The sequence below is a fragment of the Saimiri boliviensis genome, chromosome 1 (genome assembly GCF_048565385.1).
Source record: "Saimiri boliviensis isolate mSaiBol1 chromosome 1, mSaiBol1.pri, whole genome shotgun sequence".
Taxonomy (NCBI): domain Eukaryota; kingdom Metazoa; phylum Chordata; class Mammalia; order Primates; family Cebidae; genus Saimiri; species Saimiri boliviensis.
In genome coordinates this window covers 183,494,992-183,783,349 of record NC_133449.1, presented here as the reverse complement: position 1 = coordinate 183,783,349, position 288,358 = coordinate 183,494,992, and the positions used below count along the sequence as shown (strand labels likewise).

The 288,358-nt window shown below is 39.3% G+C and overlaps 1 protein-coding gene and 1 pseudogene across 6 annotated transcripts; one reads left to right on the top strand and one right to left on the bottom strand.

Annotated features, from left to right (window-relative positions):
* Positions 1-119,778: 119,778 nt before the first annotated feature.
* LOC141581820 (U2 spliceosomal RNA) lies at positions 119,779-119,913 on the bottom strand (annotated as a pseudogene).
* A 13,445-nt stretch (positions 119,914-133,358) lies between these two features.
* On the top strand, positions 133,359-247,930 carry GRAMD2B (GRAM domain containing 2B). 6 transcript variants are annotated; one of them, XM_074382022.1, is made up of 14 exons: positions 133,359-133,607; positions 220,183-220,302; positions 224,686-224,797; positions 227,608-227,674; positions 228,624-228,727; positions 232,919-233,014; positions 235,704-235,775; positions 235,875-235,955; positions 238,350-238,461; positions 239,083-239,157; positions 240,617-240,704; positions 242,100-242,204; positions 243,130-243,223; positions 246,927-247,930. In XM_074382022.1, the coding sequence occupies exons 1-14, from the start codon at positions 133,483-133,485 to the stop codon at positions 246,966-246,968; spliced, it is 1,293 nt and encodes a 430-aa protein (XP_074238123.1). In that variant the 5' UTR covers positions 133,359-133,482; the 3' UTR covers positions 246,969-247,930. The 6 variants fall into 6 exon arrangements, with proteins under 6 accessions (XP_074238123.1, XP_010337578.1, XP_074238115.1 ...); XM_010339276.3 differs by having other exon boundaries at positions 239,062-239,157; XM_074382014.1 differs by having other exon boundaries at positions 239,035-239,157; positions 246,933-247,930.
* The last annotated feature ends 40,428 nt before the right edge of the window (positions 247,931-288,358 follow it).

Here is a 288,358-nt window from a genome sequence, read left to right as displayed (position 1 = left end):
ATGTTGTCTTTATTAAAAGGAAATAAAACCAGTATTCTTTAAATGAAGATAAGAAATGAGAAAAAGACAAATAGACATTTATAAAACGAAGACTAAAATACAGCTGCAAGACTTTCTGTGGAGTAGAAAAGGGAATCTTATTTCAAAAAAAATTAGCCTTATTATTATGTAAATAATTTTTTGTTAACTCCCACACACCAGAATTTTTAGTAAGATATTTCAAATGGGAAATCAAAATGCAAAGAGTCAAATAGTTATAAAAGAATAAAAAAGAAAACTAAGAAGTGTTCCCTCTAGAAAGAACAAAGAACAGTTCAAGTTAATAAATTAGTACAGTTCCCAACTAAACATTTTCGAAGAACACATCCTCTGTATTATGACTGCTTTGTGAAGTCTTCTGATGAGAAGAGGCTGTAGTATACCTAAGATGCCTAATGCAACTAGAACAATCCTAAAATGTCTAATGCAACTAGAACATTCCTAAAAATTAAAAAACAAAAACAAAAAAAAAATTTTCTCAAAGAAAATGTAAGGTTTTCAATCGCTGATTATCAGACTATATAATTTAGGCTGTCAGACTTAATAAACATTAGCTTTCGTTGTGCCTTAGTTTCTTGTAGCACTGACTGTTGCCTTTAAATTATTAATATATTAATCCATTCTCACCCTGCTATGAAGAACTGCCCAAGACTGAGTAATTTATAAAGAAAAGAGGTTTAACTGACTTGGTTTAACATGACTGGGAGACCTCAGAAGGCACTTCTTCACAGGGCAGCGGAAGAGAGAATGAGTGCCTAGTGAAGGGGAAGCCCCTTATAAAACCATCAGATCTTGAGAGAACTCACCATTAGAAAAACAGGATGGGGGAAACTGCCCCCACGATTCTCTATCTCCACCTGGTCCCTTCCACAACATGTGGGGACTATGGGAACTACAATTCAAGGTAAGGTTTGGGTGTTTACACAGCCCAACCGTATCAATTAACATTATTAACTTTAAGGCAGGGACAAGGACATTGCCCTAAGAATCTTCGTCAATCTGCATATTCTCTAGATGGATAGTCAAGATTTCATAGCTGCTGTTTAAGATTAACAATACTGGAATAATGACAGAGGCCAAGAGCACAGTATTTAAAGTTACCCCTTATGAAGATGGCCTGGGTGGCCTGACACAGACCTTCGGTTCTCTTTCTAGCTTCAATTGCCCCATTATGTGGGGCATTGTTGCTGCTTGAATTCAGTTACTGAATTCAGTTTTTCTATTATTTTAATAATTTGTATATATTTTTTAAATCTCAGAGCAATGAAAGAATGGTTGCACTGGTCTCCCCTCTTCATAGGAGTTAAATGAGCCATGAGCCAAGTAGTATGTGGTCTAGTCACTGTGCTACAGAATTGAGACATGAGTTCTATTTTCCACTGTAGAGATACTCATTACTTCTCTGCTCCACAAATTAAGTCTAGTATTGTAGATGCTCACTGAGGTCAACTATCTCACTACTCTGATATTCTCTAAATGTGAAATCTTTGCAGGGACTCATGATTATATTCATCACCCTCTCTCAGAGGCACAGTAAACTCTAGAAGTTTAACAACCTGGGAAATCCAAAAACCTTCCCTATGGAGTGTTTAAGCCCTGGCTTTCTTCTCCTTAGCCTGGTGGTTCTCAAACTTCAGTGTGCATCACAAGCACTGGGAAATCTTGATGGGCTATGGTGTGGAGAACCTTGCAAGGGCCAAGAAAGGCCCAGGGCCACAGCTAGTTTCTGAGATTCTAAAAACACTAGAAAAGAGAAAAATGTAAAAAAAAAAAAGTTTCAAAACTGGTGAGCTATCTTAAAATTTATATTTGATGAACTAACATCTGAAAATATATGTTTATATCATGGTGCTACTCTTGTAGAAAGTTCAGAATTTATTTTAAAATATTCATTGAAAATGTACTACAGGCTATATAGTCTATTAAGGGGCCAAAAACCTAAAACTGCATGATAAATAAGTTCCTGGATTCTTTTGGTGTGCTCCTGTACCTGTGAGTATAACCTAATTTGAAGATAACATCAAAAGTCTAAAACTGAGGTCCTTCGTGTATGAGAGTAAGAATAAGGCTAAATGCCCCTCCTGTCACCCCCACTCCTAACATAGGCCTGAATTTGGAGATAATGAGCATAAAGCACCTATTACAGTACCCAGAACATAAGAAATGCTGGCTCTAATTATTAGTTTCTGCTAACTTCCCACAATGCTATGAGACAAATATGTAAATTAAGCACACAGTCAAAACTTGTGTGTTTATACATAAAATTCCCAAGGTGATCTCTTTATTCACCAACTTCTAATAACCATTATTTTGTTAAATATGAATTTGATTACACCACTTGTTCAATGTCATTATGTTTCATTCTTTGTTTTTATAAGCAGCACTCGAAGAGTGAAATTCTAGGACAGGAATTCTTAACCTTGTAATATGAATGCCATAGAGAGATGGTGAAGGCTATAAAATTTGATGCAAAATGTTGTATGCCTGTGTGTATTTCCTTTCTTTAGGAAGGTATCAAAAGCATCTATAATATTTTCAAATAGTCAAACCCAGAAAATTTAAGATTCCTAATGCAGAGTATTGGGGTACACGCACTCTCTCCCCAAGCTGCACACACAATGCAGCATCAAAGTCCTAGAATCTCAAAGTACTTGCAGATGAAGGACAAGCCAGGAGCTGATCCCAAGACAGCTTGGCACCTCTAGGTCGACTTGGTCTCTGCGTTATTTCCCGAAGCTGCTGTAACAAAGTACCTCAAACTGGATGGCTTAAAACAGAAATTTGGTTCTCAGAGTCATAGTCATAGAGGCCAGAAGTCTGAAATCAAGGTGTCAGCAGAGCCAAGCTCCCTCTGAAACCTTTTTGGGAAGGACACTTTTTGGCTCTTCAAGTTATGGCAGCCTCTGGCATTCATTTGTTTTGTGAAAAAAAAAACTAATCTCTGCCTTGATCTTCACATGGCCACCTTCCTGTGTCTCTGTGTCCAAATTTTCTTCTTCTTTTAAGGATACCAATCATATTGAATTAGAGGCTGTTAAAACTAATTGGGAGACCATTAGGCAGAGACAGTCGCAGCACCTTGGGTTCCTATCTAAGCAAATAGAAACATAATCAATATAAACAGTAAAATGAAACTTAAGCCTAACCAATCAGAAACTTCCAGCTAACCTCTACTAGGGACTTCAAGGCTACTGTTCCAATTTAACCAATCAAATCTTGTCTCTTTTACCTGCACCTTATAAAAGTTTACTCATCACTTTCCTTTGGTGTAGCCAAAAACACATGTGGTTTGTCACTCAACAATTCATCAATCACTGTCTGCTCAAATAAACTCTTTAAAATTGTAATGTGCCTAACTCTTTAATAGGGCCCACCCTACTCCAGTGTAACCTTATGTTAACTAATTGCACCTGCAACAACTGTACTTACAAATAAAGTCATATTCTGAGCTACTAGAAGCTAGGTTGTATTTTGTGGTGTGGCAGGGGACACAATTCATTCCATTAATGGGCTCTATTCTTCCATTTGCTTTGCTTAGAAAAAGAAGAAACAGACAATCAACACATATCGAGATTTTTCTCTATGCCTCCATCTGTGCTGATGCTTTAATCCTCACAAACCCCATGGTCACCAAGGAAAATTGAGACTAAAATAAATCACGTAACTTGTTTGGTGATGAGAACTAATAACATGTCAAGTTTGAATATGAATTTCTGTGATACTACAGTGACAGTCACATGTAGTTTTTGACAATACTAAGGCAACATAGCAGGACAAATCTCAGGGGAAATTATCTCTAGGCAAGTGAAACATCAACAAATTAGGCACTTAATTTATCATCTGGATGAGAGAATCAGAAGCAGAGCAACACTGAAGTAAAAAGGCTAACCTTAAAACTTGACTTGAAAGGTCCTAAAACTAATATACTTATCTATATTTTATTCAGAATCTATAAGATAGCATTTTTGCAAGTTATGTCTTCTGCTTTTTGGTGATTACAGTGTTTTATATAAGAAAATTTGATTCTAAAGATGTAAGGTGACACTAGCCACAATTTTTTCCTGAAAAATATATATATACAAACATACATATCATCAAATATGCCAGACATGAAAATGAAAAGTACTTAAGACACTTAAATGCAGTCAACCTTACTTAAAACACAACAAATAAAATGTTACATAGCTAAGCTTTTCAAAACTCCAGAAGCATTGCAAAATTCTTACATATCCACTCTCGAAAAAAGCGATTTGATTGTTTTCTAAAAGCATCTCGCATTAGAAGTCACAAAGACATGAGTTTCTCATTTTCTACACAAGGTACAGAAGAAGTGAAAGTGAAATCATCAATGGGGTCCTTAAAATGCTAAAATTGAAAGATGTTAATAAGAGATCATTTTACTTTATTACAGTTTATGTGTAATATTATCTCATTTCAAAACTTACTCAAGCTGATCCTCCCCAATTCATAAAAGAAGCCATATGGAACAGTGGAAAGGGCGTCAATCTGCATGGAGTAGGAAGTAGAGGTGGAAGGTGGGGCAGGAGCAAGGAAGTAAATGGTGATGGGAAAGGGGGAAACAAGGCAGGTCTGCAGGTCTTCATTCCCTCACAACTCAAATACCGGCCTGAACCTCCAAACCTGCAGATCTGCTCTGGGCAAATCATAAAGGAAAGATAGGGTTAGATCAAGTCTACTGGGCCTCTCAAGAGATACCACTCACCCAAATGATCTCGAGCTTATTTCCAATTTGTATGAAGAATAAGTGTTTCTAATTAATGTTGATTATAGCAAGTATATTCATTTCAAAAAGGACAAAAAGAACAATGTGTTTTATCTGCAATGTGCATACACAGTTTTCACTGCTATAAAGTTCCTTTTATAGGACATTCATAGAAAAAAAAAAACTATGTGGTACCATAGAAGGGGCATTATTAACCCAGGCATGAACAGACCTTGAAAGGCCTACCATTGACAGATGTGTAAGCCTGACCAGTCATTTAGTTCTCTGAACTTTATCTTTTCGATTTGTGTTTGTCTTCAAACTCTTGTGTTTTATGTTGTTCAGAATATTTTTACTATTTTAAAATATTTTTTTTAAATTTGATAGGTCTTTTAAAGAAGTAAATGGGGTATGCAAGAGCATGGTCAAAAATTATATATTTTAAAAAGCAAGTACCTGTCTTTAATCAAAACACAGTGAGTTGGCAGATTTGATTAAGACAGAAAATATAATTCCTGGTGTTAAATTTCACTTTCAAATTACTACATGCTTACCATAAATGAAGAGAAAAAGAGGAAACAAAATATCAGCATATTTCTCTATGCTGATAAAATCAAATAATTTTGGTTTTAAAAGGGCTGTTTATTCAGTCATTCTGGCATCATGATCAATGAACTAGACTGGTTTCTCTACCAAAAACTGATTAAATTCCATAAATGTACTATCTGCCATGCTTAAACATCTCCTTGCTGAAATAGAGAAATGGCATGGGATTTAGCATCAATTGTATGTATGACCAGTTTGCAATAAATATTGCTTTGAATTAGATGCAATTTAGTTTGTCATGACTTTTGCATCCCCAGAAACCAGTAGGAGCTGTGCTGTTAAGATGAACTCAAGCATAGAGTTCTTTTGTTAATCATTAATGGCCACATTCAGCCAAAATTTAATTTCCACAGCTGCCAACCACAAAAGTTCAGTGGTCTCCTGCATGCTAGCACTACAGTCTAACCCAATAATGAACACTGTAGCTCACCCTCAAGATTAGCAAACACACAGAGAGTATAACCCTTAACCCTGCAGATAAGTGAGCCACAAACCACCATCCCAAGATAATGGCATGAAGGAAATTACTAATAAATTTTGTTATGTCATCAGATTAACAAACACACTTAAGATTATCTCTAATGGCAATGAAAGAAGAACAAATCTCCACAACCCCCTTTCCCTCAACCCCAATTCAGCTTTAAATTCAACCAGAAAAACTAGTCAGATAGTCATATTTAATGACAGAGAACTATAATAGTTAATATTTACTTAATTGTCTTATGTGTTGGGTATGTTACATATACTACTTTATTTCATCATCACAACAAATCTATAAAATAGGTACTTAATATTAAATCTATTTTATAGACAAAATAACTTTGGCTTAGTAAAGTTAAACTTCCCAAGGTCACACAACCAGAACTGGGGTTTGACTCACTCTGACACAAGAGTCCAGGGTTAACATACGCTCTAAATATGTATTATGAATATGGAAAGATTTCATGAAATTACTTTTGGTGAAAATAAAGTTTCAAAATTGCAGGATAATTTTAAACATGTGCATAAAATATATCCACAATTATTCATAGAGGAAGATCTGAAATGAATTACTCAGAAAAATTAATAGTGTTTATTTCTCAAGGATGGTGTATGTATGAAAATGAATTATTTTTCATCAATATTTTTACTTTTTCTACAAGGATTTATATTGTTTTTGATATAGTTTTGATACTAAAAAGAAGCAAGTTATTTTGGTAATAAGAATAACAAACTAAAGTTTACATTATCAGAAGTGGCAATCATTGAATAGATATATTTTAATGAATTTAAAAGAAAAGATAAATAGAAAGCCTTTATGAAAATTTTAAAGATGTGAAATAAGTGTGAATTAACAAAGGTTATACTATCTAAAAATCTTGCAGTTATCAGTCAGGATAGGTAGTCAAAGAAGTGACCATGTTCTCAGGACGCATCTACCGTGGTGATCGTAGAGTCTACACAATAAGCCTTAGCATTTGCACTGTAATTGCGCTCATTCAAGCAAAGCTATCTTCAGTAGATGTTCCCTTCTTGATAACATGCACATTTTTATTTTGCCCATCCCAAACTGACCCTTTGCTCATTATAATAGTACAAAACACACCCCAGATGAATATTTAAGATGCTAATGAGACATGCAACATATGAACAAGCATGTACAGCTACTGCACATATGCACCCATAGGACCACCCAAATCATGCTTACTAGTAACACCTCTTCCCACATTCCTACCTCCTTATGAATGATAATGTAGGATTCCCATAAAGGGAGTTGCCCTAGTGCCAGTCTTTCCTGTCTTATCCTTACAAACAGCCTGCCCTGAACCCTCTCCCTCTTCCTGTTTACTGTCTATGCTGCACTTTCAAAATATTTTTTATTTTGTAATAAATTACTCTATGCTGCACCTCCTTTGCTGTGTGTCTCTTGTTTCAATCCTTTTAAACCAAAAAGACAAGAACTGAGGTCTTACATCAGACATCAATAGTCACATTTGAAATGATAATCATATTGTCTTGGTCTATTCTGGCTGGCATAAAAAAACATAAACTGGGTGGCTTGTCAACAACAGAAATTTATTTCTTACAGCTCTGGAAGCTAGAAAGTTCAAGATCAAGACACTGGCAGACTTGATGTCTCATGAAAGCCCATTATTAGTCCACAGATAATGCCTTTTCACTGAGTTCTTGCACAGTGTAAGGGGCAAGGCAGCTCTCCATAAGGCTTCTTTTCTAAGGGCACTAATCCCATTCATGAGGGCTTTGCACTCATGGCCTAATCAACCCCCAAAAGGTTTTACTTCCTAATACCATCACTTTGGGGTTCAGGATTTCAACATGTAAATTCTGGGGAGATACAACATTCAGACCATAGCATATATTAATTGGTATTTTCCAGAGAACATTTTATAAATGTATTTAATAATCAATTTCTTGACAATTCACTAACGAAAGAAACAAAGTATTATTATTATGCTAGCCATGCAAAGGCCAGAGTTTGCTAATCTTAACAGGATAGTAATATTCCTGAGCAAGAATGATCATAGAACCTAACCTCTTATCCCACTACCAGAAGTAAATTATATGCTCCAGACTCCTCTGTCCATAAATAACATAAGATTAAATCAAACAGTTGGAAGAAAATAACAGCTCTAAGAGGAAACTGTAGGTCCAAGAATAAATCTCAATGTTTCTACAACTCATCAGTTTCATCCTTTCTTCTTGAAAATGCTATTCTTTTAACTGCTTAATTTTATATTGACTGGAATTCATATCAGTCAATATCCTATTCATATATTGACTGGAATTCATAGTAATTATGTGGTATAATTCATTTACATTTTTAATAAATCAGTTTACACTATTGCATATATACAATAACTTCCTAAAATAGGATACGAAGGTGATATCATATTTTACACTAATTTCTTTTCCTGAGCATGGCACCTCTCAGAGCGGGGCTTTGAGTGGTGAATCATTGGTCCTTTGGCCTTTCTGTCTGAGATCTGAGACAGTGGGGAATACTGTCAGTGAACACTAATTCATGAGGAAGGGTTAAATATACAAATCACTCAATGTCTCCCATAAGGCAAAGGATTATGGTATTAAAGTCAGAAAAGGCATCAAGAATTTCATCATTTGAAAGATCAGTATGATCACACTTGCTCTATGGAAATATGTGTTTAAGGGTAGTTTTTTAAAAGGTAAATTTATGACTCTCATACAAATATAAAAGGAACATATGTCAACATTTTTTTAACTTGTTAATGGACAGAATTAGCAAGATGTCAAAAACAGCTTAAGTGAATGTTCAAAGGACACACATACAGCCAATGCGGAATTGAGTTTGCCAATAGATGCAAAATGGTCAATATCCAAGGGCAATACAATGTAATGTTTGGCCTAACTACTGCTGCTGGTGACTGAGCTGCTATCTGGGGGCCGGGCAATTGATCTTCCCACTTACTGCTGCTGGAGCCCACACACAACATGAGAGGGCTTTGACAACAAGCCCACGATGCCCACTACCACCAGTGCCTATGTGTGCCATCCAGAGGCTTGAGTATAAGCCTGTATCATTCCACCACCACCACCACCACCATTACTGGCATGTACACCACACCGTGCACTTACACGGACACACACCATTCAGAGGCCTAGAGATTGACCCACCCTACCCACGGCAGCCCATGCCCATGCACGACGTCAGGGAACCTAAAGACAGGCCCTCCCTACCCACATGACCCACCCTACCCACTGCAGCTCATGCCCATACACACCATCAGGGAACCTAAGGACAGGGCCTTCTTACCCACAGCCTTCACCTGTAGCACATACATATTCAGAGACATGGGGATCAATCCATACTACTCACCACCATCAGCACCTTCCAGGGACCTGAGGATGGACCTACACAGCCTGCCACTGCCAGCACAAGCAGCAACCATCTGCATGTGCCACCTGGCACTGGTCTGTCCAGCCTGCTGCACCACCACTGGCCCCTGCATGCATGTGATGCTTGGGGGCCTGAGGGTTGACCTGCCACTGCTATTGCCACTGCCTTTGCCACACACTGCCCACCTACTCAGCCCACCACTGTCACTGCCAGCCCACAAGCAAAATATGTGAAAACCCAAGAAATGGCCTGCCTGCACTCATTACCAACAATGTTCATGTATGCTGCCTGGGGACCAATAACTGCCACACCCAGCCTACTTCTACCATCACTGGGGCCTAGGACCAGCCTGCCTGACATCCCAGTTTCCAGCAAAGCCTTACCAGAGCCTGCACTGCAAATGGCCACTGAGGATCCACAGACACTAACACAGCAAAAGAAATAAACAGACGACATTATTTTACCCATGCAGAATTAAAGCCAAAGTGCCCTGCCCAACCCAAACTACAGATACATCTATTTTTTAAAGTATTTCTCTATAAAGTCCAATGCATAAAATTGGAAGAAACCATTTTAATATCAGATGCACAGATATCAATATAAGGACACAAGAAACATGAAAAGGCAAGAAAATATGACACTTTCAAAGGAACATAATAATTCTCCAACAACAGATTCCAATAAAAAGGAAATCGATAAAATACCTGACAAAGAATTCAAAATGGCATTTTTAAAACAGTGAGATACAAGAGAACACAGATAAACCAGGAAAATAATTCGTAATCATAATGAGAAATTCAAAAAGAGACAGGTATCATAAAAAAGAACCAAACATTCTAAAACTAAAGAATTAAATGGATTAAAAAACACCATTAAAAGCATAAACACTAGACTAGCACAAGCAGGAGAAAGAATTTCTGAACTTGAAGACAGGTCTTTTGAAATAGTCCAGGCAGATAAAAAGAAAACATGATAAAGGCAAAAAGAATGAAGAAAGCCAAGTGGTGGAAGAGACACCACAAAGTAACCAAATTTTCAAATGTAGGGAGTTCCAGGAGAAAATATGGGCAAAAGCATAGAAAACCTGTTTTTAAAAATTGATGAAAATTTTCCAATCCTTGCAAGAGATACAGACAGCTACATATGGGAAGCTCAAAGATTCCCCAAACAGATGTAATCCAAAAAGACCCTTTCCAAGGAACATTATAGTCTTGTCAAACTGTCAAAAGTCAAAGATAAAGAGAGGAATCTAAAAATAGCAACAGAGGCTGGGCACAGTGGTTCACATCTGTAATCACAGCACATTGGGAGGCCAAGGTAGGCGGATTTCCTGAGCTCAGGAGATCCAAGCCCGGGCAACACGGCTGATCCATATCAGATCTCACCTTGAATTGTATTAACTGTATAATCCTCATGTGTCAGAGTGGGACCAGATGGAAATAATTGAATCATAGGGGATGGTTCCCCCATTCTGTTCTCATGATGGTGATTTCTCACAAGATCTGATGGTTTTATAAGGGGCTTCCCCCTCCACTCGGCACTCATTCTCTCTCCTGCTACCCTGTGAAAAGGTGCCTTCCACCATGATTGTAAGTTTCCTGAGGCCTCCCAGCCATATGAAACTGTGAGCCAATTAAACCTCTTTTCTTTTTTTAATAAAGTACTCAGCCTCAGGTATTTCTTCATAGCAGTGTGAGTGAGAATGGACTAATACAATGGTGAAACCCCATCTCTACTAAAAATACAAAAATTAGCTGAATGTGGTGGCACATGGCTATAGTCCCAGCTACTCAGGAGGCTGAGGCACAAGAATCACTTGAACTTGGGAGATGGATGTTTCAGTGAGCTAAGATTGCACCACTGTACTTCAGCCTGGGCAACAGAGAAAGACTCTGTCTCTTAAAAAGTAATAACAAATAAAATAAAAATTACAACAGAAAAGCATCAGGTCACATATAAATGAATTCCATTAAACTAACAGCAGATTTCTCAGTAAAAACCTTATAGGCCAATGAGATGATATAGTCAATGGCTGAAAGAGAAAAAGAAAAAACAAAAACCTAACCAAAAAGAATAGTATACCCAGATAAACTATCCTTCAAAATTGAAGGAGAGATAAAGTCTGTCTCACACAAGCAAAAACTGAGGGAATTCATAACCACAACCAGCCCTGTAAGAAAGCTTAAGTGGAAGTAAAAGGACAACCACCACCATCATGAAAACCCATCAAAGTATAAAACTCACTGGTAGAGCAGACCTATGAATGAGAAAGGAGTCAAATGTTATCACTACAGAAAACCACAAAACTGCAATGATAACGAGAAAAGAACAAAAGACATACAAAAAAATAGGAAACAACAAAATGACAGGAATAAATCCTCACCTATCAATAACAACCTTGAATGTAGATGGAATAAATCACCTATCTAAAAGAGACAGACTGGCTGAATGGATTTTAAAAACGTGAGTCAACTATATGCTGCCTGCCAGAAACTCACTTCACCTGTAAAGATACGCAGACTGAAGGTGAAGGCATGGAAATGATATTCCATGGAAATGGAAAACAAAAGCAAGCAGTAGCTATACTTATATCAGATAAAACAGACTAAGTCAAAAACTGTTATGATACAAAGAAGACTATATAATAAAGGGACCAATCAGGCAAGAAGATACAACAATTCTAAATATATATATACATACCCAACACCAGAGTACTCAGATATATAAAGCAAATATTATTAGATCCATGGGGAGAACAGACTCCAATACAATTAACAGTTGGAGACTTCAGCACCCCACTCTCAGCATTGGACAGATCATCTAGACAGAAAACCGACTTTAAAAAAAAAAATAAATTTAAACTACACATTAGACCAAATGGACCTAACAGACGTTTACAGGTTTCAAATAATCGCTGTAGAATACACATTCTACACATTCTTCTAATCAGCACATGCAACATTCTCTAAAATAGACCATATGTTAGGCCACAAAACAAGTCTCAGCAAATTTTTTTAAATTAAAATAATTTCAAGTATCTTCTCAGACCACAATTAACTAAAACTAGAAATCAATCACAAGATAAACTTGGAAAACTGTATAAATACATGGAAATTAAGCAACATGCTCCAGAATAACTATTGGATCAGTGAAGAAATTCAGAAGAAAAAAATCAAAAAATTGCTTGAAACACATAAAAATGTAAATACAACATACCAAAACCTACAGAATACAGCAAAACCAGTGCTAAGAGGGAAGGCTATAGAAATAAATGCCTAATTATGAAATAAGATTTTAAATAAACAACCTAGAAAAGCAATGACAAACCAAACCCAAAATTAGTAGAAAGAAAAAAACAGAGATGAGAGCAGCACTAAACAAAATAGACACTGGAAAAAAATACAAAGAATCAACAAAAATGAAAAGTTGGGTTTTTGATAAGGTAAACAAAATCAATAAACCATTAGTTAGAATAACCAAGAATAAAAGAGAAGACACAAAATCAGAAACAAAAAGGGAGAAAATGCAACTTATACCACAAAAATATAAAGTACCATTAGAGACTATTGTAAACAACTATACAATAATGAACTAGAAAACCTAGAGGAAATGGATAAATAAAAGTTTGCATTTCTATACACCAATAGCAAAACCCTGATACCAAAACCTGTATACATAAAACCTACTTAGATTTTTCCTGCTGGACTATCCGCTTGGGTGGAGGGGGTGGCGTGGAAACTACCTAGATTCAACCACGAAGGGATAGAAAAGCCGAACAGACCAATAATGAGTGATGACATTAAATCGGTAATAAAGTTTCCCAATAAAGAAAAGCCCAGGACCAAATGGCTTCATGGCTGAATTCTACCAAACCTAAAAAGAACACCAATTCTTCTCCAAACTGTTTCAAAAATTTGAAGAGAATTCTTCATAACTCATTCTGTGTATTACCCTGATACCAAAACTGAGAAGAACTCCAAAAAAAAATGAAAACTATGGACCAATATCCCTCATAAACATAGACACAAAAATTCTTGACAAAATACTAGTAAACTGAACAGTTCAATCCAAAAATAATACACCCCAAAAGAAAGCTAAAGTTTGTCAGAGCTCTTTTGTCCTGCTTTATCAAGACTATTCCATCTAGGGTCAAGGTGGTAGTAGTCAGAGGAGTTGGCTTTCACAATCTAAATAAAACTGTTGATGTATTTTTCTAAATAACTCCGCCACCTCACTTAAATATCCATTCTTACCTGAAGAAAACCCAGCCAGAGCTTTGAAATGATAATTTTTCTTAATGTTGTCTGGATCAAATTCCTAGTACTTTAACTACCACGAAAGTATAGAAAAAAAGAAAGTTGAGCCTGGGAATTTGAGACCAGCCTGGACAACATAGTGAGACCACTACCTCTACAAAAAAAATTAAAAATTAGCCAGCTGTGTTGTTACATGCCTGCCATCCCAGCTACTTGGAAGGCTGGGGCCAGAGGATTGTTTGAACCTGGGAGGTTGAGGCTGCAGTGAGCTATGATCATGTCTCTGCACTCTAGCCTAAGCAATAAGGTGAGACCCTGTCTCAAAAAAGGAAAGAAGCAATTAGTATAGTAAAATATATACCTTCCCCATTCCTGAGCAAATATTGTGGCATTTTTTTCCTTTTTCTATATTATCATATAGAGTGTAAATAAATTAAACTAAGTAATTTTATACTTTAGAGGCAAAATACAAGTTATTAGCATATATATCAAATTTAACAATGTTAAGTCACCAATTAGAGAAACATTTTCTTCTAATAGTTCATTTAAAAAGAGTATTATGTATATTTCCAAAATGTTAAATGAGTTAGACCAATTACATCTTTATCAAATCACACAAACCATCATAAATCATCAGAATCATTAAAAATAAGACAAAAATGAAAAGACATGAAATAGGAAAGGAAAATGGGAGAAGGAATTTTATTGTCATTATTATAACTGCCCAATGGGTTCTTCCTGCCCACTGCACAAACAAAATCAACTTATCAAGACCATGATATCACAGTAAAACAGTTTGATTGATATGAGGCCAGCCATGGCACATGGGAGACAAAGCTATTGTTTAATTCAATCTCCCTGAAGGCTCAGAGGTTAGGGGTCTTTCAAAGATAGTTCAGTGAGCAGAAGGCTACAGTAGAAAGCATGCTGATTGCTGATTATTTGGGTTGGAGATGAAATCATAGGGAATCAAATATGTCCTCTTGTAATGAGTCAGTTTCTGGGTTGTCAGTCCCAACCCCACAGGGCTGGTTGGTGGGGTCATCTCGTCAGAAATGCAAAAACCCAAAGACATTTTAAAAGGCCAAGCTTAGGTTCTTTAACAGTGACATCACCTACAAGATTAATTGGAGAAGTCATAAATCTTATGACCTCCAGAATAATGCCTGGTAATTTTGCAAAGACGGTTTCACTATAAAATTCTATTGAGCAGAGCAACTCATTTGATTCTCACAGCCTCCCCTCCCCTGGAGAAGGTAGGAGCCATAGCAGTATTGCCATTTTATAGACAAAATAACTGAGGCATATGGGGGATAGATGATTGCTCTAGTCCAGAGAGTTTGAAGTGGGAGGTCCAGGTCTGAGAATTACATCATCTGTCTAGAAGCCCAAATCTCATTCTTTTCTTTCATACCACCTACAGATTACAGAAATAATTTTAATGTGTAATATAGATGTGACTAACAATATACTTTTATAATTGTCCAGGAGATATACCACCTTTAATACTGAGATCCTAGATTTCAAGTTGATTAGAAATCTGCAATAAGACTTCAGCACTCCAGAGAAAGACCCGAAAACATCAAGCCTGCAGATGACCAAAGCAAAAAATCCCAATAATTAGAATTTGCCCTCTATTCATAGCCCCCGACTTCTCAAGTCTCTTACCATCTAACAGTACCCCCCACTACCCTCTGCACAACCCCCAACACTGGGTCTTGAATCTTGGTTAATGTGAAGCTGTAGAACTCAAACCTACCTAGTTCAAGGGACTATGACTGTTGCATCATCCCTCCCATTTATATCAGAGCAGCATCAGCAATCTTGAGGCCAATTATTAAGGCCTCCAGCTATTAACTTGATAATCTGGCTGCTAAATCCTTTTAACTGCACTGATTTTCAACACAGGAACATCCTTACTACCAGCTGGGCTATCATCCCAGGTCATTTCCCTCTCTAAATCGCTGCTACATTTCTCCCTACATGCCTGCCTGTACACTGTATACAAGATCAGTTCATAGTAAATCTATTAGCAATATAGGAAACATCTCACAGAGAACGAATTTTACTGATACCATGCAGTAATTGTCAGTCATAGTTGCTCCACTGCCCTGGGGCTGGCTACATAAAATAAATTAACAGTGTTCTTATCATTAGTGTTCTTTAGATAGTTTTATTATTTTTATCATGGTTATCCTTGAGATATATATGTAGAGAGAGAGAGAGAATAAGCAGTTTCAACTTCTTTCATGAAGGAATCTACCTATGATTATATTCTTGACATTATTGCTAGATTATTTGGAGCTAGCTGTTAGAAAAGAATCCAAAAGAAGCTATTTCTTAATGCTGCAGAGAAAGCAATTTCTTGGAATTTTGAAGAAGGAATTTTCTGAAAAACTATTTTTAAAAGATGCTTCTGTTCTTTTCTAATTCCCTCCACTCAAAAAACTTTTTTTTAAAAAAAATCAAGCTTCAAAGTCAACATCAAAAACTATGTATTTTCAAACTTCTTTCAAATATTTTAAGATGCTTGAACTCCATCCTATCTACAGAACTATTTCTTTTGTTCTTATCACAGTTCTTCAAATGCCTACATCTCATAGATCAGAGACTTGTATTAGATATTAAGAGAGAACAATTTTGTATCTTTGTCTTAATATGTGGAAGAATAAATTTCATGAAATCAATTATTTTTTGACAGTTATTATGTTTTCACATTAGTATAGCTAAGCTATGAAACCTAAGTCAGGGGCCTTCATCTGGTGTGTCTCAGCTTTTCCTGTGTGGCTACCTTCATAGTGAGAAAATAATTGAATTAAATATAAACATACATACACACCCACACTTACTTCAAAGAGATAACTCATCACAAATATGTTTAAGTTAGATGAGTAGTTTGGATTCTTTGAAGGTGGCCCACTGTGTTCTTTAAAATTTGTCAAAAAAGGAAATTTAAAGGAAGAACAAGCAAAGGTGAACATACAGAGGAAGGAAAAGTAATTCTGCCAGAAAGACCACACCCCCCTCCCCCGCAGAACAAAAGAAAAAGACATTGTAGGAGTAGGTCCAAAGTGAAAAATGAGCTGCCATTTCCAGGTGGAGTCCAACACCAGAATAAAAACTTCAAGTCCCTTTATCCAATCAAATGGCACCTTTTCCAGGCCTGCCCATAGACCAATTAGCATGCACTCCCCCATTCTGGGCCCATAAAAACCCCTGATTCAGCCTCATAGCTACCTGCTTTCTGAACCCATCTAACAAAAGGGTCCCCTACCCACTTTGGGTCCCCTCTTGTGTTGAGAGCTTTCTGTAACTCAGTAAAACTCGTCTCTGTCTTGCTTACTCTGTTGTCCATGTACCTCATTCCTCTTGGTCAGGGGACAAGAACCTGGAAGCCACCAAACAGTAGATGCAAAAAGAGCTTCAACACTGTACCATCCCTCCCACTCAAGGAAAGCAAGAGAGGAGAAAAAGCTGCTGGGCCCCACACCCCCCAATTTGCTGCTGGTAGTGAGAACAAACAAGCTGTGACATGCCCTGTTTGCCAAAGCAGCAGGTGGCAAGAACAAATGAGAGCTGTAACACTTCCTGGAGGCTCCGACCTCAGGACTCCCTGAGCAAAAGCCATAGCACCCCTTGGGCTCTGCAGCTGGTGCTGCCACATTCCCCTCATCGAAATGCTGGCACCTAAAACAGAAGCTGATTGCAGCCACAGACTGAGTGAAGAGCCATGGCACACATAAGATCCAGGCCAGAAGCATAAGCCAACTGCAGCCTGCCAGGCTAAGTGGGCTGGGTAAGCCCAGCAGGCCCAAGTGAAGCCCAGGAAGAAGCACTGCTGGCCATGGAGATTTCTGGCTGGTGAAGCAGCACTGAAAGAATCCTATGTTATCTCTTCTCCCAATACAAGGGATCCAGGACTCACCTGGGGTCCAACAATTGCTCTAGGAAGCACTTTTATTGATTATTCAGAAAATGAGGGACCCAAACTTAGAATCTCAAGTCAGGCCTCTAAGTTATGCACAGACACTTTGCAACTGAGAGTACCTAGAGCAAGTGGAACAAAGCTCCCAATGATATGAAGACTGACTGCTAACCAAACTGGTCTTAGACTCTGGCTAGCTTCTGGGCATGAAGTCAAGCCCATCCTTCCCTGCGGTTTCTTCTTCAGCCCTCTTGGAACCATTTTGCTAATTTCAGCTCTGGGCCCCAGGCATTCAGCCTCCTCCTTCTTCTGCAGCATCCCAAGCTTCTCTACATTCTCTTTATCCAGTCCCACCAAACTGTTGTTTTCTTATCTTCTTTCATGGTAGCCTAAATGATTTCAAGAAGAGCTTTGCTTATCCATAACATATTCAAATCATAAGCAATGAAGAAAGTGGTTCCCCATCCATGGGATGGTTGGAGGTTTCAGGAAAAGGGAAATTTGCATGGCTGTCTTGAAAACACATAACCCCCTCTTTGAGTTTGTCTTTTTAAAATTAACATTTTTAATGGAAGAATTACAATTGTATACATTTATGGTGTAAACCACTTCTTTGACTCTTTCTTACAGGAGAAATCCTGCAGAAAAGAAAAAAGTTTCTATTGCCATCAAACTACATCCAACATTCATCCACATTTTGCTGTAGAAACTAAGATTTTCCAAACATGCACCCAACTTGTTAGCATTTCATGCACAGAATTTCAACATTTTGTTCTTCATTACAGAAATATAATCATGGAAACTGGCAAAGTTGCAGGGAAGAATAGAGAGAAAAGTGAAAAAGAAAGTTACCACATTATTGAACTACAGATGGTGCATCCACACCATAAGACTCAAAGATTTTAAAAATTGACTGTTGAGCTGGAAAGCAGTGGGAAGAGGAGAGGGAAAGGAACCTGGGGAGAGCTTTCTATGTGAGTGGAAGGAGGCAGCGGTTCTCTTTGAAAAGTGGATGAAGGTTAAACCCTTGGGGAACTCTGACTGATGATTCTCTTTCATGAATCAGGACATCTTAAACACAGCTCCCTTGAGAAGTGGCATCACTATTTCATTTCATGTTCAAGGTCACGAAAATGCTCCAAAAATAAGTTTGAAGCAGGAGCTAAAGGGAAGGAAGCAAAAAAGCAGCTTTGAAAACAAAATGATTATGTGAACAGGTAGGTACATTGTGCTGTAGCTCACAGCTCTTATCCTGCCAGGTCGGTCATTGAGTCCCTGCAGATGACCTAATGACTCACCCTATTTTCAATGGCTGCTTCCTCATGGGATTAAAGATAACAGAGGACATACACGGTAATCAGAGAAATTAGTTTTGGAAGACCATATAATACAAATCCTAATAAAAAAGGACACAGTTCAAAGAAAAACAGAGTCTGGAGTTTCTTCAGGGTCACTGTCAGAGGCCCCAGACAAGCAGTGTCATAGTGAACCTGGAGTGTTTTCGAGAATGCAGCAGAAATGATCACCATATATTAAATGCCTCAGATACCCAAGTCAAATTTGAGGTTTCTTTGATCTATTTAATTCTCAGTCTTTATTCTAACACCAAACCCTATTCTTTCTTTTCCTGAAGCTTCACTGAAAACTATTTCTACCCCTTTATGCTATTTCTGTCCAGCATGCAGTTCAGTGACATCTGCACTGCCGTTTGCCACAACTCTACAAATAGACTGCTGATCTCTGGTAATCTCCAAACTTCAGTCCAGCCTGCATGCCATTGCCAGATTCATCTTTCTAAACCACCATTTATTTAAAAAACTTGTTCCATTGGTTACTCTTCTATTTAATCAAACTGTGCCTCTCCGTTAGTTTCTTTTCCACTAATACAAAAATACGCTTTGGTTTCTCTTTGTGCTTTAGCATAGTAATGATCTGTTCTCTTGAGCATTATTGGCTCCTCCAGCTACTGTTGTACTTTCCTCTTCCCTAGCCTCACTATTACCAGAAAGAAGAACCCATCCAGACCCCAAGAATGGGTTCTTGAATCTTGTACAAGAATTCCAGGCAAGTCCACAGTGCAAAGTGAAAGCAAGTTTATTATGAAAGTAAAGGGATATGAGAGCCAAGATTTCCAAATAGTAACAGCTCTGGAGTGGAGTTCCCAGCAAGAACAACGCAGAGGGTAACTGATCACCACATTTCCAAATGAGTTTTTACTGCCCACGGACCAGGAGATTCCCAGGCTGAAAAGCACCATGAGTTTCCAGCATGGCTGTTTCAGCCAGCACAGTGGGTCTCCACACAAAAACTCACACAATTCCAGGTGGCCATTTCAACAGGTGCCTGGAAGGCCTGGGATACAGAGCTGCCCATTCAACTGAAGAAAAGGGGGCTGAAACAGGGATCCAGGTGATCTGGCTTGGCAGGTCCCACCCCCCCACAAAGACCAGCAATCTAAAATGCTCTGGATTGAGAGTTTCACAGCAATCACAGCTGGACCTGGGACAGTCCAGCTCAGTGAGGCAAAGGGCATCAGCCATTACCAAGACAGTCCAACACTACCAGGGCAGACAGCCACCACCGAGGCGGACCGCCACCACCGAGGTGGACCGCCACCACAGAGGCAGTTCTAACTATACTTCTGTAAACAAATCTGCAAGGAAGTTCATGCAGCAGCTGGACAGAGTCCACAGCAGCTCAGCAACACCTCTGCTGGCAGACTGTGACTAGGCTACCTCCTCACTGGGCAGGGCATCTCTGAAAAAAGGCAGCAGCATGTCAGGAATTTACAAATAAAGCCCCATCTTCCCAGTGCAGAGCATCTGGAAAAAAAGGCTTTTATAAGTTCTGCTGCAGCAGACTTAAACATACCTGCCCAGAAGCTCTGATGGAACAAAAGAGCTCCCAGTTCAGCACCTGAGCTCCTATAAGGGACAGACTGTCTCCTGAAGCAGCTCCCCGACCCCCTTATATCCAAAGATACACCTAATGAAGGAGACCTCAGGCTGACATCTGGTGGGTATCCTACTGGAACAAAGATAACAGAAGAAACTGGCAGCCACCCTTACTGTTCTGAAACCACCACAGGTGATTCCCAGGAAATCAGGGTCTGGAGTGGACCTCCAGCAGTCCTGCAGCAAAAAGTCCTGACTATTAAAAGGAAAACTAAAAAAATAATAATAATAATAAATTCAACATCAACAAAAAAAGTCATCCACTAAGAGACCCCATCTGAAAGTCACCAACTACAGTGATCACAGGTAGATAAATCCACAAAGGATGGGAGGAAACCAGTACAAAAAGGCTGAAAACACACAAAAACAGAATGCCTCTCCTCCTTCAAGGGATCACAACTCCTCACCAGCAAGATAATAAAGCTGGATGGAGAATGAGTCTGATGAAGTGACAGAAAGAGGCTTCAGAAGCTGGGTAATAACCAACTCCTCTGAGCCAAAAGAACATGTTCTAACCCAATGCAAAGAAACTAAGAACCTTGAAAAAAGGTTAGGCAAAATGCTATCGAGAATAAACAGCTTAGAGAAGCATATAAATGACTTGATGGAGCTCAAAACAACATGAGAATGTTGCAAAACCTACACAAGTTTCAATAGCCAAATTGACCAAGCAGAAAAAAATATCAGAGATTGAAGATCAATTCAATGAGATAAAATGGGAAGGCAAGATTAGAGAAAAAAAGAGTGAAAAGAAATGAAAAAAAGCCTCCAAGAAATATGGGATTATGTAAAAACCCTAATCTATGTTTGATAGTTGTACCTGAATGTGACAGAGAGAATGAATCCAAGCTGGAAAACACTCTTCAGGATATTATCTAGGAGAATTTCCCCAACCTAGTAAGGAAGACCAAATTTCAAGTCCAGGAAATACAGAGAACACCACAAAGATATTCCTCAAGAAGAGCAAGCCCAAGACACATAATCATCAGATTCACCAGGGTTGAAATGAAGAAAAAAATGCTAAGTGCAGCCAGAAAGGCCAGGTTACCAACAAAGAGAAGCCCATAAGACTCACGGCAGATATCTTGGCAGAAACCCTACAAGCCAGAAGAGAATGGGGGCCAATAGTCAACATCCTTAAAGAAAAGAACTTTCAACCTAGAATTTCATATCCAGCCAAACTCAGCTTCATAAACAGAGGAGAAATAAAATTCTTCATGAACAAACAATTGCTGAGAGATTTCATCACCACCAGGCCTGCCTTACAAGAGCTCCTGAAAGAAGCACTTAACATAGAAAGGAACAACCAGTACCAGCCACTCCAAAAATGTACCAAATGGTAAAGAGCATTGACACAATGAAGAAACTGCATCAATTAACAGGGAAAACAACCAGCTAGCATCAAAATGCCAGGATCAAATTCACACATGACAATATTAACCTTAACTGTAAATGGCTAAATGCCCCAATCAAAAGACACAGACTGGCACATTGGATAAAAAGTCAAAATCCATAGGTGTGCTGTATTCAGGAAACCAATTTCATGTGCAAGGACACACATAGGTTCAAAATAAAGGGATGAAAGAAGATTTACCTCGCAGATGGACAGCAAAAGAAGCAAGAGTTGCAATCCTAGTCTCTGATAAAATTGACTTTAAACCAGCAAAGATCAAAACAGACAAAGAAGGGCATTACATAATGGTAAAAAGATCAATGCAACAAGAAGAGCTAATGATCCTAAATATATATGCACCCAATACAGGAGCACCCAGATACATAAAGCACATTGTTAATTACCTACAAAGAGACTTAGACTCCCACAAATAATAGTGGGAGACTGTAACACTCCACTGTCAATATTAGACATATCAACAAGACAGAAAATTAACAAGGATATTCAAGACTTGAACTCATCTGGACCAAGCAAACATAATAAACATTTACAGAACTCTCCACCCTAAATTCACAGAATATACATTCTTCTCAGTGCCACATCACACTTACTCTAATACTGACCACATAATTGGAAGTAAATCACTCCTCAGCAAATGCAAAAGAATGGAAATTATAACAAACAGTCTCTCAGACCACAGTGCAATCAAAGTGGAACTCAGAATTCAGAAACTAACTCAGAACCACACAACTCCATGGAAACTGAACAACTGGCTCTTGAATGTTGACTAGATAAACAAAGAAATGAAGGCAGAAATAAAGATGTTCTTTAAAACCAAAGAGAATGAAGACACAACATACCGAATCTCTGGGAAACGTTTAAAGCAGTGTCTAGAGGGAAATTTACAGCAATAAATGCCCACATGAGAAGCAAGGAAAGATCTAAAATTGACACCCTATCATCAAAATTGAAAAACTAGAGAAGATTTTTTTTTAAAAAAAAGCTAGCAGAAGACAAGAAATAACTAAGATCAGAGCAGAACTGAAGTAGACAGAAACACAAAAATCCTTTAAAAAAAATAATAATCAATAAATCCAGGAGCTGGTTTTTTGAAAAGATCAGCAAAATAGACAGACTGCTAGCCAGACTAATAAGAAAGAAGAGAATATTCAAATAGATGCAATAAAAAAAGATAAAGGGGATATCACCACAGATTCCACAGAAATACAAACTACCATCCGAGATTACTACAAACAATTCTATGCACATAAACCAGTAAACTTGGAAGAAATGGATAAATTCCTGGACACTTGCATCCTCCCAAGACTAAACAAGAAAGAAGTTGAAACCTCAAATAAACCGATAACAAGAGCTGAAGCTGAGGCAGCAATTAATAGCCTACCAACCATAAAAAGCCCAGGCCCAGATGGGTTCACAATCGAATTCTACCAGACATACAAACAGGAGTTGGTACCACTCCTTCTGAAACTATTCTAAACAATCCAAAGAGAGGTAATCCTTCCCAAATCATTTTATGAGACCAGCATCATCCTGACACCAAAACCTGGCAGAGACTCAACGAAAAAAGAAAACTTCAGGCCAATATTCATGATGAACATAGATGGAAAAATCTTCAGTAAAATACTGGCAAACGGATAGCAACAGCGCATCAAAAAGCTTATCCACCATGATCAAGTAGGCTTCATCCTGGGGATGCAAGGCTGGTTCAACATACGCAAGTCTTTACACATAATCCACCACATTAACAGAACCGAAGAAAAAAAACCACATGATCATCTTAATAGATGCAGAGAAGGCCTTAGACAAAATTCAACAGTGCTTTATGCTAAAAACTCCCAATAAACTAGGTATCAATGGAACGTATCTCAAAATAATAAAAGCTATTTATGACAAACCCACAGCCAATATCATATTGAATGGGCAAAAACAGTAAGATGCCTTTCAAATCTGGCATCAGACAAGGATGCCCTCTCTCACCACTCCTATTCAATATACTATTTGAAGTTATATACAGAGCTATTAGGCAAGAAAAAGAAATAAAGGGTATTCACTTAGGAAAGGAGGAAGTCAAATCGTCTCTATTTGCAGATGACACGATTGTATATTTAGAACACCCCATCATCAGCCCAAAATCTCCTTAAACAGATAAGCAACTTCAGCAAAGTCACAGGATACAAAATCAACATGCATAAATCACAGGCATTCCTATACACCAATAACAGACAATCAAGAGCAAAATCCCATTCACAAATGCTACAAAGGGAATAAAATACCTAGGAATACAACTAACAAAGGATATAAAGGACCTCTTCAAGGAGAACTACAAACCACGGCTCAAGGAAATAAGAGAGGACACAAACAGATGGAAAAACATTCCATGCTCATGGTTAGAAAGAATCAATATTGTGAAAATGGCTGTACTGCCCAAAGTAATCTATAGATTCAATGCTACCCCCATTAAGCTACCTATGACCCTCTTCACAGAACTGGAAAAAACCACCTTAAACTTCATATGGAACCAAAAGAGAGCCTGTATAGCCAAGACAGTCCTAAGCAAAAAGAACAAAACTGGAGGCATCACGCTAGCTGACTTCAAACTATACTACTATACTACAGTAAACAAAACAGCATGGTACTGCTACCAAAACAGAGATGTAGAACAATGGAACAAAACAGAGGCCTAGGAGGCAATGCCACACATCTACAACCATCTGATCTTTGACAAGTCTCACAAAAACAAGCGACAGGGAAGGAATTCCCTGTTTAATAAATGGTGTTGGGAAAACTGGCTAGCCTTGTTTAGAAAGCAGAAACTGGACCCCTTCCTGACACCTTACACCAAAATTAACCCCAGATGGATTAAAGACTCAAATGTAAGACCTAACACCATAAAAGCCCTAGAAGACAATCTAGGCAAAACCATTCAGGACATAGGCATAGGCTAAAACTTCATGACTAAAACACCAAAAGCACTGGCAACAAAAGCCAAAATAGACAAACTGGACCTAATTAAACTCCAGAGCTTCTGCACAGCAAAAGAAACAGTCCTTAGAGTGAACTGGCAACCAACAGAATGGGAAAATATTTTGCAATCTACCCATCTGACAAAGGGCTAATATCCAGAACCTACAAAGAACTAAAACAAATTTACAAGAAAAATACAAAAAACCCATTAAAAAGTGGGTGAAGGATATGAACAGACACTTTTCAAAGGAAGACATATATGAGACCAACAAACATGAAAAAATGCTCATGATCACTGGTCATTAGAGAAATGCAAATCAAAACCACACTGAGATAGCATCTCATGCCAGTTAGAATGGTGATCATTCTAATGGTGATCTGGAGACAACAGATGCTGGAGAGGATGTGGAGAAATAGAAACACTTTTACACTGTTGGTGGGAGTGTAAATTAGTTCAACCATTGTGGAAAACAGTGTGTCAATTCCTCAAGGACCTAGAAATATTAATTCCATTTGACCCAGCAATCCCATTACAGGGTATATATCCAAATGATTATAAATCATTCTATTATAAAGATACAAAGACACATGCACATGTATGTTCCTTGTGGCACTGTTTACAATAGCAAAGACCTGGAACCAACCCAAATGTCCATCAATGATAGACTGGACAAGGAAAATTTGGTACATATACACCATGGAATACTATGCAGCCATAAAAAATGATGAGTTTGTGTCCTTTGTGGGGGACATGGATGAATCTGGAAAATATCATTTTCAGCAAACTGACAAGAACAGAAAATCAAACACCACATGTTCTCACTCATAGGCGGGTGTTGAACAATGTGAACACATGGACACAGGGAGGGGAGCATTACACACTGGAGTCTGTTGTCGGGGGACTAGGAGAGGGACAGTGGGGATTATGGAGGTTGAGGAGGGATAACATGGGGAGAAATGCCAGATGTAGGTGATGGGGGGATGGAGGCAGCAAACCACATTGCCATGTGTGTACCTAAGCAACAATCCTGCATGATCTGCACATGTACCCTAGAACCTAAAGTACAATAAAATATATTTAAAAAAAAAAAAAAAAAGGGAAGAAAGAAAAGAAAAAAACGGATTACAGAATGGCTACTCCCTAAGCAGAGCAGCCTCAAAGGCTGCTGGTTGCTCATTTTTATGGTTATTTCTTGTTTATATGCTCAACTAAAAGGTGGATTATTCATGCCTGTCTGTTTTAGACTATATACATTACTTCCTGATGTTGCCATGGCATTTGTAAACTGCCATGGCACTGGTGGGAGTGTAGCAGTGAGGACAACCAGAGGTCACTCTCATCATCACCTTGGTTTTGGTGGGTTTTGGCTGGCTTCTTTACTGCAAACTGTTTCATCAGCAAGGTCCTTATGATCTGTATTTTGTGCCAACCTCCTATCTCATCCTGTGTCTGAGAATGCCTAGCCATCTGGGAATGCAACCCAGCAGGTCACAGCCTTATTTTACCCAGCCCCTGTTCAAGATGGAGTTGCTCTGGTTCCAATGCGTCTAACACCACGACCCTGATCTCCAGAGGCTCTGCCTATTGTGACCATCTGTCTCCTTCTACTTGTCAAAACCAATAGCAGAGATTTCATTCTTCCTTTTTGGGATCTTAGTGCAGCTTTTAACACATAACCATGCTTTCCTGTAAACTCCCTCCTGCTAACTGAGGTTACACTACTCTTGACTCCTCCAACCCCTTAAATTTTTACTTTCTGCCTTCTTTTCTGACTTCCCTTCTCCTACTACTCCAACTTCAGGGTTTATCAAGTTCCATCTTTGGTGTTACTGTTCTTTCCCAGTGCCCAACTCTATACTGTTCCTTGCACGTAGGAGCCTCTCAATAAATGTAGATTTGTGGGAGGCCTAATACCTTCCAGATGAAGCACACAGATTTACAAATTTTTAACACAAATTTTACAAATTTTTTGTAATTTTGTCATTTGTCTTTACCAAAGTTCTCTGTTGCTTTCAGGATAAAATCTCAACTTCCTCTGCATAGAATAAAAAGCCTTCTACCATCTGTTCCTCCCACCTTGTTACACCTCCCCATCTCTGGGCTTGGACTTTGAACAAGTAGTTTCTTCTTCTAGATATGCCCTCTCCCCCACTTCCACCTTCATTATGACACAAATCATCTCCATCCTCTACAATGGTTCAAATTCTTTCTTTCAAAGGCAAACCTGGCTATTCAAAATAATAGCCATTTTCCCCCTTGAGACTTCCCACCTTTTCTATAACTCATTTAGATGCACACCTCCATGGTAACTTACTCTTTGGGGAGGGGTCTGAGGAAGGGAAGCTGTGTGGAGCGGGACAGTGTTTGGGGGTGTGAAGGAGTGCAGGTGCCTGCATGCACATGGGCTCTGTAAGGGCAGACTGAACTCCTTAACTGCTGATGGATATCTATTGTCAAATACAGCAGCAGATGTCAACTTGCAGCTCAATAAATAGTAGAAACAAATTGTAAGCGTCCATCTTTACTCTGTGTGCTTCATCCAGAAGGCATTAGAACTCCCACAAATCACCACCTATGCCCCAAAACAAACCTTTGGGTGTATAATGTGTGGCATGAGGTCCCTGAGGAATTAAGTCATCCAATGACTTTCTCTCAAAAACTAACCCATCAACAGATGAATGAATAAATATACTATGACATATACATGCAATTATATCTTTTTCAGTTATAAGAAAGAATTAAGTTGATACAATATGCTACAGTATGAATGAACCTTGAAAACATTAGCCTTAGTAGGCTGGGCGCAGTGGCTCATGCCTGTAATTCCAGTACTTTGGGAGGCCAAGGCAGGCAAATTCTTCAAGGCCAGGAGCTCGAGAACAGTCTAGCCAACATGGTGAAAAGCCATCTCTACTAAAATTGCAAAAATTAGCTGGACCCAGTTGTTCATGCCTGTAGTCTCAACTTCATGGGAGGCTGAGGCACAAGAATCACTTCAACCCTGGAGGCAGAGGTTGCAGTGAGCTGAGATGATGCCACTGTACTCCAGCCTGGGCAGCAGAGTGAGATTCTGTCTTAAAAGAAAAAAAAAAGGAGGCGGAATGAAAAGAAACAAAACAGATTTGCTGGCAAGATGACTCAATAGAAACAGCTCCAATGTACAGCTCCCAGAGAGATCAACATAGAATTCACAGGTGATTTCTGCATTTCCACCTGAGGTACCTGGTTTATCACATTGGGACTGGTTGTACAGTGGGTGCAGCCCAAGGAGGGTGAACCAAAGGAGGGTGGGGCATCTCCTCACTCAAGAAGTGCAAGGGGTCGGGGACCTCCCTCTCCTAGCCAAAGGAAGCCATTAGGGTCTATAACCTGCACTCTGGCCCAGATACTACACTTTTCCCACAGTCTTCGCAACCCACAGACCAGGAGGTTCCCTCCGGTACTAACACCACCAGCAGGGCCCTGGGTTTCCAGCACAAAACTGGGCATACGTTTGGGCAGACATCGAGCTAGCTGCAGCAGTCTTCTTTTTCCATGCCACAGTGGTGCCTGGAATGGCAGTAAGACAGAAAAGTTCACTCCCCTGGAAACGGAGCTGAAGCCAGGGAGCCAAGTAATCTGGCTCAGGTCTCACCCCCACGGAGACCAGCAAGCTAAGATCCACTGGCTTGAAATTCTCACAGCCAACACAGCAGTCTGAGCTTGACCTGGGGCACCTGAGCTTGGTTGAAGGGCATCTGCCATTGCTGAGGTTCCAGTAGGCAGTTTCAACCTCACAGTACAAACAAAGTCACAGGGAAGTTTGAACTGGGCAGAGCCCACCACAGCTTAGCAAGGCTGCTGCAGGCAGACTGTCTCACTATATTCCATGCTCACAGATAGGAAGAATCAATATCATGAAAATGGCCATACTGCCCAAAGTAATCTATAGATTCAGTGCTATCCCCATCAAGCTACCATTTACTTTCTTCACAGAATTGGAAAAAAGTACTTTAAATATCAGATGGAACCAAAAAGGAGCCCACATAGCCAAGACAATCCTAAGCAAAAAGAACAAACCTGGAGGCATCACACTACCTGACTTAATACTACAAGGCTACAGTAATCAAGAGCATGGTACAAAACAGAAATACAGACCAATGGAACAGAATAGAAGCCTCAGAAATAATGTCACACACCTATAATCATCTGACCTTTGACAAACTTGACAAAACAGGCAATGGGGAAATAATTTCCTGTTTAATAAATGGTGTTGGGAAAATTGGCTAGCCATATGCAGAAAGCTGAAACTGATCCCTTCCTTATACCTTATACAAAAATTAACTCAAGATGGTTTAAAGATTTAAACATAAGACCTAACACTATAAAAAACCCTAGAAGAAAACGAAGGCAATAGCATTCAGAACACAGGTAGGGGCAGAGTCTTCATGACTAAAACACCAAAAGCAATGACAAAAAAAAAAAAAAACCCAAAATAGACAAGTGGAATCTAATTAAACTAAAGAGCTTCTGCACAGCAAAAGAAACTTTCATCAGAGTTAACAGGCAACCTACAGAATGGGAGAAAATTTTTGCAATCTACCCATCTGACAAAGGGCTAATATCCAGAATCGATAAAGAATTTAAATTTATAAGAAAAAAACAACCCCTTGAAAAAGCGGGAAAAGGATAGAACAGACACTTTTCAAAAGGAGACATTTATGCAGTCAAACATGAAAAAAAATCTCATTACCACTGGTCATTAGAGAAATGCAAATCAAAACCACAATGAGACCCCATCTTACACAAATTAGAATGGCAATCATTAAAAAGTCCAGAGACAACAGATGCTGGAGTGGATATGGAGAAATAGGAACACTTTTACACTGTTGGTGGGGGGTGTAAATTAGTTCAACCATTGTGGAAAACAGTGCGACTATTCCTCAAGTATCTAGAACTAAAAATACCAATTGACCCAGCAATCCCATTACTGAACATGCACCCAAAGGAGTATACATCATTCTATTATAAAGACACATGCACACATATGTTTTTTGTGGCATTGTTCACAATAGCAAAGTCTTGGAACCAACACAAATGCCCATCGATGATAGACTGGATAAAGAAAATGTGGCACATATACACCATGGAATACTATGCAGCCATAAAAAAGGATGAGTTCATGTCCTTTGCAGAGACATGGATGAAGGTGGAAACCATCATTCTCAACAAACTAACACAAGAACAGAAAACCAAACACCACATGTTCTCACTCACAAGTGGGAGTTGAACAATGAGAACACATGGACACAGGGAGGGGAACATCACACAGCCGGGCCTGTGGAAGAGCAGGGGGCTATAAAAGCGATAGCATTAGGAGAAATACCTAATGTAGATGATGGGTTGATGGGTACAGCAAACCATCATGGCACATGTATACCTGTGTAACAAACCTGCACGTTCTATACATAAATTTTTTTAAAACCTATGCTTAGTGAAATAAGCCAGACACCAAAGGACAAATATCATATTATCCCATTTCTAAAAGCTACCAGAAAGAGGCAAGTTTAGAGAGAGAAAATAAACTAGAGGTTACCACGGGCTGGAGAGTAGGGGGAAGGAAAAACTGTTTAACAAGCATGTAGGTTTGGTTGGGAATATTGAAAAAGTTTTGGGTATTGACAGTGGTCATGGTTATGCAACACTGTAAATGCATTTAGTGCCACTGAAAGTATATTTACAAATGACTAAAATTATAAATATTATATATGTATATATACATAATATACATATATACACATATACCCAAAAGTAAAATAAGTAAATGAATGAATGAATGTCAGCCAGGCCCTGTGATGAGTAGACTGTGGAGAAGGCAAGAAGCCCTGTTTGCCTGGCAACCCGCCTCACATCCACCCCTAAGGACTGCAAAACTCACAGATGACCCAAAGCAGCCGAGAAGCAGAAGGTCTCACATTATTTCTCAGTGTGTCGGCACTTTGTATGGAATCCCCATCAGTAGGCAATTCCTCCAGAAAACAAAACGCACCAGACCCTCAAGATACACTCCTAGTTAACACAGTATCGGAAGTTGGAGCATCACAGAAAGCTCTTCCGCGAAGAAAAGAGAATGTGTCACAAGGAAGCCTTCCTCTCTTTCGTACTATGCAATCTTAAACAAGAACCTTCTTTTCTCTAAGCTTAGCTTACCTATGATAAAGTAGAAGTACCCACATTCCAGGACTACCATGCTCTTGTGTAGCTAAAAAAAAAAAAAAAAAAAAAAAAAAAAAAAAAAAAAAAAAGGTATGTACGATACATTACACACTTGTAATGGAGTCCGGTACAGAACAGCCCCTCAACAATGGTAGCTGTCATTATTTTCATATTACCTTTATTTCACAGCATTATACTTTCTAGAAATGGAGTTCAAAGAGTTACCCTTTCAAACATCTTCAAGAAAATGGAAACACCTTCTCATTGCTGAAACTCCAAGAAGAGGAAATTGTAAATTTATCCAACATTTGACAACAGTAAATAAAAACAAACATATAACCAACCACCAGCTGACTCTGGCAGTCACAGAGAATGATAAAGGAATGCATCTAGAGGGAAAAGGTTCTGTATTATTAGACCTTTAGACTCACTGAGCAGTGGACTTTCCCAGCACTTCCAGGCGGTGCCTGTTTCAGCATTTCTGAAGAGCAGAGCAACTGCACTGCAGTTGGTGATACCATGACTAAATCTAACAGACATGCCAGAAAATGCCACTGAACATGAGGAAATCACACTGATGATGCCCTTGAGACTTGGCTCTCAAATGATATGAGTCATTTCTTCCTGCAGGGGGAACTGTCTCTGTCCTTCTCACACATTTAGGTGTGTGTATGTGTGATGCAACTTCAAGTCAAGATAATGAGGGAAATTAGAGATGAGATAATTATTAGGTCAGCAGGCCCACTGCAGTATTCAAGAAAAGAACCTGAGGCAATTGGATCTTCAAAATGAAAAATGTAAAACATGAAAAGTAGATACTGCTCTGTGCTGAGCCCTCACAGACGAAAGTAAAGCAAAACACATTCTCAAACAAGAGTCCATTTTAAGATTTGCAGGGGGTGGGGGAATGTCCAGATTTTTCATCTTCAGGAGGAAAGGCCTACAGACTTTCCTGTACCAATCTTCACTGTGCACTTCACCCATACCATGTCTGTACTGAGCTTCAAGACAAGTGTTGACAGACAAGAACCTCAGGGAAATGGGAGTCAAAGACTTGGCATGTGATGGAATGCTGGAAAATAATCATTTATTGATGTCTCCAAGAAACACTGGAGAGGCCCGTTACCAAGTAGAACAAAAACACTTTCTCCATATGGAGAAAGAGCAAAGCTATTGCCTTAGGTCCTTTTTGTGTTTTGTGATCACACTGATATCCACATACCATCAATTATGTAATCATATCTGGAAGACTGGGTGGATTATTCCAGCAACTTAAATCCTCTCTGGACCTTGAAAATGTTTGAAGATCAAATGAGAAAAATTAGGATAATTTTTTTCAGAACAGTGACATATGTTTTCTTTATATCTTTGATAGAGTCTAGTTCAGTATTTCATAAGCTACTCAACACATGTTTGGTAGTACAACTTTCATATAATCAATGATGAAAAGAGGAAGATAAGAAAGAATATTATCAGTTACTATTTGTATTACATACTGTTTGTATCATACATGTAGGTATGTATACACATGTACATATACATATATATGTACATATATAATTGTAGATCTTCTATAAGCCAAACATTTCTAAATTTTTTATGTATATTAACTTGTTTAATCCTCGTAGCTCACCATGAAGTAGGTACTAATAGTGTCCAAATTGTACAGATGAGGAAACTGAAACATGAAAAGTTTGGAAACATATGTAACATTCCCTACAGAACCTATTTGGAGGACAAGTAGTCAGGCTTCAGCAGCCTTTTTTTTTTTTTTTTTAACCAACAGGAAAAACCAATACATACAAAGCACACTTATCCACAGATACAGCATTTTGATCTGGGCAATTTTTTTTTTTTTTTTTTTTTTTTTTTTTTTTTTTTTTTTTTTGGAGACAGTCTTGCTCGATTACTCAGGCTGGAGTACAATGGTACAACCACAGCTCACTACAGCCTCGACCTCCCTGGCTCAAGCAATCCTCCCAACTCAGCCTCCCAAGTAGCTGAGATTACAGGCATGTCACCATGCCCAGCTTACTATTTTAGAGACAGAGTTTTCCTATGTTGCCCAGGTTGGTCTCAAACCCCTGGGCTCAAGGGGTCCTCCCACTTTGGCCTCCCAAAGTGCTAAGATTACAGGCATGAGCCACTACACCTGGCCCATTTTCTTGTCTAAATTAACACTGAGCAAGCTTTTCATTATTCACTGAATATATTTGGCCAACTGCAATAATTGTTCAAACAAAGAACTGAAGGAAATGGTTCCAAACTAAAGCTAGGTTAGAAAATCTGGAGCAAGATAATCCACTGAGGTTTGAATATATCATATTAAGATTTTTTTTTTTTGCCTTTAATGCTGTTTGGAGTTTTCATGAGCTGTGAAGACTCAGGGGAACAAGCCAAAGTATCCTTGCAGAAATTCTGAATACCACTAAAACGAGCTGTCAAACATAAATCAGTATCTAGCTATTTTTTGACCTATTTATAAATGTGCAGCTGTGAAATACGTCTAAAACACAAATCTAAGTACATTTATTTGAAGATGGTACTTTTAGCAATAACCTTTTCAAACAAACAAATGCCGTCTGTCAAAAACAAAATAATTGCATTGTGTCAAAATGTTGGGGGTGAAGTATTTAAGCTCCCTGTGTAGCTGGTATGAGATGGTGGAATTTCACCGGGTGTCAGCTTCATTCCAGCTGCCCCCGGGCTTAATGCTGGCACCAGCCCAGGTCTGGCTTTTATTGAAAGAAGAAGAAATATGTCAGAACCAGAAAGGATTTCTAGATTTCCAGTGAATACTCTCAAAGGTTCTAAGATTTCATGCTCAAGATGAATGCAGACTCCAAAATCACTCTAGCATATGCTGCATATCATTTTCTGAATTAATTTTGTTTTCAAAGGTTTTAGCCTTTTGTCCTGGAAATTAGACAAAAGCCACATGTTCCCAATGCCCTTTTCTGTGTACATTCTCAAAAAGTGTATATTAATTTTATTAAACAAAATCAACCAGGAAAAATCGTCACATAAAGAATGTTCAGCCTCTTTGAAGCTCAAGATTTATAGAAAAGCAGATACATGCCAGAACCACATGAGTTCTGAGCAAACGCAGATGTCCCCTATTGGTATTGTTTCATTTGACAACAATTTTTGATCATTGATTCATTCTCATATCCATCCAGCTGGAAAACTCCAGGCATTTTGTTTAATTACAGCAACAGCCTGATGCATAGAAAGATCTGCTTGCTGATTATTAAAATTCGTAGTTTTTAAATAGAAATTCAGGATACTCTAAAGTAAAAATAGATCTCTGAACTGCTTTTATGGAAAAAAAAATGACACGTGATTTAATTTTTAAGTACAGAGAAGTTCTCTGAATTCACTACCAAAAAGAAAACACAGCATTTGAGAACTGCAGCAATGGAAGTTCTGCTCATTGAAGCTACTGATTTCAAGCAATAAAACATGACTAGACTTTATGTATTTATAATGTAAAGAATATAAGTGGAAAACAGTCTAAAAAGAGACAATATTCATGTTTATTGGTAAAGATAACTACTTCATTTTAGCATGATGCTATATTCCAACACCTAAAAAAAAAAGTTTTATTATCTTCTGTTATAAGCAAAACCAAAGAAAGGCCAAAAGGTTATTGTTGAGCACAACTCTCTTCTGTGGCATAAGGATTTATGTTACTGTAGATTTTCAAAGCCCACTGTGCAGAAAGAAGTTGAAGGGCACTTCATAAGTTTTTTGGGACTCAGGCGTCATGCAAACTGTGCAGAAGAGGAAGTCTGGAGGGTTCAGCACACACTTGCAATTAGTGTTGTTAGCCATCAACTAAGTTATTCTATCCAGTGTACTGGGTGCTTTGCACATTACTTCCAATCTAAACCATCACCTTCTCAGATTAAGAAACTAAGACTAACAATTTTTTATTATTATTATACCTTAAGTTTTGGGATACATGTACAGAACATGCAGGTTTGTTACATAGGTATGCGTATGCCATGGTGGTTTGCTGCACCCATCAACCCATCATCTACATTAGATATTTCTCCCAATGCTGTCCCTTCCCTAACCCCCAGCTCCCAACAGGTCCCATTTATGTGATGTTTCCCTCCCTGTGTCCATGTGTTCTCATTGTTCAACTCCCACTTATGTGTGAGAACATGGGGTGTTTGGTTTTCTGTTCCTGTGTGACTTTGCCGAGAACGATGGTTTCCAGCTTCATACATGTCCCTGTAAAGGACATGAACTCATTTTTTATGGCTGCATAATATTCCATGGTGTATATGTATCACATTTTCTTTATCCAGTCTATCATTGATGGGCATTTGGGTTGGTTCCAAGTCTTTGCTATTGTTGATAGCGGTGCAATAAACAGATGTGTGCATGTGTCTTTATAGCAGAATGATTTATAATCTTTTAGGGTATATATCCAGTAATGAGATTGCCGAGTTAAATGGTGTTTCTGGTTCTAGATCCTTGAGGAATTGCCACATCGTTTTCCACAATGGTTGAACTAATTTATACTCCCACCAACAGTGTAAAAATGTTCGTATTTCTCCACATCCTCTCCAGCATCTGTTATTTCCCGAGTTTTTAATGGTCCCCATTCTGACTGGTGTGAGATGGTATCTCATTGTAGTTTTGATTTGCATTTCTCTAATGAGCAGTGATGTTGAGTTTTTCCATATGTTTGCTGGCCACATAAATGTCTTTTTTTGAGAAATGTCTGTTCATATCCTTTGCCCACTTTTCAATCGCGTTTTTTCTTCTAAACTTAAGTTCTTTGTAGATTCTGGATTTCACCCTTTGTCAGATGGACAGATTGCAAAAATTTTCTCCCATTCTGTAGGTGGCCCATTCTCTTTGGTGACAGTTTATTTTGCTGTGGAGAAGCTCTTTAGTTTAATTAGATTTCATTTGTCAATTTTGGCTTTTGTTGCCATTGTTTTTGGTGTTTCTGTCATGAAGTCTGACAAAGAATTTTATACACTTGCCCTGGAGCTACACGATGCTGAAGAAAGTCAGCAGGCACCAAACCTACATTTTTCTAATTGTGATGCTCAACTTTGTGTGTTTTTCTGAATCATATTCCCCCCACAAGGGTCCATCCGCAGTGGCCCCCTAATGCAAATCATTCAATATTGCTTATTATAACTTCATTTTTAAAAGCCATAAAATGGTGTGATGAAAGTATACTACAGTTAATCAAAAATTCCTGGCATAAAAAAGTTAAAGAAATACATAACTTCAAAGAATATGGAAAGGAAAACAGTATTTTCCTAAACTGCTCCCTTTTACCACTACAACCAAATACCATATTAAAATTAGAACTATTCTAGTAAAAATTTCATTGACTTTAGATTCTATTCTTAGTTTAACCAGAAATTTCCAGGAAGAGGAGGACTCTATGGAAGAGAACTGAGGTATTTTCCTAAAAGTGATAGAAGTTTCTTTCTGTTAACACAGCACGCCAATCCTTTGAGTTACTTAAGTGATTTATTCATTTAAAAATGTGTGTCCCCCTGCATCCTCCCAAGCCTAAACCTGAAAGAAGCTGAAACCCTGAATAGACCAATAACAAGGTCTGAAGTCGAGGCAGCAATTAAGAGCCTAGCACCCAAAAAAAGCCCAGGTCCAGATGGGTTCACAGCCGAATTCTACCAGACATATAAAGAGGAGCTGATACCATTCCTTGTGAAACTATTCCAGACAATCCAAAAAGAGGGAATCCTTCCCAAATCATTTTATGAGACAAACATCATCCTGATACCAAAACCCGGCAGAGATTCAACAAGAAAAGACAATTTCAGGCCAATATCCATGATGAACATAGATGCAAAAATCTTCAATAAAATACTGGCAAACCAATTGCAACAGCACATTAAAAAGCTCATCCACCATGATCAAGTAGGATTCATCCTGGGGATGCAAGGCTGGTTCAACATACCCAAGTCCATAAATGTAATTCACCACATAAACAGAAACAAAGACAAAAACCACATAATTATCTCAATTGATGCAGAGAAGGCCTTTGACAAAATTCAACAGCCCTTTATGCTAAAAACCCTCAATAAACTAGGTATTGAGGGAACGTATCTCAAAACAATAAAAGCTATTTACAACAAACCAACAGCCAGTATCATACTGAATGGGCAAAAACTGGAAGCATTCCCTTTGAAATCTGGCACTAGACAAGGATGCCCTCTCTCACCACTCCTATTCAATATAGTACTGGAAGTTCTAGCCAGAGCAATCAGGCAAGAAAAAGAAATAAATGATTTTCAAATTGGAAAGGAGGAAATCAAATTGTCTCTATTTGCAGATGACGTGATCGTATATCTAGAAGACCCCATCATCTCAGCCCAAAATCTCCTGAAACTGATAAACAACTTCAGCAAAGTCTCAGCATACAAAATCAACGTGCAAAAATCACAAGCATTCCTATACACCAGTAACAGACTTAAAGAGAGCCAAATCAAGAACGAACTGCCATTCACAATTGCTACAAAGAGAATAAAATACCTAGGAATACAACTAACAAGGAACGTAAAGGACCTCTTCAAGAACTACAAGCCACTGCTCAACGAAATAAGAGAGGACACAAACAGATGGAGAAACATTCCATGTGCGTGGTTAGGAAGAGTCAGCATCATGAAAATGGCCATACTGCCCAAAGTAATTTACAGATTCAACACTATTCCCATCAAGCTACCAATGACCTTCTTCACAGAACTGGAAAAAAACACCTTAAACTTCATATGGAACCAAAAGAGAGCCTGCATAGCCAAGTCAATTCTAAGCAAAAAGAACAAAGCGGGAGGCATCACACTACCAGACTTCAAACTATACTACAAAGCTACAGTAATCAAAACAGCATGGTACTGGTGCCAAAACAGAGATATAGACCAATGGAACAGAACAGAGGCCTCAGAGGAAATACAACATACCCACAACCATCTGATCTTCAACAAACCTGACAAAAGCAATGGGGAAAGGATTCCCTGTTTAATAAATGGCGTTGGGAAAATTGGCTAGCCACGTGCAGAAAGCAGAAACTGGATCCCTTCCTGACACCTTACACCAAAATTAACTCCAGATGGATTAAAGACTTAAACATCAGACCTAACACCATAAAAACCCTAGAAGAAAATCTAGGCAAAACCATTCAGGACATAGGCGTAGGCAAGGACTTCATGACCAAAATGCCAAAAGCAATGGCAACAAAAGCCAAAATAGACAAATGGGACCTAATCAAACTCCACAGCTTCTGCACGACAAAAGAAACAGTCAGTAGAGTGAATCGGCAACCAACAGAATGGGAAAAAATTTTTGCAGTCTACCCATCTGACAAGGGGCTGATATCCAGAATTTACAAAGAACTAAAACAGATCTACAAGAAAAAAAACAAACAAGCCCATTCAAAAATGGACGAAGGATATGAACAGATACTTTACAGGAGGCCAACAAACATGAAAAAATGCTCATCATCATTGGTCATTAGAGAAATGCAAATCAAAACCACATTGAGATACCATCTCACACCAGTTAGAATGGCGATCATTAAAAAATCTGGAAACAACAGATGCTGGAGAGGAGGTGGAGAAATAGGAACACTTTTACACTGTTGGTGGGAATGTAAATTAATTCAACCATTGTGGAAGACAGTGTGGCGATTCCTCAAGGACCTAAAAATAGAAATCCCATTTGACCCAGCAATCCCATTACTGGGTATATATCCAGAGGATTATAAATCATTCTACTATAAGGACACGTGCACACGAATGTTCATTGCAGCACTGTTTACAATAGCAAAGACCTGGAACCAACCCAAATGCCCAACGATGATAGACTGGATAGGGAAAATGTGGTACATATACACCATGGAATATTACGCAGCCATCAAAAACGATGAGTTCACGTCCTTTGTAGGGACATGGATGAACCTGGAAACCATCATTCTCAGCAAACTGACACAAGAGCAGAAAATCAAACACCAAATATTCTCACTCATAGGCGGGTGTTGAACAATGAGAATACATGGACACAGGGAGGGGAGCACTACACACTGGGGTCCGTTGGGGGAAAATGGGGGAGGGATGGTGGGTGGGGAGGTGAAAAGAGATAGCATAGGGAGAAATGACAGATACAGGTGAGGGGACGGAAGGCAGAAAACCACACTGCCATGTGTGTACCTATGCAACAATCTTGCATGTTCTTCACATGTACCCCAAAACCTAAAATGCAAAAATAAAAAAATTAAAAAATTAAAATTAAAAAAATTAAAATAATAATAAAAATAAAAACGTGTGTCCCCTGGAAGGCAGAAAATACATTTAAATACACCTATGCAGTAGTGTGAAATGTGTAAGTTTAGATATGAGGATATATGGAGGTATACATAAGGTGATTTTATAGAAGTATACAATTTTAAATTTTAATAGAAAGTTTTTAATATTAATGTTGACTTTACTCAGTGTCTCCTCTCAGGAAGGAAACTGATCCTTTTTGTAAAATATATACACGGTTTATGTGGTATTACTTTGAGATTTTATTAAATTTTCCCCTAAATTATAATTTTAATTTTTTTTAATCATGCTTTCTTCCTGGGTGATTTTATTTCAAAGGGTTAATGGTTCATCCGTGATGTCTTTTCAAGACATGAGTAGGCCGGGGTGAATTACTTGGCTGCATTCTCAAAACCCACTCAGACTTTAAAAAAAAAAAAAAAAAAAAAAAAAAAAAAAAAAAAAAAAGGACCTATATAAATCTGCCTCCTCATCAAAACCACACACTGAATAAATTTAGGATTGTGTTCACAGATGGCAGTTCATGAAATCACTCAGCACCAAGTGCAGAATGTTCCCAATGGCTTGGAAAATTAGAATGAACAATGCATCACCAAAGATGGTGGTTGTGCTGGTCTCAATTTTTGAATTGTATAGTGTTAAAAACTCTGTAAAATAGGTTTGCAAGAGATGTTTACAGTTTCTTTCATATATTTTATTTACGTTTTAAAGTTTCATCAGGAATTTATAAATATCCTGTATGTTTATAACCCCACCCTGACCCCCAACACAGAGGGCCTCTCTCATAGGATGGAAATCAGAGCTATCAATTTCACAGCAATGATGTTAACCATTTAGGGCCTTCTCCAAGGTCACATGGCCATGCACTTACAACTGATATGCTTACCATTTAGGAATGAACTAAATGCTAGATAAATGGAATTTATTCTGCTGATGTGGGGTTTAGATCAGCTTGGTTACTCTTTGTTACCTTCTAAAATAACATTCTTGTACATTTGTATTGAGGGTTAATTGACTCCCCTGGTTATAGTAGGAAAGTTGTACCCTAATATCATACCTGGAGAACTTTGACATCAGGCAGCCATAGCATGCACTCCCACACCCTTCATCCCCCATCATAGTATCTCTCTCCTCCTTCGTATCAACTATAAAGTAACCTTCTTGTAGTTTGTATTCAGGGTTAATACTATCTATGCAGACATTTGGGAGGCTATAAAGGACAAAAGGAAACATTCAGATTCAGAGTAGGGAAAATTTTATGTACACCCTATATAGATCTAATTCTAAGCCCATTGCATACAGAGTCATAGTTTATATAGAAAAGTTATAAATATTTTATAAATAAATATCCTTTAAAACTAAGTTAATTTGTACTTTCCTGACTCTTTTTTCTTTTCTAAATGAATTTAGGATGAAATCTCATTTGAACATGGACTTTGAATAGTGAGGTTAGTCCATATGACAGGGTTAAGATTAAGAAGAGTGAATAATAGCCAGGTAACTACAAATAATTAAATTCATATATATTTTTGTGAGACAGAGTCTCACTCTATCACCCATGCTGGAGTGCAGTGGCATGATCTCAGCTTACTGCAAGCTCTGCCACCTGGGTTCAAGCAGTTCTCCTGCCTCAGCCTACCAAGTAGCTGGGATTTACAGGCACCTGCCACTGCATCTGGCAAATTTTTGTATTTTTAGTAGAGATGGGGTTTCACCATCTTGGCCAGACTTGGCCTCAGCCTCCCAAAGGACTGGGATTACAGGTGTGAGCCACTGCGTCCAGCCATTTGTTCTATTTTAGAGACAGGGTCTCACTGTCACCTAGGGTGGGCCTAAGGAGAATGGCACAATCATAGCTCCCCACATCCTTGAATGCCTGGGCTCAGGCGATCCTCCCTCCTCAGCCTCCCTAGGAGCTGGGTTTATAGGTGCACACCACCATGCCCAGTTTAAATTCATATTGTTCTAAAAACATCTGTATCACATGCCATGAACTATTCTAATCACTTTATATTTGCTATTTCTTTCAGTACTGACATAACCCATGAAAAGTAATGCTCTTATCCCGATTTTACTGTTGAGAAAACTATCTTAATGCAATGAAATGACTTTTCTAACAGCACGGAGCTCTTAAGTGGCACAGCCAGAACTTGGACCCAATTTTCTCTCAATAAAAGCCTTTTCTCTATGCTCTACTCCTTCTCATAAATGTCTTAAGATACGTCTCACCAAGTCTAGAGCTACTTTTTCATTATAGGATATACATAAAGTTGAAAAATTCAGTAGAATTTTACCAGATCTCCAACATTAGCCTGGGGATTATAATTTAATCATAGTCTATAAGGAAAAAAATTGCAATTTAACTTAAAACCACAAATATCATACAGACATATGAATCTGTTCATAGCCTGAACTGAAATATAAGCCTTGCTTTCCAGGAAAAAATATTATAAATTTTCTACATGTTAGCCATGAGTCAATAAAACATATCTCATATTTGAAGTGAGTCACATAGTATTAACCTCAGGTATGGTACAGGTTTTGGCTCTAAGAATATGACATGCTGAGGTGAATACATAGCTCACAGCAGAGGGGCTACCTTTCATTCAAAACTGTCTCCAGAAGATGACCATTCACTCTGCCTGCCCTCAAGGAGCAATTGGCTCCACTGGTTATAACAGGAAAGCTGTGCTCTAATGTTTTATTTGGAGAATTTTGACATCAGGCAGCCATAGCATGCACTCCCATGCATTTCACGCCCCATCATAATCTCTCTCTCCTCCTTCAGATCAGCTATAAAATATGTGGGGACCAGTACAAAATGAAGATGTAGGGTTCCATGTTCAAAAGTTAGCAGGAAATTTCAAGACAGCTAGAACAGAGCAGCAAGTATATTAGTTCATTTTCACACTGCTATAAAGAAATATCCAAGACTGGGTAATTTATAAAGAAAAGATGTTTAACTGACTCACAGTTCTGCATGGCTGAGGAGGCCTCAGGAAATCTACAATAATGTGGGAAAGGGAAGCAGGCACATCTTACATAGTGGCAGGTGAGAGAGAGAGCATGTGGAGGAGGAACCATCCAACGTCTATAAAACCATCAGATCCAGTGTGAACTCACTATCATGAGAACAGCATGAGGGAACTGCCACCATGATCCAGTCACCTCCCACCATGTCCCCTTCCTCAATATGAGGGGATTATGGGAATTACAATTCGAGATGAAATTTGAGTGGGAACACAGAGGCCAACCATATCTTAAACCAAGCATGAGGCCTTCTAAGGACAGGGCCCCAAGTGACTGCACAGGTCTCATATCTATAATTTGTCCTTATTCCCCTTACCACACATTCCTGCAGACACATGCAATACCTGCTAGCCCGGGTGACGTTTATTCCCTTTCAATACTGCCTTTGATGTTTCGTTTGTGTTTTTATCTGGAAATATTGTTGGCAGTATGTGCCTCCTAAGAATAGGTTTGGTGTCCTCACTCAGCAACTGTCCCACTTGGCTCAGGATGCTCTGTCTTCAACAGTCAAGGCCAAGAACTCATTCTGACATCACAAAAAAATGTGTGACATGTTATTCACAAGTTGGTGATCTAATGTTACTATCTCAACAGATTTTCAAACTGAACTCATGGAGATAAAGTGCTGTTTCTTAAGGTTCAATTTCACTTAAAGCGTAGATGAGTCACGAATATGCAAACACGCCTTTTGTTTGCTTGTTTTCTCAAAACCAAACACATTTATAATAAAAGATACCAGTACAATATGGCTATTAATTCTCTTCCCTTCGTAAGTTAAAAAAAATATGCCACAGCATGTACTTCAGCTGCTTAGTTCTCTTTTTGTGTTTCAAAGGCTCCCCACCAGTAGAACCACATGATCATTTGCACCATCTGTGCATGGGAGAGAAACACATTATCTAAGCCCATACTGAAGGTATTCTATCAAGAAAGGAACCCCCCATCACAGAAAGGTTATGCAGAAAAGCTTCTGCCAGAAAACTCAGTTTCCTTCTCTCTCTGCCTCATTTGAAATTCATGAAGATGAAGTGCGTCTTTTGTTTCCCATCAGTGAGATGAGCCTTAATACACTCTTGCCAAAAGCAAGCTAACACAGAGTAATTGTTTTTCATCTAAATTGCATGTCCAACCTGCTTAGTCTTCAAAGAGCATAGATGCTACAGCTTTGATACCCAACTGCAGAATGACAAAGGAGAGGGCACCAGGCATATGGGCAGGATGAGAATTTTTAATCGCCACCTATCTGTCAGCAAGCCCTGGAACTCTGGGGCAAGAGAAGAGAGCAGATTATTCGCAAGGTAGATAAGCATCAATATTTCATTCAAGAACAACTCCTTTTTTTTTTTAAGGGGGAAAAAAGTGATTTAGAGCGAATTAAGTTTCCCCAAGGTGTTTTTAATCTCTTTTCACTCCAGGGCCAGGTGCCTCATGTAGCACTTAAAAGGGTTTCAAAAATGAAAGCAAATGCCTCGAACACAGAAAAAGAGATATCCATCTACACAAAGCATCTGCCTTTGTTTCAGAAAAAAACAGTTTCAGCTTTATGAACTTCACGTCCAGATATTTTATAATTTTGATGTTATAGTTCTTATAGACTTTTGCCCCATGAACACTACATCCAATACGTAGAGAGACAAAAATCACTAATATTTAATATTTTTATGTATCAAGTCTCCTTTACGTCAGTAAGTTCATTTAATTGCACATAACTGCAGAGTTTTTGTGAGGAGGTTTATGTGATGTAAATAAAAACCGCCTGAAGAAATGAAATTATCAAATCTACACCCACTACCGTCTTTTGCAGGTAGAGATGCTACGGAAAAGCTGTGTAGTTCTCGTCATTGATCCCTGGGCCTTATTTTGTAACCAGGTGCTGAGACAAAAGATTTGATTCTGCGTATTGTGTTTGTTCCAGTTAATTTAATCCTTTTTGCCTGGTTTAAAGTTCTATTTTCTAATTACATTCGCAAGCTCTACAGAGACTAGTGCTACAACACCCTGGCTTGCACTTAGAAAATGTGGACATAGACTAAATTACTTCCACAGCTGTCAGTAAATTGTGCTACTGTCCTATATCATCTAAACATTAGAAGTTTTTGACCCCAGGCAACCCAGTGATAGAAAGTAACTCCCAGCATGCTACCAAGTAAGAGAAAGGACACAAGCAAGTCCATCAGGCTGTGAATGTCAGAGCAGGGGAAAGTGCTCCAGCTGGAGATGGGGGTATTAGTATTAGCTCCACAGCTAAAGGAGCTGAACAGCTGAAGCTAAGCCACCTAAACCCGCAGGGCCTCAGTGTTACCTATAAATTGAGTCTTGGACCATTCCTAAGGTTATTCTTCCAGAGCTAAAAGTCTGTAATTTCAATCTCTGCTTTCCTTTCTTAATAATCAATTTCGGTTTTGGAACATAAAGCTTTTTCTAAAGTGAAAGTTTTAACCAAAAAACTCCAATTGTGTTAACTTTGGCTTTTACACGAAGAAGATACCCTACCATCATTGAGCTATTATTAAACACTGGAAGCATCAACATTATGTATTGGCTTTGAACATAAAGTGCCAATTTACAGTGGTCATACTGCTGATCTATGTTTGTCTAGCTAAACTACAAACTGGAAGGAGGAATCTTGGATATAGATGTTCACCTGAGACCTATTACCTGGCCTGTGGTAACACATTTAGCAATGCTATAAGAAATTTTTGTGAAACTACCTTATGACTTTGAAACTTAATACTATACCATCAAGATCTAAGTATTTCTTAAATACCCAACTCAGCTTATGTATTCATCAGGAAGTTGAGACTCTTGGTTGCAGTTTAAAAAAAGTTTAAGCAAATAAAGGGATTTACTCATTTACATAATCTAAATTTTCAGGGGTGTCACTAGCTTTAGGCGCGCCTAAATGCAGACACTTCACATTGCCAGGGCTTGATCTCTATCTGATCCTTGACTGTTTCCTCAAATGATTGCTGCATTCTTAGGCAGGCTTTTTGTATGGTGGCAAAGACAGCTCCTCTGGCACCTCTAGGCTTAACTGGAGGGTAGGCAGGAAAAGAACATACACCAACTACAGATTAAATGAAGCCAGTTGGTATCATCTAGAGATTAGAGAGCTAAGATGAAAGTTTAGGAAGGAGGCAATATTCTCATGGCAGCTCATAGGGATGGAGTCTCCATTTAGTGTCTATCAAAATAAACTTTCATTTTAATACTAACTTCCTCTTTGGCCTGATACAATGATATTTTTAATGAATATGGTCACAAACTTCCTTTATTTACCTCAGTTTGCAGAAAAATAAATAATATATACTACAGGTCAATAAGTACAAAGAAAAGAGAATATTTGGAAGTCCAGGATTCTAGTTCTGACTCTAGCAGTTTGAAAACCACTGTGCTGAGTGAAGTAACCTAAGACTTGTTTCAGGTCCTGAAATGTGAATCCATGTAGTGCTGGCTTGGCTGTTTTAATGTTGAAGGTTTGGGTTTTTGCTTTCTTGATACCATTTGTTCCTCAACAAGAGAAACCTATCACTTAGAACTCTGAGAAACACTGATCACTAAATACGTCAAAAACATCCTGCAAAAGACGAAAGCATTCAGAAGTTTTGCAGAAGGTAAGTAAATAAGCCATTATCTGGAACATTTTGGCTTTCACAGGAAAACAAGCAAGTAGTCAACCCCAGCTTCCATACAAGCTGAGTGCCCATGTATTGATCTTCTGTCTGACTGAGTCATGGGAGTGCTGCTGTATATTAAGTAGAAAAAGGACTGAAAATTACATTAATTCAAATGGCTAAATCAATATTTAACAATGCAGTCAGTGGTAGTTGACCTTAAATGCACCTTTAATAAAACAAAGGTGATTCAGGCCATCCTCCAGCATATGCCATTCAGAAATATGAATTAATGAAGAACAGATACATTAAAGACCTCTACTAATGCAGATGCCCTTGCAGCTTGGTCTGACTGCAAGAAGTTCAAAGCCACACTCTTAGCACAGGCAATTCAAATTTTATTCATGTGATGTTGTGTCTTCATTTATCATATTCTCCCTGTCTCAAGAATCAGACAGCCTTGATCTCAGCACATTTAAAAGCAGAAAGAAAAAGATTTCTACAACTATTTCCCCAGCAAATTATTAGTAAATCTTTAGTGATAGCTTTGTAACCTTGAGCACTTTCTTCACGAGTAAACATGGATGTTACCAGTTGTTATTCTAGGAGCCCTATCTTACTAAAATATAATTTGCATGTATTTGCATATAAACATATCGGTTAGTACTCCACTTATATTAAAGGTTATTGAAATAAGCTTGCTTATATTAAAGGGAATACAAAAGAAGAATAAAATAAATAAGGAATAAACAGAGGCAATCTCTAAGATGTCAGAATTATCTCAGATGCTATTAGCTATTATATCTAGCTCACAGATGTGAGACTTTTTAAATTGCCTTGCTGTCCATAAAATACTTTAAGCTGTACAGCATTTCAGTTATCACTACCAAGGACTTGGTGATAACTCTAAGGAAAAGGTCAATCTAAGAATCTATTTCAATACACCTAAGGCAGCAGGAGACTCTATGGAAATCCCAAAGGAGCCCAGGAGAGTTTACCTGATTTTGTGACCTAAGATGCTAGTGCCAAAGGCATGATTTCCATTGCATCCTGGTTTGGCTGCAAGGACAAATGTGTGATAATTAGAAATCTCTCCCGAGACACTTCCCTTTAATTTGTTGTTTGGTGATGGCTACAGTCTCTCTGCTGCCTTGCTTCTCTCAGGTCCGTCTGCTGGTTACCATGGCAATGTGGCTCAATGCATCCCATGAGCTAAATCAGCATTCTGCAGTATCCACGCTGCTGGCAGTAGAACTTGAGAATTGGGCAGAAAGTTTCCAGGCTGAACGTAAAAGCGATTGCTTGAAAAGATGATCATACACTTGAAGGGGAAAAGGGACATTCCCCAGAACAAGATCAGAGTTTCTTCATCATCAAGGACATAGAACACACACCTGATCTGCCTCAGGGCCAGCCACAAGAGTTCTGGGCAGGGAGAGGGTTCGCAATACATGTTAGGCTCACCAGCTAATGCTGGAACTCAAACAGAAGTTGCATGTGGCTCAAGGATAGCCAAGCAACAGCTTAGCTCGTGGGAAGTCCCTCTGCCCGGGGCATTCCACATACAAACTTCTAGGCACATCCAACTTTTCTGTCTCTTCACAGGGTCAAAATAGTCTCTGAATTTAAGAATAATTGTAGACTATTATTCTTAATAAATGAGAGAGAATGTTTAAAGTGTGAGAATGAATTCTCACCTCCAGCATGGGTTTCAAGAAACCAAAAAGAATATTTATTTTATACTCATCCTGGAGTTAGATAAAGGAAGTAGAAAATTGGTATTTCATCTTAATGATCGTTTCTCCTAGGGCCATCATTCTTTACTCATCAATCTAAATCCAATATTCCCACAAAAGTAGATAGTCCAGTTTATTTGCAAGTTTCTTGAGAAATTAGATTATTTTTAGGATGAATACATCATATGCCATACATATAAATATGTGGATTATAGTGAATGAAAGATTAATAATTGTTTACCCATGTATTTGTCATACTCTAAGAACTAGAATATTATAAGTATTTTTGAAGCCCCTAGAACATCCTGGTTTTATTCCACTCCCCTGCCACCTATTGAGGTGACCTTTACTCTGAACTTTAGTGTTTATTGTTGCTTATCTTCCACGTTTTATCACAGATGTATGTGCTTCTAAACAAACCTCTAGCCACACTAATAAAAAAAAAATAAAAGCAGCAGCAGGAGAAGAAAAATGCAAATTACCAATATAGAGGATGTTAGGGGATATCAGAGACTCCACAGATATGGATAGTGCTTTAAGGAAACATTGAATAACTCTAAGCCCATAAATTTGACAGCTTAGGTGAAATGGTCCAATTCTTTGAAAGATACAAAGAACAAAAACTCGTTAAAGAAGAAATTATCTCAATTATCTTGTATCTATAGACAAATTGCATTCTTTATTTAAAACCCTCAGATAAAGAAAACTTTAGATCCAAACGGTTTCACTAGCAAAATCTACCACAAGTGCAAGGAAGGAATCACGAACCTACACAATCTCTACGAGAAAATAAAAGAAAAGGGACCATTTTCCAACTGATTGTGGAGCCATCATTACCTTGATATTTAACCCAAAGATATTACAAAAAAACTACAGACACATATACCTCATGAATATAAGACTTTTAAAGTCCTCAACAAAATGTTAGTAATTCTAATCCAGCTATGAATAAAAGGAATGATACGTCATGAGCAACTGAAGTTACTCTAGGGATGCAAGACTGAATCAGCATTTGAAAAAGCAGATAACGAATGTTAGCAAGGTTGTCCGGACAACTGAAAACTCACGCATTGCTGATGGGAATGTCAAATGGTGCAGGAGTACTGGAAAATAGTTTGGTAGTTTCTTATAAAGTGAACCCATATAATCTAGGATTCTCACTCCTAGATAGCCACCCAGAGAAATGAAACCCTATGTTGACACAAAAAACTTATGTAACTCTTTACAGAAAAACTAGAAATAAGCTGAAGTCTTCCAACACGAGAATGAACAAACTGTGGTACATCCCAAGGAACAACATTCAGTCACATAGACAAATCTCAGATGCATTGTGCTAACAGGGATTCCAAACCTCAGCACTACTACACTTCAGGCCAGATAAATCTGTATTGTGGAGAGCTGTCTTGTACATTATAAACTATTTTTGCAGGCATCACTGGCCTCTCCCCACTGGATGCCAGTTGCCATCTCCCTCACTAGACTAATTTAATCAACAAAGAATGTCTCTAGATATGGCCAAATGTTTCCTAGGGAGAAAAATCACTACTGTTTAAGAACCACTGTGCTAAGTAATAGAAGGAAGCCTGGCTCAAAAAAATACATACTCTATAATTCTATTTGTACATTCTGGAAAATGCAAAATTCTAGGAAAGGGTTGAGAATAGGATGACGGTTTCGGTAAAAGGGGGCAGTACAAAGAAATTTGGGGGTAAGAACAGTTGTACATCCTGACTGCAATAGCTGTTACACAACTCTAGGCATTTGTCTGAACTGTATGACAAAAAGAAAACCTTAATTTTACTACAAGTAAATTTTTACATATTTTAATGTAATTTAAATTTAATAAATTTTTATGTTATATATAATACATGCTTATTTTGTTTAAGAAATCAAATACCAAAACACGTATATGCTTGTCATCTTGTTCAAGAAATAAAATATTATGAATATCTTTGGTCTTATCCAACTGTGCTGCCACCCATGGAGGTGAAACTTTACAATGAGCTTTTGTGTTTATCTTCTGTTGCTTTTCTTAACTGCCTTACCACATATATATTATGTCTAAACAATATTGTTTGTTTTTAAGCTTTAAATAGAAAATGCTATATTGGGAAAAAAAAAGTTTTGTGTATTATGAAGTTGTTTTTAATCCAAACTAGATTTTTTTAGGATAATTTTAATCCCCAGAAAAACCACTAAGAAAATAACTTTAAATCTATAGCAAAAGAAATGGCAAGGGAATTTAAATGGCACTTTAGAAAATATCTCTTTAAGACAAAAGAAGTTATTAGTAGAGAACAAGTAGTAGAGGAAAAGACAAAAGACATGCAGACAACAAAGAAAAATGGTAGCTATAAATTATTTCTTATTAGTAATTACACTAAATATAAATGTATTAAACACTAGAGGCTAGAAATTAAAAGGCTAGAAATTGGAAGAATGGAATGATATAAAAGATCCATTTTTTGCTACCTACAAGAAACATATTTTAGATTCAAAAACTTGAGTAACTTGAAAGAATAGGAAAAAAAGACACCATGCAAAAATTAACCAAAATAGGGCTGAAGTTGATATACTAATATTAAGCAAAATATACTTTGAGAAAAAATTTAAGAGACAAGATTTTTGTGATAATAAACAGGTCAATGCATCAAAAAGATATAACAATTGTAAATGTATGTGTACCTAACAATAGAGTCCAAAATACATAAAGCAAAACCTGACAGAATTGAAGGGAGAAATCAGTAATTTAACAATAGTTGGAGACTTCAAGACCTTCTTTCAACAATGGATAGAACTAGGCAGTTCAAGGATAGAAGTCTTGAACAAAACCATAAAACAACTAAACCTAACAGACATCTGTTGGTAAAACATTCCACCAAACAGCTGAATATACATTCTTCTCTAGTACACATGGAACATTCTCTAGGATAAATCATATTTAAGTCAGAAAACAAACCTCAGTAAATTTAAAAGGATTGAAATCATACAAAATGTACTCTCCAACCACAGTGAAATAAAGTTAGAATTCAATAACAAAGAAATTTGGGAAACTCACAAATAAGTGGAAATTAACACACTCATAACCAGTAAGTTAAGACCACAAGAGAAGTTAATGCTTTGAGAGGAATTAAAAGCATAATATCAAAATGTATAGCATACAGCTAAAACAATATTAAAGACAAGTTTATAAGTATAAATGCCTATATTAAATAAGAAAAAACACTTGCCCATCAATTAACTTTGTTACCCACCTTAAGAAACCAGAAGAAAGGAGGGGCTGGCAAGATGGCCGAATAGGATCTCCAGTCTGCAGCTCCCAGTGAGATCAGCGCAGATGGTGGGTGATTTCTGTGTTTCCAACTGAAGTACCCAGTTCATCTCATTGGGACTGCTTAGACAGTGGGTGCAGCCCACGGAGGGTGAACAGAATCAGGGTGGGGTGTCACCCATCCAGGAAGCGCAAGAGGTCGGTGAACTCCTTCCCCTAGCCAAGGGAAGCCATGAAGGACTGTGCCGTGAGGGACAGTACACTCCGGCCCCAGGTACTATGTTTTTCCCATGGTCTTCGCAACCCACAGACCAGGATATTCTCTCAGGTGCCTTCATCACAAGGGCGCTGGGTTTCAAGTATAAAACTGGGCAGCCATTTGGGCAGACACTGAGCTAGCTTCAGGAGTTTTTCATACCCCAGTGGTGCCTGGAATGCCAGCGAAATAGAACCGTTCACTCCTCTTGAATGGGGGCTGAAGCTAGGGAGTCAAGTGGTCTAGGCTCAGTGGATCCCGACCCCACAGAGCCCAGTAAGCTAAGATCCACTGGCTTGAAATTCTTGCTACCAGCATAGCAGTCTGAAGTTGATCTGGAACTTCTGAGCTTGGTGGGGAAAGGGGTGTCCACCATTACTGCGGTTTGAGTAGGTGGTTTTCTACTCACAGTGTAAACAAAGCCGCTGCAAGTTTGAACTGGGCAGGGCCCACCGCAGCTCTTCAAAGTCACTGTAGCCAGGCTGCCTCTGTAGATCCTTCTCTCTAAGCAGGGCATCTCTGAAAGAAAGGCAGCAGCACCAGTCAGGGGCTTATAGATAAAACTCCCACCTCCCCGGGACAGAGCACCTGGGGGAAGAGGCATCTGTGTGTGCAGCTTAAGCAGACCTAAATGCTTTTCCCTGCCAGCTATGAACAGCAGCAGCATTCCCAGCACAGCATTCCCAGCTCTGCTAAGGGACAGGTGCCTCCTCAAGTAGGTCCCTGACCCCCATGCCTCCTGACTGGGAGACACCTCCCACCAGGGGTCAACAGACATCTCATACAGAAAAGCTCCAGATAGCATCTGACAGGTGCCCCCTGGGACAAATCTTCCAGAGGAAAAAAACAGACAGCAATCTTTGCTGTTCTGCAGTCTCTGCTGGTGGTAACTAGGTAAACAGGGTCTGGAGTGGACCTCCAGCAAACTCTAGCCAACCTGCAGCAGAGGTGCCTGACTGTTAGAAGGAAAGCTAACAAACGAAAAGGAATAGCATCCACATCGACAAAAAGGATGTCCAAACCTCATCCAAAGGTCACCAGCATCAAAGATCAAAGGTAGATAAATCTACAAAGATGAGGAAAAAACAGTGGAAAAGGCTGAAAATTCCAAAAACCAGAATGCCTCTTCTCCTCCAAAGGATCACAACTCTTCACCAGCAAGGGAACAAAACCAGATGGAGAATGAGTTTGATGAGTTGGCAAAAGCAAGTAAGCTTCAGAAGTGAATAGTAACAAACTCTTCCAAGCTAAAACAGTATATTCTAACCAAATGCAAGGATGCTATTAACCTTGAAAAAAAGGTTAGAGGAATTGCTAACTAGAATAACCAGTTTAGAGAAGAACATAAATGACCTGATGGAGCTGAAAAACACAGCACAAGAACTTCATGAAGCATACACAAGTATTGATAGCTGAAGTGATCAAGTGGAAAAAAAATCAGAAATTGAAGATCAACTGAATGAAATAAAGCACGAAGACAAGATTAAAGAAAAAAAAAGAATGGAAAGGAACAAACAAAGCCTCCAAGAATATAGGACTATGTTGAAAGACTAAACCTATGTTTGATTGGTGTACCCGAAAGTGATGAGAATGGAACCAAGTTGGAACACACTTTTCAGAATATTATCCAGGAGAACTTCCCCAGCTTAGCAAGACAAGCCAACATTCAAACTCAGGAATATCATATAAAGAGAACACCACAAAGATACTCAAGAAAAGCAACCCCAAGACACATAGTTGTCAGATTCACCAAGGTTGAAATGAAGGAAAAAATTGTTAAGGGCAGCCAAAGAGAAAGGTTGGGTTACAAAGAGAAGCCCATCAGACTAATGGTGGATCTCTCTCTCTGCAAAACATCCTACAAGCCAGAAGAGAGTGGGGGCCAATATTCAAATTTATTAAAGTATTTTCAACCCAGAATTTCAAATCCAGCCAAACTAAGCTTCATAAGTGAAGGAGAAATAAAAATCCTTACAGACAAGCGAAGGCTGAAAGATTTTGTCACCACAAGGCCTGCCTTCCAGGAGCTCCTGAAGGAAGCACTAAACATGGAAAAGCACTAAACATGGAAAAACCAGTACCAGCCACTGCAAAAGCATACCAAATTGTAAAGACCATCAACACTATGAAAAAAACAATCAACTAATGGACAAAATAACCAGCTAGCATCATACTGACAGGATCAAATACACACATAACAATGTTAACCTTAAATGTAAATGGACTAAATGGCCCCAATTAAAAGACACAGACAGGCAAATTGGATAGAATCAAGACACATCAGTGTGCTATATTCAGGAGACCCGTCTTGTGTGCAAAGACACACATAGGCTCAAAATAAAATGGTGGAGAAATATTTACCAAGCAAATGGAAAGCAAGAAAAAGCAAAGATTGCAATCCTAGTCTCTTATAATAGACTTTTAAAAAACAAAGATCAAAAAAGATAGCCAGGCACGGTAGCTTATACCTGTAATGCCAGCACTTTGGGAAGCTGAGGGGAGCAGGTGACAAGGTCAGGAGGTCAAGACCATCCTGGCTAACAGGATAAAACCCCATCTCTACTAAAAATACAAAAATTAGCCAGGTGTGGTGGCATGTGCCTGTAGTCCCAGCTACTCAGGAGGCTGAGGCAGGAGAATCACTTGAACCCAGGAGACAGAGATTGTAGTGAGCCAAGATTGTTCCACTGCACTCTATCCTCAACCACAGAGTAAGACTCTGTCTCAAAAAAAAAAAAAAAAAAAAAAAAGAGACAAGGAAGGGCATTATGTAATCGAAAATGGATTAATGCAACAAGAAGAGCTAACTACCTAAATGTATATGCACCCAATAAAGGAACACGCAGATCCATAAAACCAATTCTTAGAGACCTACAAAAAGACTTAGACTCCCACACAATAGTAGTGGGACACTTTAACACCCCAATGTCAACATTAGATTAACAAGACAGAAAATTAACAAAGATATCAAGGACTTGAACTCAGATCAGGACCAAGCAAACCTAATAGACATCTACAGAACTCTCCACCCTAAATTGATTCAATATACATTCTTCTCAGCACCACATCGCACTTGTTCTAAAATTGATCATATGATTGGAAATAAAACAACTCCTCAGCAAATGCAAAAGAATGAAAATCATAACAAACAGTCAAATTAGAACTCAGGATTATGAAACTCACTCAAAACCGCACAACTACATGGAAACTGAACAACCTGCTCCTGACTGACTACTGGGTAAATAATGAAATTAAAGCAGCAATAAATAAGTTCTTTGAAACCAATGAGAACAAAGATACACATACTAGAATCTCTGGGAAACAGCTAAAGCAGTGTTTAGAGGGAAATTTACAGCACTAAATGCTCACAGGAGAAAGCAGGAAAGAGCTAAAATCAACACCCTAACACCATGATTAAAAGAACTAGAGAAGCAAGAGTAAAAAAATCAAAAGCTAGCAGAATACAATAAATAACTAAGATTAGAGCAGAACTGAAGGAGACAGAGACACGAAAAACTCTTCCAGGAGAAAAAAAAAAAATGAATCCAGGAGCTGGTTTTTTGAAAAGATCGACAAAATAGCCTAGACTAGTGCCAGAGTGATAAAGACAAAAAAGAGAAGAATCAAATAGACACAATAAAAAATAATAAAGGGGATATCACCACCAATCCCACAGAAAACAAATTACCATCAGAGAATACTATAAAATAAATACCTCTACACAAATAAACTAGAAAATCTAGAAAAAAAAATGGAGAAATTCCTGAACACATACATCTTCCCAAGACTAAACCAGGAAGAAGTCAAATCCCTGAATAGACCAATAGCAAGTTCTCAAATTGAGGCAGTAATAGCCTACCAACCAAAAAAAAAAGTCCAGGACCAGTTTCAAAGCCAAATTCTACCAGAGGTATAAAGAGCATCTGGTACCATTCCTTCTGAAACTATTCAAAACAAAAGAAAAAGGAAGACTCCTCCCTAACTCATTTTATGAGATCAGCATCATCCTGATACCAAAACCTGGCAGACACAACTAAAAAAGAAAATTTCAGGCCAATATCCCTGATGAACATCTATGTAAAAATCCTCAATAAAATACTGTCAAAAGAAATCCAGCAACACATCAGGAAGTTTATCCACTAAGACCAAGTTGGCTCCATTCCTGAGATGCAAGACTGGTTCAACATACATAAAATCAATAAATGTAATCCATCACATAAACAGAACCAATGACAAAAACCACATGATTATCTCAAAAGATGCAGAAAAGGTCTTCAATAAAACGCAACACCTCTTTACGCAGGGAAAAAAAAAACTCAATAAACTAGGTATTGGCAGAACGTATATTCAAAATAATAAGATCTACTTATAACAAACCCAAACCCACAGCCAGTATCATACTGAATGGGCAAAAGCTGAAAGCATTCCATTTGAAAACAGGCACAAGACAAGGATGCCCTCTCTCACCACTCCTATTCAACATAGTATTGGAAGTCTGGCCAGGGCAATCAGGCAAAAGAAAAAAATAAAGGGTGTTCAAACAGGAAGAGAGGAAGCAAATCGTCTGTTTGCAGATGACATGATTATATATTTAGAAAACCTCATCATCTCAGCCTGAAATCTCCTTAAGCTAATAAGCAACTTCAGCGAAGTTTCAGGATACAAAATTAATGTGCAAAAATCACAAGCATTTCCATACACCAATAATAGAGAGCCAAATCATGAGTGAACACCCATTCACAATTGCTACAAAGAGAATAAAATATCCAGAAATACAATTTACAAGGGATGTGAAGGACCTCTTCAAGGAGAACTACAAACCACTAATCAAGGAAATAAGTACACAAACAAATGAAAGCATATTCCATGCTTATGGATAGGAAGAATATCATGAAAATGGCCATACTTCCCAAAGTAATCTATAGATTCAGTGTTATCCCCATCAAGCTAGATTGACTTTCTTCATGGAATTAGAAAACCTACTTTAAATTTCATATGGAACCAAAAAATTACCTATAAAGCCAAGACAATCCTAAGCAAAAAGAACAAAGCTGGAACATCATGCTACCTGACTTCAAACTACACTGTAAGGCTACAGTAAAAAAACAGTATGGTACTGGTACCAAAACAGAGATGTAGACCAATGGAACAGAACAGAGGCCTCAGAAATAACACCACACATCTACAACCACCTGATCTTTGACAAACTTGACAAAAACAAGCAATGGGGAAAGGATAGCCGTATGCAGAAAACTGAAACTTGGCCCCTTACACCTTATGTAAAAATTAACTCAAGATGGATTAAAGACTTAAATTTAATGGTGAAACCCCGTCTCTACTAAAAATACAAAAAATTAGCTGGGCATGGTGGCGTGTGCCTGTAATCCCAGCTACTCAGGAGGCTGAGGCAGGAGAATTGCCTGAACCCAGGAGACGGAGGTTGCGGTGAGCCAAGATCGCGCCATTGCACTCCAGCCTGGGTAACGAGAGTGAAACTCCACCTCAAAAAAAAAAAAAAAAAAAAAAAGACTTAAATGTAAGACCTAACACCATAAAAATACTAGAAGGAAACCTAGGCAGTACCATTCAGGACATAGCCATGGGCAAAGGCTTCATGACTAAAACACCAACAGCAATGGCAACGAAAGTCAAAATTGACAAATGGGATCTAACTAAACTAAAGAGCTTCTGCACAGCAAAAGAAACTACCATCAGGGTTAACAGGCAACCTACAGAATGGGAGAATTCTTTTGCAATCCATCAGTCTGACAAAGCACTAATGGCCAGAATCTAAGAAAAACGCAAATTTCAAGAAAAAAACAACCTCATCAAAAAGTGGGTGAAGAATATGAACAGACATTTCTAAAGGAAGACGTTTATATAACCAACAGACATATGAAACAAAGTTCATCACTGGTCATTAGAGAAATGCAAATCAAAACCACAATGAGATACCATCTCATGTCAGTTAGAATGGTGATCATTAAAAAGTCAGGAAACAACAGATGCTAGAGAGACTGGATAAAGAAAAATGTGGCACATAAACACTATGGAATACTATGCAGCCATAAAAAAGCATGAGTTCATATCCTTTGCAGGGACATGAATGAAGCAGAAAACCATTATTTTCAGCAAACTAACACAAGAACAGAAAACCAAACACCACATGTTCTCACTCATAACTGGGAATTGAACAATAAGAACACATGGACACAGGAAGGGAAACAAAGTATGTGATTCCATGAGTTTCTATTATAAATTGCTAAAATACCTCTTCTCAAGTTCTCTTTGAAGTAGGTTGAGATTTCCATGTCATCCATTTGTAAGCTTCAGAATTGATTACTTATGAGTCTGAAATGGCTAATAATTTTTTTTCATTTTAAAGGTAGTTATTTTATCCATATTTTGGAAATAGAAATGAGTACAAACAAAAAACTACAATTTTTAAACCATAAAATTTTGGATTAAAAAACAAATTAATAACCCTTGATTCTAGTCACAAGGAGAGCATTTATTTAAAACTATTTTGAACATTCTTTCTCTGGAAGCCTAAGCTATTCTTTTCATTGCCTAACCGTACATGACATGATTCTTTAAATTGAAAGCATCTTCAGGATCACTGGGCAGTCCTATCAATGCTATCAAGAGCAAGTTCCTTGCTGAGAGACTTTTGGGATATAACCTTTCCCTAAGTTTGGCAGCACCTTGAAAGCTAGATAGGAATTAGACTGGTCACTGACTACAAAAGATTTATAAATACTATATGTGCTTTTAAGTTACATAGAGTTTCAAAGAGAATTGTTTAAAAAATCTGTACACACCTTATCCTTAATTATGGAAAATATAACTTCAAAATTATAAAAAGTGAAAAAAAGTACTAGAAAAAGGGAGAGCAAACTAAAACCATAACAAGCAAATAGAAGGAAAGATCAGAGCAAAAAGAAATGAAGTAGAGAAAAATAAAGGCAGAAACACCAACTCTTCATCAACTCTTCCAAAAATTAGTAAAGGAAGAAATACTTCCCAACTTGTTCTATGAAGCCAGTATTACTCTTATACCAAAACCAGAAAAAGATAAAACAAGGATAATATAAAATGGTATTGTTCACAGACACAAAAATCTTTAACAAAATATTAACATACAGAATCCAGCAGCATATAAGGAGGATTATACAACATGACCAAGTGGGATTTTTTCCAAGAATGCAAGGTAGGCATAACATATGAAAATCAATAAATACAAAATAATATTTACAAAATATTACATAATTACTTCAATAAAGGTAAAAAATTATTTAATACAATCCAAAACCCTTTTATAATAAGAGTGCTCAAGAAATTTGACAGGAAAGATATAAAAGACATCTCCACATCCATACTGGAAAGGAAGAAGTAAGTATTCACAATTGACGTGATATTGTATATAGAAAATTCTAAGATACACATTCAAAAAAAGTATTAGAACTAATAAACACATTCAAAAAATTGAAGGATACAAGATTAATGTGCAAAATTATATTTCTAAACATGATTAATAAGCAATTCAAAAACAGAATTAAGAGAACAACTCCATTTATAAAAGCATCAAAAAGAATACTTTGGAATAAATTTAACAAAAGAAGTCAAAACTTTTGTACATTGAAAACAACAAAATCATTGAAAAAATTAAGTGCCTAAAAAAAAAAATGAAGAGCCATCTCTTGTTCATGGATCTGAAGTTATTACTGCTGACGATGGCCGAATAGTAGCAGCTCTGGAATGCAGTTCCCAGTGAGAGAGACACAGAAGTTGAGTGGTCTCCACAGTTCCAAATGAGGTACCAGGTTCATTTTGTGGGTCTGGTTGGACAGTGGGTATTAAAGCAAAAAGGGCTAGTTGAGGCAGGGCAGGATACTGCCCTACCCAGAAGGTCCACGCAACTGACCAGAGGATTAAGGGTTCTCCCACTCTGGGACTTTGGTTCAGATACTACACTTCACCCAAGCCCCCCACAACCCACAGAACAGGAGATCTTCACTGGACTGAAAAGCCCCCAAGAACTGCCACAGCAGGGCTGAGCAACAACTCCAGCAGTGCAAGGGTTTTCCCGCACACATCTAGGCAGAAGCACTGGCTGACACCAAGAAAGCCTGTGGGAAGGAGCTACCCGATCCCCAGAAAGAAAGGGAACTGAAAGCAGGGAATCAGGCATACCGCTGGAAGGATCCCTCACCCACAAAGCCCAGCAGACTGAAGCCCTCTCATTTGAGAGTATAACAACCAACACATCAATTAGAGCAGTACCAGAAACAATTCAGTTCAGTGTGGGGAAGGGCAGGCACCACTGCAGAGGTAGGCCTAATCTTCCCAAGTAAACAAAAGACACAGGAAATCTACACAGCAGCTCCACTGAATCTGTGGCAGCCCAACAGCGCCTCTGCAGGCAGAAAAAGGAAAAAAAAAAAAAAAAAAAAAAAAAAAAAAAGGCCAATTCCCCAAGCAGCTACCTGAAATCAGAGCTAGATAAATCCAAGAAGATGAGAAGAAACCAGCACAAAAAGGATGAAACCATCAAAGACCAGAATGCCTCACCCCTGCCAAGGGAACACAAATTCTCACCAGCAAGGGAACAAAGCAGGATGGAGAACAAATATGACTAATTGACAGAAGCAGGCTTCAGAAGGTAGGTAATAAACTTCTCTGAGCTAAAGGAACATGTTCTAACCGAATGCAAAGAAACTAAAAACCTTGACAAAATGTTACATGAAATGCTAACTAGAATAGCAAGCTTGCAGAATAATGTAAACAACCTGATGGAGATGAAAAACACACCACAAGAACTTCAGGAAGCATACACAACTTTCAATAGCCAAATCAACTAAGCAGAAGAAAGAATATCAGACTCTGAAGATCAACTCAATGAAATCAAACGAGAAGGCAAGAAAAGAGAAAAAAGAGTGAAAACAAATGAACAAAGCCTCTAAGATATATGGGATTATGTGAAAAGACTTAATCTATGTTGTTTAATAGGTGTACTGGAAGATGACAGGGAGAGTGAATCCAAGCTGGAAAACACTCTTCAGGATATTATCCAGGAGAACTTCCCCAACCTAGCAAGAAAGGCCAACATACAAATCCAGGAAATACAGAGACCACCACAAAGATACTCCTCAAGAAGAGCAACCCCAAGATACATAATTGTCAGATTCATCAGGGTTGAAATAAAGGAAAAAAATGCTAAGGGCAGCCAAAGAGAAAGGTCAGGTCACCCACAAAGGGAAGCCCATCAGACTCACAGAAGATCGCTTAGCAGAAACCCTGCAAGCCAGAAAAGAGTGGGGGCCAATATTCAACATTCTTAAAAAAAAAAAAAAAAAAAAAGAACTTTCAACTCAGAATTTCATATCCAGCCAAACTAAGCTTCATAAGTGAATGAGAAATAAAATCCTTTATGGACAAGCAATTGCTGAGAAATTTTGTCACCACCTTATCTGCCTTACAAGAGCTCCTGAAGTGAGCACTAAACATGGAAAGGAACAACCAGTACCATTGCAAAAAAGAATCAATGGTAAAGACCAACAATGCAACGAAGAAACTGCACCAACCAAAGGGCAAAACATCCAACCAGTAACAAAATGGCAGGATCAAATTCACACATAACGATATTAACATTAAATGTAAATGGGCTAAATGCCCCAATCAAAAGACACAGACTGGCAAATTGGATAAAAAGTCAAGACTCATTGGTGTGCTGTATTCAGGAGACCCATCTCAAGTGCAAAGACACACATAGACTCAAAATAAAGAGATGGAGGAAGATTTATGAAGCAAACTGAGGGCAAAAAAAAAGTGGAGGTTACAATCTGAGTCTCTGATAAAATGGACTTTAAACAAACAAAGATCAAAAGAGACAAAAAAGGGCATTACATAATGGTAAAAGGATCAATACAACAAGAAGAGCTAACTATCCTAAATATATATGCACCCAATACAGGAGCACCCAGATACATAAAGTTGTTAACAACCTACAAATAAACTTAGACTCCTACACAATAATAGTGAGAGACTTTAACACTCCACTGTCAATATTAGACAGATGAATAAGACAGAAAATCAACAAGGATATTCAGGACTTGAATGCAGATCTGGACCAAACAAACCTAATAGACATCTACAGAACTCTCCATCCCAAATCCATAAAATATACATTCTTCTCAGCACCACATTGCACCTACTCTAATATCGGCCACATACTTGGAAGTGAATCACTCCTCAGCAAATGCAAAAGAACAGAAATCATAACAGTCTCTTAGACCAAGGTGCAATCAAATTAGAACTTGGGATTAAGAAACTAATGCAAAACCACAAAACTGCATGGAAACTGAACAACTGGCTCCTGAATGTTGACTGGATAAACAACGAAATGAAGGCAGACATAAAGATGTTCTTTGAAATGAAAGAGAATGAAGACACAACATACCAAAATCTCTGGGACATATTTAAAGCAGTGTTGAGAGGGAAATTTATAGCAATAAATGCCCACACAAGAAGCAAGGACAGATCTAAAATCAACACTCTATCATCAAAAGTGAAAGTGCTAGAGTAGCAAGATTTTTTTAAAAAACTCAAAAGCTAGCAGAAGACAAGAAATAACTAAGATCAGAGCAGAACTGAAGGAGACAGAGACACAACCCCTTAAAAAAAAAAAAATCAATAAATCCTGGAGCTGGTTTTTTGAAAAGATCAACAAAATAGACTGCTAGCCAGACTAATAAGAAAGAAAAGAATCAAATAGATGCAATAAAAAAAGATAAAGGGGATATCACCACAGATTCCACAGACAAACAAACTACCATCAGAAATTACTACAAACAATTCTGTGAACACAAACCAGTAAATCAGGAAGAAATGGATAAATTTCTGGACACTTGCACCCTCCCAAGACTAAACCACGAAGAAATTGAAACCCTGAATAGACCAATAACAAGGGCTGAAGTTGAGGCAGCAATTAATAGCCTACCAACCAAAAAAAAGTCCAGGTCCAGATGGGTTTATAGCCAAATTCTACCACACGTGCAAAAAGGAGCTGGTACCATTCCTTCTGAAACTAATCTAAACAATACAAAAAGAGAGAATCCTCCCCAACTCATTTTATGAGACCAACATCATCCTGATACCAAAACCTGGCATAGACTCAACTAAAAAAGAAAACTTCAGACCAATATCCATGATGAACATCAATGCAAAATTTTTTAATACAATACTGGCAAGCCGATTGCAACAGCACATCAAAAAGTATACTATTTATCACGATCAAGTAGCCTCATCCCAGGGATGCAAGGCTTGTTCAACATCCACAAGCCTATAAATGTAATGCATTACGTAAACAGAACCAAAGACAAAAACCACATGATTATCTCAATAGATGCTGAGAAGGCCTTCAACAAAATTCAACATCCCTTTATGCTAAAACCCTCAATAAACTAGGCTTTGGTGGAAAGTTTCACAAAATAAAAGCTATTTACAACAAACCCACAGCCAATATCATACTGAATGGGCAAAAACTGGAAACACTCCCTTTGAAATCAGGCACTAGACAAGGATGCCCTCTCTCACCACTCCTATACAATATAGTATTGGAAGTTCTAACTAGAGCAATCAGGCAAGAATTATAAATAAAGGGCATTCAATTAGTAAAGGAGGAAGTCAAATTGTCTCTATTTGCAGACTACATGATTACCTATTTACAAGACCCCATTGTCTCGGCCCAAAACCTCCTTAAGCTGATAAGCAACTTCAGCAAAGTCTCAGGATACAAAATCAATGTGCAGAAATCACAAGCATTCCTTTACACCAATAACAGACTAACAGAGAGCCAAATCATGAGCGAACTCCCATTCACAATTGCTACAAAGAGAATAAAATACCTAGGAATACAACTAACAAACGATGTAAAGGACCTCTTCAAGGAGAACTACAAACTACTACTCAAAGAAATAAAAGAGGACAACAACAGATGGAAAAACATTCCATGCTCATGGTTAGGAATAATCAGTATCATGAAAATGGCCAGACTGCCCAAAGTAATTTATAGATTCAACACTATCCCCATCAAGCTACCAATGACCTTCTTCACAGAAATGGATAAAACCACTTTAAACTTCATATGGAACCATATGTCTTGGCATAGCCAAGACAATTCTAAGCAAAACAACAAAGCTGGAGGCATCACACTGCCTGACTTCATACTACACTACAAGGCTACAGTAATCAAAACAGCATGGTACTGGTACCAAAAGAGAGACATAGACCAATGGAACAGAACAGAGGCCTCAGAAGCAACACCACACATCTACAACCATTTGATCTTTGACAACCCTCACAAAAACAAGCAATGGGGAAAGGATTCCCTGTTTAATAAATGATATTGGGAAAAAACTGGACCCCTTCCTGATATCTTACACAAAAATTTACTTCAGATGGATCAAAGATTTAAATATAAAACCTAACACCATAAAAACCCCAGAAGAAAACCTAGGCAATACCATTCAGGATATAGCCACAGGCAAGGACTGCATGACTAAAACAAATTGGTTTTATTATGTTAATGGTCCTACAGAATATTAAAACTTTTTTTTAAATAAAGTTATGTAACTTATTGGCCACATCTGTCTATAATACTGGAAAAATGTATTTCTTGTAATTGAGTTGTTTTGGATTTTCATTAAATTATAATCTGTTAAATTTGCATTTATAGCTAATAAATTGGAACTCACTGACATCTTCAAATAACTCATATACACACCATGTTTTTAATTGAGACTATATTGTTTCTAAAGACGTTAAGGTAAGCTGAATGCAAACTGCTAGAGTATAACTCCAAATTTTTTATTGAAATTCATTCTGTAAACATTTTAGCCCAAATATATTCACTGGCACTATCTTTTTACCTCCCTACTGGGTACAAGAACAACTTTTCAAATATCTCTCTCTCTCTGATATTTTAAATGTTACCCTAAATTTTAATGTTGTAAAACCTTGGGGCTTCTCAGTTTCATTCCATTCAATATTTAAGTTTATGCTATTGAATATAGAACTCCATCAAAAGACTCAAGAAACTGAGATATTGCCAATCACTGATATAAATGTTTTTAATTAAAATTTGAAACCATTTAGCTTTGACTAAGTTGTTTTCTCTTGCTTTTTAGGGAAAACTTTCAACGTGTTTCTCTTGGTACACGTTGTTTTCAGTTATTGAAACTTCCTAAAAAGCTGAAGTTGTCGTGTTTTCTTGAATTTTTTGCTTAAATATTCTTAATTTGGAACATGCAACAAGACTTGGAGTATTTTTTAAATGTTTATTGCCATTTTAAGACACATTGGTTTAAAAGCTAATTTTCAAAATCTCAAACATTTTCACAAGCTGGTTGATCATGGGCAGTAAACAAAGTGCTTATTAATAGTGTAATATTTTATTTTGTTTTGTGTAGCTCAGCCTTTTCACACACACACACAAAAATTGTTCTTCTTACTCTGTGTGATAACTACAGATTTTCTTCATTATTTTGTTCAGGAAATTCAACATTGGGTTTTCCTGCAATATAAAAAAGGTAATACTGCCATACAAGTATAAAGCATACTATTCTACCAGAGCATTGCCCTAATCTGGAAGGTGATCATTCCCAAACTTTACAAACTGGAGGTTGCTGTCTTCATGCATCTGCTCATTAAGATGTTTCCTTATTGGTCTTTGCTTACAGACTATTTTCAAATCACTGTGTTTTTTTTAAAAAGTAAACCACTGTTGAAAAACAGAAATGTGCAAAGTGCACATACAATAAACATACAGTTTGATTAATTGTCACAAACTAAACACACTTGTAACCAGCATCAGATCTAAAACAGAATACTACCAGCACCCTGGAAATGATCCCTTATCCTTTTTACAGTAATTACATTCTTTCCTCCCCTCCCCTCTGCAACCAGAGTAACCACTAACCTAACTTTTACAAGAGTGTCCAACCTTTTGGCTTCCCTTTGGCACATTGAAAAAAGAATGTATCTTCGGCCACACATAAATATGCTAACACTAATGATAGCTGATGAGCTTTAAAAAATGCAAAAAAAAATCTCCTAACGTTTAAGAAAGTTTATGAATTTGTGTTGGGCTGCATTCAAAGCCATCCTGGTCCACATGTGACCCATGGCCCATGGGTTGGACCAGTTCGTTTCAACATCTCAGACCAGCTTTGTCTGTTTTTAAACTTTCTGTAAGTAGAATCAAACTGACTCTGTGTGTCAGCTTGTCTGTAAGATTCCTCACACTGCTGCATGTCGTTGTTTACTCATTCCCATTGTTGTATGTGATTCCATTGGATAATATACCTCAAATTTGTTTATTCTACCATTGATGAGTATTTGGGTAGTTTCCACTCTTCATCTATTGCAATCTTTGCTGCTCTGAACAAGAATGCACAAGCCTGTTGTACATAACTACACATTTCTGTTGTGTATATCTAAGTGCCTAGTTTCATTAGATACCATTATGAATTATGCAATCTCAACCAATTCCAAGTATATTCCAGCTTCATAGGTTTTCTAATTTGGGAAGATTATTTTACTTCAAATCTGTGTACCACTAACATTTACATTCAGCTTATCAGAACAAAAACCAATTTTTTCTTCAGTGTCAAACTCTGTTACTGAATCTTATAGCATCATCCTGACCAAGGTCAGCTTATTTCATTTTCAACAAAATGAAGTCCCAGAAACCTCACTTTGATTTCATGGATTGAAAGAAAAAAGTGGAACCACTACTGGAATTTACTGATTTCTGTTCGCAGCATCTAAAGACACTTACAGAATAGTCCATAACTGCTCGCAAAGTTCTTCTACTAATGGAGCCAGCAGTGTAATAGCTATTACTTTAGTATGTGCACCAGAAAACTTCGAATTGAAAATAAACAAAATTAATTTAGAAGACTCATTTGATCTAAACAGAAATCGTACTTCATAGAGTAAATGTACCTTCTGCAGCTACACATATTAAATCACTGCCTTTGGGCACAGTCTTTTAAAACTACTAACTTTTGAAGTAGCTATTGATGATACTTCAGCAGATAGGTGTCTACCAGTTTCCATGTGGTCAGTGGTACCACTATGGGCCCTACAGTGGGTAGCAAATGTTACCCATTCATTATTAAGTTTTTTGGTTTGTTTTTGAGATGGGGTCTTGCTCTGTCACCCAGGATAGAGTGCAGTGGCACGATCTCATCTCACTGCAACCTCTGCCCTCTGGGTTCGAGCAGTTCTCCTGCCTCAGCCTCCCAAGTAGCTGGGATTACAGGTGCCCACCACCACGCCTGTAATTTTTGTATTTTTTGTAGAGACAGGGTTTCACCATCTTGGCCAGGCTGGTCTCGAACTCCTGAACCCCTGATCCACCTGTCTTGGCCTCCCAGAGTGCTGGGATTACAGGTGTGAGCCACTGCGCCTGACCTCATTATCAAGTTTCTCAAGAAAATTTTTAGTATTTAAAGTTTATTATGCCTATATTTACATTCCTCTGAGCTCACTGATAACTAAAAGGGTTGCCACCAAATTTCTTAAAACTATCAACTTAACATTTGTGGATTTATACTATACGATGAACAAAAATCATTATCAAGCGCATTCAGTCTATTCTCTGCATGTACTTCTATTTCTAGTACCTGTTTCACATACATCTGACTCCGTTTTCCACTGATAGACAAACTTGTGACTTTCTGTGTTTCAGGCTGAAGCACCGGCCATGCATCAGTGTCCTAAAGGAACACCACCACCAAGTATTTCTCCCATCGTTACCTAAAACTGAAGAGTTCACTGTCTCTAGTTGGTAGTAACAAGGACACTTCATTTTTATCATTCAGCACCCTGCCTGCTGGTCTTGAAAGGCAAATATTTGTTACATTGCCAATACATTGCCAACCCACTGCCCATAGATCTCACCCACTGCTAGACAAGACTATGGAAGAATCTAGAAAGAGGCAGACTGGCACGTCCCGTTGGCTCTGGGCCGTTCATTTCCCCCCCCCCCTTCTTTTTTGTATTCAAATATGACAACTAGAGGCACAGTAGCTGATTTCCAACTATGAAACATGAGGAAGCGTGGCAATAGAGATGCCTGAATCGCTGATGCACAGTTGACACCACAAAGCAGCTGCAGTAATCTTGGCCTGCTTCTCTCTGGACCTCTGATTAAATACAAACAAAAACAGAAGCAGAAATAAGCCCCTTCTGTTTATGTGACTCAAGTAGAGTTTACTTCTGTTGTAGTAAAATACTTTTCTAATTGAAATGTATCTAAGTTGTTTCAATAAAAATACATTTTAGTGGGTGGGAGGGTGACTCAACACCTGTAATCCCAGCACTTTAGGCTGTCGAGACAGGAAGATTGGTTCAAGCCAGGAGATCAAGACCAGCCTTGGCAACATAGTAAGACCCCATCTCTACAAAAAATAAAAAATAAAAAACCTTTCATTATATCTATAGATTTATCTCTGCTAGTTGCCATCAACTCTGCCTCAATTGGAACTTTGATAATTTATATCTGGTATATATTAGATCTAAAGTGTTCATTTGAATTCAATAAGTGAAAACACATACTAACAAGCATTTTTTTAAGACAGGGTCTCAGTCTGTTGCCGAGGCTCAGTGCAGTGGTGAGATCATAACTCACTGCAGCCTTGACCTCCTAGGCTCAAGTCATCTTCCCATCTCAGACTCCAGAGCCGACATAACTAGAGGCATGCAACATGACACCAATCTACTTTTTATTTTTTTATAGAGATGGGGTCTCGCTATGTTGCCCAGGCTGGTATCAAACTTCAGGACTCAAGCAATCTTCCCACTTTGGCCTCCCAAACTGCTGGAATTTTAGGCATAAGCTACAGTGCCCGACCCACATTAATATATTTACTTTCTATTCAATTTAGTGAGCATTTTCTATAGGCTGCCTGATATGTAATTTTTATTCATATAAATCACCACGACTTTACTGGAAAATCCTAGAAGGCAGAGACAGGATTATACACTTTGGTATATGATATTCATAGACCTTATGGAATGTATCAAATACTCAATTGAAAGCATTTTACAAATACTTTTACTTTTCTATCAGAAACAGTTAGAAGAAAGCTTTTTTAAAAATTAAGTGTTTTTAAAAGCTCTAAAAACTTTGATTGCAAGTTATTGTAACAATTATGTCAAAAAGCAGATTTTCCTCCTTTATTAGGTTAGTTTTTAATGAACTAAATTTCATATCCCTGTTTAAGTTGATTGGCAAGGAGCCAGCTTTCAAAACTGTGCAAATTAACTACCTGAGTTAGTTTAAAAAAAAAAAAAAAAAAAAAAAAAGGAGCAAATAACTTACTTCAATCTCCAAAAATAAAGTTGTTTTTTTTTTACTTCCTTTAGAGTAGGGCTGCTTTTAAATGAGAAGTTGATTGTAAATCACTCTAAATTGCTCATACACTGAGTTATATTGTTCCCTAAGATGAACTATAAGAGGCATCTTGTGATTTATGTATTTGTGATCAAAATAAAGACAGCCTGATGCATTTGCTGTGGGAGCAATTTGCATTCCATTTTACGTGCTATTCAAATATTAGGTATACAACTGAGGTAGAGCAATAACTAAAATGGTAATTGTAGGTCTTAGTACTAGAATTTACGTGGTTTTGTAGGATCTAAAAAGAATCATTTGCTTGGCCACACATTGTTCTATTGGGATCCACTTATGTGAGCAGTTTTTCCTTTTCAACTAAACTGGGTTGCTTAAGGGCAGGAAATAGACCTTTCAGGCATTATTTTCTATCTTCAGTGCATGACGTGCTCCTGGGCTCATTGTTGGCATACAATGACTACAATTAGAATGACTGAGGGATACCTCATAAGAAGATAGCTATTTTATCAACTCATGATAAAACAAGAGTGAGCCCTTCCAGGGGTTATTAAAGATATAATGGTAGAATGTCCTTGATTCCCAGTATTTATAAAAATACGTTTAATAAGATAGCCTTTCAAGGGCATTTCTTTCCACTTTGAACATCACCTGGAACCACCACGATCAAGTCAGCTTCATCCCTCAGATGCAAGTCTGGTTTAACATATGCAAATCAATAAATGTAACTCATCACATAAACAGAACTAAAGACAAAAACCACATGATTACTTCAATAAATGCAGAAAAGGCCTTCAATAAAATTCAACATCCCCTCATGTTAAAACCTCTCAATAAACTGGGTATTGAAGGAATATATTTCAAAATAAAAGCCATTTATGTCAAACCCACACCCAATATCACACTGAAAGGGAAAAAGCTGGAAGCATTTCTCTTGAAAACCAGCACAAGACAAGGACTGCCCTCTCTCACCACTCCTACTCAGCATAGTATTTTAAGTTCTGGTCAGGGAAATCAAGCCAGAGAAAGAAAGGGTATTCAAATAAAAACAGAGAAAGTCAAATTGTCTTTGTGGATAATATCCTATATCTAGAAAACCCCCTCATCTCAGCCCAAAAGCTTCTTAAGCTGGTAAGCAATTTCAACAAAGCCTCGAGATAAAAAAAAAAAAAAAAAAAAAATCAATGTGCAAAAATCACAAACATTCCTATACACCAACAACAGACAGAGAGCCAAATCATAAGTGAACTCCCATTTACAATTGCTACAAATAGAATAAAATACCTAGGAATACAGCTAACAAGGAAAGTGAAGACCCTCTACAAGGAGAACTACAAACCACTGCTCAAGGAAATAAGAGAGAATACAAACAAATGGAAAAACATTCCATGCTCATGGATAGGAAAAATCAATATTATGAAAATGGCCATACTGACCGAAGTAATTTATAGATTCAATGCTATTCCCATTAAACTACCATTGATATTCTTCACAGAATTAGAAAAACATGATTTTAAAATTCTTATGGAACCAAAAAAGGCCGCATAGAGCCAAGACAACCCTAAGCAAAAACAACAAAGCCAAAGGCATCATGCTACTCGACTTCAAACTACACTGCAAGGCTACAATAATCAAAATACCATGGCACTGGTAAAGAAACAGGTACATAGACCAATGTAACAGAATAGAGAACTCATAAACAAGCCCACACACCTATAACCATGTAATGTTTGACAAACTTGACAAAAACAGGCAATGGGGAAAGGATTTTCTATTTAATAAATGATACTGGGAGAACTGGCTAGCCATATGCAGAAATGTGTAACTTGACCCCTTCCTTATACAAAAATTAACTCGAGATGAATTAAACACTGAATATAAAACCCAAAACTATAAGAATTGTGGAAGAAAATCTAGGTAATGCCATTCCAGACATAGGTATGGGCAAAGATTTCAAAATGAAAACATCAAAAGCAATTGCAACACAGGCAAAAATTGACAAATGGAATCTAATTAAGCTAAGAGCTTCTGCACAGCAAAAGAAACTCAGGGTGAACAGACAACTTACAGAATGAGAAAACGTTTTCGCAATCTAGCCATCTGGCAAAGGTCTAACATACAGAGTCAACGAGCAACATAAATTTACAAGAAAAAAAAATTTTTAGTTGGCAAAGGACATGAACAGACACTTCACCAAAGACGACATAATTTGGCCAACATGAAAAAAGCTCAACATCACTGATTAGAGAAAGATAGATCAAAACTGCAATGAGACACCATCTCATGCCACTCAGAATGGCTATCACTAAAAAGTCAAAAACCAATAGATGCTGATGAGGCTGTGGAGAAATAGGAATGCTTTTACACAGTTGTCAGGAATGCAAATTAGTTCAACCACTGTGGAAGACAAGTGTGGCAATTCCTCAAAAGTCGAGAACTAGAAATATCATTCAACCCAGCAATCTCATTACTGGGTACATACCCAGAAAATATAAACCATTGTATCATAAAGATATATACACATATATGTTCCCCACAGCACTATTCACAATAGCAAAGACACGGAATCAACCCAAATGCTCAACAACTACAGAAAATGTAGTACATGTACACCATGGAATACTAGACAGCCATAAAAAGGAACAAGATCATGCCCTTTTCAGGGACATGGATGGATCTGGAAGGCATTATCCTCAGCTAACTAACACAGGAACAGAAAACCAAACACCACATGTTCTCACTCATAAGTGGGAGCTAAACAATCGTTCTTATTGTTCTATATGGACACAGGAAGGGAAATAACATATACTGGGGCCTGTTGGAGGTTGGGGAGGGAGAGCATCAGGATAAATAGCTAATGCATGCTGGGGTTAACACCTAGGTGATGGGTAGATAGGGGCAGCAAACCACCGTGGCAGCTGTTTACCCATCTAACTAACCTGTACATCCTGTACACGTACCCCAGAACTTAAAATTAAAAAGATTAAAAAATTTAAAAAGGATATTACTTGGAAAGCATTTGAAAAGTCACTTAGAACTTATTCTTAGAATCAGTATTTACTTGAAGGAGTGTTTTTAAGTTATTTCAGACTTATTTCATGTACTGTTTTTCTGCTTATTGTATTCTCTTATTGCTAAAAATCATTTTAGAACACTCATACTTTGACATTTCTAAACTGTGTACTAAGTTAATCAGCCTTTCACATTTACTTTAAAGTCTCCCAATTTACCCTTTTTACTTTATCTGCTGCTACAATTTTTTGCTCCAGTCAGACCACCTGCGTTCTTTAATCCTTACACACAATTCATGTTTTCTTACCTTTAGTCTGTCTTGCTGTTTCCTATACCTGGAACATCTCCCTACATTCTTTGCTTGTCATGATTCTACTCATCTTTGAGGACATTCCCAAATTCTTCATATGAGCTCTTCCACCTTAAACTTCTAACGTTTAGCAAGGCTCCCTAGGGTTATTTGGTTTACCATAGGAAATGTTGAGTTATTCTTTAAGTAGCTTCAGCTGCCTACCACATGGCAAAAGCACACACCAAAACCATAAATCAAAAGAAAAGGAATTTTGGAAATTATACAAGCATAAGAAAATTAAGTAATGTACTTCTAAATGATCAGTTGGTCAATGAAGAAATTAGGAAAGAAATTGAAAGTTTTCTTAAATAATGGAAACAACATATCAAAACCTGTGGAATACAGTGAAAGCAGTACTAAGAAGGAAATTTATAGCTATAAGTGCCTGTATCAAAAAGAAAAGCCTCAAATATATAACCTAATGGTACCTCTTAAAGAACTAGAGAAGCAAGGGCAAACCAAACCCAAAATTAGAAGGAAATGAAGACCAGAGCAGAAATAAATGCAAGCGAAAAAACAGTGAAAAAGATCAATAAAAATGTTTTTTTGAAAACAAAATTAAGCTTTTAGCCAAAGAATAAAAAGAAAACTCAAAATCATAGGTGAAAACAATGACATTACAATTGATACCATAGAAATTTAAATGATCATTAGTGGCTACTATGAGAAACTATATGCCAATACATTGAAATGTATAGAAGAAATCATATTTTCTTAGACACATAAATTCCTGGACACATAAAATCTATGAAGATTGAACAATGAAGAAATCTAAAACCTGAACCAACCAATAAAAATAAGATCAAAGCTGTAAATAAGTATTCCAGGAAAGAAAAGCCTGGGACCCAATGACTTCACTGCTAAATTCTACCAAACGTTTAAAGAAGAACTAATGTCAATCCTACTCAAACTATGTTTTGAAAGATAGAAGGGGAAGAGGAGGGAATAATTCTAAAGCCATTTTTTTTCTTTTTTTTCTTTTTTTTTTTTTTTTTTTGAGATAGAGTTTTGCTCTTGTTGCCCAGGCTGGAGTGCGATGGTGCAATCTCAACTCACCGCAATCTCCGCCTCCAGGGTTCAAGTGATTCTCCTGCCTCAGCCTTGCAAGTAGCTGGGATTACAGGCATACACCACCACACCCCACTAACTTCGTATATTTAGTAGAGATGAGATTTCTCCATGTTGGTCAGGCTGGTCTCGAACTCCTGACCTCAGGTGATCTGCTCACCTCAGCCTCCCAAAGTGCTAAGATTATAGACATGAGCCACCACACCAACTCCAAAGTCATTCTCTGAGGCTAGTTTTACTGGGACACCAAAAAGAGACAGACACATCCAAAAAAGAAAATTACGGGTGAATATCTCTGATGAATATTGATATGAAAATCTTCAACATAATATAAGCAAACCAAATTCAACGATACATTGAAAAGTCATTCATCATGACTAAGTGGCACTTATCTCAGGGATGCAAGAATGGTTCAACATATGAAAAATCAATGTCACACATCATACCAACAGAATGAAGGACAAAAACCATATGATCATTTTAATTGATGCCAAAAGCATTTGATAAAATTTAACATCCCTTCCTGATAACCTTCAAAAAGCCAAGTATACAAGGAACATACCTTAACATAATAAAAGCCATATACAACAGACCCACAGCTCGTATCATACTGAATACAGAAAAACTGAAAGGCTCTAAGATCTGGAACAATGCAAGGATGCCCACTTTCACCATTGTTATTCAATATTGGAATTCCTAGCTAGAAGAATCAGGCAAGAGAAAGAAATAAAGGGCATCCAAATTACAAAGTAAGAGTTTGCAGATGATATGATCTTACATTTAGAAAAACTCAAAGATTCCACCAAAAAAAAAAAAAAACATAGAACTGATAAATTCAGTAAGGTTGTGGATAAAATCAACATGCAAAAACCAGGAGCATTTCTATATGTCAACAGTGAACATGTGAAAAAAATTAAAAAGTAATCCCATTTACAATAGCCACAAATAAAATTAGATATCTAGAAATTAACTTAACCAAAGAAGGAGAATATGTCTACAATAAAAGCTATAAAACGCTGATGTAAGTAACGCACAAAAAATGAAAAAATATTCTATGTTCATGGATGGAAGGAACCAACATTGTTAAAATGTCCATATTACCCAAAGCCATCTACAGATTCATGCAATCTCTATCAAAACAACAATGACATTCTTTGCAGACATAGAAAAACCAATCTTAAAATTTATATGGAACCACAAAGACCCAAAAGAGCCTAAATTTTCCTGAGCAAAAAAAACAAAACTGAAAGAATCACATTACTTGACTTTACACTATACTACAGAGCTATGGGAACAAAAGCAGCATGATACTGACATAAAAACAGACACAAAGACCAATGGAACAGGACAGAGAACCCAAAAACAAATCCATACACTTACGGTAAACTCACTTTTGACAACCGTGTCAAGAACATCAACTGGAAAAAAGATGAGTGTAATAAATGGTGCTGGGAAAACTGGAAGAAGAATGAAACTAGGCCACTGGCCAGGTGCGGTGGCTCTCACCTATAATCCCAGCACTTTGGGAGGCCGAGGCAAGCAGATCACAAGGTCAGGAGTTTGAGCCCAGTCTGGCCAACATAGTGAAACCCTGTCTTGACTAAAACTACAAAAAAAATTAGCCAGGTGTGGTGGCATGTGCCTGCAATCCCAGCTACTCCAGAGGCTAAGGCAGAAGAATCACACGAACCTTGGGGGTGGAGGTTGCAGTGACCTGAAATTGTGCCATTGCATACCAGCCCAGGGGACAGTGCAAGACTCCATCTCAAAAAAAAAAAAAAAAAAAAAAGAAAGAAACTAGGCCATTATCTCTTGTCATATATAAAAGTCAAATCAAAATGGATTAAATACTTAAATCTATGATCTCAACCCATGAAACTACTGTAAGAAAACATCAAGGAAGCTCTCCAGGACATTGGTCTGGGCAAAAAATTTCTTGAATAATGCCCTGCAAGTACAGGCAACTGAAGCTGAAATGGAAAAATGAGATCACATCAAGTTAAAAAGCTTCTGAACAGCAAAGGCAATAATCAACAAAGTGAAGAGACAACCCACAGAATGACAGAAAATATTTGTGACTACCCATCTGATTAAACAGAATACATTAGGAGCTCAAAGAATTCTTTTGGGAAAAAAATCTATTAATTCAATTTAAAAACAGGCAGAGATTTGAAAAGACATTTCTCAAAAGAAGGCATACAAATGACAAACAGACATATAAAAATGTGCTCAAAATCACTGATTATCACAGAAATGCAGATTTAAAACTGCAATGAGATATCATCTCACCCCGAGCTAATTGGCTTTCATCCAAAAGACAGGCAATAGCAAATGCTGGCAAGTACGTGGAGAAAAGGGAACTCTAAAACACTGTTGGTAGGAATGGAAATTAGTAAAACCATTATAAAGAACAGTTTAAAGGTTTCTCAAAAAAACTAATAGAGCTACCATATGATCCAACAATCCCACTGCTGGAAATATACCCAAAAGAAAGGAAATCAATATATCAGAAAGATATCTGCACTCCCATGTTTGTTGCAGCACTGTTCACAATATCCAAAATTTGTAAGCAACCTAAGAGTCCATCAGCAGATAAATGGATAAAGAAAATGTGGTACATATACACAATGGAGTACTATTCAGCCATTAAAAAGAATGAGTTCCAGTGATTTGCAACAGCATGCTGGAACTGGAGGTCATGATGTTAAGTGAAAAAGTCAGACACAGAAAGACAAACTTTGCATGTTTTCACTTATTTGTGGGAGCTAAAAATCAAAACAATTGAACTCATGGAAATAAAGAGCAGAAGGCTGGTTATTGGAGGCTGAGAAGGGTAATAGGAGCATTGCTGAGAGAGATAGGGATGGTTAATAGGTACCAAAAAACAGGCAGAAAGAATAAGACCTAGTATTTGATAGCACAACAGGGTGGCTGTAGTCAATGATTTAATTACACATTTTAAAATGACTAAAAGAGTATAATTGGATTGTTTGTAACACAAAGGATAAATGTTTGAGGGATTGGATACCCCATTTTCCATGATGTGATTATTATTCATTGCATGTCTATGTCAAAATATCTCATATATCCCATAAATATATACACCTTCTATGTACCCATAAAAATTGAAAAGAAATGCCATTTATTAAGGGATGACTATGCCAGGAACTGTTAAATCTTTGCATATTGTCATTTAGTCATCATAGTAACCCATATTACTATCCCCACTTTACAGACAAAGAAATGCTAAGTGTAGGGCAGGGACCTAGAATTAGGGTCACATGAGGTGACCGACAGACCTGATTTGCTCAGGATGAGGGGTCTCCTGGATGCAGGACTTTCAGTGCTAAAACTGGGAGAGCCTGAGCAAATCAGGAATTTCTCTGTCACTCTATTCAAAGACCCCATCCTTCCTCATCAACATTCTGAGTCCATTCCTCACAACCAAAAGCTCAGAGGTGGGAGTAATGGTCCAGCAGTCAGATGTTTTTTCTCCACCCGCACAGCCTAACATGACCCAGTCCTGGGAGAGCCACCTGAGAGTGAGCCGCTGAGAGGAAGCGTAGGAAGTCCAGACCGGGTATGAGCTGGATGAAGTCTCTCCTGCATGTAACCCTATTCGCAACCTCTAACTGGAGGCATCTTCTCCCTGAACTTAGGTTATCATCTCTCAGAAGCCTAATAGCCAAGTTTTGAAAACTTTGATGGGAAAGTGAATACCAGCTAGACATCTCTATTCTCACTCCCAACAGGCAAAGCAGAACATTATTTAGGTCTTTGCAGGGTTGTGAGAAGCTGGAGAGATACAATATTTTACCCAATCCCGATTGACCAGGTCACCCAACACCTTCAGACAACATCAAGGGGAAGTCTGACTTCTCCAGAAACCCCAACTACTCCAGACAAACTGATAAACCCAATGCCTGAAATCCTACACACCTAGACAAGTCCAAACATCAGCCATTTGGTATTCTGGAGAAACATAATTCCCCCCAAAGCATCCTGGATACCCAACTCATGCAGAAGCAAGCTGACCTGGAGCCCCTAGTCTGAGTATCTTTCCTCAAGTTCAGCATTGGGTTTATGGGATTATGATGCAATTGCTGAGGCTCAGTTCTTAACACTCTCTGATCATTGACTTTCAGTGAAAATTTTAAATCTGCAGATGACCTAACCCTGCCCCACAGCAAGTACATCAGAGTGACCAAAGTAAGGCCCAGATGAATCTAATGTGCAACCAGGATTAAAAAACATTACTCTGACATAGTGAGCCTCAAGGTACTGTTCCTGAAGCAGCATCACTGGCAGTTTGTTTTCATGCTAACAGACAAAATTATGTTAGTGGATAAAATTAACTGTGTTTCCCTTGACTTCCACAGTAACAGAAGTGTCTGCGCGAGAAAATGACATAGACATTTTCTATGATAAACGGTGCTGGGAAAACTGGAAGAAGAATGAAACTATACCATTATCTCTTGTGATTTACAAAAGTCAAATCAAAATGAATTAAAGACTTAAATCTCTGATCTCAACCTATGAAACTACTATAAGAAAACATCAAGGAAACTCACCAGGACATTGGAGAGTTTACCAGCCTCCCAGAAGTGGGCTTTGGAAAAGAAAAATTTAACATGGTATGTTTATATAACATGCTTAATTAAAATATACACATGACTGTGTGACACTTGTGCCAGAGGACCACCGCTCTACCTATCGCTGTGGTTCTGCATTGGACACACCTTGATCTTCCTTGGTTTGCTAGCACTTTCTCTAAATTTGGGAGTCTTTAACGAGGTCTCAAATTTAGCTTTGCACTTTCGCATGGAGAGCTGCCTCTGAGCTGTGCTGCATGTCAACACCCAATCTTTAAGTGTTTTTATCTCGCAGGCAAGTGAGAGTCTGCAGATCGTACATACCTGCTGGCCATCCCAGAATCATCTGGGTCTTCGGTTAAGCATCAGTCTTCTGCTTACATAACTTGGACCCAGAAAGCTGCTATAAATTTCAGGATATTGCTTAGCCGATTCCAAATAATATATAGGAAAAAAATATTGAAATGAAATGCTCTGAAAATGTTGTGGTCTGAGTTTTCTAACATTTACTTTTTAAAATTATCTTGATCACAGTAATTATTTTTCTAATGTTACATTAAAAGTGACAGTTCAAAATGCTGGACAGGAAGGAGATGTAATTTAATGAAAGACATCTTTCTCCACATTGACATGGATGTTAAAATCTTTTTTTTTTTAACATTTTAATGTGGTCTAATTACTTTAATTTAAAATTCTGGATATGCATGTTTTATTCATGATTTTCTACATGATTGAGAAAGTTTTTGCAGCTCCTTTGAAGCTCTAACTTTGGAAATCTAACAAATAATGAAGCCATCATATTTTCAAAATGCTCAGATAGAGGAGACTTTTGAAAGACAGTATAATTATGAATCAAAGCTTAATCAGCTGCTGTGAAATGAGTTTTTAATTATTACACTGCCCGTGATATGCTGGAGTTCACCAAGGTTAAGCGAGTGACCTCACACACATTCCTTCTGAAAGGGCAGAATTTTCTTTCCTTTGCAGCATATCACCTTGAATATTCAGAAACTAAGTTGTTCTGCTTCCCATGAAACTACTCCTCAGATGCCATTTTTCACACTGACTCTTGGTTAATCTCACATGAGAAATAGGAAGTGTCACTCATTTTTCTCCATATTAAAATGTATTATTTCTGCAGCAGGAATAATGGCTTCTGAATCAGAGTACTCACCTATTCCTACTGAAAAATTCACATTTTTCAAGGTAGCTTGCAAGTTTATTTAAAAGGTGCTCAAAGAATCAACCTTTAGATTTCAGAAAGGATCAAAATAACCAGTTTTATTTCAAGTGGCTGACACAGATTTTCCAGACTCAGGAAAAGTGTGTTTGCACGAAGAGGCTTTCTAGGCAGACAATACCTGATTTCTCTTGATGTAAAGTCCAACTCAAACAAATTTCCTTCAGTAAATAGTAATTTGCCTGAGTTGAGAACAAAAGAGACATAGTGTGAATAACTAAACTTCCTGCTTCAAATGTAGACATATCCATGTATACACCAGTTTCTGGTAACTAAATAAAACTAGAAGATTCAAACAAATGTTTAAAGGTCACTAAAAACCTAAGAAAAATATTACTACATGTGCAAAGCAAAATCAAAATCCTTTTGGTTTAAACTCTATCACAGCATTTTTCCTCTAATACAAAATGTCACCAAATTGTGGGTCTAGTATAGAAATTAGCACCAACTTCTTGACCTCATCTAAACTGCTTTTCACAAATAAGGTTGCATTGTGATTTCAACGTAACTTAAGGAGGAGCACCTAACTCATTAAAAACTCAGTATCTCTCTGGTTCTTTAACACATATGTGTATGTGTATATTGCAAACCCAGAAGTATCTGAGAGAGGTCTTAGTCAATTTAGAAAGTTTGTCAAGGTTAAACATGTGCATGTGACAAAGCCTCAGGAGATCCTGATGGCATATGCCCAAGGTGGTCAGGGTATAGCTTGCTTTTATACATTTTAGGAAGACGTAATACATTAGTAAATGATTGTGAGATTTACATCGGTTCCATGTGGAAGGGTGGGTAGGACAACTTGAAGTGGGGCTTCCAGATTATAGGCAGATTTTTAAATTTTCTGACTGGCAATTGGTTGAAAGTTATTAACAACAGAAAGGAATGTCTGGGTTACAAAAAAAGGTTGTGGAGACCAAGATTTTATGCTGCAGATGAAGCCTCCAGGTAGCATGCTTCAGAGGGAATAGATTATAAATGTTTCCTATCAGACTGATTGTGTTGATGTTAATGCTGGTCAACATTCCCGAATTCCAAAAGGGAAGAGGGTATAATAAAGTATGTTTAACCCCTTCCTTCCCATCATGGCCTGAACTATTTTTTCAGGTTAACTTTGGAATGCCCTTGGCTGAAAGGAGGGGGTTCATTCAGATGATTTGAGAGCCTTAGAATTTTATTTTTGGTTAACAAGATATTTATGTATTTGCTACTCAAATATAAATCAGAGAGAGAGGTATAAATGTATGAAACATGACTTGGAATTCCTATTAACAGTTTTCTCTTTTTAAGTTTCAGCAAAAAAAAACTTGGGCTCATTTAAGGAGCATAAGTTAGATCCTGAAATAAGTGTTACTTGTAGGAGATTTGTCATTAAAATGCTGCTCCAGGGATTTGATTTGCATAAGATCTGATTACAGTTAGTAGCTGTTCACATATCTATGCTAAATCAATGTCACTTCATCAACACACAGGTTATCTTTTCTGCTCACATTAAAATGGGCTCAACTTTTAATTGAGAAATACAGTACTGCACACACCCAGCCTGTCCCTCTATCACATGCTTTGTTCCCTCCAGTTCTCAACTGAAAAGGTTGATCAGTCAAGTCTTATGCAGAATTTCTAAGGTTGAGCCAACCCTACATACCTTATTTCTTGAAAATGTTATCTATGAAAGTATCTCACATCTCTGCCATTGGAGATAAATGGCAGAAGAACCAGTAGACGTACTAGAAGTAAATAATAATAGCTAACATTTATTGAGCAATTATGAACTGTCAGATCCTAAAGTAAATGCTGCTCAAGCATTTTAATCTATCCTTTAACCTTCAGGCAGCCCAATGAGGCAGCTACCATTATTAATTACTCTCCTGTTTTTACATGAGGAAGACAAGCCTTAATGAAGTTATTTAACTTTCCCAGTATCATAGGCTCCTCATTGGTGGAAACTAGACTTAAACTTTGAAGTGCATACTCTTAGACATTCACTTCCCAGAATCTGAATAGGCAATATTCTAAAATCATGCAGATCCAAACAAAGTATAATCAGAACCCTGCACTTAGTGACACTGTTGAAACGGAAACCGCAGAAGCAAGTCCACCTCACTGGGACAAAAATCCTTCAGAGGTTTCACCAAAATGCAATGAGCTCTCATGACACTGAGCTCAGAATACTACCTGAGTGCCTCCCCCAACAACTACACTCTGGTTGTTAAGCTCATTTTGTGTTCCAAATTTCTGTTGTGATCACTGAAATTATGGTTAGGAATTGATGGCAATACTGTAAGCTAGTAATGATGAAACTAAAGATGCCCCCGAATTATTAAGTCATATTGACCACCTGTGCAATTATACAGGTAGTGCTAAACACATCTTACCATACATACAGATACACTTGTGTGTGTTATCACTAAGCTAATAAAGAACTTCACAATTAGAAACCAACCAATGTGCACATAGAGGGCCTCTGTTGCACATGGCTATGGTCCTAGTTCTACCCAAACTCTTTTGGAATATAAGCAAAGCATCTGTGTACACTATCCTTCTCTATGAAGGATTTTAAACTCAAAACATTGTCAGCTCCAGCCCTTGTCAGAATGATGAGACTTCCTTTGCCACAAATACTGAATATGGTAGCAATTTAAATTGCTAAATTCTGTGCCCTGCTGAAGCACACCTGTTAAAATAACAAAACATACAGATTAAAACAAGAGATCATTATGTAATTAAGAGATTTGTGTGGCCGAATAAGAAACATGTCAGTTCATAAATAATGTATTCCACAGTTAAAACTATTGCTTCTGCACACTGACACAAGAGCAGAAAATCAAACACCACATGTTCTCACTCATAGGCGGGTGTTGAACAATGAGAACACATGGACACAGGGAGGGGAGCATCACACACTGGGGTCTGTCGGGGATAAATGAGGGAGGGATGGGGGGTGGGGAGGTGGGGAGAGATAGCATGGGGAGAAATGTCAGATACAGGTGAAGGGGAGGAAGGCAGCAAATCACACTGCCATGTGTGTACCTATGCAACTATCTTGCATGTTCTTCACATGTACCCCAAAACCTAAAATGCAATAAAAAAATAAAATAAAAATAAATAAAATAAAAAACTATTGCTTCTGGATATATTTATCAAGCTGCATCAATTCAATCAATAAATATTTATTGAGCACCTACTATTAGCAGGGTACAAGGATAGACACTAAGAAATGTAAAATGATTAAGACTTCTCCCCTATTCTGAGGGAACTTACTCTCTAGAAGACATCTCCTATAGAACATATCACTGGACTTAAATTCAGCTGAATTATTCACTAATCCATCTAAATCCCTGAGAGAATAAATAATTTGGAATATTTTCAGATTTTTCTATCTTATGTGTTGTTCACTACATTGCCAAAATTCATAGAGAAGTTCTGTTTTTAAAAAACTGTAGTGTTCTTATATTTCATCCTGAAATAGCTAAACTCCAAATTAGTTCCCAAGACATTTGCAGCATCTTTTTCTCTCTTCTGTGTAGCTCTGTTAACACTGCTGCCTGAAGAGAAGTCATTAATACATTTCACTCTTGCATTGGGGACAAACATTTGATCTCCTTTGGCCTGAGGAAGGGAAGCATTTGAATAATGTTCAGATCACTTTTAGGCACTGATTAAAGAACAGAATGTTTCCATGACTGTCAGAACAAGAGCTTAATGAGTTTAGACTGGGTGGGACTGGAGAAAGAATTCACTCTGTTCTATGCCTGGTGTTAGTTAAGCTTCTCCTTTGCCTCAGCACCTCATTCCACTTTGATGCCCCAAAAAGTGAAATATATCCATTTTTTTCCCCTCAGCAATACTTGGGATGGGTTTGAGGTAGATGTAGCCACTGTCCTTTCTCATTCCCAAATTCTAAACACACCTTGTTTCTGCTTGTGTCAGTTATATACACCTTTAACCTGGTGCCTAGTCCCTGGCCTTTGCCACTGAAAGTTGCCCTCTGTCACCACCAGATTAAGCATCTCCCTAAAATAATTTTAGCCTCCCACTACTCAGCACTGATGGTAGAGTCAAATACAAAACTCTTTAATATGGCATTCAAGGTCCCCATTTCCAGGTCCTGAGGAACTAAATGCCAATAATAACCCCCTTCTGGATCACTGTGACGACTGAAAGCATGCTTTCGTATTTCCAAGAACACCTAGGGAAACTATGTCCCCTGGAAGACGCAGACAAGCCCTATGTCACTCGGTAGCAATGCACATGAACAGGTCTGAGTGGCCAAAGGCTGGGTCTCTTCTAGCCTAGTTTATGCTTTTCTGAGATGCACCTTACCTAATAAAGGCAATGAGACTAATTCTCAGTTAAAAACAATTTTTTCCCAAGGCACATAAATTAACAGGAAAAGACGTGTTAGTTTAAAAAAAAAAAACTGAAAAACGTTAGAATAACAGGTTTCTCTAAATAGCAAAACATTGTACAGAAAAGAATTCTCATGTAAAATATGTATTATTGGGCCCATTTCTCCCAAAGCCAATCTAGGAATCATCATTCAATAAAAATATAATTAGAACAAACCCTGGATCTACCTTCCCCAGACTTTGAGTTTGATGAATATTTCTTCCTATACTGTTCATATTTTTTATATTATCAATTTTACAGATTTTGCTAAAATTTGGGGATATTTTGGATTTGGTGTTTTTGAAAACTAAAATTTTCTGGAAAACAATGGGACACAACGTGCCCAACTTGGAACACCTTGAGAGTAAGGGCTGTTTGCATGACATTTGTAGCTTTGTTATCTAGCCTATTATCTAGGAATTATTAGAATAAGAACAGAAAGCATGCTGTAGAAAGCAGAGATAGTAGCACCTATAATCTGTCACCTGCAGACAATACGACTTGGAGCAAAACCCTTAACCTGTCTCAGTCTGAGTTTTCTCAAGTGTAACTAGAGATAATAATACAACCTACTTCATAGGACTTAAAAAGATAGAGGTCATAGAAGTCAGAAGGGTGGTTACAATTTGGGGGATGTGATAACTGGAAAAACCAAAGGCTCACCTGATTATTCACCGTAAAGTTGACCACAACATTCAGCACAGGGAAGCAGCAAATGGAACTATAGAGAAGTATCCACACACGACCCTACCTATCCCCCATCACACCATGTAGGCCATTGGCAAATGTCTCAGAGCATCAGATCACTTCACAGCCTCACAAGTTGGGAAGACAAAAGCAGGTAAAGTCAACTGTCCAATTCAGATACAAACCTATCAGAAATCTTCCCATTGCTATAATTTCTGTGTTTAAACAGGAGGAGAAAAAATAAACTAAAACAATCTAAACCAAGTAAGAGTACTTTTAATGTCAACTAAAAGAATGTGTCCATCCCAACTCCACCTTCATATTCAGAAAAGTGAATGAAATTAACTGATGCACATCAGAGTATTGATTTTGGAACAATAATCAAAATATAATGGAGTTAATCAGTTTTACATAAAACTGTAAATTTCAAATCCAAAGACGTGATAAACTGTTGAACATATGACTTCTCATCTACTCAACTTTTTAAAATTCAGATTTCAGATTCTGACAATGTTATGCATTTTAACTGAGAAATAGTCATACTATCTAAAGTCCTGGACATTTTATTCTAAGAAGGGGAGGGAAAAGAGTCATTTTGGTTCTTTATGGGGGTCAAATTATACATCAAAGTATGAAGTTTCTTCGCCAGATACATTTCATAAAGTTAAATGGTTCTTTCAAGATTATGCTGACAATAGAATCTTCAGTCTTTGTTATAATATAGTCTACGACCTCACTAATAAGGATAATAATGTATCATCAAAAAATGCTGTTAATTGAAAACTGTAAGTCTAATTAACCAGGGATGTGACCATGCATAACGTATTATTAATAGAATGAAAAGATTGCATTACACCAACTGATACCCAGAAAAAAAACTACAAGGACAGTCCAACAGTTCAAAGACTCTTCACATCCATTTTGGCAAAAGTTACTGACGACATTTTTCTTTCATTAAACTGTAGACTTCATAGCAAAATGACTTAAAACCAGAAGAAGAAAGTAGAGCCAGATTTAAAAGATGGGTCACAGGGCAGCTGCTAGAGATATAATCTATAAAGGGCCCTTAAACACGGCTGGAAGACATCAGAAATATGGTGCCAATTAATTCATGTTTCCACATGAAACTCTTTACATAATGGGTAAAATGTAAATCCGTTCCACTCCCAGTGAATTAGATGGTTCTAATGAAAAATATAAATACTTTTTCCTAGTGCTCACCTCTTTCCATTGAATATTTTGTGATGTACATATGCACAGTCAGGGAGCTTGGGGCCACTACAATTTCTTGCACCAAACCTGAAAACAGCCAGCTGATTGTCACCTGAGGTTAGCAGTTGTGGCCAAGTAAAATTTCAACACTAAAAGAACACATGGCACACAACTGTCTACAGAGAAAAATGGATTTATTTTATTATCTAAATTTTAAATTCCATGCCTCTTAAGAAGTTGATTATACAGGGCACAGAGAGGAAGCCTTTTTAAAATGGTTAACAAGTAAACTGCACTAAGGGAAAAAGAATACATTTTGCCAGCATTAAGAGAGTATCCAGATCAAGAGAGCATATTGAGAGCATGTGAAAATCTCCGACTTCCAGCAGATGGCACTTAAAATGATAGATTAAATACAATGGATATAGGTATAACTGTAGAATGTATGTATATGTATAAATGTATAAACATATGTGTGTAGTTGAAGACAAGAAAAAAAACTCCATGGATTAGAAATAGAAAGGAAATCAGTAATATGAATACTTAAGTCTCATGGCTCAAAGGACTTAGGGTCTAGCTATGGGATGTTGAGGCCAGGGCCTTAATGGTCCAATAGGATTGCTATCAAACCTACCTGATACACATCACATGACTCAAAATCAGGCTCTGCAATTAGAGCTAGAAGCCAGATACGAGCTTCTTGTCCAAAAATAATTCTGCCTAACTGTCTGCAGTTGTAGCTGATAAAGAAACAGAATCTCCTGCAGGACACAGAACTCAGGTCTATCCCATGTAAAGTACTGAGCCCATGTTCACACTGGCAGCACAAAGCAAGATCCCATAATAAACAACCCATGGAGGAGCCATCCCATGTGACTGGGATGAAAGGGGTTTAGGCACTTCCATCCAAGATGGTTCTGTTCATTGAACTAGAACTCACTGATTTTTTTTAGACAAACAATACAACTGAAAAAAGTTAAAAAATGAGACAAAAGTTTCAGGACATGAGAAAACCAAAAGATTCACGTAAAAGTGATTTGGTTGTCCTTTATTCTCTTTTTAACTTTTAAGTTTGGGAGTACATGTGAAGGTTTGTTACATAAGTAAATTCTAGTCACAGGGATTTGTTGTACAGATTTCATCACAAGTAACAAGCCAAGTACCCAATAGTTATTTTTTCCTGCTCCTCTCCTACCATCAAATAGACCCCAGTGTCTGTTGTTCCATTCTTTGTGTTCATGAGTTCATCATTTAGCCCCTACTTATATGAACATGTGGTGTTTGGTTTTCTATTCCTGTGTTAGTTTGCTAAAGCTAATGGCCTCCAGCTCCATCCATGTTCTCACAAAATACATGATCTCATTCTTTATGGCTGCATAGTATTCCATGGTGTGTATGTGCCACATTTTCTTTATCCAGTCTGTCACTGATGGACATTAGGTTGATTCCTTGTCTTTACTATTGTAAGTAGTGCTGCAATGAACATTCATATTCATCTGTCTTTATGGTAGAATTATTTCTATTCCTCCTGGTATATATCCAGTAATGGGATCGCTGGGTTGAATGACAGCTCTGCTATCAGCTCTTTGAGGAATCACTGCCCTGCTTTCCACAATGGCTGAACTAATTTGCACTCTCAACAGCAATGTAGAACTGTTTTTCTCTGTAACCTTGCATTTTTGACCTTTTGTTAAGAGTCATTGACAGGTGTGAAATGATTTCTTATGGTTTTGATTTGCATTTCTCTAATGATCAAGGACACTGAGTTTTCATATGCTTGTTGGATACATATATATCTTCTTTGGAGAAGTGTCTATTCATGTCCTTTGCCCACTTTTGAATGGAGTTTTTTCTTATAAATTTATGTTCCTTGTAGATGTTGGCTAATAGACCTTTGTTAGATGAACAGTTTGCAAGTATTTTCTCCCACTCTGTAGGTTGTCTCTAACCTGTCGGGGTTTTTTTGTTTTGTTTTGTTTTGTTTTGATGTCCAGAAGCTCTTAAGTTTAATTAGAACCTATTTGTCAATTTTTGCTTTTGTTGTGATTGCTTTTGGTGTCTTTGTCATGAGATTTTTGCCCACTCCTATGTCCAAGATGGTATTGCCTAGGTTATCTTCAAGGGTTTTTGTAGTTTTGGGTTTTAAATTTAAGGTTTTAATCCGTCTTGAGTTGATTTTTGTATATGGTATAAGAAAGAAGAACAGCTTCAATCTCCTGCACATGGCTAGGCAGTTATTCCAGCACAACTTATAGAATGGGAGTTTTTTCCCCACTGCTTGTTTTTGACAGCTTTGTCAAATATCAGTTGGTCATAGATGTGTGGCCTGTTTCTGGACCTCTATTCTATTCCAATGGTCTATGTACCTACTTTTGTCCAAGTACCATACTGTTTTGGTTGCTGTAGCCCTGTTGTATAGTTTGGAGTTGGATAACATGATGCCTCCAGCTTTTTTTTTTTGCTTAGGATTGCCTTGGCTATTTAGGCTCTTTTTTGGTTCAGGGTGAATTTTAAAATAGTTTTTTCTAGTTCTGTGAAGAATGTTGGTGGTTTGATAGGAACAGCATTGAATTTGTAAATTATTTTTGGAAGTATGGCCATTTTAATGATATTGATTCTTCCTGTCCATAAGCATTAGATGTTTTGCCATTTGTTTATGTCTGATTTTTTGAACAGTGTTTTGTAATTCTCATTGTAGAGATCTTTCACCAGCCTAGTTAGCTGTATTCCTAGGTATTTTATTATTTGTGGCAACTGTGAATGGGATTGCCTTCCTGATTTGGTGCTCAGCACGACTATTGTTGGTGTATAGGAATGCTAGTGGCTTCTGAACATTTGAGGACCTAGAACGCACTTATTTTACAGTTATTTACAGTCCATACCAACCACTATCTCTATTTTACCTTAAGCATTTTTTTTGCCTCAAATCTCTCCCATTTGCTGATCAAAATAACATATTAAGAAGTAGATTATTTCAGAAGATCTTTAATCAAACCTTTAAAGGATTGAAGCCCCTCAATCTTTCCCATACATTTTCCCTGTGGGAAGCAAATAGGTATAACACTATGCTACCCAGTTAGGTGTAATTTCAGTCATGATTGGAAGGCAGCTCTAAAATAAGTTAAAGTATTATGTTTAGCCCACATAACAAATCTCTTTTTTGAATATATGGAAAAAATTACACAACTTTTAATAAATTGTCATTTGTTGATATTCATAATAAAGAACACTAGGGTATCCCAGGAACCAGGTATATCCCTGGCTAACAATTTTATTCCTCTTGATTGTTTTCATCCCTTATTATCTCTGCTAAGATGCAGAGAAAAACACAAGTCTCTTTAAATTGTCCATTGAAATTGTTTTCTTATTTAATATCATGAGTCAAGACTCATTTTTGGACTAGTTATATTTTATAAAATGCATAAATTTGCATGTTAGATTGCAGCCACAGATGAGAAAATCTTACCTGATAAAGTTCAAACTTCAATTAGCAATGCCAACATTCTGTCAAGATTATTATTGTCCTACTCTTAAAAACTACTGTTCTCACATCCTATTCCTCCTAAAGTTCTTAATTTCAAGGCCAGAGTAACTGAAGATGAACTGCATTAACATATAACTACTATTTCCACATACGAACTGTCATATGTAAGAATTCAAAACTGTTTTAAGTCATATTATTCTTTGTGAAAAATTTTTGCTGGGATGAATTTTTCTCTTACTATAAAACAGATTTGGATACAGGGAGAATAAAATTTCTTACAATTGTGCAATGAGGTGGCAGTGAGTAGAAATAAAAGCTCAATACTTTTGCACAACTGTCTGGATAAGCTGGACACAATGTTAGTACAGAAGTTTCAATGTCCTATAGAATATAAAGGACTTATTTTAAGTTAAACAAAAAAAAAAAAATCCAAAAAAGAAAAAAAAAAGAGGCTTTCCAATTTCTTATGTAAAACATCATCAGTGGAAGAGCCCAGCAAAAACAATTCTCCATATCATGAAGAGAAAGGTTGTAATTACATTTTTACTTCTGAATATGCTCCTCTGCCTGTATTGTATCTGTGCTTCAGTCTAATTGAAAATGAAAATTCTCCAACGTGAAGAAACACAGTGACATCCAGAGCCTAAGGCTTGACTCACAAACTAACTCCACCAGTAATGTTTTTGTGGTTTCAGAAAGTGGAAAAACATATTTTGGCTTGTAGTATTAAATTTAATTCATAAAGTTTGGTAGCAATACTTCTGAGGACAGAGAAAAGCCAGTTTTCAATATAACCAGTCCAGAAAAAGAAAAAGTACATTCCTGTTGCAGAAATTGCCTACTCAAAATTTCAAAGTATTGGCTTTAGGGTCCTGAAACAGAGGAAGGTATAAATGGCTTATTATATGTCACAGATTGCAAAAAGATCATAAAGGTTTCCTAGGGTTAATACAGCTATCCAAAACACAAAGAACAAAACAACAGAACAAAGTATGAAACGTGTTTTCCATTTTTGTTCTGTGTTTTTTAATAGGATTCTAGTTTTTCTAGTTGTCTGATGACATGAAATCCATTTAAAAACTTAGAAATCAGGCTGTTTTCCACAGAAATGATATTCTTAAGAAAATTAAAGAAGGAAAAGTCTTGGTTTGTGAGTACACTTATATATGATTTGGGCAGGGAGAGGGGACACCAGGTATAACGTAAACCACTTACAAAGATCAAGCCCCATTTTTCACTGGTATCTGGCCATGTGTCAGAGTACAGCTCATTTGAGACTGTTGTGCCCCTTAAGCATAGAAATAAAGTTTCCCCCAAATAATACAGTAAATGTACCATGTTTTAGTATTGTATTCATATTAGAAGTAAAAACATTAGAAACCAGTTGAATATTCAAGCAAGGACCTCAAAGAATTTGTAGAGTTTGCATTATAAAATGTTAACACTTGCAATAAAATAACATGCTTTAATCATACATTAAGAACATAATCATTTATAATTTAAATAAAATTCTTCAGTTATTTTTTAAAATAATGTAATTTCCCTTTGGAATATCCGATTCCAAAACTTATTTTACCTTAGTCATAAATCAAAAAAGGCCAATCCCTTTTTATTGTATTCAATATAAACATTGTGCTACATTCTCAGAAGCACTGACAACATTTCCATTTATTAACTGTTTCTAATTTTCAATCAATAGAAATCGCACCTGTCAGAAAGCTCTCTTGCTGCCACCATCCCCAAACTCCTTATTTTTTTCTGGTTCCCTCAATAAACTGCAAGATTTGACATACAGCTGTTACTGGCAATTTAATTCCATTATATAATCAATATTAAAAATATGATGTTTCATCACATAAGTTTGCAATGGCATAAACTTTATTAAAGCATATATTTTATTACACAAATAGAAATTTAAACATTGGAAAACTAGAAAAATTTATTAAAGAGATAGCCAGCAGTAGTTTGTTTCATGTTACATTTTTTCAAACATTTAGTATTTTAATCTATTTGTATATTTCTAGCTCAAAAACAATTTCTCAAATGAACATAAGAATGATATAAAACTTAACACAATATAAACTATCATCATTTTATAACTTTATATGCACAGAGCCTAATTAAAATATTAGCCTATAGACCAAAGGAGTTTTATTAAAAGATTATGCCATGACCAAGTAAGTCTCTTATCAGGAAAAAAGGGCAATATTTGTTTGCAGAAGGTATGATTGTATATGAGAAAATGCAGATATTCTTTTCATAACTACATATTAAAATATGAAACTAAACTGATTACAAAATCAATTGCAGAAAAAGCATGTTTCCTACATAGAAAAAATACGACATAATGGAAAAGGACTTTCAGAAAGAAAAAAACAGGTATAAATTAAATGGGTAAGAACTCTATTTTTTTAAAAAAAGGTTTAACTGGGAGTGAGGGCACTTGAAAGAAGTCTTACCTGGAAAGACCTATTTTGAGGAGGAATTAAGGGATTAGGAAATCTGAAATTAATTTAAGATTCCATGTAATAGAACCAAAACTGAAGAAATTGTTTTCTACCTGCCTTTCTACTTTTTATTCCATTTTTCAACTTTATAAGAAGATCTTCCTAAAGTTTACTTGAAAGACTAAAGGTTTTAAAATGACCAGGAAAAAGACTAACAACCATACATAATGACAACAAATCAGCCTTGTCAAACAATAAATATACAAAACTACCGTAAATTAAATATGACATTACACAAAAAGAGAAAGATGGAGCCACAAAACTGAATTTTAGAAAGACCCTGGTATGACTGTTCATTTATTATCTCATAAAAGATAGGTTTCCTTTAGAAAATGCTATACCACGAAGTGTTAACATAACTTGTTATTTGAAAGGGAAAAAAATTTTAAGCTAGACAGCTATCTCACTATTTAAGATAATTCCAAATAGATCACACACTTGAGATGTTCTCAAAAAAATGGAAGTACCAAGGTAGATGCCATAATATACTATCTTATTTTCAGAAGTCACACACTGACAGTTCTACCAGAAACAAATCACTAAGTCTAGCCAATATTCAAAGGAAAATAAATTAGTCTCCATCTTTTGAAAAGAAATGTCAAAAAATTTGCAGACGTATTTTTAAGTCACTATAGGAAAAGCTTAAGCATTCATTAATAAAGGACTGGTTAAAAATTAGCCATTGTCTCCAAGCATTTTTAATAGCTAAAAAAATTAAACAGAAACCTAATATGACAATACAAATATTTTTAAGTATATGCCCATGCACTTGACTGTTACAAAACATATAAGTTTTTAAAGTCTTAAATAAGATAAAAAATAAACATAAGTGGAAGATCTACATTTTCTTCTCACACCCTAGTGAATCATCTAAACACCTCGGAGATGAGTGTACTCAGTTAAGAGATTACTGAAATACACAGTCACAAAAAAAGCAAAATGCAGAACAATGTGTAAGCATATCTCATCTTTGCAAAGAAAACACACATATATGCTTCTACACGCCCATAAAATTTATATTCTACTATAAAAGAAACTCTTCGGAATAGTTATCTTAGGGAAAGGGTCAAGCTGGTGATGAGAAAAGCAAAATTTTATCTATCTTTTTATTCCCTTTTATAACTTTTGAATTTCATAGGTGCATGTTTTCATTTTTATAATCACGTTTTATTTTGTTCAAAGAAAATAAATGCAATATAAAAATAAAACAATCCAATAAAAAATGAGCAAAGAATATGGAAAAACGGTTCTCAGGAAAAGTGAGTAAAAATGCTTCATAAACATTTTTTAAAACATTCAACCTCACAAGAGTAACATAAATTTAAACTAGACAGCAATACCATTTTTAACTTATCAAATTGGCAAATACCCTAGTTTGATAGTACTCTGTCTTAGTGGGAGGAAATGTCACTTTCATTTGCTGCTGCTAAGATTGTAAATGGATATAACCTTTGTGGAAGGCCATCTGGCAATATCTACCAAATTAAAAATGTATATACTCTTTGACCCAGCAATTCCACTTCTAGAAATTTATCCTACAGATATATGCAAATAACATATGGTCAGGGTTATTTATTGCAGTATAGTAAATAGCAGAAATTGATGTCAACCTAAATGTCCTTTAATAGGGGTCAAGTAAAATAAATTATGGTAAATCCAGTCCATTTAGTATGTTGCAGCTATTAAAGCAAATGAGAGCCTCTTTACAGTCATGTTTATAAGTTCAAAGACATATTATTAAACTTGAAAAAGCAAGCAGAACACTGTATAATATGCTACCACTGGATTAAAAAGGAGGAGGATATCTTTATATTTGCTTATATACACATCAAGTTACTAAAAGGGAAGAGAAAACTGTAACTGCCAGTGGAAGACAAAACCAGATGCCTGGGACAGACTGGATGGTGGATGTTCCACTATACATACTTCCGTAACTTTCCATGCTCGACCTGTGTTAATGTATTACTTAAATTAGTATAAAATAATGATACTGGCTAACACTTAAGAGCAACTTGCCCTGTGCTAGACACTCTACTGCTTCATATATTGTTTTATTTAATTCATATATTTTATAGATGAGGACAGTGAGGCCCAGGAAGGCTAAGAACCAGCCGAAGTCCTCCCAGAAGTCGGGGGAACTGAACTACTACCCCAGGTGGTCTAGGCCAGGCGCATTGCCGCCTGGCAACAAACCTTGATAATAATGCCACATTTGTTAGGAAACACAGTTGTGATTATTCGCTCTTCATTGACAGTCAAAATAATTATTGATAACAAAAGCAATTTTTCCAGCCACATTGTCTTATAAGACTTTACAGATGGCATTCAAATGGAACCACCAAGAATGCGTTAGATCAGTAATCAGGAGATAGAGATTCTAACCAGCTCTACATTTTCTTTTTAAATCCAAACCTATCATGTAACTTAAGTTGCCTGGATTATCACAAGTCCTTCAGCATTTGGGGGTCACCCTTTTCTTTAAAACCAAGTCAAACTGTTTGTGTATCCACGTCCAATTATGAAGGGTCTCACTCACTTTTCCCTGTTCCAAAGGCTGTATTTCTAACACATTTAGGACAGCAGGGGTTGCTTCCCATCTGCCTTCACATCAGGCCACCAGAAAGCCACCTCTGGACTGTTGCCACACACCTATGCATGCTGCAATCTCAGCCTCCATCCCTTACTGATGGTCTCTACCATCAGCTTGGGAACCAGCCCTCTTCCCTTATCCTACCCAAGCGCCATTAACACAGTAACAGACCATTTCAGGTACGGTCAAGAATGTATAAAACAAGACAGCCAGGACTTCAAAGTCAGTGAGGATAGGCCTTATTTTCTATACAGTATTTGAATCTTGCTTTGCCACATTGTGGGGTGGGGGACAATCCCTCTGTCTAACAGGAGGCAAAACTCTACTTGTTCTCCCTTTTCTAAATCCACTGCTAACAATAAAATTCCCTTAGTAAAAGGCGTAGAAATTTGTAGTTATAGGAGAGGTTTAAGCAGTATTAGTTTTGGTTCAGTCCCAGTGGGTATTTCTTTATAGGCTCTGAAGAGTTGAATGTTCAAGAAGTTGACTATCTGGGAGGGTTCATGAGCCTTCTTTTATTCAATCACCAATGCTAAAAGTCGTAAGCTCAATAAAGAAAACAGCTTCTGTTTTTCCTAATTGAAACATCTCTGTAATAGCTAAAAGCAAAGCCTTCAAGTTTCCTTATGATTGAAAATTCTTTTATCAACAATGTGACAAGGAACAAGAAAATTTATACATCCCAGAAACAAGACAGTGAAAATATGTTACAGTGCTGACCTGTGTACATAGTTGCAAATCGCTGCTGGTGATTTTTCTTTAAGAACAGATTTAGAAATAAATCTGAAATTGGTCAAATCAGTGCCTAAATGTTAACAGGTCATCATGGGCATCTTTTCCAGAATTAAAGCTGTCTCAAGTCCTGTGTTAACAATGGTAGGGACAATTTCATTCTATCGGGACAATCCATGGTTTGTCTCTCAAAATCATTTTAGAAGACCGCAGGGGAAGTTAAAGGCCAAAATAGTTGCCTGCATGATCTTTTCTGTTATTAGCAGTCCCTGAGATTACCTCCAGTACTCTGTACTCTTCTGTGTTACCTCTCCAGATAACTCTAATGGCAAGTACCTAAATTCTAGTACTGCCCTGTTAGCTTGTACCCGCTATTATTTGGAGGCTGGTATTCTCCATGACTTGAACAGATGAAAAGACAGTTAAATGAAGAAAACTGCTAGCTCTGTTTTTCCTACTTCAGGGATTCAAAGTACCTATCTTCCTGGGTTCACTACCCCACCTACCCACCAAATAAAAGTTCTCAGTGATAATTCTCAGAATCCATGGGGCTTTCCCTAATGGCTTTCAGATGGTTTTAATCCAAACATGGGTAAAAAGTTCAACGTCCTAGCAAAGATGGGCAAGGACAAGGTCACTTGGAGTCAAGTGTGGGGTTAACATAAAGCCATTGCTTCATCAGCAATAGAAGACAGCCAGTAAGCTTTAAGTTGAGGCTCAGGATGCTGTGATTGAGCAGGCAAGGGCTGGCCTCTCTGGCCACAGAGTATGTAACAGAGGCAATAAGGATGCTTTTGGAAGAACAAAAAAAAAAAACCCTGCAGTGTCAGGTTTAGACACTACAGCAACAGACTGCTTCAGTCAGTTGCCTGCCAGTTGTGCAGTCTTGAGGCTGTTTTCTCAGTTAAAGGAGAATACCTAACTCATAAGTTTTTGAACACTAAATGAGCTCATACATTTAAGTTCTTAAAGCAGTGCCTCACATAAAGCAACTACTCAATAGATGTGTTAAGTGTAATTAGCTATCATTACATTACTCCTGGTTCTTTAGATGACCAGGCCACACCACAGGACTCAATTCCTGGCTAACATTGACATTCTTTTTTTTTTTTTTTTTTTTTTTTTTGAGGTGGAGTTTCGCTCTTGTTACCCAGGCTAGAGTGCAATGGCTCGATCTCGGCTCACCGCAACCTCCACCTCCTGGGTTCAAGCAATTCTCCTGCCTCAGCCTCCTGAGTAGCTGGGATTACAGGCACGCACCACCATGCCCAGCTAATTTTTAGTATTTTAGTTGGGACGGTATTTCACCATGTTGACCAGGATGGTCTCGACCTCTTGACCTCATGATCCACCCGCCTCAGCCTCCCAAAGTGCTGGGATTACAGGCTTGAGCCACCGCGCCCAGCCCCACATTGACATTCTAAGGGGCAAGTGCCAAGAGATCTCTTGGATGAGATGGCATGGTCCCTAGCTTGGGATCTCACTGAAAGAGGCAGCAGGAATACAGCAGGGGAGTGAAAGTATCCAACCCAACAGGTCAGATCGGACACAGCGTTGATTTCCTCCTCAGTAACTTCTCTAATTCCATCCTAGATGGTTTTCTAAGAATGAGGAGATTTACCAGTTTTCTAAGTGTGGTTGCTGCTCTCTTTGCCCTCATTATCTAGGTAAGCAGCTTGGATGGATGGGATAAAAAATGCCATGCACTCTTCATTAAGTCGGCTCATGAGGCAAGTAGATTCCCTCCTTCGGTGAACTTCAGGGTTCACTTCTGAAGCCTGGCTGTGCAACAGGGTCAAAGTCCCTTATTAATAGGTACTGGAGAGGCTGGAGTCTGGTTATTCCTTGTCACTCTCTGTAGAAGATGCAGCTCTCAGTGCCAACTGTCCTCCACTTTGTGGTTTTAGACCAAAATTCTAAGATGACAGGAAATGTCCATTTAACATCCCTGCTTACATTCATGCCAGTTTTGACCTGGCAACTTCCTTGCCTGGGAATGCATTTGAAAACTTCAAGTCACTGGCAAAAGGTCAGTAAAACGACACACAGAGAATCTTGAAGAGTCCACTTTGGTGTCAGACAGCAAGGGAAATCATATAGGACGGAGTTTTAAGAACGGCCATTGATCAAATTTGACCAAAGGCAAGTTCTCTTGACTCAGAACTTTCTGGAAAGAGAAACAAAATCAACCTAATTCATCTTGGTAGCAAAAAGACTTTGGTTTGCTTTTTTCCTATGCTACAGAATATTTTTTAAGAAAAAAAAAAAATGGGTGAAAGGAATAGGGCTAATCCCAGGTCAATTTTAAATAAATTGTTTTGTCCAAAAGCAGTGCCAGGTTCATATCAGGCACACGCAAACCAGAGTAAACACTGGAAAATCGAAAGTGTGATTGTCCCCGCCCTTGAAACCAGCATGGCACTGAGCAGGAGCCATAAGAGTTTTGTGAAAAGCAAATCCAGTCAGAAGGCAGGCACCGCCCCTCCTCTGATGGAGAGTGAGGGAGGAAAGATGAGGATTTGCTTTTGACTTGGGATAGTCTTCTTATTCTACCACATGCAAGGTAATATGACGGTGATCAAGGCTGCCTCCTCCCTTAGGATTTTAAAATATACCCAAGCCCAAGAGGTGACAGGGTGGGGGGAAATTAAGGGAAGGAATGGGATGTTGGTCAAAGGGTACAAAGTTTTAGACAGACAGGAGCAATAATTCTGAGATTTGTTCCACTGCAGGATGACTATTGTCAAGTGGTAGTAAAGAATTTGCTTGCACACATAAAGTTTCAAGCTAGACATTGGGTTTTTTGGAACAGTTTCTTTCTTGCTGGGTCAATATCCTTGTACAAGTTACTTAAACCTCTCTAAGCCTCTAAAAAAAATGGGTTAATAATCCTATTACATAGCGTTGTGAGGATTAAATGTCTTCATGCACGGGAAACATTTTAAATGTATATTTCAACAGAATAGATAGCAGACACTGGCAACTCCAGTAGGTTGGGGATGAAATACGATCTGTTGGGTAGGGTACAGTGTGCACTGTTCAGGCGATGGGTACACTCAAAGCCCAGACTTCACCACTATGCAATATGTCCATGTAACAACTGTGCTATATACCCCTAAGTCTATAAAAGTGAGAAAATGTTTATGTCCAGATAAGAGTTTCAAATGTCTTACCATAGAAACGATAGATTAGCAGGATGATATATATGTTAATTAGCTTGATTTTATTATTCTATATATATATGTTTTGTTTCATTCTTTTTGAGACCGAGAGTCTCACACCATCACCCCGGCTGGAGTGCAGTGGTGCAATCTCAGCTCACTGCAACCCCTGCCTCCCAGGTTCAATCAATTCTCCTGCTTCAGCCTCCCGAGTAGCTGAGTTTACAGGTGCCCACCACACCAGGCTATTTTCTGCATTTTTAGTAGAGACAGGTCTTCACCATGTTAATCAGACTACTCTTAAAACTGACCTCAAATCATCTGCCCACCTCAGCCTCCCGAAGTGCTGGGATTACAGGCATGAGCCACTGCACCAGCCTTAATCATGCCGTATTGTACATATAACAGCACAGTGTACCCCTTAATTGTATACAATTATGATTTGTCAATTAAAGATAATTTGAGAGATCACAGTAAAACATATACAGTCAAGCTCAATAGGAAATTATCAACTAATTTAGAAAATGTCTTATATCTTGAAGTATATACATTTATTATTTCCTATGCCAGATATACTGATAACTTTCAGTCCTACTGATAATTAAGAGAAATAATGATTGTCTTCTATGTATAGCATAATAATCACTTACTTTACAATATACAATTTGCCACCCCCACATTACTATTTTACCTGCCATTTAACTACAGGTAATGATCCTTTATGAATCAGGCCCACAACCTGGAGATTTTCTATCTCGTGTTCCTTTGGACCCTTGCAAAAACAATATAGAAAGCCTGCAGTGTAAAATTAGGCCTAAACTTAATTATCCTGCCGCCTATTTCCTGAGTTTAATTAACTTTTCTGAGTGGTTTCTACTGCAATGAGGACTAGGCCCATTTTATATTGTTTAGTGTCATAATTTCTCTTCTCCCTCAGTTCCAAGGACACCACAAGCTCCCTCCAGTCCTAATTGCCATGGCAAATGCAGAGATAGGAGAACTGAAAAACAGCTATAACCAAAATTAAGAATGTGCTGCTGTGCATACTAATAAAGGGTCAGAAATACGAGTGTGCTGTCTATAATTCCTGCTAGCCTCTAAATGAACTGACTCTAAATATTTTATTATCTTGTTAAGTAAACTTAGATTACAGATTCAAGTCCGTGTCATTACAGATGGGGCTGCTTAAGGGATATGAATTCAGCCCAGGACAACAGCCTCTCATATGCTAGAATATGACATACAGTTTGGAGTTTAAATTGCCTTCCTTTTCCATATTTATGCATACAGCTACTCTAAGACGACCAGATGCAGCAAGATAACCTGCCTCTGGAAAGCGTCTGAATCTCTTCCCCCTAGTACTGGAGTGAATGTGGCCTTTGGAGTCCCGCAGATGGAAATCAATCCACGTTTCAGATAAATCAATCCATGCTCCATTGAGGGATTGTGATGACCGAGTAAGATAACTGGTCACCTCCCTTGCCTTTCCCTGTCCTAATATAAAATGTTTTAAGGAAGAAAACGCTTATTTCCAGGCAAAAGTGTTGCTTGGCTTTCAACATGCCAGTGTGCTTTGTGAATGGCTGAGAGGGCACGTGAGCAGGAAACAAAGGAGGAAGGGGCCTTCTGCTGAGACAGGTAAGAATGAAATAAAACAGAGAAAAGGTTGTGAAGAACGTTGTTTGTAGGAGAAAATAGGAAAGGCCATGGAGAAAAGATGCAAGAGAAAGTACAAAGCATTCAGGACATGTTGCTATAAAGCAAGAATGAGCCACAGCTTCTAGGTGAGTCTATGACAGAAAACAAGAACTCGGGAGAAAACAGAAGCGTTCCCAGGTAACCTTCCAGCCTTCAAGGCCTGTCTCCACTTTTTTCCATGGCTTTGGTGCTGTTCAGCCCAGAGCCTGGCTTCACACCAGGAGGGCGGGGAGCCCATGAAGGTACTGGGAGATGCCGTAAACATTTCCGATCCCACCAGATGCCTTGCGCCTGTCTCGTCACTCATTCACACTGCTGGTCCAGTCACATGGCTGAGACTTTTCTTGCTTTAAAGCAAAATTCTCAGCCTTAGTCTGTAATGGGGAAGGTAGGGGATGAGGAATGGTCTCACCACTGTCCCTGGTCAGAGGGACATTTTGACCTGGCTCCATCCAGTCCCTCTTTGGTCCCCGACCTTAGCTAGCCATGGAGATTTTCTGCCACGCCAACATCTATCTTTGAGCTGTCCAGGATCCTATTTCCCACCCAGGTATAAAGGGAGACAGAATGAGGGGTGTTTGTGATTGTTCTGAGCCATGGAAAGGAGCATCTACACTTCCGGAAGATCAGCTGGGTGCACAGATTGATGTCAGTACTGGTGGACAGGCTGCTTTCCACATGAGGGCCTCGCCCAAGAGCAAAGGGAAGAACAATCTCTGCAGATCTTCGGCTCAGGTCACGTGTGATGCCACAACTTTAGCTGACACCAATGATCATGGCCGATACTTGCAGCGTTCTTTCCTCTGCTTACCAAGGTGGTTGTCCAGATTCTAAAACACAAGCAACTCCAGAAATATTCTGTTCTGTATTAAGTGTCCCACAGCTGAGGATGTCAGGATTGAACCACCCCATCCTTACGTAAGTAGGGCAATGACATGTACCGAGGTCCTGGTGTTTCTGCCACTGCTGTCACTGCCCTTACAATCGTCTCTAGACTTGGAAGAATTCCCCTCCACACATTCATCTTCTAGCTTTCATTCAGAATTCTGGAATTGTTTAGGGAAACAATCCTCAAGAATTAGCCCAATATCTGATTCTATTTTTCAAAAACCAAAAGACTCCTGTGTAATAGAGAACTTGTATTACTCTCATGTTCAGTCCACAGCCTTGGCCATCACAGGCCCTTACAATCCGTGTACTGGTCTTTATTTTACATTAAGATGTTTAAAACTCAGCCCTGAGATTATATCAAATCATAATGGACTTTGTACCTCAACATCCTCTGCCGGCATCTCTCCCCAGCCGCCCACACACTCCACTGCACGGGCCTTAAATCATCCCCACACACCCTGCTCATGTACCTGCCAACATCATCCACTGTCTAAATGCAGCTAGCAGCTGTTTATTTACAATTAGATCTGCCAGCTGGAAAGCAAACATTCTACGTTACCAAATCAATCAATGTTTCAGGGAACGGGGAGGAAAAAAAAATCAGGTACAGCATGAAATGGAGGGCAGGAACATTACATTATATTGCAGCTGTCCTTGTCCAATGCCATTAGACACTCTCAGCACTAAGAATTAATATAACTACAGCCTATGATCAGCTGTCTTCTAGTCAGATTTGACATCTAAGAACTACAACCCACTAGAGGTGAGGACTGGGTTTTAGAAGGCCATAGCCTGATGACATGAACAATTCTGTCCTAGGGGATGGTTCTCTGTAATAGAATCAAGTTTTCTATCCAACACTGTTTCTCTTTTTTTTTTTCAAGTGAATTCAATAGTGATTAGAGCTGAGTCATATATATTAGTACTGAGACTTCAAAGTGATATATTACCACGTACATGTTATCTGGGGGTATTTTATATGTATCTGGGTGGTGCACTCTCATTTTTGAAATATCAGATGAGTACCCCCTCATAAAGTGACCTCTTACAAGTAATCCTTCAGTTTTTATTCACTTATATATTTACTTGTGTTCTTGACCTCGATTTGACTGTTCATTCATATAGCACAAGTTAAAACATGTTTGCCTAGTTTTTTCCTCAAATTAGTAAAGCAAAGGAGTCATAATTTAGTAGGAATATAGCAGCAGAAGTCTAACTGTGTGGTTTGGGCTTAGAAACTAATGCTCAAAATGGTAAGGCTCTATCAGATCTGTTTGGGGTTTGCTCTCATTTGTGGTTTTTGCTAGTGATCAGTGGGAGTTATAATGGAGAAGGGTGACTAATTATAAAACTGGAAAGTCACCAATCATGAGATTCTAGTATACAGCCTAATAGTTTTAGCCCATGAAAATCCCATATGAATGCATTCATACTTATCAATGTCCTATAAAGCTCCCTGCAGTTTGACTGAGTGGCCTCGCAAAGAAACTCTAGAAATGTCCTTCTCTAGCCCTGATGTGCTATGAATTTGAAAGTCTCCCCTCTGCGTGCTGACTCCCAATAAGCAACGCTATTGCACTATCGTGCAAATGCAGAAACATCCGCTGCAGCCACCAACAGCTTACTGAAAATGTCTAGCCAATCCTGCAGCAGATCCTCTCAGCCCCCATTAGAAAATATGCTGGCAGTCAACAGAAACACGAGACCTGGAGAGCTTCAGGAGCAGGAAAAGACAGTGAAGGGCTTTGGGAGAGTAAATGAAACCCTCTCAGCCACGTTGTAGGATTGGCCATTAGCGGTTGCAGAGGATTCAGTTCTCTTTTTTTTTTTTTTTTTTTGAGACGGAGTTTCACTCTTGTTCCCCAGGCTGGAGTGCAATGGTGCGATCTCGGCTCACGGCAACCTCTGCCTCCTGGGTTCAGGCAATTCTCCTGCCTCAGCCTCCTGAGTAGCTGGGATTACAGGCACGCACCACCATGCCCAGCTAATTTTTTGTATTTTTAGTAGAGACGGGGTTTCACCATGTTGACCGGGATGGTCTCGATCTCTTGACCTCGTGATCCACCCGCCTCGGCCTCCCAAAGTGCTGGGATTACAGGCTTGAACCACCGCGCCTGGCTTGAGGATTCAGTTTTCTATCACCAGTTGTTTCCCCCAACCTTACAGGTTCAGACTCCACCCTCACCACCTAACTACCTCAACCTCAAGAGGAGTAATCCACTTTTATACTACCTGGTTCACCTCACAATCCAAAGCAGCCTTGTAAATAGCTTCCCAGGGTACATGAGAGAGGGTGTGGTTTAGAATTAGAAGTTAAGTTGGCGAAGTGAATAGACAAACTCAGAGAAGGCCCAGACTGAAAGGCAGGCAATCAGACATTCACTGGGGTACCTCCACAGGCACAAGGGGATAAGGTCCCAAGCTAAATAAAGGTTTATAAAAATTCAAAGAATGTTTCCAGGGGTGGGAGACTGTGTTGAAAACAAAAACAGTGCTAAGTATGGGGCAGTCATTTGCTTAGGGTTCCTTGGAAAAAACAGAAACTTCCTGGATTTTGCAATGATGCCTTTTCATTCCTCACAACAGCTCACTGAGCGCAAATCAATTGCGTATGACCTACTCAAAGTCACTGTGTTCTTACAGCTTTTCATTCTTTTTGCTTTGCTCCTGGAAGAATCCCTCCTTTCTCCTTCACCTTATGTTCTCACTTCCATCTCTCATGGCATTCAAGTAACATCATATTGGTTGCGATTTGGTTGAATGCAACATAAATGAGTTCTGACTAACTTCAAAAAAAGGAAAAAAAAAAAAAAGCAGGAAATGGGGAAATAGATCAACCGGAAAGTCAAGATGAGTAGCCAGGTATAAGGAAGATGAAAACCAGGGTAACACTAGAGAAATCATGGACAGTCTCTTCAGAATTCACCAAAAGGATGAGTCAAATTCAACCATTTGGAGTCTTGTTGATGTCATTCTGCTCAGAATTCAAATTTCTAGGTAGGGTTATGTGCCTACCCTTGGGCAGACCAGGGCTGGGCCCTTAGTTTCATCTTCCCATGGAGGCTGTGGAGTTGTCAAGGGGAAGGTCACCGGATCTGGTGGCAAAAGGTAGGCTGGGTGGGCAGGCACTGCCAGTGACCATCCCCCACAACCACACCCAGCATGTCCGTGAAACATGGGATAAAGCTCAGAAACTACATGTCAGGCGCAGCTCCTAAAATACAAGTTTATCCAACTGCTCTTCACTATGGCTAAGTACATCCTTTTCGACCACTGCCTTTGATACATTTCATTCTTTCCTTTAACATAGAAATTTCTCATTTCAGTATTCAGCTTTCACAGTGAACTGTCACCAGGCTTTAATTCCTGCCATGGTCTGAACATCTGTGTCCCTCCAAACTTCATGTGTTAAACAAATCCCCAATGTCGTGGTATTCAGAGGTAGAGCCTTTGGGAAGTGACGAGATTGTCAGGGCAAAACCTTCATGAGACCAGCGCCCTTATAAAAGAGGCCCCAGGGAACCCTTCCACCATGTGAGGATGCACTGACAAGTCAACAGGCTGCATCCCACAAGGGGGCCTCACCAGAACCCAACCATGCAGCGACCCTAATGTTAGACTTCCCAGTGTCCAGAACTGACAAATAGGTTTCTATTGTTGAAGCTCCCGTTTATAGTACTTTATAGCCCAAATAAACTAAGATGAATCTCCAGTCTTGCCCATTCAATAATTCCGATTTTGTTTATCATAAAGACCAAGATGTAGCTATAAAAACTATCTCCAAATAAAAAGGCATTTTCAAATCACATAAGTGCCGCCCAGTAGAATTTCCTGCAACAGTAGAAATGTTCTATGTCTGTGCTGTCTAATACGATAGCCACTAGCTACATTTGGCTAGTGCAACCGGATTTATCTAACTTCAACTAATCAGAGTACAAGTTTGAATAGCCAAATGTTGGCAGTAGCTACCATCTTGGGCAGCGCAGAAGAGATACAATATCCTAGAAATTCTTTTGGGGGGGATCTGTATGGCTTTTATATACTACTGCAACTGTATTCCATCAATATGGAGTGTTAAAAGCTGAATTAACAAATATTTTTCTGAGATTATTAGCATGCTGTACCAATTGCACAAATGTGGCTAATGAGAAACCTTGTAGCTAGTTGACTTGCATCAGGTTACCCAAAACCTAAGCCATGTCCAAGCAAATACACAAAGCTCCAGGAATTCCTGAGCTTTAGCTCTGCTCTCCGCAGGTGTGTGACCTTTGGAAAATCCAGTTTTCTGCTTCTTGACAAGGGGGCTAGACTGCACACCATAGTGTCCTCTCCCAACTCCAACAGCCACAATTTTCATTTTTCTCCCATCAAAACCTAAAAGCTGTGAGACAGGGGTTGCAGATGTAAATGGCTACAGAGACCAGTCTGGCAAATGAGTACAACTTGCCAGGTGAGGACTAGAGCACACTGGCAAACACATGCCCTAGGCAATCATACAGCTGGGAATATCAGTTCATTTCAATATTCCGATTTTCAGTGAGACCTCAGAATTTTTTCTTTTTTTGAGACAGAGTCTTGCTCTGTTGCCAGGCTGGAGTGCAGTGGCACAATCTCAGCTCATTGCAACCTCCACCTCCCACGTTCAAGTGATTATCCTGAGGCCCCTGCCTTCCCCCACCAGTAGCTGGGATTACAGGCACACCCCACCATACCCAGATAATTTTTGTATTTTTAGTAGAGATGGGGTTTCACCGTGTTGGCCAACATGGTCTCGATTTCTTGACCTTGTTATTCACCCGCCTCAGCCTCCCAAAGTGCTGGGATTACAGGCATGAGCCACTGCGTCTGACCAAGCATTTTTATTGTTGGCATCAGAAGCACTTTAAGAAAATTTGTGAGCTACCCAAAACTCACCCCAGGTATGACATGGATTGCTTCAGGTGGATTATAGCTCTGGAGCATTCCAACTCTGTCCTCCAAGTGACCCCCTCCCAACCACCACCCACCACATTCAGAATTGTCTGACTTCTCCCACACTCTCATATTGTCCTCAGTTTAAATTATTACTTCTAAAGTTTCATTCTCGGGCTCCAAACATGATTTACATTAAAATGTTAGCTGTTAGATCAACCCACACCACCACCATGATCGTGAAGGTGGCTTTGTTTCTAATAAGAGACAAAAATTACCAGAACGTAACCAGTATCAACAGATGCCCCGTCTCTCCTTTACCATTCATGATGCTACAAAGGAAATTTCAGCATCAAGGGAATTCAAGACTTCAGTGATTCAGTGAATTTTGTGTTTTGAACAAGTTACATACAACTTAGTCTCAGATAAAATTCCAAATAGTTACTGCTCAAAGAAGTCTAACTTTTCTCCGAATCATTACTCGTCAACTACAATATCTCACAGCAGTAAAAGGACATAACCACCAGGTGGCAGCATGATATCATTGAAGAAGCTCAGATCTTGCACTTGAGGTATATTTATAAAAATTGTTTTGGCATAGTCTCATCAATCTACATGTCTTCTAGATTTCTTATTTTCAATCAGTTATTTATATTATTTGAAATTATTGTGGCTTGAGCCATTCACCCCGAAATCAACTTTAAATTTTTTAGATGTTCAGAGTTATCAATACCTTACTGATTATTAACCTGCTTGTCTTATAGGATCCTGGGAATAATAGATGCTGCATTTTGTAAGAGAAATCCTAGATGATAATGTTTGTGTTCTGGAATCCCAGGAGTACTGTATATTAGCTCAGGAGGCAACCTAGATAATAAGCAAAGAATCTTTTGGAATACAGGAAGTGCACTGCTATGTACTCTGGAAATAAAACCCAAATTCACATCTCAACAATAATGCCTAACAACCGGTCTCCAGCCAACTAAGAACCAGTTTCTTCTCCCATCCTCACTTTCACTCACTTGTACCTCAACTTTGTCTTTAGTCAGCCATGGGTTAACTGCCACCTCCTAATTCAAGACAAAGCAAAATGTATTTTACCACTAAATAAATACACACACACATTCATAATATCACTTTCTTCCTAAAAAGAAATAATTTCTTAGTATCATCATATATTCAGAAAGGGTTCTAACTTTCAATTGTCTCAAATGTTGTCTTAGTCCAAGCCTGCTGCCTTAACACAAATTTGTTCTTGGTCTGTTGCCATAGCAAAATATCTTGGGCTGGATAGTTTTTTAAAAAGCAGACAAAAATTTGTGTCTCACAGTTGTAGAGGATGAAGGCACTAGCAGCTCTGGGGTCTGGTGAGTACCACTCTCCAAGACGGCACCTCTTAGTGCGTCCTCACATGAATGAAGGGCAAACAGCATCCTCACCCCTTTTATGTAAGGCTGCTAGGCCCATTCACCATGGACCCAACCTCATTGCTTAATTATCTTTTAATATTAATACTATCAAACTGGTGATTAAATTTCAACTTATGAATTTTGAGGAGACACACTGACCATAGAAAATGCCCTCATTTAAGAAAACTAAACTTTCCATACCTTTTACTCTTTTTTTCAGGCCCCTCCCTCCTTACATAATTACATTTGGCAGAAGTCCACATTTGGACTTGGGAATCCATCATCGGGAAAAGCAGCGCTGAAGCCCGGGAGCTGGGGATTTTGACTTCAGCTGACCCTTGTGGCTCATCCTCACAGTTACCCCTTCCAAAATGAAGGACAAATCTGCCCCACCTCCATTCTTAGAGGTGGCACAGAAGCAAACTTCTAGCAATATCAGAATAGCCATTTTTATCCGATTCCAGCAAACGTAAGTTCAGAAATAAAGCCAGTTCTCAGAGAATCTAATATACGCTTAGTAAAATGTTTAAAAAAAGAAAAAAGAAAAAACTTTCTTCTATTCTGTTTTCATTTAATGAGACAAGAAGCTGATATAGTGGCTCATTCAGTTTCTTAAGGATACCTACCTGCCCCATGGACCCTTAGAAAATCTAAAAGAAGTTATCGGCACTCTCCACCAAAGAGAAAAGAAAGTCACTTGCATTGTAAAAGAATTTTCAGAGGACTTGGGGACCCACACTTAGCTTCCGAGAGGAAAAGCTTTGACCTGTCAACCTACTTCCTGCGAGAGCTGTGCTGTGCACATAGTGTAACAGCACATTAATTCAAGCAGGATGTGACCTACAATCTCCCCAGTCTAAGGATCTACTCCCCAGTAGGCTGTTTGTTCATTTGTCAATTTTGTATCATTTTGTTTTGCCCAGACCAGAGTATGAGAGATGAGCAAAAAACCATGAACAGCCAAGGCAAGGTGCCAGGCTCACGGGTGTTGGTGGTTGGTGAAAAGGGGGCAGACATTCTGCTGGCAGCTTGGAAATCTACCTAGAGGCTTCAGGTTCGGCACATGTCTTGACCAATCTGGCAATCTTCCTCTAGAAATGGATTCTAAGGAAATCATTGTGACTATGCCAGGGATGTCTCAAAGGACATTCATTACGGTGTTGTTTAAAATCCTGGCAAATTAGAAATAAGGAGTCTAACAATGCTGGCGATGCTAAATCAACTGTGGTACATCCATTAAACCTAATACAGCCTTTTATAATGGCTTGGTAAAGGTTATTGTTCTGAAGTTGTGTTTTCATTACATGGAAAAATCAGATTCTAGAATACTCTGTGCTGTACACAGACTGCTATCTTGATTATATATCCTGGAATAGTATCTATTTAGATTATAAATCCTGGAATGATATGTACCAAATGGCTAAAAGTGATGCCCTTATGTCATAGAATTAGGGTTGATTTTCCACGTTCCTCCTTTCTTCCTTTGATTCTTTTTCTCATGTATTTTTCTCTAAGTATTTATTTCTGCGTAATAAAAAAATTAATGTCAGCTTGAGGCATAGGTGCATTCCGAGAACCCTCGCTCACTAAGGTTGATGGCCAGAAGCCGCAGGAAATTTGGAAAGCCAGAGGTTCAAAATGACCATCAACAACAACAAAAAGAAAAGAAAAAGAAAAAAAAAAATCAATAAATCAAATAACATCTATTCTGGCATGAGTTTCAAAAAAAAGACCAATTCCAGGAAGGAGAAATCAGAGCCTTCAGGGGAGTGACTAAGCCATGACAGGACTAGAAAAGCTACAGATACACAGGTGAGGTGATGACTGATACTGACACCTGTGTAGTCCATTTTCTCCTACTGAAGTGATTTATATATGAAACCTTTATATAAAATAGATAATGAAATAAATCCGAGTCTCTATAGCTTCATGAATAGTGGCTCCAGAAGTCTATAGGCTATAGGAAAGATTTTTATTTTCAAATGCATATCCCTGAATAGTCTAGAAAAAAACCTGCCACATGTGTGGAAAAGAAAACTAGCCCCCTTCCTGGAAAAGATTAATAGCAGGTGCCAGCTTTTCTGTCAATTGTGCTTTTTACAAAGAGACTTTGTTTCATGTAAGAATATTTGAACTTCTTTTGTAAGTCTGAGCACATTTAACTCAGACACAAGTTAAAAATCAGAATAGGTTTCTTGGATTTGCAGCCTCAATTGATTTTTCTTCTATAAGCTGTGTTTCCAGCTGCCCACCTTTCCACAATAAGCTAAAGGGGTCCAAGACTCCCAGAGCAGAACTCCGCAGGGATGACCCACAAACCCCATCAATGAAACGCTTTTAAAAAATTTAATAATCCCCATTTGCATGACTTAAAGTCTATCACTTGTAACCATAGCCGTGACCAAAAACTCAGTGTCAAAGATAAGGGTACAGTAATCTGACCTATTTTTTGAGCTCCCATTTTGCTAAGGTACTTGATTTTCATAAATTTGGATTTTCATCTTTTTCATTGGTTATATCTAAGTTTGGAAAGTTTATATAAAGCCAAGACCTTATGAGGGGGTCCCCCTGGTTCTTGTGTCAGCATACAGGTGTCCCCCAGGCTGCACACAGCTGCCCCAAGGGCTAAAAGTATTCTACACTTCCATGTATTGAGGCACACCAAGAGAACCCTAATAAAGTGAGTCAAATCCGGGAAGCTGTAACTTCAACTTTAGGCCAATCCAAACACTTTTCCCAAACCAAACACTGAGTGTTCCACCCAAGTCTAATAAATTCAGTAAGTCAAAGTCTCTGCCTAAGAAAGGAAAAATGATTTCATGCATTCTGTAGCTAGTTATTATTTTCCTTACCCTTTTTTCCCCAGATCTTTTCGTACCTTTTAGCTCACTTTTATTCAACTCTCCAATCTCTAATTTTCAATGACTCTGAATTACTCTGGAGTGTAATTGATGTTTACGTGGCTCATGTTTGTCTTTAAGTTGCACTGGTATGTATGGCGTTTCCCCACATGCATTATATCCCAAGGCTAACACTACGCTCTATATAGGACACTTTCGTACCTCTTTTCTCCTTCCAACCACAATGTAACAGATGAACAATAAAAACAGCCACCCTATCTTTTCCTTGTGATGCTGGCAGGAACATGGGCTCTGCACTCTGGGGGCTGGGTTTGAATGCCAGCTCTGCTCTTTACTAACAGGGTGACCTTCCACAAATTATTTGTGTTCTCCGTGCCTTAGTTTCCTCATCTGTAGGAGGGAGTCATAATACTACCTTATCACACAAGGGTCGTTTAAAGGAATAAATGGCAATGTATATCAAGCACATGGAGAAGCCTGTGACACAAATATGGCCCATTTGTTAGGAATCCATGAACTCAAGTCATAAAGCAGACCATTCAAAAGTGAGTCATGTTTTCTCATCCTACTCTTTAAGAATATCATACACTCATGTAGTTTTGTGTTTGACCAGAGACTTGTCGCCCAGGCTGGAGTGCAGTGGCATGATCTATGCTCACTACAACCTCCACCTTGCAGGTTCAAGCAATTCTCCTACCTCAGCCTCATGAGTAGATAAGAATACAGGTGTGCACCACCATGCCTGGCTAATATTTTGGTATTTTTAGTAAGGATGGGGTCACTCACAGCTAGAATAGCAAAATGCTATAGAAACAAAAGTGGGGCAGATGTAAACCTTTGTAATTAATCAAAATAGTAATATGCCTCAAATCCTATATAACTACCCCAGGCACACCTATTTCTGTAGGTAAGTAAGATTTCATTTAAGAAGATTTAACACAAATACACATCCTCATTAGATGGCAATGCCCATATATGGTTTCCCTCAAGAATGTCTAACTCTAAAGGCTCATGTAGAGGGAAAAATATCAAGTAATTGTGCATGCCTTACTTGAAAGCATATTTCCAGAGGGCAAGCCTCATATCTTACCAAGAGTTTGTCAGGGTCAGGCGTGGCGACTCACACTTGTAAGCCCAGCACTTTGGGAGGCGGAGGTGGGCAGATCATCTGAGGTCAGGAGTTCCAGACCAGCCTGGCCAATATGGTGAAACCCCATCTCCACTAAAAATACCCAAAAACTATCCAAGCATGGTGGTACGCGCCTGTAGTCCCAGCTACTCAGGAGGCTGAAGTAGGAGAATCGTTTGAACCCTTGAGGTGGAGGTTATAGTGAGCTGAGATCGTCCCACTGCACTCCAGCCTGGGTGACAGAGCAAGACTGTGTCTCAAAAAAAAAAAAAAAAATCTGTCAGGCCTATCAGGGAGCCTACCCTTTTGACAAAGGCCCTAAACAATTATAATTTGCAAGATATGCTCCTTTGATATTCTGGATATTGACTCAGGTTTGCAAGATATAATGTTAAGTTTTTGTTGATTTGTGATTTTGGTTTTTGTGAAACCTCCTATGAAAAAGTCGCCAGAGCTAACTAAGTGATCCTAGCCTGGTAACTAGGTGTGAATGATTTAAAATCCTTCCAGAGGTAACTCTCCCTGTTGTGAAGAGGTCTTCTTAGCCATGGGCATTTCATTCATCATCTTCAGCGTTTGCTGAAAAAACATTTAATCTGTTCACCTCTCTAAAAAGATCAAATCCACTGTGTTCAAAACAAAGTGCTTTCTTTTTAGAGCTTCGAAAAAATTGTTTACTTCTAAGTCCTAATGAAGATATATTAGTTCAAAAGCCACAGAATAGAGGTCCCAGATACAGCTTTTGAGTGAATCCCGAGAAAGGTCAGTGAGATCATAGATAAGAGGTTCCTGCTGCCTTGAATCAATCTTTAAGCATGTTCCTCCAAGCTCTCCGCAGTCTGTGATGGCTGGCTTTGCCAGGTTCAAGAGGCGTTATCCACTGAAAATGACTTGCATTAAGACAGCAACAGAACAGTCAAATGATTTTTCTTCCTTTAAAAGATGAGATTGTTCTACAATTCTTTCATATAATGTGTTTACATGGGAAGACCAAAATGGCAGCAGGAAACATTTTCAACAAAAAATGTTCTAACAACTCTTATTTACCCAAGCCCTGGGATGGCAATGGCTAAGAGTATTCTGCTGGACAAGGAAACACTCAGATATCAAGGTCCAGAAGAGCTTGAATGTCTGCTAAGTCAAGTACAAGGGAAGACACCGAGTTAGAGCACAGACACTAGTTCCCTCTTTCCTCCCGGAGCCTCAAAGTCGTGGACACCTCAGCCAGAGGCCTTCACTGCATCTTTACGGAACAGCAAGGAGGAAATGAGGTTTGCCACTCCTGAGACCACTTCTTATCCAACCATGTGGCAGATAAGAAAAAATGATAGCTGTATTTCATTTTCTCCATCCTAGGAATTGATCCTGGGTGCCATGACTAGGGCACCCCAGCACCACAATTTTTTTTTTAAGGAAATGATGTGAGAATGCAAAATATCTTCACAAGGGTCTTCATGGTCCTCAGGATACTCCAGGCCACACTCATCTCTTGGCTCTGGGAAGCACAGGTTCTAGTTGAGCTGTTTGCAAGCCTAGCTCCATGGAACCCCTTTAGGGAGTGAGAAGAGCCAGAGGGAACCCTCCCCTTCTATCCCAACTTCCCCAGAAGAACTCTAAATGTATCTTCTTAAAGGGGACCATGACTTTAATACACAGACATTTTTAAATGGCCTAGGCTAAGCCTAACCCTTTAAAAATGAAGAAACAGAAGCAAAGAGAAGTAACCAAAGAAAAGCACAGATGACAGAATGAGTGATGGAAATCAACATATAAAGCAGGCAGCCAGAGCCTAGGGTCTAAGGAGGAAAAGGACAATACTTGTTTACCTAGGACCCAGAAGGATGGGTGCTTACAAGAGGTGGTTCCTCAAAAGCACATATTAACTAACACACTAAGATGAACTTTGTTAATATTGATTCCCACTTTGAAATGAAACTCATTTTCTCATAATAATGAAATAGATACCAGCACAACTACTGATCTTTCATCATAAATACACTTATCTTCCTACAAGTTAGCCTTGGTCATTCTTTCTCTCCTCTTTCAATCCCAAACTCTTTCTTTCCTTGGCTATCTATCTCTTCAACCCCAACCCTTCTATAGTGCTTTATTCTGAATTAGTAAAGTCAGGTTGGTCCCACACAGTTACATGTAAATTGCATTACCCAACAGCATCAGTTCAATCTGACATCTCTGGCCAGCGTTGTTTTACAAAATTAGAACGAAATACTTTAAGTATATATTAAGAAAATGTTTAAATGTCTATTTTTTAACAATACTTGAAATGCTACAAGAGATAATAAGACTTAGCTCCCTTCATAAGCAGATTCAATGAAACTAGATCATACAAGGAACCGTATAGCTGGATGGGTCCTTAATAGATCATGTAAGCCTCTGCCACCTTCATGGAGCACATTCTTAGACTCTGACAATGGGATCAACTTGAAGGGCATCTAAAGATAAGTTTTAAAACACCTTAAGTTTCAAAATACCCGTAAAATTGTTCCCCAGTCATCTCTTCTCAGTTCAATAATCCCATTTCTACATTATATTTTTATTTTCCATTTATCTTTTGATTCTTCTCGTACTCCTCTTGATTCTGCATATCTGACCTACCTTGAAGTGCCAAACTATTTGCTGAATATAAAAGACTTTTTCTAAGCCCTTACTACTTTTTTTTTTTTTTTTTTTTTTTTTTTTTGAGACACAGTCTACTATGTGACCAGGCTGGAGTACAGTGGCATGATCTCTGCTCACTGCAACCTCTGCCTCCCAGGCTCAACCGATGCTTGTGCCTCAGCCTCCCAAGTAGCTGGGACTGCAGATATGTGCCACTGCACCTAGTTTTTGTATTCCTAGTAGAGATGAGGTTTTTGCCACATTGGCCAGGCTGGTCTCAAACGATCCAGCCACCTCAGCTTCCCAAAGTACTGGGATTATAGGCGTGAGCCACTGCGCCCAGCCCTATATTCTTCACTGGACATGTGAGTTGCTTTTCTCCAAAAATTACCCAAAAGTCTATTAGCAAACACATATTGCTGTTAACATTTTAGTATACTATATTCTCAGCTTTTTCTGTGTAGATACAAATTTAGATTATTGCTCATGTTTTTGTAAACTTAGTCAACAACATTTTGGAAATCTTTTGCATCATTAAAATAGGTCAACATTGTTTTCATTCTTTTATACTAACCCATTATAAGGCTGCAATAGCATTTAGGTCCAAGATGGATTCTGCCTTTCAAGTTGTTCATCTTTAGTCTCATTCGGGGTGTTCTTGATTGTTCCAGTGATTCCCTAAGCGGTCTTCTTGTTTGCTTTTCCCCTCTATGAGCCATTATTCAAACAGTTGATCCTACCTTTCTACAACACAGGGGGGATCACGCTTCTCCCTTTCACAATTCTTCCACTGCTCTTCAGGTTAAAATCCAAAATCCTCCCCAGGGCATTCAACATCCTCCAAAACCTGGCTCTAGCCTGGATTATGACAAGATATCACTCTGTCAGTTAGGCTGAAATATAGTAATACAATCTCAGCTCACTACAGCCTCAACCTCCCAGACTCAGGCGATTTTCCTGCCTCCGCCTCCCAAGTAGCTAGAACTACAGGTACAGGCCACCATGCCCAACTAATTTTTGTTTTTTTAGTAGAGGTGGGGTTTTCCATGTTATCCAGACTGGTCTCTAACTCCTGGCCTCAAGCCACCTGCCTGCCTCAGCCTCCCAAAGTGCTGGGATTACAGGAGTGAACCACCAGTGCTCCGGCCCAGCCTCCCCATCCTCTCTGACTCTGACATCCCAGACTCCTCACCACTTTCTGTCCCCTCCATGGAAATCTCAGCTTCACGCCTCTCCTCTTGCTTTTCATACGTCCTGTAATGTCCTTCCCTGCATTGTCTGACACATTCTCACTCAGCTTTTAAGATTTTTCTTCTCTGTAGGCTTCTCTGCCAGTCGAGTTGCTTTCTCTGCTTGTAAAGCCATTTCTATGCAATGATACCATTTATCATAATTTTGAATGCCTGTTTGTCCCTCCCACAATTGTGTGAGACCCCCACCTTTTCATCTCTGGTGTTTTACATGGTGACCGGCACTCAATAAATGCCGAGGTGAGTTCACTCTCTCAGCCCATGGACCAGATTAACAAGATAACTTATTTAGGTCAGCTTAAATTTTGTGTCCCGAAGAAGAGCTCTATTTCACCTATCACAACTGTGTCTCTGATAAGTCAGCAGAAATTAAAAATACCAATCTTTCTTCCTCTAACTTCCAGATTGAGGGTAACATCAAATATGCAGGGAATATCTTAAGGATAGCATCACTGACACCATTTCAACCCTTTCTACTGATAGACGGGAATGAGGATTTCAGGAATCATGTCCTACCTTCTATTACAGGCTAAAAACCTCCTGGCAGACACCCAACTGAGAGAGCCATCAGTGCTGTATGGATGATAATAAAAAGTCTACCCAGTGCAGCCTCCTGGGCAAAGACAAATCTACTAGCAATTTTGAGACCAAGAACACAAAACATTCAAATGTGCATTTTGGCAAATATGAAATATTCATTTTTTTACTTCCATACTATATGGCTTCCATTTTCCCACCTTCTTCTAAGAAATATTCAGCTCTTCTGCTGAAAACTTTTCTTCAAGAGATACCTTGTGACATATTCCTAGACGGTATTTCCAGGGGAAAATAAAGAACATGTCTAGATAACATTGGCTTCAGAGATATCAGTGTTTAGCTTTCACTTTCCTCATAAGTCTTCTTGGGAACAACGCCTTACGGTGGCAGCTTTTTCTGGCTTAGTGGAACATGGTTCTTTTTTCAAGCAAATGCAATCCTACAGCACTGCAATGTTGATGGTGTTTTCTTTTGCTTTGCTGTTTTTGTTCTGTTGCTGATTGCCACTCACCTGTTGGATGTTTGACCCCTTACTGGTTTACATGGAGACTGAAACCCAAATCAACGCTGCAATAAAGTGAATGTGGAAAAAAAAACAAATGTTGCCAGCCTAACAGTTTTTTCCTTAACAAACCTCTAGAGACACCCAATCTCAGATTTCCCTTGAAAGTCAGTAAGAAGAACCATTTGTTCTGTATTGTCCTACTCCTTAATGAGCTGTAACAAAGAAGTTGAGAAGTACACAAATCAGCGTACAGCTCAATAACCTTTCACAAAGCAAGCCTACCAAAGCAAGCAGTACTCAGACCATAAACAGCACACAAAAGCCCCATTTGTGCTCGCTCCCCAGCTTGCCCCTCACCCAAAACAACCTCTATCCTGCTCTAACTATAGATTAGTTTTGCCCGTTTTGAGCTTTACATAAAGCGTGTACTCTTTTGTATCCGATTTCTTTTCCATACATCCTATGTGTGAGGTCCATCTTTGTTTTTGCATCTGTCAATGATTTGTGCATTGTCATGGCCATATAGAATTTTTGTTTCAAGAGCATCTAAGCAAACCAGTGTTCTGAGGAAAATGCTTTGAGATACATGGATCTCAGTGTTAGAATATAAAAGCTTTTGATTTAAGGAGCAAAAAGTAAATAAGACCACCTCTCCACACAGCCTGAAGTCAACTGCTAAGAAGCAGCTGTTTCAGGAGAGAAGTAGAATGGTAAAAAGCTCTATGGACATGTTAATTTGCCTGATTTGATCATTCTACAATGCATAAGCATATCAAAACATCACATTGTCTCCCATAAATATGTACAATTATCAAAAATAAAACTAAAAAGAACTCTGGGATAAATCAGAAAGGCTGTCTTAGAAATACCCAGAACTGATCGGGGATCTTGGCTCAAAGGGAAATAAGACAGCCTTCCAAAAAGGTTTTGATTTAGGCAGTCTTTGTTCTCATCTCTTCAGTAAAACTTTTTTTTTTTTTTTTTGCCTCTGTAATTCAGACTTCAGAGCCCTAAGTGTTCTGAAGGCAGTTGTCCTGCTTAGGTATCAGGTTTTGCCACAGCTTTCTGTACATTGTATATACACGACCAAACCATCCCTCATAGGAAAAGACATTAACATTCTGTCACTGCCTCTTTAAAATATGATTTCTTGTATTAATACCATCAAAAGCCCTCCAGATTGAGGGAAACATCCCAAATATGCAGGGAATATCTTAAGGATAGTATCAGTTTAAGTTTGATGCTTTGTAAGTTTGATACTTTAGTAAGCTGCCACTTTAGGAAACTTTCTAAGTTACCATTGTTACTAGCTGATATTTTAGGCACTACTATTTTTACCAATATTACTAATACTAGCACTTAAGTTTTTATTGTTATGAAGCTATTTATTAAAGCAATTATCAAAACTGTCCCATAAACATTGATGACATTCTTAAAATATAATTGCCTTTATTCTTTTTTTTTTCCTTCCTGGAAAAAAAAAAAAAAGCCCAGATTCACAAAAAAAAAAAAAAAAAAAAAAAAAAAAAAAAAAAAACTTTAGTTTTATAAAACAACTCATTCGAAGTACATTCAGTAGTTTTTTAAAAAAAAAGATTAGTTTCAGTGGCTCTGTAAAATATTCTAAGAATCCAAGCATTCCCCTACATTCTTCTACTTACGGGAGATTAAAGCCTACTATGGAGTTCAGATGTCCTGGCTTTAAATATTTAACAGGAACAAGAGTAGGGTTGTTAGAATATTTACCAGGTTATTAGCAAGAGGAAGGAGTGGTTTGTCAGCACCTAGCTATTTGAATTCTAGTTATAAATCCAAACCCAGGTAAGAGGATTGCAAAAGTTCATTTCATCAGCTACCAAGATATACCATAATTTAAAGTGGTCATAAATTGTATTAGCTCCTCCCATCAAGAGATAGAGTATTTCCCCACCATATGAATATGAGCTGGCCTCATGATTGTTTGGACCGATAGAATAAGTCAGAAGTGATGTCGTGTGACTTCTGAGCTGGGGCCTCAAGAAGCTTGCAACTTTGCTCCTGCCCTCTGGACCTGAGGCCATGGCAGGGAGAGATCAGGTGGAACACACTCTGAAGGCTCCAACCCACCTGTCTTAGTCCATTTGTGCTGCCGTCACACATTACAGAGTATCAAGAACAGAAGTGTCTCAATTCTGGAGGCTGGGAAGACCGAGACCAAGGGGCCAGCATCTGATGAGAGCTGCTCACTGCTTCCAAGATGGTGCTTTGAATGCTGCATCCCCAGAGGGGAGAAATGCTGTGTCCTCTGTTAGCAGGAGGACAAAGAACAAATCCGCGCCCACAAGCTCTTTCTATAACAGCATTAACTCATCAGGGCTCTGCCAAACACATCCCAAAAGGCCCCCCTTCCCAGCACTGCTGCATTGGAGGTTAGGTTTCCAGCACATGAATTTGGGGGGACATATTCAGACTACAGCACAATCTTCTAGTAACAGTTATTATTTGAATATACCAGTAAGAGCAGCAACATCACTGCCTAACTGAGCCCTGCCCAACTTTGAACAAATTGTCAATTAAGGCCACTACATTTGGGAGAGGTTTATTATACAGCAAGAGATAACTGAGGCAGAGTCCATTTCATTGGCTACCAAACACACCAACTCAGTAACGGAATTGTATTAGTATAGTTGGGGCTTTCACTATTGAGGGACTATGTTGACTTCTCTTCCCAGGTCCACAAGGGGAGTGGTTTCAAATGCAAGAACTTCCCAGTTCCATGCCTCCATCTACCTCCCCATCCGGAACTTGAGTTCTACCTCTAACTTTCCCACGTGGGCTAAGTAGACAGCCCAGGTGAGAGTCCTTTGTTCAGAAGGCTCTCCAAAAGCTCCAAAGGGAGAGACTTTGATTGCTGGCCAAGCAACCAATCCTGTATCTGAGCTGAAGATTAATCACTCCAGAGGATGTTTGGAGAAGCTCCTCTCACTGGACAAGAACTTGAAGGGGGCAGGAGTAACTCCAGGGTTAAATTCCCCCTACTCCATTACCTATACCAAGTTCTCTCCCTGGGATCCCCTCCCACAGCAGGGTAGGAACCTTCTCTCTTTACCTGTGCTGACTTCATCTCTGGATTCCCTCCCACAACAGCATGGGAGCTCTTGCTCTATTTCTTTCTCTCTCTTTGCCTAATAAATCACTTTTCTGCAAAGCTCTGTGGGTCCTATATTTATTTGAATGGGCTCACTTCACCACCAAGGCCCCCTCCCCATTCTTGGGTGAATGAGGTCCAAGGACCTGGGAAAACACACACAATCGGGGAACAGTAAGCATCTTTGAGACACCCCCACAGCCCTGCTCCTATCACCTGGTTACACTATCAGGTCTCCATCTTTAAATTTCTATAGCTCCTTTCTGCCAGGTTTGGGCCCAATTTATTTCTAATCAAAACAACTGTAGTTGACACCTCGTTATCTGATCCTGCCCCTATTTGCTTCCCAAATCAACCTAACTTCCATGTTGCTGAAGTGGCTAGGATCCCAATTTAACATTCTCCCTGCCACCACTCTACCACTCAACCACACTTCTGTCCACGGGATAAAACCCTGAGCCTAGAATTCATAACCTACATAATTAGGCTCTGCCTGACTTAGGAGAAGTAGAGAAATATTTAACCGTTGGCCCCCATACCCCACTGATCAAGGATTGTTCCCGGACATTCATACCTCTGGGCATGTGCCATGGCCTAGAAATTCCCTTACAGAACTGAAGAAACACCTGAAGTGTTAGATGAAGCACTGGAAGTGAGACAGTGTCAGCTAGAAATAAGTGGAAGCCTGCAGAAAATTGTCCAGTATAATCACAGCTGAAATCAGAGGGCCAGTCAAGCGTTTGTGAATCCACAAGCCAGCTGTAACTGCTGCTCCCTTAGGTCATACATCAAGATTCATTTCCTTAGGAAGCCATAGAAAGTCTGATATAAAAGTTCTCCTAGGAAGTGCCCAGGCATCCTGGAGCTCCTAAGGTGTTTATGCAAACCCTGGATCTCCATAAATCATCTTTTCAGACAATGTTATCTCGGTTGCATTTATCTGTGGACTATGTCTTCCCAGGACAAACTTACAAGACAATCAAACAACTCCTCTAAAACCACCTGATATAATATTGTTTTATAAGAGAACAACCCAAGGAGCCTCTATAACCCCAAGTGATCAAAATTTAAATCAAAAAGAAATTGACATGTGCTTCTTGATTTGATGCAGTGAAAAGAACACAAGCTAATGCTTGTGGTGATCTTACCAAAGACACCAAACCTGAATTTAATCAGGAAGAAACATTAGAAAACTCAAATTAAGGAATATTCTAAAAAAGTAAATGTCCAGTACGCCTCAAATTTATTGAAAGGAAAAAAAAAAGAGACCAAGGAACTGTTCGATTGGAGAAACTAAGGAAACGTTATAGTCACAGTATAAAATACTACACTTGATCTTAGCCAAAAGGCCGAGAAGCGATAGTCACAGTATAAAATACAACATGGCCCTTGGGTTGAATTGCAGCCTAGAAAGACAGCTGAAAATGTTGAACAAGGTCTGTGGATGAAGTCGTCACATTGTATTAATGTTAGTTTTCTAATTTTGATAATTATACTATAGTTCGATCTGGATGAATGACAAGAATTCTTTGTTTGCAACTTTTAAATCATCAAGTAACTCCTGTTTGAGTTCAAAATGAGAAGTTAAAAAGTTTAAGTTGTTAAAGTCAATGGATAGAAGATAATGAGCAATTGGAAGACGACACCTGAAATTAGATTACAAATGACGTTCGTCACGTTTAGTTGGATATTGGCTGATTTGAGCATTGATTTGCCTCATGAGTTTGGGGCTATACCACTCCACCACCACCTCCCCCCCACCCCCCCGTTCACACCCACACACATCATTTTGACTTGAATTAAGTCACTTAATTCTTAGAGAAACTTCTAAAGTGTTGCTCACAGTTCTCTTTGATTTTACAATATAAATATACTGTATAAATATTTTTACTGGGGGAAAAAAAGAGCGAGTATCATAAAAACAATAAAAAGCTAACTTCCAAAGAGTTTTGAGTTTCAAAATCAGCAAAAACAGAATCACCTGGGAAGCTTTAAAGAAAAAAAACCACCCTGATGCCCAAGTCTCACAGGAAGCCTATAGAATCAGAATGTATAGGTGTGGGGTATTTTTACAAGTTCTGTGCAACTCTGAAGCATACTGTTTGAGAACCACCATTTAAGAAAGTGACTGGTCTCTAAACTCAGATTCATTATCCACTAGATGGTGCCAGCAATGTAAAGATGGAACATTCTGGTACAATATCGATTTTCCTTTGAGTATACAGTGTGTTCATTTTCCTTCTTACCCACTTTCCCTTCCACCTCTCCCCAACTTCTAGGAAAGGGTTACATCACAGCAAAATAGACATCTTTGTTCGGTGTCAGTTTAGCAGCTTCTTGGATTTTGGTTGTAGCAGACAGGCTTGTTCTGAAAGGATCTTAGGAGGTTGTGTCAGTACTCTCCCTCAGGATTTTACTTTCTCCGTACAGATATTTAGAAAAGAAAAATCCACTGTAAGTGGGGGCCTTATTGGCAATGAGTAATTGGATAAGAAAGAATGGGGTAACCAGTTCCTAAAAGCTGTATTTAGCCATTTGTGGTTTTGATTCCTGTCCTTTCCCAGAAACCATGACTTCAGGAACGTACCAAAACTAGTTGGCATGTTATATCAGTAAATTAATAAATCACATTGTAAAATAGTATCAGTTTACTCTTAAACTACACTGCCTCAATGGTATTTGACAATTTCTTTAACTGTTTCATCCTTTCTTTATCCTGTTAAGAGTTTTGTACATTAAAAAGCCCTGTGCAGATGATAATCTCATGTCAGAGTTTTTCTGAAGAGTCTATGTTCGAAATCTGCTCCAAGGCATTGCATTTATCCTCACGTATGTTTATTTTAAAATGTGTATTGAATAGAAATGGCTGAAAAGCCAAGCAAGGCAAATGACATTGGATTAATCCTTGCCTTAGCCTCTTTGTGCTGCTATAACAAAGTACCTGAGGCTGGGCAATTCATGAAAAAACAAAAATTAATTTTCTCACCATTCTGGAGGCTGGGAAAGATCAGGGCGCTGGCATCTGGTGTGGGCTTTTTGGCCAAATCCTCGCACAGGAAGAGGAAGAGAGGCAAGCTAACTAAATGGGTCATGAAGCCTCTTTTATAAGGACCTTAATCACACTAATGAGGGAGAAGCCCTCGTGGCCTCATCAACTCTTAAAGGCTTCACTTGTTATTATCACACTGGCAACCCCTGAATTTTAAAGGAAAAACATTTAAACCATACCAATCCTACAAATATCTATTGAGAAACTATATGTACCAGGCACTGTGACACACACTGGTGTAGGGATACTGGATTGAACAAAGCAAAAAAAAAAAAAAAAAAAAATATATATATATATATATATATATACTCTCATGAATTTGCATTCTAGCTGTGAGAAATGTACAGGAAAAAAATGATAAAGTGATAACTCTTACTTAAGAAAGCAGAGAGATGTAATAGTTTCTGCACAAGCTGGGACTCTTTTTGACATTGTAGTCAGCGGAGGCTCCCTGAGAAGGTGACGTCTGAGTTGAAATTGAATGATAACAAGAAAAGCCAGAACTCAAGCTATATAGTCAGAGGGCAGAGTAGGTGCAAAGATCCAGGGGTAGAAACAAGCCTGGTATGTTGCACATTAGGAAGAAAGCCAATGTAAGGAGCTAAATGAGGTTGGTGATGTGGGCAAAGACCTGAGCAGGACCAGAGGTTGCAATTTAGTGAAATAGAAAATTAGGAGATTTTAAAGGGAAGAGTAACATAGTTTTTTTTCTTTTTCTTATTTTTGCTTTTTTAATTTTTTTTTAAAGATCATCCTGGCTCCTGAGTGTAGAGGTGACACAAGTAAAGAGAGAGCAATTGAAATACTGCTGCCATGGTCTAGATATACCAGACGGCAGCTTTGACTAGTAATATGAATACCAGTGGTGAGAAGCAGTGAAATTCTGGATGTGTTCTGAAGGCATAGCTGATAAGATTTCTTGATGGACTGCATGTGGGGAACAAGGCATGAGAGAAATCAACAACACCTAAATTGCTGTTTGATCAGCCAGGTGGATGAGGAAGTCCTTTACTGAGAAGGTATATTAGTCTGTTCTTACACTGCTAATAAAGACATACCCGAGAGTGGGTAATTTATAAGGGAAACAGTTTTAATTGACTCACAGTTCCACATGGCTGGGGAGGCCTCACAATCATGGTGGAAGGCAAATGAGGAACAAAGTAAAATCTTACATGGTGGCAGGCAAGACAGCGTGTGCATGGGAACTCCCATTTACAAAACCATCAGCTCTCCTGAGACTGATTTGCTACCACGAGAACAGCATGAGGGAATCTGCCTTTAAGATTCAATTATCTCCACCTGGCCCTGCTTTTGACATGTGGGGATTATTACAATTCAATTCGAGATTTGGGTGGAGACACAGCCAAACCATATCAGAAGGGTAAAATGGGACAAGAACAATTCTGGAGGAGAGCTGTGAATAAAATTCTACTTTGGTCACATAAGTTTGAGATGTTTATTTAATAGGGAGAAGTAAAAGGGGAATTATAAGACTTGGGCATCATTAGCATATAAAAAGCATTTAAAGCTATAGAATGAATATATCACTGAGAGAATATGGAGATAGAGGAGTATCTAGGACTGATCCCTAGATACTCCTTACTCTACATTGATGTTGCATTGTTACTCTCACAATAAGGCTTCAGTGATTTTTCTTATTTATTTATTTTAAAAAGGGCTCACTCTGTTGCGCAGCCTGGAGTGCAATGGTGTGATCATAGCTCATGGCAGCCTTGAACTCCTGGACTCAAGTGATCCTTCCACCTCGGCCTGCCAAGTAGCTGGGTCAATCATTATTTTTGTTTAAGTGATGTGGTTAAAATCAATATTGGTAAGGTGAGAATACTACTACTTCATACACTTATTGCAAGGAGTAAATAAGAGATACGTATAAAATATCTAAGACATTGCCTGGCAGAGTAGGCAATCAATAAAATATTACCTTTTCTTCCCCTATTTCCTTCCTTGGTGAAAGTGGACTCTGCAGTAAATTGCAATAAAACTAAAATTTCTCCATCAGCTCAGATGTCTTTCCACCCAGAGAAAGTCTTAAGAATTATCTGCCTCTGCATTTCCAAAAGGAGATTCTTCCTAGAGGAGGTTAACGGTTTTCCATGATCTCTATTAGGTTGATAAAGTTGAATCAATTTCTTGAATGCAGACCTTCACAGAGACCTCTAACGGCCAGAAATTGTGTGCAATATTTCCCAACTTCCACACAGGCTAGAGAAATTGTCCACAGACCACAATTTAGGAAAGCATTCATTTACCCCAAGCCCCCACTTTACATATAAGAAAACTGAGGCAAAGGAGATAAGTGTAAAGTTCCACAACTAGTAGTGTTCTGACACCAACCATGGATCTCTCTTTTCTAGAATATTCCATCACTATTATGTAACTTATTATTACTAACATTACCCCAACTTTCCCATCAGCCTTTCCTTCTGAGTAACCTACTTCTGCTCTTTCCCTAAAAGGTGACTTTAAGAGGCATCTATACAGGGCTTTCAGGTAGATAAGATGCCTAGAGAAAGCAGTCAAGTGCCTCTGTCTGAAACAGAACCCCTGTGGTTTATAAAGAGTTGCCTATAAGAATGACTTTGTTACATATTCATAACATGGAGTAGGAGGCAGATTTTTTCCTTCAAAAAAAAAAAGGCACAAATTGAATAATCAAACTGTTACGGTATTTATGGCCTCATATCCAATAATATGTGTGACCTTGGATACATCCACCTGATGTAAAATCTCTGAACTTTCATTTATCTGGCTGTTAAGAAAGGCCGTAAAATGGCAGTTAATACTTTTTAAACCTTTGACCTGTAATGCAAAGTTTCTAAATCAGCAGAAAGTATCTTTGAAGAGTTAAGCAGGAAAGAGAAAAAAAGAGCTTTGCCAAGTGCCTTTTCTCATCACCATTTCACAGAGAAGAAAACTGGACTACACGGGCACTAAACCCTTAGCACATCCAAGGGCCCTTAACATGTTAGGCAACAGGCAAGATTGGCAGCCAGGTGTGTCTCACACGAAAGGTGTATTACCCCGTCAGTGAAAAAGCCCGGAGTGCAGTCATTAGAAGGGTGAGAAGGGCTTCCAGAAGACCTGAGAGGCGCCGGGTGGTGAGTACTACTCCAGGCTTTGCCTGGTGACCACGGAGGGAAGTGGAAGTATGGAAGGAGAAATGGGAGGTGAAGTGGGATTGTGGTGGCAGCAGTTTGTAGCATTAACAAATACAGTCTTTAGAGCTTTAATAGATATCATCTACATCTACCCTACTCTAAAGCTAGCTGCCTTTCCTATTTCTCATGATAGCGGGCCTCTAAAGCTTATCAAGCTTTGATCAGGAAGATCCACTGTATTGCCTAAGTTCCTCCTGCTGACCTACTGAACCTGAAGACCCTCTCAAAATTATTCTCATTTAGCTCAAGCAGTTGGCAACAGTTAAAATGTAATTGCCCCTGGGGCTATTATCATCTTACTAAATTAGTGACTTGGATACAGGATCCGAAGCAGTTAGCTATTGCTGTGTAGAAATCCATCTCAAAGCCTCAGTTTGAAACAACTATTTATTATTTTTCACAAGTCTACAGATTGTCAGGTAGTTCTGCTGATCTAGATCAGTTAGATTTTGGCTGAGCTCACTCCTGTGTCTGTGGTGACTCGCCAGGTCACTGGGGAGCTGGGTGGTCTTTGGCAGCCAGAATGACTCAGCTCTGTGCCATGTGGACTCATGTGGGGGTTGCCTCTAATTCAGTCATGTAGTCATGGTGACCACAGAGAAGCCAGAGGAGTAGAAACCCACGAGGCTTCTTGAGGTCTAGACTCAGAAACGTCAGAACATCACTTCTGCCACATTTTGTTTGCCAAAGCAAGTAACAAGACCAGCCCAACTTAGAGTGGGCAAAACTACAAAGCTATAAAGCAAAGGTTATGGATATACAGAGGCCATTAATGTAGCTGGGATTAGCAATGCACTCAATCTATCACAACCTGAGGGCAAATTTTGATTGAAAGGATAGGAAAGGGGCCAGGTGCAGTGGTTCACATCTGTAATCTCAACATTTTGGGAGGCTTAGGCGGGCAGATCACTTGAGGTCAGGAGTTCGAGACCAGCCTGGCCAACATGACAAAACACCGTCTCTACTAAAAATACAAAAATTAGCCAGGTGTGGTGGTGCATGCCTGTAATCCCAGCTACTCTGGAGACTGAGGCAGGAGAATTGCTTGAACCTGGGAGTTGGAGGTTGCAGTGAGCCAAGATTGTGCCACTGCACTCCAGCTGGGCAACAAAGCAAGACTCTGTCTCAAAAAACAAGCAAGCAAGCAAGGAAGGAAGGAAGGAAGGAAGGAAGGAAGGGAGAAAGGGAGGGAGGGAGGGAGGGAAGGAGGGAGAGGGGAAAGGAGGGAGGGGGAGGGAAAGAAAGAAAAAGAAAGGAAAGGAAGAAAGAGAGAAAGAAGAAAAGAGAAAGAAAGAAAGAAAGGGAAAGAAAGAAAGAGTGGAAGGAAGGAAGGGATAGGAAGGAAGGATAGGAAAGGAAAAATAGAGACTATAAGTTGTTTGCTTTCTAAAAATCTTTTGCATGAGTTTCTCTTGTTCTATTACCTAGTCTTGAACTCAAGCAAATTGTACTCTTCCTTCTCATTTGTAAATCTTTACCTTAGTATTTCCTATGCAAGTAAATCAGCTCTTAATGTACATTTTGTTTTACCATAGTCTTAAAGTGAATTAAGTACCTAAAACTAATTCTTTGAGTTCAGCCAATCAGGTTTTTGTTTGATAGAATTTAAAAAAGAAAGAAAAACTTTAACATCCTTTCATTATTCTTCTAATTAATGAGCAACGTTACTGTCTGCATTAGTGACAAGGTAGAACAGCTAAAAAGAAGGAAGTTTGAAAGAGATCAACTTCTCTGTGAATGTGCTTTCCAGCATGACAGGTTTATCATCATTAAATATTCATTGAATCCACACAGTGAGAAAAGAATCATGATGAGTATGACACAAAACATATTCTAAAGAGAAATATATATTCTGATTACAGAAAGCACATATGAGACACGGGTGATAAGACACTGATCATACCATTCAATAGTGAATACCAAAGTTGTGTTGAGTTTGTTTAATTTATGTAATGAATAGTTATGAGCTCGTAGGACAACTGAGGACCATTTAGGGTGAATTATGGTGCAGCCTTTGAGGTAACACACAATCATTGTCTCCTAAAGTGAAGAAAGGCATCAAGCTTGGGGAAAGACATACATCATCATGAGTAAAGGGTCAGTAATGTGACTCCAAGTCAACATCAAGATAAGATGAAGCTTTTAAGGCAAAGACATCATTAGATGTAACATTATCTTAAAAGTCACATAGAATGTTTCGGTGGTCATTTGCTGTCTCACACCTGTGGGTTTCAAATGTGGCTGGTCCCGTCTCTCCAAGCAGAATCTGAAAGAGAAAGCTTCCGTGATAGCACTTGAGAGGGAAGAGTGGGCCAATTGGCTCAAAGAGCTGCTGTTGGGCAGATCTGGTGTAAATACAAAGTTCCTTCCTGGTACTCCCCAGTTTCTTGAAGATCAGCTGGCCTCTAGAAGACGACAAGAAGAAAGCAAGCCCTAAAAGCAAAGAGGAGCATACAGCAAACATTCCAAACACAGCTCATGCCCTGGAAGAGTATGTTCCAAGGGAGAGAAGTGAAGCCCGTGGATCCAGACCTGGAATTGTAAGTGACAGGTCTCAGACCTGGAAAGACCACTCGGGAGTAGAGTGTGGCTTCTGCAGTGGAAAAGACCTTTTGGTATCTTAAGAACAGAGTGAATCCATATGGAGAATGTCTTTGGTTGCCCACTGGGGGCGTTTTCCTTATTTGTCATCAGGGGCTTGAGCAAAAGCAAGAATCATCCCACATACTGCAGTGTCCTCAGAAACCTCTGAAACAAGTACATTTTGCTTATAGATGTATTGCATAAAACTGGAAGTTTGAGGTTTATCATGTCACTCAAGCTGTAAAGGGAAATTCAAGTGGAGAGGACAATGAGCAATGCTAGGAGTGGTTTGAAAGGTACAGTTGCAATCTAAGACTCAATGTGTTCAGGAGAACTCAGTATTTCCCCTTTCAACTCAGGGAAACTAGGATTGTAAGATACTTACATCAAGTCACACTTGCCGTGTCAACTCTCTACATCTCGGTTTTAAGTTCCTTTTAATCTAGAAAGTTAGGTTTGGGTTTGGGTTAGGTTTTATGAGTTCCTTGTAAGCAGGCACTATGGGTTAGGTTTTTTGTATTTTGGGGTTTTCTTTTTTACTTTAAATTTTGTACAACTACTGGCAGAGTAACAAGTATATGTAGAGCTATCTAATTTGTTTAAAAATTCCTCTATCATTCTGACTGTAAGTGTTTTAAAATTCCTCAAGTAATCCTGTCTTCAAAGAATAAATAATTGTATTGGAGGGTTTCTAGGCTTAGCCCACAGCTGGGGCAATAAATAGAATGTCTTCAGAAAGACACGTGGAGGGTACGCATAAACACTGTGAAGACATTGTGTGTGAGGCATGATGGGAACTGAAAACATAAAGTATACATGGGTGAGAAGATTAGGATCTCTTTTCCTTTCAGGGAAAGAGCCTGGGCTTTGGATTCTGCAAACCTGCATTGGAATCCCAGTTCTGCTACCATTTAACTGAATGTGTCAACTAGGAAAAGAAACAGTTTCTCTTGAGTTTCAGTTTTCTTATTTCCAAAATGGTAAAAAAACAAATCTATTTCCTAGCATTATTAGGAGGATTGAGTAAGTTTCTACATGTAAAATGCCAGATATATAGAAAGTGCACAACAAATAAATTTCCTCTGCTCTTCATCTTCCATTCCTGAAAATCCTGAATTTGGCCTGACCTTGCTACACTTCACTGTTTTAAAAAATTGCAGAATGAATGCTAAATTGAAGAAATATGTATAATCAACAGCAACACAGATAAAGTATTATATAATAGTATATGAGACTTTCACTGTACCTGTCTTTAAGTTCATGTACCTGCCTTCTAAATGCCTTAAGATTTTGTTGACAATCATCATTATTAGTGTTCTTTGTTGTTGCCATAATTACAAACAGGTGAAGTAAACAACTACCTAGAAAATCATGATTTCAGGATTATCAAGAAGAATTAAGGAAAAGTATCAAAAGTCCTGGCCTTGGACTTACATAGACATACATAAAAAAGGATAAAAATACAAGATCTTCAAAAGGACAAGAGATGATCAAATGAATTAATTCTGAATAAGTTTCTATTTATATTGTTTAAAATAGTTATCAAGAAATAAACACTAACATTTATGGTTAATTAATTTCCAACAAAGTGTGCAAGATAATCCAATGGGAAAAGAATAGCATTTTCAACAATAGTGCCAGGACAATATTCAAAGAATGAAGTTGGACCCCACCTTACAACATACACAAATATTAATTCAAATTAGATCATAGATTTTATACTTACATAACACTTAAAACCATAAAAATCTTAATAAACATATGAGTAAATAATCATTGGGTTGAGCGATTATTTCTTAGGCATAACACCAAATCACAAGTGATAAAAGAGAAGATTGATAAATTGGACTCTACCAAAACGAAAAGCTTTCTTTGGTGCTTCAAAGGGGACACTATGAAGAAAGTGAAATGACATCCTATGAAATGAGAGACTATACTTGCAAATCATATATTTTAAGGAACTTGTAGCCACAATATATAAAGCATACAAGTCAGTAACAAAAAGACAACTCAATTTTAAAATGGGACAAAGGATTTGAATGGATTTTTCTCCAAAGAGAATATACAAATGGCCAATAAAGACATCCAAAGATGCTCGGCATCATTAGTCATTAGGAAAATGCAAGTCAAAACCACAATACGACACCACTTACACCACTCGAATGGCCGTATCAAAAACAAAAACAAAAAGAAGTATCGGCAAGCATGTGGAGAAACTGATCCATTGCTGGTCAGAAATGTAAAATGTTACAACCATTTTAGAAAACAGTTTGGCAGTTTCTCAAAAAGTTAAATATAGCAATTTCACTCCTAGATATATAATCAAGAGAATTGAAAACATGTGTTTGCACCAAAACTTGTACACAAATGTCTATAACAGCATTATTTTTAATAGCCAAAAAGTGGAAACAATTCAAATCTCCATCAACTAAATAATGGATAAATACAATGTGGTATATCCATACAACAGAATATTTTTGGTCACCAAATGAGACGAACTTTGAAAACAGTGTAGGTGAAAGACGACAGTCACAAAAGATCACAGGCAGTATGATCCCATTTATATATGAAATGTCCAGAATAGGTGCTTTCTCTATATATATAGATAACATGAGAAATGTCTCATCTCTAAAAAGAGAAGGTAAATTAGTAGGTTGGTGGTTGCCTAGGGCAGAATGGAAGAAGAAAATAGGGTGGACGGGGAGGGACTGCTCTCAGGTACAAGGTTTCTTTTGAGTGATGAAACTTCTAAAGTTAGATGGTGGTGATGGTTGCACAATTCTGTAAATGTACTAAAACCACTGAATTATACACTGAACATGTGAACTTTGTGTTATATAAATTATATTTTAATAAAACTTCTTTTAAAACTCCAAAAAGATAGTTACTTTAAATAAGACCTTATGATTTTATGATAAATTTGGTGAAAATAAATATAAAATTTGTTAAATGCTTATTAAGTTCCAGGCAATATTTAAAGTCTTTACAAATATTAGTTAATGTACATTTTTTTTTTTTTTTTTTTTTGAGACGGAGTTTCGCTCTTGTTACCCAGGCTGGAGTGCAATGGCACGATCTCGGCTCACCGCAACCTCCGCCTCCTGGGTTCAGGCAATTCTCCTGCCTCAGCCTCCTGAGTAGCTGGGATTACAGGCACGCACCACCATGCCCAGCTAATTTTTTGTATTTTTAGTAGAGACGGGGTTTCACCATGTTGACCGGGATGGTCTCGATCTCTCGACCTCGTGATCCACCCGCCTCGGCCTCCCAAAGTGCTGGGATTACAGGCTTGAGCCACCGCGCCCGGCAGTTAATGTACTTTCTTAACAAATCTATTTGGTAGGTACTGTTATTCCCATTTTACAGATTAGAAAACTAAAACAGAGAGATTTTCAAATCTCCCAGCTATTAAGCAGCATGGTAAGTATACAAACAGAAAGAGTCTGCAGTTTTTAAACAAAGTATGTACTGAGTCTGGATCTAATTGCAAACCATGGGGAGGAAATTCCTGAAATTCAGAGAATTGTGGAAATTTTGAAATATTATAATTGAATTAATGAAGGAACCTAATAGCGCTAATGCCTCTGAGTACACTTTATGTAATTACTTCACACAATAGCAGTAGAAAATGAAAGTGTAGGTTGTAGGATCGCTTTCCCCTCTTGTCCCGTACAAAGACAATATTTAACACAGGTGGGCTGTTGCTGGTATGTTTTCATTCTCTCAAGAGTCACAACAGGGTGGAATTCTACAAAGCAGCATGGTGTAAAGAGGGTCTAGATTATTAGATCAGGAGTGAAACATGAATCAGGAGGCAACCCTAGCTCTGCCAGTAACTATTCAGGTAACCTATCCCCTCCAGTGATAGATCTATAACAGAAAGTATTGTAAGTACATGCATTCTAACAGTTCCATTGGTTCTAAAACCTCATCCTCTCTATGTTCTATCACCTAGTTTCTGGACTAATCTCAAAAACATCTTGACCAGTGGTATGTTTATTCCCAAACAAATCTTTCTGAGATCTGTTTCATAAAGTTCTCCAAATATGCCTTTGATTCCACTATTCTGGCCCCTGGTGCTCCAGCTGTGGGAGGGGAACAGAGAAGAGATGTCTGTTGCTCACTTTGAAGGGTAAGGCCTCTTGAAAATAATGACCATATTTAGTGAATATTGGGTCTACTTTCACAATTACCAAATGATTTTCATAATCCTTTAGAGTGAAGCATAATTTTGATGATGATAAAGTATTCATCGTGATTATTTATGGGGGCTGAGGATTACAGATGATTTTTTTTCTTCTTTATATTTTATTTTCAAAATGTTTGCAATGAGTATACATTTGTTTTGTAAACCAAAACAACAGTGTATTTTAAGAACCTTAGGGCACAAAGTTGTGAGCTGGTCATAACTTTCACTAGTGTTGAATGGAGTCATATAAGTGAAAGATATGATTTGCTTTTCTCAGTGGGACATCAGCTTGTTGTGTACAAGGAAAAGAAACTCCCATGCAGGTTGTTGCTATTATATGAGGTATGGTGACTGGTTTAATTCAGCATTTTAGTATAACAGCTTATTTAGTGTCTCCAACAGGATTTCAACACAATTTCAGCACAGAGATAAGAGAGGAAAGAGAAATATAGATCCCGCTCTGTTAAGGAAGGAGAGGGAGGAAAGCTGTGGGCAGCGCACCATCAGAACTTCAGCATGAGGGTGCTCAGCAGTACTAGGGTGACCACCTGCCTCAGTTTGCCCAGCACTAAAAACTTCCTGGAATTTAAGGCAGTGCTTAAACCAACAAAACCCGGCACAAACCAGGATAAGTTGGCCCTTTTAGGCACCAGGAGAATATTGTCCAAAATAATATAATGTCACTGAAAGACTCACTTTGTCTAATTTCGAAAGTGTTCTGAGGGTTAGTAACAGCACACAGAGCAGCACAGACCTGCTCCTGCCAGGTTATCATCAGTTGGTTAGAGTAAAATGCTAATGAGCCCAAGGCTAAAGGTTTGGTTTGATTTCCCAGGAAACTTTGCTCTCTTCCGCAAGCAGAAACTGTGTACTTTTCTTAAGCCAGCCATTCTGCAGTGTTGCTGACTAATGGCAAGGGGAACAAGGAGAAAGAGCATAGCTCCCGTGGAATAAATCCTTCACTGGTGCTAGTAATGAGGGTGGATGGACACTGATGTTTTCTTTGTGCATGAACATTTGTCACATGAAGAAGCTCATTTTCTGAACTTATATGTTAGCACAATGCATGTCTAGGTAACGATAATGACACATACCTGCAAATCTCTGTTACATATCCTCCTATGTATTTCATCCCAATCCTGTGAAATCAGCATGACAGATATCAAACAGAGCAGAGTTAGGATCACCTCTGGTTGCCCAACCAGCAAGCAACAGAGACAAACTCAAACTCTCACCTCCTGTTTGTTAGTTTGCATTTGTTGTTGTTGTTTGGGGACAAGTCACAGCCTTCCGTAACCCAGCAAAACATGCAAACTGAATGTTGAGATTCCCTCCACTTTGTGCATATCACTTCCATAAGAACTCCAGAATGCCTGGGGTCCGAAGGGCCAGGGAATGCGGCCTTAAAACTGCTGTGCATCCTGTAAAACACTGACTGCAACACGCACAGTGGGCTGGTTATTTCCTGTGTGGGTACAGGCATAAAGCACATCCACATTTCTCACCCTGGTGGTCAGGCTCCGGTGGTTAGAAAGAGCATCCTGCTTTTAATGTTCAGATGCTGCCAGCCTCTCCACCTCATTGCTTTGTTTTCTTTAGGTGTTTACTTTTCCATGCTTTTCTGACTAAATTCAGATTTAGTGGTGTTCATCTGAGTGAACTCAAAGTTGAATTTCCCAAACATGTTTATTTCTTCTTTAGAGCAAATATAGGTAGGATGAAAACCACCCTGTATCACACTGACGGGTTACTCATTAACTGACTTTTAAAAAAAAAATAGCCTCAGCTAGACTAGGAGTCATGTGAAGAAAGAGCTTCCTGCAGTGCAAGGACTGTGCAAAGCTGAAACGCAGAGATTTTTGTATTATTTGGGAGACTCAGAAATGAGCTTTTAAGGTTATTCCTTGACTTGGGGATTGATGAGCGCACAATGGTGAAGAAAAGGCTGCCTTCCAGTGACACGGTGTTCCGGTTTGAGACTCCGGACAGCCCACCGAAGGCCAACGTGGAGGCCTCACGCAGCTCCACAGACAGCCCCAGCTCAGTGTTCCTCAGGTGGGTACAGCCTGGGCCCGGCCATCCCCGTCTGTCCCCCTGGTGACCTCAGCTACCCAACTGGTGTTCCTTGGAGAGCTCCTTTCTCATTCCCAGAGGGAGGGATCCGCCATGGGAGGAGGTGTAGCCTAGGCATCCCGACCAGTGGATCTGAAGGCGGTATGTAATAAAGGATGTGATCTTCTGAGCAAATAGAACTATTACTACTATTAAGGGAAAGTAATTTTTAGTGCCTTCTTTAGTACTTTCTTAATACTGAATAACTGGCCACTATGCAATTCCTCAATTCTTGACTTACTCTCAGATTCATAGGACATGAAAACAAATCATTGAACCCCAAATCTACTTTGGTATCAAAATTACATGAACTACTATTAAAATAATTATTAATAAAATATTAAGATAATTGCCTTCTTTTTGCCTTTCCAATTTAAATTTAAAATAGCACCAACTGTGCTCTGGTTCAAGTATTTACTGCATAGTGATTTATAGCAGTTTCGGCCAATTCAGAACATATTCATTTTAGCTGTAAACACCAATATCCAAATCAACACATTAATATTCATATCAACACCAGTCTAATAATTACTTTTTTAATGAACATTTGTTTTTCAATGCTTTATTCATTTTGTCTCACTATAATTATCTAGAAAATTTTAGAATGTAAAAATTAAGAATAAGTGGAAATTACATATTCAAAAAGTTTTTCATCCAATTTTCATGTAAACTTTAAGGTAGCATTCATGTAAACTTCTCAGAATAACCCCCACACCCAAACTTTAATTTTTTACAGCACCATATCCAGAAATTCAAGAGTTAAACATAATCATTATTTTATTTTTTAATTGTTTTAAATCATTTATACAATACATACTTTAAATTACAGCTTTTAAAAATTTAATAGAGAACAAAGAAATTCCATTGTATTTAATTGCATTCACATATCAGAATGTCAGGTTATGAAAATAAATTACTTTTAAAAAGAAGTTTTAGAAACCAAAAAAGTGAATGTGTGCAAATTATTTCTTAATATATCTACTTTCAAGTTACTTAATTTTTCTATCTATTATTAAAATGAGTCTATCTTACTTGCATTAGTAGCTGAGCAAGGGTATAATTCTGTGACTTAAAATGTAAAACTTAGGCAAACAAAGACAGACAAAGAGAAAAAATAAAATGTAAAACTCATGCATTATTTTTCTATTTTGCTGACCTTCTAGTGACTCTCGAATTGCTTTGTCTGTGGAATCCACTCCTTAAGTAGACTGTCATGCAAATTCTTTGGAGCTCAAGCTCTAACTAGGAAAAATTAAATTAAAATATATCAACAAACAAATGAGTATTAAATACAAAATATATAAAGTATAATTGAAATAAAATAAATATGACTTTCATAATTATAGACAAATAGAATAAAAGTAAAATAAAACCTGCATCAACCTAAATTCAAGCCTCTTGCGAAAAAAGCCCTAGCCTATGTCACCTGCATATTTGAGTATTCAGTATCAAATTTCTATGTTAGCATCTATAAGTGGTTTTTAAAAATATGTATTGGAACCATCCTATAAACACTTGGGGTATCTCTAAATAGTTCAGGCATTGAAGGACTTTTAGTCTAGTTGAAAGATCTATTTACTGTATTGTGTAGAAAATCATTGAAAATAATTTGTAGAAGCATTCAGGCATACATTGGTTAAATCTTTGAGTCAAAAATAAGACCAAGTAAACAGTTCCCTTTACCTTCTAAATAAATATTGAGGATTTATGTGGCTGTTTTAGTATCACATTATCCTTTCCATGAACTAGAGATAATAAAATGTACTGGCATATCAACAAGCCACTTCAAATAGGCACAGATACAATTTACACAGTGGTTTTATTCAGTCACTCAATTCAACAAAATTTATTGAGTAACTATTATATGCCAGGCTATGTAGAAGACACAGAGGTTATAATCATGAGTGAGATAGACTTAGTCCCTGCTCTCATAAAGATTATTAGTTTAATGTTGAAGACAGGCAAAAAACAATGAATGAATGTATATGTACATACATAAATACATAATTGAAAAATTAATATGTGTTATAGGAAACAAGTCGAAGCTGAGGCAGAGAATAAGATAGAGAAAACTAATTTAGATGGGGTGGTAAGTAAAGGACTCTCCAAGGAAGTGGTATTTAGACTGACTTAGAACCAATCATCGTAAGACTGAGAAGAAATATGGTTTTCCTGCAGCTGGTAAGATAGGGAAGAAGTCTTGGAGGAACCTGGGGAGAGTGGCACCCATGAAATCAGAGAGATCCACAGATGATGAGGGGGGTTAGCATTCTATTCTAATTGTGACAGGAAGCCACTGAGGATTTAGAATAGGAAAGTGTCTTAATGTGACGTTTGCTTGAAAAGAGCACTCTGGCCCACTTGTGGGTTATTTCCCATTGTCTGAGCATTCAAGCAAGGCTACATCTTGCCCATGTCTGCTGGTACACTGTGGAGGAGCGTCTCTAAGGCACACGCCTAAGAGAGGAATTGCTCATCATGGATTATGAACATGATTAAGTTTCCGTGATAATGTCATTCTGTTTTCCAAGGCTCTGTGTCGTTTATGCTACCACCGGCAGTTGTTCTGCTGCCTCAGCAACACTGGAATTGTCTGGCTTTTTAATTTTTTCAGTCTGGAAGGTGTGAAATGGTAACTCCACGTGCTTTTAATATATGTTTAACTAAGAGGCGTCTTCTCAAAATGTTTAGTGTTCTTTTTCATTTTCTTTTCTATAAAATGCCTGCTTATGAATTTATAACCCTTTTGGGGGAAAGAGGTCACTATCTTTTTTTTCTTTTGAGATAGTTTTTTAAAATACTCCAGCAGACACTAATCTTCTGTTAGTTACGTGTGTTGCAAATATTCTATTCCAACATGTGACTTGTCTGTTTACACTATTATGTCTGAGTTCTTATTTTGTCAATTTATTATTTTCTTTTTGATTCGTTTATGACTTATTTAAGAAATCCTTCCATACCCTGAGGTCATAAGAATGCTCTTACGTATTTTCTACTAAAAGTATGTTTTCCTTTCAAACTAGAGTTCTTTCTGTGTTTGGAACATATTTCCCTTTCTGGTGTATATTAGGGCATCATTCTAAATCATTTGTATAGATAATAAATTGTCCCACATTATTTATTGAATAGACTGTCCTTTCACCACTAATCTGTAATCCCAGCTCTGTCGTGCATTGCTTTCTTAATTACTATCACTTTATAATTTTTAAAATGTGCTAAGGCGAGACTCCTCACCGAGTTCAGAAGGGTTTTGCTACATTGACCCTTTTTGTTCTTCTACTTAAATTTCAGAATTAACTTAGGAAGTAAAACTTTTTTTTGACTGAAATTACATTGAGCCTATTGCTCAATTCAAGAAATTCAACGTAAGTCCTTCTGTGTTCTGGGATGGGGACCACTCTAGGCTGCAGTCAAGGATAACCTTGGTGTCCAAGGCACCCCACAGGCACACTCATTATGTAGTGGCTCCAATGCATCTGTGTCTTCTCCTCTATTCTTCTAGCTGCCACCAGTAAGTAGAAGAGAAAACGTTTACCCTTCTTTCCTTCTGCCCTCTTCTCTCAAGACCTTTGTCTTTTCTTAGCCAACCCCACTTCTGTTGTTAGAAAAAGGACAGTAGCACTCTATGGCACCAGATGAACAAGAACACAGCAGACACTGTGCCATGACCCATTTATACTAGTCAAGCCCATGGGTTCAGCGCCTGTTCACAAGAGTGGTGTATAGAGGCTGGACTGGGGCCAAGTCTGGGAAATGTGGTTTCTTCTCCAAGAGCAGGGATGAGATGGAAGCGTTCAAAGGAAGCAGCACTGTTTTAAGGGGCTATATAACGGCATTAGTTTTCTGAGAGTGGACCAGGTATTTCAGCGAATGGGTATGTTCAGGGCAGCAGGACCTGTCAACTCTGCAGAACTTCACAGAGGAGAACAAGGGGCAGGCTAAGAGAGGAGGCACAGAAAGAACAAATTGCATCGGGATGTAGTGAGACACGGCTATGGAAGTTAAAATGAGGAGGCTAAGTCAGAGGACTAGGCTTTCTTAGGAGAGTTAGAATTTTCCCAGCAGAATTTCCCCAGCAGCTGTCATTGCAAGGAGCGAAAGGACCTCTAGTCTCTTTCTGAAACTTCACCAGATACTTCCCCACCATATACCTACACAAAACCTCAATATTTTCTCAATACACATGCTCTATCTACTTGCCAGTCTGTTGAACATACTGGAAGTTCCTTTTGACAGCCTCAAAAATTGCTAAGCCCTTTCAAGATGCACCTTTGTGTATCTTGAAGTATCTGGTGAAGGTCTAGTTTCAGCTCTGGAAACTTCCCTGTGCGCTGCCCCTCCCCATCCCTCAGAACTAGCAGCCTTTTCTTAATTGTTGGCAGGCACAACGTTCTTTATGAACCACTTATCATTATGTATTGCCATCAGAATGTATTCATTACAAAGCCAATGCAGCTTAAGCTTCCTCCCTCACTTACAAAACAGCTTCTACAGTCCAAAGCCCTGGGAGGGCCACTAGTAGGGTCCTCAGATAGTCCTATATTCTTAAAAAATTCGCAGATGGTGTTTTAACTGCAGTTATAATTTCTGTCTCTCTCCACTCCAGTTTTCCCTCTGTCACACTTTTCCTCCAGTCAGGTATGTAGCCAAAGGCATTTTTGGCATTCTGAACGAAGGGGAAGTTGTTCAGAGATACGTTTAGTCTGGTATTCATAGAATCTATTTATGGGATTTGCCTTCATTTCTATGTGCACATAAGTTATCACTGGCTATATGGTATAGGAATGGCTTCCAGGAATACTCCGCCACCCACCAAGCCAATATACACTGCTCTGGGGCATGGTGCAGACCCAGAGATTGGATCATGATATGACCAGGGTGCCATGCATCAGAAGTGTGTGGGTGGTGGAAAAGAACATGAGTTTTGAAATGTACAGAGCCAGAAAGTAGTTTCTGACTAATTTTTCCAATCATTAGGTATAGAAATCATCAGATATATAAATATATAAAGAGGTAGATTCTATTTTTTTAATTGCCTAGTCAAGACAGTGCTCTCCTACTAGGACTATATACTCAATAGTGCAGCTGATATAATTATACCAGCCTTATTCTTTTCCTTTTTTATGATAATTGTGCATAGTAGACTTTATCAGAATTCTTGTGTTTATAAGGCACAACCCCAAAGTAATACTAAAAACAGCCACTGCATTTGCGTATGTGTCACATAGTAGATTATCATGACATTATCAAAACTGAGTTTAAATTTGAAAGAATTCTTTTTTTTTTTTTTTTTTTTTTTTTTTTTTTTTGAGAAGGAGTCTCATTCTTTCACCCAGGCTGGAGTGCAGTGGTGCGATCTCAGCTCATTGTAACCCCTACCTCCCAGGCTCAACTGATTCTCCTGCCTCAGCCTCCCAAGTAGCTGGGATTACAGGCACCCACCACCATGCCCAGCTAATTTTTGTGTTTAGTAGAGATGGGGTTTCACCATGTTATCCAGGATGGTCTCAAACTCCTGACCTTAAGTGATCTGACTGCCTCAGTCTCCCAAAGTACTGGGATTAAAGGCATGAGCCACCATGCCCAGCCAGAAATCTTTAACCTATCAATAAAAAGGTAAGTTTTTTTCAAGAGAAAAAAACTAAACCAACTTCTTTTCTCTTTACTGAAAATATTATGAAGCTGTTGCCACATGAAGAGATCAATGAGTATAAGCTAAAAATGATAAGAAAATATCATAGAGTATATCAGACAGTTAATTCGTAAGAGCACTGTATTACCCACTCCTGGGTAGTGGTGTGTGTGTGTCTGTGTGTATGTGTGTGAGGGGTTTCAGCTATTGATTCTCAGCTTGGTCACTGTTGGTGTATAGCAAGGCTACTGATTTGTGTACATTAATTTTGTATCTGGAAACTTTGCTGAATTCATTAATCTGCGTTAGGAGCTTTTTAGATGAGTCTTTAGGGTTTTCTAGGTATACAATTATATCACAGGCAAAGAGTGACAGTTTGACTTCCTCTTTACCAATTTGGATGCTCTTTATTTCTTTCGATTTTCTGATTGCTCTGGCTAGGACTTTAAGTACTATGTTGAATAGAAGTAGTGAGAGTGGGCATCCTTGTCTTGTTCCAGTTCTCAGGGGGAACGCTTTCGGCTTTTCCCTGTTCAGTATAATGTTGGCTGTGGGCTTGTCATAGTTGACTTTTATTACCTTAAACTATGTCCCTTGCATGCCAGTTTGGCTGAGGGTTTTGATCATAAAGGATACTGTATTTTGTCGAATGCTTTTTCTGCATCTATTGAGATGATCGTATGATTTTTCTTTTTAATTATGTTTGTGTGGTGAATCACATTTATTGACTTGTGGATGCTAAATCACCCCTGCATCCCTGGTATGAAACCCATTTGATCATGGTGAATCACCGTTTTGATATACTGTTGGATTCAGTCAGCTAGGATTTCGTTGAGGATTTCTGCATCTATGTTCATCAGGGAAATTGGTCTGTAGTTTTCTTTTTTTTTTTTGTTATGTCCTTTCCTAGTTTTGGTATTAGGGTGATATTTTTCTGTTCAACTAGTCCTTGTATCATTATATAATGTCCCTCTTTGTCTATTTTAACTTCTGTTGCTTTAAAGTTTGTTTTGTCCGATACAAAAACAGCTATTCCTGCCCACTTTTGGTGTTCATTTGCACGGAATATCTTTTTCCACCCCTTTACCTTGGGTTTATGTGAGCCCTTATGTGTTAGGTGAGTCTCTTAAAGACAGCAGAGACTTGATTGGTGACATCTTATCCATTCTGCCATTCTGCATCTTTTAACTGGAACATTTAGGCCATTTACATTCAACATTTGTATTGCGATGTGAGGTACTATTCTATTCATTGTGCTATTTGTTGCCTGAATACCTTGGGGTTTTTTCATTGTGTATTGTGTTATTGTTGTATAGGTCCTGTGAGATTTATGCTTTAAGGCGGTTCTATTTTGGTGTATTTTGAGGATTTGTTTCAAGATTTAGAGTTCCTTTAGCAGTTCTTGTAGTGTTGGCTTGGTACTGGTAAATTCTGCATTTGTTTGTCTGAAAAAGACTTTATCTTTCCTTTATTTACGAAGCTTAATTCCACTAGGTACAAAATTCTTGGCTCATAATAATAATTGTCTTAAGGAGGCTAAAGATAGGACTTCCCTCTAGCTTTCGGGTTTATGCTGAGAAATCTGCTGTTAATCTGAAAGGTTTTCCTTTATCACTTACCTGATTGGTTTGACTCACAGCTCTTAAGATTCTTTCCTTCATCTTGACTTTATATAACCTGATGACTATGTTCCTAGTCAATGATCTTTTTGTAATGAATTTCACCACATGTTCTTTGAGCTTCCTGTATTTGGATGTCTAGACCTCTAGCAAGGCCAGGGATGTTTTCCTCGGTCATTCCCTCAAATATGTTTTCCAAACTTTTAGATTTCTCTTCTGTCTCAGGAACCCAATTATTATTAGGTTTGGTTGTTTAATGTAATCCCAAACTTCTTGGAGGCTTTGTTCATTTTTTTAAATTCTTCGTCTTTGTTGGATTGGGTTAATTAAAAAACCCGTCTTCAAGCTCTGAAGTTCTTTCTTCTACTTGTTTGATTCTATTGTTGAGACTTTGCAGTATATTTTGCATTTCTTAAGTGTGTCCTTCATTTCCAGAAGTTGTGATTGTTTTTTATTTATACTATCTGTTTCTCTGGAGATTTTTCAGGCCATATCCTGTAACATTTAAAAAATTTCTTTAAGTTACTATTTACCTTTCTCTGGAGGCTCCTTGATTAGCTTAATAATTGACCTTCTGAATTCTTTTTCTGGCAATTCAGAGATTTCTTCCTGATTTGAATGCATTGCTCGTGAACTAATGTGATCTTTTCAGGGTCTTAAAAAAACACTCATTTTGTCATATTACCAGAATTGTTTCTCTGGTTCCTTCTCATTTGGGAAAACAATGTCAGAGGGAAGATATGGGGCTCAAGGGCTGCTGTTCAGATTCTTCTGTCCCATGGGGTGATTCCTTGATGTGGTGCTCTCCTCATTCCCCTAGGGATGGGGCTTCCTGAGAGCCAAACTGCAGTGATTATTATTTCTCTTCTGGCTGTAGCCACTCAACGGAGCTATCAGGCTCTGGGCTGATACTGAGGAGTGTCTGCAGAGTGTCCTGTGTTGTAATCCGTCTTCAGGTCTCTCAGTCATGGACACCAGTACCTGCTCCAGTGGAGGTAGCAGGGTAGAGAAGGAAACTCTGTGACTTACTTTTTAAATGAAGTTTTAAATTTCATGGAAATTTATATTGGATGAATTCAGCATAAAGTCCTTACTTTCATTAAAAAGCTTTTGATTTTTGAACAGATAAAAAAAAAATCTCCCGGCCGGGCGCGGTGGCTCAAGCCTGTAATCCCAGCACTTTGGGAGGATGAGGCAGGTGGATCATGAGGTCAAGAGATCGAGACCATCCTGGTCAACATGGTGAAACCCCGTCTCTACTAAAAATACTAAAAATTAGTTGGGCATGGTGGCGTGTGCCTGTAATCCCAGCTACTCAGGAGGCTGAGGCAGGAGAATTGCCTGAACCCAGGAGGCGGAGGTTGCGGTGAGCCGAGATCGCGCCATTGCACTCCAGCCTGGGCAACAAGAGCGAAACTCCGTCTCAAAAAAAAAAAAAAAAAATCTATCAAGTTCATTTATATGCTTTCACCTCCAAAGATGTTTATTATTTATTTAGGCTTCATGTTGAATTCAGCTTAAAGTCCTTATTTTCATTAAAAGCTTTTGATTTTTGGACAGATTTTTAAAAATCTATCAGGTCCATTATATGCTTTCACCTCTAGAGATGTTTATTATTTATTTAGGCTTCATGTTTCATAAAAACCAATCCAGGCAAATGTAACTGAACTGAAGTTTCTAGGAGTGACCTCCTTGCGTAATTATGCAGAAGACCTAGCATGGAGCTGCATGGGGCAAACTGGGAAGCCCTGCCAAGAAGCATGTAAGTGATGAGTGAGTGCTTATATATGTAGCCCAACAGTAAAAATAATCATCCCTTCTATTTGCACAGTGTACTCTCAGCTTACTCACGGGAACTTTTTATAGGCATTACTTTATAAACCTTGCTGGCCTTTCACTGTGGTAGATGGATTACAGCCATTCTCTGCATTGCTTAGATGAAGTAAGCAGGTAACAGGAAAAAAAAAAAAAAAAAAAAAAAGAGCTTTCTGTTGTTCCTGTATGGCAAAACTATGCCAACAAAATTAGTCCAGGTAGTAAGTGTACAGACAGATACATGACCAAAATGGCATTCTCTAAGTTCATAGACTAATTTATTCACTTGGCTTGCCTTCCAATTATTTGGGCTATTTTCAAAAATCAAACCCACTTTCAAGGGTCATTTAATTCAGTTTCTTTATCTCTCTCAGGGTGATTTTTAGAGCCCCAAAGTGTACAAAGATTTCAGAGGTAGACATGATACTGTTTGAAAGAGAAGGTTAGGGAGAACTACATGAGATTCCCAATTCTACACTGACTCATGTCATTCTGTGGGCTTAAATGTCCTAATGCTAGCTGTGACTGTTATAGGACAATGAGGGAGATCCACAGAGAAATAATGGTATATTTACTCATCACCTAGAGCCCTAGAGGCTAGCAATACATTCTTTCCTCTCTAGTCCTGGCAACAAGCACATAGAAAAAACTCTACTTTACTCAAGCAGAATCTTGAGTCTATTCTTCAATAGATCTTGAAATCTGTTCTTCAAGAAGAACAGATTCTTCTTGAGTAAATGAGGCTCAGATCCTGCTTCCAGGGGCTGAAATCTCTGTTGGTGACCGACACAGATCCAGGATACTATAGAAGGCAGACAATGTACATGCACTTTGAAAATTAAATTTTGAACCTAACTCTTCAAACTATCATTTTCCACAACACATTTCTTACTCGTCCTCATATTGCAATACTTAGAGCTAGAAATAAACTGCATATTTCAAATGCTTAGTGCAACGAAATAAACTTTGCCTAATGTAAAAAACTAACAGCTACCAGTATGATCCTGGAGAAAAGGAGTTTCTGTTTATTCCTTCAAATAGCCCCATGAGGGAGGGGTAATATTCCACAAGTATCACTTCAAGCACGTGCCTATGTGGAAGGAAAAGAAATCTGGAAGCAGGAATTGGGAAGAACAGGTGTCTTCAGTGATCTCACGGAGTTGTCCTTTGACCTCTTAAGGAGTCTGATCTGTGACACTGATCAGCTTCCCCAGTAATATCTGTTGCCCTTCCCTGTGCCCAAGAAGTCCACACTCCATGCACACACTCTGGTTCAGGAACCTTGCCCCTTCTTCTTTGCCTACAATACTCTAGCAGGGTAAATTCTGAGCTGTTCTTCAAAACTGGGCCAGGTATCACTGCCTTTAGAAAGCCTACCCTGGCACCTGTCTCCCTTTCTCTGTGCTCACATTGTGCCTTTTCTTTACCTTCAGTATAGTATTCATCGCGCATTAAGTTATACTTGTTATTTTTGTCTTTCTTCCTCACAGTGCTGCCTTTTGTTTCTAACCGATCACTGAGCACAGTTCTTGGCATAAAGTAGACAACAGTAAATGTTAGGGAATAAATAAATTTCAGATTATGGATGAATGAAGACCTCCCCTGAGTTGACAAGCAAGGCTGACTCTTGCTGGGAGTGCTACTGACTTCACCCCAGGAGGGCTGGAGCTCAGCAGAACATTCAGGGCACACAAGTCACTAATATGCTCAACGTAGGGAGAGCAGCTAGTGGCAAATCAAATGATACCACAGACCTTCTGATTCATAGTCTAGAACTTTTCCACTACTCCACAGGGATTTATTAATAGATTTGAATGGAGATTTGAGTCTCAGCAATCCCAAATATGTTATCCTTGCAACTGGGAAAAGAGAGGGGAAAATTACACAACAACAAAGGATACCATAAGCAATATAGGCTAAAATTGTTACCTCCATAAATGTAAATGTAAATTAATCTTAGCTTAATTTCATGTTGAAGTCATTTAAGTTTAAAAATTAATTACTGTAAAGTTAAATTAAGTTACGTATGAAAGAGATAAGCCTTTACTTCAAGAAAACATCCATTTTTACTTTAGTAGTCCCTCACACATGCCACACACTTTCATATCTTCATGCCTCTGCTATTATTTTCTCTGTACCAGAAATAACATTTTCCTCAAATGATACTCAGTCAAAAAATATTTATCGTGTAATAAGGCACTAGAGATCCACTGGTAAATAAAATCGGTGTGGTGGGTTCTTACATTGCTTGTAGTCAGAGGAAGACAGGCATTAAAGAGTATTCAGAGTGTCTTGTACACTGGCAGGACAGAGGAGAAGGCAGAGGGAGCAATGGAGGGGCAACCAGTCCATGAAGTTATAAAGCAGCAGTCCCTGAGGAAGTGAAACGGAAGATGAGATGAAACAGAAGATGAGACTGGAAGAGAGGAAGAGGGAGAGGTAGAATCCCATGTTGAGGAAATAGCATTTGCTAGTCTCTGTGGAAGAGAAAACACATTTCAAGTCGCTAAAAAAAACCTTTGGGTCTCTGGGGCAGAGAGAGGGAGAGAGAAGGTTGGAGGAAACAAGGTAAAAAGCCCAGACACACTTTCTTCAAAAAGTAAACATGAAACTCCAAAGCTTACTTATCCCAAATTATAATCAAAATAAAGCTCTCCAGGATTAATATCATCCTACTTGTTTTCCTTTCAGAGATTGTATTCAGTTGACGTAGATGCTGAGTTAGTAGTGACTCTTGAAATATGTCATCTATTGGGGAAAAAAAAAAATTTGAGAATACCAAGAAGGGTGATCACTGAGGACCGTCTTGGATGCTGACCACCACAAAAACTCTGAATATTTCTCGTCTGAGAGGCAGTATTTGGTGAAGGCGTATTAGCCTTGGCGTTACTTGAATCTGTATTTGAATCACAACTCTTGCCACTTACTGTGCCACCTTAGCCCCATTAACTAATCTTCCTAAATTCCAGTTTTCTCATTTGTCAGATGAGGCTAATAGCATCTAGCTTGTTGGACTATTCTGAGGATTAGGTATGGATAGTTATGGTGACTCCAAGTTGGAGGTACCAAAGACTGTTTATCATGATAGCTACAATATAGGTGAGTTGTTACTACAGAAACACAGTTGGAAGTTATCCGCACAACCCTATGTCGAATTTTAAGGGTTTTTTTCCTATTTGTTTTATTATCTCCATACATTCTTTTATAACGTAGGGAGGAAAAGCTACATGAAGCTTTAAAAAAGCATTTACTTTTATGTATTTGAATACAAGTAAAAGCCATAAGAACTTTAAGAGCCAAACCTGAAAAATCAAACAAGTGTCAAGCTATTTCAGTCTCCCATATGAGCGAAGTTCATATTTTTTTGACCTTAAGCAAACATGAAAATAAATAATAATAAAGAAAACAGGAAGGGAAAGAAAAAACCACAAATACTGAGCTATGTGGGTTTCTCAAAATTTTAACTCTTCTGAAAAAAAAATGGATTATCTCTTTTTTGAAAAAACTACAAATTCTGTCTCAAGTCAAAATAAAACTTCTTTTCCAACATTGCCACTGGTTTACCAGGCTAAACAAATGTTTTGTACTCAGGAATTTGAGAACTATGCTTTGGCTTGGTTTTTTGGTTTTTTTGTTTGTTTTTGTTTTTGTTTTGCGACAGTCTCCCTCTGTCATCAGGCACCAGGCTGGAGTGCAGTAGCACTATCTCGGCTCACTGCAACCTCTGACTTCCAGGTTTGAGCAATTCTGCCTCAGCCTCTCGAGTAGCTGGGACCACGGGCACGTACCAGCACACTCAGCTAATATTTGTATTTTTCAGTAGAAACGGGGTTTCATCATGTTGGCCAAGATGCTCTCGATTTCCTGACCTCGTGATCCACCCACCTCGGCCTCCCAAAGTTCTGGGATTACAGGCGTGAGCCATGGCTCCCGGCCTTGGCTTGGTTTTAAATGTCTCTGGGCTTAGTTTCTTTCCTGGAAATATAAGAATAAGGACACTAAGAGAAGAAAGTACTCCATCTGTATGTTCAAAATATTACTTCTCTCTTATTGCTGCTAAAACAAGAAAATATATATATTTATTTATAATTTTATATATATGTATACATAATTTCTCCAAATTCATATGCTGAGGGTGTAAGAAGAAAGCATCCACACCTAGCCCTGGCAGGCTTCTATTTCCTGTAGCAAATCACTAAGTCTCTCTTTTTCCTCACCTCACAAATGGAGAGCAAATTGTAAACAGAATTTTGCCACACGATGAAGAAACAGAAAAAAGAGAGGAAAAAAATCAACTGGGATTATACATACACATAAATGTATAAGCTCCTTCTGGGAAAAAAAACGAAGAATTGTCTTCAAGTACTATGCCATTCTTTTGATATGTTTTTAAAAATTATATAGTTACTATCTGAAGTGGTACATTTACCATGAAACTAATGGAGCTGAAACTTGTTTGTCACTTGAATGAACTTCTGATTCAATATTCACTGTTTGCACCTAATTTTGTGTCTTTTTTATTTAAAAAAAAAAAACCCTGATACTATATCAGCTTTAGGCCCTACAAAACTGAATCCCAGTTGCTCCTGTTAATTTGAAGATGCAATTTTCAGGCCAGGAGCAGTGGCTCATGCCTATAATCTCAGCATTTTAGGAGGCCAAGGTAGGTGAATCACTTGAGCCCAGGAGTTCAAGACCAGCCTGACCAACATGGCGAAACCCCAGCACTGAAAAAAAAAACACAAAAATTAGCCATGTGTGGTAGCTGGTGCCTGTGGTCCCAGCTGCTTAGACAGCTGAGGCAGGAGTATCTCTTAAGCCCAGAAGACTGAGGCTGCAGTGAGCTGTATTCATGCCATTGCACTCCAGCCTGGGTGACCAAGTAAGATCTTGTCTCAAAAATAAACAAACTAGTTAATTAATTAAAGATGCTATTTTCAACAAGACAAGTTTTCTAAATATTGTAATGAAGATTTTATACCAGTAAGTGAGATATTATTTACTAACATGTAGTTTAACAAACCAATACAAGAAGCTATCATTACCCTATGAAAGGTTTATTCCATTTTGGAATCAATCATTTTGGAATGATTCCTGGAAAATATGAACATGAAATCTATTCCCTACACGGACATAATTATTTGGGAATACTCATCTTAATATAACATAAGATGATCACATTATATAAGCCATGTAATTCAGCACACTAGATTATACAACATATTTGTAATGTAGAATTTTATTTTAGAGTAAGTTATGGGTAAATGTAGTATCTTTATTTTCATTCTTAAGAGAGAAAAAAAACTATTGAATCTTTTATTTAGCTACATTATTATATCCCACATTTCAGGGGGTTTTGAAGTGTTAACTGTCCAAAAATCCAAAAGTTACTCTACAGGATGGAGTGGGAGTAAGAATTGAAAAATTATCCATTAGGTACAATATTTAGTATTAGGATGATGGGCACACCAGAAGCCCAGACACCCCCACTAGGCAACATATTCACATAAGAAACCTGACTGGTACCTCCTAAATTGATAAAAATTTAAAAATACAAAAAAAAAAAAAAACCAAAGTTACTTTACTAACAATAATTCTTATTTGCATAGAGAAGTGGCATAGGATAAGAGCCCCAACTTCCTGGCCAGACTGCTTGCATTCTAATGTGGTCTACGTTCCTTAGCATGTTGCACTTTAGTAGGGGTGAAAGGTTACCCCTCACAGGGTTATTGCAAGGATTAAATTAATCACCTCATCTGTGAAGTGCTTAGAAAACTACCTAGCATATACAAGCACTATATAAGTGTTACTTGAAATACATTTGGCTGGCTTCTAACTTGAGCTGGCATCTGACATATTGCTTTATTAACCTGGGTAATGATTTAGATCTTCTGTCCCACTGTCATTCTTCCATGAGCAAGGACATTTTCCTTCTAGATCACCTTCTAAATTGCCACATTTTTACTGGAAGAAATTATATTACTCATCCTTGTATTCTAAGGTATTGTTTTTATAGTATTCTCTTCTAAGTAAGAGTCCCTAAACTTTTTTAAATTGCAAATTAATGTAGGAATAACTAAAATAGAAAATTATGTGCTTAAAATAAATGTTTCACAGCATAAGATTATTATGTGTTTTTCAAAAGATGTTTTAATATTTGTTAAATTGTGCCAGGCTCAGTGGCTCACACCTGTAATCCCAGCGCTTTGGGAGGCCAAGGCAGGTGGATCACCTGAGGTTAGGAGTTCAAGACCAGCCTGGCCAATGTAGCGAAACACTGTTTCTACTAAAAATACAAAAATTAGTTGGACATTGTGGTGCATGCCTGTAGTCCCAAGCTACTCGGGAAGCTGAGGCAAGAAAATTGCTTAAACCCTACAGGCAGAGGTTGCAGTGAGATGAGACTGTGCCATTGCACTCCAGCCTCAGCAACAGAGTAAGACTCTGTCACTCACACACACACACACACACACACACACACACAATTGTTAAATTATCCACAGTGGAAACTATAACTATGCTAATTGCTAACCAAGGGTTTTACTTTTGATGATGAATAAAGTAATAAAATTCTAAGTTGAGTTGTTTAAATAAAAATTACTGAAGATGTCTATAGTACATATACATAGTCCTATCTGTACTGGAAGGTGCCTCCTCATTTATTAGCCTACATGCCACACAGGAATAGGCTGAACTGAGATGACTTGACTTTGAACTTTCACTGATATCTAGGTTTATAATAATAAAACAGAATGTGTTTATTGTGACCCTAACCTGCTTCTGCACCCATGAACACCAGATGATTGAGACATGTATATGAAAGTTCTGAGGTCATGCTATAAAGCATGGTAAATATTTAACTGAAATATCAAGCCACCTTTCCTAAGGTCTTACATCCAGCTGACAGGAGAGAAGTTTTGTTTCTCACTTTTTTCGTAGTTATATAAATGGCCATTAATTAATGCTAAAACAGATTTATGAGAAAAAAACAACCCCATCAAAAAGTCGGCAGAAGATATGAACAGACATGTTTCAAAAGAAGACATTTATGTGGCCAACAAACATATGAAAAAATGCTCATCGTTACTGGTCATTAGAAAAATGCAAATCAAAGCCTCATTGAGATACCATCTCACACCAGTTAGAATGCTGATCATTAAAAAATCTGGAGACAACAGATGCTGGAGAGGATGTGAAGAAATAGGAACGCTTTTTCACTGTTGGTGAGAGTGAAAATTAGTTCAACTGTTATGGAAGATAGTGTAGTGATTCTTCAAGGGCCTAGAAATAGAAATACCATTTGACCCAGCAATCCTATTACTGGGTATATACCCAAAGGATTATAAAAACACACACCCACGTATGTTCATTGCGGCACTGTTTACAATAGCAAAGACTTGGAACCAACCCAAATGCCCATCAATGATGGACTGGATAAAGAACATGTGGCATATATACACCATGGAATACTATGCAGCCATAAAAAAGGATGAGTTCATGTCCTTTGCACGGACATGGGTAAATCTGGAAACCATCATTCTCAGCAAACTGACACAAGAACAGAAAACCAAACACCACATGTTCTTACTCATAAGTGTGTGTTGAACAATGAGAACACATGGACATAGGGTGGGAAACATCAGACACTGGGGTCTGTTGGGGGTTGGGGGTCTAGGGGAAGGATAACAGGGATGGGGAAACAGGGGAGGGATAACATTAGGAGAAATACCTAATGTAGGTGATGGCAGGGGGATGGAGGGAGCAAACCACCATGGCATGTGTATAACTATGTGACAATCCTGCAATATTTGCACATGTACCCCAGAACTTAAAGTAAAATTTAAAAAAAATAAGAAAAGAAAAGAAAAAGAAAGTTGAAGTTTATCTTTCTTCCAAGAACAGCAAACTTCTGTTTCATAGGAATTATTTAACTTCTGAGCAGTTTGTTACAAAATACATAATTACAGGACAGGACTCAAAGTTTATGCAAGAAAATAGTTTAAGGACTGAGTGGCTACTTGGAATCTCTTAGGCAATCTACCTCCACTACCTTTTTCCTTTTTTCTCCCCTTCCTCTGTTTCCCTTTTCTGCTTTCACCCTCTTCCTTTTCCCCTTTTCCATCATGACCATCTCCCCAGTTATAAACTAACTGTAATTTCAAACATTTGAATCACTGTAAAAAAATATTTTCTTTTACAATTTTATTTCACAGGGTTTCCAAGTGCAAAATATTATCTCACTAATAGATGAATTATCATAAAAATTTTCACCTGTTTGCATATATATACACCTACATCTTCCAAATTAATAGCTTGTTATAAAAATTATCTTCAGAAAATATCATTCGTGAAAATAAATAAATTTTTTTGCCAAATTGCAACTTCAGCCCTTTGAGAAAATATATAGTAAAATTTTATTTAGCAGCATCATTGGAATATTACATTTCAAAATCTTCGAAGTTCCACCTTACCTATTACACATGGGGAAACCCAACTTCCCCAGAACCAGGCTTGGTGGTTAATCATCTTGAATCTCCAAATAGGTCAGCTTGGAAGCAAGATACAACATATGGAACCATTTGCAGACTGTATCAGCCTCCAAGATAATAATCATCTCCCACTTCAATTGCGTTCCATTGAGGCAGGGTCTTGTTAAGAATAAAATGGTTTTCCCTAAAGCGCTAGAAAAACGATGTTTCCTCAAAAATGAAAAAGTTGATTTGATAGCAAAGAGCATGAACAGACTCTAGAAAGCCTAAGATCATAATTCTCAGCAGGCCAGGACTTCCCTGAACCATCCTGAGTACCATATCAAGGGGACAATCTGGTATGTGCTCAGAAGGGAACATCTGAGAGTATCACAAGACACTCATACTTATGTCAGCTGATAAAGAAAAAAAAAAAAAAAACCTAGGAATGTTAGTCTGCAGAGGCAAATATCAGAAGTCAGGTGGAGAAAGTAGGGCATGAGGATCAGTTCAGGTATTTAAAGGTTTGTTATGTGGTAGAGCAAGTCTACATGGCCTGACGAGCTAAAACTGGAACAAACAAATGAGAAGAGATGACAATCCAATCATTATGAAAAAGAACTCGGAGCAACCGGAAATGCCCACCGAGGGCCAGGCTGCTTTGAGCCATAATGAGCTGTCTGTAGCTTGAAGTGTTAAAGTCTTTGATTGATTCATTCAACAGTCTGCATTTCATCCCATTTTTACTCTGGAGGCTGGACATTGGCTATACACATGTGAGTGAAATAGTCATGGTTCCTGTTCTCATCTAACTTAGATTCTGACAGTGTGATTTCATATGTTTAGAGGAAATTTAAATATACATACAGACGGGAACTGAGAAATGTTTTGTAATCCCAAGAAACTGTAAATCTATGAAATAATAGCCATGGGTTTTTCCACATTTAGAGTATCACAAGTATGGTTTTTTTTTTTTTCTTTCCAAGAGTGAGGCAGCCAAACTAATAACGCTTAGCTATGAAACACCCTAAGGCTAGCTCAGAGAATATTTAGAATACTATTGAAATTCAGGCATTAAAGTTATAACTGTGAGTCTCCAAAGCATATTAATGAAAAAGACTCAAAACCATTTTCTTAAAGTGATCCAGTTATTACCAGCCTTTTACATTTGGTTGCAGTTCTTATAACTTACAGTTACACTTGTTTTTTGATTAGAAGTTACTTTTCCTTCAGAAAAATAATGTTTTATAATTAGGAAAGAAACATCTGACTGGTTAAAAACATACTAAAGGGGATTTTTAAAATATAGTTAATATTTAGTCACAGAATTAAATTATCTAATACACAAAACTGCTTAAGTACAATTTATTCTTGCCTGTTAGTTATAATCAGTGAAGTTCATTTTTTAATCATCTCTTAATCAGCATATTTCAAGATATGATCACTTTAATTTAATCCAAATTAAACAACTATGGTCTGAGGCTGAACTCCCAGGCTGGTTTGGAATTATGGCCTCTTGTGGATGAAAGTCCTCATAGTTTGCCTGGTCTGACACAAGGCTGGGGAGAGAAGCAATGGGGAAATTCCAGAGGTGAGTCTCACTGAACCTCCCAGCATGGCTCCAGGCAACAGAGAATTCACAAACATGTCTTCATGGGAAATTAACTTGCATTCACAAACACCCATTTTATTTTCTTTATGCTTTTTTAAAATGCTAAGACTAATCCAAAAAATTCTATTAGTAAACTAAGTATTATGAGGCATAGCTGACAATTTAAATTGTATATATATGTAAGGTGTACAATGTGATGTTTTGATATACATATATATTGCAAAATGATTACCGCAATTGAGCTAACATATCCAACACCTCACATAATTACCTTTGATTTGTGTGTGTGATAAGAACATTTATATCCACTCTTAGCAAATTTGAAATATACAATATAACAACAGTGTACAAGGATTCCTTTTTCTCCACATCCTCACCAAGACTTATATTTTGTCATTTTTATAAAAGCCATCCTAATAGGTGTTAGGTAATAACCTCATTATGGTTTTATTTGCATTTCCTTGATGATTAATGATGTTGAGCAAATTTTCTTTCTTCTTTTTAATTTAACTTTTAAGTTCAGGGATACATGTGCAGGCTTGTTACATAGGTAAACTTATGTCATGGGGATTTGTTGTACAGATTATTTTGTCACCCAGGTATTAAGCCTAGTACTAATTAGTTATTTTTCCTGATCCTCTCTCTCCTCCCACTTTCCACCCACCAATAAGCCCTAATGTGTGTTGTTCCCCTCTATGTGTCCATGTGTTCTCATTATTTAGTTCCCACTCATAAGTGAGAACATGCAGTATTTGGTTTTCTGTTCCTGCTTTAGTTTGCTAAGGATAATGGCTCCCAGCTCCAACCGTGTTCCTGCAAAGAAAATGATCTCATTCTTTTTTATTGTTGCATAGTATTCCATGGAGTATATGTATCGTTTTCTTTATCCAGTCTATCATTGATGGGCATTTATGTTGATTACATGTATTTGCTATTGTGAATAGTGCTGAAATGAAGAAACGTGTCCATGCATTTTTGTAATAGAATAATTCATATTCCTTTGGGTATATACCCAGTAATGGGATTGCTGGGTCAAATGGTATTTCTGTCTTTAGGTCTCTGAGGGATTACCACACTGCCTTCCACAATGGTCAAACTAATTTACACTACCACCAATAGTGTATAAGCATTCCTTTTTCTCTGCAACCTCACCAGCATCTGCTATTTTTTGACTTTTTATTATAGCCATTCTTACTGGTGTGAGATGGTATCTCACTATGGTTCTGATTTGCATTTCTCTAATTATCAGTGATGTTGACCTTTTCTTCACATGATTCTTGGCTGAATCTATGTCTTCTTTTGCAAAGTGTCAGTTCCCACTTAATAAATAAATCCCACTTAATCATTATATATGATCCTTTTAATATACTATAAAATTTGGTTTGCTAGTATTTTGTTGAAGATTTTTTTATCTGTGTTCGTCAGAAATATTGACCTGTAGGATTATTTTCATATAGTGTCATTGTCTGGATTTGGTATCAAAATGATGATGGCCTCATAGAAAAAAATCTGAAAGTGTTCTCTCTTCTATTTTTTTTTTTTTTTGGAAGAATTTAAAATGGACTGCTGTTAACTCTTCTTTGAATGTTAAGTAGAATTACCTGTGAGGTCATTGGTCCTCAAATTTTTGTTGTTGTTGTTGTGAGATTATTATTATTTCTTCCCCTTCTTCTCCTTCTTCTCCTTCTCCTTCTTCTTCTTTTTGAAATGGGGTCTTGCACTGTCACCCAGGATGGAGTTCAGTGGTGTGATCACAGCTCACTGCAGCTTCAACCTGCCAGGCTCAAGTGATCCTCTTACCTCAGCCTTCCAAGTATCAGGGACCACAGGAATGCACCACCATGCCCAAGTAACATTTTTTGTTATTGCAGAGACGGGTCTCACTATGTTGCCCAGGCTGGTCCTGAACTCCTGAGCTCAAGCAATCCTCCCATCTCAATGGAAAATTTCTTAATACTGATTCAATCTCCTTATTTGCTAGTGCTCTGCTCAGGTTTTCTGTATCTTCACGATTCAGTTTCGGTAGGTTGTATGTTTCTAGGAATTTCTTCTAATTTACCCAATTGGGTTTTGTTTTGTTTTGTTTTGTTTTTGCACATAATTGTTCATAATAATCTTTTATGATCCTTCTTATTTCTTAGGCATTTGTTGTAATGTCTTCTCTCCCAGAATTGATTTTAGTTATTTGAGTCTTCTGTCTTTTCTTCTTGGTTACTCTACTTTAAGTGTTAATTTTGCTTAACTTTTTAAAAAACCAGTTTCATTGAGTTTTATATTATTTTTATTCTCTATTTGATTTATGTATATTCTAATCTTTATGATTTCCTTCCTTCTGCTAACTGTGGGCTTAATTTATTGAGTTTTTATCTAGTTTCTTAAGTTGTAAAGTTAGGTTTTTAATGCAAAATATCTTTCTTCTTTAATGTAGGCATTCGTCACTATAAACTTTTCTTTTAGAACTGCTTTTTCTGCATCCCATGGGTTTTAGTATGTTGCGTTTTATTTTTCTTAGTCTGGAGATACTTCTTAAGTTACCTTTTCAGCTTCTTTTACACCCAATGATTATTTAGCAGTGCATAATTTAATTTCCACATATTTGTGAATTTTACAGTTTTCTTGCTGTTATCTCTAATTTCATTCCATTATGGTTGGAAAAGATTCTTGGAATGATTTCAACTTTATTAAATTTGTTAAGACTTACTTTGTCACCTAATATATGGTCTATCCTGGAGAATGTTTCATGTGCATTCATGTGTGAAAAATGAGTATTCTGGTGCTGTTGAGAGGAAAGTTCTATATAAGTCTGTTAGGTGCATTTGGTCTACAATGTTTTTCAAGTCAGATGTTTCATTATCGATTTTCTGTTTGGATGTTCTATCCACTAGTGTAAGTGGGGTACTGAAGTATCCTATTATTATAGTATTGCTGTTAATTTCTATCTTCAGAGCTGTCAATATTTGCTTTATGTAATATATTTAAGTGATCTGATGTTGGTTGTGTATATGGTCTGGCTCTATGTCCCCACCCAAATCTCATCTCAAATTTTAATCCCCACATGTCAAGGGAGGTATCTAGTGGGAAGTAATTGGATCATAGAGGCAGTTTCCCTCCTGCTATTCTTGTAATAGTGTGTGAATTCTCACAAAGTCTGATGGTTTAAAAGTGTTCTTCCCTTAGGTAGTTCTTCCCTTTCTCTTTCTCCTTCCACCATGTAAGACATGCCTTCCTTCTCCTCACCTTCCATCATGATTGTAAGTTTCCTAAGGCTTCCCCAGTCATGAAGAACTGTGAGTTAATTAAACATCTTTTGTTTATAAATTACCTAGTCTCAGGCAGTTCTTTATAGCAGTGTGAAAATGGACTAATACAATATATTTATATTGCTGTATCTCTCTGTTGAATTGACCATTGTAACATTATATAGTGACTTTTAACTCTAGAGACAATTTTATGTTTAAAATCTATTTTTTCTTCTATAGTCATTCCTGCTTCCTTTTGGTTACCATTTGCATGAAATATCGTTTTTTAGCCTTTCACTTTCATGTATGTCTTTAAATCTAAAATGAGTCTCTTGTCAGAATATTGCTGGATCCCACTTTCTTAATCCATTTAGCCACTCTATGTCTTTTTATTGGTGAGTTTAATCCATTTACATTCATGGTAATTCTGAATAATACAGGACTTACTGTTGCCATTTTGTTAATTATTTTCTGATTTATGGTTCCTTTGTTTCTTTGTGATTTGATTTTTTTATAGTGATATGCTTTGATTCCTCCCTCTTTATCTTCTGTATGTCTACTAGAGGTTTTTCTTAGATTTAAGACACACATAAAAGTAAAAAGATAAAAAAAGATACTTTGTGCAAATGGTAACCCAAAGAAACCAGGAGTGACTATAGAAGAAAAAATAGATTTTAAATCTAAACTTTATGGTAATCACAAGGAACATCTTATAATTATGTTATAACAGTTAGCTTTTTGTAAGCTGATAATAATTTCATACAAAAACTCTACCCTTTACTCACACACATACAATTTATGTTATTTACGTCAAAATTTATATCTTTTAATATGTATCATTAACAAATTATAGCTACAGTTATTTTTAATACTTTTGTCTATTATCTTTTTATACTGGAATTAGAAGTAGTTTTCAAACTGCCATTTACAAGATTAGAGTATTCTGAATTTTACTATATGCTTATCTTTTCCAGTGAGTTACATATTTTCATATGTTTTCATGTTACTAATTAGTATTTCTCATTTCAACTTGAAGAATGCCCTTTTCTTTTCTTATAAGGCAGATCTAATGGTGATGAACTCCCACTTTCGTTTGTTTGGGAAAGTCTTTGTCTCCCTTATTTCTGAAGGACAGCTTTGTCAAGTATGGTATTCTGGTTGGCAGTTTCTTCTTTCAGCACTTTGAAAATATTATCCTGGCCGGGCGCGGTGGCTCAAGCCTGTAATCCCAGCACTTTGGGAGGCTGAGGCGGGTGGATCACAAGGTCAAGAGATCAAGACCATCCTGGTCAACATGGTGAAACCCCGTCTCCACTAAAAATACAAAAAATTAGCTGGGAATGGTGGCGCGTGCCTGTAATCCCAGCTATGCAGGAGGTTGAGGCAGGAGAATTGCCTGAACCCAGGAGGCGGAGGTTGCGGTGAGGGGAAATCGTGCCATTGCACTCCAGCCTGGGTAACAAGAGCGAAACTCCGTCTCAAAAAAAAAAAGAAAATATTATCCTACTCTCTCCTGACCTACTGGTTTCTGGTGATAAATCTTCTGATAGTCTTATATAGATTCCCTTGAATGTGACAGATAACTTTTCTCTTGCTGTTTTAAAAATACTCTGTCACTGACTTTTGATTATAATTTGTCTCCAGATAATCTTGTTTGGGTTGAGCTTGTTTGGAAACAGGAGCTTCATTAGCGCATGTCCATATCCCTCCCCAAGATTTGGGAAGTTTTCAGCCAATTTTTAAAAAATAAGCTTTGTTCCCATTTCTCTTTCCTTTCTGAGGCTCTCATAATGCCTATATAGGTTTAGTTGATGAGGTTTTATAAATCTCTTAGGCTTTCTTCATTTTTTAAAATTCTTCTTGCTTTCTTCTTTCAATCTCCTTGGATTGAGTAACAACATATGATTTGTCTTTGTGTTCACAGATTCTTTCTCCTGTTTGATCAAATTTGTTGCCTAAGATCTCTATTAAATTTTTCAGTTCAATAATAGTGTTCAGCTCCAGAATTTGTTTGGTTCTTTTTTATTATTTCTATCTTCTTATTAAATTTCTGATTTTGTTCATGTATTGTTTTCCTGAGTCAGTAAGTTGTCTATCTGTGCTGTTTTATAACTCACTGAGCTTTCTTAAAGTAATTATTTTTAATTCTTTGTCAGGAAGTTCACAGGTCTCCATTTCTTTGGGTTCAGTTACTGGAAAATTATTGTGTTCCTTTGGTGGAAAAATCATGTTTTCTTGATTTTTTTCATGTTCTTTGAAGTCTTTCATTGCTATCTTCACATTTCAAGAAGCAGGTAGTGCCTACAGTCTTTACTGACTGGTTTCAAGAAAGAAAGACCTTTACCAGTCATCCAAGCTAGAAATTTTGGGGGCCTCTTAAATCTTATCTATGGATACACCTGCTCCATCTCTCTTGTTCCAACAAGGAGTGTTTTATGGAAACATCTGAATATAGATCTGTTTTACCTTGCAGTTAGAAAAGTTTACTACCACATAGAAAAATAATAGCTTATTTTTATAGTGTTTTGAGTAGATATTAAATTATATATAGTGTTTTGAGTAGATATTATATAGCGTTTCGAGTAGATATTAAATACTGCATCTTGAGTAGACCGTACCTACTCAGCTTAGTCAAGATATTGCTGGTGATTGACTCAGACAATTAAATATTAAGGGAACCTGTCATCCCAGGTCATATATAGGGGTCATTCTAATCCCAGCAAATAACACAGCAAATTGGAAAGTGTCTGGTTCACTGGTAGGCTTTCAAATTCTAACAAAACAAACTTACTGGTCATATTTAGCTGAGAGTCACTATTTTGTGACTGCTGAATTCGCCACAGAGAAAATCAAAAGCCTAGGTGTGGAGGCCCAGCTGAATTGGTTTTCAGCCTCCATCCTTTCTAGTATCAGCACTCCCATCCAGTACCTTCAATAGCATCCCTCCTTTTTATGTATCTGGAGGGGTTCTACCAGCATCCCTGCTGGGACTCCAGGCCATCACTGTGCTTTCCTGTCACCCCACCTTAAGTGGAAAGAGGAAAAGTGGAAAAGTTTTCTCTTCAAGTGTGACCATTCTTTTAACCAATGCAGAAAGCCTGGCTTACTAAGAAATAAGTCCACTAGCAATAACACTTAAGTCTAATGAGACCAAGGGTTGCCTAACCTAGGAGGCAAATATCACCCTGATAAATACCACCTTGAATTATAAACTTAGCCTTCATTCCAAGTACAGCACCAGCCTCCTCAAAGAATGTAATTCTGTTCTGTCTCTGAACAGGGTCCCTGTAGCTCGGAACCCAGTCTGGGGACTGGAACCACCTTTATAATGTCCTTCTTTGATATATTATCTCTTTGGGAGGTCCACAATCCCTTACCCTCAATTCTGAGATAGAAGGGGTACTGAACACCAAACAACTTTTATAACTTTACAAGCAGAACCTGAATTGATGTAATGTAAGGCTATGAGAGTATATATTTATCTCACTTTGCAGGAATAGTCTTACATTTAGCCAAAGAAATATTATTGTGTTGAATTACAGGTGAAGGATATTATGTAATATGCAATATATGTGTCATATTACCTTTCTAAGATCTAAAAATATCTCTGAACTCCAAAACACATCTGGACCCAGAATTTGTTCTAGAGTATTCCTTCTATTTTCTGCAGGGGCTGAGGTAATTATGCAGGATGTGTGGCTAAAAGGAGAAGGTCACATAAGGAATCAGAAATTTTCATAATATAAATGAGAATTTAGTGGGAGGCAAATATTTTTATAGAGCCAGGAGTTAGGATCAAATCTTTCCAAAGCAATGAAGACACTGTTTCCCCCTTAGCAGCCAGTTTTCCATCTCTCTGAATACCATTTGACTAATATTCACACAGAGAGAAATATATTTCTTAAATCAGTGTAGAGATCACCTTGGGATAAGAAGTACCTTCTGCATTTAAACAAGTTTAGAAAAAAATGATTTGATTCCCAAGCTAACCCAGAAAAGTTTGCTATTGGAGTAATTAAAACAGTAGAATTTGCAATACGCAAATTCATTTTATGAGCAAATCTAGGAATCTGTGTTCTTTTCACATTACTCTTTATGTGGGAAAATATATTTGGCATCCTAATAATGAATTACAAAATGCCATGTGAAACACAATGCACTTCTAAGTTGGCTGTTGCCTGTACCACGCAGAGTGTTTTTCTGATTAAGTCATTACTTATAACTCAAGAAATATTTATTGAGTACTTATAATAGGTACCAGGAATAAAGCGCTCAACAGAAGAGAAAATAAACCATCCTTTATGAACTTTAGGCTCTAGGGGAAGAAATAGAAGGGAAAAAAATTTTAAATAGTATAAAATAAACTCATTTTAATGTAAAATTAAATATTTAATAAAGTTACATATTTTGTTGTAATTTTATTTAAAACCTTCTTATACTGAGTTTTATCTTACTTAAAGGCAACTTATATCTCCAGAAATAGAGTTTGACATACTAAAAGACACACAGAGGAACACAAAAGTCTAAATTTTCGCAAAGATTTTCTAAATACATATAATTATCTCCCAAGTTCTGCCAACAAGGAAGAAGCTATGTGGAACAAAAAAAATTTGTAAAGTTCACAGTGGAATAACAGCATCATTTTTTCAAGTATTAGATGTTGAACAGTATTTAAATCTTAAAATAATAGAGATGAAATTCATTGTTTAAAAAAAAATTCACCACTTTGCCAAAAGAGGATGGAATGCTGAAGTCTGATAGCAGTAGTCCACATTTTTAGAAAGTTTGTCACAAAGTTCTACATACCATACTTCTGAAAACAATAGTGGTGCTATTGAAATGCTAATGTTAAATCCTGAGTGGAAATCAAAAGACAATAGCTACCTCCCCTGAAATCAGGAAATCCCAGGATTGTACGGTCTCAACACGACCCAAGGAAATGAAGCCCTTTTTGTAATTGTAATATCTGGCAGACAGGGAAAATGTAAAGGAAAGCAAAAAAAGTTAAGCCCCTTATTTTTCTTTGTGGTAGCTAGTAGAGGGAGTTAAAAGTACCCGTGTCAACAGAAATGGGAAGCTGTGGGTAAAAAGCACATATTAGGATTACTTGTTACCTTAACCAGCTCGCATCAAGGACATGATGCCAAGAATGGAAAGTTAGTGCATGCTTGATGTTAACCCCCTAAAGGAACAACAGAGAAATAACCAACTTCCTAAGTGGAATCATGGGCATATGAAACTACTCCTATATTTTCAGATTCATAAAAGAAATAAAGAATATAGGTAGAAAATGCCAGTCTTGAAATCAACAATGAGGATCCTCGAGAGTAGCAGATTATGACAGGGGAGTCTTGAATTCTGTGATTGATAGAGTTGTTAACTGGGAAAATCTGGAAAGTCATTAACTGGGAAAACCAAATTCATCCAATAGGGCTTTATTCCATGTCTAGAATGATTAAACATTAGCACTAAGAGGAGGAGAGGAAGAGGAGTCATTGCAAAGGTGTATAAGACACCATCATGTCAACAAATAGACAACCCTGTACACATGTAACCATAAATCACAGAATTATACAACAGAATAACAAAAATTAATCACAAATACTACTGCCAAAAGGTATTCTAATAATGTGCAATCATATAACGATCTGGTTCACTAGACTACTTTCTAGTAGATAGGACACTTCCTACATGTAATGTCCCATTCTAAAGACTCTCCATGTTTTAATTATCACAACCACTCCTTCCTTTTTTACACTGAGAAAACCAAAGCTCGGAGATGTTAAGTTATTTATTCAAGGTCACACATATCATAAGTGGTAGATCATGGATTTACACCCAAGTTCCAGAAGCTGCTCACTCTTAACCACCCATAATGGAACATGCTAAAGATTTTAATTCTGACTATGACGGGGGATGCATAATAAGGTGAGGAGGTAGGCAGAGGAGTAGAGGAAGCTCATGAGAATTGGTAGTTGAGTTCCATGTTGCCCATTGGACCCAATATAACCTCCCTGGATGCTGTATATCTCCAAACAAATGGGATTGACGACATTATCTCTAAAATCCCTTTGCTCTTTTAATTACTTCTTAATTTTCCTGTGGCATCACCAGAGATAGTACATTGTGGGAAAACAGCAACCTTTGAAAACCAACACAACTAAATTATTAGTTGTGTGATTTGGGTGAGTTATTTGCCTTTTCTGAACCTAAGCCTCTTCAATGGTACAATGAGACAATCTTCATGGAGTTGTGAAGATTAAATAATCAGTGGAGGCACGGTGCCTGGCATAGAGAAAGCACTCCACTAATTTTACTCTCCCCACTACCTTTCTTTTTCTTTAATTGCATATTTTGTCAGCCTTGAATTTGCCTGAGTCCAGTGAACCAGATCATTATATGATTGGCTAAACATTATTAGAATATCCTTTGGCAGTAGATAGCAAAAGATAGTCTCTTTGAGGATATCTTTTTTTCTTAATCTAGAAAGTTCTAAGTTACCATCCAGCTATTTTATATTAAAACACTGTTTGCTTCTCTTGGCTCTTTTGATTATACAACTCAACAAATTTAGTAAACAGCCACATGATAAGCTAGGAACCGTGAACATGTAAGCTATGAATACATATATTCATAAATCATGACCAGCATGGCCTAGGAAGTTTTCAACAGATATTACATAAAATACAGAAAGCCAAAGAAACGTGTAGTTAAGAGTTTAAAATGTTCTAGTGTAACATACTGAAATAAATATTTGAATAAAAGTAGGCAGAAAAAGTTCTATCTAAAAACTCATGTGTTATAAGTTGAAGTTTTACTGTCAAAGATTAAGTCAAGGCAGAGAAAAGGAGGCATTTATCCACAGAGAAAAGTAAATATAGAGACAAAGATCATATTTGTGTCCGAAAGAAAAAAGAGATATTTATGTCATTGTTTTCTCCTCCTTTCTAGTCTTTCACTGACTCAGAATACATTTTTTACCAGCTCTGGCTAGATAAATTTGAGGCTTTTCTTTTTACTTTTTTTAAATTGAGGTTTAACTTACATATATATTAAAATGCCCAAATCTCAAGCATCCACTCAATTTTTATATATGCATATACCCATGTAACTAACCACCACCTAGATTAATATGTAGAACACTTCCAGTGCCCCTGAAAGTCCTCTACCTCCTTCTCAGTCCACAGCCCCAAGGTAATCACTATCTAAATGTTTAAATAGAAAAGATAACAAAAATAGAAAATGAAAAAGAAATCCTATATCTGATTTTATTATGTTTTCTGCTGTGTACTATTTACAGAGCTTACTTATTGGAAGTTGAGTAACCATTGGATACCCAAGGCTCTAAGGAATTAGCTCACCAGGTGAGAAACTGAAAAATCATAGCTGGGAACTTCAGAGAAGTAGCCTTTAGGTTTTTACTGTAGAAGAGTCAGATTACTGATGATTTCTTTCTTCTACAGAAAAATAGGTAAAGAAAGCATCTGGAGAAGTAAGCCAGATTGTTTACAACCTCACTGTCAACAGAAGTATGATTTTCAATGAAATTTGAACACAAATTCTGTTTTGTGGTTAAGCCAAGATAAGTAATAACAATAACAAATTCCTTATTGGGACATAAAGCTATCTGCTCTGTGCATAAAGAAATGCTTCTGATTTGACATCAGTGGAGCATGAGCTTGAGTTGTTTTTCAAGTAATTGTGATAATTTGACATTCTTGCTACAGTTGCTTTCAGCCCACCTTTCTGATAAACCCCAAGCCATTTAATAGAAGTAGGGAGTACAATGAGTGACAGAGGGAAGTAGTCTACTTGGGCAGCAAATCAATCAGATCCAAGATTTTGGTTCATTAGGTGCCTAGTCTAAGCAACTGAGCTAATATGATATTTTAGTTAGGTCCCTACTATAGATCGACTATCAATAAATGTTACAGAGAGGGACGCGTGTTAAGATTGAAAAGAGTGTCTGTTATAAACATGCCAGAACAGCAGGACTAAATCAAGACTGTCCTAAGCAAACCAGGACATACATTCTCCCGAGCTATCCTAAGTCTCTATTCCATTACAGTTCATATTGATTAACTCTTCATTCCAATGACTCTTTTACTACTTAAGCTAAAGCTTTTGGGGTGGCAAAGGCATCTGTGAGAGGAAGAAAAAACAAAGAGACAAGAAAGGTTATGGCTGAGATCTAACAAGTTAAACATAAAAATGGCTCTAATCTAAATATACAGGCTTAACTTCTGACAAGGATTCAGCATAAATAGGGTTGAAGATTCAGATGGGGACAGAGGTCACATCTTGCATATCTTTAGCAACTTACCCTAGCACTGTGGGTTGCCATTAAGAGAGCTGATGAACAAAGGAGGGCAATATTCTCAATTTGTAAAACTACTACTCTGGTTAATAATAATGTGATGGTGGTGATAATCAACAGTGCATATGAATCGAATGCTATATCCCTGGTACACTGTTCTAAGTCCTTTGTATATATTATCTCTTTATATTCCTTAATGATTCTATATTTTTTTAACTAGTATTTTTTTTAATTTCAACTTTTATTTTGGATTTGGGGTTCAAATGCAGACTTTTTACCTGCGTATTGCCTGAGGCAGAGGTTTGGGGTGTGATTGATCTCATCACTCAAGTCTTGAGTATAGTACGCAGTGGCTGGTTTTTTCAACCCTTGCTCCCCTCCTTCCCTGCTCTAGTAGTCCCCATTGTCCACTGTTGCCATCTTTATGTCCATAAGTAACTGATGGTAAGCTCCCATGTATAAGTGAAAACGTGATATTTGGTTTTCTGTTCCTGTGTTAATTCACTTAGGTTAATGGCTTCAAGCTGCATTCATGTTGCTGCAAAGGACATGATTTCATACTTTTTATGGCTACATAGTATTCCATGGTATATATGTGCCACATTTTCTTTTATCTAATCCACCATTGATGGGCACCTAGGTTGATTCCATGTCTTTGCTTCCATGTCTTTGCTATTGTGAATAGTGCTGCGAGGAACATATAAGTGCATGTGTCTTTTTGGTAGAATTTTATTTTGGATATATACTCAGTAATGGGATTGCTGGGTCAAATGGTAGTTCTGTTTTAAGTTCTTTGAGAAATCTTCAAACTTCTTTCCATAGTGGTTGAACTAATTTACATTCCTACCAACGGTATAACAACTGTTGCTGTTATGCACAACAACATTCCCATTTCTCCACACTGTCACCAGCATCTGTTGTTTTTCGGCTTTTTCATAGTAACCACTCTTACTGGCATGTGATGGTATCTCCCTGTGGTTTTGATTTGCATTTCTCTGACGTGAAATGGAATTCCGCAACATTAGTGATGTGGAATGTTTTTTCACTTGTTTGTTGACTTGTTCGTACGTCTTCTTTTGTGAAGTATCTGGTCTCATCTTCTGCTCATTTTTAAATAGGGGTCATTTGTTTTTTGCATGTTCAATTGTTTAAGTTCATTCTAGATTCTGCATGTCAGATATTTGTCAGATGCATAGTTTATGAGCATTTTCTCCCATTCTGTAGATTGTCTACGTACTCTGCTAACAGCTTTTTTTGCTGTGCAGAGTTCTTTAATTAGGTCCCACTTGTCAATTTTTGTTTGTGTTGCAGTTGCTTTTGAGGATAGTCATAAATTCTTTCCCAATGTCCAAAATGGTGTTTCCTAGGTTTTCTTCTAGGATTCTTACACTTTGAGGTCTTACATTAAAATGTTTTATCCATCTTGAATTAATTTGTGTATATGGTGAAAGGTAGTGGTCCAGTTTCATTCTTCCACATATGGCTAACCACCTATCCAAGCACCATTTATTGAATAAACAGTTCTCCCCCCATTGCTTATTTTTGATAACTTTGTCAAATATCAGATGACTGTAGGCATGTGTCTTGGTTTGTGGGTTCTCTATTCTATTCTATTGGTCTGTATGTCTTTTTCTGTACCTGTACCATGCTGTTTCAGTTACTGTAGCATTATAGTATAGTTTGAAATTAGGTGACTTGATGTCTCCAGCTTTGTCCTTTTTGCTTAGGATTGCCTTGGCTATTTAGGCTCTTTTTTGGTTCCACATGAATTTTAGAGTATTTTTTTTTATTTTGTTAAAAATGATATTGATAGCTTGATAGGAATAGAACTGAATCTGTAGATTGCTTTGTGTAGTATGGCCATTTTAACAATATTGATTCTTCCAACCCATGAACATGGAATGTTTTTCCATTTGTTTGTGTCATTTATGATTTCTTTCTGCAGTGTTTTATAGTTCTCCTTGTAGAGCTCATTCACCTCATTGGTTAGATGTATTTTTAGGGTGTGTGGGTGTGTGTGGGTGTGTGTTTTAAATGGGATTGTATTCTTGATTTGGTTCTCAGCTTGAACATTATTTGTGTATAAAAAATGCTATGATTTTTGTACATTGATTTTGTATCCTGAAATTTTACTAAGTCATTTATCAGTTGCAGAAGTCTTTAGGCAGAGTCTTTAGGGTTTTCTACATATAGAATTATATTATCAGCAGAGAGAGATAATTTGACTTCATCTTTTCCTATTTCAGTGCCTTTTATTTCTTTCTCTTGCCTGATTGATCTGCTGAGGACTTCCAGTATTATGTTGAATAGGAGTGGTGAAACCGAGAATCTTTGTCTTGTCCAGTTCTCAAGAAAAATGCTTCCGTTTTTTTCTGTTCAATCTGATGCTGGCCGTGGCTTTGTCATAGATGCCTCTTATTATTTTGAGTTATGTTCCTTTGACGCCTAGTTTCTTAAGAGTTTTTATGATGAAAGAATGTTAGATTTTATCAGAAAGTTTTTGCTGCATCTGTTCAGATAATCGTATGGTTTTTGTTTTAAATTCTGTTTATGTGATGAATCACATTTATTGTTTTGCATGTAATGAAGCAACCTTGCCTCTCAGGAATGAAGCCTACTTGTTTTATGAAGAATTAACTTATGGATACACTGCTGGATTCAGTTTGCTAGTATTGTCCTCAAAATTTTTGCCTCTATGTTCAACAGGGACATTGGCCTATAGTTTTCCATTTTGTGTCTTTGCCAGATTTTGGTATCTGGGTGATGATGGCTTCATAGAACGAGTTAGAAAAGAGTCCCTTCTCCTCAATTTTTTGAAATAGTTTCAGTAGGATTGGTACCAGCTCTTCATTGTACTTCTGGTAGAATTTGGCTATAAATCCATCAGATCCAGAGCTTTTTCTTGTTGGTAGGTTTTTTTATTACTGATTTCAATTTCAGAACTTGATATTGGTCTATTCAGGGTTTCAGTTTCTTCCTGATTCAATCCTGGGAGACTATGTACTTCCAGGAATTTATCCATATCCTCTAGATTTTTTAGTTTATATGCATGTAGGTGTTTGTAATAGTCTCTGAGGATCTTTTACATTTCTGTGGGATCAACTGTAATGTCACCTTTGTCATTTCTGATTGTGCTTATTTAGATCTTCTCTTTTTCTTTGTTAATGTAGCTAGCAGTTTGTTGATCTTGTTTATGGCCTTTCAAAAACCAACTTTTGGTTTCACTGATTTTTTGAATGAAATTCAGAGTCTCTATTTTGTTCAGTTGTGGTCTAATTTTAGTTACTTATTTTCCTCTGCTAACGTAGGGATTTGTTCTTGTTTTTCTAATTTCCCTGGGGGTGATGTTAGACCATGAATTTGAGATCTTTCTAACTTTTTGAGGTGGGCATTTAGCACTATAAACTTTCCTCTTAACATTGTTTTTGCTGCATCCCACAGATTTTGGTATGTTGTCTCTCTGTTTTCATTTATTTCAAATAATTTTTTGACTTCTGCCTTAATTTTGTTGTTTATCCAAAAGTACTTTAGAAGCAAGTTTTTTAATTTCCATGTGATTTGCAGTTTTGAGAGATCCTTTTGGAATCAATTTTCATTTTTATTCCACTGCATTCTGATTATGGCTGGTATAATTTCAATTTTTTTTTAATTAATTGAGACTGGGTATGAGGTTGAGCATGTGGTCCATCCTGGAGTATGTTCCATGTGCAGATGAGAATATATATTCTGTGGTAGATGGGTGGAGTGTTTCATAGATGTCTCTTAGGTCCAATTAGTCACGTGTTGAATTTAAGTCCAGAAATGTCTTTGTTAGTTTTCTGCCTTGATGATCTGTCTAAGGCTGTCAGTGAGGTGTTAAAGTCCCCCACGATTATTGTGTGACTGTCTAAGTCAGGCATCCCCAAACTTTTTACACAGGGGGCCAGTTCAGTGTCCCTCAGACCATTGGAGGGCCGCCACATACTGTGCTCCTCTTACTGACCACCAATGAAAGAGGTGCCCCTTCCTGAAGTGCGGCGGGTGGGGGGCCAGATAAATGGCCTCAGGGGGCCGCATGCGGCCCGTGGGGCTGTAATTTGTAGGCGCCTGGTCTAAGTCTTTTTGTACGCATAGAAGTATGTGTTTTATGAATTGGGTGCTCCAATGCTGTGTGGATATATATTTAGGATAGGTAAAACTTCTCAATGAATTGAATCTAATGATTCTATAAAATAGACCTAGGGCTATTCCAGTTTTTCCCCATAAATGAGAAAAATCATGGCTTAGAGGAGGCAAGTCACTTGTCCAAAATAGTTAAGATGCATATTAGGATTCTCAGATTAATCTGACTCTTAACCATTCCCTTATTCTATCCCCCCATCAGGACTCTCTTATCTCTAGGACAACTCCCTCAACTAACTCAAACAAGGAGAGCTGTTTACTAAAGAAAAAATACCATGGACAATCCCTTAGACATCCAGTACAGAAAAGTAAATACTGTAGGACCACCCGGGAAATACAACTAAGAAGCCAGGAACCAAGGCTATTCTCATCAGCTCTAATCACCTGCTTCTTTGTAGTGTCTACTGCAAATTTATACATTATTTTTTCAAACTCTGAGGGCTTCAGATTCTATAAGACCAATGTCTGTCTATTTCCAATGTCTGAATTACCCTCTGATAGGTATCTTATTAGAGAACTTGTCACATATTTGTTGATATGGAATAAAGATAAATGTTTAATTTGATTTCCTTAACTACTAAAAATAAAAACTAAATTATGATTTTAACTAGTCTGGGATCTTAACACACAGGAAAATGTTCTGGTTTCATCTGGTATTCTTTTATGTTTTTGTTGAGACAGGGTCTTACTCTGTTACTCAGGTTGCAGTGCAATGGCTCAGTCATGGCTCACTGAAGCCTTCATCTCCTAGGCTCAAGTGATCCTCCTGTCTCAGCCTCCAAGTAGCTGGGACTACAGGCAAATGCCACCATGCCTGGCTATTTTTTTTTTAATTTCTTTTTCTGTAGAGACAGCGTCCCACTATGCTGCCCAGGCTGAGCTCAAACTCCTGGCCTCAAGCAATCTTCCCACCTCAGCCTCCCAAAATGCTGGCTTTACAGGCATGAGCCACCATGCCTCACCTGGTATGCTTTTAAATATGGAAACCAATGCAAATTACAAAGCTCTATAGGGAGATGGTAAATGCCCATATCTTCTCAGGTGAATAGACTTCAATAACTACCCTTTCCTCATGAAAATCTTTCTAAGGTTTTGCAATTGCTTTAGACAACATTTCTATGTAAAAAGTCTCCCCTACCCCATTCCTGTAGTTTGCTATATAAAGAGAGAAAGAAGAGATACTGCTGTAACCATGCAATCTAGGGCCCTTTCCTTAGGGCCAGTTGTTCTGTTACTTCAGTGCTGTATTCCATTAATAGAATCACATTCCAGTACAAAACAGAGCTTGGACTAGAGCCCAGTTCTCCTGACTTCCAGCCTAGAGCCTGTTCTAAAAGTTGTTCAGTTGCTAGGTGACTGCAGGGGGTGAGCAAATGGAATGAGTGGTTTGTGTGTAACCCAAAACAAAAGAACACAAAGCATCAGATGGTCAGCCCTTTTCCTCTCTCCATTTGACACCATGATGTTACCTGGCCCTAAATGTCTGGTTGTGATACAAGAACATGATAGTTTCTGACTAAAGTTCTGTGCGTGTATATCATGTTTTGTAAATATCTGTTTACTGACATGTTTCTCCTACTGGACTGCAAACTCACTTATAGTAAACATGGTGTTTATTTGTTTATTTATTTATTTATTGAGACGGAGTTTCGCTCTTGTTTCCCAGGCTGGAGTGCAATGGCACGATCTCGGCTCACCACAACCTCCGCCTCCTGGGTTCAGGCAATTCTCCTGCCTCAGCCTCCTGAGTAGCTGGGATTACAGGCATGCGCCACCATGCCCAGCTAATTTTTTTTTTTTTGTATTTTTAGTAGAGACGGGGTTTCACCATGTTGACCAGGATGGTATCAATCTCTTGACCTCGTGATCCACCCGCCTCGGCCTCCCAAAGTGCTGGGATTACAGGCGTGAGCCACCGTGCCCGGTCGGTGTTTATTTATTTTTATATCTTCGTCACCCAGGATATGACCTGACACGTAAAAGGCATGCAAAAAAAATGGTTTTTGGAAGGAAGAAAGAGTAGTAGCGAGGAAAAGAGAGAGGACTACACAATTTGCCTCCAGTGAAGGTTCTATTTATAAGTTTCAATCAAAAAGTGAAAGTAAAGTAAATCTGTGGCTCCTTGAGAAAAGCAGAAAAACTTTTGTTCCCCCTTTTCTCTTTTCTTCCTTGTTTCTGCTTATTGTTGCAAATGATTTTTTTAAAATAGTGCTATATAGAGAAAAAACTGGAGAAAAGATAACAAAATTCTACAATGATAGAAATTGTCAGAAAAGAAAAAGATATTTTAAAAGATAAAAAGTCAGAAAAGCAACAAAAAAGTACACAATATAAGCGATAGAAAGAAAATACGTAATATGCAGAAACTAACCACGATGAAATATTAACTGCGTCAAAACAATCTGTCAGTTGCAATGCATGGATTGCATTGTCAAAACATTTCACATGGAGAAAAAGAACATGCCAATCATGGCAGGAGGAAAGAGCAAGGCCAGGCCTAATATTGATGGTGTGATCACTAGTTCCCAAAACAAGGAAAGGAAGTAGCTGTAAGAATGTTTCTCTGAGAAAATATGAGAGATCCATAATTCTAAACTGTTGCCTGTGGATTATAAACTGTGATTCTTGGACTTGCTCCTAGTCTAAACCATCTGACAGTCACGGGACCTTCCTAATCTGGTAGAGGCACTTGCATAGCAGTCATAGGATAAGTAGCATGAACCAAAGATTTTCCTTTTTGTTATGGAGAGGAAAGTGTTGTTATATTTCTTTTTCACTCACTTCTTTTCTTCCTGCAAACTAAAAAACAAAAAAGAGTAGTATACAACATTAGAACATCTCTGGTCAGTACGAGTTTCACAGGAGTATGGTTGAAACTGAGTGGTTAGAAACAACCAATCAAGGATCCATTCCCTCAGTGAGTACTTATCGAGCATCTAACATGAGCTACGTACTGTGAACACAGGGTGAACATGATCAACAACGTTCTCATCTTTGAGAAGATTACATTCTTATGGGAGAGGACAGATAATAAACCAATGGACAGAAAAGGTATTCTCTGTGAGACGCTACCCTTCTCCCACCAACCTTCTCCTCCTTCCTTATACTTCAGGCACAGTGGAGTACACTGGCCTTCTTTCCGGTCTTAAAATATGCCTCGCTCAGTCCTGCCTCAGGGTCTTTACCTTCACTCTTCCTTCTGGCTGGCAAGATCTGCAACCAGACTTTGACATTGCTTCCTCCTCCCCACTGAAGGTTCAGCCGAGGTGTTACGTCTCAAAGAAGCCTCCCTGATCATCCCATAAAATAGTCCTCCCTCAAGCTCTGTCCTTTTCTATTTTATTTTCTTTGTGTCTTTTACCCATTGAAACTGTGTTATTTAGGTACTGACTTGTTAAATTTTCAGTCTTTTCCACTAGAATGTAAGAGCCACAAGAGCATGGGTTTGGCCTGTTTTGTTCATTTCTATGTCTCATGCATTTGCAACAGTGCTATTAGAAATGTCCGCTTAGCCACACGGCTAATGACAATGTATCTATAGTCAGAGGGCCTAATCTATTATCCACACTGTGGTATCTGGTCTCCCTAGATGGCCCCTAGTGAGCTGGTATTCACATCTTGTGTAGCTCTCTCACCTTGAATCTGGGCTAGCACTATGGCTCATCTTTGACCAAGATAATGCCGTATAGGTGAAGCTACATGACCTCCTGCACTGTCTCATAGGAAGCCTTGTATTCTACCTTGGTGTTATAGAACACATGGTCTGGAGGATGCCAGAGAGCAAGTTAAAAAATCCAAATGTACTGAGACCACCATGCTGTAAGGCAGCCAAAGCTAGCCACGTGGAGTGCTGCACAGACCCTGAAATGCTCAGCTAGCCCTCAGCTCTTCCTGCCATCCCAGCTGAAGCACCAGACCTGGGAATGGAAATTCCATCTTGCACATCCAAGTTAGCTAAGTCTTCAAATGACTTTCAACCTGGCTTTTATCTGAGTGCAAATGCATGAGTGACCACAAGTGACAACCATTCAGCCGAGCCCAGCCAATTCACAGAACCATGAGAGGTAATAAATTATTGTTTTAAGCTACCAGTTTTTAAAATAGTTACACAGCAACAGATAACTACAAAATTCAGCCACCAAAATAGCTCCAGATTCAAACATTTCTTTCCTCACAAACATTGTATTCACACCTGAAGGTCCTTGGACTTTCTCTCCAACACACTCTCCTACAAGATTTATGTCTTTGCCATTAACAAAATTTGTTTTGTGCTGCTCACTGTCCTACAACCCTAAAAGCACCCCCCTGGAAGTCAGGAAAACTGGGTCTTGGTTCTCATGAGGCCACTGTCATTTTGGCCAAGTCACTGAACTCCCTGAAGGCTTGGACTCTTCTCTGAAAAATGATGGTGGAATTTTATTTTTAAATTGTGTTTAGTGTGTGGCAGGCCAAGTAGAAATTAAGAGAGAACACAAATATATGAAACAGATACAAGTAGATGAGTGCTAACTGAAGCAGGAGAGACTGCACTGACATAGTAGCAGGAAATAGACCCAGGAATCAGAATACCTAAGTTCAAGTGCTGGGCCCTACTCTCACTAAAACAAAGAGCCCTGGCCTCCCACAGAACCCCATGTGAAAACCACTGTGCTGGATGATCACAGGGACCCTACAGATTACATTGTAATCTGTAGCATTTGCCATATAAAAAATAGGCATGTATTTTAAAGCTTTGAGATAGATTTTAATTTCTTGGTTCTGTGGCATCATTTATTTTAATTCTTAAAAAAAAATAATATGAACTGGAAGAGTTTTTTTTACTGCTTCTGCTTTCTCAATGAACCAGATTTATATTAGGGTTTCACAACTACCTTCTGGCCCCTGGACCAGTAAGCCCTTGCCATCTTGCCTATTCCTCTCAACATGAGTGCTAAGTATAGTAGTTATTTCATCTCTAGGAAGAAATATATTTCAAATGTCCCAATCTGCAGTATCACTTGGCTTGGGAAATACTAGCTTAAAACTACTCTATTAATTTTTTAAATCTTATCTTCAAAGCCCTCCAACATAGAAGATTCCATAGTCTACTACAGAGTTCCATTCCAATATTTCATGGTTATATTCATGGGGAACCTTTTCGTCATATTGACATAAATGATTCAACAAAGGTACCCCTTCAGATAATGCGTCTCAACCTTCATTCTTATAATTTTTTGGAAAGTCTTAGAATTAAGTTCTTCATTGTCACTGTGTGTTTCTTTTCTGAACTCTCTCCATTTCCCCCCGTTTTCTTCTTTGGATATTGACCTTAATTAAAAACAGGAATGGTCTGACAATTGGTCCTGGAATTCTTTTACTTATAAAATATCATGCATAGTTACGTTATTACACAACTTCCAGGTTTCATCTTGATAAGGTCATCAACATCTTCTAAAACCTATCATCAGACAATATGCATAAAATTACAGGCATGGGAAGATACTTACCTATGCTTTTATTGGTTAATATACTCACCCCAACATATGTTTTAAATTAGGTAACTATAATATTTGACCATACAGTGTGTATTAGTCCATTCTCACATTGCTTAAGGAATTACCTGAGATTGGGTAATTTATAAAGAAAAGAGGTTTAATCAGCCCATGGTTCTGTGGGCAGTGCAGGCTTCTGCTTCTGGGGAGGCCTCAGGAAACTGAAAATCATAGTAGAAGGCAAAGGGGAAGCAAGCACTGTCCTCACATGGTAGAGTGAGAAACAGGAAAGAGAGAAAGAGAGAGAGAGAGAGAGAGAGCGCACAAAGGAGGAGGTGCTACAGACTTCCAAACAACCAGATCTCAGGAGAACTCTATCACAAGACAGCACTAGGAGGGTGGTGCTAAACCATTAGAAACCACCACCATGATCTAATTACTTCCCCAATTCAATACTCAGGATCCCAATTCAACATGAGATTTGGGTGGGGACACAGAGCCAAATCATATCACCTTGCAACCAAATCTCCACTCCAGAATCCAAACACATCATTTGTATTCTGCCCCCAAGACTATGAACAGATGCACGGTGTACGTGCTCATTGTTAAGAAAGGCCAATATCTGACCAATATCAAACAACAAAGTTGTTTGAATAGAAGCTCCCACATTCCCTAAAGGTGATATGTCTGGCATCTTCTACCAATGTGGTTTCAAAAACTAGAAAAAGTATCAGCTAGAAATCTTCTTTGTTTTAAAAAGGAGAATTTAGATTCCCAGAGACTTAGTGGAAGAAAAATAATGCCTCTTATTGGTGCAATATCAAACAGCATCCTAAAACAGTTTAGGCATAATCTTTTTTTTCTTGTCTTTTCTCTCACATATCATCGGCATAATCTTTATCTCTATTTTGTCACATGGCAATGACATTTCCTTTATTGTTTGTCTGCTGTGCCTTTTGAATACTATATTCCATATTACTATGTAACAGCCCCAAGAATAAACAAATTAGGCAGTTGTTTAACAATGTTTTTTAAACAAAAGCAAACATCAGTATGTAAAATAATGTAGCTTACTTGCTCCTAATTCTTCTACTCTAGGAAAAGACTGATATTTTCCCTAACTCCCCCAACTTCCACTTCAACCTCACCTGCTCCTTCTCACTTAAAACCACACCACTGGAAGTCCTTACACCATGTACTAAAGAACTTCAAACTATTACAGGGTGTCTGAGTGCTCTTTAATTGAGCCATAAGCCCATGCTAGGACCACTTTGAATACTTGCCCTTACTCATGCATTAAAAGACGCCTGACCATGATTTCTCAAAAGGTTAAACACAGACTGCCATATGACCCAGCAAGTCCACTCCTAGGTATATATTCAAAAGAAATGAAATCAGGGACTCAGACAAACACCTGCACACCCGTGTTCATACCAGCATCATTCACAATAGGCAATAGCTGGAAACAAGCCAAGTGTCCATCAACAGATAAATGGACAACCAAAATGTGGTACATACATGCAATGGAATATCATTCAGCCAGAAAATGAAATTTTGATGTATGCTATGACATGGATTGATCTTGAAAACATTACCCTGAATGAAATAAGCCAGATGCAAAAGGAAAAATACTGTGTGATTCCACTTATATGAGGTACCTAAAACAGGCAAATTTATAGAGACAGAAAGTAAAACAGAGGTTACCAGAGGCTGGGAGGAGGTGGAGAGGAGAGAGTTATTGTTTAATGGGTTTAGTGAGAGTGTATGCTGAGAATTATAAAAAAAAAAAAAAAAAGTTTCATGTACAGATAGTGGTGATAGTTAAAAACATTGTGAAAGTGTTGAATGCCACTGAATTGTATACTTATTAAAATGATAAACAGTAATGTTATATATATTTTACCACAATAAAAAAATTACTTAGTGGAGAAAAGTCGGTCTGATCTCAGCTCTGTAGTCAGAACTTGGAGGGCACTTGAGATTTTAGAGTCCCCATCCAGAGTTTGGGAAATTGACAGCCTCATTTCTATTCCAAACCTATCCCTATCCTGAGGAACATGGGGATCTCAAGCAAAGACCTAGAAGTGAAGGCATCAGGAATGTTGCCAGGAATAGACAACTATGGGCACCAAGGAGACAACCTTCATGCTTTCAGGTCACCCAGAGCTTTCCCCATCCCACCTAGCACAGCTTTTATAGCAAAGGGATCAGTGGTCAGGAAGAAAAGAGAGAGGCCTGACCAAGCTAACTCTTCTGGAATTTGTCAACTTTTTTTCTTTTACTTATTTTTCAAATGTCACGAGAATCAATTTTAGAGCAAGCAGGCTACAAAAAGATGGCTTTGTTCTCTCAGCCCAACGATTTATATGTAAAAGGAAAAAAGAAAATTTTGGAAAGAATTTGCGTCTCCAAAATGTTTGAAGTTATTTAGAAGGTTAGGTGTTTTATACACACATATACCCTACAAACATACATACATACATTTATGTACTATGGTTGCATAGTCTTTGTAATACGCTTAAATCAAAACTTTATTTTAAAAGAAAAATGAAGGACTTGCAGCCCCGGAACATAGTGGTTTTTCCCCAGGCATGTCATGCTCTACTGTCGCCACTTGTAATTGTTTTAAAGTCAAGTCAGGCTTCCAATAATAACATTTTATATTAGTTATTTTTATTGTCAACTACTCCGTAGCAAATTAGAAAACCACCAAAACAAATGTTATTTGCTATAACAAGTCAATGTTTAAACAAGGTTGCCCAACCTGCAGCCCAGGACAGCTTTGAGTACAGCCCAATACAAATTTGTAAACTTTCTTAAAATATTATGACATTTATGTACGGATTTTGTTTTTGTTTCGCTTTGTTTTTGAGATCGGGTCTCACTTCATCACCCAGACTGGGGTGCAGTGGCACATCTTGGCTCACTACAACCTCTGCCTCTCAGGCTTAAGTGATTCTCCTGCCTCAGCCTCCCAAATAGCTGGGCTTACAGGTGCCCACCACCACATCCGCTAATATATGTATTTTTAGTAGAGACGGGGTTTCACTATGTTGAACAGGCTAGTCTTGAACTCCTGACCTTAAATGACTTGCCTCCCAAAGTGTAAGGATTACAAGCACGAGCCACTGCGCAGGGCCCCTTAATAGACCTTTTTTAAAGCTCATCACCTATCCTCAGTGTTAGTGCATTTCATGTGTAGCTCAAGAAAAATTGTCTTCTTCCAGTGTGGTCCATGGAAGCCAAAAGACTCGACACCCTTTGTTGAGAACAATGCTTGGAACATGGTGGCTCTGAAAAGTCCATTCAATGCATGAGCAAACGGATGCGTCTAATGCAAAACCTTAAAACCGGCAAGTCAAAATCTCACCAAAAAGTGGGAAGAGGCATTCACAGTATTGGTTGAGTGCATGGTAAATAAGGTACTTGTACAACTATGGACACCAAAGAGACAGCTTGGGAATTATCAGACACCAATTTTGATTTTGATAAGGACAGTCATAACCCAATATTGGAAGATTTTTAATGATTGCTTCTTCTTACCGTCTAACCACCCAGCGAAGATGAAGGGTTAACCAAAAAGCACCAAAGGCAACTACCTATTACCTTTGTTATTCCCACATAAAAAATTGAGCAGACCTATTGTTGAGGCAGAAGAGGCAGTCCCTCAATGAAGCAATATCCTGTTTGAATAATTCAGGATGGGGCACAGCCCAGCCCACGCAGGGCTTCTGTGTGAGAGAATATCCCACTCAGACGTCTGCATTTCCGGTATCTAGAGCCGGCTGCCCTTTTTAGAAACCCCCTGTTGCCGTCGGGATAGAAAAGAAAAGGCCCAGTTTACCAGGAGGCTAAAGAGATTGTTCCTTCTTAGGCAAATGTTCCACCTGCTTGGCCAATTAGCTTCCTCCCCCGATAGACTCGTTCAACAGGTTTCCTTTCTCTCTTCTCTGCCTCCTGGGTTGGGGAAAGAGGCTGTCACTTCGCTTCGACCCTCCCCTTCCCTCCCTCCCGGCTCTTGCACACTGGGTCGGACCAATCGCGCCCGCTCCGACGTGTCCAGGTCCGCGGCCCGGGAGCTTGTGCGGCCCGGCCTGGATGCGCGGGGCGAGACTGCGGGGAGGAGGGCACGGCGCGGCTCGCTCGGCCTGCGCCCCGGGACCTAGGAGCCGGGACCAGCCGGCAACAGCCTGGCGCACGGAGGTCTGAAGGTGCCCTCCAGACACGGCCCTGATGACCGAACTACAGCAAGATGTGGAAGACACAAAGCCCGCGAAAGTGCTCGGGAAGAGGGAGAGCAAAGTTGGCTCAGCCCAGTGAGTATTCTCAGCTGGGACCCATCCAAGGCGGTGGGAGGCGCGCAGCCCAAACTTGTCTGCCTCGGGACGAGTTTCGGGTGGATGCGGATTTCTGGAACTTCTACACGGACAGTCTGTGGCTCCAACTCTGTCTGTGGCGCCCTATCTCACTCTCTGTCTCTCTCTGTCTTTCTCTCTGTCTCTCTGTCTCTGTCTCTCTGTCTCTCTCTCTCTCTCTCTCTCTCTCTCTCTCCTCTCTCTCTCTCTCTCTTTCTGCTGTCTAGATGTTCAGTTAAGGAGACGGTTTAGATTGATTGAAAAGTCTACTGAGGATTTAAATAAATTCTCTTAATTCAAAACTCACTGGATGTTGGGACAGTAATTTTGTAGAAAATAAGCCTAACCACATTGAAGCTCAGAGTCCCTTTTTTTTTTCTTTTTTTTTCTTTCTTTTTTTTGTTTTGTTTTGTTTTGTTTTGTTTTGACATCCCAGGACATGAGATTACTCTTTTATTTTAGATACAAGGGTATGTGTGTAAGATTTTTTTAAAAATATACTTTAAGCTCTGGGGTACATGTGCAGATCGTGCAGAATTGTTGCATAGGTATACACATGCCATGGTGGTTTGCTGCATCCATACCTCCTGCCCACCTACATTAGGTGTTTCTCCTAATGGTATCCCTCCCCAATCCCCTCACCCCCTGCTATCCCTCCGCTAGCCCACCCACCCCCAACAGGCCCCGGTGTGTGGGTGTGTGACACAGCCCTTCATTTAGAATGATCATTTTCACAAATTCATTCTAGTTCAGCAAATAGTTGAGTATCTACTTGTTCAGTAACGATGGACAGTACAAGGATAAATGTTATTTTGCATCTGCCCTTCTGGAACTTCAAGGGCAGAGCAGGGGTCGGGGAGGCGCAAATGAATATTACTGTACTTCAAGGGACATTGGTGACCATTGCCACATTAAACATACAGACAAGGTAGATAAACAGTTTAGCCTATAACTGAGTGTTCTCTACTGTTAAGATAGTTACCTATTTTTCAGCCTTTGGAAAAATCTGTTTGGGGGGGAGGGGTTGGTTTTTTCCTGCAAAGTGGTATTTTCTAAGCCTACTGAAGTCACTTCTAATTCAGTCTATAATTTTAGACACTAACCCTTCTGAACTCTAAAACTCCTGTTTTAGTGCGAGTAATTTAAAAAGGAGGAATATATATTATCATAAGGATATACTGATGTGATCATTTCACTTTGAAATCGTTTCAGCTTGCCACATTTTTGTGCTTAGAAACCCGGCCTAACTTCTGCTTTGAACTTCATAACTTAGATTAATTATCACTAAGCTCAAAGTATTGTGGAAGTCTGGATGTCCCAATGGACGTTTCTTCTAAGAGGATTAGAATGACTTGCTCCTCGCAATTTCCCTGCATCTGTAACTGCACCCACATAGGCCTCATCACTTAGAGCCTTAGCCTCCTAAGTCATAGCAGCTGGCACTTACTGAGAGTGCTTACTATGTGACAGAGAGTGCGCTCAACACTTTAAATGAATTCACACAAAGAATGAGGGAGGAGCTACTATTTTCATGTTACAGATAAAAGCATTGAAGCTCTGAGAAGCTAAGCAGCTAGGCAGTCACACAGTTAATAAAAGAGCAGCCAGGATTCAAGCCCAGGTCACCTAACTTTACAGCATCAACTTGTAACCACTATCCTGTACCCCAGGTTCCTCTGTTCCAGAATCTATGATGGCCTTCCATGGCCTACTCTTAAAAATTAGCTCCTCTGCCAAGATTTTAAGGTCCTTTATGATCTGGACCCACACAGACCATTGCAACCTCACTTCCTAATACTAGACAGCATGCACATCTTTTATAGCCAATCATACTAGCAGCTCTATACTTAAAGGGGTGATATATGCAGTAGTCCCATATTCATTGCAGGTTACTCACAACAGCCAAGATGTGAAATCAACCTAAGTGTCCATCAACAGATGAATGGATAAGAAAATGTGCTATATGTACATAAGATATGAAATCAATCTAAGTGTCTATCAATAAATAAAAACAATGTGGTATATATACACGATACTATTCATCCTTTAAAAAGAAAGATTCTGTCATTTGTGACATGGATGAACACAGAGAATATATGTTAAGCAAAATAAGCCAGGAATAGAAAAGCAAAGACTGCATGATCTCACTTAAGTGTGACATCTAAAAAAGTTGACTCAGGCCAGGCACTGTGGCTCATGCCTGTAATCCCAACACTTTGGTAGGCCAAGGCCGGAGGATCACTTGAGCCCAGGAGTTCAAGACCAGCCTGGGCAACAAAGTGAGACCTTGTCGCTACAGAAAATAAAGTTAAGCCTGATGGCACACAATGATGGTCCCAACTACTCAGGAGGCTGAGGTGGGAGAATTGCTTGAACCTACTGAGGCTGCAGTGATCCATGTTTGTGCCACTGCACTCCCGCCTGAGCACAGAATGAGATCCTGTCTCAAAACTGTAATTTAATTTAACTTAAAAGTACATTTAAAAGTTGGAGTCATAGAAACAGAGTAGAATGGTGGTTGCCAAGTGCTGGAAGGTGGAAAGGGTTGGGGAGGAAGAGGGAATAAGGAGTTGATCAGAGGGTACAAAGTTTCACTTAGACAGGAGGAATAAGTTTTGAGATCTATTGCACAGCAAGGTGATTAGGGAATAATAATGTACTGTATATTTCAAAATAACTGAGAGTAAATTTCAAATGTCTCACCATAAAAAATGATAGGTAAGCAAGATGGTAGGTATGTTGCTTAATTTAATCATGCCACATGTTATACATTACCTTGTACTAAAACATTACCTTGTACCCCGTAAATGTATACAATTGTGATTTGTCAATTAAAAATAATGTTAATTTTTAAATAATTTTTAAAAATTTTTTTATAAGTCTCAAAAAAAAAAGTGATATGCAGAAGGAACAAGGAACCGGTGTGCCAAACATAAGACCAAATGAATCCCCTGTGTCTTACTTTTCCTTACTGCTATTCCTTACCCCTCTTTCCTCTCTCTTCATATGCTTCTAGAAATCAACTCAAGTTTTCCTTCATGTGAAGCCATCCCTCATTACTAACCATACTCGTCTCTTCTTTACCAGTGCTTACCTTGTACCTATGTGGCTTCTGCCTCATAGAATTTAGCTGCTGTTATTGTGAGGATTAATTAACAATTAATGTTTATTGACAGTTTAGTTTGTACAAAGTACTGTTTTAAGTTGTTAACATGTATTAATTCACTTAGTAATCCAGTTGTATTAGTTATCTTTCCTCTAAATAGGTTGCAGACTCGGATTACATTTTTCCTTATTGAATTTCTCAGAGGGCCCAACAAACAGTCACTTTCAATAGCCATCTGTTGGTGAGCTGGGGAGACCAGGACCCCAGACCTACCTATTAAGATATATACCGTAATATGCTTGTAGCTGATATTCAGCTTGACTATGTCAGGAAAACTCTACCTTTAAAATTTTTCTTAATCAAATTGCCTATCAGTAGCAGCTAGAATTTCTAAGTACATTTACTTGCTCAAGAGCTGTGGCTAATTTGTTCATCTTTGTGCTAGAAGGTGACACTGATGACACACTAATCACCAAAGTGCGTATTTGATTAAAAAACACAATGTATCTCTTTCTGACCAAGAATAAGTACTTTAGCTGTATACTTCCTTTTGAGATCCTAATTTTCTCACTTTTATTACGTTTTTCATTCTGAATTTTATGGTCCCAGTACTTGGATGGTTGTAGCATAGCCTGACTTTTTTTTGACACACATTTTATAAAGCACACCTTTATTTCTTAAAGTTTCTTCTGGATCTCATTTAGTAATGTCCAGGTTACTTTTAATGAATTTCAGCAAGTATCCAAAATGAATGCTGATATATTCTGAGCAAAAGTTACCTTGATTCCTATTTCAAATAATGAATTAAATTACATGTAATGTCATTCAAATTGCAATTTGTTTTTAACATTTTAATAATTTAAGGTGTAAGAATTTTAGGAATTTGTTCAACTCCATATGTATGTAGAAAAAAGATACATGTGGGCAACAAGAACATTTGCCTTAAAAGAAAGCTCTCTGGTATTATCAGTAAATGTTAGTTATTTTTAGTATATATTTTTACTTAAAATAGTGAATTCAAGTAAAAATAAATGACCTGCAGTGGCAACATCTCTCATCCAAACTCTCTGTCTTTGTGCATGGCATGTTGGAGTATTTGTCAAACAGAATAAAGGTTAAAGTTGGGAACTGATCTTGAATTAGAAGCAAGAGAAATCAAGGCAAAGCACTGTTGGATCTAACTCAATTTCTTAGCGCTTACTTAATTCCAAACTTTGAAAGTTTCCATTTAGCAAAAGAAGATTATCTCTCTGTCTCTGTGTATGTGCATATAATTTTTTTTTTTTTTTAACTTTCAGGTCATCAGATCTGACAGGCTGGGCGTGGTAGGTTACACCTATAATCCCAGCACTTTGGGAGGCTGAGGTGGGTGGATCACTTGAGGCCAAAGTTCGAGACCAGCCTGGCCAACATAGCAAAATGCCATCTCTACTAAAAATATAAAAATGAGCCAGGTGTGGTGGGTCACACCTGTAATCCCAACTACCAGGGAGGCTGAGGTGAGAGAATAGCTTGAACCTGGGAGGCAGATGTTGTTGCAGTGAGCCAAGATCATGGATCATGTCACTGTACTCCAGCCTGGGCAACATAGCAAGATCCAGTTCACTTTTCATTATAAACTTTGGGGTAGGAAAGAATGACATATAACATATTGTAACATATATTAATTCACCCACTAATCCACTAACTATAGGCCTTCAATGTATAAAGACTCATATTTTAAAATATATTATACATATTGTATTTATAAATTATATTAAAGTGTAACATCCAATGGAGGAGTTTAAAAAATGGAGAAAATAAACAGTGTGTTCTGGTTTGAAAGGTTTTGAAAAAATACATAGTGAACCAAATTAGCTCTATGACTGGAGGTGAATATCATAGAAAATTGCTGATTTATCTAGGTAATAAATGAAGTGGTTAAAAATGCAGGCTCTAGGAAACCAGTATTTGAATTCTGGCTTTCCTCTCTCCTACAGATGTGACTCTGGCAAGTTACTCAGCACCTCTAAGTCTCTGTTTCATCATCTGTAATAGGGAGTACTTAAGTCTGCTATTTGATACAGGCTTGCTTTGAAGTTTAAATAGGAGACATAAGAACAGACACTTTTCAAAAGAAGATATACATAGAGCCAACAATCATGAAAAAGTAGCTGAACATCACTAATCATTAGAGAAATACAAATCAAACTACAACGAGATTCCATCTCACACCAATCATATGGCAATACTAAAAAGTCAAAAAAATAACTGATGCTGACAAGGTTGCAGAGAAAGAGGAATGCTTATGCCCTGTTGGTGGGGATGTAAATTAGTTCAACCATTGTGGAAGACAGTGTGGCATTTGCTCAAAGACCTAAAGATAGAAATACCAGTCAACCCAGCAATCCCCTTACTGGGTATATACCCAAAAGAATATAAATTTTTCTTTTATAAAGACACATGCACATGTATGTTCATTGCAGCAATGTTTACAATAGCAAAGACATGGAATCAACCCAAATGCCCATCAATGGTAGACTGGATAAAGAAAATGTGGTACATGGCCAGGCGCGGTGGTTCATGCCTGTAATCCCAGCACTTTGGGAGGTGGAGTCAGGCAGATCACAAGGTCAGGAATTTGAAACCAGCCTGGCCAATATGGTGAAGCCCTGTCTCTACTAAAAATACCAAAGTTAGCCAGGCACGTGGCAGGCACCTGTAGTCTCAGCTACTTGGGAGGCTGAGGCAGGGGAATTGCTTGAACCTGGGAGGCAGAGGTTGCAATGAGCTGAGATAGTGCCACTTCACTCCAGCCTGGGCCACAGAGTGAGACTCCATCTCAAAAATAAAACAAAAACAAAAACAAACAAACATATATATATATACACACACACACATATATATGTATATATATATATGAACAAGATCATGTCCTTTGCAGGGACATGAATGGAGCAGGAGGCCATTATCTTTAGCAAACTAACACAGGAACAGAGAACCAAATACTGCATGTTCTCACTTAAGTGGGAGCTAAATGATGAGAACTCATGGACACAGAAGGGAACCCCACACACTGGGACCTATTAGAGGATGGAAGGTGGGAGGAGGGAGAGGATCAGAAAAAATAACTAGTGGGTACTAGGTTTAACAGCTGAATAACAAAATAATCTGTATAACAAACTTCCATGACACAAGTTTACCTATATGACAAACCTGCACATGTATCCCCAAACTTAAAAATCAATGTTTAAGAAAAAAATAAAGACATGTACTTCACCTAGTGCCTGCAAACTATCAGCTCTCCATAAACTGTGGCTGTATTAGTCCTCACTGTTGAACATCTGGGACGTGCTATGGGTGGAGTTGGGAGGATGACCTAAAATGTGATTAAACTAAATAGTCAAACTTCAAAGGGGTCAAATGCTTACAGCAGCCTGCAACAATGCTCTATAAAGTGACCCTGAGGTCTTTTGTGACAGCACCTGAGCATTTCCTTGAATCTAACTAGGTGTGTTGGTTTTTACTTTACGCTAACAGGATCTCATGCTGTATTTTGTGACCTCCCAGCTAATTTAAATATTGCTTACTGATCTGGTGTTATGCATCTGTTGTCCAATACTTCTATCCATGGTCCGTCGATTCCACATTCTGCTTCCTGGCACTGAGCTTTTCTCTCATGGACCCTCAGCTTTAAACTGCAGAGTTTTTTTCCATTTGCTAAACTTCAACAGAACTGTCCTTTAGCACCTTTCTAATTTATTAAGTGCTCAGCTTTAGGTACTTTGCACATTTTCAAATGTAATAAGACAAAGATCCTTGAGAGAGATTCCTCCTCAGCCATTTTAATGACTATTTCTTTATGCTTAAAGGGGAGTGTTTTATCCAAAGTTTGATTAGTTACCCTGAGAAGAGAATTAGAACCAACATAAACTACATTTCCTGAAGGAGACTAATTTATATTCCCTAAGATACACATATGTAGCCCTCATTGGTCACTCCATGTGTGTCAAAAAATTCTGTATTTATAATGACATGATGTCCCAAGATGCGTATTATTTGTAACAAGTTTATTGAGATTTTACCTCATAAAATTTACCCATTTCCAGATATAATTCCATGACTCTTAGTAACATTACCAAGTGATGCACCATCACCATAATCCAGTTTAAGAACGTTTTCATCCCTCCAGTGAGATCCCTCAGGTACATTTATTCTTAATCCTTGTTCCAGCTCCCAACCCCAGCTCTAGGCACTCACTACTACTTATCTCTATAAATCTGCCTTTTCTGGACATTTCATAGAAATGGAATCATATGATATATAATCTTTCGTATCTGCCTTTTATTTCACATCATGTTTTGAGGTTCATTTGAGGTTCACATCATGTTTTGAAGTAGCATGTGCCAGTAATTCATTCCTTTTCATTGCTGAATAATATTCTATTGCATGGATATACCACATTTTGTCTATTCCTCTGCTGAACATTTAGATTGTCTCCACTTTTGACTATTTCGAATAACATTTCTATGAATATTTGCATGCAAGTCTTTGTGTGAACATACGCTTTCCTTTCTCTCGAGTAGATACCTAGAAGTGAAAGTGATGGATCACATGATAATTCTATATTTAACTTTTTGAGGGACTGGCAAACTGTTTTCTAAAGTAGCTACAGCATTTTATTCTTAATCTCCCCAGGTGGTCCTCCCGCCTCAGCCTCTGGAGTAGCTGGGACTACAGCCATGCACCACCATGCCTGACTATTTTTCTTATTTTTTGTAGAGACAGGGTATCACCATGTTACCCAGACTGGTGTTGAACTCCGGGATTTAAGAGATTTGCCCACCTCAGCCTCCCAAAGTGCTGGGATTACAGGCATGAGCCACCATGCCCAGTCCTAGTGGAGATATTGACCTGTGTATACATGTTGGTGTTTTCTTAAAGTCCATATACATCAGTTGTATGGTTATATCCATATTTGTTGTCTTTCACATTTTGCCCAGCTTGTGCAATGAGTTAAAAACTAGGAAGAACCTCAGAAATACAGTATTCTTAATTTTAGTGTCATTTATAATAATTAAGGATTATCTGAAAACAATTATTTTGTGTTCCTACAAATGATTCTGAAACCCTTAGTGTGTATTGCTGTAAAATGTGTATTGAGAGTTGAATTGCTATATATTGATAGCGATGAAAAACTACAAATTCATCATTACAACTTTTATTATCACTACATTGTTTCTATAATTCATTAGAAAACAACACCTCGGTTGATCTATTTAATCCATAAACATTATACAGGATGCTCTGTGTAATATACAGTGTGGTCCTTGAAGAGCCTACATGTATTGTTAAGAATATATTCTTTTCCTCTCACTCTCCCTTCCTCCATTAGTAACAAAGTTCCATAGTATATAAAGTTGGATTTGTTTTGATGTGAAGTTGGTAGATTTCTTAGGTGTGTTCTTGATTTGATCAGGATCTTTTCTGAAAATTTTACAAAGAATCACAGCACCTTTTCTCAAATTCTAAAATCACAAAATATCAGAATAGTAAATGGCATATGAGCTAAGAAAGAAGCAGTATTTGACAGTTAATGATGATCAGAAAGATTTGGTTGAATATTCAACTGACATTTACTAAGTACTTTTATGCCATAGGTACCATGCTAAGTGACTTGAATGTCACCAGGATGAAACACGTAAAGCCTTTGTATAATGAAAATGGAATAGAGAGGAAAGGAATATTTTGTTTTGAGATTCCATGTTCTTTCAAAGAAGAAACTAGGTAGCTCCAGAAAATATATCAAAGCTAATACAAGATGAAGTAATATCATCGCTATGTATTAGACATTATTCAAAATGCTTTTACACATATGCATATAATAAGGTAGGTACTATTTTCATCATATTTTATATATAGGAGAGACACAGTGACTTGCCCAAGTCATAACAGATGTTAAAATGTTGAAGCCAAAATAGAAAGGCAGGCAGTCTAAACTGAACCAGCCTCCTAAAGTCATTAATTATACAACCTCACTAGATTTAGGAAGGGTAAAGATGCAGAAGACAAGGTACCTCCTATTAAAGTCTATGCGTCCCACAGAGTTCTCTTAACTTTTGTATGTGTGTTTTCTAATCATAAAATAAAGGCTGTGCCCCAACCTAGCAGTAGAGAAGTTCTTTTTTTTATCATTTATTCATTTTTTTGTTGAAGCTCTATATCGTAATTGGCACAGCAGTCCTTCATGGATTCCAATTTTTAAAAACCATAGATGGGTTCTTCTTTGCACAAGTACAGAGTGTTTCTATAAAGTAATGTGACTCATGTGTTTTAAAAGCATGTGAATGTTTTGTCTTTAAAAGTAGTCACCAAAGGAACCAAAGAACTTTTCCAACAATGCTGCAATTGCACAAAATCTTTTTGAAATTCTTCTTGCAGTGTTACTTTCAAAGCTTGGAGCCAATTCTTTGAATAGTCATAAGGTTGGCAAAGCTTCTTTTGAGAGTGAATTCAGGTTTTAAAAAACAACCTGAAGTTACTTGAAGCCAAATTTGGTTAATAGGAATAGTTTAAATATCTTTAAATTACTCTGTGGATAAGATCTTTTTTTTTTTTAATCAAAAACACGATGTGACTACAAAATAATAAGACTGAGTTTCTGGCAGTACTTGATAAATCAATTTCTATACTTCCAAACCTACACTTATTACTTTGTAAACTTTTATAGTTATTATTCTGTCCTAAATTCATTTTTCAGTGTTTATAATGTACTCAGGTAGGTGTTGGCATGTCATAAGGATTAAAAATTATTTTGACGATGCAAATGTAACATACAGTAAGTCTCCTTCGTAAATAGTACAGCCTATGCAGCCTAGACAACATAGCAAGACCCTATGTCTACTAAAGATCAAGAAATTAGCCAGGCATGGTGGCACACGCTTGTAGTCTCAGCTACTCAGGAGGCTGAGGTGGGAGAATTGCTTGAGCCCAGGAGGTCGAGGCTGCAGTGAGACATGATCACACCACTGCACTCCAGCCTGGGCAACAAAGTGAGTCCCTGTCTCTCAAAAAATAGAGAAAGTATAACCTATGATTTATAGAAAACACAATTTTATTAAAATGTCCACAAGCTTAGGCAGTGAAAGTTCAGCTATCACAATCTTCTTATACCAGCTTCTATTCTATTGCACATTATGGTAATTTGTACAGAAATCATATTTTTTCAGACCCTCTCCCCATATTCCAAATGGCCTTTCTTTCACTGTCTACGAGACACTGCTCTTGACTTTCCCACATGATCATTATCGATTATTAGCATTAAACTTTCCATTTTTGTCTGGCACCTGATAGTCAACCTCTGATAACTGACTGGTCTGCTCCCTGAGAAGTTCCTGAACATACCTGAAATAAGGACAAGCATGTTTTCCTGTTCTTGCCTTTCGGTCAGAATGGACTCATTAGCACAGCACTGTTACACAACCATTGTATCTAAGATCTGATTTTAACACTGTATTGCTCAGTGACTTTATGTGCTATATTTCTCTGATCCAAAGTAATTCAGCAAGCACTTACCTAATGCTTACTCTGGGCAGGGAATACAAGGCTAAATGAGGTGTGTGTGATGCCCTTTAAGAGCTCCCAGTCTGGGGAGAGGGGAGCAGGATCCATACCCAACATAATTAATATCATGTAATAAGAATTCCACAGTAATCAAATGCTGTGAGGACATTTGATTAGGCAATTTGTGTTTTCATGGGTTAAGATAAGAGGTGCTGTTTGAAGTGAGGTTGATGGACAAGGAAGAATGTGCCTTTAACTGAAGGGAGAAAATTCCTTCAGGCAGAGGGAAGAAGAAGGACGGGATACTTGAAAGTTCAAGTGCATGTTTTTGATGGGCACCTAGCGGTCCCCTGTGGTGGGACTGGCTGGGGCTGGGTGACTTGCAGGGACAGCAGAAGCAGGGAGGCCTTGGAGCCCCCTCTTGCTTTGCCCTTTCCCTTTTTTTCCGGTTTTGGCTCTACTACCGACTCTTTGTAACTTTAGGGAAGTCATTCTCCTCTTTGGGCTTCAGTTTCCTCCTCTGCAAAGAGAGAGGGCTGAATGACCTGATTTGTTAGATGCCTTCCAACCTGAAGTGTCTTTGAAGAAACTGTCCTACTTCTCTGCACACTTCTGCAGTTTTTGTATAAAGAATTCTACCAGACTGAACAAGCCAAGGAAAGCCTTTTTAATATGAATAGAATCCTTACTTCTTATGTGGTTTGCCCTCTTTATTTTTTTTTAATTTCCTTTTATTTCTTTTCCTAGGTAAGCATATGCCTGTTTAAGGCAGACTGCCACTGGAACATACCTAAACTATCCTCTTGCACATTTGTAGATACATATCAGCATTCACGTTGCATCAGACAACTCCGCTTTGCCACAGTGCCTTCTGGACTGGTCATAGCAGAGATTCCTAATGGGGTAACATAATTTAAACCATAACACAAATGGGGACCAGATTCATTATCAGTAGAGGTACAAGCTTCTCTGATATACTTAATGTCTGAAAATAATCAAAGCTTGTTCTTAAATAGAGAATACAATTTTAGGTTAAAAAGCCCTTTTCCTCAGAAATGAAACTGGGGAATACCTAAGAGATACTAGCTTCCCACTTCAACTTAATAATTATGCTAGCATTTTAATTTATATTCAATTAAGTACTTATATTTACACAATAAATGAATCTAATGCACACTTTTTGAGGACCTACTATTTTCACACATTATACCATGTTATAGGATATTAGGATGTATTAGGCATGGCCTGTGCCCCTCAAACATTAGGTGCAGTACGGTGACTCACACCTGTAATCTCAGCACTTTGGGAGGCCAAGATGGGAGGATCACTTGAGGCCAGGAGTTTTGAGGCCAGCCTGGGCAACATAGCAAGACTCTGCCTCTACCACAAACAACATAGAAATTAGATGGATGCAGTGGTACAAGCCTATAGTCCCAGCTACCTGGAAGGCTGAGGTGTGAGGATCACTTGAGCCCAGGAGTTCAAAGGAGTTCAAAGCTGCAGTGAGCTCTGATCATGCCACCTCACTTCAGCCTGAGGACCCTGTCTCTTATTTAAAAAAAAAAAAAAGGATTGTTAGGTCAGGTTCACTATACTTTGAGCAATGTGTTACTATGACGTTAACTGTGAATTTCAATCTACTGTGCTAGGTAAAGGTATTTTTAAGAAAACAGTGGGGAAGAAACTAACCCAGCATGGGGATTGAATGGAGGCCTCTTGGAAGAAATGATGATATCTGAGAGAAGTTTTGAAGGAGGAATAGGAGTTAGTTCTCTACTCTGCCAAAAAATAAAAAGACAGAAATCATTCTAACTGGAAAAATTAGCCTAACTCAAGACACAGTGAAACAGCCATGTTACTGTCAAGAATTAATATTCTTGACATATTCACAGTGATGTGAAACAGCCAGGTTACTGTCAAGAATTAATATTACTAGAAGGTAAAACGTATAAACTTGAAGGGCAGCACATAAGGCAGGAGGAGAAGGATGGAGGAAGGTCCTAGAGGCCATGTTTCTATGATGAGGAGGAGCCTCAGTTTATCTGTAAAACACAGGGGCCAGTGACAGGGTTTACCCAGGGATATGATATAACCAGGTTTCAGTTTTTTAGAAATAATGCTAGTGGCGGTTGAAGACAGATTTGTTGGAGAACAAAGCAGGAAGCAGGAATGAGCTGGCTGTAACACAATCCAGGTGAGATTATTCTGGTAGGGGAGAGGGGAGAATAAGTTTGAGAAATTTCGAGGAAATAAAATTGGAAGGACCAGCTGAAGGAATGGATTCATAGAGCAAGGAAGCCAAAATGACTTAGTTTGTCTCTTCAGATAAAGACCGTGTGGATTATGATGCCATTGCATTATGCCATGGAAGGAAATTTGGGGTATTAAAAAATGAGTTCCCTTTTTTAAAAGTGGAAGGATAGAGTTTAGAGCTGGAAGATAGATTTGGCAATTTTTGGCCTATAGGTGAGAGTTAAAATCATGAGATTGGATCCAACTTCCCAATAAGAAAAAGAGTCGGAAACCCAAGAGAACCTGGGAATGATTCTGTGTTGGGATGAAGATCAAAAAAGGAAGAGGCCACAAAGGTGATGGGGAATAAACAGCAAGGCAGAGAATAAAACAAAACAAAAACAACCAAACCAAACCAAACCGAACAGATGAATAGAATCACGAAGAAACAAACAAGGAAAGGAGAATCCCGGAAGATCGTCACTAATGGCAAGCACAACCAACAGCGGCTACTAAACTGCCCTTAGCATTTGGACATAGAGAAATCACCAGAGAATATTTCCAAATAAATTTTAGTGGCACGATGGACATGAGGGCCAGACTCTGTGGACTGGGGAAATGGGAAATGAGGAAGCAGACATAGCCTGTGTAGACTTTACTGCCATTTCACATAATCCCTCACTGTCAATGCCTGGCTTGCATCATGGCTCAGACTGGTGCATCCTGGAATCTTCTTTGTCAATATGGTGTCTCTAATGTCCCCATGTCTGCCTGTGATCTTCTGTCCTTCCAGTTCTCATCCCTTGCCATTCTCACCACCTGTGCTTTTCAGCCTCAGAGAGAAGCATTAGCTCTTGATGTCTCCATGTTCTCCTAGTCCATCGACCCCTTCTGGACTAATTTTTTAGGTGGCTCAGGAAGCTGTGTAGGCTTCCAGAAGCTTGCCTGAGAAGTGAAGAAAAGAGAGAAAGGGAACGAGAGGAATGAAGTCAATGAAAGGTTTTGTTTTCTAGGTGAGAGAGCCTTGTGAGCCTGTATATAACCTAGGAGAAAGAGCCTGCAGAGAGGGAAACCATGGAGAGGCACACCCGATAAGTGATAGAACAAGCCCAAAGGTGTCAGAAATGGGCTTGAACGTGAGTAAGAGAAAGGCCTTGCCTGCTGAAGTGGAGGAATTAATAGACGCAGTCGATGCAGATATAGGTAATTAGAGGTCTGGGGAAGAAATGTGGCTGCTCTCTTATAATGACTTCAAATTTCAGTTTTCTTAGTGAAGTCATGACAAGGCCCCTTTTACCAAGAAGGATGAGTTGTGTTTCATCAGGGGCTTGAGGAACATGAGAGTGTTTGAAATACGAGCTGACAGAATAGGAGCACAGGATGCCCAGGCACTATTGAGGGCCCAGCAAAGGGACTGATCCACAATAAAGACTGGCATATTTTTCCCTACAGTGTGCTCAGAATCTTGGTATCACATGTTTAAAAGGCCGCTTTGGGATTTTATCTGAGTGGGCATGGCAGAACGATTAGCATGATTGGAAACTGAGGGTGAACAATCACATATATGGCCTGAGCTGCCTCATCCAGAGATTGATAGACAAGGGAAATATGGAAACAGCAGTAGCTGATGCTTTTCTCTGAGACTGAAACACACAGGTGGTGAGAAAGGCAAGGGATGAGAATTGGGCGGATAGGAGATTGCAGGCAGACACAGGGATATTAGAGATGACACATTGACAAATAACATTCCTGTACACTGCAATCTGAGCCATGATGCAAGCCCAGCATTGACGGTGAGGGATTATGTGAAATGGCAGTAAAGGTTGCTGGTGACAAAGCCATTATTACTGGATGCCATCCACATGGACATTGAAGATTCCATGTGCCAAAGTCGTCAAGAAAGAAGTGTGTCAGAGGATGAATGCAATAAGGAACACTAAAGACAACATGACAAGAGTAACCAGCAAGAGGTTGGACTTTCTGTATGTTCAAATATAGGGATTCTTTTATGTCTGTATGTTGAATATAGATATGACTGTTTCTTTGTTTTTTGGTTTAGCTTTTTTTTGAAACAGTCTCACTCTGTTGCCTAGGCTGAAGTACAGTGACACAATCTCAGCTTGCTACAACCTCCACCTTTAGGACTGGAGTGATTCTCATGGATCAGCCACCCGAGTAGCTGGGATTACAGGCACCTGCCACCATGCCCAGCTAATTTTTACATTTCTGTACAGACAGGGTTTCATCATGTTCACCAGGCTGATCTTGAAGTCCTGACCTAAAGTGATTCTCCCACGTTGGCCCCCCAAACTGCTGGGATTATAGACACCGCACCTGGCCAAAATTGATTGTATTTTTAAAACTCAAGTAGACAAACACAAAAACAATTAGAAATAATAGTACTTAGTAAGTTGCCTGATTATCAGAAAAAATTATAAAAGTCAATGATATGGTTTGACTGAGTCCCCACCCAAATCTCATCTTGATTGTAGCTCTCATAATTCCCATGTGTCATGGGAGGGAGCCAGTGGCAATTAATTGAATCATGGGTGCAGGTTTTTTCCCATGCCATTCTCATGATAGTGAATAAGTCTCATGAGAACTGATGGTTTTATAAAGGGCAGTTCCCCTGCACATGCTCTCTTGCTTGCCACCATGTAAGACCTGCCTTTGCTCCTCCTTCACCTTCCACCATGATTGTGAGGACTCCCCAGCCATGTGGAACTGTGATTCCATTAAAACTCTTTTTTTTAATATAAAGTACCCAGTCGTGGGTATTTCTTCATAGCAGTATGAAAATGGACTAAAACAGTCAATTACCTTTCTTAACTAACAATAAAAAGTTAATAAAATAAATTGGAAAAAGAGTTACAGACTAGCAACCAAAAGTATAAAATACCCAGAAATAGATTTAATAGGGCTTCAAGTAAAACAGCACACCTACTACAGGAGAGAACTTGAAATAAATGGAGTTTACCTTCCTCAAAAGGAAAACTTAAAGTATTTCTTAAATGTGTAAGTTCACTGCAACTCCAAACAAAATCTCAGTGACTGTCTTGAGAAAACATTTCAGAATAATTCTAAAATTATTCTGAAAGATTGAAGCATTAAGAAATATCCAGGTCAAATCTGAGTAATAAAAAGATAGACCCATAGCTTATCACAGGGAAGCTATCCTCATGAAGGTTCAGAAGGAAATCCAAATATATGTGGAGATATTTTCAAATCCATGGGGAAAAGATGGAACAACTGATTAACCATTTGGGAAAAACTAGAGCTGGAAATCTACTCCATTCCATAATTAAAATAAGCTCCTGATCAAGTATTTAAACACAGAAGAAAAAAAAAAAAACCCATGAAAGTCCTAGAAGAAAAAAAGAACTACTATGTAATATGTAAGTATGAAAAGTCTTATAATGCATAGAATTAAATTCAGAAGTTATAAAGGGAAGATTGATAAATTTGACCAAAGTGAAAAAATTGTGTGAGATAATAAAATAAGGCCTCACAAAGGACCGTCAATTCTGGACTAATAAACTACACATTAATACAACAGTATATTTTATAGCATTCACAAAGGGTGACATTTATCTCTAATCATTGGGGTAGAATAGTCTCAGGAATATCTTTGACTTTGTTTTAATTGCATAAAATATGTATAACATGATCCTATTATACAAAATTCTATATTGACATTTCTGTTTATTGAAATAATCCTGGAAGCCGGGCGCGGTGGCTCAAGTCTGTAATCCCAGCACTTTGGGAGGCTGAGGCGGGTGGATCACAAGGTCAAGGATCGAGACCATCCTGGTCAACATGGTGAAACCCTATCTCTATTAAAAATACAAAAAATTAGCTGGGCATGATGGCACGTGCCTGTAATCCCTGCTACTCAGGAGGCTGAGGCAGGAGAATTGCCTGAACCCAGGAGGCGGAGGTTGCAGTGAACCGAGATCGCACCATTGCACTCCAGCCTGGGTAACAAGAGCAAAACTCCGTCTCAAAAAAAAAGAAAGAAAGAATCCTGGAAAAATGTTTACCAAAATGTTAAAAAAAAAAAAAAGATGACATTCTCTAAATTATGTTTTCTTATTTTGTTTTTTTCGTGGTGTTAGTAGTATCTGAATTTTCTAGAATGAGCATGTATTTTCATGGCAGAGAAACAGAATATTAAAAACATGTATTTTTTTCTTAAACTTAGGTCCCCTACTTTGTAGAGGAGATAGAAGCCTTTTAGACATTAAAATACTGTTAGCTGGGCTTAACTAAAATGTAACAGCATGAAGACAACTTTGTAATGTTGTAATCATTGTCCCTGAAAGTAAGTCTCACATCATACTGTGAAATTAGGTACACAAATGCATGTAGGCTGTGGGCTACGGATTGCTCCAAACTACAGACCCGGCCCTCATTGGGGCTGCAGAGGAAAGCAAGCTGTTTGCAACCGCTTCCAGGATTGACTCAGGGCCCCCACTCCTCTACTTTGTCATTCTCACAGTTTCACTGATTATCTTCCTAGTCTTTTATAGCCTAAAAACTGTATGCAGGTGCTCAAAGCACAATCAGTAGGCTCCCAGCCTTTCTCCTCTTCTTCCCATCCTCCTTCTCTTTATTTAGGCCATTTGATCATGGCATACAAGGGAGAACTATAAATAATAATGCTGGCACACAGCAACATCTCACAATTACCATTGCAATGGATAGTCCTGTTATAAAATTGTTTTGCTAAAACAGATAATATGGTTTTAATTCTCATAAGCAGAACTGAGCTTCCCCAATGAGGGTTTTCTTAGGAATATAGAAACCAGCTTGTTAGAGGTTCTTAATAAAATATGCTTCTGAATTGCAGACATTTCAATGCTAAACAGGACAGAGAGGGTCTACCTGATAATTGTGACAACCTTAGATGGTCACAGTTATATCTGCTCAGATCTCTGTTTCCTCACATTAAAAATTTTCAAATAAAATTGCATCACTTTTTCTGGCTAAAACAAATTTTTGAGCCTTGTTTTAGTGTATTTGTTCATATCTTTTTATGTAAAACATCTATAAATGTTACTAAAGTCTCACAACATCCTAAGAAAGAATTATTATTCCTAATATGCCTATCAAGAGACTTCAACAAGAAGGCTAACTATCCTGCAGAATACCAGACAAAACAAAAGCCAAAACAGATAGGATTTGAATTCAGCACATTAAGCCACTAACTCCTCATCTCATCTTTACCTTCTTCACCTGAATATTTATATCAGTCATAATTTTGAAGCAAACTTATTCAAAACCCTCCCTAAAATGCTTTTTCTTTTTTCTTTTTTCTTTTTTTCTTTGAGATGGAATCTCACTCTGTCACACAGGCTGGAGTGTAATTGTTAGATCTCGTCTCACGGCAATCTCTACCTCTTGGGTTCAAGCAAATCTCCTGTCTCAGCCTCCCGAGTAGCTGGGATTACAGGTACCTGCCACCAAGCCCAGCTAAATTTTGCATTTTTAGTAGAGATGGGGTTTCACCATGTTGGCCAAGCTGGTCTCAAACTCTTGACCTCAAATGATCCTCCCCCATCAGCGTCCCAAAGTGTTGGGATTACAGGCCTGAGCCACTGAGCCCAGCCTAAAATGCTTTTTCTAATGTATATTTACATGTACGTATTATAAAACTTCTAGATTTTTCTGTGAGCCTCTTGCTTAAAATCCCTCTCTAAATATTTCCTTGAAATCTGGTCTAGTTTAAAATACCACATACAACTGGTGTCTCAAAGTTAAATGTGGTCTCTATTATTTCTCTTCTTTAAAGATTTTTTTAAATTAAAATCTATGATTCTACAAAGCTCATTGTAGAAACCTTGACAAACACAGATCATAGCAAAAAAATAAAATAAAAACTACCAGTAATTGTATCTACCAAAGGAAACTCAGATGTGTCCCATATTTTGATTTTGGATATTGTATCTAACTAATCATCCAAAATCCAAAATTATCCAAAATTACTAAGTAATTGGAAACTTCTTTCCTGAAGTAGCATTACAGATTGATCATTAATGGGGACTGTTTTTCCAGTAGTACTGATAAATTTTCTCTCCCAGCCCTTGTTAGAAGATTGCCTAATGAAAGTAACAAAAGTAATTGACTCACTTCCCACTTGGCCCAGTAATCTTGGTTTGGCTGATGCTCAGCTCAGTAGTTCCAAGATTTTAGTGGGTATAAGATTTTTCAAGTCTTTAAAAGATCTGAAGTGGAGCTAAGAAGTGCATTTTCACAATCCCCATACTTAAATGGTTCTGACACAGAAAGTTCTTAGGCCACGGTTTGAGAACTTCTAGTTTATAGAGTTCACAGACTGATCTTTCAGAAACCGTATGGCTCAAGCGCACCTGAAATGACTTTTAATAGAAGACAAGAAAATTCTTCAGGTTCATTTATATTCTCATTCCCAGTTTTAGTAAGTGTTGTTTCAGTCTGTGTGTTTCTCTGCAGAGCCAGGGTCCGATTAAGTAGTTGAAAGAAAACAGGGCCCCTGTAGGCAAAACCCTGAGGCTTCAGAGTCCTCCCACATCCTCTTTCATTTTCTCCCTTCCCTTGTGTCTTCAAAAACATCCTTTGCCCAGTCACCTTCTGCTCTCCCCACGTAGATGTTGACCTTGAACTTTCCTGCACAATAGTTTCCTGTCTTTACTCACTAAAACTGGCCTTTTCTCAGCTGTGATGGAAAGACTCCATCAGTGACTTCATGCATGCATGTTGTTGTATCTATAACAGAAAACAGTAAGTATGAAAGATAGAAAGGTCAGCCAAGTGCTGTGGCTCACTGTAATCCCAGCACTTTGGGATGCTGAGGCAGGTGGATCACCTGAGGTCAGGAGTTCAAGACCAGCCTGGTAAACATAGTGAAACCTTGTCTCTACTAAAAATTTTAAAAATTAGCTGGGTGTGGTGGTGGGCACCTATAATCCCAGCTACTAGGGAGGCTGAGACAGGAGAATCGCTTGAAGCTAGGAGGCGGAGGTTGTAGTGAGCCAAGATTGCGCCACTGCACTCCAGCCTGGACAACAAGAGTGAAATTCCGTCTCAAAAAAAAAAAAAAAAAAAAGAAAAACATAGAGAGGACTTCCAGCACTGTATCACCACTACCACCACCACCACCAATCCTGGCCTACCTTTTCCAGAGAAGATCGTTCCAAGAAAAAAATAGGTGGAGTATATTGGGTTAGGGGGCCAGGGTAGTGGTAAGGGAATTTATGGACACTACAGACAGGAGCCCTTCCCATTATCCCTCACTACTGAGCAAACTATACTATACAGATGTCCGTCTGTCTTTAGAACAAGCTGGCCTTCTAGCTTAGAGAAGACATTTCTTCAGTGCCCTCTCTAAGGTAATCTATTTGGTATCGGAAGCCATTTGAGGAGATGTTAGGAATTATTGTTATATAAAAGCTGTTTTTTATGAAGCATATTCCATAGATTTTTGTTCTAAGAATTGGCAAGAACCTTTTGCAAGGATAAGGGGACAGGTACGCTTTGAAGTATATGTTTGTGATTGATAAATTCAGAGAATCTTAATAGTTTTGAGAGCTGATTTTTACACCTAGAATTCCATATTTTATTTCAAACATACTGCTCATTTATGTCTATACAGAATTGTTACAAACCTTATAAATTCTCCAAGATAAATGAGCATGTTCATACGAAAATCTCCTCTGCAACTTTTATTTTGGGTTACAGGGTACATGTGCAGGACGTACAGATTTGTTACATAGGTAAACGGGTGCCATGGTGGTTTGCTGCACTGATCATCCCATCGCCTCGGTATTAAGCCCAGCATCCATTAGCTATTCTTACTGGTGTCTCCCTCTCCTCTCCCCCAACAGGCTTAGCGTGTGATGTTCCCCTCCCTGTGTCCATGTGTTCTCATTGTTCAGCTCCCCACTTATAAGTGAAAACATGCAGTGTTTGGTTTTCTGTTCCTGCATTAGTTTGCTGAGGATAATGGCTTCCAACTCCATCCCTGTCCCTGCCAAGGACATGATCTCGGTCTTTTTTATGGCTGCATATTATTCCATGATGTATCTGTACATTTTCTTTATCCAGTCTATCACTGATGGGCATTTGGGTTGATTCCATGCCTTTGCTATTGTGAATGGTACTGCAATGAACATCCTCATACATGTATCTTTATAATAGAATGATTTATATCCCTTTGGGTATATACCCAGTAATGGGATTATTGGGTCAAATGGTATTTCTGCTTCCAGGTCTCTGAGGAATCACCACACTGTCTTCCACAATGGTTGAACTAATTTACACTTCCACCAACAGTGTAAAAGTGTTCCTTTTTCTCTGCAACCTTGCTAGCATTTGTTTTTTCTTCACTTTTTAATAATCACCATTCTGACTGGTGTGAGATGGTATCTCTTTGTGGTTTTGATTTGTATTTCTCTAATGATCAGTGATATTGAGCTTTTTTTATATGGAAAATCCAGACAATCTTGAGGGCCAGCACAGTCTGAAGACTTGCTGACACATACCATTGATGGGCCAGAGGAAGGGGGCAGCCTGGTGATCACATCACCATCTGTATCTGCTGCTGCTCAGGTTTCTCTCACTGTCTTTTGGGTGTGTAGTGGGGGCTGAGGGGGTGAGGAGGGCATGGGAGAGCAGATTAAAGAGGAGCAGCTGCAGCCGGAGGCACAGACAGGATACAGGGTGGCTCCATCATCCCACCTAGAGTTGTGGACCTACACCCACTTTGATACATTCTGTTCACAGCTATAATTCCTTTTATGCTGATTCATGTCATTGGGAAACTGTCTTCTTCAGCTTCAAGAAAGCCGAATCTGACTCAGGTGTTGAGATTGGGGAATGGCATTTCTGATTCTTCCTCTCTCCAGTAAAGCCAGAGCAGGAAATTCCCCAAGAGAAAAGGGGCCCTGATACCCGGTGATGTCAAAGTAGGTAGCTCCTACTGCTATGCTAACAAGAGCCCACGGGCTAGTGTGAGAACATGAACTCTCCCAAGTCCCATACTGGGCAACCAGACACCCAAGAGTATGCCTAGAGATGCTTTAGTCCACTCCAATCCTAAAGACTACTATATCGTGCTAATAGTGTCCCTGAAAAACAGCCATATTTCGCTCATTTTTTAAAAATCAATTATAATATTTAGTCTTAAGGTTTGATATTGGTATTGTGTTTATTTTTGTAAGACTGTCTTCTAGAGCTATACACTTGCAGTAATTACAGATGAAAAGATAATGTGGGCCGGGCACGGTGGCTCAAGCCTGTAATCCCAGCACTTTGGGAGGCCGAGGCGGGTGGATCACGAGGTCAATAGATCGAGACCATCCTGGTCAACATAGTGAAACCCCGTCTCTACTAAAAATACAAAAAAATTAGCTGGGCATGGTGGCGCGTGCCTGTAATCCCAGCTACTCAGGAGGCTGAGGCAGGAGAATCGCCTGAACCCAGGAGGCGGAGGTTGCGGTGAGCCGAGATCGCGCCATTGCACTCCAGCCTGGGTAACAAGAGTGAAACTCCGTCTCAAAAAAAAAAAAAAGAAAAGATAATGTGGTCTGGGATTTGTCTCAAAATACATAGGAGGTAGCAGTGGTGGGCTGCAGGTATACAGATGAAAGAAGATAGCCTTGTTTACTATTCTCCCTACTTTTGTACATGTTTTATGTGTTATAAAATGTTCATAGGGAGTGGTTTAAAACTTTAAAAATCATTTATGAAAATAAGTGGGTACCCTTATTTACTCAGCTGTACTGTAAATTTCATATTAACCCCCCAAAACTAGACCAATCTGAGGGTTTCCAATAAAATCCAGCAGTAACCATGACCGATTTTAAAACATTCACTGCTTCTCTTGTCAACAGTGCCTAGCTTCATTGGTCATGTAGAAAATGTATACATTCCCCAAGCTTTTAAAAATGAAAAAAAAAAAAATCTGTGTGTTCTCAGTGTACAGTCTGATGGAGAGGAGCTCTGTCACACGCTGTGGGAGGGAGGATCTGGTGCGGAGGCGAGGAGAGCGGGGGCCCTTACTAAGACACTGAAATATGATAAACATCCTTATGAAGATGCCACTCCCAGAAACTAGGCCTTGAGCTACTCTTTTTTTTTTTTTTTTTTTTTTTGAGACGGAGTTTCGCTCTTGTTACCCAGGCTGGAGTGCAATGGCGCGATCTCGGCTCACCGCAACCTCTGCCTCCTGGGTTCAGGCAATTCTCCTGCCTCAGCCTCCTGAGTAGCTGGGATTACAGGCATGCGCCGCCATGCCCAGCTAATTTTTTGTATTTTTAGTAGAGACGGGGTTTCACCATGTTGACCAGGATGGTCTCGATCTCTTGACCTTGTGATCCACCCGCCTCGGCCTCCCAAAGTGCTGGGATTACAGGCTTGAGCCACTGTGCCCGGCCGAGCTACTCTTAAGAAGCCACAGACTCTGGAATACAGATTCTTCTAGAACTGTCTCCATTCCCAGGAAGGCATAAAATGAAGGAAAGCAATCCTGTTTTCTTTCCGTTTCTTGGAATCTAACCATTTCTTGGAATCTAATATCTAAGCATTGCCCTTTAAACTGTAGCAAAGTAAAACAAACTAAGGCATGGTAGCCCCTCCCAGCAGTAATTATGAGATCATCTGGCCTCAGTAACTAGGCAGACTCCACTACCTTTCACCTAGTTTCGTGGGAAGAAATGGTAAAGCTCCCTCAAAGGAAATGTTCCGTCTTTACCCCTAATCTTCACAGGATCCGTCTGATCTTTGTCTGAAGGAATTGGAAAGGCAGACCATTGCCTCACCAAAGGGACCCTCAGTAGTTCAGTCTACCAAACTACGCGGTATTGATCCAGAACAGGATCCAAACCCCAGCAGAAAACTCCTGGCCTCTCCCATGCCAGTTTTCTCAAGCCCAGGAATTCCAGGTGAAATACACCCATTCTTCTTGCTATGTATACTGTCTAGTGTAGCCAAAATGAGCTCTGGGCTAGAAATCAGAAAGCCTGGACTTTGGAGCTAGTTTGAGGAATATGAAGTCCTTAAGGTAAATGAATTGAACCCCTTTGTGGGGATACAGAGATGTGAAAAGGCCAGGATCCTGCCCTCCAGGGGCATATGGTCAAAGCAGGGCAAAGACAAGTAAAGAGTAGCTCATTTATAATTTTTTATTTTTTTTTTTTTTGAGACAGAGTCTCACTCTGTTGCCCAGGCTGGAGTACAGTATGGCATGATCTCAGCTTACTGCAACCTCTCCCTCCCAGGTTCAAGCAATTCTTCTGTCTCAGCCTCCTGAGTAGGTGGAATTACAGTCATGGACCACCACATCCAGCTAATTTTTGTATTTTTAGTAGAGAGAAAGGATTTCACCACGTTGACCAGGTTGGTCTCAAACTCCGGACCTCAAGTAATCCACCCGTCTCAGCCTCCCAAAGTGCTGGGATTACAGATACGAGCTACAGCACCCAACCCCATTTATAATTTTTAAACAGACCACATACTAAACTGATACAGTTGCGACGACAGTCATAGGGTACTGAAAAGGAGCCCAAAACAGAAGGGGTCAGTCCTTAAGACCCAGAGGGGGTTAGGGAAGTCACCGGGTAGCGGTTGATCCCAGCAAGAGCTAAAACTTGAAAGATAAACAGTGTTTGCAAGGGACCACAGAGAAGGCATGGCAGCCCAAGAGGAGGTTGCTTGGGAGAATCACGACAAGAGACTCAAAGCCAGAAAGGGAGGCTTCAAATTGCAGAGGACCTGTTTGCTGTACTCATCTTCAGCTTTAGCCTATAGGCAATGGAGAACCCAAGGGGTTTTAAAGGAGGCCAAGGAATGATATGATCATATTTAGGCTTTTCAAAGATCACAGAGTGAAGTGATCTTCCACATAGATGGAAGGCGGAGGTGTCACATATAACTCGAATAAGGTAGGGAGGTATAGTGGTCCAGGCAGGAGGCACTGAGGACCCTAGCTAAGCCAACCTAATGAGGGAAAGAAGAGGAGGGAACTTAGTTGGAAAATATGAAGGAGGTAAAGTCTATAGTTCTTGGTGTCTGACCGGGCTTGGAAAGAGAAGGCTATTCAAAGTATGAGAGTCGTAGAGGCTTCGGTCACCGAGACTGGAGTTGTATGGGCCCTCGACACACACATCTTTGTTTCTTATTTGTGAAATGTGGATAACACCTGTCTTGCATGCCTGTCTTACAGACCTGCGTGAGGGTTAGTGTGGTATTGTGGTGTCATGGGTATGAATGTTCTTTGAACAGCAAAGCACCATGCAAATATAAAGTCATCCAGGAAATCCAGTAGAAAGGAGTCACAGGGAAGAGGGAGGAGGCAGAGATGTGTTTTTCAAAGCAACTCATTTAAAGTGCAGATAGAGAAAATGCATATTTGTGTTGAGAGAAATTAAGGACAGTACATAAAGATGTCAAATATAAAATTAAAATCTTTTATAACTGTCATATACAAATTATATTCAATCTAATTCTTCTATCCCATACAAGTTAGTTACATTTAAAATATTGGCGGAAACATTTTAACAGCACTGAGGAGTTATCACTAGTTTCACAATTATTTAATATCTTGATACTTGTAATAATTAAAATCAGGTATAGTGTATTTTTAAATGATAACAGTATGGAATAATTCTATATTGCCAACACTAACATGACAAACAACAGGGATAAATTCTAGGAAAAGACAAATACAGATAAGAGACATTTACATTCTCAGGTAGATTAATACCTTTGAAACCTCAGAATTTGAAATAACTAAAACTATACTCTCTTTTATTTTTTGCCATGGGATACCATGAACTTCTTTTTCCTTACGTGTGTCTAGTTTGAGGGTGTTTTGGTTAAACTAAAGCCTTTTACAGAAACCTGCTTTCACTAATATATGGATATATTCTACTTTTTGAAAATGACAGTATCTTTCTTCTCTAGAGATTGAGTCCCATTAATTTTCTATTAGAAAAAGAAACCTGAGCTTTAATTATACTTGGCATTTAAGCAAAGACAATTTTCACATGTGCTGCTGACGCCCGTGTTGATCACTTGATGGGATATGGCATGAGACCCGAGCCTGGCCTCTGTGAAAGTGCCGTATGGCACGTCCTGTGAACACCCTGCTCTGTCCTCACACGTGTGCGGCTCTGTCCTGTGAGATCAGAACACAGGAGACTGAGGAAGTAGCAGTGCAGAGTTTGAGTGAGGGAGAAACAGAGACAGGTTTCTGGCTCTATTTTGGACTCCCGTTGTAACTTAACTCTGCCGCAATGCCCATGTACTTGGTCTTTTAAGCTCTCTCTGCTTTTGATCTTTTTTTTTTTTCCTCCTACATGAAACAGAAGACAGAGTTACAGGAAATGAAGGGGATAAGAGGAAAGAAAGAGCGATAGTCATCACAGATGCCAGGGCGGCAAGAGGCAGCTCCTCTTTCAGGGACTTAGCTGAGGGCCGGAGTAGCACAGCTTGTCTCCACGAGGGTGGAGGGGTGCGTCAAAACAAAAGCAAACATTTCTCCCTTCTAAGTCAGCTTCTAATGGCCCTAGTTGGTGTTTGTCTGTTTTAATCTAAAAGGTTATTGCCCTATTAATAGGCAAAAAACATTCTCTTCTGACCAAATACGTATGTTTCTAGCATAATATATTCTCTCCCTCTCTCTCTGGATAAAATTTGTTAGCATATTAGTATAAATACAATTTTTCTAAGGTCAGACAAGAGATTTGAAGTGTAATTCAGGGGGAATTTGTGTTAACATAATGAAACATTCTGCCGTGAGGTTTACTAGCAATGCCTCACTCCGGTTTATCATTTCTGACTCCTCCCATTTCCTTTCTTACCTATCACCTGGTCCTCACGCCTTCTCTGTCCTGGAAGAGAAGAACCTCTAAAACCGGTGTCAGTCCACTCAGGCTGCTGTAAAAAAAAAAAAAAAAAAAAAAAAAAAGTTGCTCCCTGAATCCCAGCCAGTCTGGCTCTAGCCTCAGCTCAAAGGGGCCCAGGTAAAGCTCAGGCTGCCACTGCATAGTTTGTGGTGTTAATCCTATAAGCCTTGGCAGCTTCCATGTGGTGTTAATCCTACAGACACACAGAATGCAAGAGTAAAGAAAACTTGACGACTTCCACCTAGATTTCAGAGGATATATCAGAAAGCCCAGGCAGAAGCCTGTTGCAGTGGCATAGCCACCACAAAAACTCTACTAGGGCAGTACTGAGGGAAATGTGAGGTTGTGCCACACACAGAGTGCCCACCGGGGCACTGCCTAGTGGAACTGTAAGAAGAGGGCCACTGTCCTCCTGACTCCAGAATGGTAAAGCCTCTGGGGGCTTGCACCTTACATCTGGAAAACCCACAGGCGCTCAGCTCCAACCCGTGAGAGCCAGCGAGGCTGCACCCTACAAAGCCACAGAGCTGCCCAAGGCCGTGGAAGCTCACTCCTTGCACCAGTGAGCCGGATGACTTGATCTTGAACTTCCAGCCTCCAAAACCGTGAGAAATAAATTTCTGTTGTTTACAAGTATGTTACTCCATTTGCATTGCTATAAAAGAATACATGAAACTGGGTATAAAGAAAAGAGGTTTACTTGGTTCACAGTTCTGCAGGCTGTCCAGGAAGCATAGTGTAAACAATCTCAAAAAAGATTGTTTTGGAGCTTTAAGACTTAATGACTGCCTTGCTGTGTTTCAGACCTGTGTAGGGCCTACTTCCCCTTTCTTTTGGCTTACTTCTCCCTTTTGGAATGGGAATGTTTTTCCAGTGCTTGTACCACCATGGTATCTTGGAAGTAAACAACTTTTTTTATTTTACAGGCTCATAGGTGGTAGGAGAAGAGTCTCATAAGAGACTTAGGACTTTAGACTTGATGCTGGAACAAGTTAAGACTTTTGGGGACTTTAGGGAAAGTCTGATAGTATTTTGCAGTGTGAGGACAAGATTTGGGGGACCACAGGTAGAATGATACGGTTTGGATGTTTGTCCCCTCCAAATCTCATGTTCCAATGTGATTCCCAATGTCAGAGGCGGGGCCTGGTACAAGATGATAGGATCATGGGAGGGGATCCCTCACAAATGGGTTGGCACCATCCCCTTGATGATGAGTGAGCTCTCACTCAGTTAGTTCATATGTGATCTGGTTTTTTGAAAGAGTCTGGGACTTCCCCTCCTCTCTGTCTTGCTTCCATTCTCACCATGTGATGCGCCTGCTCCCCCTTCGCCTTCCACCACAATTGCAAGCTCTCTGAGGCCCTTACCAGAAGCAGATGCCAGCGCTATGCTTCCTGGACAGCCTGCCAAACTCTGAACCAATTAAGCCTCTTTTCTTTATAAATTACCCAGCCTTAGTATTCCTCTATAGCAATGCAAATGGACTGACATTCTTGTAAACAACAGAAATTTATTTCTCATGGTTTTGGAGGCTGGAAGTTCAAGATCGAGTCATCAGCAAATTCATTATCTGGTGAGGGCACATTTGCTGTTTCATGGACCGCTGAATTTTGTTGGATTCTCATGTGGTAGAAGGGACTAATGAGCTTCTTATTAGGGCATTAATCCCATTGATGAGGGCTCAACCCTTGTAATCAAATCACCTCCCAAAGGCCCCACATCCTAATGCCCTTACCTTAGGGGTAAGAATTTCAACCTATAAATAGTTGGCGGACACAAACATTCAGACCATAGCACCTGGTTTCCCTGACATTACTGTCTTGCAAATACCCATCTATCAGAAGATAGACAATAATTTTCCCATGAGTATCAGTTTCATAAATTGCCACATCTCAGGAAACCATGGCAGGGCCTGTTATTCCCTGCTAAATTCAGAAACAATGCTTATCCCTCCATCAGTAAGTCCAGCCCCTCAGCCACTGTATTCCTTATCATCCTGTTCTCCTGTCAGGTCCTGTACCACAGACACCACCTCTCTTTGGCATTCCTGATATATAAGTCAGTTCTTTCCTTTCTCCTCCTTTGTATACTAGTAATATAACCTTTTATGATTTTGCCTGAAGTTCTCATCCTCACAATTTTGTTCTCTCTTTGATCTTCTGTTCCTTTAAGATGAGGTTTCATATTGGTCTCTTTTATAATAGACCTCAGCTACTAATGAAAAATTCCATTTTCTCTAAATATGTTTTTCTGGACTTTATGCCCTATTCTTTTACATTTCTATATTTTTATTTTGAAGGTGACAATGTCTTTCTTCTCTAGAGATTGAGTCAGCTTTTTATTCTATTTAAAAACTAGTTCTTCCCTAAACAGTCTTCAGGACAAAAACCTTAATCAAATAGATGTCCTCTAATATATCTTAGGTATATGAAAAGTGGCTCATTGTGACATCCAACTGCTGGTGGAAAAGAGCTTCAAAAAGGAATGAAGATATGAGGCTGAGGTGGGCAGATCACCTGAGGTCAGGAGTTTGAGACCAGCCTGGCCAACATGGTGAAATTATTTCTGTATTAAAAATACAAAAATTAACTGGTCATGGTGGCATGTGCCTGTAATCCCAGCTACTCAGGAGGCTGAGGCAGGAGAATTACTTGAACCCAGGAGGTGGAGGTTGCAGTAAGCCAAGATCACACCACTGCACTCTACCCTGGGCAACAGAGCGAGACTCCATCTAAAAAAACAAAAAAGAAGGAATGAAGATAGAACTTCAAAAAAAAATGTTTAAAATCTTCGCTCCTAAAAAGGTTATATAGTATAGTTTGGAGGACATATATTCAGTATATGTTTTTAGAAATTCTGTTAGTATTACATAAAATACAAAATAGTATTCATGCACTGAGGATGTAAATAACAAAAGAGAATTCACTATCAGCAGCATCAATCTTCTTTGGCCGGAATCTAGAAAAGTCCATTGCTGCCTCCTTGCTGCATTTTCTAATTTACTTTCTTATTTTCCAACTGTGCTTGGCCTCAAAATGCCACTGCTGTGAAGTTAGTTTGATGAAGGCAGTCTTCTCAAGCTTTCATATGGTTTCAAATTATTGCTCATCTCACCAATAATCAGTTTGAAAAATAAGTTTACACACAATGCCAATTCAGCCGTGGGGAAAATGAAGAGACTAGCCTTTTTCTCTTTTCCCACCCCCTCTTCAAAAACTTATCAACCACATTTGGGAAGGAGTACATGAGGTAGGTTTTGAGATAAAATTTAAACCCAAGCCCTTTTTAAAATGTGAATTGTTTTCCTGTATTGCAAATAGATGTCCAAACAATAAGTATTAATTTCATAATGTCTTATATGGTTGAAAATAAAGAGATGGAGGCCTATCAAAGCAGAGATGTAATTGGATTTGTTAGGAGTCTGGTATGATGGATTGCTGCATGTAGAAAGGAGAGAGCAGAGAAATGAGAATCAATGCATAAAGGAAGAACAGAACATGATATAAGAGCGGCCAAGGTAAGAAGACCAACATGGCCAGAACAGAGAATTTCTTTTGAAAAGCAAAGAGAGATTGCAAAACTGGACAGTCTTGGCTCATGTCCAGATGCCTCGATCTGGTGCTCAACAGAAAGCTATTGTTGGCTCTGGAGCAGTGGCATGACGTAAAGGAGGCGGTGTCTCAGGACGATGAATTGCACATTGATGTCCCAGAAGTCTTGGAGAGGGAGATCCCAGAGATCATTGCTGTGTGTTCCAAGGGTGAAAGGGAAATCACTGCAGCTGCAGCCACTGCCTACTGTTAACTTCATCTTAAACCAGTGACAAAAGCCCTTCGGGGCTGTTTACTTGCTTTTTTTAAAAAAACATAAGCTAGTTTGAGTTGGGTTTCTGTCTCTTCAGAATCAGAATATTAACAATTAATTGCTTTTTGGAGTTATATGAGTTGCCTTAGGCTTTGAAAGACATACTATTTTAAGAAAACAGAATCAGGAGTAGATAAAGGTGGGAATGAATCACATGATTGTTCATGGGACAATGTCTTGTCCTCTTTCATGAGAACAGAGGGGTCTTCATTGAGACTATACTAAGGAGGTTATTGGGGCCGGATGGTGGCCTCTGCTAAACCATTTCTCTAGCCCTGCTATTGCTGCTGGTATTTATATATTCATATTCGCTATGGCAGCATGCTTGAGACTCAATGGAATTAGTTTCCAAACTGCCAGAACCCCTCCTCTGCAAAGTCTGATACCCTTTTTATTGTTGACTTATTTGGGGCTCTTTTGGTTTTTTTAGATACAGTTTTCTACCTGCTATCAATATACATCTATTATGTCTAAAATTAAATTTACGAAATCCTTCTCAACCAAACTACAATTTCTCTTGTGTTCCCTGAAACTGTTAGCGGCAGTGCTGTCCTCTCCATCCCCCAGATGACCTTGGTGATATCTTGGACGTTCCTCTGCCTTGAGTGCTTTCCCTGTCGCTCTAGTGTTATCTCTGGATTATCCCTCCAATGCAGCGTCCGCTTCTTGCCTTCAGATTCACCTCCCTACATACCTTTCTGTTTTCTCTCATCTCAGCTTCTGCCCTCCCTTGTTCTCATATGGATAGGAATATAGTCCTCCAGAAGCCCATAGCTCGTCAGCTCCATGATGTATAAGAGGGGGGGCATTTAATATTTTGTCATTTCATTCCTTCCGTTTAAATATCTTCAGTTAGTCCCTACCACCAGTCAAATAAGTCTAAAAGTAGCCTTCCCCCATTAGGAGTCAAACTTCACAACTTAATTTCTGCTTCTTCCTGCTGCCTGTACTTCAGGGGAAAAAAAAAAAAAAAAAAACCCTGCTGGATTTCCTTATGAGAGTGACTTTTCCTTGTCTGCATATTTTGTTTCTGCCTTTCCTTGTGTTTCTCATGCTCTTGCGGCATCTCTACGAGTCCAAATTGTAAGTATCCAGCTCATGTCTCAATCCTTCCACAATAATCATTGTGTAACTACAGCATTTCTTGGAGCAGAGAGGTGGCACAACAGCTGTGATGCAGTAATGAAAGTTTTGATTTCTCCACTCCAAGGGTCTATTTTATTTTTGCTGTTTTATATAACAAATAGAAATATGATTTGCATTTCTGGTTTCTTCTTTTTTTTTTTTTTTTTTTTTTTTTTTTGAGATGAAGTTTCACTCTTGTTACCCAGGCTGGAGTGCAATGGCACGATCTCGGCTCACCACAACCTCCGCCTCCTGGGTTCAGGCAATTCTCCTGCCTCAGCCTCCTGAGTAGCTGGGATTATAGGCACACACCACCATGCCCAGCTAATTTTTTGTATTTTTAGTAGAGACAGGGTTTCACCATGTTGACCAGAATGGTCTCAATCTCTTGACCTCGTGATCCACCCGCCTCGGCCTCCCAAAGTGCTGGGATTACAGGCTTGAGCCACCGCACCCGGCTGTTTCTGGTTTCTTATACTGAAATTTATTTCTGACAGTTATATTATTTTTCTACTTAATTAGAAAATAAATAGTACCCTCCCCATACACAAGGGCATCATGCTTATTTCTCCCACACAACTTCTCTGAGTCTCCTCTTTACAATTAGAAGAGTTTCCGAATTCCATAGACACATTCTTATGACACAATACTCTTTACGACATATATTGTTCTTTTTTTTTTTTTTTTTTTTTTGGGACAGAGTGTCACTCTGTCACCCAGGCTGGAGTGCAGTGGTGCAATCTCAGCTTACTGCAACCTCCACCTCCAGGGTTCAAGTAGTTCTCCTACCTCAGCCTCCCAAGTCTGGGACAACAGGTGCATACCACCATGCCTGGCTAAGTTTTGTATTTTTAGTAGAGATGGGGTTCACCATATTGGTCAGGGTGATCTTGAACCCCTGACCTCAGGTGATCCAGCCTCCCAAAGTCCTGGGAATACAGGCGTGAGCCACCACACCTAGCCTACCACTTCTAACTGTACCAGTTTTAGTTGTAGGAGTGACTTCATTATCTATAAAAATGTGTATATCTTTCTTTTTGTTTATTATCAATATTACCAATATTATCAATATTATCAATATTATCAATATTATCAATATCAATATTAAACCTTCTCTCTCAACTTTCTGTTTTGATGGAAAAGAATCAACTCCCTTATACTAACTCCCTGCCTCCCTCTCTTCCTGGGTTTAAACAGGCATGTCTTTCTAGTTTCTAATTTTATGCATTTGTTTATTGCCTCATTTAAATAATACAGCAACCTAAATTTCTGATTAAGTCACTTGGACTCCCCCCTTTTTAGGATAAAAAATTAGCAACCTCTGCCATTTTCCCTCCCCCTTTGTTTTTTCTTTAATAATGTCTTCTCTCTTCTTCAGTTTAGAATGCCTATCCGTTTGATATAGAGGTACCTGGCTGACACATGTCTTGTTTTTCCCTCTCATGCCTATTCTGTTTTTGAATTTTGGTATCTCGATGCTATCTTCCTTTGCTCCCTTAAAGTTTTAGCTCCTTTGATTAAATATATAGGTCTTAGCCAGGTACTGTGGTTCACACCTGTAATCCCAACACTTTAGGAGGCCTAGGTGGGCAGATCACCTGACGTCAGGAGTTCGAGACCAGCCTGGCCAACGCAGCAAACCCCATCTCTGCTAAAAATACAAAAATTAGCCAGGTGTGGTGGTGTGTGCCTGTAATCCCAACTACTCGGGAGACTGAGGGAGAATTGCTTGAACCTGGGAGGCGGAGGTTGCAGTGAGCCGAGATTGTACCACTGTACTCCAGCTTGGGCAACAGAGCAAGACTCCCTCTCGGAGGGGAGGGAAATATATATATTTCATTGAGAAGGTGACATTCGAGTTAAGGCTTGAAGGGAGAGAGTCACTTGGCTTTCTGGGGTACAGCATCCCAGGCAGAGGGAACACCAGTGCACAGGATTCTCATGGGGGCTTGGAGTGGGGTTGGATTGGGTTGAGGGAAGAAGAGCGAATCAGGAGAGGTGTGCGGGTCAGGTCCTGAAGTGCCTGATAGGCTATTGCAAGGATTTGGACTCTGGAAAAATTGGGGAATAAATAGAATTTCCTTCTCCATAACACTGTGATTCTCTTTCATGGTGCTGTCTTCTAACTGTGAAGATATTAATTAGTAGGATTTAGATTTTCTTTTTCTTGTTTGTATATTTGCCTTTTGTTTTCATCTGTTGACCAAAGCCAGTTTCCCTGGGATTTTACTTTCTTCTTGGTTCATCTTGGTCTTTTCTTTTGAACTTCAAGTCGTCTTCAAAGAAATGGCAATCCTTGGTTCTCATTTCATACTTGAGAATGAGGGACTGGGCCAGGCACAGTGGCTTGTGCCTGTAATCTCAGCACTTTTGGGAGGTAGAGGCAGGAGTTCAAGACCAGCCTGGCCAATATGGTGTAGCCCCATCTCTAAGAAAAATATAAAAATTAGCCAGGCATGGTGATGTACACCTGTAATTCCAGCTACTCAGGAGGCTGAGACGGGAGAATCACTTGAATCTGAGAGGCGGAGGTTGCAGTGAGCCGAGATCGGGCTGCTGTGCTGCAGCCTAAGCAACAGAGTAAGGCTCCATCTCAAATAAAAAAAAAAGAAAAAAAGAAAAAAAATGAATGAGGGACTAGAGAAAAAATAATAAGGGACTAGAGGAGCTGCCCCACATCTTTGTACATTCATGGATAGGGAGTTGGCACTCTTCCTGGGACTACCATATTCAAACTGGAAGGATGAGGATTTCCTCTGGGGCGCCATCCCCTATAACTAGCTACCACGGTTTTCTGCACCTAAGTTGTTCAGTTGTTTTAGCAATAACCCCTCTGCTGCTTTTTCCTGTTATCTGCCTGCAATTTGGGTCTGAGCCAAGAGGAAGCGTCAAAGATTTCTTACAGCCACGCTTTTAATGAAATTGAGTGTTTTCAGCAACTTCTCATTCACTCCTCCTATAGCACCTCACTGGACTTCCGTCTGTTTTCTTACCTCCCATTGATGACTACATTCAAGACTATGGCTTCCCTTGCTTTGCTGCGTGAATGAATACTGTACTTTATTTTCTGCTTTCTGTTTGTCCATATTTCAGAAAGTTTCGGAAATCACTCTTCTGTTGACGGTTTCCCTCCGTTATTATAGCAGGATTATCACTTCTCCTGTAGATATCCATTTTAAAGGCCTTAAAAAGAAGGGAGAAGCCACCATTTGTGCTCCCATTCTCCACCCTGAACTGAAAGCCTGCCACATTTATTTTGGTCACTCCTTTTATCTATCTCCTAGTAAATCTATCAGCAACAAAACTAGCTTGTCATTAATGTGTTATTTTAACGTCATACTGACCCCTAACATCCACTTAACTTTTTTTTGGAGATGGGGTCTCTCTGTGTTGCCCAAGCTGGTCTCAAACTCCTGGCCTCGGTCCATCCTCCCACATTAGCCTCCAGAGTAGCTAGAACAATAGGCACACTCCACTATACCTGGCTTCCGCTTAACTTCCCTAAATGTTTAAGATCATTTATTTTAAAAGTCAACTGTAGGATGTTGACTAAGAATCTGTGAGGCAATTATCATAAGAATTGTTTTTACTAAATGTTTCAATTAACAACCAGTTAGATAAGTTGGCACCATGTACACACGAACAGCTAATTCACAAAACAAGAAAAATTTTAATAATTTTTTATAATATACGGAAATACACTCAGCTTTATTCCTAAGAAGAATCTGCAAACTAAAACTGGAGTGGAATATTTTTCAACCTTTTACATTTGCAAAGATCAAAAAGTTTAACAGTAGTCATGATTAAAATGATTATTGCTATTCTGTGTGCCAGGTGTTAGTCTAGGTGCTTCTATATATATATATTTTTTAAGGCTAACATTTTGTTAGTGAGAATATATAAACACTGTTGTATATTTGGGTGTGGATCACAAAATGTCTACTAAGGGCAATCTGGCAATAGCTATAACGTTTTTTCAATCATGTACCTTTTGACACAGCAGTTCCATTTCCAGAAAATTATTCACACATGTAATAAACATATAAGGACATTTTTTGCAATGTTGTTAGTATTTGAGAAAGACTGAAATCCACCTACATGCCCCAGCAATAAGGAACTGGTTAAATAACAGTTCATCCTTACAGTGGAACTTTATGCAGTCATTAAAACATATGAGGAAGATCTGCAAGTACTGATAGGGAAAGAGCGCCATAATACCGTAAGTTAAAAAAAAAAAAAAAAAAAAAAAAAAAAAGCCGGGTATAGAATAGCATGCTATCTGTCATTCATGCTTCAAAAATACACATGCTCATATGTGCACTGACTCTCCCAGGAAGGACACACAAGTTGCTGGGGGAGAGTAGGTGCCTTCATGGGGAGAAATTGGGTCACCAGGAAACAGGGGTAGAAGGAAAATTTGTTTTTCCATTTGTAACTTTTAAATTTTATACTTATGCTTATAGTGCCTATTCAGCAATAAACATGTAGATAGATAAATGAGATTTATAGTTGTCCAAACAAAAATGTATGTATCAGACTTGTAAATGAAAGGTCATTCTTCTTGACTTAGAAATCTCATTTGGGAGATTCTGAGTTTATGAAATTGGAGAAGCTAAGGTGTTTCCCAGCCATCCTGTCTGCATCGCCCACTCTTGCACTTCTGCATTCCATTCTGCTTCCTTCTTTCGGTCACACATAAAAGAGGCCTCTTTTTATGTGTCCTCTGGTTGCTGTCCAGCCCTCTCTCATCTCTATAGCCCACCTCTTTGCTTCCCAAGTATTGTGGCATGTATCTGCCAGCCACGGAGCCTATGGGCAGGTAGCACTCTGAAAACAAGGGTCTATGAGGCCCCAGGTCTTGGTGAATCCAGGTGCCAACCTGGCTTTCAGGACAGGGTTTCAGCAACACTCTACTTTCACAGCTCCACCTATGACCACACAATCCCATGTCCCAGAATTTATCCTATGAAGACCCTCTGATGAAACATATCCTATCTTCAAGACACTTCTAAACCTTTGTTGGTCTAGACTGTGACTTTAAAATGATCCAAGATTTTTTTTTTTTTTCTAAATAATAGTGGATGTAAAACCACCTCTACTTCTACTACCATAAGGAAGCTTAGTGACATGTTTTTATGCCTTTAGCTTAGATTAACATGTAGGTAGACACAAACACAGGGACTCGTCACTATAATTAGAAGGGAACACACCTTCTTGGACTGAACCACAGTGAAACACTTGTTTTCCTTCCTGAGACACAGCTTAATCATAGCTTCTGCCCTCACCTACCTATTTACTTAGACTTGCACGTGACGGTGCCTGAATATGATACATTATCAGCAGGAGGGCAAAGGGCCAGTGATGTGACAAGAGAAAGGTGCATTGAGTTTACCTGAAACTCACAGAGACTATCTCCAGGAGGAATGATAGTTGACTCTACATCAGAGTTCTAATTCTGAAAAATTGTGAAATCCGAACTTAAGTCGCCATCAAACGAACGAGGTCTGGGCAGTGACAAATATGAGATGGTTGATAGGGATTGTGCAACCTGTTTTTTTATTTATAAGTTGTGTAACAGTGTGTGACTGTGTTTTATTGAAACAAGCTTTTCCTATCTGGTAATAAAAATGCTGTACCCTGGCCAGGCACGGTGGTTCATGCTTGTCATCAGCACTTTGGGAGGCTGAGGTGGCTGGATCACTTAAGGCCAGGAGTTCAAGACCAGCCTGGCCAAGATGGCAAAACCCCATCTCTACTAAAAATACAAAAATTAGCCAGGCATGGTGGTGGGCAACTGTAATCCCAGCTACTCAGAAGGCTGAGGCAGAAGAATCACTTGAACCCGGGAGGCAGAGGTTGCAGTGAGTGGAGATCACGCCATTGCACTCCAGCCTGGGCAACAAGAGTGAAACGCTGTCTCAGAAAAGATAAATTAATAAAAATAAAATGCTGTCCCCTAATAGGTGAAGTCAGGTTTAGTTGGTATAAACATGACTGTCTCACTGCTTTGAAATTTCTACTAAAAAGCTTTCAGGCGGGGACCATACCTGATGCTTAAATTGGGTTGGAAATGGAGGAGATAAAACCTGCCAAGGCCAGGTGAAGGTGGGTCCTGTGTCTCCAGCATTTTCTGCTGCTTCTGTGGATACTTACAACTGCCAGCTTCCTTACCTGTCTCACCTACAAAGCTCTGAGCACTCTGACAACAGGGACCAATCCAGTAAATATTTGTTGAAAAGGAGGATTGGTTTTTTGGTTTGTTTGTTTTTTTCAGTTGACTCTTAATCAAAGTCTCTAACAGGGCTTTGTCTTCTGGTTAAAAAATAAATAAAAATTGATATCCTTATTTTCATGATTTAAATGAAACCTGTTCAGCTTTGTTGACCGTAACTTTAAAGTTACTGAGAAGCCTGGTTCAGCTTCATTGACAGTAAGGTCAGAGTTTCCAAAAGGCCTTGAGGAAGCATTCCATTTCCCTTCCCACACTGCTCACTCAAACACAGGCTAGTCTCTGCTGCTTGAATTCTACATAGTTTCAGTTCCTGCTGACAAGATCTCCAAGGTAAGGGACGCTTGCCGGAATAATCTTGCCTGTGTGAGGAGTTAACTTGCTTGAGCCTGTAGCGTCTTTAAGTAAGGCAAAAACCTAAAATCGAATTGACCCATAGATGGATTTCACTTCCTCTTTGAGCTACTACATAGTTAATCCACATCATTCAATGTATAAATCACCACTATGAGCAAATGCTAAGCTGAACGCTGTGGGGAAAAAAAAAAAAAACAGACGTTCCCTGCCTTTAAGGAACTTAGTCTAGTGCTGGATAACTCAGATTTTTGGGAGAAAAGGTATCAGCACAAGGCAATAATTGATTAGCTGCCTAGTGAGTTATCAAGTCAGCCGCCAGCATGGAGACTTTGAAGTGGTATGGAGGATGTGCCCCCTGGCTAGGGCCTTCAAGGAGGGAACCGGTGCTGAAGACAAGACACAAGTTTAAGAAGTAAAGTGGAGACCGTCTATGAAGAGGCCACTTTGAGTACAGCTGTATGTTCAGTCCTTGAAAGATGTTGTTTGAGTAGGACAACATACAGCCATACACTGTCATCTTTCCAGAGCTCAGCTAAGGGGCCCGAAACGGGACCACCTCATGTGGTTCAGCAGTTAGTCACCTGCACTGCACAAAAATGCCTGACCAACATGGGTCAGGGTCAAAAAAGGGCTGAAACCTAGCCTCAGTTTTGCTGCCTTCTGACCTTAGTGCTGGGCCATTTCTGCCCAGAGCAAGGAGCACCTTATCTCTGCCAGCAGCACCTTTTCTGAGTGGCTCTGTGCACCCAAAGATGCTGCACAGGACAGCTCTGGCTTCCCCTCCAAGTCTTAATCCGATCTTGCACAAAATTCAGTAAACATCTGAATGAATGTTGAGACGGATTATGGAAGTTCTATATGCAATCTCTACTTAAAGAGGGCTTCTCAAGTAGATTTCTGCCTGAATCTTTTGAAGAGAAGAGATAATATGTGTATGTGTCTTGGGGGTAGAGAAAAAAAGTAGCGATGTGCTCTAAGGCCCCTTTAACTGTTCTAAAATTCTTTGAGTCCACAAACTAAACTTGGTGCTAAGTTTAATAAAGTCCAATTGTTACTTTAAACCAAAACAGAGTTTTCCTAATAATATTTCAAGGCCTTGGCCTTCCATGTACCTTTGTCATGTAATGCAATTCTGTTATGGACAGAGCCCTTTTAATGTATGCAACTGTTTTAAGTGCTTTGAGAAGAATTGAAGAAATGGAAGGTTGGACCTCTGTCCTTAGATATGTATCTACTAGGAAAAAAGAAATGCTTACCACAAAATTAAGAGCATCAACCATTTGGCCAGGCATGGTGTCTCACATCTGTAATCCCAGCACTTTGGGAGGCTGAGGTGGGCGGATCCACCTGAAGGTCAGGAGCTTGAGACCAGCCTGGTCAACATGGCAAAACCCCGTCTCTACTAAAAATACAAAAATTAGCCAAATGTGGTAGTGGGCACCTGTAATCCCAGCTACTCGGGAGGCTGAGGGAGGAGAATCGCTTGAACCCAGGAGGCAGTGGCTGTAGTGAGCCAAGACGGTGCCACTGCACTCCAGCCTGGGCAACAAGAGTGAAACTCCGTCTCAAGAAAAAAGAGCATGAACCATTTGTAGGGGTTATTAGTTAGATATCCTTATCAGATATACTGACCTTAATCCTGACACTACAATAGGACTCCTTGCATATTCTGCAACGTTCATATGCTTTGAAAAGTGGCCAGCAAAGCAGCCACACAGCTTAAACTAACCAGTGGCATTTCCTGCCTGCACAGTCATATGCAGGTGAGAATACCAATTAGGTGGTAAATGAGAATAAAAGTTAGCTAATCTCTCATCGTAATGCCATCTTAATATGTCAGTCTTTATGCTCAGTCTCCATGGAGTCTTCACATCCTAATAAGTATGGCTTGTGTTTCACCGAGCTGACACACCAAAGAAGTTCTCCATAAGTAACATTTTGTATTCTTCCTTCAACATCCCTTCCTTTCCCACTTTCCCATTGGAAATGGTTTCCCCTGCTTCCCAGGAGATCTTCACCAGCCAGCTGAGGGAGCCCATTTCGCTACCTCCCCATGCTGGTTGTCTCCATTTGTGGGTTCTACGCACACACCCTCTTGACTCACCTTCCCTCTCCTCCCTTCCACCCTCTCTTTTACCAAGGTCAGGCCTAGTTTTTCCACAGCTTATTGATCATGACTGTAGGTCAACACTATCCTAGACCCTGTGGTTAGGACAGAGATGAATAAGATTCCCACCCCATCCCAGAGCTCTCACACTGAAGAGTTAATTATGGGGATAAGTGGATGGGTGGGTGGTTGGAGGAATGGAGGGAGAGAAAGAACACAAAGGCTTTGCAGACAGACATACTGAGTTTGAATCTCAAATAAGATAGATGCTAGCAAGACTTGGAACCAACCCAAATGCCCATCAATGATAGACTGGACAGGGGAAATGTGGCACATAGACACCAGAGAATACTATGCAGCCATCAAAAACGATGAGTTCGTGTCCTTTGTAGGGACACGGATGAACCTGGAAACCATCATTCTCAGCAAACTGACACTAGAACTGAAACTCAAACACCGCATGTTCTCACTCATAGGCGGGTGTTGAACAGTAGGAACACATGGACACAGGGAGGGGAGCATCACACACTGGGGTCTGTCTGGGGGAAATAGGGGAGGGACAGCAGGGGGCGGGGAGTTGGGGAGAGATAACATGGGGAGAAATGCCAGATACAGGTGATGGGGATGGAAGCAGCAAACCACACTGCCATGTGTGTACCTATGCAACAATTTTGCATGTTCTTCACATGTACCCCAAAACCTAAAACACAATAAAATATATATATTTTTTAAAATTTCTGTAACATTTGGATGCAGGACTGCGATAAACCCACTAAATAAAAGAGATTTTGAAACAACAACAACAACAAAGATGCTAGCTCTGAAAACTTGGGCGAGATAGCAAGAGCCTCAGATGCCTCATCTATTAAATGAGGGTAGTAATTGCTACCTAGTCTGGGTGGTTGTAAAGATTAAGAGATTGTACGTTGCTTAGGGAACTGCTTGGTTAAACAACATGTAAGTGACATAAAAGAAGTGCAAACGAAAGGGGTGGGGCTTCCCAGCAGGAAGGCTCACACCTGCAGGAGGCCACACATGAGCGTGTGCGTGTGCGTGTGTGTGCAGGGCCCTCCCAGCCTCCAGGTGATCTGCTGCCCCAGTACAGCCTATGCAGCACAGAGCTGGGCAACACAGACCTGGGAGCCAGCAAGTCCACACAGTCTGGCATTTACAGGTGAAACAGGTGTGACCTGCAGCTACTGCCCATGGGGCACCAGGCAAGGGGTTAGAATGGAGATTGGGAAAGGGCCTAGCAGCCAAAGTTAACTAGCCTATCAGTGGGGAATGAAAATCATTCCACTCTCTAGAAAGCCAGGTTACTTGTTTTCCTTCCAGCTATCTCGCTCTGAAAGTCTAAGATGAAGCGTTTTCCTTTCTTCTCCAGCTCGGAGGCTGAGAATGGTGTGGAAGAGAAAAAGAAAGCCTGCAAGTCGCCGACAGCCCAGTCCCCTACCCCGTCTGTGGAGGCCGACTCCCCAGACCAGAAGAAAATAATTAGCCTACGGTGAGTCCTTCATTGACTCTCTTTGTTCTCTTTCGCCTTTTTGGGAGAGCGTTATGGGAGGAGCAGGGGTTTTTTGTTAAGAGTGAGGGCCTATTAATACTATGAACAAATAGTACATACCCATGAGAAAGAAGGAGCATTTATCCTTGAGCTCCTGGCCTTCAGCAGAGCATCTACACCTTTCTGAAAGCCCTGATTTTGCTGAGTGATGAAGCCAGGGTGACCCACTCTCAGACACAGGTTTATAAAGCACCAGGGAAAACTGGCCAGGTTGGAGTGCCTGTCCAGCCTCAGGCGTGCACACCTAAGTGTCTCACTTTCTTGGGAGCCATGAAAAAAGCCAAGGAAAAGAACCACCATCTCTGGGACTCACCAGGCCACCAGTTTCCTATGACAGGTTAAGAGGGAGGGCTGGTTTGGTCATGGGGCAGGAGGGGAGAGGCAGTTTTGAGATATGTAGCGGTAGCCCCATCATTCTCAGAGGCACCAACTACCAATCAGAGACTAAATTTGCTTTAGGGCCCTTAAAAGACCGTTGTTAAACCAATAGTATATGATGGGAAAGTGCAGTTATCTCATCTAAGTAGAGAAATCATTGCTGTCCTTCCCCATTATTAGAACTTGTAGAACTGCTACCTCCTACTTCTTTTGGTCTCTGCTAAAAGATTATTAACTCCAGTTTTTGCCTCCTTCCTGGCTTCCCAGCCCATACCTTCTCTCCAAATATATGCTTCATTCAGGACCAAGAGTAAGTCTTAACTCCTCCCCAAATTGTCCTCTTCTGACTCTAACTCCCAATTATCTCTCTATCTTTTCTGCATGCCTGTTTTGTGGCTTTTTTTTTTTTTTTTAAGATAGTCTCACTCTGTTACCCAGGCTGGAGTGTAGCGACACATTCTCAGCTCACTGCAATCTCCCAGGTTCAAGTGATTCTCCTGCCTCAACCTCCCCAGTGTCTGGGACTACAGGCACGTACCACCACACCTAATTTTTGTATTTTTAGTAGAGAGGAAATTTCACCATGTTGGCCAGGCTGGTCTTGAACTCCTGCCCTCAGGTGATCCACCTGCCTGAGCCTCCCAAAGTGCTGGATTACAGGCGTGAGCCATCACACCCGGGTGACATCTAACTTTAACCATTTTTTTTCCTCTAGTTGTTTCCCCTCAAAGCCTCACTTAATACTTCTCTTCACAAAGGCACAAGGCATGTTATTTCTTGTATCTTTTACCACTGTTGGCTGACTATAGCAGGCACCTTGAAAACACTGTTGGTTTTATTCCAACTTCCCTAGGTCTCCGTCAAAATAATACACTCTCACAGGGCATGCTTGCTAAACTTCATGGGCATGTGGTCTGTGCAGTTGGAAAGGGCCCACACTTGGTTTAATCGTTCCCTTTTGCTATCTGGAAATACTTAATAATTTTTATGTAAGGGGGCCAGGTGTCGTGGCTCACATCTGTAATTCCGAGCACTTTGGGAGGCCTAGGCGGTCAGATAAATTGAGGTCAGGAGTTCGAGACCAACCTGTCCAACATGGTGAAACCCTGCCTCTACTAAAAATACAAAAATTAGCCGGGTGTGGTGGTGTGTGCCTGTAATCCCAGCTACTTGGGAGGCTGAGGTGGGAGAATCATTTGAACTCAGGAAGTGGAGGCTGCAGTGAGCCAAGATGGTGCCACTGCACTCCAACCTTGGCAACAGAGCAAGACTGTGCCTCAAAAATTAATTAATAATAACAATTTTTATATAAGGGACCCCACATTCTCATTTTACACTGGGCTCCTTGTCACCTGTAGAAAGTGAGACTAACACAGTTGAAAAGACCCAAAGAAATCAATATTCTACACATGTGTACCCTGTCCACAGGGGTCAGGGTAATGCAGACAAGCCTACTTACTGTTTGTGTCTTCTGAAATTTTCAAGGGTAGAGCCACCCTGCTTTTCACATTTGCTTGCAGTCCATGGATCTTCAGTCTGATCATTTCCTTGGCAATTCCATTAACATTTGTTCATTTGAATCAGTAGAGGTGATGTATTCGAACCTGTGAATAGTATAAATAAAAGGTAAATTGGCATTTGTACAAATAATTTTATTTTCAAATAGAGAACAAATGTTTTTTCATAGCTTCCAGAAAAAAAGTAATCCCTAGAATTCCTAGGGAATTCACATCTGTGAATACATAGTTTCAATGGCCTGTAACTGAAATTAAATTCATTTACCTTGAGCTGCTGAGGGGTATTTGACCTGTGATTTGAGCATTGTGGAGTCATACACTGTTGTGGCTAGAAGTGGCTTAGGACGTCATATAGTCCATCTTTTCACAGCTGAGAAAACCAGAGCCTAATTCTCTAACTTCAGTCATTTCCGTTTCTGTGTGACATCCATATACCATCTGAATTACTTCAGATTGTTCTTAAATCCACTTTGAACCAACTTTTTTTTAACTGAACCTCATTTTAAGGGATAATATTGTAAAATCATGGATTTTATGTGCCATTTTTTTCCCAGTAAACAATAAAGCAACTTCATAATCACAAAACTTATATATAACTAAAAATCATCCACGCATTTCACTTTGAAATGACTGCTTTTAGCCATAGGGTTGAAGATATGTACAAATATGCACATCTACTAAAATGAACAACCAGGACTAGAATCGCCTTGGAAAGAAACTCTGGAGCTCTGACCTCTGTCCTTGAGAGGAAGAAGAAAGGCTTGACTTCAAACATGTTTTTTGGTTTTGTTTTTATTTCTGATTTCACTTTTATTGTATTCCCAATCTGAGATGTTTTGTCTTTTTTTTTCCTCATACCCAATTCTTGCTTATCCTGCTGGGCCCAGCATTTTTTTTTTTTTTTTTTTTTTTTTTTTTTTTTTGAGACAGAGTTTCGCTTGTTACCCAGGCTGGAGTGCAATGGCACGATCTTGGCTCACCGCAACCTCCGCCTCCTGGGTTCAGGCAATTCTCCTGCCTCAGCCTCCTGAGTAGCTGGGATTACAGGCATGCGCCACCATGCCCAGCTAATTTTCTGTATTTTTTTAGTAGAGACGGAGTTTCACCATGTTGACCAGGATGGTCTCGATCTCTTGACCTCGTGATCCACCCGCCTTGGCCTCCCAAAGTTCTGGGATTACAGGCTTGAGCCACCGTGCCCGGCCAAGGGCCCAGCATTTTAAGTCCTCATTATTCTATTGTTTTCCTCTTCTCTTACCTCCTGTTAGACTTACTGGCTCCATATCTTCCTTTAACTCCTATAATATGTATTGTTTTGGTACTAAATCACGTACTACCTGTTTTAAAAAGTGTTTGATGCATGTGTACACAGGCACCTTAAGGATAAAGACTGCGAGGCTGGGCTCAGTGGCCCATGCCTGTAATCCCAGCACTTTGGGAGGACGAGGCAGGTGGATCACCTTAGGTTAGGAGTTCGAGACCAGCCTGACCAACATGGAGAAACCCCGTCTCTACTAAAAAATACAGAAATTAGCCAGGCATTGCTGGTGCCTGTAATCCCAGCTACTTAGGAGGCTAAGCCAGGAGAATTGCTTGAACCCGGGAGGTGGAAGTGGCAGTAAGCTGAGATCACACCACTGCATTCCAGCCTGGGAAACAAAACTTCATCTCAAAAAGGAAAAAAAGGATAAAGACTGTGTTATGGGCCCTATGACATTTAACACAATGCCCCACTCAATTAATACTTGTTAAATATTAATGGAATTCTGAAACAAAAATATTGTTTGATTGAACTATAGTTGCAATACCATTTAGTAATTTGTCTCAAGTACTCCTTTTTAAATACTGATTAAAATACTTTTAAAATGACATAATTGTTTTCACAACTTGTTATTTCACCCTCTATAAGTTACTATTTCTACAGTTTTTGATTACAGCCTGCTGAAATCATTCCAGTGTGTGTGCTATGTAAATGCCCTCAGAGTATCATGAATGATTTTTGATATCCAGAAAAGAAAAACAAATGTCAGGTTTTCTTGGAAGATAGTATCGTAATCAAGATTTATGACAATAAATGAGTAGCATAAAAAATGTATCTCATAGCCCGGATGTGGTGACTCAAACCTGTAATCCCAGCACTTTGGGAAACCAAGCCAGGTGGATTGCTTAAGTCCAGGAGTTCAAGACCAGCCTGGGCAACATGGTGAAATCCCATCTCTACAAAAAATTAGCTGGGCATGGTGGCACGCATCTGTAGTCCCAGCTACTCGGGAGACTGAGGTGGGAGGATCACTTGAGTCCAGGATGGGGAGGTTGCAGTGAGCTGTGATTATGCTGCTGCACTTCAGCCTGGGCAACACAGCAAGACAGTCTTGAGAAAAAAAAAAAAAAAATTATCTTACAGACACCCTGGACTTTCTTTCTTTAGGTCAAAATCCAGTTTTGATGGTGCCTCTTTAGCAGGTGATAAGAACGACTGTAAAACAGAAAGCAAAAATGACCCTAAGACTGAAAGGAAAAAGTCTTCCTCTTCCAGCCAGGTAATTCGAGAGTGAAATTTGTATTGTCTTAGAGGGTTACAGGACTATTGAAGCCGGTGACAAGAAGAAACCCAAGTATGCACCTTCCTGCTGGTCAAGACTAATACAGTCATAGAGTTTAGAGAATTTAGAAGAACAAACAGGCAGCAGCTCCTCCAGGCCATTTTTCATCAATATTATATTCCACAACTCATCTTTCAGCACACTGCATGACAGTGAGTTCCATGCTGTGACCCCAAACACTGACAGATACCCAGAGATCAGGGACCAACACAGAGTCATGTGCTTATCCAGTAATTAGCAGGACAAAGGGAATTGTGACATCCTTGTACTGAAATTGAAGAATATGATAAGGCACCTGCCTGAATAGTAGGCCAGCCAACTGCACAGGGAGGAGTCAGACCTTTGGACAGGGTAAGGATTCTCCTCCAGAACCAATTTTGGTTCTGCTCTAAAATACACCCAGATAGGAAACAAAGCTCAGTTGTATGTCATCAGAGAGTGTGATACATGTACTGGGGCCAGGAGTTTGTTTGTTTGTTTTTTAATTATTCTTCACTTCTCTAAATACTTGAACATGTGTCTCCTAAGAGCTAAACCAAAAACCATCAGCACACCCAAGAAATTTAAATATGAAATGTATTAAAATATTATTAATATAAAATCCATTTTTGAATTTCCATAGTAGTCCCAGTAATAAATGTCTTTTATAAAGGCTTTTTTTTTCCTCTCCAGGATCCAAGCAAGAGTCACATACTGCATGTATTTGCTATGTCTTTTCTTTTTCTTTTTTTCTTTTTTTTTTTTTTTTTTTTTTTTTTCAGGCAGTCTTGCTCTGTTGCCCACAATCTCGGCTCACTGCAACCTCCATCTCCCATGTTCAAGTGATTCTCATATGCCTCACCCACCTGAGTAGCTGGGATTACAGTGGTGCACCAGCACACCCAGCTAATTTTTATATTTTTAGTACAGATAGGGTGTCGCCACGTTGGCCAGTCCTGTCTCAAATCCCTGGCCCCAGGCGATCTGCCCACCTCGGTGTCCCAAAGTGCTGGGATTGCAAGCATGAGCCACCACACTCAGCCCTGCTATGTCCCTTTTAATTCAGATCAGCCCCACTACCTTTTTGGCCCTTTATTACACTGACATTTTTGAAGAGTTTATGGGCTAGCATATTTTAAATCAAGTGTGCAACCATTGCTCACTGTAGCCATTAAAAACAAAAGCTCAGTAAAGCCCCACAGAACACCTAGCTTTAATCAAGGTATCTTTCTATAAGGTGTTTATCTATAAAATAGCTGACTTGCAGGGACCATCTATTATCTTGATGACCTGGTCTATAGTTATTTATGGCAAAACAGGACCAGTTTTGCCATTGAGACCACTCTTGGTTTGAATAATAAGCCATCCAGGACCTCCTACCCATTCTCCTTATAAGAATTTTTTCTTGAGGCCGGGCACGGTGGCTCATGCCTGTAATCCCAGCACTTTGGGAGGCCAAGACAGGCAGATCACCTGAGATCGGGACTTTGAAACCAGCCTGACCAACATGGAGAAACCCCGTCTCTACCAAAAATACAAAATTAGCCAGGTATGGTGGCGCATACCTGTAATTCCAGCTACTCAGGAGGCTGAGGCAGGAGAATTGCTTGAACCTGGGAGGCAGAGGTTGCAGTCCATTGCAGTCACACCATTGCACTCCAGCCTGGACAACAAGAGCAAAACTGCCTCTCAAAAGAGAGAGAGAGAGAGAGAGAGAGAGAGAGAGAGAGAGAGAGAGATTGAGAATTTTCCTTCAGAAGCATTCTACGAGACAGATTGAGTCTGTGGAGGGAATACCCAGTTCTACCCCATAGCTCACTGTAACCTTGACCCCTGGGCTCAAGAGATCCTGCCTCAGCCTCCTGAGTAGCTAGGACTGTAGGCACAAGCCATCATGTTCAGCTAACAGTTCTACCTCTTAATAGCTGTATGGTGCCGGTGAACGTGTTTTACAAGCTGCGAATTGCTGGCTATCCATTATTATCGCAGTTGTGAAAATAGATCCCTTGAAGATGAAGTGATTTGCAACATTTCAGTCTTGGGCCTCCTGCTGCCCTGGAGAGTGAAGTCTGTGTGAAATCTTACTTGTCTTGACAGTAGCCTACTGCATCCTACTCCTGTCCCTGGCTAAGGAAATGCCTTTACAAGATAATGCAGTAGGAAGAGTGGCCATATGTTGCCTTAGACTATAGGTCCTTTAGGGGTATTTTCCCATTTAAGCCTATGGCATCCCTTGAGGCAGGTGCTGCTTTTGCTCTCTGGTACAGAAGAGGAAACCAAGACCCAGGAAGATGGAGTGACTAAGCCATGGTCACACACACACACCAAGAAGTGGAGCCACTACAGCCAAGACTTCAGCTCAGCCTTACCTGATTGCAAAGCTTTTAACCACTGTACTCTCCTGAGAGTCCCTACTGGTACCCTTAGGACCTGGGATTCAGTACCTTCCCTAGTGAGACTCCTTAGGGTTTCATCCCATTTCTCATCAGGGACATCTTTGTCCAGCCCTGTTACCTGGGCGGAAGGCTGACCAGCAGCTGCATCATTATATCCAACCAGCAAAGCGTTAAACTTGTTAGAAAATGAAACTTGTATGCCCTGATTTTCACTGTGTTTTCCTGAAGGCTGGTATCAGAGACTGTAAGATCAGTGAGAAGGAATTCCTAAAGTTACTATTAAGGGAGGGGAAGTTTGCTATTGAAGCTAAAATTTGTGATGTTTCACAAGAAAATGAGAGTAGTGATGCCTGTATTTTGTTCTCATTGCAGTACAAGGCCAATATGCACTTTCACAAGTTGTTTCTTAACGTTCCAATGGAGGAACCTCTGAGGCAAAGTAAGTCCTGACCTGTTTGACTGTTTTAGCTACATATTTGAAAAGTTGATAATTAGTTTTGGGGAAGAAAGAGAGCAACATCTATGGACAGAGTCACACAGGGGACGAGGTTTCTGAAAGTCATGACATAACAATAACACCAGCTTCAGTCAGCTTTCACTGGGCAGCGTGAGAAGATCAGCGAAACAGTTCTCCATGGGGTATGGAGTCACCCAAGATGGTTCCATGACACCGGTACTTCCCTTCTTTATTGCTGAAATACACGGGGTTAGATTGCTTTAAGATTTAGAATAACAAGCCTGGAGCAAGAGAGGCCACTAGAAGAAGGCTAAAAGAAAACTCACATCCTTAGACATGGACGGACATGTGCTGATGCCACTGTGAAGGGTGTGATGGTCACCTAAGTATCTTGCCCAGTATGCAAGTTAAACACACCTACTGGGCTCTGCAGTGGTTCATCAAGGGGCCCAACGTTCCATTCTAGTCTCTCTTGATGTGCAAAAGTTAAGGCAAGATGCTGGCTTCCTGCCATGACCTTCAAACGGAAGGTATGGGTCACATGCTCGTCCCCTAGTGAGGCAATCTATTTCAAAAACAGTCGTTAGTGAGAACACTGGGGAAAAGGAGAACAGGTGTACTAATATCAGCACATGGGTGACACACCAGCCTCAATAGAGGAAACTTGTAAAACCCCATTCTTGGTCTATCAGGTACAATGGTAGATTTGCCTTTTTATTCTGATATTTATACTGAAGTTGGTAAGACTTTGAATTTGAAACAAACTGGTCACCCCAGCTTTCTTCCCATAAAGAAGACTGAAGAATAGGCAATAGAACTTTTGAGTATGAATGTATTATCTCTGCCCATCCTTGAGTCACTAAAATATATACACGGCTTTTATTTTAAATGGAAATTCTAAATGATGCTATATCTCTGTATATTCTCCTAGGCTTTACTTGTGCACTGCAGAAAGAAATACTATATCAAGGAAAGCTCTTTGTATCAGAAAACTGGATTTGTTTTCATTCCAAGGTCTTTGGAAAAGACACAAAGGTTGGTATAATTTAAAAAAAAAAAAAAGAAGAAGAAGAACACTAACCCTATACTTTATTAGCTATGGTAAATATTAATTGTCTTAAATTTAGCTATATTTATAGATATTTATATCATGGTTATTCTTTTTTTATGCCAACTTTCCTTTGTTTTAGTTCTAAATACTACAGGTTCTAAAAGCTTCCAGATGACACAAATTTTCCTTTTTTCCGTAAACTTTCGCCCTCCTTTCTTTATACACATATACCTCATATGTACACATATACCCCTATATGGGGTATATGTGTATAAATAAAGGAGGGAGAAAGTTTATATCTCACCCATAACGATACCCGAAATCCTTTTTACTAAGATGTCACCAGGGAACACTCAAAGTTGTTTATATGGAGGGCGTGCCATGATTTTCAAAGGCATACATTTAAACTAAAATGATTTATTTTAAGAAACATCCATTTTTGTACCACATTTATACCAGTTACCACCAGCGATGTCTAGGACAGAAGGCCTATAAATAAGCTACTTATTAGCGTTCCCTCTGTACCCTCCCTAGCACAAAATGAACAGGAAGTAGAGCAGGTAAGGCCTAGCCTGGAAAGTCAGATACCCTCAATCCCAAGTGGACTCTGATATCACAGCCTTTCATTATCATTAAACACAGATTTGGGGGAGCAGACGCACATAACACCCTGAGGCATTAAGGAGAACAGCCTAAAGGAATCGGTACTGCCCTCTAAACTGGGGACCGTGGGACTGTGGCCTATGAAGGAAGGATAATTCTATCCCACTGACATTTTCTTTTTACCTTTGAGCTATGATGTCACATCACAGTTCATTCAGGCCTCCAGAATAAGGAGTCAGAGGAACGCCCTCTTGGGTTTGCATGACCTCAATGAGTTGTCAACCATTCTGATTCGTGGTTATGAAGAAGCAACTTTCATACTCATGATGAAGCTGACTAAAACTTCTTTTCGTTTTGAGTGGTAGATGTGCTTTCTTTAAATATTCTCTCTAAAACCACTGGCAATTGCATAAAGACCAGTTTGTTGGTGTTGGAGCTAGAGACTAGCATACTATTCTTTAGGTAAAACATCTTCTTTTTATATTGATTTTTTTATCATATAGAGTTATATTTAGATAAGTATTATTTGAGTCGCAGTATTATCTGAATCAGTATAATACAAAGCAATACGAAGCAGTATTCTATATATTTCTACATTTCTGAATTAAAGGGCTTTTTCATGGAATGGGGAAGGGGTTGGGTAGTACTAATCAATGTGATACACTTCTCAGAAATTCACAGAGAGCCAACATCTCTGAGCAGAGCAGCAGGGACTGAAGACACTGATGAACAAAGTGTTAGTCTTTGTTAAGGGATTGGGGAATTCACAAAGGCAGTCAGTGAAGTTTCAAGCTAATACGATTCTGGCAATGGTTTTAAAGTTCTACTTCTACCTAAGAAAGAACTGATAAAAAGAAGTTGGAAGGAGTGACCCTGGTTTTTTGAAGACCTGGATCCACTGAGATTGCTTTTACAATGTGTAACCTACAGAGGCAGGAGATTGAAAATTAGCAGAGCGTGGGAATAAGAACCATGATAGTGACTTGTATCTTCCATCCCTTCTAAGAATGATGTCAAAGGAGACTTGGGCTTCAGAGATGTTGCAGAATTTCCTCACTGCCAGTGGACTTCAGTCCAATGTGGTCCAAAATGAGCTCAAGACACCCAAACAATTGTTCTACAATGGGAACTTTCTAATCAAGTTCCCCTTCTAAAGCAATTTGCCCTGGAAAAATGTTACTACTACCCTGGAAAAATATTATCATTCACTCTGGAAAAATATTATTAAGTGTAGCCTTAATTTAATCAGGATCTTTTTAGTCAGCCTGTTGGTATTTTCAGATGTTAGCAAAATTAACATGCATGTATCACCTTTTGTCTAGGCGCAGACTGAAAAGTGATTTAAGCTTGATTTTAAAAATGTTATCTAGTTGTACTCTTATACTTATGAAGCAATTGATTGAAAACTCCTTCCTAAGGGTGTTCCATGCCTTAGATGATGAAAAATCTAAATTTATAGCCCTTTGTCACTGCATGTTTGTATTGCTGCTCAGAAACAAAATTAGACCCATTTTTTATTAACATCATCTAAGTAGATCTCAAATTCCTTTTTTGCCAAATTTATCCCACCTTATAAGTTCTGAATTGCCTCCTGCCTTTGAAAAATGTGAGTGGAGTTCTTTGGCAAACCGTTTTTAGAAAATGTCTCAATTGGGACATTATTTCTTATATCTGAAAATGAGCTATCCAAACTATTCCAAATTTGCATGCTGATATTGGCGGTCAAAGGCAATGCTCATTGGAGCATTTGAGATTTTGGATTTTTGGATTAGAGATGCTTAGCCAGTTGCATGTCGGCAGACATTGCAAAATCTGAAATCCAGAACACTTCTGGTCCCAAGTATTCTGGATAGAGGATACCCAGCCTGTATCTAAATGACCTACTCCACCTTGTAAGCTATCTGTTCTAGGCCTTATTCTTCCATAGTCTTCCTGCCTAAATCATTGAGGGCAGTAAATAATTGCACCTTATAAACCCAGAGGTGAATGCAAATATTCAAAATTAAAAGCTCATTTTGCTTCCTTCAAGCTGGCAGTACTTACATAAAGCTCATCTCTTCTCCACTCTTTGAGAATATGTGAGGCATTTTCAAGTAAATGTTCAAGTGAGTGTGAGTTCCTAGGGAAGGAGAGAGTCAGATCATTTTTCTTTTTTCTTTTTTGTAGAGATGGGGTTTCACCACATTGGCCAGGTTGGTCTCGAACTCTTGGCCTCAGGTGATCCACCCACCTTCGCCTCCCAAAGTGCTGGGATTACAGGCATGAGCCACCGTGCCTGGCCTAGATCATTTTTACCATGGCTATGTGTGACTCTATTTTCAGGGACTAAAGTGATGTAATCCATTTTCTTTAGAGATCAAACTTGGTTAGAGAGATATAACATAAAATTATCATGAACTTCTGTGCTTTGTGCCATTTGATACATTCTTATAGCACATTGTATTGAAAAGAACCCACATTTTGAAAGATTGGTTTGAATTCCATCTTTGTAACTTCTTATATGTATGACATGCACCTTGCTAAATAAATTTATTTATTTCTTATAATATTGACCACATAGAATTTTTATAATTAAATTAAATTCTCATCTGGTAAATAGGTATCAATAATGGTAGCTTTAATAGTTATCATTGTTGTTATTCTTTGTTGAACCAGAAAAAATATTTATAATTCTTTTATTTCACACACCCTGATTTCATGAAACAAGTAAGGAGGTAAATGGAATTTTTATTCATCACTGGGCATTTTCCATATTTTATCTCACTTAATCCACAGAAAATCCTGAAAAGCCGATGAGACTATCTCCAATTTATAAATCAAGAAACTGAGGCCTAGAATGTATAGCTTACAAGGTGGAGTAGGTCATTTAGATACAGGCTGAGTATCCTCTATCCAAAATACTTAGGACCAGAAGTGTTCTGGATTTCAGATTTTGCAATGTCTGCCGACATGCAACTGGCTAAGCATCCCTAATCCAAAAATCCAAAATCTGAAATGCTCCAATGAGCATTACCTTTGACTGCCAATATCAGCATGCAAATTTGGAATAGTTTGGATAGCTGATTTTCAGATTAAGGATGCTCAGCCTGTAGTAACATAACTGAGCCAAGAATTCAGGTCCCAGATTTTCTGTCCAGTGATGTTCCTATTATTATTACGGCTTTTTACCCTTTTCCCCCCAACATGACCTAAAGACAGAGGACAGTGGGGCACGTGGAAGTTAGCCAAAGTAGATGACCACAAGCTTGAAATTTTATCAGAGCCTTGGGCTTATCTTTAAAATGAATATACATTTTGCATTCCATTTCCATGTCTGAAGATAAAGGTTTCCCACCAAGATCTTCAGCTGAATCGATGATTCAGATGCATCCTCTGGCTTAGTAAGCACCACTCTGAGGAGCTTCAATGACACATCCCTGCCACTCTAAGACTGACTTTTCTTCATGGAGGCTGTGAAAGCTTGCTGCTGATTTTGATTTCTGATCACCTTTATTTTTTTTCCTTTAACGTGAAGATTTGAAGTGCTGTTCTGTTAAGTCTGAACTGGCATTAACTTGGTGATTCTGTTTCAGATCTCTATTCCAGCTTTCTCAGTAACCCTAATAAAGAAAACCAAAACTGCTCTTCTAGTGCCAAATGCCCTGATCATAGCGACGGTCACAGACAGGGTGAGTACGCAGCAGAGCAAGAGCACCTTTGCTTTGCCCCCTGCTCTGCGCTCTGCTGCCTGAGGGGCCTCTTGCCAAGGACCAAGACTCCAACCATAAATATCTTCATCTCCTGTGGTGAATCAGGAAAATTCTATGAGACTAATTTTAAAAACCATAGCCTGTAGGCATTCGTGGAGTGCTGTTTCCCTTCACAAGGTGATTTATTCTCATAGAAGTGTTGCCAATTTTGAATTTCCTGCTGACTTAATTATACTTGCTGACCAAGGTCAAAAAAATAAAATTCTTTCTCAACTTCTTTTTCCCTAACATCTACTAGGTCAGGCTAAACTGATATACTCAGGTCTTTAATAGTCTTAAAAAAATAAATTTAAAAAATTTTAAAAAGGGAGGCCAGGCGTGGTGGCTCATGCCTATAATCCCAGCACTTTGGGAGGCTGAGGGCTGAGGTGGGAGGATTGCTTGACCTCAGGAGTTGGGGACTATCCTGGGCAACATGGTGAAACCCCATTGCTACAAAAAAATACAAAAACTAGCTGGACATGGTGGGTTATGCCTGTGATCCCAGCTTCTCGGGAGGCTGAGGTAGGAGAACCACTTGGGCCCAGGAGGTAAAGGCTGCAGTGAGCCATGATTGTGCCACTGCACTCCAGCCTGGGCAACAGAGCAAGACCCTGCCTCAAAGAAAAAGAAAAAAAAAATCCAGACATGGTGGCTCACACCTGTAATCCCAGCACTTTGGGAGGCCCAGGCAGGCAGATGGCTTGAGTTTAGGAGATCAGTATCAGCCTGGGCAACATGACGAAAACTGTCTCTTCAAAAGATACAAAAATTAACCAGGTATGGTGGCACACACCTGTGGTCTCAGCTACTCAGGAGGCTGAGGTGGGAGGATTGCTTGAGCCTGGGAGGCAGAGGTTGCAGTGAGCTGAGATCGAGCACCACGGCACCCTAGCCTGAGTGACAGAATAAGACCCTGTCTCAAAAAAGGAATAAATGTTCATAAAGAACAAGAGCAACAACAACCATCATTTTACTGACAGGGGAAGGCAGGCAGGTTGGTAGTGAGGAGTCCCTGGTGCGGCAGTAGCCAGCCTCTCGATAACCTCAATCAATACCCGCCCGAGAGCCCTTCCAGATAAATACAGCTTGTACCTGCTCTGCAACTGCAGGTGCGGAGGCCGTTTTTAGACCTTCTTTATTACCAGGTTGCCCGAACTACCTCCTATACAGAAATTCTAGAGCTGAATTGACTATTGGGCTACCTAAGACATATACAATCAGAAAAATTTGCATTAAAGTGATGCGTATTTCAACTTGGCAAGAAAGAGAGAGTGGTCTGGTTACTTTTCACATGAAATTTTAAAAAATCTTTTACCTATTATTTCTGTGAAGCATAAAATCTACATTCTATAGATTTCATTTCTATTTTTTTCTTTTTTTAATAGAGATGGGATCTTGCTGTGTTGCCAGGGCTGGTCTCAAACTCCTGGGCTCAAGTGATCCTCCCTCCCCAGCCTCTCAAAGTGCTGGGATTACAGGCATGAACCACCATGACTGGTGATAGATTTCCTTTCCAACCATACTAGAAAGCTATAGAGAGAAGAAGAAAAAAGGAAAGATAAAAGAGACCATTTTGATACTCTAGAAAATATGTTAGTATCTATTTGGTGATTTTTTTTTTTAATACTAATAGTCAACAGGCATCAGTATTTCCTCCTTGTCAGGCATACACTGATGCTTTTCTTATATTTTCTCATTTGTTCAATGCTAACACACTGTAATGGATGACTTGTGAAGAAAGCTGAAAGTTAGAAGGGTTACGCAATTTTCCCAGTGTCACCCACTTAGCACGTGTCAGAGCCAGCATTTGCAACTGGATCTGCCTGACGCCAGAACCCACAATATTAATTACTTTGGAATACAGTTCTTGCTTGGAAATAATTCAAGTTCCCTCCTTGGTGAATGAGAAGGATAATCACAAACTCATGGAAAGGAGGTCTGAAAACGTTCTATGGCATAAATAGATGGAGAAAAAAGTAGGTTTTTATATTTTCTGAACGTATTGTTTATGGTAAAATCATTTTTCCTGATGTGATTTGTCTTCTCGTGATTTGTCTAGCTTTGATTTTACTCCTTTCCCATAGCTCACTTATAAGTCTCCACTAGAAAATCTCCATATTTGTACAAGGAAGAATCTGGAAGTAGCATGAAAGAGAGCCAGCCTGTTAGAGACTCTGGGAAGTTTTCAGTGAAAATCTAGGTCAGAGCAGAGAAAGCACACCCTGGGGAATTGTTAAATACCCTTAAAAACAAAAACAGAGGGAGAGAGATTTTAAAGGAGATCTGGTGAATGTCACCAGCCTTTTCTTAATGTCCAGGCCTTTTCTTCTATGGGCTTGTTTGAGGCACCAATGTCAGGGTTTTGGAGCCTTCATTTTGCCCTGCATTTATGTATTACTCTTAAACTGAGTTTGAGAGTTTTGTTGCTTCTGTGGGAGAATATGTTTACTTTGTTCCAGGAATGGAATAAAAATGGAATGTTTGGGTGAAAGGAATGAGAATATAGACCAAAGAGAGGTCCACGTTGTTTGAAAATGAAAAGCTGTATACAGATACTTTTCTGAACTCTGAACTCCCACTTCTCATCAGGAATGTCTCTTCACAATTACTCTGTTTTGTTTTTCAGTACATATTTGTCTCTTTACTCTCCAGAGATTCAACTTACAAACTACTAAGATCTGTGTGTGGACACTTAGAAGTGAGTATGATGTCCCTGAGCCTCAATTCCTGTCTCTCTTTTGTATTTCTTATGGTTTCATAGCTTATCTGGTTTTTCGTTTTGTTCCAATGATTTCAGAATACAAGTGTTGGTAACAGTCCCAATCCATCTTCGGCTGAAAACAGTTTCCGAGCAGACCGCCCTTCATCTCTGCCTCTGGTAAGTCGCCTATAAAACTATCTGAATGCGAAAGAAAGGGAATATGTCCCACAATTACACTTGTGCTTACACCATGACTGAGGTGTGGAAAGAGCTTAGGACCAAAATATTTGAGGCACAGTTGAAGAAACAGGATATACCTGTGTTGAAGAAGAGGAAACCATAGTAGCCATAAACTTTTTGCAAGTAATTGAAGAGTTGTCCTACGAAAGGAAAGAAACACATAGTAGGTTATCTTGGTGTGTGAAGGCATGCATAAAGTCTTGCTCTGTTTGTTTGTCAATATTGGCTTAGAGGGATTCACAGCTCTGTTTGAGGTAGGACTGAGTCATCCCACAAATTCTTAAATGTTTTCTGTGTTCACAGCACCATGCTGGTGCACACTATAGGATGCCAGGAAAAATTAAAACTATTTCTTGCCTTCAAAGACTTCACAACTTAGAAGAGAAGACAAGACGGGCTCAGAATTAACTGTAAAAAAAAGAAAGAAAGAAAGAAAGAAAAGAAAAGAAAGCTATAATGCCCAAGTGACAGGTAGAGATTGTTTGACTGATTCTCTTAGACTTTGTAAACTGTAAAGTAAATCTCCAGTGGGAAGTAGCTCCCTCTGTTTGTATAAGATTTGTACCCATAATGTTTACAGGTTTTCCTGAGAGAGTTCTAACGATGTCATTCAAATGATTTCTAAATATTCAACTTTAATGAAACAATATGGACTCAGGGTTTCAACATCTTCAACAAATCTTTTTTTTGAGAGCAGTTTAAAAGTAATGGGATTGAAAGCGTGTTCACACAAACACTTGTACAAGCATGTTAATAGTGTTACTCATAATAGCCAAAAGGTGGGGAAAACCCTAATGTCCATCAACTGATTAATGGATTTTTTTAATGTGGTATACCCATACGATGGTATATTATTCAGCCATAAAAAGGAAACGAAGTACTGATACACGCTACATATAGATGGACCTTGAAAGCAGTATGCTAAGTGAAAGAAGCCAGACTCAAAAGGCCACATACTGTATGATTCCCTTTATATGAAATGTCCTGAACAGGCAAACCATAGGGACAAAAATGTAAACCAGTAGCTGCCAGGGAAGGGGGTGATGGAGAAATTGAGAGTGCCTGCTAATGGGTATGAGCTTTCTTTGGGGGGTGATGGAAATATTCCAGAATAAGATTGTGGTCATGGTTGCACAACATTGTGAATATTCTAAACACCACTGAATTGTATAATTTTAAATGGTGGATTTTGTTATGTGAATCATCTCAATTTCTTAAAAATCTACCTTGAAAAATAGTAGTGGGGAGCAGTACAAAATATAATGTAACACATATGATTTGTAATCCAACAAACCTGATATTAAATCTGGGCTCCACCCAGCCATGTTATATCATCAGGCAAGCTCTTTAACTGTTTTGACTAAGTTTCTTCAACCATTAAAATGCCAGCTTCATGATGTAGCTGTGAAGATTAAATGCAATCGTGTATGTAAGGAGCTTTGCATACTGCCTGATACCAGATAGGCATTCAAGAAATCATTAAATTGAAGAATTTTCCATTTTCCTTCTCCTATAAATCCTTGTATGAAATTGAAATGAGTGTTGAGATGAACAAAAAACAGCTAGTTCAAGGTGAAAGGTTGGTAATTTGCTTACAAGATGAGTCTCTTCTTCATTTGGCAACTGACTACATTGTTCAAAGCTCAGCCTAATTGTACCTTCGCCAGGACATTTTAATGACACCATTTGTCTCTTCAGTTCTTAAGCACTTTGGGGAACCAATAGAATACAAAGTAGAACGTCTGTGCTTTTCCCCTGACTCCTCCATCATCAGTCTAAAGTTTAAATGTACTATTACTCACCCTATTTTGATTTAGTTTAGGGAAGAAAAAGAGCTTAAATTTTACTTTTAGGGTCTAATTTGCTAAAGCCGTTTTTCCTTTGCTGTTTCCAATACTTTTTTAAAAAATTATAATTTAGTAATATCTTTCTGTCCACATATTTGAACTTGGATTTAGAGCGTTCTCTCTACTTTTTTCTCTTGTATTTGTCTATAGTAATCAGTTTTTCTCATTACAAAGTGCTGATGAAACCTCTTTAGCTTCACGCAGGAAGCTTCTCAATCATCGGTGTCCTGGGTTTTTTTCTAGACATTTGTTGTTTCAAACAACTTGGCCACTATTTGTTGATGGAATTTTAACCACCCGAAAAATCGGTTTCAGTAACCAGATACTCAGTGATCTGTTGGGAAAATCCCAGTCGGATGGGGTAATCCCTCCATCTATTCTATGTTTTGTAGGTCAGGCCTAGGTGAAAGGGCTGGGATTTACAAAGGCCTGCCTGTTTACTAAGGCAAAATTGGCCTGTCTTCATTTCACTTTTTCCTTTCAGGATTTCAATGATGAATTCTCAGATCTGGATGGAGTGGTTCAACAAAGAAGGCAAGACATGGAAGGATACAGCAGTTCTGGTTCTCAAACTCCTGAATCTGAGAACTCTCGAGGTTTGGGAAATTGTTTTATTTTGACTAAAATTTAATTCCCCACCAAACATCTTCACTCCAACCCCTGAAAAAAAAAAAAAAAAAAAAAAAGTCTTCCCTAGTTAAAAATCAGAAATGGGGTCTACAGAAAAGGTGCCTTGAGTGTTCAAGGGAAAAGAATTGCCTGTGTGTTAAAAATTCATTTCTTTAATATGCAAAGACCTATAACACAAATGGAGGAAAAATGCACATTTTTATGCACATGTAACAGAGGTCTCTTAAATAGACTTAATATTGGGGTGGTGAGAGAGAAACATAATATTTTCTTCCCTCTTACTTCAATCATGTTTTCAATTGTTACAGCTGAATCATCCATGTGAGTTGGTTGGAAAATGAAAGACTATCCTTAAACCACTTTATTACTTATTTGCTTAAGCATTCAATTTTCAGCCCCCAGCCACCACAACTAACTTGTGAGAAGATCCATGCATATTCTTGACCATTGCATATTAAGGGATTGATTTACTTGGTGGTTAATCCTGTTTTTAAATACATTGGAGAGAAAATTTACCCAGCCCCATTTTGGCTTAGTAGATTTCCATGTGACAAAATCCCAAACAGTTCTGAATGTCTCCAAGGCAGAAGCAAAGCCAACTCGGGCAGATGCCCATGTGAACAGAGTACCTGAAGGAAAAGTCAAGAGTCTCCCTGCACACGGTAAGGAATGGAAGTTTTAGGGTTTTTTGTTGTTTTTTTGTTTTTTTGTTTTTTTGTTTTTTTTTTTGAGAAGGGTTGGAGATGTCTATTTGTAACTTTCTTTTTTAATAGATAGAGTCTTGCTCTGTCACCCAGATTGTAGTGCAGTGACCTGATCTCAGCTCACTGCAACCTCTGCCTCTTGGGTTCAAGCTATTCTCATGCCTCAGTCTCCTCAGTAGCTGGGATTACAGGCACATGCCACCACACCTGGCTAATTTTTGCATTTGTAGTAGAGATGGGGTTTCACCATGTTGTTCAGGCTAGTCTCTAACTCTTGACTTCTAGTGATCCATCCACCTGGCCTCCCAAAGCACTGGGATTACAGGCATAAGCCACCACGCCTGGACTATCTGTAACTTTTAAAGGGCCCCTCTGTTTCACCTTATGACTGCTTTCCCTATTCCCTTTCCTCCATTTGAATTACAGGTCTTTGCATATTAATTCTCTTATTCATTTAGCAAACAGTACCCAGTTCCACGCTTACAGTAAGGGATACAAAAGTGAACAGCTTTCATGGAGGTCACTTCATGATTCTGAACACATGAGATTATGTTTCAAAAATTTCTGGTACTGTAATCCCAGCACTTTGGGAGGCTGAGGTGGGAGGATTGCTTGAGTCCAAGGAGTTCAAGACCAGCCTGGACAACAAAGCAAAGCTAGTGCTCGACTTAGGACTGCGGTAGGGACCGCAGAATGGTCGTAACACGATTTGGTCGTAAGTTGAGTCTATATGTACAGTTGAAATGGTGCACGTGGAGATGGTAGTGTTGCCGGAAGCTGGTCCGCACTGTCATAGGCCCAGCTGGGCAACGTTTGCGCTGCCAGACGTGGAGCAGTCATGGCTAGCGATTGTGGTCGTAAAGTCGAATGGTCCTAAGTTGCATAGGTCGTAAGTCGATCAATATCTGTAAGACCCCATCTCTACAAAAAAATTAAAAATCAGCTAAGTGTGGTACACACTTGTAGTTCCAGCTACTTGGGAGGCTGACGCAGGAGGATTGCTTGAGCCCAGGAGTTCAAGGCTGCAGTGAGCTGTGATCACGCCCCTGTCACCTGGGAAACAAAGTGACTGTCTCAAACAAAAATTTTTTCAGTAAAAGTCAAATTTCTTACTTACTACTTATTCTAATAACTAGCTATACTGGTAAGAGAGCAAGGATATTGTTATATTGTTTACCATTGATTCCAACACAATGCTTGACACAAAGGCGGCTGTGGATAGGTATGTATTCAGTGAAATGTGTTGGAAGGAATTGTAACTACTGATTAAAATCACAGCTGGGAGGCTTCAGTTGATACTTTCTCTGACTTCTTTTACCTGGGAATAATTTCCTCTCTCAAGTACACCATAGGTATATTGCTGGATAAAAGACGTGTTATGGTTTTAAACAGTTGCTTTTTGTTTTCCACCTAACAGGTCAGTCAGAAACTGTTGGAATCTTACATAAAATCAAGTCTCAGAAATGTCTGATGCTTCACCATATTCTTATATTCTACGCAATTGTGTAAGTACATGAATTTACTGTGAGTGACTTAAGAAAATTATTCCAAGCCGGGCGCGGTGGCTCAAGCCTGTAATCCCAGCACTTTGGGAGGCCGAGGAGGGTGGATCACGAGGTCGAGAGATCGAGACCATCCTGGTCAACATGGTGAAACCCCGTCTCTACTAAAAATACAAAAAGTTAGCTGGGCATGGTGGCACGTGCCTGTAATCCCAGCTACTCAGGAGGCTGAGGCAGGAGAATTGCCTGAACCCAGGAGGCGGAAGTTGCGGTGAGCCGAGATCACGCCATTGCACTCCAGTCTGGGTAACAAGAGCGAAAACTCCGTCTCAAAAAAAAAAAAAAGAAAATTATTCCATTCTGTAAAGGAATAATCTCTTTACATTGCATAGAGCCATGGTAAATCTCAGTTTGTCTGAAATGTAACCCACATCTTTTCTTTGACAATTTCTGTCTCCTACTGCGGCGTTTTTTCCTTAGGCTTAGCTCACATTTTCATGGTTGTGCCAAACCCAGCAGATGACTAAGTTCTGAGTAGGTACCATTAGTTGGGAAATTTCTCTGTAAATTATGAAGCATCTTTACCCTTGTGATTATTTTATTTTATTTTTTTTAGTTGACATATAATCATTGTACGTATTTATAGAGTACATAGTGATGTTTTGATACACATAATGTATACCGATCAGATCCAGGTAATTAGCATATCCATCACCCTTATTATTTCTTCATGTTGAGAACATTCAATATCCTTCTACCTATTTGAAACTCTGTCATTGTTAACTTAGTCATTCCACAGTGGTATTCAACACTAGAACCTATTCCTTCTATGTAGCTATAATTTTGTTTTGCCATCTGTCCCATGTCCCTTAAACAGGGGCCAACACAATTTGAAAATGTTGTCCTCATCCCCTTTACCAAAAATGTAGGCATTGACTTGTTTAACTTCTTGTTTGTAACCAATTGTTCTTCTGCAAATAGCCTGACCCAGTTCTAGGCTGTTCCTCACAACCAAGGAAGACATGCCCAGTCTAGTTTCCAGATAAAGCAGAGAGTCACCAGAGAACACAGCTGGGGACTGTCTGCCCAGGCTCTTCTAGCAGAGGTCAGCAGTACACTGGCTTGGTACTCCAACTTAGATCTGGCTCTGACCAATGCTATTAGAATGGCCATTATTTGCAAATTGAGGGACTTGGGCTAGAGGATTTTAGTCTCTTCTAGCTGTAAGTTTTATGACAAGCATCAGCCTGTTTAAAAAGGATGTTTTTTAAAGTCTCTTTACCAGGTTATTTTGGAAAATGTCTTGCCTCGAGTATACCACATTGGCCCTGAGTTGTTTTATGAACATCAGATCCTGGCCATTAACCTAATAAAAATTTCTCTTTCATCCCTTTCCAGTGTCTGCGCACTCATCATCTCGACCTTCTACATGAGATATAGAATTAATACTCTGGAGGAGCGGTTGGGGCTACTAACCTCCATTGTGGACACCCATAATACTGAGTAAGACAATTGCCAGCCATAGTGATGCATACCTGTGTAGCCCTAGCTACCTGGGAGGCTGAGGTGGGAGATGCTTTTTGCCCAGGAGTGTGAGGCTGCAGTGAACCATGATTGTGCCATTGCACTCCTCCAGCCTAGGCAACAGAATGATACTGTATCTTTACATATGTATATATAAAGATATACACATGTGTGTATATATGTAATCAAATCACAACCAAGAAATATAGAAACAATACAGACCGTGATTCTTAACCTTAACACAAAAATCTGAAAAATAGCTTTAGACCATCTTTCCAGAAAATGTATGTACAGCTCCAGATTTTCCAGTGTTAGCTGGTTTAGAATTTCAGTGGACCCCAGAGTAAGAGCCTATGCCATAAATATTCGGATAGTAAACATTGATTACATCTATCAGATTATAAGACAAGGGCAATTATAGTTGTATGATAAGTCTGAAAGAAGGAACTACAAAAGTCTCACATTTCAATGGACATTTGATTAACTAGATAAAGACATTCCTAAACTTTTAAAGTTCTAGTATAAATAGCTGAAAAGCACAATGATTCTTGTAAGTGTATTCTCTAGTGGAGATAGAGAGGATAATAGGGATTGATAAAAGTGTTCTAAGAAACCACATGCTTGAAAATAATTGCCTGATTTTTGTTTGGAAGCTGAAACACACCATGTTCACTTAAACAAAAATAGCTTAAGAGATTTCTAGATGAGCTTTTAAGAATTAGTTCCCTAAACATCTAGCCTGGAGTTGCAGATTACTGCAGGGCTTTGTCTAATATTAACGAATGAAATGTTCACTCTCTTCCATTATAAACCAATTTTCTGTTCAAATAAATTTTAAATGTGTTCATTCCACTTCTTTCCTTGTCATCCCTGCCCATAATAATTTTTCTCTTGTTCCTTACAGACAGACAGCATCATCCGGCCTGAGGTCACAAGTACAATTCAATGTGGAGGTTCTCTGTCAAGAGCTTACAGCTAACATAGTGAAATTAGAAAAGGTGACCTATTTCTTCCCTGTGTATGGGGGCCGTCACGGTAGTGCCCGTTGACTGCCTTGACCTTGTCAGGTCGAGGATCACACACTCAAATGCCATTAGTGTGCCACCATAAACCTACAGGATCAAACCTGGCCAAGGGGTTTTCATAGTAAATGTGGAAGAATATTCTTTATTTCCACAAATAAATAGGTTTTAATCTCATTTTCCTTGAAGTACATCATCTTGTGGGTTTTTTGTTTTTCCTCCTTGATTAGCTTTATAGCTATTAACTTTATAGCACAGGGCCCCATGGTAAGTGACCACTGACATCAGGGCTTAGTGTAGGGATACAGTAGGGAGTGGACTGGAGGCCAACCACTGACTTGGCCAGAAAGTGCAGCCCCACCTCCACCCTGGCTGATTGTTCTCATACATAAAATACTGCGCATAAGCCCTATCAGAACCATGGGAGATAGGCAGCATTGTTCTCTATCTAATAGGGGAAGAATCAAAGTTTGAAATTAGCTTGCTCAAGACGACACACCTAGAAAAGCAGCAGATATGATTCTGCTGGGAGAGCATTAAAAGAAAAATATATAAATATAAATAAATTATGTAGCTTTTAAAATATATTTATAAAAATATATAAATATAAATAAAAATATGTAACTACAAATAAAGTCAGCACATCTAGAACCTAAATCAGGGCTGTCTGGCTGCAAAATTGTGCGTAGAAGCCCTCTGCTTTACTGTTCCTCAGAATTCAGCCTTAGGCCTTGTGGATAAGGCCACAGATGGACCTTTTTCTCGAAGCATCTACAGACCAGACAACTAGGGCAAATCTGTCCTTAGCTTGTGGCGTTCTTACAAGGGAGCAGGAGGGTGAGCTGGAGAAGAAAATGGTCATGCCAGAAATCTCCCAGAAGTTCAACCTGCTTTACAAGTCTTATTTTCTTCTCCTTTATCTGATTAACTACTTTGTTCTTACCCTAATCCTTCAGGAAAGGTTTGGAGTGAAGAATCCAGTGTTCTATTAGAACTGCTCTCAGCCCCAGTACTTGGTAGCTTTACATAATAGTCGTTATGCTTACTTGGGAAGACATATTGCTTCATATTAAATACAAATTAGTAAAATTTCCTATTAAATACAAATGAATAAAATTATCTTTGTTTTCCTACACTAAATGTTATCTAGTGTTTCACAGCTAAAGTATTGAGAGCAAAGGAGTTTCCAAACTTATGTTTAAAGCCAAGTCAGGTCAGAGAATTTATATTGAAAAGAATTTATATGTGGAAAGTTCTTTACATCCAAAATCAACCTAGAGAAGCTATGGGTTAGCATTTTTTCCTTTCTAAAACATTAGGTTCTGAGAATTGAAGATAATTTTTTTTGTAATGAAATGCTTACAAATGTTTGACTTTCATGCCACCCAGAGAATGGAATGGTATTTTCAATTTTGTTCACTCTGACATACCAATGATATTCTTTGGATCAGAAACACACGGGATCCTGCCGCCTTCTTTTGTGTTTCTTCCCACTCTCCCGCCAGGCCTGGCCAGGACACCACATTCTGTAATCAGGGAACTGAAAACAGAAGGGCTTGTTCACAGCAGGCCAACAGCTGCAGGTCTTGTGCAGGGTTCAGACAACATAGCAGGGAGGCCAGGGAGGCTTATGGGAGCACCAGTGAAAACCACCTTTGTCTCAAAGGAGAAACTGATTCGGTAAAAAGTAGATTTGGGGTCAAAATGCACAAATGTTGATGTTCTAAAAGGTTATAAGTTGCACGCATTGCTCAAAAATCTTAAGTATTAAACAAGAGGTACCAGGCCACACCCATGCTCTTTTTGATTTGTCTGCACTTTTCCTCCGAGGCAGTTGGGCACTAGCACAGCGCAGCCTGCCTGTGAAATAGCAGCTCCAGGCTGTGGAGGTCTGAGACATAGCTCAGCCCTTTATGTTCCATACCAGCAATTGCTTCTCATCGGCAGGTGTCTAAGCCTCATGATCTTTCTCTGCTTATAACTTCCCTATTTCTGTTCATGGCATCACTGCTCTTTCAGTCATCCTCGCTGGAAATCTAAGCATTTTTAACTCCTTCTTTTCACCTGCCACTGATTGACTAGTTGGCAAATGCAGTGAACTGTGTCTTCAAGTGTCTCTTCAAAGTTTCTTCCCACGGGCACCATCCTAATCCACTCAGGCCTCCCACTACCAGTCAGATAGTGTAAAGTTGGATCTCATTATGGTTTTTACTTGTATTTTCTTAATTTTGACTGAGGCTGAACATCTCATATATTTATTGGCCATTTGGGTTTTCCTCTATACATTGCTGATTTCCCTCTTTTGTTTGACTTTTGGGTTTTCTGTATGTGTGTCATTTTGGATGTCGGTTCTTTTTTATTCCTTTCTACCTCCCACTCCTGTTTGTCCATTTATCCTTGGTCTTGAGGGATAGGTAAAGAAGAAACAAAGCAGGAAAGTGGGGGAAGAAGGCAATGCCTTTTATGGGAACTGAAATAAACACTTATTTTTCTTAGTTCTGGAAGTGGAATTAATGGTGGAACAGTAGAGCAAAGAGAGCATAAATTTTGGTGTCAGGCCATTGTTCTTATCTGTGTTCTACCGCTTATTACCCACATAATTCATCCGCTGCTTCGGCTCTCTGACCCTCAGTTTCAGGTGCAAAGCCTGTCTCTGTGTGGTGTTGTGTGGCTCTGGAGCAGGCATGCCGTTCCTGGCACTTACATAACAGATCCCCTTCCTTCTCACTCACCTGAGAACACCCATAGGACATCACAGACTGTTCCCCTACAAAATGATATGTTCTTTCTTCTGATCCCATCACAGAGCTGGTTGTTGAGAATTCCTTGTTCTGAATTCTTAAAAGTGCCTTTATTCAATAGTCATTTACTGAGAACACTTTTGATGTCTACCATTGGACCCATCTTAAGATCCAAACATCTGACATGATTGGTCTCTGTCCCTGTGAAACCCACATCCTTTTGGAAATGTTAAAGAATAATATGTAATTGGAATAACAGGAGTGTTCAACATGATTATTTCCATTTGTCTGATTAAAACCATCAAATGGGCTCCGTAAAGACCAATTTCCCGTTGTCTTCTAATGTATCTGGGTCACACTGGTGTTGCCAGTTCCTTTTTCTTTTTCTTCCATCTCATTTATCTCAGTCTCTACTGACATTTTCATCTTTCCACCATTCTTTTAAGCCCTCTGTTTTCGCATTTTAAATTGGATTGTCAGCCATACATGGAGGCTCACACCTGTAATCCCAACATTTTGGGAGGCTGAGGCAGGAGGATCACTTAAGCCCAGGAGTTCTAGATCAGCCTGAGAAACATGATGAAACTTTGTCTATACAAAAAGTGCAAATATTAACCAGGCATGGTCGTTACACCTGAAGTCCCAGCTACTTGGGAGGCTGAGGTGGGAGGATTATTTGAGCTCAGGAAGTCAGGGCTGAAGTGAGCCACGATCATGTCACTGCACTGCAGCCTGGGTGACAGAGCAAGACCCTGTCTCAAAGAAAAAGTAGATTTTCAAACAGAGTTCTAGTTTATGAAAAAGCATCTATTTGCCTCATCTAAATTTAACCCTTGTGTAGGTGAAATAATCCAGAGCACTATATAGACTATAGAAAATATGCACTTAAAATACTCCATTCTATTTAATAATAGGAGCTTCTTTTCTTGTATTTCAAGATACAGAATAACTTACAGAAGCTGCTTGAGAACGGTGACTGATTGACCAGATTGCTTGAGCCATCAGAATACCTCATGTTTCCCTTTGAAGAAGGTGCATCCCAAGGCGTTTTGTTTGAGCGCACTCTGCTGGTCAGAGGCACAAATGGATGAGAATCCAGACATTGCATGTGGAGGTCTCCAGCTCAGAAAACGGGAGGGAAATCATTTTGGTTCTTGTGCAATAAAAGTTGGCCTTGCGAGGAAGTTTTTGCTGCTGCTGCTGCCTGAAGAAAACAGATCCATCTCTGGAGGTCTCAGGACGGGCTCCCAGCAGACACTCTCTTGGATAATTACCATGATGGCATCAGCAAACACTCCACCCTGTGCCTTTTTAGTCCTTCTCCCCCTCCTGCCTCACCCTTACACCCCTCTTAACGACCTTCAAACTAAAGGATATATCATATACCCACGAACTCAATGTGGTCTTTTCAGGAATTAGTCATGAGTCTCAAAAAGGCAATAAATGGCCCTAAATGGACAGCTTTGCTTCAAACTAGTAACATCTACATTTTGTCTTTTTCTTTTTTTTTTTTCAGTTCTGTTGTTATGTTCTGGTTTAAATCACCTGTGTATCTTAATTTCTCAATTCAATTTTGGCAAGAATATCAAGCAAGGTGCATTAAACATTCCGTTTATGTTTTGCTTTCTTGCTGTAACTAATAGTTAATTGGACTGATTCTTACCCAGTCCTGTTCAAGAATCTGTGAAGCATGTGACTGAAGTACTAAATTAGACTTATTTTTGAAACCAAACCTAATTTTTAAGCCAAAAGGTATCATAATGATTTAATGCAGGATGAAAAACACTGAACTTTTAAGATTGTAAGTGGACTATGTTAGTAGTTTTGAAACAGGATGTCTGTATTCAGCATTCAGTAATGCTAAAATCCATTTCAGCATGTAATTTGTATGTTTTTCTCCTTTGCTGACTAAAATAAAATAACTGGTGGTTTGCTAACTATTTACTGTATGGGTTGGCTGGTTTTTATTAATAATTGTTTAGGGTATTAAAAGATCCGTAAGCATAAAGAATATTCTGTTTCTATCTGCAATGCATTTGGTAATCATTTCTATGAAATGTATTTTATTTAATCAGATAAGCTAATAAGTGAATTGGTTACATCGTTTGTATCTGTTAGCCTAGTGGACAGCTGTGCCTGGTGCACCTCTGGCTTTGAATAAATACTCACTGGTTGAAACACCCTGCTAACACTGTGTTTTGTCCGTTCATAAATTCTTTTAACCAAGACTTACTATGCTTTTTAACTTTCTCCATCTGCCCTCTGCTACTTCCAACTCACTTATACTTCCTTCCTCCCCAGTCCTCACTTCAAAACTGATAAAAGAATTTAACTTCTTGGGTTACAATGGTTTAGAGGAAATAAAATGACTTTGAAGTCAAAAAAAAAAAAAAAAAAAAAAGACAATGCTTAATTCCTCGGTCCACATTTCATGACTTATGTGACCTTCAGTAAAATATTTGGCCATATCACCCCGTTTTATTGATGAGGTTGAAAGTACCAGTAAAAAGTATCCATGTGAGGATTCAGTGTGGTAATGTCAGCCAGGTGCAGTGCTCATACTTGTAATCCCAGCACTCTGGGAGGCCAAGGCAGGAGGATTTCTTGAGCTCAGGAGTTTGAAATCAGCCTGGGCAATGTAGCCAGATCCCATTTCCAATAAAAATAAAAATAAATTAGCCAGGTGTGGTGATGCATGCCTGTAGTCCCATCTACTCAGGAGAATCGCTTAAGCCTGGGAGATTGAGGCTGCAGTGAGCCATGATCATACCATTACACTCTAGCCTGGGTGACAAAGCGAGACCCTGACTCACTCAATCAATCAATGTGATGACGTCTTTAAAAAACATAGCCATGTCAGGCAAGTGGTATGCTCTCATAACAGCTACTATAGTCATTAGTTTTAAAAATATTTTCCCGTCTGACATTGCAGTTTTATTAAAGTTCAGTGCCAATGCTTTATATTCAAAACCCATTGGTGGTTCAATAGTGGGTCAGCGATCTAGAGAACAATTTTATAACCATATGAAGAAACTTAAAAAGACTCAGATTTCACTGAGTTTTCGTAATCTGCCACCTAAGAATTTATGCTAAAGCAACAATTAGAGGTATAGTAAGGTTTATTTACAAGAGTATTCTTTGAAACTTCTGACAGCAAAGTATTCAAAAGTCTAAATATTCAATAGAAGAACAGTTAAATGATGTAGTTATTTATAATTGCATGGTCAAAGAAAAGCATAGAAAATATCAAAAACTGGATTAAAAGATATAAAACTAGGGTATGATCCCAATTTTACAAAGAAAACCTATGTGTGTGTATATACACACATACATAAATATTCTACAGATTTGGTGGTATATTCTACAGATTTTCTATAATGAATAGTCATTAGCTTTTTTTTTAATTAGATAAGTTAATTTAAAATATTGAGTGGCTCTCTGCAGGGAATCAGAACTCACAACTGCCATCCCGACAGCATGGCTGCAAGTTCTTTACCTGGAACTTTATTTCCCGACAACCTCTACAGGTGGCTCATCCAAAGTGAGACAGAGCTCCATCATTCCTAGGTTTAGTTATCGTTTTTGCTTTGCAGATACTATCATTTGTTTTGTTTTTCTTTACTAGCTTCCAGGTGAAAATCTGGTGCAGCTAGATCCGAATGGTGAAATCAGGTTCTATGCCTGCATACTAACTACCAAGCAAGGGAAAGCAGGCATCTGGGAATCTTATGCCTCTGCCACCTAGGTTATAAATATAGGGAATTCTCCTAAAGTAGGGGTTTCAGATGCTGAATGGCCAAAGTAATCTACCATATATGTTGCCCTTCAAAACTTGTGTAATCATAAAAAGATTACCAGTTTTAATACTATTTCCATGCACTCTGATATTTTAATCTATAATTAAATACATACCATTTTGGTGAACAGAAATTACCAATCTTCCACGAACTGAAAATGCTATTATTATTATTGTTGACTTCTCAAACTTTGAAAACATTTAAGATACCTTCCTATATATACTCCACAATACTCCAAAGCATTTCCCAGGTGTTCATTTATGCAATTCCTCGAAACCAACTCAGAGACATGTGTTTTTTTTTCCAGACAGGGTCTCACTTTATCGTCACCCAGACTGGAGTACAGTGGCGCAATCTCAGTTCACTGCAACCTCTACCTCCCAAGCCATTATGTCACCTCAGCCTCCCAAGTAGCTGGGACTACAGGTGCACATCACCACACCCAGCTAAATATTTTTGTATTTTTAATAGAGACAGTTTTTCCCCCATGTTGCCCAGGCTGGTCTCAAACTCCTGGGCTCAAGCAACCCACCTACAAGTGTGAGCCACCTCGCCCGGCCCAGAGACATTTTTTAAATGCCTTTTCCTTGCCTTTACACAATTTCATAAATTCATAGAGTTAGGCCAAAAAAAAATTTTGACTTAAATATGAATTGTCTTATATGCTATTTTGATTTGTGTATCCTAACAGTAACAAAATTCAGGTGATGCTTTCTTATATTATTTTTTTGTTTGTTTCTGGTGATCTAAAGGACATGGACACTAATGTGTTATGAATAGCTCAGGTGATTTTGCTCTCAAGCATTTTTTAAAGTCAAAATTCTACACATCAGTAATAGTTATACTGCCATTTGAGGTAATAACCTGACCCACTGACAAAGGAGCCCAGTGATATAATATCATTTTCATATGTTTCTTTTAAACCTCTCCCTGCTAATTATCATGTTACCAGATTCTTGCCCAAAAAAAATCAGAGTCATTAGATAGATGAAGCATCTTTGACCACTGAATTTCCAATACTTCTTTGTTGTGTCCAGATGCTAGCTAAGCCCTTTTCTAACTTAAAAAAAAAAAACTGGAGACCTGATTGTGTTTATCTCTTGCAGTTTCTCTTGTCTGTTTCTAACCACTCTGTGTAGTGCCTCTCTCTTTTTTTCTGTCTACACACACTGAGCATCCACCATACCAACAATCACAGTATGTGGTAATGAAAAGTGGAAGGGAAGATGGCCCTTGCTTCTCACAGACAAACCCACTATCTCAATGGATAGTCTGTTGTGTTGTTGTGGTTTTGGTTTTGGTTTTGTTTTAGATGGAGTCTCACTCTGTTGTACAGGCTGGAGTGCAGTGGTGCCATCTTGACTCACTGCAACCTCCACCACCCAGGATCAAGTGATTCTCCTGCCTCAGCCTCCCGAGTAGCTGGGATTACAGGCGCCTGCCATCATGCCCTGCTAATATTTGTTTTTTCAGTAGAGTCAGGGTTTCACCATGTTGGCCAGGCTGGTCTCAAACTCCTGACCTCAAATCATCTGCCCGCCTCAACCTCCCAAAGTGCTGAGATTACAGGCATTAGCCACCATGCCCAGCCTCAAAGGATCTTGATGAGCCATGCAACCCATTCCTTTTATGTCTTTATGAATGCTACCAGAAAGTTTCATTTCGTTCTCTCTGAAAACGACCTTGATTGTAAAAAGTCTTCCAATACACGGAAATGAAAGGGCATGTTATACAGAGAAGCGCACAGCCCTCTGCCCTGCCACCACTGCACCTATTCTAAGCATGTTATAGACAGAAGGATGCCTGTCTGCCTATGTAAGCTCTTGCCTGTTTTTTCTTGGGACCTGTCACGGCTGCGACCCTATTACCCCTTTGCTCCTTCTTCATTTGAGGACTATGACTGTGAACTCTATTTCTTCCTCTCTGCACATATATAGGCCACAGGAGGAAGTAAAAAAATCTTTCCCCACACTCAGCTACATATTTTTTGCCCCAAGCTGAAAGCACTCTAGTGAAAGTGCAGTTCAAGGCCATAGATGCAGGAGAGAAGCAGATTTCTTGGCTTCTAAGAGGAATATCTGTACAGTTTTGTCTAGCAGCACCATCCTAACAGCATTCTGATTTATTTTCCATTTTTAACACGTTCGTTGATGTATAATTTACATACAGTAAACTATACATTTAATGTATACAACTTTGTGAGTTTTGATGTACATCTGTACTCGAGAAACCATCACCACAATCAAGATAATAAACATCCTTTAGCCGGGCGCGGTGGCTCAAGCCTGTAATCCCAGCACTTTGGGAGGCCGAGGCGGGTGGATCACAAGGTCGAGAGATCGAGACCATCCTGGTCAACATGTGAAACCCCGTCTCTACTAAAAATACAAAAAAACTAGCTGGGCGTGGTGGCGCGTGCCTGTAATCCCAGCTACTTAGGAGGCTAAGGCAGGAGAATTGCCTGAGCCCAGGAGGCGGAGGTTGCGGTGAGCCGAGATCGCGCCATTGCACTCCAGCCTGGGTAACAAGAGCGAAACTCCGTCTCAAAAAAGATAAATAAATAAAAAATAAAAAATAAACATCCTTTAAAGAAATCACGTTGCAATTCCTCTGGTGCCCCTACCTACACTCTCCATTCTAAGCAACTGCTGATCTGCTTTCTGTCTCTGTAGATTTGTTTGCATTTCCTAGAATTGTATAATAAATGGAGCCATATAATATGTACTCTTTTTTGGTCTGGATTCTTTCAGTCAGCATCATTATTCTGAGACTTATCCATGTTTTGCATGTTTCGATAGTTTATCCCTTTTTATTCTCAACAGTATTCCATTGTATGCGTATACCACAGACCTTTTATCCATTTGCCTGTAGATGGATATTTGAGTTGTTTCTAGTTTTGTTGTTGTTGTTATTGTTACCAATAAAGCTGCTGTGAACATTTGGCATAAGTCTTTGTAAGGATATGCACTTTCATTTCTCCTGGGGGTGGAGTTGCTGGGTCATATGATAAGTACACATTGAACTTCAAGGCTGGGCACAGTAGCTCACGTTTGTAATCCCAGCACTTTGGGATGCCAGAGGTGAGCAGATTGCTTGAAGCCAGGAGTTTGAGACCAGATTGGCCAGCACAGCAAAACCCCGTTTCTACTAAAAATACAAAAATTAGCAGGACAGGGTGGCACGCACCTGTAGTCCCAGCCACTCGGGAAGCTGAGGCATGAGAATCACTTGAACCCAGATGCCGGAGGTTGCAGTAAGCCAAGAAATCGTGCCACTGCACTCCAGTCAAGGCACAGAGAGAGACTCTCTGTCTCAAAAAAAAAAAAAAAAAAAAAAAAAAAAAAAAAAAAAAAAAACTGCCAAACTGTTTTTTCCAAAGTATACCGTTTAACATTTCCACAAGCAGGTTGAGGACACCAGTTCCTCTACATCCTCACCAACATGTGCTATGATCAGTCTTTTAAACTGTAGACATAATGATATGTGTTCTGGCATCTCATTGTAGTTTTAATTTGCATTTTTCTGAAGACTGTTGATGTTGAGCATCTCCTCATGGACTTATTTGCTACCTGTATATCTTCTTTGGTAAAGGGTCGGTTCAAATCTTTTGCCCATTTTTTACTATACTGTTCCCTAATTATTGAGCTTTGAAAGTTCTTTATATATTTTGGACTAAAGTCCTTTATCAGATATTCAATTTGCAAATATTTTCTCCCAGACCCTGGCTTGTATTTTTATTCTCTTTGTGTCTTTTGAAGAAAAGATCTTTCTGAGATACTATTGCACAAACTCCACCACATGGCCAACTCCCAGCTCCATTTCCAGAGCTCAAGGAGATCCCTGGGCTGTGTGTGGGTTCTACTCCCTACATTGCAACCTGAAAACCCTCAAGACAGTGAGCTGGGCAATCATCTCCACTAGTTCCCTTCTCTCAGGCATCACTGTCCTTCACTAGCTGATTTCCAGTGTCCTGAACACCATTTATTTCATACATTTTGTCTGGGTTTTTTGGTTGTTTCAGACAAGAAGTCAAATTCAGCACCTGTTACTTCATCTCCAGTGAAGATGGAAGTCCCACATCACAGAAAACTCAACATCCGGTTTTGTGAATCAAGTAGAAAAAAGTGTTAACTTGCTAACAGAAAAGGGGGATAGAACACTAAGAAAGCATGGAAGTGACAAATCTAAGTTTGGGGGAACAAGAAAGAAGTGGTTGAAATGACAAGTTTAGAAGCTCAATGGAGGGGCTTCCTGGAGCTGACGCTCAGACCTCTCAAGGGGCACAGCCAGGTGGTGCTAAAGTCACAGAGGAGGCATAAAGAGGCTGGGTTGCAAATTCAGCTTTCAGAAATAAGTTGCCATTGTCAGGGTGACAAACCCACCAGAAAAGGAAGAAGTCAAAAAGTTCTTTGGGAGAGAACAAGAAAAAGCAACCCCTTCTTCCCCTCCAGCCTCACAGGTGCACTCTCTCACACTCGTGCGCTCTCTCTCGCTCTCTCTCGCTCTCTCTCTCTCTCTCTCCCTCCCTCCCATGCCCCTTATTGGCAGAATTTAACAGAGCAAAATGAATATAGTTTGAAGATTCAGCATTAGCATCACAAAACAGAATGTAGAAGGGCAGGGTTCAAGCAGAAATAATAGCAGCTTAGTTAACTGGCTATTACCCACCCCTTTGGCTATTCAGCATCCATACACACCCTTCTGCAAATATTTGAGCTGTCATGCAACAAGAAACACAACTCATGGCTGGATGAAGTGGTTCACACCTGTAATCCCAACACTTTGGGTGGCTGATGTGGGCAAGTCACCTGAAGTCAGGAGAGCAGCCTGGCCAACATGGTAAAACCCTGTCTCTACTAAAAATACAAAAAAATTAGCTTGGTGTGGTGGTCAGCACCTGTAATCCCAGCTACTCGAGAGGCTGATGCAGGAGAATCGCTTGAACCCAGAAGACAGAGTTTGCAGTGAGCCGAGATCACGCCAGTGCACTCCAGCCTGGGCAACAGAGCGAGGAAAAAAAGAAAAGAAAAGAAAAAAAAAGAAAAGAGGAAAGGAAAGGAAAGGAGGGAGGGACCGAGGGAGGAAGTGAAGGAGGGAGAAAGAGAAAAAGAAAGAACGAATGAACGATGAATTTAGTCTAATGACTAAATTGTGAAATTAGCCATCAACAAAACTTGTATAAAAGACTAAAGGGAAGGAAAAGAGAAAAGAAGAAAATAGCTAACATACGTTCATTGAGAATCTATATACCATACATACACAGGACTGTGCACACATGTGCACAAACACACACACACAAAGCAAGAGAAGGAAATATGCATAGCCACTATAATTCTCATTTCTGTAACTCATCACAAAATATAAGTTTCTCCTTCCATCTTTATTCTTCCATTACTCATTTCATCTTTTCTTTGCCCTCAGACAGAAGCTCAGCTTGTCACGATTCTTTTCATTGATAAGGATGACCCAAATCTTTACTCCTGAAAAGTATGGATTCTCAGTAATCCTGTCTTTTTTCTTTCCTTCCCTCCCCCCCTTCTTTTCTTTCTCTCCTTTTTTCTTATTTTTCTTTTTTTTTCTTCTTTGCTTTTATGCTTCTAGTATTTGGTTGTCTGTTAGTTCAAGAGCATAAGTAAACCGAAAGGATATTTGGAAGTCTCAGCTTCCAATTCAATGGAAACGTTTATGTCCCCCCACAGAAGCATTCTTCCCTTGAAACAAAAACCTCCAAACCAGGAAAGCTCAAAATTGTACAGATGGGAAGCAAGAATTCTGCAAATGGGTTTTTAGTTGTAATAGTGAAACAGGGAATCTTCCCTGACCCCTTTGCAGGCCTCATGACAGGTGTGCCTCACTTACTCAGCCCACAGTTCTCAGCCCCTCGTGGAATGGGGAGCACGCAGGTGAGTGGGTGCAAAAGCCAGGGGGAATGCTTCTGAGTGTCAACAAGAGAAAAACTCCATGCAAGGCCCAGGGCAACGACTAGTGGGGGACTACTCATGACCCCCAAAGCCCCAGAGGCCATGCATTATAGTGCGCTCTTTAAGCTTTGCCATCCACGGGAGGTCTCGGCATTAAACAGCTCAGTGAGCCCTCTGCCTTTTCACATGAGATGGTTGCTTTCTGCCAGTGAGGACAGAAAGTCAGTGTGACAGCCTTTAGCATCTCCACCTGTGGCACCGGAGCTCTTGTTTGGTGTCCAGGAAAAATCAGGTCGCACAAACACTTGAAGGGAGGTGAATGCAGGGGATTTGATTGCTGATGGCAGTGGCTCTCAGCTGGGAAAGAGGATGGAGCGGAAAGGCATTCCTCCCCTGAAGTCCAGCCATCTCCAGACCACTCTTCTCCAAAGTCGTGCCTCGCCACCAAGCCATCCCTCTGAAGTCAGGCTGCTTCTCTCTGATGTTCAGAGGTTTCTTCTCTTCACCCCTTCACTGCTCTCTGCCAGTGGAGCCTGGGGTTTTCATGGGTACAGAATGGGGGGCAGGGCAGGGGTGGGTTTGGAAAAGGCAGTATTTGAGCAGGAAAACAAGGATGTAAAGTCCTCACTTTGGATCTCAGTTCCAGGCATGAAGGGTAGGTACCTACCCTTGCTAGGTACCCCACACTTTTCTGCCCCGAATTTCTCTGCCTCCTGTCCCTAACAATAGTGAGAGAAGCCATTCATGCCTCTAAACTTGACTCCTGGATCCATATATTCTGGCTAAATAAGAAGCACACAAATATGGGTTTCTGCTTCATAGCACCTACTGCTTCCTCTAAGATAGAACATCCATGCGTCTGGGGTATGTCTCCTAACTGATGGCCTAACAGAGTCTTCAGGAAGTCATGCCACTGCCCTAAGCCAGCACTTAGGGGTAATGGAGAACGTGGTAAAAGCGTTGGATTCAAGTAGGCACAAGCCCACTGCTCCACTTCTTTTGCTATGAAGTGACTTTCTTGATTAGGACCAATATGATGTGGTATATGAAGTCACTATTGATAGTAAGTAAAGCAGAAACATTACAGACAAGGAAGGCAGATCAACACCAAGAACACAGGTCTATCCCAAAGAAGACACATTTATTTCCCCAGTGGGGAAAGGTTCAATGTAATCATTGTGCCACCACATGGCTTGTTGATTTGCAGGCAAGTGGCACCATATCTGGGCTCAGTGACAGTGCCTGCTGTTGCCACATTAGGCACTCAGTCAAGTCAGCCTTCCTTAGGGCTAATCTGTGTGGGCGAATCCAGAACAAAACTTGGTAATAATCACATTTATTCTCTATTTAAAGATTAACATTTGGGCGGAGCTCAGTGACTCACACCTGTAATCCCAGCACTTTGGGAGGCTGAGGCAGGAGGATCACTTGAGCCCGGGAGTTAGAGATCGGTCTGGACAAAACGGAAAAAACCCATTGCTACAAAAAACATGAATATTAGCCAGGCATGGTGACACATGCTTGTAGTCCCAGCTACTCAGGAGGTTGAGGCAGGAAGATTGCTTGAGCCAAGGATATTGAGGCTGCAGTGAGCCATGATCATACCACTACACTCCAGCCTGGGCAACAGAGTGAGACCCTGCCTAAAAAATTAAAAATAAAAAAATAAAAAAATAAAAAAAAATCCGGGTGCAGTGGCTCATGCCTATAATCCCAGCACTTTGGGAAGCCAAGGTGGGCAGATCACCTAATGTCAGGGGTTTGAGGCTAGCCTGGCCAACATGGTGAAACCCCTTCTCTGCTAAAAATACAAAAATTATCATATGTGGTGGTGCACACCTGTCGTCTAGCTACTAGGGAGACTGAGATAGGAGGATCACCTGAACCTGGAAGTGGAGGTTGCAGTGAGCTGAGATTGCCCCTGCACTCCAGACTGGGCACAGAGTGAGACTCCATCTAAAAAAAAAAAAAAAAACCAGAAAGATTAACATTTGAATGAGTTATTTTAGATTGAAGACAAAGCAAAGACTATCACTTATATCCACATTTCCAAAAAAAAGTGGAGATACTCAGTCTGCCTCTCTGTCAACATTGGACTTGTTCAGTCATCAGAGCCAGTCAGCAGTTAGGAGGGTGTGAAAATATTTCCTGGGCTGCTTGGTGTTTAAATGGTTACGCTGACTGCTTCAGGAGAGGACGGTGGTGAATGAGAAATATGCATTTCCTCCACTGCACACTTTCATTTTTAAGACTGTGGCAAACTCCCAGTTAAGGGTTAAGCTCATCTATAAAAATTTAAGTCATTTCTTGCTAAACTGAGAAAACAGTCACGTGATACTGCTGGGGCCCTGACACGCCTGATCTGGGTGACATTGCGTGGAGGATGTGAGGTGCTGTCAGCTTTACAGACAAGCATATTGTGACCCAATTTGTTTGCTAGGCAGTTGTTCCAGAGAAGTCGTTTACTGACAGAAGAAAATTGAAGGCAGAGTACTGATTGCACAATCAAAGCCAAGTGGCTGCTGAACCGAATAAAATGTTATATAAATCCTAAAGTCACCCTAGAGAAAGAAAGAAATAACAGGGAGGAAAAGGGATTCACTCAGCAATGAAACACAGGGTGATTCCTACCTTCCTACCTGCCTCTCCTGGTCCACCAGCGACCTAGCACGCTAAGCCCAATAAATCAGTCTCCACCCCACCTCTAATGACTCTTCAGGAGTAGAATCCTATTAGCAGTCTTGGAAAAAGAAGTGAATAAGCGCTGGGTCAGCATACATATCCTTTTGCTGTCATTGTTTTTTAACTCCTGGGAAACCTTAAAAGATATTATCAATTGTGTTTTACACCCTTTTGTATAATCAGTGTGTAGTATAGGATATTGATGCTTTCCCCTTACACTATGTTCTCTAACACTGCAACAAATTAAGCCCAAGGCAGGTCCATCTTCCAGGCTTGTGACCGCATTGATCCTACTGCCAAAACAGATTTTAGAATGAAGTATTATAAGAAAACGACTATGTATGGACTTTTGGAGGGACTTGAGCTCCCTAAGGTTACTTATCCTTTTCCTTGTATTTTCAATGTCTGGAATAATCTTCATTTCAAAGAACAAATGACATGAAAGTGGGTCTCCAAAATGAGATGAATCTGGTGATCATTTGGAGCAATTATAAAGCCTTGAATAACTGGATCATTTCACCTTTTGAGGGGCAAAGTATTAAATTAGGTGGGAATTCAAACTCTACATCAATTTGTGGTCTCAAGAAGAAGGATCTTGGAAAATGTGTCCTCCCATGATGCAGCCAGGGATGGAAAGAAAATGGCTGGGTCAGCTCACTGCAACCTCCACCTCCCTGGTTCAAGCAATTCCCCTGCCTCAGCCTTCCAAGTAGCTGGGACTACAGGCATGCACCACTATGCCTGGCTAATTTTGTATTTTTAGTAGAGATGGAATTTCATCATGTTGGCCAGGATGATATTGAACTCCCAACCTCAGGCAATCCGCCCTCCATAGCCTCCCAAAGTCCTGGGATTACAGGCGTGAGCCACAACACCTGGCCACATTTTTTTTTTATTATTTATGTATTTATTTGAGACAGAGTCTCACTCTGTCACCCAGGCTGGAGTGCAGCGGCTCAACCTTAGCTCACTTCAGCCTCTCCCTCCCAGGCTCAAGAGATCCTCCCCTCTCAGCCTCCTGAATAGCTGGGACTACAAGTCCATGATACCATGCCCAGTGAATTTGGGGGGGGGGGGTTGTTTTGTTTTGGGGTTGTTTTTTTTTTTTTTTTGGTAGAGATAAGGCCTCACAATTTTGTCCAGGCTGTTCTTGAACTCCTGGGCTCAAACAATCCTCCTGCCTCAGCCTCCCAAAGTGTTGGGATTATAGGCATGAGCCACAGTACCTGGCCTCCATTTTTATATGAAACCTTAATAAAGATTGAAGTTTGCTAAATTTTGTCTGAGGAAGTAGTGATTAATATGAAATTAGGACAACCATAAAACACTTAAAGCATAAAACTAAGAATATTCTGATGATGGCACCAAGCAAGCTGAAGCTGCATTTTCTCCAACACAAGTAAGCACAATGGGTTAGGCAGATTTGTGTGAAAGGTGCCGGTTTTCTACTTGGTTCTCCTCCAGGTAAATATTTCCACATGACCACACCTGCTACTCAAGTGAATGTGTAGAACCAGGCACATGGTCTTCCTGGAAACATAGGAAGTTTGACCATTTCTAAATCAATATTTTTATAGCCTTTTGTTCCAATACCTTCATGCTTTTTACATTTGAAAGACATCCTGACATTTGGGTAAATTTTAATAAATCAGCTCGTGACATTTATAAAGGACAAAATATGTCACTCCCATCCCCTGCTTCCAACTTCACAAAAACAGTTCCTGAGACAGCAAGATTTAGTAATTTTCTGGAGACCAAGCGGCCAGGATAGAGCAATGGGGACTGACTTCAGGCCATTCTGCTTCCTTTCAGCCTGAAAGTGTGTCACGTAGATGTTTATCCTCCCAAACTGTTTAGACTCTGGTTTGAGGAAATTAAAAAGCGTGGAACTTAGTTTTTTCCTCCCATGAATTTGTTTTTTATTAACTATTTAGAATCGCATAAACATTTTTATTTCATGTTTGAGAATATTATTTATTTTTTGGTATTTGGCACCAACAATGAATATAGCACCAAACAATAACTGGACACTGTAATAATCCAAAGAGATACTAATTTAATCAGCCATCATACAACCCTTCCCAAGGTTGAAATACTTAAAGATGTAAGTGCTCATTTTCCTAGGTATGCAAGTTTCACCTGCCTTTCCAGCTGTCACAGGTGCACTGCTCTCCTGACTTGCTCTGGCCGTGGAGAAAACACGGGCCTGCTTCAACAGATCTGCCCCTCACTCTGAACCTCACAAAGATTCAGAGTGGACTCAGCCTGAGGAGGATCCCAGCTTGGGCTCTTCCAGTCACTACCCTGTGCTTCCCCAGCCATCTTTAGGACATGGCCTTCCCGCCACAATGGTGTGGCCCAAGGAATGCACACCACAGAATCCAAGGGAGGTGGATATTTGTTGAAACTGATCCTTAGACCCCACCCCCACCCCATCAAATTTCCTGAATTAAAATCTTTAGTGGTGGGTTTGGGATTGTAGTGCCACTCACATAGGAGCGTGTACAACAGAAGAAAGTAAAATGGTTGAATTCAAACTGGTTCACTAGACCCTGGTTGTAACTGTCAGGCCTTTTAAGAGTAAGGAAGCATTATTATGAGCAAAATCCAAGTCTAGGTGTGTATTAGTCCATTTTTTGTGTTGCTGTAAATGAATACCTGATTCTCGGTAATTTATAAAGAAAAGGGTTTAGTGGATTCACAGTTCTGCAGGCTGTACAGGAAGTGTGATGCCAGCATCTGCCTCATGTGAGGGCCTCAGGGAGCTTAGACTTATGGCTGAAGGTGAAGAGAGAAGCAGCACATGGGGAGAGACGGAGCAAGAGGAGGTGGGGGAAATACCACACACTTTTAAACAACCGTATCTCACATGAACTCAGAGCCAGAACTCACTCAATACCAACAGGATAGCACCAAGCCATTCATGAGGATCCGCCCCCATGACCAAACACCTCCCACGAGGCCCCACATCCAGCACCTGGGATCACACTTCAGCATGAGATTTGGAGGGGACACACATCCAACCCATATCGAAATGTTATGAGAAAATTACTGAAGGGTCTTTTGTAGGAGGAGAATAGGTGGCTTTTGAGTACTGGGCTTCATAGCACTAATTTCCAGAGTTCAAAGATCTTTTCTGGTAACTTTCAGTTTCTAACCATGTTTCTAAATATTCCAGACTGCCGTAATTCTACCCTCTAGCAAAGTAGTATATCTACATACATACCCTAAAACATCAAACATATTCCACACGTCTTTTCTTTATTTATATTTTGAGATGGAGTCTCATTCTGTCTCCCAGGCTGGAGTGCAGTGGCACAATCTCGGCTCACTGCAACCTCCACCTCCCAGGTTCAAGCGATTCTCCTGCCTCAGCCTCCCGAAGAGCTGGGATGACAGACATGCACCACCATGCCGGGCGAATTTTTGTATTTTTAGTAGACATGAGGTTTTGTCATGTTGGCCAGGCTGATCTAGAACTCCTAGTCTCATGTGATCTGCCTGCCTCAGCCTCGCAAAGTGTTGGGATTACAGGCCTGAGCCACCGCGCCCGGCCGCCATGCATCTTGCCATAGATTGTCCTTTCCCCTGCAGCAACCTTAAATAACAAAGAGCCATACAGCAGACATGCAGTGAATTTTGTGAGACCTAAGCAGAAAAGGAAATAGGAAGAAGCAACCCACATTATTTTCTGCTCGTTTTGAATACCTTTATGCCACCCCAGATTTCTTTTTAGCCCTGAGAACATGGCCTAGGACTGTCTTTATGGTTGCACAATATGCTGGTTATGCCTGTTCAAGATTCATTTATTTATGTACTTACTTATTTTTTGAGATGGAGTCTCGCTCTGTCACCCAGGCTGGACTGCAATTGTGTGTTCTTGGCTCACTGCTACCTCCGCCTTCTGGGTTCAAACAATTCTCCTTCCTTAGTCTCCTGAGCAGCTGGGATTACAGGCACCAGCCAACACATTAGGCTAATTTTTGTATTTTTAACAGAGACAGAGTTTCGCCATGTTGGCCAGACTGGTCTGGAACGCCTTACCTCAAGGAATCCGCCCACCTCGGCCTCCCAAATTGCTGGGATTATAAGCGTGAGCCACTGCACCTGACCCCTATTCTGGATTTATTAACGGCAAGAACAATTTTAAACCATCATTGCTACTGAGCATGAAGAAAAATGTTCATTGACGAATACTAGAGCACATTTTGAACCAGAGTGTCCTTTGATATAAACTTAGTAGTGTGTGTCTAAAGCAGATCATAAACTGAGAGCATCTCTGGAGATTAGGAAATATTTGTGGTCCCAAACCAGAGGCAGAGGTCCTTGAAACCACCATATTGTTGGCTCCTGAAATGGGGAGGCACCCAGGTGGCCCAAATCCAACTCATGGGCACTAGATGAAGATCGATTTGCTCCTCTTTGTATTGCTTGTGGTTCTTCTACACCTGTGATGAAATTTAAATTGGCTGCATCCACATCAAATAAAATAAATTTCTTGATAGAATTTAAATGTTAAGTGTCCTGAAATGTGTTTTCTTCTGGATCAGAAATGAGAATGTGCCGGGTGCGGTGGCTCACGCCTGTAATCCCAGCACTTTGGGAGGCCAAGGTGGGCAGATCATGAGGTCAAGAGATTGAGACCATACTGGCCAACACGGTGAAACCCCGTCTCTACTAAAAATAAAAAAACTAGCTGGGCATGGTGGCGTGGACCTGTAGTCCCAGCTACTAAGGAGGCTGAGGCAGAAGAATTGCTTGAATCCAAGAGGTAGAGGTTGCAGTGAGCCAAGATCAGCCACTGTACTCCAGCCTGGTGCCTGGCGGCAGAGTGAGACTCTGTCTCAAAAAAAAAAAAAAAAGAAGTGAGAATATACTGAAACAGGAAGTCAGCTTTACAACGAAGTAGACGTCAGGGCCGGGCGCGGTGGCTCAAACCTGTAATCCCAGCACTTTGGGAGGCCGAGGCGGGTGGATCACAAGGTCAAGAGATCGAGACCATCCTGATCAACATGGTGAAACCCCGTCTCTACTAAAATACAAAAAATTAGCTGGGCATGGTGGCACGTGCCTGTAATCCCAGCTACTCAGGAGGCTGAGGCAGGAGAATTGCCTGAACCCAGGAGGCGGAGGTTGTGGTGAGCCGAGATCACGCCATTGCACTCAAGCCTGGGTAACAAGAGTGAAACTCCATCTCAAAAAAAAAAAAAAAAAAAAAAAACAACGAAGTAGACGTCAAAGAAATGTGACTCACAAACTCTTTGAATGTGCTCCACTTGGAGACACAAGTCCCCCACAGCTTGCCCATCTCATCCATACTAACTTTCCCATGGACAAAAAGCTTGCTAACAAAGAATTAGAGGGGAGGAGCAAATCAATCAAAATGGTAGTAATGCAGTAATTATACAGGAACAAAACAATGACTAAGAGAATACTGTTATGATAACTTACAAATACATTATTTAATGCAAAAATATCAATCCTTTAAGATCATGGCCAACTTAAGTTACAACTGATAACTAGGGTGATGGCATAATGTATCACTCATACCAGGACATTTCTGAGAGTAAAAGGTGGTGCCCATAATAATTTTGTCAAGACAGCTGATGTGAACTGGAACTGTCCCGGGCAATCTAGTATGTATGGTCACCCAAACGATAATTCACAAGCAACACAACCTTCAAGAAAAGTGTGTGAATTACAAGCATCGAGATACGCACTTGCTCAATAAGAACTTTGCAACATTATTGGCAGTAAAATTCTGAGAGTGTAGCCCCAGGATTATCTAGCAGCCCGCTAATTCTAGTGCACAGATGCTCCTGACAGCTGTAGCCTTTCTGTATCTCAGAGATTTAGGTCAAGCTGGCTTCAGTCCATTAGGGTCCACCTCTGCGACTGCCTCACCTCTAATTCAGTTCAAAATATTTTAAATTTTCTTTTATGAGTTCTTTTTAACTCCAAGATTTCTCTCATTGTTGTTGTTTTGAGACAGAGTCTCGTTCTGTTGCCGAGGCTGGAGTGCAGTGGCGCAATACGGCTCACAGCAGCCTCAACCTCCCAAACTCAATGGATCCTCCACCTCAGCCTCTCAAGTAGCTGAGACTACAGGAATGCACCACCACACCTGGCTAATTTTTGTGTTTTGGGGTTATTTTGTTTTTTGTTTTTTGTAGAGATGAGGTTTCTTCATGTAACCCAGGCTGGTCTCAAACTCCTGGTTTCAAGCAATCCACCCACCTCAGTCTCCCAAAGTGCTGGGATTACAGGCGTGAACCACTTCATTCTGCCCAAGATTTCTTTAGTAACATTATTTGATTTCCAACATATAAGATGTTTAAGCTATTCTTCTGTTATAGATTTCCTTCATTCTTTATTTTTTAATTGGCAACTATAAATTATATATAGGGTATATAACAATATGTTTTGAAATACTTATACATTGCGGAACAGCTAAATAAAGCAATATTAACATATGCATCACCTCACTGACTTAATTCTTTGTGAGAACACTTCAAATCTACTATCTTAGAGATTTTCAAATATACAAGATATTGTTATTAACTGTAGTCACCATGATTTATAATAGATCACTTAAATTTACCCCTCTTGTATAATTAAAATTTTGTGCCCTTTGGCCAATATCTCCTATATTAGTTCACTCTCACATTGCTATAAAGAACTACCTGAGACTGGCATCATTTTTGGAGAAAGGATATTTAATTGACTTGCCATTCCACAGGCTGTACAAAAAGCATGGCTGGGAAAGTCTCAGGAAATTTTCAGTCATGTCAGAACAGTGAAGGGGAAGCAGGCACACCTTCACATGGTGGAGCTGGAGAGAAATGAGAGAAAAGTGACGTGCTACAAGTTGATCCCCCTGGTTTCACATTGTGAAACCCTGTCTCTGCTAAAAATACAAAACTTAGCTGAGTGTGGTGGTGCATGTCTGTAATCCCAGCTACTTGGAAGGCTGATGCAGGAGAATTGCTTGAACCAGGGAGGCAGAGATTGCAGTGAGCTGAGATTGTACCACTGCACTCCAGCCTGGGTGACAGAGTGAGACCCTGCCTCAAAAAGAAAAAAAAAAGCATATGGAGCATGCTTTTTTTTTTTTTTTTTTGAGATGGAGTTTCACTCTTGTTACCCAGGCTGGAGTGCAATGGCGCGATCTCGGCTCACCGCAACCTCCGCCTCCTGGGTTCAGGCAATTCTCCTGCCTCAGCCTCCTGAGTAGCTGGGATTACAGGCACACGCCACCATGCCCAGCTGATTTTTTGTATTTTTAGTAGAGACGGGGTTTCACCATGTCGACCAGGATAGTCTCGAACTCTCGACCTCGTGATCCACCCGCCTCGGCCTCCCAAAGTGCTGGGATTACAGGCTTGAGCCACCACGCCCGGCTTTTAAACAACCAGATCTCAGGAAAACTCATTCACTGTCATGAGAACAGCAAGGGGGATCTCCACCCCCGTGATTTAATCACCTCCCACCAGGCCCCTCTTCCAACACTAGGGATTACCATTCAGCATGAGATTTGGGTGGGGATGAAGAACCAAATCATACCATCTCCCCAATCCCCGATATCCCCAGCCTCTGGTCACCACCGTTCTATTCTATTTCCATGAGTTAGACATTTTTTAGGCTCCATATATAAGTGAAATAATGTGGCATTTGTCTTTCTGTGTCTGGCTTATTTCACTTAACATAAAATCCTCTAAGTTCATTCATGTTGTTCCAAATGACAGGATTTTTGAAGGCTGTATAATACTACATTATATATATACACCACATTTTCCTTATCCATTCATCCATTGATGGACACAGGTTGATCCCATATCTTGGCCATTGTGCTACAATAAACACATATGTCTCTTTAACATACTGATTTTATTTGTTTTGAATACGTACCCAGAAGTGAGATTCATAGATAATATGGTAGTTTTTTTTTTTTTTTTTAGACAGAGTTTCACTCTTGTTACCCAGGCTGGAGTGCAATGGTGCAATTTCGGCTCACTGCAACCTCCGCCTCCTGGGTTCAGGCAATTCTCCTGCCTCAGACTCCTGAGTAGCTGGGATTACAGGCACGTGCCACCATGCCCAGCTAATTTTTGTATTTTTAGTAGAGATGGGGTTTCACCATGTTGACCAGGATGGTCTCGATCCTTGACCTCATGATTCACCCTTGGCCTCCCAAAGTGCTGGGATTATAGGCTTGAGCCACCGCAACCAGCCCGGTAGTTTTATTTTTAATTTTTTTCATACTCCATATGTAAGCACTGTTTTCTGTTATTGATTTCTAATATTGTTGAAAATTATGATCAGAAAACCTAGTATAGATGATATATGATATTGTTCTTTTTGGAATTTATTGAGGAATTCTGTGTGGCCTAGTGTGTGTATACACACACACACACACACACACACACACACACACATATTAGAATTTAGTTTTTGCTCAAAAAGAAAGCATCAGGTGGACACAGTGGTTCACACTGTGAACATCAGCAGTTTGGGAGGCCGAGGTGAGCAGATCACTTAAGGCCAGGAGTTCGAGACCAGCCTGGCCAACATTGTGAAACCCTGTCTCTGCTAAAAATACAAAACTTAGCTGGGTGTGGTGGTGCATGTCTGTAATCCCAGCTACTTGGAAGGCTGATGCAGGAGATTTGCCTGAACCAGGGAGGCAGAGATTGCAGTGAGCTGAGATTGTACCACTGCACTCCAGCCTGGGTGACAGAGTGAGACCCTGCCTCAAAAAGAAAAAAAAAAAAGCATTTACTGCCCCCACTTTTTACAACCTCCTGGTGCCCATGTGGCCACTTCTGTGTCTGTAGGTGCTGGTAACCTGAAGACCACCATCTTCATCAGTTCTCAAAAGATGCAGTGCAGGTTCCTGAATGTATACATTGACTAGTGATATGAAGGGGTCCTGGGGAGAGCACTCGCCACGCTCCATCTAGCCTTGGGCTATCATACCTATTACACTGCTCTTCCTCCTCCTCACCCTGATCTCTCAGAGTCTGCCCTTTGCCAAGGTCGTTACTCACACCATGTGAGCTTTCCTGAGCATGCGCCACAGGTAGCAGCCCTTCCAGGCAGTTGGCGCCCTGTAGCTTGGAGGCCACCTTCATCTCCGATGGGGCGTGTCCATGCATAGCCTCCCTGAAAGAGGCAGCCCTCCTCTCAAGGAATTTGCTTACCAGCTGCAAAGGGAGTAAGATTGTCTTCATAGATCGTATCAAACGATAGTAACTAAATAATACACTTACTAGGTAACTTGTAGGTAGTTCACAAACGTGCTGAAGGGGACTGGTAGAGATATATAAGAAAAAAGTATCACATGTACCCCAAAACCTAAAACACAATAAATATATATATATATATATATTTAAAAAAAGAAAAAAGTAAAATGTAAAAACCAAGCTGTATTGTACTATTCTCACACAGTCACTCAACACAACACTTCTGACACCAGTCTCCAGCGGACACCAGCTTGATGTCCTCTTATTCAATTCAATCCAATTCCAACTCTTGTCTACCTGGAGACAACATAAGAACCCACAAGTTGAGGGTTCCACAAGACTGCCCCACTTCAGATGCCAAAGACAAATCCCAGGTTGTGACCTGTGCTTCTGACTGACCAGCTATAAATCAGGGTTTCTAGGGTGGCACTCCTGAAGGCCACGCAGAAGAAAGCCTTAGGGAGCACAGACAGAATGAGAGAACAGAAAACAAAGTGGTCGCACCCAGCAACGTATATAAAGGCACAGGGTCTGGGTCGCTTTAACTTGAGAGACAAGTGTCTGAATGGTCACTTTAAAGGAAGAGGAGAGATCATGGGGAGCCCAGTCTGCTAGGCAGGAGAGATGCCTCTAAGTTCTTATCTCTGGCCACCGGCTTGAGCCCTTTGGACATGATATACAACTAAAAACTGCGTCACAGGTGACTGGGCCCTGCCTTGGGCACAAGAAGATTAGACTGCATTCAAAATGGATGTGGAGGCAACATAGAATTATAAGCATTCACTACAGCATCTTTGAACTTCACCACTCTGGAGGTGTTCTGGAGCTGCTTCAAGAACCAAGAACGAAAGGCCAAATATTTTAATTAAAAATACTCCTATTTCTCTAATCATTTAAGAAATTACAAGGATTTACTGTCCAGAAAGTTCTAAAAAAAAAAAAAAAAAAGAAAGAAATTACAAGGATTATGGGTGCTGGGAGACAGGTACCATGAACAAAACCTATCCATCTATTTCATATCTCAGGGATCATGATCTACCATCCCAAAGTATCCTACTTTGGCATAAAAACTATTTTGAGCTAAAAGCATTTGAGCTGCTGAAATCCCTGATCTCCCTAAAAGCATCTCAAAAGAACTCAATCTCAAATCTCCTCCCCTGGGAGCAACTTTAATCTTCTGAGATAAGAAGTCCAGACAAAGGCATGATTAGAGGGTTGGGACATCCTCACAAAACTATTGTATCTCCCGTCTATTCTCCCAGGGGCCCACTTATCTTTCCAAAAAGTCATTTGTTTTTCCCCAAGTGCCCTTTCTCCCCTTCCCTTTTCTCTACTAAGATACATATATATAAGCCCCCACATCTAACCACTTATTTGAGTTCTTATTACTTTTTTTCTATAAAACCCTCTGTGCACGTAAAATTAACATGAACAAAATCAATATACATTTTCTCCTGCTAATCTGTCTGTTGTCAGTTTCACTCACAGGCCCCAGCCACTAAATTTAAGAGAATAGAGAAACAGTTTCTTCCCTTTTACAATACTAAGTAAAGTTCGTAGAAATGTGAACCATTAGTGCCGTTCACCTTTTAGAACAACAAGGATTTTGCATTTCTTTGACTCATACATTTTATAAAAATTTCCAAAAAAATAAGAAATAAAAAAGAATATTGCATTTTTAGGTCAGATCTGGCCAAGTCAGAGGACCTTGATATTCTTGATATTTCCAGGAGTCCTGAAAGAGGAAATACACCCGTGAAGACAATGCTCCCAAATTCTAACTTGTGGGCTGGAAGGCAAATTCTTCAAGTTTGAGAGCATGGATTCTGGGGCCCAAGTCTCTGGATTCATTTTTTTTTTTTTTTTTTTTCTGTGACTTACTAATGGTATGGTTTTACAAAGTTTCCTAAGTTTTTAAGCATTAGTCACATCACCTGCAATGAGAATAATAACTCACAATTCTGCAGGTTTGTTGGGAGAACTAACTGAGACAATGAGCACAGAGATGCAGTAACAGTGTCCTTAGGTGCCCAGGGCAGCTGCTGCTGCTAGCATCACTGGAAGAGAGCCTGAACCTTACTTACAAGGAATATTTTACACATACACATTCCCTCTTTAGGGGGATTTCTTACTTGGTTAAGGATCACTTGTGTTAGAGACCAGCATCTCATTAACTGAATGGAATTAACAACAAACCTGCAATTTCTTCTAATGATTGACAAATTATATGAACATTATGTTAGTCATACAAATGGTAACAAGAAGTTGTTACAAAGCCTTTTTTATACAATCCCACCTTCAAGGCACAGAAAAATCTGGTCAAAAAAAAAGTTCAAGAACAAATTTGTATTAACATTTTACAGATGAAGAAGCTAAACTCCAAAAAGCTAAATGACTTTCCCAAAGGATTAAATTGTAGGGGAACACACTTGAAACCAGATGTTCCGATTAGAAATTTCAGCACCTTCCTATTATATAACTCATGAATGTCCTAAATACAGTGTAATCCTTTGAGGAATCTTATAACTAGCAGAAGAAGATATTAATTCCAAAGATTCCCAAAATTAAACTAATTGTAGATTACATGCTATATTATATTCCATTAACCAGCAAACATCACAAACAAGCTATATGTAGACATGATTTAAATAACTCAGTTTGCCTTTTTTGTTATTAAATATATCATAGCTCAAAAATTTAAATTTTGCCTTAGGTTATGCAAACCCCTCTCTGGGAACTTTGAAATAAGATTGATTTTTATCTTGTTTGGAATGACTTGCCTTTGCTTAAGGACAAAGCTTTGGGCTCAATAGCCTTTCAAAATCAGTTTTCGTTCTATGATCCTATGACTTTTAATGACACCTAATATTTAAATTAGTTGTAAGACCAGCCTTTATGATTACAATTTTGCCACTAATAACTTGCATCAGTATGAAGTTTAACCACCAGGTTGTAAACCAAAAATAAAATTCTGAGACCCCTGACCAACTGAATAGACCCTTCCTCTCAGCCAAGGGTATTATAAAGTAAACCCAGGTTGGGCGGGGTGGCTCCCGCCTGTAATACCAGCACTTTGGGAGGCCGAGGAGGATGGATCAGCAGGTCAGGAGTTCAAGACTAGCCTGGTCAACGTGATGAAACCCTGTCTCTACTAAAAATACAAAAAGTAGCTAGGTGTGATGGTGAACACCTGTATTCCCAGCTATTCGGGAGGCTGAGGCAGGAGAATCACTTGAAGCTGGGAGCCGGAGGTTGAAGTGAGTCAAGATTGCACCACTGCACTCCACCCTGGGCAACAAGAGCAAAACTCCATCTCAAAAATAAAAGTAAAAAGTAAACCCAAAACATAGTTCAGGCCACGATGGGAGCAAGTTGTCAGACATGCCTCATTATGCCCACCTCCCGCTGGAATTCAGGCACAGCTGACCAGTATTAACATTAAAATAGACCTTAACACTGACAAAACAGAGTCTTTGTAGCATTAAGATATCAACATGACAGATAGCAGGCTCTGAAAGAAATCAAAGTATTTTACCCCAAAATATATTTCTTTGACATATTTTGAAATGGTCCTGCAAAGCTGTCTTTTGTGGGGAAAATCTACTTTCTGAAGAGAATTCTTTTCCCTTTCCAGGTCTTTTTCCTGATCCAGGTGAAAATTAAGAGTCTGGTACCTTTTTAAGCCTGAAAAGAAACAGCTACAATCTATTCTCTCTGAAGCCTGCTGCTACCTGGAAGATTCATCTACATAATAAGAACCGTGGTCTTTGCGGCTCCTTAACTTAACCCAGACACTCCCTTCTATTGATTCCAGGTCTTAAATCAGAAAATCTTTAAATCCATCTATGACCTAGAAGCCCCCATAACAAGTTGTCCCACCTTTCCAGACTGAACCAATGTACATCCTACATGTATTGATTGATGTCTTATGTCTCCCTAAAATGTAAAAAACCAAGCTGTAGGCCAGAACAGTGGCTCACGCCTGTAATCCCAACACTTTGGGAAGCCAAGCGGGCTGATCACCTGAGGTCGGGAGTTCGAGACCAGCCTGACCAACATGATGGAAAGCCCATCCCTACTAAAAATACAAAAATTAGCCAGGCATTGTGGTATGTGCCTGTAGTCCCAGCTGCTCAGGTGGCTGAGGCAGGAGAATTTGAACCCAGGAGGTGGAGCTTGCAGTGAGGCGAGATAGTGCCACTGCACTCTAGCCTGGGCAGCAGAGTGAGACTCCGTCCCAAAAAACAAAGAAAAACAAGATGTAGCCCAACCACCTTGGGCATCTGTTCTCAGGGTCTCCTGGGACTGTGTCACAGACCACTGGTCACTCGTATTTGGCTCAGAATAAATCTCTTCAAATACTTTGCAGGGTTTGACTCTTTGTTGACAAGGTAAGTCTGCTATTAAGGGGGAACAAATTCATTGCAAAGTTAACTGACAAAAATTGATGTCCACAATGGTATTTTGAAATAATCATTTTCTGGATTTTAGGAAAATGTAAATCAATAATGTACTGCTATTGAATTTTTCATATGCCTCTGGTCCTAACACATAAGAGTCAAATGTCCAGAATCTATTCCAAACACCCAAGGCATTTTGTTTTGAGCTTTAACATTTTTAATTCTCCCAGGTAACCATGAAATTCCTCCTTTGCTTCATTAGTGTCCACCCACTTCTGAGGGACTATGTTATCTTCTCTTCCCAGGTCTACAAGGGGTGTGGTTTCAAAGGCAAGAACTTCCCAGTGCCATGCCTTCATCCACGTCCCATCTGGGAACTTAAGAGTTCTTTGGGGAGAAAGCCCAGGTGAGCTTCCTTTGTTTAGAAAGCCTGCCGAAAGCTGCAAGGGAGAACGCTTTAATTTCAGGCCAGGCAGCCAATCCAATATCAGAATCGAAGATCAATCACTCCAGAGGAAGTTCGGAAAAGCTCCTTAAACTGGAGGAGAACTTGAACGGGGTGGGAGTAACTGCCGGGTTAAAATCCCCCTACTCCCTTACCTATACAACTCCATCTCTGGATCACCTCCCACAGCAATGTGGGAGCTGTCTCTCCCTCCCTCCCTGTAGGAATATCCCCTCCAGATTCCCGTTCCACGACAGCATGGGAGCTCTCACTCTCTCTCTCCATTTTCTCTCTCTGCCAAATAAATCGCTCTCTATTACCTAAACTCTTTGGGCCCGTGACATTTAATCAAGGGTAAGCTCCCTGCACCAGGGTCCTCTCCCCATTCTGGGATGAGTGAGAGCCCAAGAACATCAGGCACATCCCATCGAGGGAGGCAGCCAAGCCTACCCTACATCCCACGATAGGGGTTACACTTCTATACAATTTATTCACATCACCTCAAATATCGAGATCTCAACCCTCGAGAATTCTCAAGCAACCAGACTCCTGCAGAACCTGATAGTCAAGGGAAAAAGAAGAAAGCATCATTGGTGATAAAGGAACTTGTAAGGCAAAAGTAAATCAAACAACTACAAAGAGAAGTGCCAGAAAGACTAACTACAAGCACAGCTTTTGGAGGTTTGCCAAAAAAAAAAAAAAAAAAAAAAAAAAAAAAAAAAAAAAAGCATTCTGGTTTTCTGATGACTAAGCCTGATTCTTTATACGAAGGCTACTAAAGCAAAGGAGAAACAAGATCATAAGAGAAAAAGAGCAGAAGAGATAAGAAACAGCTGCTGCCATGCAGAGGAAAAACAGTAACAGGCAGGGAGCCCAGCAGTGTTCATTCAGACAGCGGAAGAGAACAGAGCTGCTTACCTGAGAGGTCACTCACACTTCTACACACCCCGCAAGCACCAACACAAGACCACTCAGTGTGGGGGATTCCCTGCAGCTGGCACAAGGCCTGGAGGCCAATCAATCCCACTGATACCTTTGGGAATGATCAGGATCAGAATATACCACCCCAAAGTATGCCACTTTGGCAAAGGATTGTGTTGAGCTGAAGGCAATTGAGAAATAGCAGACTGCCGCAAAAGCTGTTTACCCTCCCCTATCTGCCTAAAAGCAGGGCATAAATTTCTCTCTGTGAAGGCACTTTCCTCTCCCATACCAGGAAAAAGAAACAATTCTTATCACAAAACATGGACTGGCTTGAATCTGCATAAACAAACCTTACTGAAATAACCCTTATCTTTCATTAGTTACCCCATATAGTTACCTTTCCACAAGGTACTGTGCCTAGAAGCTCTAAGCCCTTTTCCACTTCTCCACAAATGTATCAACCTTTGTTAAAACACTACATAAGTCTTCAATCACCTCTTTGGAGTTTTCATTTCATTTCTGTGAAGCCCCCATATGCATATTAAATAAATCTTTTTCTTCTGTTAATCTGTCTTTCGTTGGTGCAATTTGCAGGAGCCCAGACACTAAATCTAGGAGAGTAGAAGAAAGAGACTTTTTTCCTTCCCCTCTGGAGAAAGGCATAGCAACCCAAGGAGAGCCTGTTCAGTACTGTTCACATCCTCTGCCTTTGATAATAACTAAAATTCGTTGAGCACTTACTAAGTGCCAAGTCCAGCTCTAGTGACTTTGTGTCTTTTACTCATTTAGTTCTACCTATGGGTTAGGTTCAATTATTAGCACCTACTTTTAGATCAGGTCCTCCAAGAAGCAAGGGCCCGAATGGAAATAAAGAGGTCTGATTTTTTTTCCAGATGGAAAATAAGTAAACCAAAAGTATAAATATATTTATAATAAAAAAAATTATTTGTTGTTTATCTGAAATTCAAATTTCACTGGCCATCCTGATGCTTGTTTGTTTCTAAACTGACAACTCCGTCTGAGGAGAAATCCCTGAGTGAGAGAAAACAGGGAAAGAGCTGGTTAGGCCGAGACAGCCGTCAGGCCATGATGCAAGTCTCATCCCAGTGAGGAGACGAGGGGAGAAGATGGGGTGGAAACAAGATAAAGCTTTCATTAGGAAAGCCACCAAAGAGTCCACAAGGCAAAGTGGCAATCAGAGGAGCTCTGTGTGGCCCAGGAGTTGGTGTGCCTTGGTATCCCTGATGCACTCAGTTACCAGAAGCAGCCAGGCAGGCCTGTCCACACAGTGATAGATTTAGAGCACACCAGCTGGGGCCCTTAGTCAGTTATACTCCCTGTAGCTGAAGGTTTGCAAAGCAAACCCTAATCACCACCACACACTCCCATTTTGTAGGTGGTCACAGAGAAATAAAGTAACATATCAAAACTGAGTTACAGAGAAATAAAGTAACATATCAAAAGTCAAGGATCATCAGTAGCAGAACCAGAATTTGGTGCTTTGGTTCCAGAAGGCTTGCTTCTGACCACTGCTAGGCTGTGCCCTGTCTAAACCCACATCTTCTGTACCTTCAGAAACTGAAGTTCACAGAAGTGTCCTTCAGAAAGTGCTACACTTGGTATACAGGGTGTAAGAAAAGAATCTATAATAGTTTGGATAGATGTCCATCAAAACAGTGAATATGTTTATACATGACCAAAATTACATCAATTTACAAATTTAGTAACTACAATGCACTCTGAAAATATTACACATCCAGGCTGACTTCTAGTTATGTTTTTGTTTTTTTTTTGTTTGTTTTTTGTTTTTTGAGACGGAGTTTCACTCTTGTTACCCAGGCTGGAGGGCAATGGCGCGATCTCAGCTCACCGCAACCTCCGCCTCCTGGGTTCAGGCAATTCTCCTGCCTCAGCCTCCTGAGTAGCTGGGATTACAGGCACGTGCCACCATGCCCAGCTATTGTTTTGTATTTTTAGTAGAGACGGGGTTTCACCATGTTGACCAGGATGGTCTCGATCTCTTGACCTCGTGATCCACCCGCCTCGGCCTCCCAAAGTGCTGGGATTACAGTAGTTATGTATTTATTTACTTAAAGAGATGGGGTCTTTCTCTGTCACCCAGGCAGGAATGCAGTGGCACAATCATAGCTCACTGCAGCCTCGAACTTCTCAGCTCAAGCAAAATCCTCCCACCTCAGCTTCTCAAGAGAAATCCTCCCACCTCAGCCTCTCAAGTAGCGGGCACTACAGGTGCATGCCACCAGGCCCAGCTAATTTTTTTTTTCAATTTTTTTTAGAGATGGGAGTTTCTCTATGTTGCCCAAGCTGGTCTTGAACTCTTGGCCTCAGGTGATCCTCCCACTGCAGCCTCCTAAAGTGCTGGGATTACAGCCATGAGCCACACCCAGCCTAGACTGACTTCTGAGCTCAGAACGTGGGATAATTGAAATTATTATTATTTCTTTTTAATAGCACAACATCAGTAAACTCTACTATTTCATCAGGCCCCTCAAATCTTATAATACCTGAAATGTATTTTTACCATCTGGAACCAAGGGAGGCGAAACTTGAAATGAGAAACCAGGTAAATAATACTGGGGAGTGGGGGGGAGGACACTTCTTATTAGGCTGGGAAACATGTTTCAACACCATGAATTTGCTTCCTAAAGATAAACATTCACAGAAGAAGTTTCCTTTTCAGAGAATGGACCAGAAAATTGAAATTCCTAGGAACAAAAGCTCTGCACAGGCTGCCCAGGACCTTTCAATAGGCCTCAGAGCCTGGACCGGGTCCTCCTACCACTTGCCTCTGGCCCCAGCTCTTGAGGGCAGCACAGGCACCGTTAGCCCCAGTAGCACAGTGACCTTCATCTAATTCTCTCTCAAGCCAGGACTTGCCCAGCTAGCACCCATTGCCCTGAAACCAAAGATATCAGGGACCATCACAAATCAGTTATCATTTGAGCCCAAACTTTCAGTTGCTAATCTCCTGAGAGTAAACGTATCAGTGTTTAATATTCCCAAGACCAGTAAAAACTTCAAGTATTTTTTTTTTTAGACAGAGTTTTGCTCTTGTTGCCCAGGCTGAAGTGCAATGGCGAGATCTCGGCTCACTGCAACCTCCACTTCCTGGCTTCAAGCGATTCTCTTGCCTCAGTCTCCCAAGTAGCTGGGGTTACAGGCATGTACCACCACATCCAGCTAATTTTCGTATTTTTTGTACAGATGGGGTTTCACCATTTTGGCCAGGCAGGTCTGGAACTCCTGACCTCAAGTGATCCACCCACCTCAGCCTCCCAAAGTGGTGGGATTACAGGCATGAGCCGCTGCACGCGGCCTATTTGCATTCCTTTGATTTCTTGTTTTATATTTCAGAAAATCCACTGCCCAGTGTAACAGTCTTAAATCTTCTAAATCTCAGACTGGAGTAATTTTGCAGTGGATTGCAAGGCCACCAACAACAATGACAAGACACACACACACACACACACACACACACACACACACACACCAGTCAGAATGTTCTTGGCTCATGGGACTGCAGCTAAAGCCAGCTGTCGCATCCCAGATCTTAGGTTTTACTGTAAGTGCATCAAGCAGGGAATTCAAGCTGGGTGGGCATTGAGGTGGTATTTCTCTCAGATTGGGTGTGTCTTTGCTTAAGCTTAATCAAGCAAAGCATTTCAAAACACAAATCTGAAAAGAATTTTTCTGAGACCTCTATAAACCATGAAAAATTACCCATCATGTCTAAAGTGGTCCCTGGCTTGTTCTGTTTGTTTGCTCTGACTTGGATAAGGCCATCATCAAGCACCACTGAAAATATGCCAAAGCATTCTTGCTGTACTTGATTCTCAAACCATTATTTTTTCACTTGAGCCTATGAAGTTTGACTTGGCAGGCCTGGATATTGTGATTCTCAATGTTAAAACTCTAAAAGCAACTCATGTCTCAGCACTGAAACAAGCTACACTCCCTGTAGTCATTCAGAAACTGTCAACTAAAAATGGGAACAGTAGCCGGGCGCGGTGGCTCAAGCCTGTAATCCCAGCACTTTGGGAGGCTGAGGCGGGTGGATCACAAGGTCAAGAGATCGAGACCATCCTGGTCAACATGGTGAAACCCCGTCTCTACTAAAGATACAAAAAATTAGCTGGGCATGGTGGCACGTGCCTGTAATCCCAGCTACTCAGGAGGCTGAGGCAGGAGAATTGCCTGAGCCCAGGAGGCGGAGGTTGCGGTGAGCCGAGATCGCACCATTGCACTCCAGCCTGGGTAACAAGAGCGAAACTCCGTCTCAAAAAAAAAAAAAAAATGGGAACAGTGACCAAAAAAACATACAGTGAGGCAGAGAACAAAGTATCTCCCCAAATCCCCCTGTTCCACCAGCTGCAGGGCAGAGAGGCACATTAACATCAGTGCTTGGAGAAACCAGAGTACCATTCTGGCTAAACACTGAGCTATGTTATGTCAGATTCTGAAGAAAATAAGAGTAAGAACATAATGTGATTTTTAAGGTGTCACAGTTTAATTAATAACATTAACATTGTGTATAAATTAGATTTTATCCTCTGCCAGGGCTTCAGAAAGAACAGCAGACAACCCAGTAACAAGAAAGAATCTTTTCCTGACACAGAAATGCCCATTTCTGGCATTTTTTTTACTCAGTCCCAGGGGAACTACTTTCAAAGATGCACATATAGGGAAGTGGCAGTTTTTCTGTTTTCTAATTTACATCATGTTAGTAGAAATAGAAAGTCTAGTTCTGTCTTGCAAAGGCAGTAAGAGACTAGTTAGCAATAAACAGTTACTGTTGGACCAGATGCAGTGGCTCACGCTGTAATCCCAGCACTTTGGGAAGCCAAGCCCAGCAGATCACCTGAGGTCAGGCATTCAAGACCAGCTTGACCAACATGGTGAAACCCTGCCTCTACTAAAAATACAGAAAAAAAAAAAAAATCAGCCAGGCGTGGTGGCACACACCTGTAACCCCAGCCACTCTGGAGGTTGAGGCAGGAGAATCATTTGAAATCAGTAGGCAAAGGTTGCAGTGAGCCAAGATCACACCACTGCACTCCAGCCTGGGTGACAGAGGGAGACTCTCTCTCAAAAAAATAAAAAAAAAATTAAAAAGTTATTGTTTATTTAACAGTCTTACTTTTTTTTTTTTTTTTTGAGACGGAGTTTCGCTCTTGTTGCCCAGGCTGGAGTGCAATGGCGCGATCTCGGCTCACCGCAACCTCCGCCTCCTGGGTTCAGGCAATTCTCCTGCCTCAGCCTCCTGAGTAGCTGGGATTACAGGCACGCACCACCATGCCCAGCTAACTTTTTGTATTTTTAGTAGAGACGGGGTTTCACCATGTTGACCAGGATGGTCTTGATCTCTCGACCTCGTGATCCACCCGCCTCGGCCTCCCAAAGTGCTGGGATTACAGGCTTGAGCCACCGCGCCCGGCCTCAGTCTTACTTATAATAGGGTTAGCTGGTTAAGGACACTTGACCTATCAAAAAGACTAAGTACCCAATATGCATATATTGGCAATTAAGAAAAGTTACAAATCACCATTTACCTAGAATTATTCCATTTAAAAGTATTTTTTCTTTAAAATAATAATAGAGACAAGGTCTCACTATGTTTTCCAGGCTGTTCTTAAACTCCTAAACTCAAGCAATCCTCCCACCTCAGCAACCCAAAGTGCTAGGATTACAGGCATGAGCCATCATGCCTGGCCTCCATTTTTTAAATTACATTAATAATTAATGTTCCCATAAGACAGAGTTTCAACTCTCCTCCAAATCCTACAAAAGTGGGTGGCAGTGAGACAGTCAAGTAAAAAGGACCCCCTGGCAGAACCCTGAACCATCCTGCACACGGAGAGGATGGGGTGGAACCTCAGGAATTTCACACTGTTTACAGATGGGAGAAGCCTGGCCTCTCCTGTGCCAGGGTGGAACCTGGATTCAGTTGAGGCAGCAAGCCAGCTAGCAGGACTTTTGCTTTGCTGAGAGTCACTGTTTCCCTTTTTTTTTTTTCCCTTTTTTGCCCAATAAATTCCATTTTTCTCACCCTTCAAAATGTCTGTGAGCCTAATCTCTCATGGTCATGTGACAAGAACCCCATTTTTAGCTGACCGAAGGAGAAAGTCCTACAACAGCAGGGGTCCTGCACACGCCCACATCCCCTGTTTTACTCCAAGTCGCCCCACTGGCTTCCTTCTCTTTTTCCTCCTCCTGGAAAGAATATCAAATATGCCGACTTCCTTCCTGGTACAGAAGAGTAAAGACTTTTCCCCTCCCCACTTAGGTTCTGAGTATGGAAACTATAGTTTGAACTGACAAAAAACAGACTATCAGGAGGAAATGCATACACATTTTATTTGATAATTAATTAATAATTTTACATAACATGGGAGGCTTCATAGAAAAAAAGTGAAAATCCAAAGGACTGTTAGACCTAGGGGCTTATATGCCATTTTAACAAAGGACAATGAATTGTAGAGATGTGACAAGACAAAGGAAAAAGAGGCTTGGGATAGAGGCAGTGAATTGTGGGACAGTGACTATATAAGGAAATTAATGGAAGATGAAAGTTATTTTAGTAAGATTTGTTTATATAGATTCATCTCAGTGTCAACTCTCCACCTTCAGTGATAAGAATGTTTTACTCTTCTTCCTGGTACAGAGAGGGTAGTTTTCTTATGGGAAATGTATGCTCTGCTTTTAGGTAGAAAGGGGAAGGGCAGAGAGTATAAGCTGTTTCACAACTGTCTTCATCTCAAAATAATCAATGTGCCAAAGCAGCATATTTTGAGGCGACACATTCTAATCCTTTACACTGCCCTGACTGACCCTTGCCTGGACACTCAGCTCCTTGCATCGCTACTTCCATTCTCATTTCAGCAGAAAGGTCACCTCCTCAACAAGGACTTTGCTGACCTCCCTGCCTAAGGTAGGATATTCCCCCACACCCCCCTCATTCCATTATTCTATATTCCAAAAGCCTTCTCTCTTTTTAATGACATTTTGTTTCAAATATCTCAATTGGGGGTCAATATATTTGCTAATTTACTTGTTTATTAACTTTCTCCTTCTCTGGACTGAGACCAAAAACGATACCTGTTTATTCTCCAAATTTCTTTTCTTTTGCCTACCTATATTTCTAGGTTGTTTTTTTTTAATGCCCTGTTTCATAATAAGAAAATAAGATATTTGTATGTTTTTAAAAGATGATTGCTAATATTAACAGCATTCTGAGGCTGGGCACCAGTGGCTCACATCTATAATCCTAACACTTTGAGAGGCCAAGGCAGGAGGATCACTTGAGCCCAGGAGTTTGAGATCAGCCTAGGCAACATAATGAGACTTCATCTCTACAAAAAATAAAAACACATTATCTGGATGTGTTGGCAGAAGCCTGTAGTCATCTCAGCTACTCTGGAGGTTGAGGCAGGAGAATCACTTGAGCCCAAGAGGTTGAGGCTTCAGTGAGCCATGATCATACAACTGCATTCCAACCTGGGTTTCAGGTTCAGCCAGATCCAGGTTCTCATTATGACCCTTCTAGCTCCTAGCTGTGTGTATGTGGGCAAACAGTCTAAACTCTCCAAGCCTTCCTGTTCTTATATATAAATTATTTTTAAAACATCAATTTTCAACTATTGCTCTATACTTAACATTTTGTTACTGGTAATATTCATGTTTGCTATTTTAAGATGTTAACTCTTCAAAAAACCATGAAAATTGAAAACTCATGTATAGCTTGAACCAAATAAAAAACTGCCAATATTTGACCATTTTTAAACTTTTTTAAAATGACAATTTGATATGGTACAACATAATTTATGGTTCTTTTGACCTGGGGGTTCATTGGGAAGAATAAAAATTTGAACTCCGCAAATAGCTGATGGACAGCTGAACTCCCATTATCCAAGTCAATGGAGGTTCCCCAAATAGCCTAACCCAATGGAAACCTCTGCTTTTTGCTTCCTACTAGTTCAAGGTCCAGGGGCATTGAGGAGAAAACATTATTTTAATGTCCCATGACTCCAACTAGATTGTTAAGTTCCCAACTTCGTGATTGTATGTACTTCATTAGAATTCCTATAAGGAAAAAAAAAAAAAAAAGACATAACTCACTTTAAATTAAAGAAAAAGAATTTTCCATAAAGCCATGGCTCACAAATTTGTTTATCTTAGCTCATAGATCACCAGCTCCCCACTCTCTGCTCACATCACCACAGCCACCCACAGTTATCACCCCTTTTAAAAAGATAGAATTTCCTTGATCCTTTATGACTAAGAAGGTAAGTAAAGCATAGTTTAGACAACGAGTGTATATGGGAAAGCACCAGTTAAAGAAATAAAGGAATATTCCAGTGTTATATCTTCCAAATAAGGAAGCTCATATTTATATGAGCTAAGTTAAGTGAGGTAATAATAAAAATTTGGCGAAGTGCAATGGCTCACACCTATAATCCAGCACTTTGGGAGGCCAAGGCAGGCAGATCACTTGAGGTCAGGAGTTCAAGACCAGCCTAGCCAACATGGCGAAACCCTGTCTCTACCAAAAATACAAAATTTCGCCGGGCATGGTGGCTAGCACCTGTAAATCCCAGTTACTAGGGAGACTGAGGCAGGAGAATTGCTTGAATCCAGGAGGCAGAGGTTGTAGTGGGCCCAGATTGTGCCACTGCACTCCAGCCTAGATGACAGAAGAAGACATCGTTTAAAAAAAAAAAAAAAGAAAGAAAGAAAGGAAGGAAGAAACTAAATTATTTAAGAGAAAACAGAAACTGACCTCTGTGACATAAAAATAATAGAAGAAAAACTTTTTAAAAAAATCACAATTGGCTGCCTTCCCCCTACATCTGAGAGTGAAAAAAAAAAAACACCAAGGTGGGCATATCGAACTTCCTGCTTTGCCAGTTGCACTTATATAGATACTTTGAGCCTAGCATGATGCATTAGAATATATCAACATTTTAAAGTAGTAATAATATTATTACTATTCCTAAACCAAGGAGTAAGAAGATTAAAAAAAGGGGAAATGCCCCACATTGGTAAGTGAATATATATGAAATAAATTAACAAAGAAAATAACCTTAGTTAATTCTAAACACCACTAAAGCAGTATGGTTTTCTATGGTCATCCTAGCTAGACCTAGATTTTTATTTTCATTTTATTTATATTTATTTATGTTGATGGATTGATTGATTGATTGAGACAGGGTCTCTATCTGTTGCCCAGGGTGGAGTACAGTGACGAGACTATGGCTCACTGCAGCCTAGGCAATCTGGGCTCAAGTGATCCTCCCGCCTCAGCCTCCCAAGTAGCTGGGACTATAGGCACACACTGCCATGCCCAGCTTTTTTTTTTTTTTTTTCATTTTTCATAGAAACAGGATCTCACTGTTACCCAGGCTGGACTTGAATTCCTGAGCTCAAGCCATCCTCCCACCTCAGCCTCCCAAAATGCTATGATTACAGGCATGGACCATTGTACCTAGCCTTGGATTTAGATTTTTCATCCCAATCTCTCCCTGGTCTTCGCAGACACAAATATTAAATCGACATACCTGTTATGAGTAGATTGGGCTGCAAGTGATTTCACACACACACACACACACACACACACACACACACGAACAAAATAGAAGTTTAAGAGCCTACAGCAGGCAGTTCAGAGCTGGTCTGACAGTGCCTAGAAGTCCTCAGGAACCCTGTCTACTTTTTCACAGGGCCATACCTCCAGTCAGGAGGCAGAAGAGGCTAACTTTATTCCAGGCAGCTCTGTGCCCACCCTAGAACAGAGGGGATGGATGTCAGGTAGGAAATAAATGTCTCTACCATAACCAGATTCTACCAAACACATTAAAAGAAGCCAATACCTCCACAAGTCTTCCATTTATTTGCTTATTCACAAATGTTAACTAATTTCACACCATATGCAGGCATCTTGCTCAATGAACACAGCAAAGCAAGAGAGCTTGAACAAACTAGACAAGGTCCTGCCCTCACAGAGCATCCACTGAGTGAAACAGATGTGAAAAAATCAGGGTACATCACATCTCTTGGGGACAAAAAGAGGGAGAAGTTAATTTGACTTTCAGGTGGGGATGGTTATAAAAAGCTTCCTGTAACCTTTCTTACTGTTATTAAGCAATACACACAAGAAAAAAGAAATTCATGTAATAACAAACCAGAAATAGATTTTGTCACTACTGTGATAACACTGAAGTGAATTTTCTGTAGTGACTATTTAACCATAAGCCACAATGCGGCTCGCACTATGCTGCTTAATGTGGTAAACAAAGTTCAGCCAAGGATCTTTTGCTGGAGGGAATAGCTTGTCCAGTTAGAAAGCTCCTTTTGTTTCTGAAAGCTACTAAAAACCAAGCCCTTCAGGTCATTTTTGCAACTCTGAGGGAACAATTATGCTTTCGTGCACAGACTTTAAAGAAAGCATTTTACAGAGAAAAATCTTGCTGGTGGACAGGGAGAATGGCACCTTGCCCAGGTTATTTATAAAGATGCAGGACTGAGCGGATGTGATAACTCCAGCCATTTAGTCACAGAGACACATAGGTCATGAAATGTCAACAGCAGGGCAGGCTTCTTGTGTGGATCAGAAATTCCGGGAGGCCACAGTGGCGAGAACCTGGGAAGGCTAAACTAGCCACATCTGGGTTGGTTCTGTGCATCTGGTGAGCAAGAATAAAATGAAATCCCTTGAGGAAAAAGGAGGCAATGTATTCACCAGAAAAGTCATAGTTAAATGTAGAGGTGAAAAAATGAAAGGAAGGGAATGAGGCCAGGGGCACTAAGCTTACCTGCATTCAAAAAAAATACTACATGATTTGTGATTTACTTGGCAGCTGGGGTGGATGGCAGAGGAAGTCAAGGGCAAGCAAACCCCTTCTCTTGGTCTGCTCCTTACACAGGGCAAACATGAGAATAAAAACTCACTGAGTTGTTGCTGCAGATTCATTCTATGGTCTAGAAGCTATAGAAAATTGTCTGATGCTTTTTATTTAAAAGTCTTTATTTTTTCTTTGAGATGGGGTCTCACTCCATCACCTAGGCTGCAGTGCAGTGGTGTGATTTCAGCTCACCGCCGTGTTCTGGGTTCACGTGATTCTCGGACCTCAGCCCTCCAGGTGCATACCACCAAAATCAGCTCATTTTTGTTTTGTATTTTTAGTAGAGACAGAGTTTCACCATGTTGGCCAGGCTGGTCTCGAACTCCTGACCTCAGTTGATCCACCTGCCTCAGCCTCCCAAAGTGCTGGGATTATAGACTGCACCCAGCCTCTGTCTCTCTCTCTCTCTCTCTCTCTCTCTCTCTCTCTCTCTCTCTCTCTCTTTTTCATTTCAGGATGTTAAAATCACTTGATCACTCTCTTTGAGGCATCTGAAATCTGAATTTAAAATACCAGGGAAACATTACAATGATTTCACATAATTTTTTAGGTTGAAACAAATTGTTCCTTCAAGGAAGGAAAAAAATCTTCAATGAATCTTGATAATTTTTTTTCTCTTTTTTTTCTTTTTTGACATGTGGCCAAATATAAACATTTTTCTTTTTTCTTTTTATTTATTTATTCACTTATTTTCAGAGACAGCATCTCACTCAGTTCCAGGCTGGAGTGCACCACATCTGGATCACCTGAGGTCAGGAGTTCGAGACCAGCCTAGCCAACATGATGAAACCTGTCTGTCTCTACTAAAAATACAAAAATTAGCCAGGCATAGTGGCAGGCACCTGTAATCCCAGCTACTTGAGAGGCTGAGGCAGGATAATAGCTTGAACCCAGGAGGCGCGAAGGTTGCAGTGAGCCAAGATTGTGCCACTACACTCCAGCCTGGGCATAGCTCACTGCAACCTTGAATTCCTGAGCTCAAGTGGTCCTCTCACCTCAGTCTCCCAAGTAGCTGAGACTACAGGCATGCACTACCACATCTGGCTAATTTGTTTACTTTTTGTAGATACAGGGTCTTGCTATGTTGCCCAAGCTAGTCTCCAACTCCTGACCTCAAGCAATCCTCCCAAAGTATTGGGATTACAGGTATAAGCCACCGTGCCAGCTGTTATTTTTTCTTTTTTTTCATTAAAGCTGTAATACTGAAGGATGTAGTATAAAACTAACATCTGATTCTCTAAGCTTTTCCAGTATAAAATAGGAGCAAGTTGATGTTCCTTTATACTATCCTCAGAAAAGTTAAGGCAATGTGTCCTCTAGGCCCAAAAAGGGGCACAGGGCACAGAGCATGTAAATCTTTTCTCCCCAGCCCTCTTTGAGATTGTAAGCACAGCTCGCCTTCCTAGCTCACAGCTGAATGTTTTCATGTTGGAAGCATGCTCAACGACTCACTAAATAGGATCAAATAGCTCATTTCATTCAGGAGATTTTCACAGGCGAAAAGTCAAGGAATTTAAATATTCAGTGAACAATTTGAGTTCACCAGTTCAAAACAGAAGTTCAAACTCAACTAGAAGAGGTGTCCTTGTACAGTGGTCCAACTCACTGCAATCCAAGACCAATCCGTTCTAGCAAAGGTTCTTGGGTCTGTAGGCTGGCAAAATACGCCACCTCAAAACAGGACACTTTGACATAAGGATTATTTTGAACTGAAGGCAATTGAAATAAACAGATACAAGAAAAGCTCTCTGCCCTCCCCATCTTAGACATAAATTTACAAATATTTCCTTCCTCCCCTCTGTATCAGGAAGTAAAAAAGTTAATCACTGGAGACAACTTTAGACCCTTACCTGCCTGGAGATGGCGCCAGAGGAACCTATGAGGCAAACTACTAACAGCCCTTTATCTGCCATTGAGTTCCCATATATTTGTCTTTCCACAATTTGTTGCCTCTAGAGACTCAGGTCCTTTTCCTTTCTTTTGTCACTTCTCTAAAATATGTATTGGGGCCGGGCACGTTGGCTCATGCCTGTAGTTCGAGACAAGTGGATCACCTGAGGTCAGGAGTTAGAGACCAGCCTGGCCAACATGATGAAACCTCGTGTCTACTAAAAATACAAAAATTAGCTGAGCATGATGGCATGCACCTGTAATGCCAGCTACTCAGGAGGCTGAGGCAGGAGAACTGCTTAAACCTGGGAGATGGAGGTTGCAGTGAGCCAAGATCACGCCATTGCACTCCAGCCTGGGCAACAAGAGTGAAACTCTGTCTCAAAAAAAATGTATTAGTCCTTTGCTAAAATGCAATAAGCCCATGTTCCAATCAAACTTTTGAGTTTTTTCTTCTCTGAATGTTCCCGCATGTAATTGCAGTGCACATGCAAATACAATTGTTTGTTTTTCTTTCATTAATCTGTCTATGTCAGTCCAGTGCATAGGGGCCCAGCCAGAGAAACTAGAAAGGTAGTCAAAACAAAAAAAAAAAAAAAAAAAAAAAGAATTTGGTCCCTTTCAAAAGTTCTGGACTAGGACTTTCTTGAGGAGATCTGCCATCGTTAGAGGCAGCTCTAGAGATCCTACGATAGCTCCAGCCTATAGACTCAAGTTACAGCCCCATCTCCTTTCTCTGCTAATTCAGGCGAGTGTCTACTTGCTCAATCCCTGGGCCTGCCAGATGGGGGCCTAACACCCAGACTATGTGGTTTCCTCTAGATCCTGTTTACTGAGGAAGTACTCTTTGAATCAGGGTGACCCATCAGTCCAGATCGCTGAGCCTCTCTTTTAGAGTGCCCCAAGGATGGTCCAGGCCTAGACCAGCTCCACACACAAAGCAAGGAGCTCTAAGAGCTTCTAGAAACACCATCTATTATATTATACACAGAAAGTTTTCACGTTTGATATTGCATTTATACTTACTTCACAATTGTTTGGGGAGAGAAGTGTGGTAGGTAAGAGTATGGCCATTTAACAGAGGAGGATGCTTGGCCTTAGAAGAGATGTGGCTGGCCAGGCGCAGTGGCTCATGCCTGTAATCCCAGCACTTTGGGAGGCCAGCGCAGACTTTGTCACTTGAAGTCAGGAGTTTGAGACCAGCCTGGCCAACATGGTGAAACCCCGTCTCTACTAAAAATACAAAAATTAGTTGGGCATGGTGACACGTGCCTGTAATGCTAGCTACCCAGGAGGCTGAGGCAGGAGAATCACTTGAACCCAGGAGGCAGAGGCTGCAGTGAGGAAAGATCACACCACTGCACTCCAGCCTGGGCAACAGAGTGAGACTCCATCTCAAAAACAAGAAAAAGAAGAGATGTGGCTTTCCCAGTGTTTTCTGGCTCAGAGTTGGGAAGCAAACGCAGGTCTCCTGACAGCCCTGGTGCCATAGACTAAGGATCCGCTGAGCCAGAGCATAGCAAATGGAGAAGAGGCCATGCTGAAGGAAGCTCATGCCCTCGGCACCAGCCTCCCCCACCCGTTCCACTTCTCCTTTCTCAGTACCGTATTTTCCATCCACTCTTTCCATTCTGCCTCTTGGCTCCCCACAGCGTTTCCTATCTTTGCCAGTCCTATCTCTAACTGTCTCATTTGTCCAAATTTACCTCTTCCACTCCTACTCTTTTCCTAACAATTTTGAAATTTTCCCTGACTGGTTGCCTTTGGGCACTGATGACTTCTATTTTTTACTAAGGGATCGGGGATGAATAGGTATGAGCTCCCAGGAACGGTGGCGGAACCTAAATGCTTTTTTTTTTTTTGAGGCAGAGTCTTGCTTTTTCCCCAGGCGCCAGGCTAGAATACAGTGGCGCAATCTCGACCCACTGCAACCTCCGCCTCCCGGGCTCAAGCAGTTCTCCTGCCTCAGCCTCCTGAGTAGCTGGTACTACAGGCACATGCCATCACACCCAGCTAATTTTTGTATTTTTAGTAGAGACAGGGTTTTACCATGTTGGTCAGGATGGTCTCAATCCCTTGACCTCATGATCCGCCCGCCTCAGCCTCCCAAAGTGCTGGAATTATAGGCGTAAACCACCGCGCCCGGCCCC

Excerpts from the sequence above, each read along its gene's own strand:
- GRAMD2B (XM_010339270.3), top strand. The coding sequence starts at position 133,483 with ATGGTGAAGAAAAGGCTGCCTTCCAGTGACACGGTGTTCCGGTTTGAG. Across the intron at positions 133,608-220,182 it reads CCCAGCTCAGTGTTCCTCAG|CTCGGAGGCTGAGAATGGTG; the intron begins GTGGGTACAGCC and ends TTTCTTCTCCAG. Across the intron at positions 220,303-224,685 it reads AAGAAAATAATTAGCCTACG|GTCAAAATCCAGTTTTGATG; the intron begins GTGAGTCCTTCA and ends TTCTTTCTTTAG.